Source organism: Carcharhinus amblyrhynchos, chromosome 20 (genome assembly GCF_965287045.1).
Source record: "Carcharhinus amblyrhynchos chromosome 20, sCarAmb.v2.hapA, whole genome shotgun sequence".
Lineage (NCBI taxonomy): Eukaryota > Metazoa > Chordata > Chondrichthyes > Carcharhiniformes > Carcharhinidae > Carcharhinus > Carcharhinus amblyrhynchos.
Window position 1 is genome coordinate 40301629 of NC_137343.1, and position 245202 is coordinate 40546830.

Consider the following 245202-nt stretch of genomic DNA (forward strand, 5'->3'; position numbering starts at 1 on the left):
CATTGAGTCTGCATTGACTGTCTGACAGAGCATTCCACCCAGTCCCACCACCTGCTCCCATCCCCGAAATTCCACACATTTACTCCGTTAATTCACATGGTGGCAAAGTGGTTAGCACTGCTGCCTCACAGCACCAGGGACCCAGGTTCCATTCCCTACTTTGGTGACTGTATGCAGAGTTTGCACCTTCTCCCCGTGTCTGCATGGGTTTCCTCCGGATGCTCTGGTTTCCTCCCAGGGTCCGAAAAACATGCTGGTTAGGTGCATTGGCTATGATAAATTCTCCCTCAGTTTACCCAAACAGGCAACAAAGTGTGGCAACTGGGGGATTTTCACAGTACCTTCACTGCAGTGTTAATGAAAGCTTACTTGTGATTAATAAATACCTGGAGGAAACCCACACAGACACAGCAATGTGCAGACCCCACACAGACAGTGACCCAAGGCTGGAATTGAACCCAGGACCCTAGGGTTGTGAGGCAGTAGTGCCAACCACTGTGCCAAGCTTTGGTACAGTGTATTGTGTCTTATTTCAGAAGTTGAAAAGATTGAGGCTTTTTTTTTGTTTGGGTTCAGCGATGGTAGTTTTATTTGAGTTAAAGAGTTAAAGATGGCCTTTTTGGCAGGATATCTGTTATTGGAAAAAGAGACAGGAGACGGGGAGGAAATATCAAATGCAGAACCAGGAAGAAAGGAAAGGTGCAGGGAGGGAAATGAGAAACAGGCGAGATGAGGGAACAAAGAAGAGATTGGATCCAGGCTGAGCCGGGAAACACAGCCTCTAAAGTGGAGGGAGAAAGAAGATTAACAGAACAATGGCAGAGGGAGCCTGAGGCAGGGCAAAGAGCCAAGAAGCCTGCTGGCTGCCTTCAATCTCTCCACACTGTGACTGACATTAAGAATTCCCTTGTTTGATCCCACTCTTCTGTTGCTGCATCTGCACCTGGCACACACACTCTGATAATTGGACCTAAGTAGCACCCATGTGGTGCAAATTGCCAATCGGGTTTGATAATCAGTGTTACATGATGGTTGTCAGCGCCATTCTCAGTTTAACCTCATTCTAATCCATTAGTTGCACCTTTTACCTATGTACCTTACAACCAAATATCACCGCTGCTTTTTAAAATTACTTCTCTGCATTTTCATAGAATTCCTACAGTGCAGAAGGAGGCCGTTTGGCCCATCAAGTCTGTACCGACCACAATCCCAGCCAGGCCCTATCCCCGTAACCCCACGCATTTACCCTGCTAACCCTCCCAGACACTCGGGTCAATTTAGTGTGGCCAATCAACCTAACCTTTTATGGAGCAGCACAATCGAAATATCACATAAAGCAGCACATAATATCACAAAAAATATCACATTGATAACCGCAAAATCAAAATAGAAAGTGCTGGAAATGCTCAGCAGATCAGGCGGTATTTGCAGAGGGAGAAAGAATGGTCTAAATTTTCGGGATGGTGAGCTTCGCTCCTCCATCCCGAGAGTTGGTGTGCAACCCACCCACCCGCCCCCACCCACTGACATGGCATTGATGAAGCATTGAGTGGAAATCCCGCCTGTTGCCATCGGCCATTGTGGGGTGGGGGGTGGAGCCCCACCTTGGGGAGCTTTATCGTCCCCTCCAGTGGCCAGAGGAGGTACTGCAGTGTTGTGCCTGAGTCAAAGAACCAGGACCCCATGTCAGGTAAGTACTGGGGGTGCTGAAGGCGGGAGGGTAGGGGATGCCCTCAGGGGTCAGGAAGGGGAGCGGTTGAGCTCGGTATCAGGGGGTTGGGGAGGGGGAGGGGAAGGGGCTCCCAGGAGCTGAAGGCAAGGGCTCCTCAGATCTGAAAGGGGTTTTCAGATTGTGGCACCCCCCCCACCCCATTTCTTCTTGCCCAAGATGGAGATTTGCAACTTTTATAGCTTTACACCTTGCTCCGACCCAGCATTGAGACTAGGCTGAGAAAATCTCTCACTGAAGGGTCTTCATAGCAGCAAGGGGGTCATCCTGCCCGAAGCCATGCCCACTCCGCCATGAAATTGGTCTGAGTTTGGGTGGGTGGGTTCTGGGCGGAAATCCTGTCCGGATGATATTACCCGCACCCCTGGAGCTACTAGGGGGATGGTAAACTTCTATAAAGTAAAATTTATTTATTAGTGTCACAAGCAGGCTGACATTAACACTGCAATGAAAATCCCCTAGTCACCGCACTCCGGCGCCTGTTCGGGTACACCGAGGGAGAATGTAGCATGGCCAATGCATCCTAACCAGCATGTCATTCAGGCTGTGGGAGGAAACCGGAGCACCCAGAGGAAATCCACGCAGACACGGGGAGAATGTGCGGACTCTGCACAGAAAGTGACCCGAACTGGGAATCAAACCTGGGTCCCTGGTGCTGTAAGCAGCAGTGCTAACAACTGTGCCCCACCCCATTGTCACTGTGCTGGCCCATTGTTAACTCTGCTTCTCTCTCTTCACAGATGCTGAGCATTTCCACATTTCCAGTTTTTAGTTCAGCTTTCCAGCATCTGCAGCATTCTACTTTACAGTTTTTAATGTGGACTTGGCTTCCAAATTATAAGATGACAAATGAATGGATTTAAATTTATCCCCAAAACTTCAAATTCATTGAGGGAATGGAAATTCTGACTCTTATCAGCAATGTCAGTGTATATTTTGTGTCAGCATTCAAAACACAGCAAAATGTTTTGCCCAGAAGGGACTTTTTTTGGGTTGAGATTCTTCTGTTAGTTAACTTACTGTATGAGTGTACAACCATATGAATCAAGAGTAGGCCATTCAGCCGCTCGAGCCTACTCCATCATTCAATAAGATCATGGCTGATCTAATGGTAACCCCAATCCCACATTCCACCCACTCCCTATAACCTTTCTCCCCCCTTCCCCTTGTTAATCAATAATCTATCTTGCTCTGCCTTAAAAATATTCAAAGATTGTGCACCCGCTGCCTTTTGAGGAAGAAAGTTCAGAGATTCATGACCTTCTGTGGGAAAAACTCTCTCTTTATCTCTGTCTCTATTTTTAAACAGTGACCCCTAGTTCTAAATTCTCTCACAAGAAGAAATACCCTCTCCACATCCATCCCTCAGGATCTTAAAGGTTTCAATCAAGTCACCTCTCACTCTTCTAAACTCGCATAGATGCAAACCTAACCTCTTCAACCTTTCCTCATCAGACAACCCTCCCATTCCTGGTGTCAGTCTTCTCTGCATTAGTCCTAATCTTTCCTGAAGGAGATTAATACTATACAGAGTACTCCAGATGTAATCTCACCTGTGCCCTGTAGGACTGAAGCATAACCTCCCTGCTTCTGTAACCAATCCCCCTCACAACAGCTTTCCTAATCAATTGCTGTAACTACATTAGTGATACATACTCTAGGACACCCAGATCCCTCTGTACCTTAGGGCTCTATAATCTCTCACCATTTCAATAATAAGCCTCCTTTTAATCTTCCTCCCCAAATAGACGATTTCACATTTTCCGACATTGTACTCCATTTGCCAGATTTTTGTCCACTCACTTAACCTACCTCTGTAGCCTCTTTATACCCTCTTCACAATTTACTTTCCTACCCATCTTTGCGTCGTCCACAAATTTAGCAACCGTGCCTAGAGTCCTTTCATCAAAGTTATTGGCCCTATAGAAAGTGTGCCTGGGGAATTGATAATAGGGAAGTAGGGCTAGGCAGGATGAATTAAACAGGTAGTTTGCATTGGTCTTCACCATATGTAACGTCCCAGAATAGTTATAAATCAGGAAATGGACAGGAGGGAGGAACTCAGGAAAATTGTAATCAGCAGGGAAATGGTACTGAGCAAATCATTGCATCTGCGGGTTGACAAATCCCCGGGTCCAGGTGAAATTCACCCCAAATCTTGAAGGAAGTAGCTGATGAGATAATTGATGCACTAGTTTTTGTTTTCCAAAATTCCCGAGATTCAGGGGAGGTTCCATTAGATTGGAGGATAGCTAACATTTTTGTCCTTTTATTTTTGTAGCATCTAGGTGATTTACTCTGATTTGTACTCCCTGTCCCTTCCTGTCACAGTCTGTTTAACAATTTCCATATTTGTATCTATCTCTCCTGTCTTGTCTCTACTCTTCACTTCTTCATTCTGCTCTACACCTTCCTAAATTTGATCCCTAGTCCTCACAATTCAGTTGTAAACACTCTCTGCTCCCCTAGCTATGTTGCTCACTAGAACATCAGCCCATGCAAGATTCAGGTGTAGACCATCCCAATGGTACAGATCCCATTTTCCCAATACTGCTGTCAGTGCGCCATGAACTGGAACCCATTTCTCCAACATCAGTCTCTGAGCTACACATTCATTTTTTGAATCTATTTATCCAATATCAATTTGCATGTGGCTCTGGTAATAACCCAGAAATTATTACCTTGGAGGTTCTACTTAATTCTTGATACTCTACTAAACCTCCTTCCTCTGTCATTGGTACCTATATGGACCACGACCACTGGATCTTCCCCCTCCTACTGTACATTCCTCTTCAACCCTAAGCAGATGTCCCAAACCCCTACAGAGAATGGGCTGCCCAGCGGCACAGTGGTTACACTGCTGCCTCACAGCGCTAGGGACCTGGATTCGATTCCCGGCTTGGGACACACTGTCTGTGTGGAGTTTGCACATTCTCCCCGTGTCTGCACGGGTTTCCTCTGGGTGCTCCGATTTCCTCCCACAGTCCAAAAACGTGCAGCTTAGGTTGATTGGCCATGCTAAATTACTGCTTTAGTGTTTGGGGGATGTCAGGGGGATTTGTAGTGTAAAACAAGTGGGGTTGGGGGGGGAAGGGCTTGATGGCCAAATGGCCTCCTCCTGCACTGTAGGGATTCTGTGGTAATAGTGTCAATTCCCCTCACTATACTGTCCCTTACATTCTTATGTGCAGCCTTACATGCTGCAGATTTGACACATCACCTCTCTCACCAACCTTAATGTGTTATAAATTATTTACTAATTTACCTTTCTTTTTATTAACTTTACCACCAGGTAGTGTACTGTTTTAAGCTTTGGGGACAGAGTATAACTTACCCACTTAGCAGATTCTCAAACAGCGAGCTCCTTTCCCTGTGGTAGAGTGGAAACTGGGCCTAAAGGGTGCGAAAGATAGAAAAATTGAAAAACTTCTGTCCTTCCTCCAACTCCCCCACTTCCCTGCCTCCATAAGAACATAAGAAATAGGAGCAGGAGTAGGCCATCCAGCCCTTCGAGCCTGCCCCGCCATTCAATAAGATCATGGCTGATCTGTTGCTGCTCAGTTCCACTTTCCCGCCCTCTCCCCATAACCCTTAATCCCCTCTCTTATCAAAAACCCATCAACCCGCGTCTTAAAAATATTTAGCGAGGCAGCCTCCACCACTTCAACGGGCAGAGAATTCCAGAGATTCACCACCCTTTGAGTGAAGAAGTTCCTCCTCAACTCCGTTCTAAACCGCCCCCCCCTTTATCTTGAGGCTGTGCCCCCTAGTCCTACTGTCTTTTTTGAGCGGGAAGAGTCTTTCCACCTCTCTCCTATCCATCCCATTCATCATCTTATACGTCTCAATGAGATCTCCCCTCATTCTTCTAAACTCTAACGAGTACAAGCCTAGTTTATTCAGCCTCTCCAGTTCCCTGATGCACTCCATTTGCTTAGGCTGCACTAAAGTCTCTGGATGTGTAGAATACTGGAGTGGGACCACAGAAGACAGAAAAAACTGGTTAGCTAATTAACTACTCAGCTCCCACGGCAGAGAGTGAGTTTAACCCTGTCTAACGTTCCAATAAGAAAGAACTTGGCCTGGGTACACGGGAAGGCAGTGACCTAGTGATATTGTCACTGGACTAGTAATCCAGAGAGCCAGGGTGATGTCTGGGGACCTGAATTTGATTCCCACCATAGCAGATGGTGAAATTTGAATTCAATAAAAATCTGGAATTAAAAGTCTACTGATGACCATGAAACTATTGGCGATTGCCATAAAAACCCATCTAGTTCACTAACGTCCTTTAGAGAAGGAAATCTTTCGTCCTTACCCAGTCTGGCCTACATGTGACTCCAGAGCAACGTGGTTGATTCTTAACTGCTCTGGGATGGGCAATAAATGCTGGCCCAGCCAGCGTCACCCACGAGCAAATAAAAAACTCAATACTTTCCAGTTACTGCTAATCACAGACTAAAGTTTAAGAGCAAGATTAGCACTTCAAACTCCCCCACTTAAGATCACACATCGATATGGCTGGGTATCTCAGGGGGCCATGATTTCTCTCACTGACTCACCGCAGCTTAAACGAGAACCTGACGCGATATGGTTTAGATAAATGTTACTGTTTGAAGCAAGCCATTGAATCAAGTTCCAATAGGGAACTATTCTTTAAAAATATGAATGCTAGAACTGTGATGAGTTAAGCTTCAGGCTTAATTTTAATCATATATTTCAGAATATTCATACAGAAAATGAGCAATTGCTTTAAATGATTCTTACAGTCCAAATGGATCAGGACACCAGAAACTGAGACAAATTGTTGGCCGTGGACAGGAATGTGTCAGTGAACTGGCTTGTGTACCTTGGGTTTTGTGATAATCAATAATATTAAATAAGTAACCAGTGGGATCTTGGATAGAATCATAGAATCCCTACAGTGCAGAGGGAGGCCATTCAGCCCATCGAGTCTGTACTGACAGCAGAACGCATCCCGTAACCCTATGTATTTACCTGGTTAATCCCTCGAAACAGGGTTAATTTAGCATGGCCAATCCCTCAAGGAAGCCAGCAGAAACCCATTCAAGCACGGGACGAATGGGCAAACTCCACACAGGACAGTGACCCAAGGCTGGAACTGATTGGATTGTGAAGGCGTGCCTCAAATCGTGGACAGGAGATTGTCTACGCGTGTTATTTGTATGTTATTCCAGAAGTCCTCTGGCCAAGTCCCTCAGGAGAGTTTGTTGGAAAGCATTTAAATCCATACAACTGAATGTCAGCTATTGACCTAGTTAGGAAAACTGACTAAGCAACAGGAAACAGACAGTAAGGGATTCCGGTAGGATTTGCTTAATGAGGTCCCACAAGGATCTATGAAGCTGTCACCATGTTTATTACACGTGTGAGGATGAGATAGAGAGACAGACATCCAAATTTGTTTAAGATATAAAGATAGGCGGCACTGTTTGCAGATCTCTATTGCCACCTGCCCCCCCCCCCCCCAGAAGAGGCATATGAAGCTTGGTTTAACGTTAATTCAAAAAGGGAAATCTTCTGATTGAACACTTCAAATCAATTGGCTGTAAAACACCTGGGACATCCTAAGGATGTGAAAGGCACTATGCAAATGTACATTTTTTTCCCCCTCAATGATTTTAGCTTTGTTATTCTTTCTCTTCCTGCACCTAATGGTGCCCAATGCAGACTGTTCCCATAGTGAGATAGGTCACAGAGTTATAAAGTCATACGGCAGAACTTTTCCATCCCACCTACCACAGGGACCGTCGCAGGTGGGACACAGATCATGCAAAGGTTTATTGACTTTGGGGGGATTTTCCAACCTTGGGGAGAGCGCTGCTGGAAAATTCCACCCCATAGAGTTTTTACAGCACAGAAAAAGACCCTTTGGCCCATCATATCTGTGCTGACCATCAGAACACCTATCTATTCTAATCCCATTTTCCAGTATTTGGTCTGTACGCTATGGCATTTCAAGTGCTCACCTTAAACGCTTCTTAAATTTTGTGAAGGTTCCGCCTCTACCATCCTTTCAGGAAGTGAGTTCCAAATTCCCATCACTCTCTGGGTGAAAAAGATTTTCCTCAAATCCCCATTGAACCTCATGCCCCTTACCTTCTGTCTATGCACCCCTCCCTCTGGTTACTGGGTGGCACATTGGCACAATTGTTAGCACTGCTGCCTCACAGTGCCAGCGACTGAGGTTCAATTCCTGGCTTGGGTCACCGTGCAGACTCCACAGACATTCTCCTCGTGTCTGCGTGGATTTCCTCCGAGTGCTCCGGTTTCCTCCCACACTCTGAAAGACGTGCTGGTTAGGTGCATTGGCCGTGCTAAATTCTCCCTCAGTGTTACCCGAACAGGCGCCAGAAGTGTGGCGGCTAGGGGATTTTCACAGTAACTTCACTGCAATGTTAATGTAAGCCAACTTGTGACACTAACAAATAAACTTCAAACTTTTACTGGCCCCTCTAGTGAGGGGAGACATTTCTTCCTATCTACCCCATCCTGAATTTTATAGACTGTGAAGATATGTATTTCTTCACTCGTGAGAATTTCCTCCCTTGTAAACTCTACCAACTAGATCCCAATTCAAATACATGAAGGCCAATTTGTTGACCCAAATTAGTGGCTTAACTGAGATGATTTCATGGCATTCGTGTGGGCACCCCCCCCACTCCATTTCTTTCATTTGGTCTCTTGCCCTCATTCCTTCCTCGACATTTCCAGGGAGGGAAGGAGTTTGTGCCAAATCTTTGGGAATTTCCTACTGGATTTAACCTGATATCCTGCGATAATCCTGGCAGCGGATCTACACAAACAGCTGTGCAGAGAATTACTTTTGATGCAGAAAGCTACAGTTCAAATCTCAGTAAGCGTTCTCACTGCGAGAGAAATAATCGGATGTTAGCAGAGGTTATATCTTGGCAGAGAGTAACTCTTTATAGATTGAGATGTCTCAGAGCATCCACAAACACCACTAATATATCAACACCAAGGCCAGGAATGCTATTGTTTCTAGTAATTTGTCAGTAATAACTACCTACTTTTAATGTGTGAAAAGAAACAAATATATTGTTTTCCATTATTGGAGATGTTTAAATATAATTTATTTCCTAAATGTCACAGCATCCACAAATGTTGCTTCCAAATACAAGGGAAGGAAAGGTTACAATGTGCTTGTGCGTGGGTTACAAACCACAGAACTAATGAAAGCTACTTTTTATTGCATTACAAAGGAATATTAGGAATAGGAATAGGCCATTCAGCCTCTTTGGCCTGCTCTACCATTCAGTTAGATTATTGTTACTCGCCACCTTGAGGTCATTTGTCCACCTTTGCTCCACTACCCTTGATACCAATACTCCTTTGCTCTATTATTCTTAATGAAGACATAAGAATCAGGAGCAGGACTAGGCCATTCAGCCCATTGAGCCTTCTCCACCAGGATATTAAAGTAGTAAAACAAACTTTATTTAATAACACAGTTTAAATATAACTTCAACAAATGAAGCAGCCTAACCATTAACAATTGAACAATATTTTAAAATAAAAGGAAACAACTTTAATTTCTAACTTACCACTGTGTCCAAATAAGCAACACTCCCTTACAGACTCAAATGCCACACATAGCAAACACAAATATACATGCTATAATGAGTATAGAAAGTCCTGAAGCTTTCAGAGAGAGAACTTGTGGAAAGAAAGTCAATTCTCAGGATCAAACCTGCACGTGTCTCTGACTTCAGCAGATCTGCAACTTAAAACTCCTTGGCTTTTCCCCTACTACAGGCCTAGCTCCTCCCATCACCTCACCAGCACATAATGGATAACACATGACCCTTTCAATTAATCTAATCAAAAACCCCAGGGGAAATCTCCATCTACAAACAAAAATCCATTAACTTTATCCAATGGCTAAAATGAGTAATTATCCTGCTCTCCTAGTATTTGAACTCCATTCTCTCCAGGCATACTAGCTACCTGTAGAATAAAGCTGAATTTTAAGAATTCCCCTTAAATATAATATGTATTTAAACTTATTTATTGTTTATACCAATTGCATTATTATCATCACAACAGAGAAACTATTTTCTCCATTGGTGAGATCAAGAAGAAGGGACAATAATCTTCAAGCTGAACAGATCAAAGCATTTTGGACACTGATGAGCAATTTATTAGGGCTAATCCACCTAACCAGCAGGTCTTTCAGACTGTGGGAGGAAACTCATGCAGACATGGGGAGAATGCACAGACTCCACATAGGCAGTGACCCGAGGCTGGAATTGAACCTGGGTCTCCAGTGCTGTGAGGTAGTAGTGCTAACCACTGTGCCACCATGTTGCCCTGTGCCAATCTCGTTTGCTCTGCTGCTGCAGGAATGGATAATTTGGCGCTCAGCCAAAACTCCATCTACTGAAGTGGAAGTGGAGAACCCCAGCTGCGGGCGAGGTTGGAGAATCCTGGCCCCTCATGTCAGTAACAGGGCTCTGTGTGTGTGTGTGTGTGTATAGCAGATGGCTTTTGGAACCTCACAGGTGCACAATCCTGGTTTTCAGTACATTAAAATTCAGTGTTTTGGACACCCGGGGAGCTCAGTATCTCCCAGCCGTTACCTCCACCAGTGGCATCTGCACATGAGCCAGGACTGTGGATCCCTCCGGCTCTTAAAGTGAAAAGAAACAAAGGTACCTGTTGGACAATTTTAAGTGACTGTGAAGCAGGCAAGCTGGAAACTCAAGAAATGTTAAAAGCTGGAGGAAACATTATTTTCCAGTTATATTAATCAAAACTGAACTGTGCAGTAAGCTACGAGTACCCTCCATATGGAAATCTGTTGCAAGGGCAGGCTAGTAGGCAGGGAGGAAGGAAGGTCCTCTAAGTCTGCCTGGATTGCTTGTCTTATCACCTAACCCTGGGGGCCCCCTCCAGGCAGCTTCCTCACTCCCTGCTGCCTGCTGGAGGCCGACTGGAAAATTCAATATTAATTAGTTGAAACAGCCGGGGTTCAGGCAATCCCTGCCACTCCCTGTGCCACTGCCAGGAAAACAGCCCGGGGACAACACGGCATGGTGGTACACTGGTTAGCACTGCTGCCTCACAGCTCCAGGGACCTGGGTTTGATTCCTGGTTTGGGTCACTGTCTGTATGGAGTTTGCACATTGTCTGCATGGGTTTCCTCCCATAGTCCAGAGATGTGCGAGTTAGGTGGATTGGCCATGCTAAATTGCCCTTTTGTGTCAGGGGGACTAGCTAGAGTAAATACACGGAATTATGGAGATAGGGCATGGGTGAGGTTGTGGTTGAGTAGACTTGATGGGCTGAATGGCCTCCTTCTGTGCTGTAGGGATTCTTTGACAGGCAGCCCTGCCACTCCCTGTCCCACTGCCAGGAAAACAGCCCAGGGACAGGACAGAACCAGAGAATGGGCACAACCACCAGGACTGTGAATTTCCAAGCTTGCCTCTCTCCCTATCTGCCATTGTTAAGGCCTAAGAACCCCCTCCAAAGACAGTGAAACAATTCTTCAATTCCATTACACTGCAAAAACAATGAGCTACCATGGAACGGCAAGCCATTAGCACCCAGTGCTAAAAGAGTGCTGATAGAGGGCAGTGACCAAGGACATGCTGCAGGAAGTATCAAACAGAAAGTGCACAATGGCTGGGTGCTGAATATGCTGGCGACAGGGAAGGAATTCTCTTCATAAACCCTGTTTAATTCTTAACTTATTGCATGACAACAGTTCGATGTTCCTTCAAGGAATACAATAATTTGTGTTTATTCTGTGCTTTCTGCGTGAAGAATGCCCTAAGAAACTTCACAAGTAGGAGAGTGGAGCAGACACTGTTCCAGAGCAGGAGTGATTGGGACCAGATGTTAATGTTATTTCTGGGTGAATAATTACAATTTAATTTCCTGTCACCTTGCAGCCAGTCCGTTGAACAAGATGTTAGTCCATCATCCTGTCACATCTACTTAATGACAAGGGTCACATTTCTGCTGAAGGGCTTCCTGTCTCACTTGCCTTTCATCACCCAGAATAAGATGGAATGAAACAAATGTCCAAGATTTACGCAATTGTTTAAAAATAACCTTACACGCAGGAGTTACTGGAGTTACAGGTACTTCACATCTACAGAACAGCCTTTGGTTCCTGGCAAGAATTAATTCACTTGCAGTTTTGAATTTTCAAGGAAAAGCAGCAAAATATTTATAGTTTTTGTGGGTTTCTTTTAACTCCAATGAGATATTTGGAGTTAGCAAACCAAAATAGAGGGGTGATCTGCAGGATGCTTTTTCCTGATTTTTATTCATTCAGGGGACATGGGCATCGCTGGCTGGCCAGCATTTATTACCCATCCCCTAGTTGCCTAAAGACAGTTAAGAGTCAACCACATTGCTGTGGCCAGGCCAGGTGAGGACAGCAGAGTTCCTTCCCTAAAGGACATTAGTGAACCAGATGGATTTTTCCGACAATCGGCAATGGTTTCATGATCATCAGTAGATTCATAATTCCAGATACTTGTATAGAATTCAAATTCCACTATCTGTCATGGTGGGATTCGAACCTGGGTCCCCAGAACTTTAGCTGAGCTAGTCCAGACATTTGTATTGGTAGTCCAGTAACATAGCCCCTACTCTAACACACCCACTGCAAGCTTCACTACACTGAGCACTGGGGTGGCACGGTGGTTAGCACTGCTCCCTCAAAGCACCAGGAACCCGGCTTCAATTCCTGGCTTGGGTCACTGTCTCTGTGGAGTTTGCACATTCTTCCTGTGTCTTCATGGGTTTTCTCCAGGTGCTCCATTTTGCTCCCACACCACTGAAAGACGTGCTGGCTAGGCGCATTGACCCGAAGGGTGGTGACTAGGGGAATTTCACAGTAACTTCATTGCAGTGTTAATGAAAGCCTTACTTATGACTGATAAAATTAACTTCAACTTTTAACTGAGCAGTGAGGGTTAACATTTAAGTGCCGAGAGTTAGCATTCTCAACACAGTGACACCCAAATCGAAAAGGCAGCACAACCAAATACAGTTCAATTTGACAGACTAACTATTATTGCAACTCATTCATTCAACACAAGGATTCCACTCCAACTGCTGACCATCTCGGAAGCAAAGCCCAATAACTACAGTTCAGGTGAAATCGGCACATTCCCATTTCAACGTTCCCATTCAAGGGATTGAAAATGAATGAAACCATCTGTTATTATTTAATATTGGGTAGCATTGGTTAGTGTCAGTTTGCTCTGCAGTTCAAGCTCCGTTTTGGTGAAGGTGAGACCTCCGGATGTGGGCATCAGAGACCAGGCCAGCAATTATTGCCCATCTCTAACTGCAGCTGAGAAAATACGGGAGACATCTTCTTGAGGCCAGCACCTCCTATTTTGTGGAAGCGTTGGCCTCCCACAGTGCTGTTAAAAAGGGAGTTCCAGCATTCTAACCCAGCAGCAGTGAAGGAGCAGTGATATATTTGCAAGGATGGTGTGTGACTTGAAAGGAACTTGCTGGCGGAAGCATTCCAATGCTGCCCTCCTTCTCCTAGGTGGAATAGGATGCAGGTGTAGGAAATATCGGCCAGAATTTTACTGGCATGCCCACCCTGGTTCCTTCGGGTCAATGCGCCTAGCCAGCACGTCTTTCAGTGGTGTGGGAGATTCTCCACCGGCCTTGGGTGGGATCGTACAAACCTTGGGCGGACATGCTGGTGAAATTCTGTCCATTGTCAAAGAAATCTTGGTGGGATGCTGAAGCGCGGCTTGTAGATGGTACACACCATTGGCACTTGCGTGCTGCGGATGTTATTAGCCACTTATCAGGCCAAGTCCAGGACCTGTTGCAAACAAACGCAAAATGCTTCTGTTTTGAGGGGTTGTGAATGGATCTTAACATTGTACGATCATCAATGAAAGTCCTCACTTCTGAACTTATGATGGGGGGAAGGTCATTGATGAAGCAACAGAAGATGGTTGGACCTAGGACACTGCCCTCAGGAAATCTCGCAACAAAGTTCAGGGGCAGTGATAACTGGCCTCCACCAACCCCAAGCAGCTTCCTTTGTACTCAGTACGTGTCCTGCCAAAGGGAAGTTTTCCCTTTGATTTCCAATGACCTCAGACCTTGATGCTAAACTCTGTCCAATGCTGCCTTGATGTCAAGGGCAGTCACTCTCGCTTCACCTCTAGCATTCAGCTCTTTGTCCGTGCTTAAGGTATGGGGTTAAGTGGTAGAACCCAAACAGAGCACTGGCGAATAGGTCATTGATGAGTAGCTGTTGCTTGGTAACACTCTTGACAATACCCAACAACACTCTGGATGATTGAGAGTAGACTGCTGGGGCAATAATTGGCCATTGCATTGGGCTTGTTTTCAATGGACAGAATTTACTGGGCCAATGTTCTATATTATCAGGTAGATGCCAATCTTGTAGCTGAACTGGAACCAATATATAGAGCGTTGCCTTGTTCTGGAGCTGAGGTCTTCAGCATTATAGCCAGGATATCATTGGAGTCCCTAGCCTTTGCTGTGTTTTTGATATCACATGACGTGAATCAAAAGACCTGTAAATATATCAATACGATATGATCAGATGCGATATGAATGCAATGGTCTATCACCTTTCCAGCTCCAAAGAAGCCCAACTTAAAAAGCTAAAGTTTATTTATTAGTTACAAGTGGGCTTACATTAACACTGCAATGAAGTTACAGTGAAAATCCTCTAGTCGCCACACTCTGGCACCTGTTTGGGTACACTGAGGAAGAATTAAGCATGGCCAACGCACCTAAACAGAATGTCTTTCAGACTGTGGGGGAAAACTGGAGCATCCGGAGGAAACCCATGCAGACATGGGGAGAACGTGCAGACTCTGCACAGACAGTGACCCAAACCAGGAATCGAATCGGGGTCCTTAGTGCTGTGAGGCAGCAGTGCTAACCACTGTGCCACACCTGGATTTCCTTTTCTCCATCCTTACTGAGTCACAGCAGAATTCCATTAATTGGAGCGACGAACAGATTCTTTCACAATATTTTCAAGTTTTGGGCATGGTAAGCAGTTGGAAACCAATACTTTGTAGATGGTTCGACCAGAGTTAACGTGACTAACCCTGTCAGGTTGCATGACGTCAATTATTCTTCACTTTCCCAGCCTCCTGCAGCTGAAGGCTTCTTAAACCCAAACAGTGGCTTCTATTTCCAGAGGGTTCATCGAAAAGTACGGAAGGACCTTGGTTATACTCCAGTTATTTTCTGCCCACGTTCACCTCAACGTCAAAGGGTCTTTTGTATACTCTTGTCGTGCCCTCTATGATTCCCGTGGCAGGGAAATTCCGCCCAAAGAATAAATAGCGAGACACAGGAAAGGGAGCAGAGAAGATTCACAAAAGTGGCATCAAGAAATGTGTGGTTCACACCCTTTCAGGAAAGAGTTGGTTCTCTTTTCTCTTGAATAAAGAGTGCCGAGGGCTTTAAAACGATGGAAGGTTTTGACAGAGTGGTTACAGAGAGAATGTTTCCTCTCATGGGGAAAAGCAAAACTAAAGTCTATCAATATAACACAGTCTGCAGGAAATCCGATTGGGAATTCAGAAGAAACAGTTTTACCCAAAGTGGAACTCACATCTGCAGTGAGTGGGTGAAGTGAAGAGGAAACTAGACAAGAATATGAGAAGTGGTTATGATGGCAGATTTAGATGAGAAAAGAGACTGAAACGCAGCATTAACATCAGCAAGGCCTGTTTCTGTGCTGAATAATATTCCAATTCCCTTTCCACACCTAGTGGCGCACCTATGGGAGAGCAGAATAACCTTGCAAATGGTTATGTTAGATATAAGTAAAGGATATTCGATTACTTAAGCCTCCCCCGAGATTTCAGATTAGAGTAATTGGCAGGGTCATGTGTTGATGTGGTTTACATGCAGTAAACCATGCATTTTCTTCCAGTGGCAAGTACTTCCTGGAATAGGAGACTAGGCTGTGGCCAAGGGCTTATAGCTTGAGGGGCACCACTCCACATCAAGTGTGGGCAGCACGGTGGCACAGTAGTTAGCACTGATGCAGGTGCCAGGGATACGGTTTCGATTCCCGGCTTGGGTCACTATCTGTGTGGAGTTTGCACATTCTCCCCGTGTCTGCATGGGGTTTCCTCCAGGTTCTCCGGTTTCCTCCCACAGTCCAAAGATGCGCGGGTTAGGTATTTTGGCCATGGTAAAAATTGTCTCTTAGCGTCTCAAAATGTATAGGTTAGAGGTATTAGTTGGGTAAGTATGTGGGGTTATGAGGATAGGGCCTAGGTAGATGTTCCAGTGGGAGAATTGGTGTACTCAATGGGCTGAATCCCACAGTCCGAAAGATGTGGGGGTTAAGGTGCATTGGCTATGCTAAATTCTCCCTCAGTGTACCCGAACAGTCGCCAGGAGTGTTCTAGGGGATTTTCACTGTAACTTCATTGCAGTGTTAATGTAAGCCTTTGGTGACATTAATAAATAAACTTTAAAAAAAAATTGTGAGTTATTTGGAACTAAACTTTAGCCGAACATGAAGTCAGTTGTTCAGGTTCAATGATGCTGGAGATTTTAGTTCCAGTCTTGGGAAATCACTAAATGATTCCAATATTCTGGTGATGCTGTTGAGTCATATGTTTCTATTTTAAATATTGGCTGAGCAGTGGCAGGGGGTGGGGGAAGAGTGGGGGGTGAGGTTTCTGTGTATTTGTGCTAACTTCAGATACCTAATCTCTTTAAATGGATTCATGATGTTGTTACATGAAGTACCGAGGGTGTCTTTCTTCTGGGTGAACTGTTTGAAGGACGATATCATGTATACTCAGCCTGCACAAAAGTGACGGATCACTTTTCGTTAAATCACAGAATAGAAGAAAGCCAGTTTGCCATCAAGTCTGCGCCAGGTCTTTGTTTAATTGTATAATTCACTCCAGGACAGAAAACAGACTTGTTCGTGGCTCCAGAGAATCCTTACGACATGCGGAGGGAGGCCTTGAAGCAAAAAGGTTGAGAATCCCTGACGCAGGAAACAAGGTAGCAGATTTGTCACACCACAAATTCTCAACCATCCATCTTTCTTGCTATGTTGTTCTTTATTCCCAAAACCAACATTACTAAAACTGACCAGCTGGTCAGTTTTAGTGATGTTGGTTTTGGGAATAAAGACTGGCCCAGACACTATGGAGATCTCCTCTGCTATTTGCAAAGTAGGTACAGATCTGGTGTTTTGGGCTGCCACTCATTTTTCCAATCATGTTCATCCAGTTTCTGTGAGTCCAATGGGATAATATTCCCTCTTGTGTCTTAGTCACCACTGAACACATGCGCTGGACTTGTCACTTGATTCCTTTGTATTGTAGTGGAGTTTAACTTGACTAATCTTCAGGCAGTTCAGGACCAATGTCAGGTAACAGAACCAAGTCCACATTAAATTTGACCTTTGTTCAGATAAATGTAGAAGACTGATTGGCTGTCAGTACATTGTGTCCAAAGACTGCCCAACCTACTGGGGTTCATCTTCATTAACATCACGTCAATGGGGGTGAAGTGGAAATGGTCGAGAGCTTCACGTTTCTAGGTGTCCATTCCACCAACAACCTGTCCTGGTCCCTCCACGCGAACGCTAGAGTTAAGAAAGCCCATCAAGGCCTCTACTTTCTCAGGAGGCTAATGAATTTCAACATATCCACTACAACTCTCACCAATTTTTACAGATGCACCTTAGAAAGCATCCTTTTTGGATGTATCACAGCTTGGTATGGCTCCTGCTAGGACCGAGACTACAAGGAACTACAAAGGGGTGTGAATATAGCCCAGTCTATCAAGCAAACCAGCCTCCCTGTAAACCGGTCTACACTTCCCACTGCCTCAGAAAAGCAGCCACCTTAATTAAGGACTCCATGCACCCCAGACATTCATTCTTTAACCTTCTTCTGTCAGGAAAAAGTCTGAGATCACGTACCACTGATTCGAGAACAGCTTCTTCCCTGCTGACATCAGATTTTTGAATGACCCTACACCCCAGCTGTGATTGGAACACTACATTCTGCACTCTTATCTTTCCTTCTCTATGAATGGTATGCTTTGTCTGTATAGCATGCAAAAAACAATACTTTTCACTGTATACTAATACATGACAATAATAAATTAAATCAAATCACATACCATCCACCATCCCACTTACTTCCATTGTTCAAGGCCTCCACCCCCCGACCATCAAGATGAGCCCCTGGACACTTGGATCATTTCCAAAACCTCAGGAGTCTCCTCTCAGCGCGAGCAGATATTAACCATGGAATTCAATGTCGACTTCCATGCACTAGTGCAGTTTTCAGACATCTGAGGAACAGAGTGGTAAAAGACCCAAGAACTCAAATCCAGGACCAAGCTTATGGTCTACGGAGCAGCCATGGTCTCCACCCTCTTGCATGTATCAGAAACGTGGACAATGTACAGCAGACAACCTCAAATCCCTGGAAAGATATCACCAATACTGCCTCCACAAGATCTTGTAAATCAACTGGCAGGATAGGCGTACCAATGTGAGCACCCCTCCCAAGCCAATATCCCGAGCATTGAGACACTGGTTACACTGGACCAACTGCAATGGGCAGGCCACATTGTCCTCTACCTGACACAAGATTCCCCAAACAAGTGCTCTATTCTGAGCTTCACAATGGCAAGCGATCACTAGGAGGGCAGAGGAAACACCACAAGGACACTCAAAATCTCCCTAAATAAATGCAACATCCCCACCGAAATGTGGGAATTGCTTGCCTTGAAACACACAAACTGGAGAAGAAGCTTCCACGAAACTGCCAATCATGTCAAGTATCATCGGGTGGAGCAAGTGTAAGCAACAGGAAGAATGTGCAGAATCCAGAGCGTCGCACCCACCCACCTCATCAAACACCCTCTGCCAAACCTGAGGCAGAACCTGCCACTCCCAGATTGGACAAATCCAGCATCGTAGAACCCATCTCCCTGGAGTGGAAGCAAAACATTCTCGACCCTGAGGGGCTGCCAAAGGAGAAATGAAATGGTCTGAACATCTATTAAAAATATTTATTTTATTAATTCATTTCAAAAACAGTGAGCAAAATCTCAATTACAGCTGCAGTCGCAGGTTCTGGTCAGACATTAATATAATGTGCTTTCTGAAAGAAGTGAATACACAGCAAGAGAATAGTGAACAGTTCAGTTGCTAAATAATGATATCAAAGAGGAGGAATTTGATTCTCAACTCCTCTTATTCTAAGCAGCAAAAACCCGAATCACTTTTATGAGGCATTGGGTCAATTTACATCTGCATTGTTGACAGCAAAGAGTATCATTATACTGTGTACAACAAAAAAGTGTCTTAGTCATTGCAAGGAAGGTAATCGCTGTGCACTGGGTGTAGTGAACTCCTGGGTGTTTCTTTTTTAAAATAAGTTTGCAAATCTACTGGATAGAGGAAAGGTTCTTGCTCCCTATGATTCCTCCTGCTTGGATACAGCAATGGAGTAAGCTGTCAGGGCCGGGAACCCATGCAACATACCAAACTAATGCAGCAAAGTTTCCAGTTACATCAGCTTCCACAACAAGGGGTTGTGTTCTGTCTCCAGATCTTTTCAATCTTTATGGCGACCAGGATGTCAGGAAGCTGACAACACTTGCGAAACAAACCTTCTCAAAAATGCCAGGCCCTCTGGAAATAAGCTAATCTCTATGGAAAGCAGAATGGGATTTCCAAAATGTTACATCCAGTTAATGCAAATGGATGCGAAAGTTGGAATATAGCAAGACAATGGAAGATAAATGAAAGGCATCAGGGATGTTAATTCTAAGAGTTTGATGAGGATTAGTTGAACAATGCACAGAGCTAATGAGGAATGATTAAGGAAAGCAGGCACACAAGAACCTTTTGTAGATGATCAGCAAGAGACAATTACAATTTTTTGGGCACAGACTTGGGAAAAAGAAAGAATATTTGGTAGTGGCTAGTATAATTGAGGGCAGCAGACCTAGAGGAAGAAATACTCTGACTGTTTATGAAGCAGAGCAGGTATTGGAGAGTAACACCAATGATGCTGGCTGCTGTTAAGGATTGGAACATTGGAACACCATGATCACTGATTGTAGTAAAACAAGCTACCTGAAGAACAACATAGCAAGAAAGATGGATGGTTGAGAAGTATTATTAGTGTGCGATGTATCATCAATAAGTATATTCTGTACTGGCTTTAAAGCCTTTGACAATTTCAAATGATAAATCATTCAGTTCCTTTCTGTGATCTGTGCTTTGGACTTCTCTTCCAATGCTGTAATATATTTATTCAGCTTGCTTCATGTTCTGATAAATTTACCTCCCATTTGCATTACCCTTTCCACATTTGAGGAATGACATCACCGATTAACGGCAGTGGATTAGAATTTCAATTCCTGGTGGCTAATGCTGCTTGCCTTTGAGAATTTCAGCATTGCCAACTGATTGTTCCTGGAGGCGCAACTAACCCTTGTATCCTTTTAGCAACTGATTGGCTATGACCAGTCTCTGGATTTCACTGGTTCCTTCGTAGATCTCAGTTATGCGGGCATCACGATAGTGTCTCTCTGCTGCCATTTCTGTTACATAACCCATACCTCCCAGGATCTGCATGGCCTAAACATACAAGGAAACAGAGATCAGGCTCAAGTTAACAACTGGGAACACAGTAAATAGGAGCAGGTTAGACTGATGAAGATATATAACATGCATTTTGTAACATGTATGGTTTTGTTATAGTTAGATATACATTGATAACCAAGTGCTTTTGAGGAGAAAGTCTGGATGACTTCAATCAACGGACCACAACTTCCAACCTGTGTTGGAAAGTTATAGCCTGCTGGAATTACAAGAGTTTGAAGTGCTCTGAAAAACTTAGTTGAAACCTCTGATGGGTTGAGCTGCTTGGAACCTGCAGCCAAGGAAACCCTTCCGCAGGATCCAGCACTGACCAGCACCTGCCAACCCTGGGAGGCCTTGCCCCCTTTTATTTTTATTGCACTTGCTGCCTTAAAGCAGGTAGGTTTAATCTGCCAGGCTGCGCGGGTCGAGGGGTGGAGGTAATGCCATGAAAGGGGGGGCGGTCAAGTCCAGGTCCTGCTGTATTTGCACATGAACTGCTTCAGTATCTGAAAGATTGTGAATGGTGCTGAATATTGTGCAATCATGAGCAAACATCCTCACTTCTGACCTTATGGTGGAAGGAAGGTCAATGACAAAGCAGCTAAAGATAGTTGACCAGGGACACTACCCTGAGAAACTCCAGCATGTCCTAGAACTCAGACGATTGACCTCCAACAACCAGAACTGTGCCCTTTTGCGCTAGATGCGTTGTCCTCCAATTCCCATTGACTCCAGTTTTTCTCAGACTCGTTGACGCCACAGTCAAAGGCAATTACTCTCATCTCACCTCTGAAGTTCAGCTCTTCCATCTATGCTTCAACCTAAGCTGTAATGAGATCAGGAACTGGACCAGAAATGGAACTGGACCAGATGTATAACTACAATGGGTACACAAGCAGGTTAGAGATCGGGAATTCTGTGGTGAGTAACTCACCTCCTGACTCCCCAAAGCCTGTCCACCATCTACAAAGCACAAATTAGGAGTATGATGGAAGACTCTTCACTTGCCTGGATGGGTGGAGCTCCAGCAACACATACGAAGCTCAACATCATCTAGAACAATGCATGATTGGCACCACATCTGCAAACATTCACTTTCTCCACCACAAATCCATAGTGGCAACATTGTGTACCAGCTACAAGATGCACTGCAGGAATTCATCAAGGTTCCTTTGGCAGCACCTTCCAAACCCATGACCATTACCATCTAGAAGCACGAGGTCAGCAGACACATGGGAACATCAACACTACCACCAGCAAGTTTCCCTCTAGGATACACCATACTGACTTGGGAATATATCACCATCCCTTCACTGTTGCTGGGTCAACATTTTGGAACTCCCTCTCTAATAGCACTCTGGTTGTAGCTATACTTCAAGAGCTGCAGTTATTCAAGGAGGCATCACCAGCATCTTAAGGGAAATTAAGGATCAGCAATAAATGCTAGCGTAGCCAGCAATGCCCACATCTGTGAATGAACAAACAAAACATACACCCAGAAGGGACACATGGATTACATCTCCAGAGAGGGCGAATTATCTATTATAACATTTGCTACTGTAATTGGTAGTGAGAATCTGTGCCTTATCATCTCCACTGCATTTCTCTTTTGCTGTCTGCCAGAATCTTAGCACATCAATTCCAAGACCTTAACTACAATATTATCTCTAATTCTTGGGGAAGACAAACATTTCTAAACTACTCCGGCTCCACAATCCTGAATGAGGGTTGTTTGACTTAACAGATCTATGCTAGCATTTACACGCCACGATAGCTAAACCTGACTTCATCTAATGTTAGCGATATTTCCTTCTGTTCTTTTCTCCCTAATGTGTTTATCTAGCTTCCCCTTAACTGCACCTAAGTTATTTGCCTCAAGGGAGGTAGTGGTGTAGTGGTATTGTCACTGGACTAGTAATCCAGAGACCCAGGAGAAGATCTAGGGACCAGGATTCAAATCCCACCTTGGCAGATGGTGAAATCTGAATTCAATAAAAAAAATCTGGAATTAAGAGTCTAATAGTGACCATGAAACCATTGTTGATTGCTGTAAAAACCCATCTGGTTCATTAATCACCATTAGGGAAGGAAATCTGCTATCCTTACATGTAACTATATGTAACTCCAGATCCACAGCAATGTGGCTGACTCTCAAATGCACTCTGAGATGGAAGGCAGTTAGGGATGGGCGATAAATGCTGGTCCAGCCAGCAATGCCCACATCCTGTAAATTAATTTTTAAAAAATTTGCTAGCTGTGGTGAGGTGAGTTTGACATTCTAACCTGGGTCTCTCCCACACAAGTAAAAACATCTGTTCCAAGTCTACCCTATCATGCACTTTCGTATTCTTAAAGGCCTTTAAGAAAGGTTTTCTTTAATCATGATCTCTGCAGCTTTCAGCTTCAGTGTTTCTCAGCTCACAGCCTTAGCTGATGTCATTGTCGCCGCTTGACTGAAGATGTCTTTTTATCACTACTTAAGTGGCTTAAATGGGGTTGTTTACATTTACTTTGGGATTAGTTTTATGGCCCTGCATTGTTAGGAGAAAAGATCACAGGGTCTGGACAGTGGTTTTCTCCTTTCCAGAGAGTTTAAGGTTTCATCTCCTGTTTGGCTGAAGTTAGAGTTGAGTTTTAGAAGGGTATCAAGCTAAAAAGAAGTCTCTCCCTCTCCCTGGTTTTGGAAATTCTGCTCGGTAGCTGAAAGCAAGGTCTTGCTTTTTTGAGGAGGGGGGAGGAAATGGGCAGTTGGTAGCTTGCCTAAAGTCCCTGGTGTTTTGGGGAAGCTGTTTTGACTTCAAACTGTTCTGAGTCAGTCCAGAGAGCTGCAGACTTCATCCAAAGGTCTCAAGTTCTGTGTCACGTGAGCATTAGTCTTTGCCATGTCAAACCTGTGAAAAGGGTCTTTTATCTATGGGATTGGCTTGATTGGAACATCAGATATATTTGTTAGGAGTTATACATTATAGTAGTTGTTTTGTTTCTTGGTTGTAATTGATAAAAGTTGTTGCTAATTTTCTTACTATACATGTTAACTATATTGTTAAATAGACTTTGTTTGATAAAAGCTCCCTGATGGGTCATTTGAAGTGAGACCAATGATGCTTATCCTATCCAAATTCAAATTGCAAAACCTATGATCCAGGTAGGCTTCATAAAATTTTGGAGTTTCTGATCTGAGCCATAATGCAGGTCAGCCCTGAACTGTCCCCTCTCTATAGGTAGATATAATCTATCCCTTCAGTATACATACCTCCTTAATTTTAATATCGTTCACATAAACCATTTGTACATTCTTCAGCACTATTATAACCTTTTTATAATATGGAGACCAGAAATGTTCACAGAACTCCAAAGTGTTGATTAATCAATGTTCTCAACAAAATTTTACATAACTGATCTACTTTTCAGTTCTACCTCTCGTGAAATGAACCCCATTGCTTTGTTTTTTTTAATGGCCCTTTAATGTGTACGGCTACTTTTACAGTAGTTTGTGTAAGTGTACCCCAAGTAGGCAGTGGTATATTGGTATTGTCACTGGACTAGTAATCTGGAGACCAAGGGTGAGATCTGGGGACCTTGTTCAAATACCACCACAGCAGATGGTGGAATTTGAATTCAATTAAAAAAAAGATGTGGAATTGAAAAGTCTAATGATGACCATGAAACCATTGCCGATTGTCATAAAAACCTATCTGGTTCACTAATTTTGGGAAGGAAATCTGCAATTTGATTGACTCTTAACTGCCCTCTGAAATGGAGAGCAGTTAGAAATGGGCAATGTTTGTCCAGCCAGCAAAACCCACATCCCATAAATCAATTTTTAAAAACTGTTCTGCTCCTTGACCCTATTTAGGTCCATCCGCCCAGGAATCATAGCTGGCAGGACTGGACCACGCAAAGGTCTGTTAACCTCAGGCTGGGTTTTCTGGTGTTGGGGCTAGTGTGAATGGAAAATCCCGCCCTTAGTTTCCAAGGAGTTTGTGGCCTCCTTATTCTTTTTACCAAAACGTGCTAATTCACAATTACTTACACTGAGGTTTAATTGTCAGTCACATGCTAAAAGTTTATTAATGCTTAGTGATTGAGGTTTGGAATGCACTGCCTGAGGGTGGATGTGGTGGAGGCAGGTTCAATCAAAGCATTCAGAAGGAAATTAAACAGTTATCCGAAAAGGAAGAACGTTCAGGGTTATGGAGGAGGTGGGACAATGTCACTAAGCTCATTTGGAGAGCCAGTGTAGACACAGTGGGCTGAATGGCTTCCTTCTGTGCTTTAACAATTGTGTGATTTTCTTGGATTTTTTTTGCAGTCCTCTTCTGTATTAACTGCAACCCTCAATTAGGCTTCATCTGCAAATTTTGAAATTGAATTCCAATTCTTGTGATCAAGTTGTTTATTTAAATGGTAAGTAACAGTGGTCCCAGCACCGACCCTTGCTGAATACCGCATTCTAGCTTTCACCAATCTCAGTATCCACACTCTTAAAGTTAATTTATTAATCATAAATAATTAACACTGCAATGAAGTTCCTGTGAAATTCCCCTAGTCATCACAGTCCGGCCCCTGTTCGGGTCAATGTATCTAGTCAGCACGTCTTTCAGACTGTGGGAGGAAACTGGAGCAACTGGAGGAAACCCATGCAGACATGGGGAGAATGTGCAACTCCACACAGACAGTGACCCAAGCCAGGAATCAAACTTAGGTCTCTGGCACTCTGAGGCAGCAGTGCTAATCACTGTGCTATCGTGCTGCCCCAAGTCTTGACTCCACATGTTCTGAATTTAGTCACCACTCTACTACGCAGTATCATATTGAAGGCTTTTTGAAAATCCAAATATATTAGATCTATGGCATCAAATGTATCACAACTATGGCAATACTCTTACCTATGCTTTCTTTTAGGTCTCCAAAGGAATGAACAAGTTTGGCCAAGCACTATCTTCCCTTTAGGATTCCGTGCTAACTATCTTTATTATATTTTCAATTTTATGATTTTTCCTCACAGTTTTGAGTAGAGATTTCATTATCTTTTTTAATCTTGACATTAAGCTCACTGATTTAGACATTGCTGCTTGTGTTTGACCTCCCATTTTATATACAGGAATTGTATTAGCTGTCTGCCAATTCTCTGACACAATTTCCCTTTTTCAATTAATTGTTATATATGCATGCACCTATTCAATAGTGCCTCTGTCAACTTCTCCCTAACTTTTCTTCAATATACCTACATGCAATTGATTCAGGCGAGAAGTTTTAGAATCCCTAAATATGAGTTTATTAATTATCTACTCCCTTTCTATCTCAAATGTGCTTCAATACTGCTCTGAAGTGACAACATAGCTTATGTGATCAAGTCCTTGAACCCACAACTTTCTTTCTCAGACATGAAATTAAAAGTAAAGTAAAAGTTTATTTATTAGTCACAAGTAAGGCTTACATTAACACTGCATGAAGTTACTGTGAAATTTTCCTAGTCGCCACAGTCCGGCGCCTGTTCGGGTCAATGCACCCAACCAGCACACCTTTGGACTATAGGAGGAAACCAGAGCACCCGGAGGAAACCCACACAGACACAGGGAGAACGTGCAGATTCCACACAGACATTGACCCGGGTCCCTGGCGACATGAAGCAACCATGCTAACCACTGCGCTACCATGCCGCCCACACTACCGATTACTACCAAGTGAGCTAAGCTGACAATGAATTACATAATAATATATAATTAAATAAGAACAGGCTAGCTTTATTTGAATCTGAAAGTTGTTGGAGTCACAATGGCAGTATCTTAAGATTTTTCCCACATGCTTCCCAGCAAGTTATTGTTCCCTGTTTTAGCAAGTACTTGGTTTCACAAAGTCTTTCAACAGAGGAACTGTTGCTCAACATTTTCTTTCATTTGAAATATGCAAACTATACAGAAAATGCGTATCAGCTTACAGAAAATAACAGATTGGATTAGAACGAGAGAACAATAGTAACAAAATACAATTAGGGTAAAGCTCCATCATGTGATATGAGCACCCAAATATGTTAATGACCTTACTTCAAATAGGTTAACGCTAATGTAAAAATTACAAAAGGTATTCCATTCAAAATGCCTTGAAGAATGTTACTTCATATAATGTGTGATGCAATGCGGTTCAAAGCTTGTATTTTTTGAGACGTGCCCTAACTGGAATGAGAAACTGAAATAGGAAGCTAAACCTTCTCAGGAGACAAAGACTGAAACTGAGGTTGGAAGCCAAAACTTCTGGAGAGTCTGAAACTTGTTGAACCAGATAAAAGGACACTAAGCCATTCAAGTTCAGTAGGAGCTGCTGATGCCAGTGGCGCAGTACAGGCGGGATGGGGAAGACAGAATCTAGACTGAGAGGCGGAGAATAGGCAGAAAATACAGTTGTTGCAGCTGTTTCTGTTCTAACGCCACAAAGGGCATCATAAACAGAATCAAGCGGGTTCAGTAGGTGCGTCTCATTTTTGAAGATTGTGCTAGTGGAACTTGGGTTGGTTTGTGCTGTTAGCGATTAGGAATTAGGTTAAATCCTGGAAGAGCAGGAGCTGGAATTCCTCGTTAGCATGACAGTGAGTTTTGAAGAACTTTTGTGATTGAGACTGATGACACAGCAGCTGAATGGCCTGCCAAGCCAATTCATAAGATCTGTCTTCATCGTATTTGCCATTTAATGTTTAATTTGTAGGTTATAATTGATCAAAATTTTCCTGTTAATCCATGTTTACTTAAGATTGAGTCTGTGTTTTAGAGTATTGGTGATTACCTAAGATAGTATAAGGTATCAAGTTTGACTCTTCTATATTTAAAATTCTTCTGTTTTAAACCATGGAATGTTGTGGTTTCATTCTTTTAGTAAAAAGCTGGGATTTTGGATCATATTTTATAAAAAAAACTATCAAGATTATGGTAAATACTTGATCTTCATCTTTAGAAAATTGCTGAAGTATTACACAGATGGTGAATTATTTTGTGTCACCTGCCCACCATCCTGCAGGGAAAAGATATTTATCTGTAATCCCTAGATCATGTTGCAAATGTTGTAATTCGGTTCAGTCCTATGCTTCCTGTCCAATCTTATCTCTCTCTTCATCATCTAAAAAGCCTGTTACATATTTACAGATTTAAAGATACCAAAGATTAGTAGAGGATTAGAGGGTAGCTGAGGAGAAATGTGTTCACCCAGAGAGTGGTGAATTCTCTGCCCGAATGGATGGTAGTGGCAGAAACCGTCATCGCTTATGAAAGGTACTCAAATTTACAAGAGTGAGAGGTCTTGCAGTGCAGTAGGTAGCACCTCTGCCTGAGCCAGGAGCTTCAGGCTCAAGTCTCACCCAGCATGTGATGGCCAAGGAAGTTGCACTCATAACCACTGGCCAAATAGGTTGGGCATCAACCTGCAAATCTTTCCAACCCACCCTAATGCGGACAGTAAGAGTGGGCGAGATCCTAGTCAGTCATGTGATGGACAGGATATTGGAACCTCCACCAGCACCATCCATAGCTTCAGATAACAATATGCATTTGCATGGTGACACAGCAATGCGTACCCTCCCCCAACACACCAATCTACAAGGCTATGAATTAAAAGTTGGAAAGTGGGATTAAGCTGGATAGTTCCTAATTGGTGGATAATTTTGATGTACCAAATAATCTCTTTCCTTATGATTCCATAACTGTCCAAATTTTTCTCGAATTAAGTATGTTTAAGTATGAGGTAGAGAGATTCTTCCCGCTTAGAAAGGATAGCAGGACTAGAGGGCACACAGCCTCAAGATAAGGGGGGGGTGCAGTTTAGATCGGAGTTGAGGAGGAACTTCTTCACTCAAAGGGTGGGGAATCTCTGGAATTCTCTGCCCGTTGAATTGGTGGAGGCTACCTCGCTAAATATATTTAAGTCACGGGTAGATAGGTTTCTGATAGACAGGGGAATTAAGGGTTATGGGGAGAAAACGGGAAAGTGAAACTGATCCACTTCAGATCAGCCATGATCTTATTGAATGGCGGGGCAGGCTCGAAGGGCTAGATGGTCTACTCCTGCCCCTATTTCTTATGTTCTTATATTTTGTCCCCTGAAGCTTTCTTTAAACTTAATCCATGAATAACTGAATTATTTCAATGACTTGTCTTTAATGTTAATACATCCATTGACATAGGATGACAAAACAGCACAACCCTCTCACAATTGATCTATATAATATCAGTACAACATGGTGCTGTGTTGTTCTGACTGGGATTGCAGTGTCTTACATTCCTGTACACCATTGACATTACTCCTAACTGCTACACAAGGACCAGGTAGTCTCAGGATATGAGCAATCATCAATCCAAACTAATCTTCCAGTTCATCCCACTGCCAGCGAACATCTTTTTTATGTTTCTATTTCACCTATTTATTGCACTTTTGCCCTGTGTTAACATCAGTTTGAATGGGACAGCTTTCTCGCAGCTTTTAGCCCATTCTTCCTCTAAGGGAGGTACTTGCTTTGACAAATTCCAATATTTCACCTGCCTGTCAAAAAAAAATCCTCCGCGTGAGCGATAACATGCCAAACCACAAGGCATATGAACTAAGACCCGGAAAGTGGCATGAGGCTGGATAGCTCCTAATACAAACACAGAATACTGCAGATGCTGGACGCTTGGTGAAAGGTCATGCGCCTGATGTGTTATCTCCAATTCTCTCTCTGCAAGCACTGCCTGACCTACTGAACGCTTGTAGCATTTTTAGTTACCTTTAAATTCTGATAAGTATTACCCAACATCTAATCACTTTATAAGCTGCAATTTGTCAGCCTTCTACCTAACTGGGTCAGGAACAGAATAAACCATCCAAGTGAATGCATCTGCAATTTAATGATGAGAATTAGCTTTACAATAAAGACTTCAGATAGGGGATATCGGAAATCAGGGATACATTCATTCCAAGTATCTGTCTGTAGATAGAGAGCTTTTCTTCCATGTGTAATGTATTGACTATTCTGGCAATTGCATTTCATTTCAATTGTTAAGTCTTTCTAAAACTTTCCTTTTCATCTTTCCGATTTTATTAATGTGAGCAGCCAAACTCCGTTCCCCTCACAATGAATGCTCCTGCTGTCACTTTTATACAATTGAAAATCTTAAGATTTCTTTATTATTCCGAGATAAATGTGTTTCGTGATTTTGCTTCAAACACATCATTTGTTTCAGAGCCAGCAGATGGTTTAAATAAATTACAAGCACTAAGAGATCCTCTCTCCAACTGGCCTGTGCACTCATTGTTTCAACATCATACTTGTAGTTTGCTTCTTTAGGCTTCAATAAAATGAACTGTCTCATGTGTTAGACAAAAATGCATTTTTCATTTACTGCTATTCAGTCGCACTGGCCCCAGTGTTAATACAAAGGTGCCTTCCCAGCAGCGATGGGGGTGCAATTCTGTCCTGCAGATCTGGAAGTCAGCTGAGTGGATTGCAATCTGCAATCTCAGTTCACTTGTACCATCTAGACTTCCAGCTTTCAGGTCCCCAGGCTGTGAGGCAGGAGGATTTGGGTGTGTGTAGTATGATCTCAGCTCCATTTAAAAGGACAATCCACAAGTAGAAATTGGAAATGTTTGGGATGGATGGACGAGAGCAAGAGCTGTAAGTAGAGACAATGACACCTCACGAGAATTACTGTTCGGTAGAGTGAGGATGTGGAAGGACAGATTTTTCCTCAGAAACAGGAGGAAGAAACTTGCAGCTCTCACAAAGGCGGCATGGTTACAGATAGGTAAGGAGCTGTACTCAGGTCTTGGATGCATTGTAGGAAGCAGTTTGATGAGAAGAAAAAGTGAACAGATTGCTGATTCATCCACAATACCTGCTTTAAGCACCCCCACCCACTTTCATTCTGTCTTGCTAAGCATTTTCCATCACATCATTCCTCCTACCCTCAGGACTTCCACTATTTTCTACGTGCTTCATCACCTTCCCATTTATCCATCCACCTTGATAATAATCAACCCAATATTTATGCAATATGATGCATGCTTCAGAGTCACGTTCACCAAATACACTGAATCACTGAGTGAATACTTCATCTTCATTCATTCGCAGGAGAGGAGAGCAGCAAACGGAGAGGGACAGGACTGGAGTTGGCCCAGCCTATATAATTCAGCTCAGATTGCAGATTCCAATCCATTCAGTTGGCTTCCAGATCTGTGTGACATAATTCAATCCCCATCCCAGCTGAGAAGGCAACTTTGTTAGTATTGGGGTCAATACCAATGAATAGCAGTAAATGATGTTGAGAAGGATGCTCTGGGGTTAAGTGACCAATCTGCATCCCCCTGGAGTCAGAATGGTGAGACAGGAGACGGCATGACAACTATCTGGGACATACATCAGCTGACTGTATTTCATTGGCTGAGTTTGCTGCTGACACGCACAGTTCTCGTGTTTCTCCACCATCTTTACTGTTTTACATGCAGCCATGATTAACTGGGGTGGCCACCTTTAAAACTGGCAGGATTAATGGAATTTCATACATATGACATGGTTATTTGAAAAGCATTCAGCGTCTAAAAAAAGATCTTTTGCATCACGCTGAAGTAATGTCGATAATTTAAAGCAGCAAACTAACAAACAGAAAACCTTGGGGGCACTCAGGCAGCATGCGGCATTGAAAGCTTCCAGGGTTTTCCATTCCCAAGCTTCAGCATCAACAATACTCTTCCTGCCTCATTTGTGAATTGTTAATGATGGCTTTTTGACAATTATTCAATATCATTAAAACATTAGGAGGGGCAGCCAGTTTAGAGCAGCTATTGTTTGGTGATCGTGCTATTGGAACATTAATACATTTCCTGCCCACAAAATGAATGATTTGGGAACATTTTTATCCAATAATTGGCAGGCGGGGTGCAGCAGAATGATGTCTGCGTGGACCAGTGCAAGGGTGTAAATAGAATCTTAGAATCCTACAGTACAGAAGAATCCATTCGGCCCATCAAGCCTGCAGTTACAATAATCCCACCCTGGGCCTATCACTGTAACCACATGTTAACCACTCTGCTAATCCCCCAGACACTTAGCAGCAATTTATCATGGCCAATCAATCTAACCAGCACATCTTTCAGGAGGAAACCGGAGCAGCCAGAGGAAACCCATGCAGAATGTGCAAACTCCACACAGACAGAGGCCCAAGGCTTGGATTGAACCCAGGTCCCTGGCGCTGTGAGGCAGCAGTGCTAACCACAATGCTACCCATATTGTGTTGGTAGGAGAGATGGGTATTTCATCAATGACTGAATGGTGAGAAAAGCAAATATGGCGTTTGTCCTTGTGATGATATTGCCATGACTAAATCATATCACTTTCATTTAATCTCCAGGGCCTTCATATTTACAGAAAGTATCACAGGGCATCCCCAACTTCTTAGAGGACTTCATTCCTTCTGAGAGGGTTCACCATCATGGGACATATGGCTCTGCTGATATACAAACTAGAGTGGGTACACTTTAACTGTTAATAATTGGGTTTTCTTCTGGTGATTCACAGCTCTCACATTAACACAGGCAAGTAATGGTAATGGAGACGGTTGCAGAGTATCTGTATTAGGGTGGGGAGAGGGGGTGGTGCAGTCCTTTCCAATCTGTTCAGCTGGACACAGACGCTCAACCTCAGGGGATATCGTAAAGAAGGTGAAGTGAGAAGGCCATCAGGAAGTCAGCAAGGTACTGACAGACATCCCACTCACCCTCTGTACAATAGTGAGATAGGAGCGTCCATCTCAACCACTAGCAGATTTGAGATGCAGGGCATTATGAGGATTTCTGCCTCTATCTTTGCTGAAATCATACAGGAGATACAAGATATACCACATCGAAGGAACAAGAGGCACCAGTTAAAAAATTGTAATTCATGCACATGGGTTTGTTATGCTCTTGTTTCATTATATTGGCACAAAAACGATCAATTAGCATCACTTCCACATCTTGCTTGCTCTTGCATCACGACTGTCAATTCCCCCTTTCACTTCTCTCATAATGAACAATAGATATTGGACAGGTGTGGAATGGATAGATGAGTAGTTGAAAAACTCGTTCGTGCAAAGAACACGGGTGGAGAGTGGTGGAAGCAGATCTCAGGGTTGCTTATGTTTCACACAATGAGGTGAGGCTTTGTGGATATTTGGCCATTCCTGACAGCAATGTTAACAGCTGGTCTCACCACAGGTGTTCCATCTTCCTCCTCAATGTTTTCTGCATTTGAAGGGAATAACGTGCTCTTTTGTCACTTCCACCTACAGTCCTCTCAGCTGTGCAATGTTGTACACCACTGTCATTCTCCTCGCCCTGACTGGTGAGTAGAGAAACATATATCCAGTTCTTGATGGCTTCTGAAGCACATCTCTAAAATTTCAGTGGCTTGTTCAGTTTGGTCACACAGCTTTCATTGTAACTCTGGCTCACATCATTGGTTAGGTTCTTCACAGGGGTCATGAGTCAAGTTTGAAATGGCTCTTCCCTCCTTTAGTCAGCCATTAAGTCTTTTCCTAAAAGTAAATAGTCTGGGATGTTAGGCTGTCTGGGACATTAGGCTTTTGCCGTATAAAAACGTCAAGGCAGCTCCCAGATAATCTGGCACACATCTTCATGGGAGCTCCTCTTGTGTTCGGACATTGATGAATGGATATCCTTTGTGGGATATTAATACTCCTGGTGCTTGGTTTGTCACATGTGCACCAAGGGAAATCCAGTCAGAGAGGCAAAACCGTGCCTACTCATTTCAGTTTCTGCCATCTCAGGGAAATTTACATAACTGTTGTCCTTGACAACAAGGCGTCAGTAACTAACAGTATGTATTTATATGCAGCCAACAGGGAGATCCTGCAAATGACCTGCCCTGGAATGAATCAGAGGCAAAAAGAAGATGACGGCACAGACCATCTTCACATCCACTGGAAATGGCTATTTAGCAGAGCTTTAAGGAAGCTACAGATGTCCGCACCAATGGAAGCTACAGACGTCTGCATCAAAAATTAGCCAGTCACCACTAACTGGTGCATTCTCCATGAAACCATTGTCAATTGTCCTTTAGGGAAGGAAATTTGCCATCCTTGCCTCCAGTCACAGTGTGGTTGACTCTTAACTGCCCTCTGAAATGGCCCAACAAACCATTCAGTTTAAGGGCGATTGGGGATGGGCAACAAATGCTGGCTTTGCCAGTGATGCTCACGTTCCACAGAAGAATTTTTAAAAAGCAAATAACATTAATTATTAGACAGATTGACTCAAATGTCAAAGATGGTTTTCTTTCTGCAATATTGAAAGTAAGCCGTTAGCATTAAAAGCAAAACACAATTTTGAATGCAAAACAATTAACATTTAATTTTGTTTATCCATCATTTAATCTGTCCTATTACCCTTCAATTTGTTTTTTCTCCTTTCCTAGCTGAAATAGTTGTTCAATATTATTCTAATCTTTTTCATCTTTTGTTTAGTCTCAGCAACTGACAAACATAATGCTGCAATGTATCTGCTGGATGTCTGCTTCTGCACAGGACCCACACTTTACAGCAAAGAACATGAAGTTTGTCATTCATGCTCGTAAATGAATGAAATGAAGAGCAACAAGGTGTACAGATGTCATCGTGCAGCCCCGGAACAATTAGGGAACTTTTCTAGCATTTCCAATGGCTTGCCACATCTACAAAGGGTAGTGAACAAAGCCCAGTCCATCATGCAAATGGGCCTCCCATCCTTTGACTCTATCTACACTTTCCACTGCCTTGGCAAAGCAGCCAGCATAATCAAGGACCCCATGCACCCCAGACATTCTCTTTTCCACCTTCTTCTGTTGGGAAAAAGGTACAAAACTCTGAGGACACATACCAACTAATTCAGGAACAGCTTCTTCCCTGCTGCCATCAGACTTTTGAACAGACCTACCTTATATTAAATTGATCTTTCTTTACACTTTAGCTGTGAATATACTATATTGTGCATCCTCTCCTTTCCTTCGCTATGAATGGCATGTTGTCTGTATAGTGTGCAAGAAACAATACTTTTCACTGTATACTAATACATGTGGCAATAATAAATCAAACATTTCTGCCCTTGAATACTAAGTTATGGAACCTAATACCATGGTCAACAAGGGCAGTAACACATTATGTTATTTTCCAATTAAAAAAAAATCCAATGGGGATTTCATAAGGTTTCCCTGTTGTCCGGACAATTCAGTAAAAAGTCTGACAACACCAGGTTTTAGTCCAACCGATTTATTTGATAATACTCACAAGCTTTCGAGGTTTCCCTCTTCGTCAGGTGAATGGAGAGTTCTGTCCGGACAATTCCGCAGATGAGAGTAGAGTGATGATAACCAGTTGTCAGTGCTGCTCTATAGCCTATCATTCAGAAGCACAGAATGACAGCCATGCCCCAGTGGGTAAGTACCTTGACCGCAGCTCTGCTCCTGATCAAAATCAGGAGCTCCTGTGAAAGGAATTCGTTGTGTGTGGAATTCCTGTCGCAAGTTCGCACACCATGCTTTCATGTTGGAACATTAACACCACAACGCTTAATGCACAATTTAATGAAAACCAGCTAATGAACAACTGCAGCACTTACTTTATGAGCTATACTTGTTGCAGCCTCAGATGCTGCCAGTTTGGCCATTGCAGCTTCCTGTAAATTAAGAAAAAAAAATCAAAACTCAATGACCGTGAATAAAGTCTTCCACACCATACATATGATACGCATTGCCTGTAATTTATTACAAATTCCAATATTATGACACTGATTCCAGATGAACTCTGAAGCCTCTTCAGGGACCTCTGTCCTATTGTACACGGCCGAGTTACATCAAGTAGCTTCTGAATTATGCCGAGTCCTCGGGAATCTGCCCGATTCCTGTCTTGTGGTGGATTTACAGCAATGGCAGCAAAGAGCCAACTGCAAATTTGCCAAGACTGCTCGTGTGCTTTTGTTCAAAAGCTTTTGATCATCATTTTCAGTTTCTGGCCAGGATTTGCCCCATGGGCCTATGCAGATAGGCAAAAGCTTCTTAGTCTGCTTGTCGCACTGCTGCCAGCTCTTTGCATTTGCTGCCAGTGATTCTTGTAGTGGCACCACCTCATTTATTTTACAGTGAGTTAGGGCTGCCATCGACAACAATGCTGCAATATTAAACAGATGTAAAATGAATTGCAGCCAAATCTGTCTATCTTTGCCCGTAATGCAAGATGTACGACTGCAAAAGGCATATCTTTGGAATGTTCTGTGCTATAAGCAGATTACAAAAAAAAATTACAAAATCCCGCAAGACTTTCCAAAATGTCAAAGTTTCATTAATGTGATCCAGACTTCAATATTCCTCGGAGCTGATGCTGGCAATGTACCAGGAAATCAACACACTTTGATAAATTAAAAATTTAAATCCTAAACTGGAATATAATGTGAAGCTTTTCAAGATTGTCACCACAGGGGCACATAATAAGCCGCAGTCAACTGTAATGTTGCCAAGCCCTGATTAACAGCACATACTTTGTACTACTCTAGTCATATTATTACCTATGTACCATTACAGAGCCTTTTTCTCTCATTGTAATTCAGCAGGATGCACAGGCATTCCGTGTTATAGAGAGAGAAAAAAAATCATGCAAATTTTTCTTCAGTTCGAATCTCAAGGCTTTTATCTCTCTTTCTCTTTTATAGATGCTGACTAACATGTATTTCACACACGCCAACTAGCAGCGCTTCATGGTGAGAGTCAGCATATGGAAAGCACAGCCAGCATGCTGGCATCTCTGACAGACATCCATGCAACCAGGCCAACCTCTGCCACGGAGTTTGGTGGTTAATTTGGAAGTCTTTCAGGTTCCACTACTTCTCTGTGAAATTCTCATTGCCAATGGAACTTTTTGTGAGAATGGGCTCATCCTGTCTATTGCACAGAGAGGCGGTAAGTGGCAGAATGGTGTAGAATGAATCAAGACTAGTTTCTGTTAGTACCGGGTTCAGGTAGGAGTGTGTGGGGTGGTGGGGGAAGGGGTGGGCTGCAGTCAATGGAAGCTCAGGGAAGGGAAAGGGAGAAATGGATTGGGGAAAATCGCATGGAAAAGTCGGTAGGCGTGGCTAGGATAGAGGAAAGAGCAGAGCAGGAGAGGGGCCAAAGTGGGGGATGTGATTGAGCGCTGCGATGATGGGAGGTGGAAGGCCAATAAAAGAGGAAGAAATGAGTAAATAAACACCAGTGGAGTGGGAGGTCAATTCATGGCAATGTAGGGAAGAGGGCTGGAGAAGAGAATACTCATTTGAAAATTAAAAATATTTCAGGGGGAGCAGATCCCTACCGAAATGACTACCACCGTTTGCCAATAACATCTGTATTTTCCTCTAAGAATTTAATGTATGTTTTTTATTTACATTACAGATAAAGGAATGCTCTGGAAATATATCATTTAAATGGCAAAAGAAATGTAACAACCTTCTCCCCCACATCAGGACAGTTGTTAGTTTCTTGGGAGTTTTTTCTAGGTTGTCATGGACAATGGTTCTAATTTCCAACAATCACAGCTTCCAGGCTGACATTTCACATACAGAAGCAGAGAGAGAGAGAGAAAGAAGTGGATGAAATGCTAAACAGAGGCCCCACAAGCTTTCTTCTGTCCCATGACATAATTAGAAGGGAAGAAAGGGAGTTCCCCCGGGGTCCTGGCTAGTTTTTACCCATCAATCAACGTCAGATTATCTAGACATTTACTTCATTGCCTTTCCTGGGACCACGCTTTGCACAAAACTGGCTGTGGTCTTTCCCTGTATTAAAACATTGACTTCAGTTCCAAAGTACTTTATTGGCTGAGAAATACTTCAGGACATCCCGAGGTCTTGAAAACTTCTTTATAAAATGCAAGTTCTTTCTTTTGAGAGATTATACATTTTGTTGGATTGGTAGAGGCCTACTTACACAGGATAGCTTATCTTTCTTCGTTGTAATGCCGTCCAAAAAGGCAATAATTAACAATAAAAACGATGTGAATCTTTTCTACAACTAATTCCCATCAGGACTTTGGCAGCATTTTTCTAATCCACATCGAAAAGGTTACTGTAATTGGGGATTGAATTCACCTACAATTTCTTTATCCATAAATGTAAGTCGCAGAAGGAAACAAGGTACTTTATGTTCCATTAAAGACAATCAAGCCTTTGAAAAAGCAAGATACACTTACACTGACTACTGAAAATACTGTGAACACATCCTTGGACACAAATTGCACCTGACACGACAGTGAAATACCAGCTCAATTTGGCAAATTTCGTACAGGTCCTCTCAATTCTAATGCCTGAAATCCAAATAATGGTGTTTTCTGATCTAATAAATAAAACCAGGCTGACAATCAGCCTCCCGACCACTCACAAAACCAGACGATAAACCACACAGCAGCAAATTTACAGATTTAGATGTTTCATCAATTAAATTCATTCTGGAGAGATAAGTCTCAGTTTGACCTTGAATCCTAATCACAGCTTTAAAAAGGAATTGACTTACTGAGGACGAGTTATCTTCCTTGATCACATATAATCCAAATACCAATCAGGGAAGCTGAACTGCTCTGCTGCCAAGAGATGTTATGGATAAGAAATTGTTGCCTCTCCAACCCAAATGCTATTTTTGAGACATAGAATTTAATGCTTAAGGGACAGTGTGTTTTCTGCTCTGAATTTGGCCAGGTGTTTTCATTTTTCTAATTCCAAAAAAATTTTGAATTATATTTTATAAAGGTCATTTAGAAATAACAGGAGGCAAAAGTGGATTCTTCAGTAAGCCTCCACCTAATTTCTTGCCTCATCCCTCCAGCCACTAAAGTAAAGGCTTATACTAGTAAGTGCCAGTTACATCTTACAGTTAAGGTAACTTCTCAGTAACCAGCGTCAGTCTTGGCTCAGTTGGTAGCATTCTCACTGTTGAGTCAGGGCGAGGTGAGTTTGAGTCAGGACGAGGCGGGTTTGAGTCAGAACGAGGTGGGTTTGAGTCAGGACGAGGCGGGTTTGAGTCAGGACGAGGCGGGTTTGAGTCAGGACGAGGCGGGTTTGAGTCAGGACGAGGCGGGTTTGAGTCAGGACGAGGCGGGTTTGAGTCAGGACGAGGCGGGTTTGAGTCAGGACGAGGCGGGTTTGAGTCAGGACGAGGCGGGTTTGAGTCAGGACGAGGCGGGTTTGAGTCAGAACGAGGCGGGTTTGAGTCAGGACGAGGCGGGTTTGAGTCAGGACGAGGCGGGTTTGAGTCAGGACGAGGCGGGTTTGAGTCAGGACGAGGCGGGTTTGAGTCAGGGCGAGGCGGGTTTGAGTCAGGGCGAGGCGGGTTTGAGTCAGGGCGAGGCGGGTTTGAGTCAGGACGAGGCGGGTTTGAGTCAGGGCGAGGCGGGTTTGAGTCAGGACGAGGCGGGTTTGAGTCAGAACGAGGTGGGTTTGAGTCAGGGCGAGGCGGGTTTGAGTCAGGACGAGGCGGGTTTGAGTCAGGACGAGGCGGGTTTGAGTCAGGACGAGGCGGGTTTGAGTCAGGACGAGGCGGGTTTGAGTCAGGACGAGGCGGGTTTGAGTCAGGACGAGGCGGGTTTGAGTTGGAACTATGTGGGTTTGAGTCCCATTCCGTAGACCTGAGCACAAAGCCGAGGCCAGCACAGTACTGAGGGAGGAAGTGACAGCTTGTTAGAATGCGACGCTAAACTGCAGCGCATTGGCTATATCAGATGGTGTAAACCAGTGATAGGCAGACTAGGTTAGTGAGTGGGCTGCATGAGTGGCCCTCTATAATTTCAGTAGAATGCAAGATTAAAGTTGGGCCTGTTCACTAACCATGACATCATTAATAAGATTAAATACATTTTATACATGCCAAATGTTTCACGATGAATTATAAAAAAATGCTCAATCATTCATATATTAATAGAACTCTCATCAACTTCAAATGGTAAAAGCAAGAGAAATAGTTACACTTGATTGGACGTAGAATGAGTGCACAGCTCCTGCAGTCAATGTTGTTATTACTTCAGTTATAATAGTACGGAAACACTTCATAGATGGAAACCAGTGGAATGTGGCAACACTGTGTATGGGCAACAGTCAGCAAAATGTCTTGTGGGCTGTACTCAGAACCCTGATGGGCCTTATGTTGCCTACCATCAATGGGGATGAAGTAGAAATGGTTGAGAGCTTCAAGTTTCTAGGTATCCAGGTCTCCTACAACATGTCCTGGTCCCCCCCATGCTGACAGTATTTAAGAAAGCCCAGCAATGCCTCTACTTTCTCAGAAGACTAAGGAAATTTGGCATGTCAGCTACGACTCTCATCAATTTTTACGGATGCACCATAGAAAGCATTCTTTCTGGCTGTACCACAGCTTGGTATGGCTCCTGCTCTGCCCAAGGCCACAATAAATTACAAAAAGTTGTGAATGTAGTCCAATACATCATGCAAACCAGCCTTGCATCCACTGACCCTTTCTACACTTCCTGCTTCAGAAAAGCAGCCAGCATTATCAAGGATCCCATCACCCCTGGACATTCTATTCCCTCTTCCACCTTCTTCCGTCAGGAAAAAGATACAAAAGTCTGAGGTCACGTACCAACTGACTCAAGAACAGCTTCTTCCCTGCTGCTGTCAGACTTTTGAATAGACCTACCTTGCACTAAGTTGATCTTTCTCTACACCTAGCTATGACTGTACTACATTCTGCACCTTTTCCTTTCCTTGACTTTGTATGGTATGCTTTGTCTGCATAGCACGCAAGAAACAATACTTTTCACTGTACAATAATATATGTGACAATAATAGACCAAATCAAATCATAAATCAAAACCACTGGTGTAAAAGATGCCAAGGGTAATCTCTTCAGTGCCAATACTTATCCTTCAAACATCATCCCTAAGACACATTACCCAGTTATTATCAGATTGCTGCTTACAGAATCTTGTCAAGTGCAAATTGGTTGCTGCACTTCAAAAGAACTTTTGCTGACATGATTTGGAGTGTCCTAAGACGGGGAAAAATGCTCTATAAATGTAAATCTTTTTCTTCATTATCATTCAAGTCAAGTAGATTGGAGATGGAAGGGCAAGTCCAGAAGGCAGTCTTACACATGTTGCAATATAACTTCCAAACCAGACTTTTAAAGTTAGTAGAGAGCTTCTTTACTGATGGTAAAATTAAATTTTCTCTGGCAGGTTCGAGAGGGGGCTTCTGTAAATGCAAATTCACTGTTCTGTCACTCTATACACAGATGGAATCACAATATTAACTTTGGGCACCTGGCCATGTGGTGTTCCCAGGAGCTGTTAGTCACATACTGGTATGTACTTTGTAAACTACACCCTTAGAGGCAATTTTGATACCGCATTCTCTGGCTGGGGGAATGGCGGTGACACATGTTCAAAATCTGGACTGCGTGATTTACGCCAGCAAGTTTCCAAGTTCTGATCTTACCAGCCCCTCGCCAGTGGAGTGGTGTGAAACATGCCATGGGACCACAGAAAGCTCATTTTAATACATTAGTCGGTCATTAGCGAGCATTCTCTCTGGGACTACCCCCCTCACCAGATATCGGAGGGGGTGGGGAGGGGCAGGAAAAGGTGCCAATGATTGGAGTTGGAATTGGGGGGGGTGGGGTGTGCAGATTGCAATAGAGGCAATAGAGAAATGCTGACTCCAGTTGGGTGGGTAGGGGGGGCAAGGGGGTACCCTGAGACCTCCGTGGTGGGCTGGGGGGGGTGAGGGGATCTTTACTTAAAGCCTGATCAGGGAGCCCTTTCAAGATAGTGTCCCGATCTCTGGACAGCTGGATTTTCCCATGTGCTTAGACCCTGATGGTATGAAACTCAGCCCCTTGATTTTTTTGGCGAAATGTTGCAAGGTCTGGAGAGAAACATGCCCGTTTTCTCACCCCCCCAAAGAGAATACGAAAAGAATACTGCAGTTGTTAGGCAGAAGGAGCTAACTAATTAGCTTCACACCCCTGCTTAATCCCATAGCTTTGCAATTTTCTCTCCTTTTTAGGTACATGTCCAAATCCTTTTTACATTTGCTTTTACATAGCTGTCTTTGAATAAAAGAAGCTTGATTTTTACAGTAGCACCCACCCATTTTCAAGGTATACTTGGGTACAATTTTGTCTTTTAAAAAAACATTTAGACAGTTATGTAGGTAAGATTGGTACAGAGTGTTATGGGCCAAATGTGGGCAAGTGGGATTAGATTTGTGGCAGAAACTGGACGGCATGGACAAGTTGGGCTGAAGGACCTGTTTCCATGCTGTAAACCTCTATGACTTTATGGTAATGCATGTAAGCAACTGCTTAGTGCTGTTACAAATCCATACAATGGCCTTACTGATTGGAGAAGTGATAGTGACCATTGGATGTTGAGAATTAGGAATGCTTTGTTGTGGAATACTAGGTTGTGTCTCTGCTTTTAAGGTGAGGCAGCAGGACAGCAATCACTGGTGTGCACCTCTGCTTCATTTTCAGTGGGAGGCGAGGAGCTGGGTAACTGATTTAACTGAGGCTGCCTAGTGAATTGACTCAGAAGATGAAGCTGTATGGACCTTGGGATTTATTCCCTTAAACTTATCTCTGAAATCCAACGTTAACATGAAAACTGCACGTGAAAATGGGATTCAAACATTCGATTATCAAGGATGAAAATACAGCTTGTTACTTCTTGAATCTAGTCACAGAATCAGTATTACATTCAACCTGAGCTTTGCAAATTTTTAGGTGGCACAACAAAATGACGGAGGTGAAAATTTGAAAAGTTCGAGAATAAAGAACACAAAAGGGCAGGTTTACCTCAAACTGCATAGGAATCAATTGAAGGTGTAACCTTGCAGCAATATTTATGCTGATTTTGTGATGTGTTAATATAGTAAAACAAAGTCACTTTAACATTCAAATAGCTATATAGCAGCGAGTTCAGCTGAGGGAATTTTAAAAGGTTGTCCTTGATGCATTTGATCTTTCATTGTTGTTGAATTACAGAAAGCTGAAGACCCAAAAGGGTTTTCGATTAGATTGTGGACGAACACTGCATGCTGTAAAGGTGCCATACACTCTTATTAATCTTTTAAAGCTTTATTGTAGGGTTTACACTGAATGGAATGAGAAAATAAAATGCTTAATAATTTGCTTTTATATAACACCTTTATTATTCATTCATGGGATATGAGCAATGGCCGGCATGGCCTGTCCCTAATTGCACTTCAGAAGGTAGTGATGAGCTGTCTTCTTGGATGTAATGGAGTCGTTTGCTAGGCCATTTTAGATGGCAAGACCAACACCAATGTTGCGGGTCTGCAGTAACAAATAGTCGAGGGCGGGGGAGGGCATTAATAAATCAGATGGATTTTTACGGCAGTCTGGTAATTTCATGGCCACAATTACCGACACAAAGTTTTTAATTCCAGATTTATTGAATTTACTGAACTTATATTCTCCAGGTGCTGTGGTGCAATTAGAATTCGTGTTTCTTTAATTAATTCAGAAGTCTGGATTACTAGTCCAGTAACATAACCACTGTGCTATCGTGCCCTATGAAAAACCAATGAAAAATTTGTGAAGAATCCCCATAAACATATAAATGATGTAGAGGATCAGATACTACCAATGGTCTATGCACTGCATTTTGAATTCAATACGTTGTCCTATTACATACAGATCTGAAGCCAACACAATTTAATATATTTACAATGTTATGTTGCTATTCAGACCATTTCTGGTAAGGATGGGCACAGACTGCAGTACAAAGATTATCCAGGCATGATACCATCACAAGGGGCAGATGCTTGAGGCCAAAAGCAAACATGGCCAAACTGAACAATCATTCAGATTAAGACAAAATATTGCAGATGCTGGAATCTGAAATAAAACAAAAATAACAGAAAAACTCAACAGATCTGATGGCACCTGTGGAGGGAGAATACAGCCAATGTTTCAAGACTGGATGACCCTTTGTTCCTGACTTAAAATGTTGGCTCTACTCTCTCTCCGCAGATACTGTCAGACTTGCTGAGTTTTTCCAGTATTTTCAGTCTTTGTTTCAGATTAAGCTTCTCCAATGGGGCAGCATGATGATTAGCACTGCGATCTCATGGCGCCAGAGACCCGGGTTCAATTCCCAGCTTGGGTCACTGTCTATGTGGAGTTTGCACATTCTCCCCATGTCTATGTGGGTTTCCTCCAGGTGCTCTGGTTTCCTGCTACAATCTGAAAGACGTGTTGGTTGGGTGTATTGACCCGAATAGGTGCCAGAGTGTGGTGACTAGGGGATTTTCATAGTAACTTCCTTGCAGTGTTAACGTAAGCCCTGCTTGTGGTTAATAAACTTTAAAAATGGTGTTTAGATTAAAGGGTATGATTTTCATGATCAGGTATCAAGCCAGTTCTAATCTGGTTTGAAATGCATTTGGTCTTGCCTGAGTGTTAACCTCAATGGTTAATACCAATCAAATTTCTTGGATAGCCCCATTCTCATAACTATGCATGACTCCCAGTAGAAACACAGACTGGCCAAGGAATGACAGCACTGGTGGTTGAAGAAAATTACACGTGAGTCAAATTTGAAATGAAAGGGGTAATAAACTGTGAGTGTCACAAGGAGGGGGATAAAACCTTACAAAGAATCTGATGAACATTATAAAGCGTCTTGAACCAGCAGCATCCTTTGCACAAACTCAAGAAAGAAGGTGACTAGGGTTAGATCACAATGTGGGAAAGGGACTTTTAGGTACAGGTATGAGTCTGCAGATAAGTGACAGCACAGTCCAGCACCTGGACTCCTCCTTGCTGACTGTTGAAATCAAGGTGTTGCTATGTGTGATGTTTGCAAGGGCAGTTTTCATTAGCACCATTCCAAAAAAACCATACTATAAGTCAACCGAGAAAGTACAGGCACAGTTCAGGTCACAACTGACTATTTCTCTCCCAGTATCTGTGAAAGACAATGTTTAACTGTGGCCGCAGGTGTCCTTACAGGAGACAGCACAGCTATCCACCCTTCTGCTAATTCAGCCTGATTCTCAATCCCAAGTAGTTAGAGCCATCTTAGTAGGTGTGTCCAAGCAGGCTGTTGATCACCCTGGCATACCTTCCTTGATTCACTGTCATGCTCTGCTAATGCAGTTCCCTTTCAGGTTCCACTAACAGGCTCTGCCAAAGTTCATTATGCTACCTCCCTGCAATCGTTGGTGTGTGAGTGGGGGAGGTGTGCAGGCGCCAACGGAATATCACAAAGCAAATCTTGGACAGTCTTAAATGTCTGGCTTTATTCCACAGCATGACAGCTCAGAGGATAAAAGAATTCCTCTTGTACCCTCATTTCAAATTAAATGAAATTGAGTGGCTTCTCAATTGGGCGCCTGACCCATCTGAGCGTAATGTCAATTACATGGATGGATTGACAAAACTGGGGCTGCTTTCCCTAGAGAAGGGAAGGTTGAGAGGAGATATTCATTATCATGAAGGGTCTGAGCAGAGCAGGTAGAGAGAAACTGTTCTACTGGTGGAAGGGATAAGAACCAGAGGTGATTGACAAAGGTGATTACGATCGAGAATGTGCTGCTTGAGACTGTGCTGCAGGCAAATTCAACCATAACTTTCAAAAGTGAACATAGTGTTAAAATTGCAGGGCTAATGGGTAAAGGGCTGGGCAGCAGGGCTAGCTGAATAGCTAAGCTGGCTCAGAAATGACAGCAAATGGCCTCGTTGGTTCTGTAACCATTTTAGGACTCTACGAAATTCTATCCTATTGGGTAATTACTCCGAAAATTCCAGTTTAGCGCAGGATATAGATCATCTGTCACTCTTCACGTATGACTGACTTGATTCAAAAATAGTTATAACTTAAAAAAGACATTAAAAATCCAGGAAACTAAAGCCAAGATATACATTGACATCTCAATCATTTTGCAAGATCAAATGGGGAGTCTAAATTTCCAATATGGGAGGCTGCATGCACCATCCACCATATTGGTAAAGGTTGAGATAAAGGTGCCCTGGACTGTCACTTCGATTGGATGCTTTACAAGTAGGGTACTTAATATCTGTTTCAGGACTCCTTTCCAAAACTGGGCTTCCCTGAATGCAGCCAATATTGGGCCAGCTATATTCAGGCTAGCTATGTTTACACATGGCCCTGGGATCATTTTGCCAGCAGACTGTGCCATCGAATCTCAACCCCAAGAAATGCTGGGCAGGTCTTGAAAACATTTCCAAATTAGAGTGCTGCAGAGACAAGTTGAGAGGTGGGGTTTTACTTTTATGTCTACCTTCACTGCTACTAATTTGTTCTCAAATCCAATAGATTCCATTATTTACTGAATAGGAAGAGAACTTACTTTTAAACTTGATGAACACAGTCCTGTTAAGTCTGCATAAAGCCTTTTGGGATTTTAGGCCCTCCAAACAGTCTGTTTGAGGAAGCTCATGCCACAACTGTGGAAGTTCCTGCTGTTTGAATGTTTCAGCAATTTTATACAAAAAGACTTCAGATGGATGCCTAGCTATTATCTACAGTACATGCTGGTATGTACTGAAAAGCTCTTGACACAAAGAGGCCTTTGTGAAATTCAATGGCATACTCATGGCAATACCAGAGACTCTGTGGATGTACGAGGATTTACAATGGTGGCTCTGTTGAGTCAGAAGTGTTTTGCAGGACGAACTCTCCTGAGTCAGAACAAGAGACAAAGGTTCTGAAGAGAGAACAGGTACTGAGGTGGGCAACTGAAGGGACAATGTCTTTTTAACTGAAACAAGAGCAGGTGTTATTGAGTGATTTGCCATGCAGCTGCCTCCTGAGCACACAGCTGGGCCTGACAGAGGAACAATTATCCAGGGGTAACATGCGTACAGCTGTGTGTTCAAACTGGGCACACGGCCAGAGCAGATGGTTGTTCAAAGTTACATCTTTAAAAAAAAGCCGTGAACTGAAGACAGTTACTTAGATCATTTTACATTTGCATGATGACTGACTTAATGAGTTATGGATCACTGTGTTTGCTCCAGGGCGTGCAAGCAAACTGCTTTGCCAGCGGCACAGGAAGACTTGTTGCCCAATGGCATCCAATTCTTTTAACAGGCCTAGAAAGGCTCTCCCACCCAACAATTTGTACATCAAATTCAGCTCTCTTAGTTTCAGTGCAGTACAAATCTGAATCCCTCCAAATATTCAGCTTCTCTCTTAAACTGATTTTTGAATGTAGTCAGGAGTCTCACTTTCTCACTGTAATGCACAGATAAACCATGATATTGGAGTTTACATCAGATAATCTCACTGTGAGCCTGTTCATACAAAGCTGACTGATATTGGTGTCTTCATTATCAGATTAAATCTGAAGAGAAAATTGGTATTCTCACCATCAAAATGAAGTTAATATTTTGCTGATGGATCTCACATTCAGAAATCCTTCAACATCTTTTGTGTACACCAAGCCAAAGAAAGTCATTGTCTATCATGTACAAGCAGTCAATTCTTCCTCCCGGCAATTTTTAGCTCTCAGTTTATTGAACTGATTGAACGGGTTTGGGCTGAAGTCTGTTTGCTTTGCTTTCATCATAGTCTGTTTTTAAAGTTTACTTACTTATTCGTCACAAGTAGGCATATATTAACACTGCAATGAAGTTATTGTGAAAATCCCCTAGTCACCCCACACTCCGGCACCTGTCAGATATACGGAGGAAGAACTTAGCATGGCAATGCACCTAACCAGCACATTTTTCGGACTGTGGGAAGAAACCAGAGCACCCGAAGGAAACCCACGCAGACACGAGGAGAACGTGCAAACTCCACACAGACAGTGACCCAAGCCAGGAATGGATCCTGGGTCCCTAGCACTGTGAGGCTACAGTGCTAACCGCTGTGCCACCGCTAGTGTAACCTCCTCCAGTCTGGCAACACTCCAAAATCTCTGTCCTCCGCCAAATGTAGCCTCCTGAGCATTCCAGTTTTTAATCACTCTATCACTGGTGGCCATGCCTTTAGTTGCTGTGACATTGTTTCCCTAAACTTCTTGTCTTCCTTTAAGCTGCTCATTGACACCTATCTCTGTGACCCTCACTGTTCTAATATTGCTTAAACCTTGTTTGATGGTACTCTTGTGAAGCACTTTACCACATTAAAAGTGCTAATTAAATGCAAATAGTTGTAGTTGTTGCTGCAAGAGTCCTAAGTAAACATGTGCTTGAAAATGCATGTATTAGTTTCCCTGGGATGTCATGATATTGGCACCAATAGAATAGTTTATTTGGGATTACATATAAGAACATACATAAGAACATAAGAAATAGGAGCAGGAGTAGGCCATCCAGCCCTTCAAGCCTGCCCCGCCATTCAATAAGATCATGGCTGATCTGTCGTGGCTCAGTTCCACATTCCCGCCCTCTCCCCATAACCCTTAATCTCCTCTCTTATCAAAAACCCATCAACCCGTGTCTTAAAAATATTTAGCGAGGTAGCCTCCACCACTTCAACGGGCAGAGAATTCCAGAGATTCACCACCCTTTGAGTGAAGAAGTTCCTCCTCAACTCCGTTCTAAACTGCCCCCCCTTTATCTTGAGGCTGTGCCCCCTAGTCCTACTGTCCTTTCTGAGCGGGAAGAGTCTCTCCACCTCTATCCTATCCATCCCATTCATCATCTTATACGTCTCAATGAGATCTCCCCTCATTCTTCTAAACTCTAACGAGTACAAGCCTAGTTTATTCAGCCTCTCCTCATAGCTCAACCCCCTCAACTCCGGCATCAGCCTAGTAAACCTCCTCTGCACTCCCTCCAAGGCCAAAATATCCTTGCGTATGTTGACAATGGTTGCAATATGTGGGGAAAGGGATATAAACATTCTGTTTCTCATATCTTTTGTTTTGTCAAATCCAGAAAAGCTCCAGTCATACCTTGAATGAAATCTTGCACATTTTGTCAAATACACTTATCTCTCTTTAGAGTGGCCCGGTGGCACAGTGGTTAGCACTGCTGCCTCACAACAGCAGGGACCCAGATTTGATTCCTGGCTTGGATTACTGTCTGTTTGGAGTTTGCACATTCTCCCTGTGTCTGCGTGGGTTTCCTCCAGGTGCTCCAGTTTCCTCCCACAGGCCAAATATGTGCAGGTTAGGTGGATTGGCCGTACTAAATTGTCCCTTAATGTCAGGAGGACTAGTTAGGGTAAATGCATTGGACTATGGGGATAGAGCCTAGGTGGGATTGCGGTCGGTGCAGACTCAAAGGGCTGAATGGCCTCCTTCTGCACTACAGGATTCTGTGAACTTTTATAATACTATGGTACCCAAATTACAGCTAAACACACACAAACACACACATACACTTCACGGCTGCTTCCAATTAATTGCCTTGAAATTATGGCCGTTAATACTGGAAAGAAGAACCTATTTCCAAATAGAAATTTCTTATCTGAAGTGTGTCAGTTGAAAGAGAAATAAACTGTCTCTGCCAGCAATGTCTGAACGGTAATGGAATTTGCAGAAACAGCATTCTTTCAATCTTGTTTTGCCACGTAACAACTTCCAAATTGATGGTTCATTTCCTGTCTAGTACTGAGCATTCTGTTATTATTTGTGAGCAAAGATCAGTAGCAATTCTATACATGAAAAACACTGCAGCAATCAGATTTTCCATTTTGTCAAGTGGCTATAAAAATACATTTTTTGTGTAATATATAATTGCGACTGGGGTTCTGTGGAACGCAGCATTGCAGTTTCGAAGGTTGTTATTTCAGAAATTATGAATTACATTTTTGTTTCAGGATGGTCTCCCAGTTCTCAGAATGACAGTAATAACACTATTCTTGTAAAAATGAATAAATGATAGATACTTCAGGCATTATTTATTGACTGTGACAGGGCTTTGAATTAACAAAATACATCATGCCATAATATGCTTGATCAATAGACTTGTTTTATATTACATATGCCCTTAACTCTTTCCTGTCCTTTCCTGTTGGAACAGGCATCCCTTCACACAAGTAACCATGTTTCATGTATTAAGGGCAGCAGGGTATCCCATCACACTGGGGATCATAATAAAGCTCCATTTCTGCCCTCATCCAAAGTCAATATAAAGCAACTTAAAACAGAGATTACGAATAGGACTCCAGTAGACTGAATCATAGAATGGTCAAAACACAGAAGGAAGCCATTCAGCCCATCGTATCTGCATTGGCTCTCTGTGAGAACTTTGCTAGGCCCCTTCATCCCTGTAGCCCTGCAAATCTTTCAGATATTGAACCAGTTCCCTTTTTGAAAGCCAAGGTTGAATTTGTCTGCATTACAGCATCAAGCAGTGAATTCCTGATCCTATCCACTCCTATAGAAAAGGTTTTCCCTCAAGTCACTTTGGTTCTTTCACCAACATTTGAAATCAACGAATGACTATTCCACCAATGTGAACAGATTCCCCCTATCTACCCTAACCAGACCCCTCACATGGCCACTTGCACTGCCTAAACCTGGAATAACAAGTGCAGGAGACTATTTGATAGGAGGGGAACATCAGAGCAGACATCTAATTCTGTGCTCTCCCATCATCCATATTAATGCACACTACAGCAAAGATCCTCTTTGCATTGTGAGTGGAACACTGGATGATCATTTATTCTTCTATAGTTGAATGAAATAAAGATTTGCATTTTGTATCAGACTTTTCATGACTTCAGGATTTCTCAAAGCCATTTGCAACCAATGGGCTGGATTCTCCCACCCCGCCCGCAGCTGGGCCGGGTTCTCCCATCTCACCCGCAGCTGGGCCGGGTTCTCCCATCTCACCCGCAGCTGGGCCGGGTTCTCCCATCTCACCCGCAGCTGGGCCGGGTTCTCCCATCTCACCCGCAGCTGGGCCGGGTTCTCCCATCTCACCCGCAGCTGGGCCGGGTTCTCCCATCTCACCCGCAGCTGGGCCGGGTTCTCCCAGCTCACCCGCAGCTGGGCCGGGTTCTCCCAGCTCACCCGCAGCTGGGCCGGGTTCTCCCAGCTCACCCGCAGCTGGGCCGGGTTCTCCCAGCTCACCCGCAGCTGGGCCGGGTTCTCCCATCTCACCCGCAGCTGGGCCGGGTTCTCCCAGCTCACCCGCAGCTGGGTCGGGTTCTCCCATCTCACCCGCAGCTGGGCCGGGTTCTCCCATCTCACCCGCAGCTGGGCCGGGTTCTCCCATCTCACCCGCAGCTGGGCCGGGTTCTCCCATCTCACGCGCGATGGGCAGGATTTTCCCACCTCATCTGCAGCTGAGATTCTTTGGTCCTGCTACTGTGAATGGAGATTTGGATGAGCACCAAATTCTCCGTTCTTGCTGGTAGGGGTGGCTGGAGTATTCAGGCCAATATTCCTTAAGTGTAGCCACAGTTATAAAGCAAGAAATCGGGTAGCTAATGTGCACACAAACAGCACTGATATTCAGTTTTAGGTATTAGCTGATGGATAAAAGTAAAGGTTAAAGTTTATTTATTAGTCACAAGTGAGACTTACATCAACACTGCAATGAAGTTACTGTGAAATCCCCTAGTTGCCACACTCTGGCACCTGTTCAGGTCAACGCACCTAACTAGCACATCTTTCAGACTGTGGGAGGAAGCCCACGCAGACATGTGGAGAACGTGCAGACTCTGCACAGGCAGTGACCGAAGCTGGAAATCGAACCCGGGTTGCTGGCGCTGTGAGGCAGCAGTGATAACCACTGTGCCATCGTGCTCCCCAGTAGCCAGGACACTAGGCAAATTTCACTGCTCTTCTTCAACTAGTGGCCTTTACGCCCACCCAAATAAATAGACTTGATATAACATCTCATTTGACAGAGAGCACCTCCAGCAATGCAGCATTCTCTCAAAACCGCACTGGGTGTGTCAGCTTAGATTATGTTTAAGTTGAACTTTCCTGCACTGTATAACTCAGTCCACATGAGGGCTAAATGTAGAAACTTGGATGTTACAAGGCTATTTAGCCCATCAAACTTGTGCATGCTCTTTTAAAGAGTTGAGAGATTTTGTCCAATATCTCAGCTGTTTCCCAAATTAGTTCTCTTCCAGCACATATCTAATTGTCTTTGGAAATTCCCAAGGAATCTGATTCCAGCATCTTTTCCAGCATTGCATTCCACATCACAACTCCTCTCCCATCATTTAAAATCTATGAAGTCAGGGAACAAGCGGCAGAGCGGATTTCTAGCTGGTTTTAAGATGGAAAACAGACTGGGAGTATTCAGAGTGGCAGAAGGCGGGAAGAGGTATTCCGCAAGGATCTTTATTTATTTGTGTCACAAAGGCTTACATGAAGTTGCTGTGAAAATCCCTTAGTCACCATACTCTGGTGCCTGTTCAGGTACACTGAGGCAGAATTTAGCACGGCCAATGCATTCTAACCAGCACATCTTTGGGCTGTGGGAGGAAACCGGAGCACCTGGAGGAAACACATACAGACACAGGGAGAATGTGCAGCCTTCGCACAGACAGTGGCCCAAGCTGGGAATCGATTCCAGGTCCCTCGTGCTGTGAGGCAGCAGTTGCTAACCCCTGTGCCAAGACCACTGCTGTTCACAATTTATATTAGCAATTTAGGCATTTTCAGTTCCTAAATTTGCAGATGACACCAAATTGATGGAGGTGGAGCTGGGTGGTGGTGTGGAATAGTCATTACTGAGATGGCCTGCAACAAATTACAAGTGGACACTGTTAAACTTGCAGAATGAGCAAATAATTGGCAAATGTATGTGAGTTAGTATATACTGGTACGAAGAATAGGGAGGTTCCTTTTTACTCAGAAGCCCAACCTTAGGTGGGTTGGAGAAACAAAGGGATCTTGAAGTACAAGTGTACCAAGTGTGAAAATTTCCACCACAGTTTAGCAAGGCCATTAAAAAAAAGCAAACCTTGCACAATGCCTTATTTGATGAGAGGTAGAATTAAAAAGTAGGGAAGCATTTATGCTACATTTGTTTTCAGCCTTGGATGGACACACTTAGAATAATGCATGTACTTTTGGCCACTGAGCATTTGCACCACTATGGCCTGTTTCTATGTCTTGGGTAATCCTATGTAAATCTATGATCTCCGATTACTGACCCACTTACTGAGGAATCAGTCTCTCCTTGCTGTATCCAACACCTCATCATTTTGTTTATTACCATTAGGTCTCCCCTTGTCTTTTTCTGTTCAAGGGAGAATAATTTCAGCTTCCCCAGTCTTGCTATTTAACTGACATCCTTAACCCTGGTATTGTTGCACACAAAGTCCAGCTGAGGCTTAACTAATGGCTTGTAAAGATTTGCATGATTTCTTTGTTTTAGCATTCAAAGCTCCTATTTATAAAGCCCATACGATTTCTTAAATGCCTCATTGACATAGATAATCTGAATGTGACAGTATCTACCTCCTTGCTTCACCTGCCAAGATTGACTTAATGCTTAAGTAGTTTCCAAAGGGGTAAATGACTTGGGGCTCATGTCTGCAACAGTTGGACCAAGGAAATTATCTATCAAAGGTATTTAGCAACCCTTCTGTCTAACATTTTACAATCATGCAGCAGTGAAAATGGATAGGGTTGTATCTAAAAGAGAAACCAATCTCAAACATCAAAGCTGTATCTTGATATATATGAAAGACTTGAGACTCTTGTATTACCTTTGTGTATGATTTTCCATTATCCTTCAGCATGGCTGCTCTCCAGGTTAACAAGCGAGCACTCTCCAGTGCCAGGCCCATGTCAGCAAGTTTGAACTACAAACAAATAAAACTCATGTCACTGGCGCCAATGGTGTCAGCAATTATTATACCTTGCAAAAATGTGTACCTTGTAGTTTGGTTTGGAACCTTTAGCAGTAGGATGTTGGATTCCCACATTGGGAAAGGGCTCAAGGATAGCATTCCAGTGGTGAACACCATTCAGATTAATTACAAACTGTTCCTTGGATCAACAAATGGAATGGCTCACAGACAGTTAGGGAAATTCTAAATGTAATATTAGAGTTGTATGATGCTGCACTGAGGAGGACATTTGGTTCATTGTGCATATTTCAACTCTTTGGTAGAGCTATCCAATTAATCTTTTCTTTCTCCATAGCCTGCAACGTTCTTCCCCTTGAAATATGTATTCCTTTTGAAATTTACAACTGAATCTCCTTCCACCATCCCTTTTAGCAGTGCATTCCAAATCATAACCACTCACTATGTAAAAAAAAGTTTTCTCACATCTCCTCTCATACTTTTGTCAATCACCTTAAATCTGTGTCTTCTGGTTACCAACCCTTACTGACTCTGTTAAAACCATTTATGATCTTGAATTATCTATATCAAATCACCCTGTAACCTTCTCTGTTCCAAGGAGAACAACCTCATCTTTCCCAGTCTCTCCATATAACTGAAGTCTCTCATTCTGAAAATGAATCTTTCCTTTCCTGAACCCTCTCTAAAGCCTAGACAATCTTCCTAAAGTGTGGTGCACAGAATTGAACATAATACATCAGCTAAGGCCCAACTAAAGGATGATCCCATTAGTTTTGTCTTCATTACCTTTATTATATCCATATGCTTTCTCAGCAGCTTTCTGACCTTGTCCTACCACCTTAATCTTTACATACACTCCAGAGTTTTCTCTTCTTGCACCTCTTTTAAGATTGTAATATTTAGTTTATATCCCATCTCCTCATCCTTCCTACCAAAATGTATCACTTCACACTCCCCTGGGTTAAATTTAATCTTGATGTAGAGATGCCGACGTTGGACTGGGGTAAACACAGTAAGAAGTTTCACAACACCAGGTTAGAGTCCAACCAGTTTATTTGATAGTAATCTCACAAGCTTTCGGAAACGGTGTTACTTCGTCAGGGGTGTGGAAGGTTCTAATCCAAGAAAGGCGTATAAAGTCATACACTGATTAGAATGCAAGTCTTTATAGCTAACCTGCTCTTCAAGTCTCAAAGATGCAGACAATGTGATTGTGTGACTTTACATGCCTTGGGTCTCCCCATTTCCTCCTGAAGCCTGTTATCCTCTTCACTGCTTACCATTTTTCTGAGTTTACTGTCATTTGCAAACTTTGAAACTGTAGTGAAATTGGTTGTGGCTAGATTTAAATCGTTGCCATTGTTCTGGAGGGGGAGACAGCCAATACAAATAATTACAGAAATAGAGAACTATTACAATTTTTATAGCACTTATTTCAGAGAGTTTGAAGTGAAATCTAGGTATAAACCACCTGAAGGAAGCATTATCCATCGACCTTCAGTTTGAAAACCTTCCAAATAACTCACTATGAGGCTGTCCTGTCTCCAATTCCCCAAATTAGTATTTTTTTCTTTTGCAATTTGTGGCAATTTTGTTCCACGCATTTATGGGCTCAGCCAGTATGGTGACAATATATTGCAGGAAACTACTTTGTTGAACCAGACATCATACAAACCTTCAAAGATGAATCTCTCAAAGGGCAGTTAATCCCTATATGTCTCTGTCATCTCATGACCATGTTATGAGTGGTTCATTTTTATTTCTGGCTATATGTGGTTGCAGACTAATTTCTGCAGAATCCCTGGAGATATTGAGCCATTTCTCTGGGAATATATGCAGAAGCTCCCACTGATGTTATGGGTGCCCATTGGGACAGCCTTCATGGGAATAAAAGGGGTCTCTTTTTACCTGGATAGCCTGGAGTTTGGAGATTGGTGAGCCAAACGCCATCCTTTTCTCAGCATAGTCCACAGCACAGTCCAGGGCTGCCTGCGCAATTCCCAGAGCTTGAGAAGCAACACCAATCCGACCTGAATCCAGAGTTTGCTGAAAGACAAGTTATGAAAACATTTACCTATCGACATGGTAAGTGATGTTGTCTCGTTGAGCTATCAGGTAAGCCCTTGGGTTGCTGGAAAAATTGGTCAGATTGAATTGTTCCTTCTTTTTACAGACAGGACATACCGGGACAATTTTCCATTTGTTGGGTAAATGCCAAATCTGTAAAGAACAGTTTGGCTGGTAGTGCTGTGAGTTCTGGAGCGCAGCTTTTCAGCACTGCAGCAGTGACATTGTTGGGGCCCAGAGTGCACAGCTTTTCTTGTTATCAGATGGAACGAATCGCTTTGGCTGAAGACCGGCATCTGTAATGGTGGGGAGTTCAGGAGGAGGCTGAGATGGATCACACAGCCTTTCTGGATGGAGATGGCTACAAAGATGGCTTTGGTTATGTCTTTTGCATTCAGCTGCAGAGGTCTGCCATCATCGAAGATGAAGACAATTATGCACCCTCTTCCTATACCACCATTGATTACTGGATGTGGCAGGACTATAGAGCTTAGATCTGATCCATTGATTGTGGAATTGCTTAGCTCTGTCTATTCCATGTTGCTTCTGCTGTTCAGCGGGCACATAATCCTGTATTGCAGCTTCACCAAGTCAGCATCTCATTTTTAGGTACACTTGGCACTGCTCCTGGTGTGCTTTCTCACACCAAGAGCACTGAACTTGGGTTGATTCCCTAACTTGATGGAAAGGTGAGAGCAAGGGATATGCCAGGGTATGAGATCAAAGATTAAGATGCAATACAATTCTGTTGCTGATGCAACACTGTCTCATGGGTGACTAGTTTTGAGTTGTAATATATCTAGTTTAGCGCTGTGGTAGTACCACACAAAATAAAGGGTATCCTCAGTGTGAAGACAGGAGTTTGCCTCCTCAAGGACTGTGCAGTGGTCACAACTACCAATATAGTCATGGATAGTTGCAGCTTCAACAGGAAAGTTGTTGAGGACAAAGTCAAGTTGGTTTTCACTTGTGTTGGTTCCCTCACTACTTACTGCAAGCCCAGTCTGGCAACTTTGCCATTTAGGACTCAGCCAGCCAGGTCAGCAGTGGTACTGTGAGCGTTGGACATTTAAGCCCTCACCCAAAGTACATTCTGTGCCCTTGCTACCCATGTGGAATATTCTTCCAAAGAATATTCCACATGGAGGAGCACTGATTCATCAACTGAATGAGAGCTGTAGGTAGTAATCGAGGAGGAGGCTTCCTCACTCATGTATGACCAGGTGCTATGAGACCTCATGGTGTCCAGAGATAATGCTGAGGACTCCGAGGGGCATTCTCTCTCAACTGGTATATCCATGTGCTGCCACCTCTGGTGGATCTGTCTTGCTGGTGAGACAGAACAATAACCAGCGATAGTGATGGAGGAGTCTGGGATGTTGGGTGAAAGATATAATATGCCAGGCTGTTTCTCGACTTCCCTATGGGATAGCTCTCACAATACTGGCAGAGGTTTCCAAACATTAGTGAGGAGAAATCTGCAGGGTTGGCTGGGCTCTGTACTCCGTTGTCCACACATAGGTCAATGGGGGGTGGTTCCCCTGGTTTTAATAACTTCTCATAGTGGTTTTCATACAATGCTGTATCTTGCTGGGCAGCTTCAAAGGGTATCTAAGGATCAACCACATTCCAGTGGGTATGAAGTCACATATGAACCAGGCTACTTAAGGTTTTTAAGGACGTTAGTAACCAGATAGGCTTTTACAACAATCTGGTAGTTTCTTGGTGACCTATTACTGATATCAGTTATTTTTATTTCAGATTTATTTAATTAACTGATTTTAAATTTCCCAGCTGCCCCGGTGGGATTTGAATTCATGTCTCCTGATGATTACTAATCCAGTAATATAATCACTGAACTATTGCACCCTCAAAGATATTGAGAGCATCTGCTAATCTTCAAAGTGTCAAAGATATAAAGGGCAATTCTCCCAAAAGAGTTCTAAGTGTCGAATTTGTGTAAAAACTGGAGTAAATCCTGCTGGTTTTTACAGTGGGAGTTTCAAAATGTATCTCCCACACTCTGTGCACTGCTGAGTGCCCAAGTGTGCATCACTCTAAAAAATCTGGCGAGGCCGACAGTGCAGCGTTGAGCGCAGTGGCCCTGTGCTGCTGGCCTCTTGATCACTGGCCAGCTCTGTGACCCCTCAGCTCTGGCCCACCGACTCGCCCATGGCCCGAAAGCTGCCCCCCCCACCACCCTACGTCCAGGCCAGCCTCAACTCCCTTCCCTTCCCCGCCAAGCCCCCAACCCTAGTGCCCCGATCACCAGCAGAGTCAGGTCGCTAGCTCTCTGCAAGTGCTATAGTAAACCCCACTGAAGTGAACCACTAGCAGGCCTGGAGATTTGAGTCCTGGCTTTGCTAACAATATTTAAAACAGATTAATATCAGGATTTACTTAATTCATGCAGCTCCACGTCAGAAATTGGCGCAGAGCTGATAGCACCGGAACACCAGCTGCCAGAGACACGCGGAGGCCATGGCACCCAGCGGGGAGCCTGCTTAATGGCCACTGCTTCAGTTTCCTGGCCCGCTGTACTACAAAAGCTGTGCTGGGAGAATTGCCCCCACAGAAAACAAAATAAACCAGCAGCATTGGGGGAATTTGTACTCAATAAAAAATATCTGGAATTAAGAATCTACTGATGATCATGAAATCATTGTCGATTGTCGGAAAAACCCATCTGGTTCAGTAATGTCCTTTAGGGAAGGAAGTCAACCATCCTTATGTGGTCTGGCCTACACGTGACTCTGGAGCCACAGCAATGTGGTTGACTCTCAGCTGCCCTCTGAACAAAGGCAACAAGGAATGTGCAATAAATGCTGGCCAGCCAGCGCCACCCATGTCCCACAAATTAATTTAAAAAATTAATTGAGCTTTTTTCTCTGGGCCAAATTCACAAGTATGTTCTAATTTGTAAACTTTCCTCTCTAAACAGTGCGTTTACTGTGACTTGGCCACAGACTGTGTTTACTCATAGAAATTAGACTTTACAGCCAATTGCTCCACCATAGCAACGAAAAACACAAAGGTCAACCTGGGTTAAATAAGATAATAGCACTTTCATTACATGAATCAGTTCAATACCAGCTATACAACATGGGATCTCTTAGTGCGGTATAAGTCCACTTTGAGCCTTGCCTTTGGATATGTTTCAATGTAGCAGCGTGACGCAGGTTTTTTTATACGATCAAAAAAAGGGAACAGAAAATAAGGAATGGAGATTCCCTCAATATTGAAACCTACGTTATTCACCCATTATATGGGGTGTGTTCTCTCCAGGCAGGAACTCAGAGCTGGTTGGCAGGAATACCTGAAAGCAGCCTCCAGCAATATACGGCAGATCATTTTTGAAATGTATACTGCCCTCTCGAGAACTTTCTGCGCACTCTTCAACTCTTCTATTTTAGCTTTTCCTTCTTAATGTATTTTAGTAATAGTCAAATTGCAAGAAATGCTAGTTAGAAGAAAATATCGAGTAGAATATTATACCAAATTTTGCACCTGTGCTAGCTTTTAAAAGTCCCACACATCATGCAATATTCTGCTAAGTTGCTGTACAGAAGGTTATCTTAGAAATAAAAATTTAAACAGCTTTAAATCATATGACTGCAAACACCTATTTTTCAATTTGTAAAGTTATGGAGATGTTTGAAATTCAACCACAATCTAGTCCCACTGAAAATTCCCTTCATTGTGTAACAAGGTGTAGGTAGGAGGATTTGCGTCTGTACACAGACATAAGCATCCCTAAACATACCAATTAAGCTGTACTGCTTCACATATAACTGGCGATCTTTTAAACAGACGATTCTTTGCTCATATTGCTTAAATACAGTTATCTTTTTAAACAATGTTATTAGTAGCATGATTATCTTTGCTACAAAGTGTTGGGTTTATAGAACTGCCCTGTTACATTGAAACACATAGGGGCAGATATAGGAATGTAAGCTGTGAGGAGGGTTCAAACACGCTGCAAAAATACATTGTCAAATTAAGTGAGATCAGATAGAGTACAATGTGGAGAAGTGTGAGGTTTTCCACTTTGGTAATTGGAATAGAACTAAAATAATTTTTAAAATAAATGAAACTTTTAAATATTGATGCTTGGAGAGACTTGAGTATTCTCATACAAAAAACAAAGTTAGCATGCTGACACAGCAAGCAATTAAGAGCAAAAGACTCGTTGGCCTTTATTCAAGGGGGACTTGAGTACAGGAACAAGTTTAAAGTTTATTTATTATTGTCACAAGTAGGCTTACTTTAACACTGCAATGAAGTTACTAGTCGCAGTGTGTGCAGGGGGAGAGGGGACGCACGGGGGGGAGAGGAGTGTGCGCGGGAGAGAGTATTCATCATTTTTACAATATGCCACTCTGTAATGTGAATTCATAATCTCTGGATTGTTAGTCCAGTAATATGTTTATTGCTCACCATACTACTTTTTACAATACATAAAAATGATCTTAAATGAGGAATGGAAGGATCGATATTGACATATGCAGCATTTCTTCTCACTCCTAAAGGGCTGGGGATTTGAATAGATTCAGATCATGATGCTTAAAACATATGTCGTCCACCTCCCAAGATCATTTACACCTCCTCCATGTAGTGACTCCGCACTATGGTTACGACACTTGGAACAGTGACACTGGGATCTATTTGAATGCATAATGAATTTCAAATGGCCTTGATGAAATCAGATTTCCTACCTGTGAGATTCACGCCCCAATCCTTCCATCTGCTGGCAATAATGGGAGCTGCCAGAAATGTGGTTGCAGCTTGTGTATCCAGGTTCCACCCACCATTTCTAAAGAGCACCAGCATCTGCCTGACTTCGTGATAATCTATGCTCGCTGTTCTCAATTCCCAAATTCCATTCCCTAGCCACTGACTCTATAGCTCTACCTGGCTACTACTGAGTCACAGCCAGATTGTACGCAGCCTTGGCATTCTGTTAGACTCTACGATGAGCTTCTGCCCAATATGCTTGCCACCAGCAACATTTCCTATTCCCACTTGCGTAATATCTCCATTCTCCACACTTGCCTCAACCCATCTGGTGCTGAAATGCTGAGAAATGATTCTGTTAAGTGAGTCGGGCTGTTCCAGTGCTTCCCTGGCTGGCCTCCCATGAACCTGAGCTAATTTGCTGATTGATTCCTAACTCTCGCTTACCATCACTCCTTTACTCATTGATGTCCATTGGGTCCTTACAATCTAGCAATGTCCCAAATTCAAATTTCTTGTCTGTGCGCTCAAATCTCTCCATTCCTCCATATTTCTGCAATTTTCTCTAGTCTCCGAGCTCCTCCAAATCTGGCTTCTTACATAGGTTTAATTTTCTTCCTTCAACTGCTGGTGGCTTCGCCTGAGCTCTGAAATTCCCTCCCTAAGTCTCTCTACCTTCTGCTTTCAAATGCTCCTTAAAATCTACCTCTTTGATTAAGATCTTGGTCACCTGAAACCTCATATTTACCTTTGCTTAGGAAGTTTGGTGTCAAATCTCATTGTATTATTTATTCTCCCATAAACCAGCTAGGGATGACTCACTATGTTAAAGATGATCTATAAATGCAAATTATTGTGTCACTGATTCTATTCAAATGTTCACTTCCTTGTTAATAACTATTGGGCAGCTTTAACCTAAACAATGGTCTTGTGAAGTGTGTAATGTATCCCGTTTTGCTGATAATTTAAAGTTAGGTGGGCACGTAAGCTTTGAAGAAAATGCAAAGGGATATAAATAGATTACATGAGTGGGAAAGAACATAACAATTGGAATATACTGTGGGAAAATGTAAAGTTGTCCACTTTGAAAGGAAAAAACTAGAAACCACAATATTTTGTAAATAGTGAGGGATTAAGAAATGTTGGTATTCTTGTACAAGAATCATACAAAGTTAACATGCACTCGCAGTGATTAGGAAGATTAGTGGTCCGTGAGCCTTTGTTATATGGAGATTGAAGCACAAGAATAAAGAAGTCATACCACTATTTATTAGGGCTGCGTCTAGACGCCACTTGAGTTCTGTATAGATTTGGTCTCCTCCCTGAGGAAATATATACTTATTTTAGAGGGAGCACAACAAAGGTTCAGTGGACTAACCCTGGTGATGAGAGGATTGTTCTATGAGGAGAGATTGAGTACTCTATGAATATATTCCCTAGGATATAGAAGAACGCAAGGTGATTTCAATCTCTCATATAAAATTCTTAAGCGACTTGACTGCGTAGATGCTTGGAGGATGCTTCCCCTCATTGGGGAATTTAGAACAAGGGATCAGCAGTCTTAGAATAAGGGATCAGCCATTAAGGACTCAGATAAGGAGAAATTTCTGCACACAAAAAGTTGTGAATATTTTGTATTTTCTATCTCAGAGAGCTGTGGGTACTCAGTTGTCGAGTGTATTTAAGACAGAGATTGATAGATTTTCAGATGCTGAGAGCATTATTGGATATAGGGTAGTGCAGGAAAAGATCCACGATCATGCTGAAAGGTAGAGAAGGCTCAAAGAGACTACTTCTGTTCCTATGTCTTATCTTCTTTCTCTTTTATCTTACAAAGTTGAAAACATCCACATAAGAACAATAAATATAATTAGTAAATGGCAGTCTAGTAATAATGATTTCTATTCAATCCCTGGGTTCACTGCATATTAACTGGCCATCGGGCAGGCAGAACAAAGCACAATATGGACCTTAGGGAGTGAGAGCTTGCACGGACAGAGACTGAAACTGAGCATATTATCCAAGAAGAACATATTTTTACTCAGCACCTTTAGAGAAATATCTCAGTGTGTTTCACAAAGGCATTTGTCCAGAGTTTGATTTCAGAATAATACAAAGGCTAATACCACTCCTGTTATAATGAAGTAATTCAGTCAGCAATTTATAACCTTGCACACACATGCAGTTAACTGTGGAAATGCAGAAGATACAATCCAAATTAATCTGCTCTTTACAGGCTCTGCTATGATAGTACCTCACTGACATTGAGGTTCTATTGATCTTGAAAGCAATGTAAGGAAAATTAAGTTGCACTAATCAGAGCAGAAAGTAAGGGTTGGCATATTCAGATGTAATTTAATTTTTAATGCTGTGATCAGTCATAATTACCAGCAAACAACTTCTCTGGCCTAAAAACGTAATCTTATGTATGGAGTGTTATTCCTTCAGAATTTAATTAGCACTGAAGACATTTATTTTATCTTTCCTGTCCCTTATCTTTTGCTCATATTCAAACTTTTTTTTTCCCACACTTTTTAAACGTAATTTACAAGTCCTGGTTTATACTTCCCAGAAGAACCGGTTTCCTGAACATCCTGCACTATCTATCCACAGGGTGCCTTTAAGTGGAATTTTGCCTGGTGGGCTACTTTGACAAGCTGCAGTTCGCTTGAGGAGGAAGCCTGATTCTCGGTGCGAAGCTTAGTGGAATAAGCAGGCGTGTTAGCGCAGTGAGAGAAATTGTGGATTGCAAAGATTGAGTTCGGATCTCGCACGGGATTTATTCAGAGAGTAAGTTGAAGGGGGCTGCAGTTCTCTCAGGGACTCAAGGTAGTTCCAGCTTGCCCGTGCAAGGGTCTGACACTGCTTGGGTGTGCAGCAGAAAAATTGCTTAATGGGTTAACTTGTTGGGCTTGAGGGAAGCTCTCCTACTCATAGCCCACAAGAGGTGCTATAAAGGTACTTATTTTAAAGCTGCCTGTGTTTACAAAGGGATGGCCATTAAAAAGGCCGCATAGCCTTATTATAATATTTGAGTGGATTAGTCATCCTTCCCCTTACTCCATCTCTGTTAAAACCCAAAATGGCTGGGTTTGAATACTGTTCCAGATCTTTTGCATTTTAGTCTCTGACACAACTCTAACCCACAAATTTTTAAGAGTTTCAATTCAGCCCTGCAGTTCTCTGTGAAGATTTTTAAATCTGATTGGTTGAAGAGACACAGTGTGCTATGCCCAGCTCACAGATGCCACAGGGGTTGACAGCGGGTCTCCACTCAATAGCCCACCAAATCTCTAGAGGCAGCTGTCATCACAGTGACTGCAAGATCTGGGTCAATGTCAAATACAATAAACTTCACAACTTTCTGGCCTACCCTGGCCCATCTCATTCCCTGTTCACAGGAAGAAAGTCATGCTGAACATAAAATTTCAAGCCAATATGTGATTTTCACAATTGCACTTTGATGAGTCATGCAGTGGGCTCACTCATTGCAAAATAAAATATAAAAACCCGCCACATCTTCTACGTTAACATTTGTAGGAAAATAAAAATATGCAGTACAGTCAAAAAAAACCCTGAACACTGAATGGGTAGGTGCAGGAAATCCAGTTTTCTGTACGAAATGGAATATGCGGAATGAAGTTAGACACTAATGCACTTTCTGAATAGATCTCTTTGATAAAACCAAATGAAAAATATAGTATTTTTAAGCTCCTTGCTGCCAACATCTTTTTTTAGGCCTGTGGTCACATGTATGAACAGCAAGAACAGGATATCAAAGTAAACTAGTGCAGCTTTGAACTGCAGACAATGATTCACTTTATGAGAGCTCGGAGCAGCTGCTGCATACCACTCATTGCAAGCACCTTCAAGACACAAATTCTGCTTTGTGCTTTCTTTTTTTTATTTTCCTTCTCTGCCTATCAGGATCAGGAATATTACCGCTTGAGAACACCTTCCATTTCAAGCACCCATTGTTTAGCCTCAAGATTCCCAGCATTATGTACAGCACAGCTAGATAGATGCAGAGTGAACTCTCTGAGTTTTCAGATGTCCCAAAGTGTTTCACAAGAGTATCATTTCAATAAAACTGAAGCTACGCCAGGCAGTTGACATTGGAGCAGGCTTTTCGGTGAAAAAGGGTAGAATCTAAGGAAGAGGGAGAGTTGAAAAGGTTTAGGGAGAGAATTCCAGAACTTAACGGTTAAACCACCGAAGGCAGTCACCAATGATGGGAGCAATTCAAACTGGGGTGCGCTAAAGGCCAGAATCAGAAGAGCTTTAAGGGATTGGAAAGGTTACAGGTAAACAGCAAGGCCAGGGCATGGATGGATTTCAAAACAAGGATAATCATTTTAAAACTGAGGCATTGCTGAACCAGAAGCCAATGTAGGTAAATGTAGGGGTTAAAGGTGAATAGGACATGGTGCCAACTGGATATGGGCAGCATACATCAGGTGGAGAGTGAAAGACCGGAGAGGAGAGCATTGGAATGTCAAGGTGGGAGATAACAAAGGCATGGATGAGGGTTTCAGAGGTAGATGGCTTGAGACAAGGGTGGACGCAGTCAATGTTTTACAAGTGGAAATGGTAAGTCTTGGTAATGAAGCAGATATATGTTCAGAAGTTCCTCTCTGTGTCAAATACAATGCCAGTGTTGTGAATTATTGGAAGCAGCCTCAGTGGTCAAGGGGAGTTAGTAGATAGGAAACTGAGTTTATTGGGGGACTGAAGACAATGTTCTGGATTTTATAGGCAGCTTTGGGAACCTCATGTCGGAAGTATTTCTGGGTCCAATTCCACTCGAGGGCATCGCGCAACATCTGTCAGAATGTTTGTGGTGGGTCACCAACTGGGGAGATTTCTCACCAAAGGCAGGATATTGAAATAAGTAGTATGACACATCAGAGACAATGGAGGGGTCAGAGAAAGTGGTGGTGAGGTAGTGCCGGCTGTCAATGTTCGTACACAATCTACATTCTGTTTTCAGATATTTGCCACTTCACTGGGCATCATTTCCATTTCAGTAGCTGTTAAACAAGCGGTTATGTCACTCTGTCAATCACCTGCAGCTTACTGAGTAGATCCTCATTTTGTGCTAATGTGCCAAATGGGTTATAGCAAGTCAGCAACCCATCCAACATCGCCCAACTTTTACTTCCATTGATCTCAGATCAAGAGAGATGTTCATTTGCTGCCAGCCTTCAAACTGTGGTGATTCACACACAATCACTTAAAGGTATGTTTCCATTCCAAGTTTGATGGTGGAAAGCTCTATCTGGTGTCACTAATACAGAATGTAAGCAGAGACCCTAGGTTTTGGTAATGCTTTGGATCTAGAAAGCTTTTATAAACTGCAAGAGGCAATTTTTGGAGCCATTTTACCTCTCAGACACTTAATAGAAAGGAAATTAAGTACAAACTGGAAAAAATAACTTTGGACAAAAAAGTACATTTCCACATTAGTACATCTCTCCCCTGAGCTACACAGAGGACAGCAACGATATGGAAAATCCATGGAATCCTTCAGCAATCGAGGAATTGAGTTTAGGAGTCAGGAGATTATGCTGCAGCTGTATAAGACCCTGGTCAGACCCCACTTGGAGTACGGTGCTCAGTTCTGGTCGCCTCATTACAGGAAGGATGTGGAAGCCATTGAAAGGGTGCAGGGGAGATTTACAATGATGTTACCTGGAATGGGTGGCATGCCTTATGAGGATAGGTTGAGACAGCTCGGTCTTTTCTTCTTGGAGAGACGAAGGATGAGGGGTGACCTGATAGAGGTGTATAAGATGTTGAGAGGTATTGATCGGGTGGATTCTCAGAGGCTTTTTCCCAGGACTGAAATGGTTGCCACAAGAGGACACAGGTTTAGGGTGCTGGGGAGTAAGTACACAGCAGATGTCAGGGGCAAGTTTTTCACTCAGAGGGTGGTGGATGCCTGGAATCGGCTGCCGTCAGTGTTGGTGGAGGCAGATTTGATAGGGTCTTTTAAGAGACTTCTGGACGAGTACATGGGACTTAATAGAATTGAGGGTTTATAGGTAAGCCTAGTACGTATGGATATCAACGGCACAACTTGTGGGCTGAGGGCCTGTTTGTGCTGTAGCTTTTGTATGTTCTATGTTCTAATTCCCATAGTGTAGGAAGAGGGGATATGGCCCATCGAGTCTGCACCGACTCTCCAACAGAGCATCTTACTCAGGAACAACAACCACTGCTGCCCCCACGCTCCCCCCCACACACACGCACACACAGACACACATGCACACACACACAAACACACAATCCCGCTCATCCACCATGGCTAATCCACCTGACCACCACATCTTTGGACTGTGGGAGGAAACCGGAGCACCCAGAGGAAACACAGGGAGAATGTGCAAACTCCATACAGGCAGTCACCCAAGGCTGGGATCAAACTCCGTCCCTGACGCTGTGAGGTAGCAATGCTAAAAAGGACGATGGTTCACCTTCAAAAGAGATGACACGTCACCTATCAATGCCAGCCTCAGCGGTCCTGAGGTTTCAATGTGGCATCGCGTTACAAGGTTGAGTTTTCCTCCAGATTTATGCTAGATGCTGGTTGCTGACGATGAGGCCACTTCATCAAAGGCTTTGTAAATGACTATTAAAGTCACCATAGTGTTGAGTTTGTTTAGCAATGGGTAATTCCAGGCTCCCTCATGTTCGATAACTGTATTAAGGTAACAGATACTCTGTTTATTGGACATTTAATTTTATTCCACTCCCTATGGGTAGAATGAATTTTTACAGAACAATAAGATTCGTAAAGAAAAATGCAACAGGTTTTTGTCTGCATCCTTTTAACTTTCACCTACATGCAATCTTGAGCTCCAACCACTCAATGTCTTCTTGCCTGGCCACATCTGCACCCAGAACTGTGGGTAATTATGCAAATAAACTGATCAATAAAAAAATTAACAAGATTTACACCAGTTAGAACTGGTGTAGACAGCGATGGTTACATACTGCAAACCCAAACTCACTAAAAGCATAATTTGAGATTGTCCAAACTCATTTCATGTACAATACTGAATAACAACATACAAAGGAGACATTCAATCCATCAGTCTGGAATGTATCTGAGCTACAGTTTATTTCCAGTGTTTTTTTGTCCTGTCAGCCATGATCTGTGGAAGGAACAGACTTGAATGGCTTTTCCTTGTTCTAATTGCAAAGCTAAAAATACCAGCTTCCTTCTATTCTCAGAACTGTAAGGAGAAATTGTAAGGGCGGCACGGCAGCACAGTGGTTAGCACTGCTGTCTCACATCGCCAGGGACCTAGGTTCAATTCCGCTCTCAGGTAACTATCTATGTGGAGTTTGTATGTTTTCCCCATGTCTGTGTGGGTTTCCTCCGGGTGCTCCGCTTTTCTCCCACATTCCAAAGGCATGCAGATGAGGTTGTTTGGCCATGGGAAATTGTTCCTTAGTGTCAGGGGGATTAGCAGGGTAAATACATTGGGTTATGGGATAGGGCCTGGGTGGGATTGCTATCGGTGCAGGCTCAATGGGCTGAATGGCCTCTTCCTACACTACAGGGATTTTATGATTCCTTGAAAAGTTCCTCAATTCCTGTGAAGGCCTGGATTTTCAAGTGGGGAAAGTCTGGTGGTATCTTTAAACCACATGAGAACAATGCATATGTGCAGCATTAACAATTGCATCTTAACAGGCTCAACAGTGGCCATGCTGAACAGATTTAATCCCTAGAATTTTGCAGGTAGCAGAATTAATCTACATCATATTGTAATTGATTGACAGTGCATGTGGTTTGTTAGTTCCCTCAAACAAACTTTCCGTTCTGTTTCATTCAATCACTCTCCATTTCTTGACCCCAAGGCTTTTATCTGTTTGCAAATGATCTATCTCCAACATTGAAGAGTACTCAGTTCAGCTCCAGGGTTGATTGGGAATTCAAACAGTTCGACATGCACGGCAAGAACAGCACATTTTTGCTACTACAATTCTAAAATCTAAAAGCATTTGGTTTCTGATTTGGTTAAAGTTGCAATCCTGGTCACTGAGGGCACATTTTGGAAATTTCTAAGATCAAAACTCACTCAGAAATTCTCTCTTTCTGGCTAATCAGCCATTCTTAGGTCTCACCGGGAAATGGAATGAGCTGCTTTTCATATTATAAACAACATATCTTATTGATTCCCCCCCTCAAGCAAAGTATAGTTTAGCGGAGTACTGCCACAACAGATGAAATGATGATGCGTGGGTTGAGTGCTCTGACAGCCTTTCAGAGATATCTAGGAAATTTTAAATTATCAGTTCGAAAAACAAGCCAGGGGACATGGCACATTGTATTTTCAAAATAGGTAGTGTCAGATCTAGGAGAACACAGGTGAATTAGGGACTTTAAAAAAACCAAATCAGTCTTAATGAATGGGGCCTCCTGGTAATCAAAAATACAAAACACAAATTTGTGCGAGAGGTTACTTGATTAACAGTGGTTGGGCTGCCAGTCTCCCCTTGTTAATGAGTCACATTTCTTGTTATATTTGCTGCTTTAATTTCTTGTTTAAAATAAAAGTTATCGATTGAAGTAGAGGAATATTTACTAAGTTCTATATATAAAGATTTTTGACTAAGGAAGGATACACCTGTCTTAGAGGGAGTGCAATAAAGGTTCATTGGACTGGTTACTGGGATGCAATTATGGGTTATTATGAAAAGAGACTGAGTAGACTAGGTCTATTTTTACTCAATGCATTAAAGATACTTCTAAAGATATGTCCAAAGATGTGCAGGTTAGGTGGATTAGCCATGGTAAATGTGCTGGGTTACGGGGATAAGGCGGGGTGTGGTTCTGGGTAAGATGCTCCTATGGAGAGATGTGCAGACCTGATGGGTCAAATGGCCTTCTTCTGCACTGTAGGGATTCCATGATATGAAGAATGAGATATCTTCTCATTGAATTATAAAATTCATTTGGGACTGGACTGGGTAGATGCTGGGAGGATGTTGCCCTGGCTGAGAAGTCTGCAACTAGGAAATCAGTTTCAGAGAATGAAGTCAGCCGTTAATAATGGAGATCAGGAGAAATTTCTTCGCTCAAAAGGCTGTGAATCTTTGGAATTCTTCACTTCAGAGAGCTGTGGATGCTCAGTCAGTTGAGTTTATTTCAGACAAAAGTCAATACAGCTTTGGGTGTTATGGGAATCAAAGAATAGTGTGGGAAAATGAATTTGAGATAAAAGGTCAGCTATGATTCAAGGAACTATAAACGCGAACGTAGCCCAATCCATCATGCAAACCAGCCTCCCATCCATTGACTGTGTCTACACTTCCCGCTGCCTTGGCAAAGCAGCTAGAATAATTAAGGACCCCACACACCCCAGACATTCTCTCTTCCACCTTCTTCCTTTGGGAAAAAGGTACAAAAGTTTGAGGTCACGTATCAATGGACTCAAGAACAGCTTCCTCCCTGCTGCTGTCAGACTTTTGAATGGACTTACCTTGCACTAAGTTGATCTTTCTCTACACCCTAGCTATGACTGTAACACTACATTCTGCACTCTCTCATTTCCTTCTCTATGAATGGTATGTTTCATCTGTATAGCACAGATGTTAATACATGTGACAATAATAAATCAAATCAAATGGCCTTATTGAACAGCAGAGTGCACTCAAAGGGCCGAATGGCCTACTCTCAATCCTATTTTATATGTCTTACTGGAAATGTAATTTATCCTTTTCTTTGTGCTAACGAGGTGACAAACAAAATTGGACATGAGTACCTACTCTTGCCAAACTGATTCTAACCTCCATGCCAACATTTCCTTGCTTAACTAACATGCCATTTTAACCTGCCATTCATCTCATCAATGTTTTAGGAACGTCACTAATGAAGAACGGCTGCATACAAACCCTCCAAAATGAAGTCGTTGTGTTACGTCTTTTATGATGTTTCAGTGGAAGAGGGTAATATACACAAATGCAACTATTTATGTTGATTCAGTAAAGGTCATATCCACTGAACAGTCGGCTTATGTACATGCTGCCAAGGTAACCCATGTCTGATCTTTTTGTCTTCTTTTGGAAGTTATTTCTCATTCACATTATCTGTCTGCACCACATATCTTCCCTGAGTGTTCAGCCAAGTACTAGAAAGCGTATGGTACTGCCATTCAGATTTTTTCTGTCTTGACTCAAGAGAATTGGCTGATGCCCATGTTTTATTATTAGAATCTCAAAATCTCAGGCCAAGTGAGGTGTCAAATTGGTTCTTCTCATGTTTCTAATAAGTCCTGTGGTTTTCACTGGGGGGAAGCTTTCTCTTTCCCTGGAGCATCTCTGAAGCTCCCTAGTCATTTAGTTTACACTACATATCAGAGAAAAATATTGGAAAATGAGAAAGATGCACATTCCACTTTGCACAGTAATAAGTTATTTGTCCACAAACAGAAAAAAAATGCATCTCTTCTCTCCTTCAATCCATCTTTGCAAGTACTTAGAGCTGACCCTACCATTCTAGGAGCTCAGAGAATTCTCCCAAGATTTACACATATAAACTTAAAAATATCAAGACAAATTAATGTGTATGGAATGGCAAACTCCTCCCTCTCCTGAAACTTTAGGAATACTGGCAGTATGGAAAACAAGTTCACAAGAAGCTTCCTCCACAAACTTTGAAGAACAGATCACATAGTAGCCACTTATTAGTCTGATATTTCCTCAAGTATAGAAGATTAAGGGGTGATCCAATTGATGGGATAAGATAATTAAAGGGATTAACAAGGTAGAGGAGGAGAAACTACTTCCTCTGGTGGCAGAGTCCAGAACAAGGAGACATGACCCTAGAATTAGAGCTAGGCTGTTCAAGGATGGTGTTAGTAAACATTCTTTATACAAAGCCTAATGGACATCTAGAACTCTCTCCCACAAAAAGTTCTTGAGGCTTTTTGTCATGTAAGAGCATGAAGGGTTACGGCACCAAGATGATGAGGTGTAGTGAGGATACAGTTAAGTCATGATGACATTTAATGTGGAGCAGACTCAAACAGTTGAATGGCCTACTATGTTCGCAGTCCTTAAAAGCTTGGTCAAAAACGCCGGGGTAAATATCCCAGGCGCACCCACCATGGAAATCATTGCGGGTGGGATGGAAGATTTGGCAGACCACTTAAAGTTCCGGTGAACAGGTGGGAGGCTGGTTTGCATGATGGATTGAGCTACATTCACAACCTTTTGTAGTTCCTTGCGGTCTTGGGCAGAGCAGGAGCCATACCAAGTGTGATACAACCAGAAAGAATGCTTTCCATGGTGCATCTATAAAAGTTGGTAAGAGTAGCTGACATGCCAAATTTCCTTAGTCTTCTGAGAAATTAAAGGCATTGGTGGGCTTTCTTAACTATAGTGTCAGCATGAAGGTACCAGGACAGGTTGCTGATGATCTAGACACCTAAAAACTTGAAACTCCTGACCATTTCTACTTCGTCCCCGTTGATGTAGACAGGGGATGTCCTCCTCTACTCTTCCTGAAGTCAATGACAATCTCCTTCGTTTTGTTGACATTGAGGGAGAGATTATTGTCACTGCACCAGTTCACCAGATTCTTGATCTCACTCCTGTACTCTGTCTTGGCATTGTTTGAGATCTGATCCACTATAGTGGTGGCGTCAGCAAACTTGAAAACTGAGTTGGAGGGGAATTTGGTGACACAGTCATAGGTATACAAGGAGTATAGTAGGGGGCTAAGAACTAAGCCTCGTGCGACACCAGTGTTGAGGATGATTGTGGAGGTGTTGTTGTCTATACTTCCTGATTCTGATCTGTGGTTAAGAAGTTCAGAATCCAGTCACAGAGGGAGGAGCCAAGGCTCAGGCCATGGAGTTTGGAGATGAATTTTGTAGGAATAATGGTGTTGAAGGCTGAGCTGTAGTCAATAAATAGGAGTCTGACATATGTGTCTTTGTTACCTAAGTGATCCAGGATTGAGTGCAGGGCCCGGGAGGTGGCATCTGCTGTGGACCTGTTGCAGTGGTAGGTGAACAGTACTGGATCCAGGCAGTCCGGGAGGCTGGAATTAATTTGTGCCATGACTAGCCTTTCAAAGCACTTTGTAATGATGGATGTCAGAGCTACCAACTGATAGTCATTAAGACATGCTTCTTGGTTTCTCTTAGGTATCGGGATGATGGTGGTCGTCTTGAAGCAGATAGGGACCTCAGACTGTTGTAAGAAAAGGGTGAAGATCTCTCTGAATATCTCCTCCAGCTGGTCTGCGCAGAATCCGGGTACTCCATCTGGGTCAGTCGTTTTCCGTGGGTTGACCTTCGAGAAGGCTACTCTGACATCTGCAGCGGTGACCTCAGATACAGGTTCATCCAGGGCTTCCAGGGAGGAGGGCATGCTCTCGCTGACCTCTTGCTCAAAACTGGTGTAGAATGCATTGAGTTCATCAGGGAGGGGTGCATTGGAGCTGCTGCCTTCACCTGGTAACCCGTTATGTCTTGTAGATCTTGCCATAGTTGGTTGAGGTCTGTGTGGCTGGCCTGGGACTCTAGCTTGTCCAGTATGGTCTTTGATGGACCTCCTTAGATCGTATCTGGCTTTCTTGTATAGGTCGGGGTTGTCTGACTTGAATGCCTCAGAGCTGGACTTGAGCAAGCAGTGGATATCCCTGTTCACCCGTGGTTTCTGGTTGGGGAACACACGGATTTGCTTCTTTGGCACACAGTCTTCTACACACTTACTAATGAAGTCAGTTACTGTAGTGGCGTACTCATTCAGGCTGGTTGCAGTGTTTTTAAATGCCGACCAATGCGCTGATTCCAAGCAGTCCCATAGGAGATCATCTGATTCCTCAGACCAACATTGCACAACTTTCTTTGATGGACTCTCCAGCTTTGAATGAGCTGAAGTTTATAGAGGCTAAAAAAATGCCAAGTTGGCCGAGGCAGGAATGGAATAGAGAATTCTGAAGATAACACAAGGCATTGAATTACTGTTACCCAATAAATTTGCTTCAGAGTTAAATGAGTTCTAAAGTTTTGATGTTCTACTGCTTTTTAAAAATGAGAGAAAGATTTTGTGGAGACACAGGATAGGCCCAGTAGCTAAAAAGCATTTTTAAAGAAAGGCTTTATCTTCATTATCAGTGACACAATATCAAAATCTATTTAGGTATGAAGGTCAGTGAAGCGGCTCTTTTGATAGTATGCTGAAGAACATGAATTGAAGAGTATAGATATGAAGGGCAAATAAAAACTAAAAATGTGTTACTTCTTTCTGCTTGTGAAGGAAGAGGAATTGGGGAAATTACCCAACTGGCCTCGTAGGTGCCATATACATTGGGAAATTCAGTACAGGGCTCTTCCAGGATGCACATTGCCAACACGTATTAAGGACAGAATATGCTTCAGATCACAGCACTTGATGATATGAAGAGCTGGCGTCTGAAGCACAACATCGCCATGGTTACCAAAAATGTATTACTGGCCCCAAGGCATCTGCCTTACAGTCTAGTGAACAAAGTATTTTTAAGAAGTGGGTACAAGCCAATGACAGCCATTAAAAGGAATCTCCATGGAATTGATCTCCATCCCAACATCACTTTAGCTCTCCCTCAAATTGTTATTCCAGTAGACGCTTCTGAAGAAAAGATAGATAGCAGGAATTGCATACATATCAATGCAGAGATTAGACATTGGGGAATGGACTGAGCTCATTCCTTGGCAGATATTTTTGGGTCTTTCTGTGTCTGAAATGCCGCTCAAGGGGTCGAATGGCCTCCTTCTGCACTGTAGGTATTCCATTCCATGATTCTACTCTAAGTATCCATCAGGTTAAGCATCTGCTGACCTTAACGTTGCCTCAGGCCACATAAGGTTACAACATCTGATGCTCAAAAATGCAATAATGTAAAAGCAAAATGCTGCGGATGCTGGAAAACAGAAAAAACAGAAACTCTTGGAAAAACTCAGCATCTGTGGAGCGGGAAACAATTAATGTTTTATGTCCACACAGCTTTTCCTCAGAGCTAAAGAAAGGAAGAAACGTGATGGATTTTACACGAGCACGGTGCAACAGTGGTTAGCACCGCGGCCTCACAACCCCAGGGACCTGGGTTCAATTCCCAGTTTGGGTCACTGTCTGTGTGTTCTCCTCGTGTTTGCATTGGTTTCCTCCGGATGCTCCAGTTTCCTCCCACAGTCTGAAAGACATGCTGGTTAGGTGCATTGACCCCGAACAGACGCCGGAGTGGGGCAAGTAGAGGAATTTCACAGTAACTTCATCGCAGTGTCAATGAAAGCCTCGCTTGTGACTAATAAATAAACTTTAATGCAGGTGAGGCTAAACAGAAGGTCAGTGGTAGAGGTGAGCTAGGAGAGATTGGACAAAGACGTTTAGGGCGCAAGATAAAGGAAGTGTTAATGGCAGTGCTGAGGACTATAGATGGTGCTGATAGTGGCATTAAAGTAAGAGGAGAACGTGTCACTAGGAGAAGTAAGAAGTCTTACAATAGCAGGTTAAAGTCCAACAAGTTTATTTGGAATCACAAGCTTTCGAAGTGCTGCTCCTTCATCAGGTGAGTGGAGGTTAGTTCTAAAGCTCATGATTCCAAATAAACCTGTTGGACTTTAACCTGGTGTTGCGAGATTCCTTACTGTTGTCACCCCAGTCCAATGCCGGCATCTCCACCTCATTAATAGGAAAACAAAGTTCAGCGCTCAGTGGAACATTACAAAGCTGGTAGAATTCAACGCCCGACTCACTACTCCTGTGTGCACTCAAACATATGTCTGCAGCTCTGCTTACTAGCATCTAACTGCCAGTGGAATTTTCCAATGTGATTTGAAATTGAAAGGCTGTGTGGCAAGCCATTTAACCTCTTTCGAAGCATCAACTTTTGAATGTGATATCCAGTGTGAATCAGCTACAGTTAGACTGCAGCCAGCACTCGTCAGGTGAGAAGCCCCTTTCCCAAGCATTCTTATCACAAATAGCAAATTGCCTTTTTCCGTGATTTTAGTCACGTTAATTGGATATTTGACACTGGATTGTTCCGGACCAATGATAAACAGAGGCATTAGTGAATTACACCTGAAACATAATGGAAAACAGATTTTGTAAACAACATATGAGAGCCCAGATGGGACCTAAATGAAAGCAAAGCAAGGCAATGTTAAAAATTGGAGTACTTTCCAAAGAAAAGATGCAGTGTAGTACCTCTGAATGATGAACATTATTTAATATGCTGGTTGTATCCTAAGCCTGAATCAGTGCTACTCTCCACACTTCAGTGAGTTGGGGACCTCTCTTAAAGATGTGCATTATGTGAAAAGCAGACTGGCTGTCAATATTGAACTATGTACTTATGTGTCAGACTACTAATAATGGCAAATGGTATTTACTCACTTCAGTAAAGACTATATTAATAAATGCAGCTGCAATACAGTACTGAGGTTTAAGTGAGGCTTGGTAAAATCTCAAATGGGATTGGCTCAAGTCCAAACGTTTAGCTGTTTTGCTGCTTCAAGTCTCTGCTTCTGAAGAGCATTTTAATCCTGTACAGATAGTGGTTATTGAAAATACTATGCAGTTTTGAATTATTGCTTCAATTTCTAATGAATAATTTTTCACACAACATCAGAAGCTAATGTTATAAGCCATAATCCTTATCCTGTTGCAGATTGCAACATTCCAAAAATTACCTGGCAAGTGAACCAGAAATAACATTGATGGCATAAACTACTTGTACAGAGAGATCTTGATACAGGTTGATTTAAATGTTAATAGTATTAAGTGTTGCCTGCCAACCTAACAAATAAAAATATTGAAGTTTTAGCACCTGAAATAAAATAGAAGCACAGGTCAACGAACATCTGGGAGAAGATAGGTTTTGAACAGAGGAAGGGTCCGAATCACAAAATTGTTACAACATAGGAGAAGGCCATTCAGCCCATTGTGTCGGCAAATTATCTTGTGCAAACCCCACCACCTATAACCCTGTTCATCTTTCCTTTTCAGATAACAATCCAATTCCTCCTCGAGTGCCTCGATTGGACACACCTCCACCACATTCCCAGCACCGCATTCCACATCCTAACCACGCCTGGTGTAAAAACAAATTCTGATGTAGTTGTTACTTCTTTTGCCAATTGAATCTGCATCTTATCTACTTTGTCCACGCCCCTCGTGATTTTGAATAAATCCATCAATTCTCCTCTCAACCCTCTCTTCTCCCGTGAAAACATCCCCAATTTCTCCAATCTACGCAACTGAAGTTCCTCACTCATGGAACCATTCTTGCAAATCTTTTCTGTACTCTCTCGAATGCCTTCATATCTTTTCTAAATTATGGCACCCAGAACTGAATGCAATACTCCAATTGAAGCCAAACCTGTGTTCTATACAAGTTCATCATAATTCCCTTGTTCCTATCCTTTATGCCACTATCAATAAAGCACAGGATGCTGCACACTTTATTAACTGTGCTCTCAACCTGTCCTATTTTTAATGATTTATGAATATATACACCCAAGTTTCTCTGCACTTGGACCACCTTTAGAATCATACCATTTATTTTGTCTTGTCTGTGTTCTTTCTAGCAAAGATGAGTTACTTCACACTTCTCTACATTAAATCTCATCTGCCACCTGTCTGCCCATTCAACTAAATCGTCTATGTACCTTTTGAAGATCTATTACAGTTCACAAAACTTCCAAGTCTTGTATCATCCACAAATTTTGAAATCATACCTGCACAACAAGGTCTAAATTATTAGTTTATATAAGGAAAAGCAAGAATCCCAATGCTGACCCCTGGGGAACTCCATGACAAGTCTTCCTCTAGTCTGAAAACATGCATTAACCACCACTCTCTGTTCACTCAACCAATTTTGCATTCATGTTGCTATTGTCATTTTTGTTCCACGAACTACAACTTTGTTGACAAGCCTGTTGTGCAACACTTCATCAAATGCCTTCTGGAAGCATTACCTTCATCAACCTTCTCTGTTACCTCATCAAAATCTCCAATAAGTTAATTAATGATGATTTTCCCTCAACAAGTCTGCACTTGCTTTCCTCTATTAAGCTTCAATTGTCCAAGATGACTAGCAATTTAGTGGTGTGTGTGTGTGTGTGTGTGTGTGTGTGTGTGTGTGGGGTGGTGAACACTAATCAGATGGAAATAGGAATTAAATATTGAAATCAGCTCTGGCTTGGAGCTGAATACTCTAAAAGAAAACTTGAAGCCAGAGACGCGTGGAGGCCGTAGCACCCAGCGGAAAGCCTGCAAAATGGCCTATGCTGACATCTCCTGGCCCACTGTGCTGCTAAAGCATTGCAGTGGGCTGGGAGGGTCGTGCCCCCTGAACGCTCATCTAATCACATCTGCCAACTCTTGGCTCATAGCTTTGAATGCTGTGATGTGCCAAGTGTTCATTCGGGTACTTTTTCAAGGATGTGAGGCAACGTGCCTCCACCACCCTCCCATGCAGCTCATTCCAGACCATCACCACCCAGCTTCCTTTTTGTTAATTTTTTCCATAGGATGTGGAGATGCCGGCATTGGACTGGGGTAAACACAGTAAGAAGTGTCACAGTACCAGTTCCGAAAGCTAATGGCTTGTGCTACTAAATAAACCTGTTGGGCTTTAACCTGGTGTTATGAGACTTCTTACCGTGTTGCTGACTAGGCCTGCATCCGCTTCTCATCCCTAATGGCCCTCAAGAAGATGGTGGTGAGTTACTTTCTTGAACCACTGCAGTCCAAGTGGCATAGATACAGCCACAGTGCTGTTAGGGAGTGAGTTCCAGAATTCTAACACAGCGACAGTAAAGGAGCGACCAATACATTTCCAAGTCAGGATGGTGAGTGACTCGGTGGGCTCTTGTAGTTAGTGTGTCCACTGGTCTTTTCCTTCTAGGTGATAGAAGTCATGGGTTTGGAAGGTGATAGTTTGAAAAATTCTAGGTGTAAATATAAATCCAGATTGCCCTCCCTGTATTTTTTACATTTGCTGGCCCTTCAGTGTTTCTTTTACAAGTCTTGGAATATAAATCAAATTACCAGATTCTGTCATGGAATTATCAAGATGAGAGATGCAGGATCACAATTTGATGATCTTACTGAGCTAATCCCTAAGTTTGGCTTTCACAGCGATGGGGTCCAGTGGCAGACCAAATCAAAATGAAAGACGGAGTTGGCCAGTCAGACAGTCTCAGTGTGGCTCAAGGGCAGGAAACAAATTGGATGTAAGGCAAAAGGAATGGAAATTCATGAGGTCGGAACATTTACATGTCAAATGTTTTTATGAAGGGTTCATCATTATAAAATGCACATTGAAATATTAAGGGAGACCACCTGAAAAGTAGGAATGTGTGGGATTGTTATGAAGGAATGAAGGGAAGCCAGACAAGGTTGTGACTGTAAGCATAAATGGCAATGGAAAGCAAGGGAAAAAATCATAATGTTATTCCAATTAAAGTTAATTCCAATTAAAGCAAGCATAATGCCAGAACAAATACTGAAAAGTAAATTTTGAAAAAAAAAAATTGGAATAATTTTATGTTTCCTCCAAGGCAGGTTCTGAGACGGTGGAGAGCATATAATGGAATGATGGGATTCCTCCCCTGGAAACCCAGCTGCCCAAATCCAGACATAATTTCACACTTGGATGGGCAGGGCCTGAGGTGGCAAATCTGCAAATAATTCACCCATTAAAGCCCTTAAGTGGCCACTTCATGATCTTTGCCTGCCCAGCTTCAATTTTTCAGTCTGGCGGTGCAGGTAGGGTGAGAAAGTGCCATTGAAATTTTTTCTGTCTCAGACAGGGGTCATATCTCACACTGAAGACCCCCTCAGAGTTACTGCACCCTGTCCCCCCCAGGACTTTGAAGTTGCAGGACCATTGTTGCTGCCCCCCCACCCCGCCATGATCACCATCCCCACTTCTGCCCCTCCCTCCCTCCCACCCCAGGCATCTCCCACACTCCTTCCTTTGAGACTTCGCCCCAGGTATAGCACTGCAGTGCTGCTTCTGACCACTGCAACAGAGTTTGATTTTATTTGATTTGATTTATTATTGTCACGTGTATTGGTATACAGTGAAAAGTATTGTTTCTTGCACGTTATACAGACAAAGCATATTGTACATAGAGAAGGAAAGGACAGAGTGCAGAATGTAGTGTTACAGTCATAGCTAGGGTGTAGACAAAGATCAACATAATATGAGGTAGGTCCATTCAAAAGTCTGATGGCAGAAGGGAAGAAACTGTTCTCAGGTCAGTTGATATATGATTTCAGATTTTTGTATCTTTTTCCCTATAGAAGAAAGTGGAAGAGAGTATGCCCAGGTATGTAGGATCCTTGATTATGCTGGCTGCTTCTCTGAGGCGGTGGAAAGTGTCGACTAAGTCAATGGATGGGGGGCTGGTTTGTGTGATAGAGTGGGCTTTGTTCATGGCCATTTGTAGCTTTTTTATGGTCTTAGACAGAACAGGAGCCATACTAAGCTGTGATACAATCACAAAGAATGCTTTTTATGGTGCATCTTTAAAAGTTGGTAAGTCGCAGCAGACATGCCAAATTGCCTTAGCCTCCTGAGAAATTAGAGGTGTTGGTGGGTTTTCTTAACTATTGTGTTAAGTGTGGAGGGACCAGGCCAGGCTGTTACTGATTTGGACACTTTGAAACTTGAAGCTGTCAACCATTTTCACTTCATCCCCCATTGATGTAGACAGGGCATATCTTTCACTACACTTCCTGAAGCTGATAACTATCTCCTCTGTTTTACTGATACTGAAGGAGAAATTGTCAACAATGCCAATTCACCAGATTCTCTATCTCTTGAACTTGAAAAGTGAGTTGGGGGGCGAATTTGGCCACACAGTCATAGGGGTATAAGGTGTAAAGTAAGGGGCTGAGGACAGAGCTTTGTGGGGCACTAGTGTTGAGGATAATACTGAAGGAGGTGTTGTTGTCTATCCTTACTGATTACAGTCTGTGAGTTAGGAAGTCTGGGATCCAGTCACAGAGGGAGGAGCCAAGACCCAGGCCATGGAGTTTGGAGATGAGTTTTGTAGGGATAATGGTGTTCAAGGCTAAGTTGTAGTCAATAAAAAAGAGAAAAAAGTAAAATACTGTGGATGCTGGAATCTGAAACAAAAACTGCTGGAAAATCTGTGGAGAGAGAATAGAGCCAATGTTCTGAGACTGAATGACCCTTTGTCAGACCTGCTGAGATTTTCCAGCATCTTCTGTTTGTGTTTAATAAATAGGTATCTAGATGGTTGAAGAGCTGTTGGCTAATCTGGTTGGCCAGCAGCTCTCATGGATGGGACTTCCATTCATCATTGACAAGAAGTTTTGCTCGAGTGAGTGTTAAATGCCAGTGAGAGTTCAAAGTCGGCAGCTGTGTGTTAGGTGTTGACTCTCAGGATGGCAACTGCCGTCCACTCTCCATCCTTAAAATTCTATCCTTTCTAAAGAGTATGCAAAGCATGAGAAATTATGTTAAAAGCCCTTTAAAAGGATGTGTTAACAGCTCGCGAGATAGAACATTGCATCTAGACATTGACAACAGAACAAGGAAAATGTCCTGACGCCTGCAGACTATGAACAATGCATGACTCAGATGTGGTGACGCTTAAACTAAGATAACAGCAAACATATGACAAATTATGATAATGTCAGATCAGAAACTCTAAATGTTAGTCAATTTTTCAAACTGTAAAAAAGACACATAAAAAAGAAGCTATGTTAACAACCCAGTATTAAAAATAGTTCACTATGACCAACACTAATGCTAAGTTCAATTTACGGAAACTATGAAACAGGGGAAAAAAGAGCAGAGGCATGTTGTACTAAATGCTTAATCTTCTGAATAAAACATTGAATTTCCTTGATTTATGCGACCAGAGATTACGGATACATTTATTGTGTAGTTACATGCAGAGTGCAGCCAGGAAGCATGTTGTTTGTATTCCATGGCTCCAGATCAAGGTCTTGCAGCCAGGAGAGTGCTCTGTGAATGTGTGCTTACACTGTAGCTATAACCCAAGAGGCGTAACTATACCTCTACCAGGACGGTTTTCACACTACTGGGCTGCTGAATCAGTTTGGAAAACGGGTAATAATGGAAGCAAGTGTAGGTACGAAGAAAGCCTACAAAAAGACAATTACATTTTAAAAATTAAACTTTCAGAAACACCAAGTACCTTTCATGAAATCACAACCTATAAAACTACAACAACAAGCTCAGCCTTGAAGCTGTTCTCTTAGATATTGGCTTTTATTTGGTTGGTAAATAAAGTTATTCTCACACAAGATCTATTGAAATTGCAGCAAATCATTGCAAAATTGTTTTTTTTCATTGTTTCATCTTTTTAATTGGCAACCCCAAAAGTTTCAATGCAGAGAACATCCTCACTGTATGAATGATAGTTAACATTTCAGGCTTTGTCTTGTAATTCTCTTCCCTACACTGCTCTCCTGAAGACCATGACACTTTAGAGGGGTATTGTGGCACAAGCCCTTGTTGCAGTCCAAAATGTAAAACAGACAGTGAAAGCTTCTAAGAATATAAAAAGAGGAAATGAGTAACTAAACCGAATCTTGGTCCCTAGGAAGATACAGCTGGGGAATTAGCAGTGAGGAACACAGAAATGGCTGAGACATTGGATCAATATTTTCACCAAGGAGGACATGAGTACCATTCCAATAGACAATGCTGACATTATAGAAAGGCAGGAACTATCAGCTGCTAACCAACCTCTACGTGTTCCCCTCCAGTCGCATACCCTCAGTTTTGTTAACCTTCTCTTTAACTGAATGGCCTCAAATGCCTTCTAGAAGTCTATATCAATAACATTCATAGAAACTCCTTTATCTACCACGTTAGTGGCTTTCTCAAAAATTCAACGTTACATTGAAGTTGTACAAGACAGAACCTACGCTTTACAAATCTATGCTGGTTCTCTTTGACCAGTTCACTTTTTTCTTTATTCTTTTATGGGATGTGGGCATCGTTGGAAAGGCCAGCATTTGTTGCCCACCCCTCATTGCTCTTTGAACAGGGTTAAAAGTCAATCAAATTGCTGTGGGCCGCGAATAATGCTTCACAAATCTTACTGTGTCATGACATACCTTCTTTACACTACAAAAATTTTTGATGCACATCTATCTTCTCCAACTAAACTGCTCTCTAGCAAAAGCCTCTATACAAGGCTCGATGGGCCAAATTGACCTCCTTCTGCACTGCAGAGATGCTAAGATTCAAAATCTGAATCCTCCTAAAAACACGTCAAGCCATCATTTAATGCAATTTTCATTAAGAAATTTACAATGGATCTTGATCAATTAGGCCAGTGGGCTAACGAATGGCAGATGGAGTTTAATTTAGACAAATATAAGGTGATGCATTTTGGTAGATTGAACCAGGGCAGGACTTACTCATTTAACAGTAGGGCATTGGGGAGAATTACAGAACAAAGAGATCTAGGGGTACACATTCATAGCTCCTTGAAAGTGGAGTCACATCTGGACAGAGTGGTGGAGAAGGCATTCGGCATGCTTGGTTTCATCGGTCAGAACACTGAACACGGGAGTTGAAGTTGCACAAGACATTGGTAAGGCCACACTTGGAATACTGTGTGCAATTCTGTTCATCCTATTATAAAAAGGATATTATTAAACTAGAAAGAATGCAGAAAAGATTTACTAGGATGCTACCGGGACTTGATGGATTGAGTTATAAGGAGAGGCTGGATAAATTGGGACTTTTTTCTCTGGAGCGTAGGGGGCTAAGGGGTAATCTTATAGAGGTCTTTAAAATAATGAGGGGCATAGATCAGCTAGATAGTCAATATCTTTTCCCAAAGGTAGGGGAGTCTAAAACTAGAGGGCATAGGTTTAAGGTGAGAGGGGAGAGATACAAAAGTGTCCAAAGGGGCAACTTTTTCATGCAGAGGATGGTGAGTGTCTGGAACAAGCTGCCAGAGGTAGTAGTAGAGGTGGGTACAATTTTGTTTTTTAAAAAGCATTTAGATAGTTACATGGATATGATGGGTATTATGGGATATGGGGCAAATGCGGGCAATTGGGATTAGCTTAGGGGTTTTCAAAAAAGGGCGGCATGGACAAGTTGGGCCGAAGGGTCTTTCCATGCTGTAAACCTCCATGACTCTATGATTCTAATGAAAGACAGTTGCAATACAATACTTACATTGAAAATGTATACAATTTAAAATTGTTTCCCGTTGATTTGAATTGTTTTCAGTTTTTCTAAGTCTACATTTGTCAATGTGAAAGTTCATAAATAAAGGGTAATTGTGCGATCAGAATCTTAGTGACAATGTTAGCCTGACATCTGGGCCTGCCTCTGTGAGCAGAGTCTCTTGATCTGGGGCGGAACTGATGACAGGGTGACTTTCAGGTCATGTTCCACTGACAGGCGCTCTGTCCTTTTGTTTTTTACATAAGCCAGCTTTGAGAACGTCAACTCACACAGGTAGGTCATGGGAAACAGGAAAAGTACTGCCATAGCATGATGTGAAATAAATGGATATTCTTGTCTGCAAGAAACCAAAATGTGTCTAGAGGCATCTCTGCAAACTTCAGTGCGTGATCCATCCCGAGTACTGCAAATTCCTCTTGTTCTTTTAGTGACAACTTCTTTGATGACTCAAGAGAATGTGAACAGAATGGATCATGTGTCCAGTCAAAGTCTTCCATATCCGAGGTGGGGAAATAGCAGCTAAACTTCTCCTGTAGTGTTTTAAGATGTGTGGAGATGAGGTTGAGTATGGTTTTGCCAGCAGGATTTGCTGATGCCAGCTTGAACATCTCATTTGACTCACTTGCCACTTTTCCCTGCCAAAGGGTCAATTTTGATCTGAAGCCTGAAGTTTGTCTGCAGCAGTCAGAATGTTCTCATTTTCCCCTTGCATTTTAACATTCAGCTTGGTCAGACTCCTGAATATATCTGGAAGATTTGCAAGCCGAACACACCAACAATCATCCCGTATTAAATCCTTGTGTGGCAATTCATGCGGAGCCAAAAATTCTTTCAGTGCATTATGGAGATCATAAACACGAGCCAGGGCTTTTTCCTGTGTGCATGAATAAATCCCTGGTACTCCACTCCCATCTCTCCACACAAGATTGTAAACAAGCACGATTTCAAAGGATGTGACTTCACATAATTCACGATTTTCACAGTTTGTTCTAACATTAGTTAATTCAGATGGTATTGTTTTGCAACAAGGGTTTCACGATGCAGGATACAGTGGCTGATGTGGATATTAGGATTTTGTTCTTTCACCTTACTCAGGAATCCTTTGATTTTTTTTTTCCCCCATCACCAAAGCTGCTCCATCAGTGCAGATGCTATTGCACTTGGTCCATTGCTTCTCTTCAGGTGGTAAGAAGTCTCAACACCAGGTTAAAGTCCACCAGATTTATTTGGTAGCACAAGCTGCAGTAATTTAGGTAATTTTGTCATTTCATAGTAATTTTGATAGCTTTCCAAAAGCTAGTGGCTTGTGCTACTAAATAAACATGTTGGACTTTAACCTGGTGCTGTGAGACTTCTCACTGTGTCTACCCCAGTCCAACGCCGGCACCTCCACATCATCTCTTCAGATAAGCAGGGCAGATGTGATACAAAAGATTTTCTCTCTGGTTGCATGACCAGACAGTTTTTTGCAAAAAGAGAAACTGTCTCTGATGGAATCCTCATCAACATACCTCACGTTGGCAAACAGCCAGCAGCGTCTGCTAATATCTGTGGGAGCATCAATCAGCAGGGCAAATTTTCCACTCGTTTCTAATTCCTGTTGAAGCACTGGTTCAATACCAACTGACATTTCATCAATACGCCGTTTGATTGTACTATTAGACAGAGGAATTTGTGTTGATTTCTCTAGCAGCTTCAGTTCCCAACATTACTCTCTCAACACTTTTGCATGCTGACAGGGTTTGGGTTTCAGCAATGGTGTGCGGCTTCTTTGATTTTACCATTAGCTTAGCCACCAGCTAACTTACCTCCTGCACATTATCTGAAGCCTGCACATACTCCATCATTTTGCTTTACGTTCTCTCAGGTTTTGAAGTACTGCACATCCTTGCTGGAGAGCAAATGGTATTTTGTATTGAAATGGCTCTTCAACTTGCTTGGTACCATTGTAGTATTTGAGTGTCTCCCCACATAAGAGGTATCCTGGGACTGGGCAGGAGGCATCACCCAGTCCATGAAAATCCCAAGGCCAAGTAGCCATCACTGTACTGACTGTGTACGAACCTTGCTTTTTTCCACTGGTATTCCATTCTTTTGACCACATTGACACCAGAGTGAGATTCCTCACTCCTCTTCACGAACTTATCCATGTTGTGGTCATACACACAACGCTACACAAGAAATGCATCAACTTATAAGCACAATTTCAGCTCTTCTGCTGTGCCAAGCCAAAAAGTGCTCCTCCAAAGGTGTACCCTTGCCTCAGCACCACGTAACGGAGTTACCTACCTTCAGCTGCCTTCTTGATCTTTGCAGCTTCTTTTTGGGTCTCTTTGACCATCTCACTTAAGATCTGCTCCTTGTAGCTGTTTTTCCAATGGGAACTGTTTTGCCTTTTCTGAACTTCATTGCTTCCTGTTTCTTACCTCTGTCTTCTTCCCTTACTGAAAATATTGTTTTTCTCCCCCCTCCACTTTGCCCTGTTTTATTGACCACTCCCTGTATCCCTTGCATCTCTCAGGGTTTGTGCATCCTTGTGTTTTCGCTTTTTGCGCAGGTGCTCGGGACCTTCATCTTCAGCTCCATAGTCAGCATCCCCAATCCCAAGGAATGTGGGGTCACCCCTGGCACGCACCAGCTGGGAAAAGACTGCACGTACACGGTTCAGATTGTTTCACATTGGTCAGGCCCATCAACAGGCATTTGGCCAATGCTAAAAATCCAAATGGAACATGTGTGGAAGGCCTGAGGTTCGTCAGGACTTGGAGATGCCAACCACGGAGCTGAAAACTAGATTTAGTTTATTTAAATTCAACTTTAATCATTTGAATCTTATTTTACAGCATGCTAAACCCCTGATCTAGAGTCACATGTGGGCCAGGCTGGGTAAAGGTGGCAGATTTCCTTCCCAAAAGGGTTTTATTTCACAATAGTCAATGATAGTTGCCATGATCAGTATTGCTGAGACTTTATATTCCAGATATTTTTATTATCAGTTGAATTTAAATTCCACCAGGTGCTATGGTGTGATTTGAATCCATGGCCTCTGGATTACTAATCTAGCAATACTACCATTATGCCACCATCTCCCCCCAAATGCTGAGATTTAAGGAAGTATCATATAACATAAATAATAAGCCCTTGAAAACACTTAAACTTGTGTAAATAAACATTGTGCAATTGACAGCAGAGATTAAAGAGCCCGAAGTGTCAATCAAACAATGCTTTCTCTGGGATGCAAGCTGCTTCAGGAAGAGTAACGGTTGTCTAAGCTCTCAGCCAAAACTCATTATGGTACTTGATATTGATACTTTAAAGGGTCCAGGTGATTGACACTCTTATTGCCTAAGTGAAATGACATTTTTCAATATAGTAGAAAAAAATGAATGAATTGCTAATTTAAGAAGTTTTTTTTGGACATCATACTGTCACTGTAGGGCTTATTGGTTCTATATAACATACTGTGGGTTAATGAACAAGGAAGGACATAGCTTGAAATCAAGGGCATGGGAGTCCCGTGGGTGAGTGAGGGATTTGGCTTGACATGGGGGAGCATGAGGAGTACCTTGTGAATCTGTTTTAAAAGGTCTCCTCATGCAGGCTAGAGCCCACGTCTGCTTTGAGGGGTTGTGAACCACAACTCTTTAAAAACCTGGCCCAACTCCATGAATTTTGCAAAGGGGTAGGACATGTAGAATGCAGCAGGCCAGATCAGGAATACCAGATGCGGATTTTTGACAGGAACCAGCCCACTCCTTTCAAAGGCACCCTCAAAATCCAGACGGCCCCGGAAAGGGTCAGGAATCCCTGAATCAGGACTTCCCCACCATTTTTAAAAGGCTCCTGTGTCATCATGACTCTGAACATCCAGCATTTAGGCTGTAGTGTGAACATTTCACATGACTGATTTAATGTACAAGATAAATAACCAATTTCCTGTATCTAGTAGTTTCAACGCAGCACCAGTCACACAATGTATTATCACAGAAACCAGCACTCTTTTATGTCTTGTGGTACTCATCATCTCCTTCCCAAGGCTATTAAGGGTCATCTTGTCAGTGATGCTCACATTACAAGAATGAAGAAAAAAAACAGAGGCAGTAATTCCCATCACACTTCAATTATTTAAAAAAATTATTTCACAGGATATGGGCATCACTGGCTAGGCCAGCATTTATTGCCCATTGCCAATTGCCTTTGAGAAAGTGGTGGTGACCCACATTCTTGAACTGCTGCAGACCAGTAGATACACCCAGAGTGCTTTTGTTAGGCAGGGAATTCCTGGATCTGATCCAGCAACAGTGACGGAACTGTGATTATTTCCAAGTTAAGATGGTGTGATGGTGGCCTTTGTCTTTTAAGTAGTGGAGATTGTGGGTTTTTACAGTGCTGTTGATTAGGTGATTTGTTGCGATGTACATTGTAGATGATACCCATTGCTGCTACTGTGTGCATCAGTGGTGGAAGGAGTGAATATTTAAGGTCATGGATGAGTTGCCTGTCAAGCCTGGTGTTGGATGGTGAACTTCCTGTTAGGGCTGCACTCATCCAGGCAAGGAGAGACAATTCCATCACACTCCTGACCCCTTGAGCCTTCTAGATGGTGGACAGGCTTTGAGGAATCTAGAGGCGAGTTACTCTGCATACAATTCCCAGCCTCTGAACTACTCTGGTATCCACAGTATTTATATGGCTGATCCAGTTCAATTTCTGATCAATGGTAACCCCCAGTACGTTGATAGTGGGGGATCTGTAATAGTAATGCTATTAAATGTCAAGGGGGATTGGTTAGATTCTCTCTTTTTGGAGATGGGCATTGCCTAGCACTTGTGTGGCACGAATATTACATTCAACCCAACTCCGAATGTTTCCAGATTTTGCTGAGGATGGCTTCAGTAACTGAGGAGTTGCATTTGCAACTGAACATTGCACAACTATCAGCAAACATCCCTAGTTTAGACATTAGAAGGGAAGGAAGGTCATTGATGGAGGTGGTTGGCTCTAGGACGCTACCCTGAGACACCTCTGTAGTGAAATCCTGGAACTGAGATGATTGATCTCCAACTGCCACAACCATTTTTCTTGGTGCAATGCATGACTCCAATCAGTAGAGAGTTTTCCTCTTGATTCCAGTTTTGCTAGGGTTCTTTGATGCCACACTGAGCTCTCAGCATAGTTTGGTGAATTATGACTATGTCAGGCTGTTGCACGACAAGTCTGTGGATCAGTTCTCCCAATTTTGGCACAGGCCCCCAGATGTTAGGAAGAAGGACTTTGCAGGGTTGAAGAGTGCTAGATTGATGCTGAGTGGTCCACCTGGTTTCATTCTTTATTAACTTTCTGCAGAGATTTTGAGACAACTGAGTGGCTTAGTAGGCCATTTCAGAGAGCATTTAAGTATCAAGCACATTGCTGAGGGTGCAGAGTCACATGTAGGTTAAACAGGGTAAAGATAGCAGACTTTTTTCCGAAAAGGGACGATTTTTCTCTCTAAAGAACATTAGTGAACTAGATGGGTTTTTACAACAATCAACAATGGTTTCATAGCCATCATTACTATTCAATTTAATAATGGAATTCAAATTCCCCAGAGCATTAGCCCAGACCTCTGGATAGCTAGTCCGGTGACATGACTACTATGCCTGCACCTCCCCTTATGTGATGAAATACACAGCAATAACCACAGGTGTAATTTGCTAAGGAAGTGTTAACATCCATCAGTATAGCAACATACCATACTCTTCATGGGTACATACATGCTGTGTGTCAGCTGTAGTTGAATTGGTAGCACTCTCACTACTGAGTCGGAAGGTTCTGAGTTCAAGTCCTACTCCAGGAGTTGAAATCAAAAAATGAAGACTGACCTTTCAATGGAATGCGAAAGGAGTCCTGTCGTTCAGAGGAGATCCAGTCTGTCCTTCCTCTCAGGTGAATGAGAAAGAAGACACAGCCTATTGTGCAGTAGAGCAGGGGAGTTATCCCCAGCGTCCCGGTCAATATTTATCCCTCAAATCAGCATCATGATTAGAAAGTTATTATCATATAGCTGTTTGTGGGAGCTTGCTGTGTACAAATTGGCTGTTGTTTATCCAACATTACAACAGTGACGACGCTTTAAAATAACTTCATTGGCCGGAATGCGCTTTGAAATATCTGGTGGTCACGAACAGGGCTATAAACATGCAAGTTTGTTTTCTTACTTCATACCATTGTTAAATTAGTGAAAGCACATACCATGGCAATTTTGAATCCAAAGCCTGGTTCTCCCAAGATGTTGTCCTTTGGAAGTCTGCAGTCTTCAAAAATGAGATTTGTGGTAGATGATGCTCTAATTCCCAATTTGTCTTCTTTCTTCCCCAAAGATAGTCCCGGTGTAGGCATCGGAACCAAAAATGCACTTATTCCCTGCAAACACAATGCAAGCAAAACAAATTTGATACACTGGAATAAAAAATGGAATGTATTTTCACAAAATCATTTTCAAATTTTTAATAAACTTTTAAACTAAACTTCATAAAACACTGGCTCGGAATCAATTGGAGCACTTTGAAAGATGTGAATGAGAAGGGATGCAGAAAATATTTACAAAGATTGGGCCGAAGGGCCTGTTTCCCATGCTGTGTTGTTCCTGGTTCTTTGTTCATTGCTCTGTGGGTGAGGAGTTTCAGTTAGATGGAAAAGCTGAGGTCGTTTGCCTTAGAGAAGGGAAGCTTAAGGGGAGATTTTATAGATATATCCAAAAGCATGAGGGTTCTCAACAGAGAAGGTAGAGAAAAAAACTGTTCCCATTGGCAGAAGAGCAATCCAGATTGGCGAACCAGAGGAGATTGGCAAAAGGAGCAACAGAAATATTTTTACACAGCGAGTGGTAAGAATCTAGACTGCCCAAGAGTGTGGTGGAGGCAGATTCAATGATGTCCTTCAACAGAGAATTGGGTAATTATGGATAATTATCTGAAAAGAAAGTGCAGGACTAGGGGAAAAGAGCAGGGGAATGGGACTTGGGCTTTACTTGAGAAAACAGTCTTACAGAATGCCCCCGCTATGGGCATGACAGGCCAATTGGCCTTCTTCTGCGCTATAACCATTCTTTGATCATATTACCGGGTGGCACAATGGCACAGTGGTTAGCATTGCTGTCTCACAGCACGAGGGACCCGGGTTCACTTCTCAGCTTGGGTCACTGTCTGCGTGGGTTTCCTCCGGGTGCTTTGGTTTCCTCCCACAATCTGAAGGACATGCTGGTTAGGTGCATTGACCCGAACAGGCGTCGGAGTGTACTGACTAGGGGAATTTCACATTAACCTCATTGCAGTGTTAATGTAAGCCTTACTTGTGACTAATAAATAAATTTTACTTTAACGATCTTCCTATTCTCCCATCTACCCCATTGATCTCAATTTATTCTGCTGAGAACATAAGAACATAAGAAATAGGAGCAGGAGTAGGCCATCTAGCCCTTTGAGCCTGCCCCGCCGTTCAATAAGATCATGGCTGATCTGAAGTGGATCAGTTCCACTTTCCCGCTTTCTCCCCATAACCCTTAATTCCCTTGTCTGTCAAAAACCTATCTACCCATGACTTAAATATATTTAGCGAGGAAGCCTCCACCACTTCAACGGGCAGAGAATTCCAGAGATTCGCCACCCTTTGAGTGGAGAAGTTCCTCCTCAACTCCGTTGTAAACAAGGTAGAACACTTTGGAACAATGGGCACTATGAAATGTTTTCAATCTAATTATTTGCTTGCTGCAGCTGGAGATTCGCTCAATTTGTGTGGAAAAGCCATTCCCAGCAAATTTGCCTCACAACTTCACCATAGCTAGGATGTTCCCAATGTAAAGCCACTACTCTGGAATCATAGTTAGCAAGAAGCAAGGTCAGGGACAGAGAGAGCTTTACATTATTCTGTAGACATGATAGTGATAAAGGTGGAACAAAAACATAGGCAACTATTAACAAAAAGTACTGAGGTGAAAAAGGAACAAGGAATTTCAAAAAAGCAACCATAGTCTCGAATTAACATCATGTGTTGGTGGTAGAAATAGGACTATATTGAGAAGGAAGAAAAAACTTCAAGAAGAAAGATAAGTTTAACATAAAGATTAGTACTTGGATAAAAAACAGGTCAATTAAAAACCAATTAAAAGTTGTGCCAAATTAGGGGCAAAGTTGTGTTAATTTGAACCAAGAAAAGCCTTATTATATATTGTTGGCTGTGAGCCCAAAAATCCATTAGCATATTTAAACAATGAGCCCCAGGGAAATATTGCTCAATTGACAGCCGACGTCTCTGATCTATGCTGTCAATTTCACAATGTTCACTTACACAAGTTAAAGAGGTTTTGAGTACTTGGAATTTGGTTACTGATACTTTAAAGGGCCTGGATGATTGACATTTCTATTGGGCCGTAGTGAAAAAATTATTTTAAAGAAAATGGAAAGTTATCAATGGATATCTGTTCTTAAAGCTTTTTTTTACACATCCTTCTGTCACTATAGTATGTTTTTTATACAATCTGTACTGGGTAAATAGGCATGGGGGGTGCAGGACGGTTGTTTGGGAGTCATACCTCTGGCATGAGGTGGCATAGAAATTGTTGGGGGGGGGTGGGAGCCTGTGTGGGGGAGTACGTGGGGGGGGGGGGGGTGGGGGTGGCAAAGTAGCGACGGGTAGCACTGGTGGGACTGTTTTTATTTTAACTGGAATGAAATCCCTCAGCACCAAGGCAGGTCTTTTAAGCGGACTACCTCCACACTCAGCTGCTTCAGAACTTCTCTGGGTTCGGCCATCCCGACTGCAACCCTTACCTCTCAATGAAAATCTCATCCTGGTGAGCACTTTCCCCCAAGGTGGGCATGCTGAGTCACTATTTTCCCAAACCAAGGATGAAAATTCAGTTCAGTGTGTTCGTAGCATCATAGGAGTTATAATGTTCAAGAAGGCCATTCAGCACGTTAACCTGTGCTAATGCCAACTGTTCAACTGGAGCTATTTATTCTAACCCAATACCTTCCCTTTTCATAGACTTCATTTTACACACTTTACCAAATTCCATTTCAAATAATGCTACTATGTATACCTCAACAGTAACTTGTAGCAACCCATTCATAGGAACATAGCAAGCCTGTTCTGTCATTCAGTTACACCTTGACATGCATTCATTTTTTTCATTCATTCATTTGTTGCCCATCCCTAATTCCTAACAGTCAACCACATTGCTGTGGGTCTGAAATCACCATGTAGGCCAGACCAAGTAAGGATGGCAGATTTCCTTCCCTAAAGGAAATTACTGAGCCTGATCGGTTTTTCCAACAATTGTCAATGGTTTCATGGTCAGCATTAGACTTTTAAATTCCATATTTTTATTGAATTCGAATTTTACCATCTGCTCTGGTGGGATTCGAACCTGGGACCCAAGAATATTACCCTGTGTCTCTGGATTACTAATTCAAAGACAATACACCATTGTCTCACCATGACTGGTATTTCAACATTGCTTATCTGTATTTGATCCAGATTTCTTGATAGCCTGACCCATCGATTTAAGTTTTGGCATTTTTAATTGACAATCCAGTCCTTTCTGACAAAATTAAGATTAACAGGTAGCCGCACAGTGGTAATATCACTGGGCTAGTAATCCAGAGGCGCAGGTTGCTGCCCTGGAGACTGGATTCAAATCCCACCATGGCAGCTGATGGAACTTCGATAAAGAAGCCTGCCGTCCTTACCTAGCCTGGCCTACATACGACTCCAGACTCACAGCAATATGGTTGAGTCTTAATTGCCCTCTGAAATGGCCAAGCAAGCCACCCTATTGCCGGATAATTAGTGCACTTCATTGGCACTTGCCAACAATGCCCACATCACAGAAAATAAAAAAAAATTACGTATAGGCTAGCTCTTTGAAAGAGTTATGTAATTACTTACCACACAGCCTGCAAACTTTTCCCCTTACTCAATTTCCGTTTGAAACTGACCTCTGGATCCATTTCCACCATCCCTTCAGGCAGTGCATTTCAGTTTATGGAAATCCAATTTATGAATTAATTTTCCTCATGTTGTGTCTTGCTCTTTTAAACCTGAGTCCTCTGGTTACCGACTCTTCTGCAACTGAAAACAGTTCCTCCTTATGTGTTCTATTAAAGTCCTTCATTGATGTTAAAAACATCAATGAAATCTTCTCTTATCCTTCTCTACTCCATGGCAAACAACCCCAGTTTCTCCTTTCTCTACATAACTGAAATCCTATATCCCTGATACCATTCTCAGAAATGTCCTCCGTATATCTGCTTAAATTGGGGTGTTTATAATTCAGTACAATGAACTAGCTGAGGTTTAGCAAGTATTTTATAAAGGTTTATATCTCCCTTGCTTCTGTACTCTGTTCCTCTATTTGTAAGGCTAAGAATCCCATATGCCTTTTTATGAGGCTTTTCAAATTGTCCTGCCACTTACAAAGATTTGTATACATACATCCCCAGTCTATGTTCCTGCAGTTCCTTTCATTCATACCAGTCTACTTCATTCCTGTCCTCATTCGTCCTACCAAAATGAATCATTTCACACAATCCCCTCCATTAACTTTAATTTACCGTGTATCTGCTCATTTCTCAAGTCTATCACTCCCCTCTTTGTTGTTTACTGAAGTTCTGCATTTGGAATCATTTGCAAACACTGAAATTAAGTTGAAATCTACCCAAGTTGGAGAGAAGTCTTGACGCACAGTGGTAACATCCCTAATGTCTGGGCCAGGTTCAAGTGCCACTTCAGAACTTGATGGCCACCGAAGGGTTGTTCATAATGTGGCCAAACAGGTTGATTGTCAGCTTATAAATCCTTCCAATATGCCTGAAGGGAGGCAGTAAGAGAAGGGGAGTTTCCTGGTCAGCCATACTGCAGAAGGTAATGGGAAACCACTGCAAGACTTTGCCAAGCTTACTCATGGTTCATTCCATTGGAAGTCCATGGTGGTTTCCATGTGCCCTCTTAGAGCACAATGCTTGAAAGAGGATATCCAAGTCTATGTTAGTATTATACATATAATAGCAGTGTCTCAAATACTGATCACTGGGTAACACCACTGTATCATTCCCTCATGTCTGAAAAACAACTGTTCACCACTAATTTCTGCTTTCTCTCCCTTAGCCCCTTAGCCAATTTTATACCCATGCAGCCACTGCTCCTTTAATCCCACGAACTTCAATTTTGCTAGCAAGTTTATTAGGTGGCACTTTATCAAATGCCTTTTGAAAGTCCAAACACTGATCAACTACAGTAGCCTCATTATAATCCCTTACATTACCTCATCCAAGAACTTTAAGTGGGGTTGAGAAGGAAAGTTAGTTGCAGATTTCTGCTACCTTTCGTGGAAATAAGCTTCCGTTTTTTAAACTCCCAGACAAACCAGCTTTAATGTGAAATTATTTCTTGTTCTGGATTATCCCACCAGAGGAAATGGTTTCTATGTCCCTGCCTGATCAAATTTCTATCTTTTTAGATAGCTTGATTAAATTACCACACAAGGGAACATAAGCCAAATTTATGCAACAAATGTTCACATTTGAACCACTGATATCACTTTGGTGAATTTGCGCAGTGCCCCTTTAAAGGCCAATGTATTTTTCTTGAGATGTTATGCACAAAATTGAAAGCAGTGCTGCAGAAGGATCTGACAACTGAAAGATAACTTCCTCCCCTTTGTGCTGCAATTCACTTGAGAGAAAGACCTCTTTTGTCTCTGAGCTTTATATCTGATTCCCTCTCTCCTTCACAATGCCTAGTTTCCCACCCTTAAGAAATATTCCGATTTATCTTCCTTAGATCCAAAGTGGATGGTCCCATACTTTGCACAATGAACTCCTTTTTCCATGGTTTTGGCCAATCATTTAGTCTGCTTCTGCCCTTCTGTAGCTCCGGTCTCCATCAAGTTACTGTGCCTCCCAACTTAGTGTAATTTGCAAACTAGCTCTCTGTTCTTTCATCTAAGTCATTAATTTATAATGGTGAAAAGCCTCAGAAAAGAGCTCCGAGGAATACAACTTGCAGCTGTGATCTGACAAGCACAGACCAAACCCTGCATCTCTACTCTCATCCTATTTCCTATTGTCTACAGCTCTGACGAAGGGTCATCCAGACTGAAAACATTAGCTCTGTTTCTTTCTCTACAGATGCTGTCGGACCTGCTGCGATTTTCCAGAATTTTCTGTTTTTGTTCCTGCGTTGCTATGGTTTTTCACCATGAAGCTCTTTCACCCAGAAGCAGGAAGAAAAAGAACTGTAATCATTTTAAAATGCTCAGGAAACTGTCATTGTTTTTAAAATATATTTGAAAAGAACCTAAGAATTTACATCAACTGTTGAGGGATCAGTTATAAATTATGGACACTGTGGACAGGGTTCTCTGGCTGTTCATGCCAGTGGGATTCTGCAGTTCTGCTGCAGTGAACAGATTTGGCTGAGTGCCAAGTTCTCCATCCTGTCTGGCAGTAGTGGCAGGGTGCAAACGGCCAGAGAATTCCAGTCTGTATGTTTGTATGTTGGTCCATGTGAACTAGCAACCCTCGACTTGGAGGCAGTACCTACATGAAGGAAGTTAAGAGTACAGGAGCCACAAGGAGGAAGCAGAGGAGTTGGATGCACCTTAAAACCTGAACCCTCACCAATATCTCCTGTATTGCTCCATCTCAAATGTCTTTTGACACCCTTCTGTATCTTGGGACACGACTTCAAAGGCACTGCACAAATACAAATTGTTGATAATGTTGCTGTTATTCTGTGTGCAATATGATGGTCTAATGCTGCTGGTGCCAAATGGTGCGTGGGTTCATTGAAAAGCACTAAAGGCCAACTGACTGAAGCAGTGCATTGAGCAGCAGGGAAAGCTGAAAAGACCATTTTGTTAACGAAGCTCATTTAGATAAAATGTGCAATGCTGAGACTTGACCCCACCCATTTAACTGCCTGAGCAAACATTTGTCAGTAAATCATCCATTCAGAGTAGTTGTGACCAAAAGGATAAAATAGTAATTCAGGAACCACTTTGCAGAGTTTCGCCACGCAGATGAGAAGGGCCACAACTATTATCCTCAGTTCCATTTTAGGAGTGAGGGTGGAGGAACACAAAACATTAATGTCGGATTATGAGAATATTCTCAGCAACTCCATCAAGTGGTTAAACCGCGGGACAAGGGGACCACATAGGCGAGTCTGTCAGTGTACGCCACTGGCAGAAATTGTCTTTTGTGCTGAAACTGCAGCTGACAGTGAGGCACAGTGCTGACGGAATTTGTTGATATCAGGAGACAAATTTCCACTTGTACATTTGGATCAGCATCTGGCTGCAGAAACAACGCCTTTCACCATCATCTAAAATACAGGGTATTCATGCAAGAGCAAAATGTTAAAGCACAGCTATTCTAATCTTGTAACAGTCGCAGTTGGAATAGCATTACAGCTGACGGTCCGCAGACAGTTTTGCCACTGATCCAGCAAGCATTAACAAAATCTAAAGCCCTTAATAAACACTCTGATTTGTTCTTCTGGAGAACAAAATGCTATTGATGTGGAAGCCTAACCCACTGAATGCTTGTTAAAAAGAAACTTGGGTCTGCTATCTGCTTCTCAGAGTGAAGGATGAAGTACAGTGGCAAGCAAAGGTTCCATTGTCTTCTGATACAGACCTGACAAATGTGTACTCAGTGAACAAAGTACATCCTGTATTTCTGAGACTCTAACAGCCCTTAAACAAAACTGAACCACTTCCATTGGATCCGTGTCAGCTCCTGTTGTTGTCAAATTGCCTTACTCTGTAGAGGATTCTGTTTCAAGAATGCTTCACGCACAACCAAGTCCAATGCCATTAAAAATGACAATTCAAGGAAACTAACTCAGTACTCAAATTGTCTGACCACCACCTTCCCTATCTCCATAACCCGCTCCAACCCCAAAATCCTACGTGGTGTGCAATCTTACTGCCTTATCCCACCTGTCTTTCGGTGAGGTGAAGTAGTACAATTGGGTGACGGGCGAAAAATGAGAAATGCAGCCTGTTTCTCACCTTCCCTGATCAATATCGGCCCTGTTTTGCGGGCAAAATTGGATTGGAAGCCTATTTACATATCAATGTCATTAGTGAGTCCCAGAGCCGGATGCTATTGGCTTCACTGGCGAGCTTACACTCCTCCTCCACTATCCCTCCCCACCTCCCCCCACTAGTGACAATAGCATTCTGGCTCTTTCTTTGCACTAAGCGCTGTAAGATTGCGACTCTCGGCTTGCCGAGAAAGCCAGCATGATTCTCGCCTTTTTTCTCACTCGTTCTGCATTTCAAATTTCTTTCGTAAAATCCTGCCCCTGACCTTTCCAACAATGCATTCAGCTACCAATCTATCTCTCTCTCCTCTAACATAATAAACTTTTGGTTATCTGTTCTAATAACTTCCTCATGTGGCTCAGTGCCAAGCTCTGTTTCATAATCCTCCTGCGCGAAACACAGGTTAAAGGTGCTGTGTATTTAAATGCAAGTTGTTGTTGCTGCTGAACAGAACCACTACACACTTTAAGCTTCTCTCCCTCTAACTGATTTGTTGGACTATCTCCAATTTTTAACATCCATCTTGGGGAAAATCACTCCACTCGAAGGAAATCTGAGGGAGGATATCACTTACATAGAGAATTGGCACCCAAATGGGATCTCAAGTTTCTCATGTTATGTGTGAGCCAAGCACAATCCTTTCCTTCCAAATCTGAATTCATTTGTACTTGCTGGGAGGCTCATAAGAAACCTATCAAGAGCTATCTTGGTTATTTTGTTCTTCGTGGGTATACGAAGGGCAGCATTTACTATCCTTGAGTTGTCCTTTAGTGGTGAGCTGCCTGTTGAATGAGTAAAGTCTGTGAGGTGAACGTACACCAACAATGCTGTTACATAGATGATCATGAATTTTGACCAAATGACAGTGAAAGAACAGTGGTACGTGTCCAAGTCAAGATGGTGATGGCTGTAATAATTAGGAATAACATAATGCAGGCACTGTAAGAAGTCTCACAACACCAAGTTAAAGTCCAACAGGTTTATCTGGAATCATGAGCTTTCTGAGTGCTGCTCCTTCATCAGGTGAATAATGGGGCTAGAAAGAAAAGACATAACTAACAGAGGTTAGTTATGAATTGATATCTTTGAAATAAAAGATAAAAATTGATCAATTAGAGTGTAATACAGACCACCTAACAGTGGAAAGGATGTGAAAGACGAAATTTATAAAAGTGGAATTTCACAGTAACTTCATTGTGGTGTTAATGTAAGCCTTACTTGTGACTAATAAATAAACTTTAAACTTTTACTTTAAAAAATGAAATAAGTAAAAGACAGAATGATAATAATGGGCAATTTTAAACACCCCAATACAAACTGGCAAGAAGGCACAGCATAGTGAAAGGGCTAGTGGGAATTGAATATTTACAATGTTGGCAAGACTCCCTTCTTACCCAGTATGTCAATCACCCAACAAGGTAGGAAGCAGTGCTGGATTCAGTGATGGGAAATTAACCAGAACAGATTAGAAATGTAAGCTTTGGGAACATCTGGGCAACGGTGATCACAGCATATTAAGGTTTAAGATAAAGATTGACAGGGACACTAGTAAGACAAAGACCAGGATAATACATTTGAAAAAGAGGTTGACTTTAAAATATGAAACTAGGGAAAGCAAACAGGAAAAAAATTACTGAGAAATAAAACTTAGAACAGAAGCAGACAACATTTAAAATGGTGTTAACAGACTCTAGGAGAAATATATTTCACATAAAACCAGGAATAAACAAGCCAGTAATAACATACCACGGAGGAATAAGAAATAAATCAGATCTTAGGTAAAAGGTAAACGGCAAGTGCATAGACACCAAAGGATAGAATGACAAAAGAGAATGCAAAAACAAGAGGTGAACAGCCAGAAATCATGGTTCATATAGAATCTTAGAGTGTAGATGGAGGCCATTTGGCCCATTAAGCCTGCACAGACCACAATCCCACCAGGCCCTAGCCTCATAACCCCATGTATTTACCCTAGCTGGACCCTAACCTGACACGAAGCAGCAATTTAGCATATCCAATCCACCTAACCCTGATTGGTACCAATCAGAGAGACAGAAAGAAGTATGAGATCCTTAATGCAGATTTCATGCAGCAGGGAAAGTATTAAAAAGCAGGAAATGAAGGGAAGTTAACCAGGTTACTCCCGGTGCCACAGGCTCGTGAGTACAGAAATAGGAGGAGAGGGCAGCTGAATGCATGGCTAGAGAAATTAAACTCCCAGCACATTGGTTTTGAGGGAAGTCAGTCCTATACAAGCGGGACAGGTTGCAATCAACATGACCATGAATGATATCTTGGCAGGGAGATTTTCTTGTCGGGGGCAGTTTAAACTAGCTTGGCAACAGAGTTGGAACTGTGTGTGGATCCAAAAGAAAGGGAAGCAAGTCTGGCAAAAGGCAGAAAATTAGTATGTGAACACAGAAAGTCGAGCAACAAAAAAAAATCCTAAAAATAGACAGCAAAGGAACTATTCAGTGATATTTCAATACAAGGGCCAGAATTTTCTGGCCGTTCACACGGATGGGATCTTCCAGTCCCGCAGGCAGTGCACCACTGCCACAAGTTTCATGGCGGTGAGGGGTGCCTTCAACAGGAAACCCGTTGCCAATGGCAGGGCCAGAAGATCCCGCTGCTGACTAATGGCAGGCTGCCAACCGCTGACACAAAACGTGTGGTGGGTTGCACAGTAAATCATGTCCAAGGAATCCAGTGAATAAAGCAGGTGAGCTGGGGGCACAGTTAGCCATCTAGAAACAGGAGAGCAGCAAATGGAATTCAAGCCAGAGATGTTCGATGTAATGCATTTGGAGAGGACAAACTATTGCTTTTTTTTTACATTTTCCCTCTCTAGCCCAAGGTACTTGGACCAACTGTATCACTCCAGCTGACACTGACTGACTGAACGTGGACCAGGATTGAACCAAGGATATTCTTGTTCAGTATGACTCAATGTAACAGCGCACACTGCACTAACCCACAAGTTCCCTTTGGAGGAAACTTCTAAGCCCATGGCAGAGCTTCGAGCGCTGCATTACCATCAGAAAATCTTGGACACACTGTCTGCAATTTTTCTCATATTAATGTCAAATCTGAGGTCAGGGATGGCCTAAGCACAGCACTGTTGCATGATCAGGCGCGCACAAGGAAGGCAATTTTAATTTAGACGAAAGCATGAAACTTACAATACAGGCTTGAGCATCCTATCTACCATTCCACACATCACATCACCCCCACAACCCCACCCCACCTCCTCCTGAGTTAATCATCTCTCCCAATTGTGTTCAACAGAAGCACAAATCAGGAGAGCCAATATCATCCATTTTACACCAATGCCCAATGTAAAGACCCTCGGTTACCTCATTTCAAAATTTGGCCATCTTAATTAAGAAGTAATATCACATTCCCTTTCACTTAAAACTGATTGATTTTAGGAAACAAATAATGGAGAAGGCAAGCAGCATTATAATATTGCCACCACAGAAGCAGTCCTCTCCTTACCAGGCAGGTTTGTGAGAAGGTAAATTGCTTATTCCTGTGGTGAAGCTCATCTATAATGAAGTGACAGTCATACTTGAAGACTAATTATCAAGTTCAGCTGCATATATTTCCCTCTTATGCAAATATCAAAATCAAGGAGTTTGCCTTTGCTTCTTGCCATTTCTGATGTACTGCTCTTGAATCTTACATGATTGAATATATTTAAGGGGAGAATAATATATTATTAGGAATTAAAAACACCTTATATTCAATCAACAAGCTGAGCATCTTCCTGAATCAGTCTGATGCTGCAGGATTTCTTCACATAGCAATTTAAAATGTATTGAAGAAGGAACATATTATGAAATGTGAGAAAGCCCTGCCTTGTTTATACTGCAGGGTGCATTCAGTAATAAAGATGGGAAATTTATGCAGTGGCTCAGGCCACAACTATGATTTGAAAACTGCTTTGCCAGCTAGTCACTAATTACAATATGGACTTATTGGGCTGAATGGCCAGTTTCAGTTCTGCAAATATTGTGTAACATCATCTTTTTGGTTCTGTTATTCTGGTCGATACCCACCATGAAAAGAAGGAAAAGTCTGCACAGAAGGGCAATGCTATCAGCACATTCAGAAAAAGACTTGCGCGAGTTAGCGCCTTTTTTTATAACAACAGGACAAGAAGCAATGGCCAACAATGAAGAGGATGGAAACCCTAACAGCAGCTATGTGTCTACTGTCAAGAGACAGAAAAGCTTAGTAACTGATCACCTGATTCGTCAGTTGTAAAGTGGGAAAATGGAGCAGTGAATTTCTGAACAGGAAAGTCCAGAAACAGCAATGTGATTTGGGCCTGGTGATCTCATATAACCATAGAAACCCTACAGTGCAGAAAGAGGCCATCTGGCCCATTGAGTCTTCACCGATCACAATCCCACCCGGGCCCTACACCCATATCCCTACACATTTACCCGCTAATCCCTCTAACCTACACATCTCAGGACACGAAGGGACAATTTTTTAGCATAGCCAATCAACCTAACCCACACACCTTTGGACTGTGGGAGGAAACCTGAGCACTGAGAGGAAACCCATGCAGACACGAGGAGAATGTGCAAACTCCACAGACAGTGACCCAAGCCGGGAATCGAACCCAGGTCCCTGCAGCTGTGAAGCAGCAGTGCTCACCACTGTGCTATCATGCCGTTTCAGTGATATTGATTTGGGGGATAAATATTAGCTAGAACAAGAGAACTCCCCTGCTCCAGCTGAAGAAGTGTATGGAACTTTCTACCTTCACCCGAGAGTGAGTCAGCTTAATAATTCATCCAAAAGATGGCACCCCAATGATGTAACATACACAGAATCATACAGTGCAAAGGAACCCTTCGAGCCATTGAGTCTGCACCTACACGCGAGAACACTCGATCTAATCCCATTTATCAACACTTGGCCCATAGCCTTGAATGTTATGATGTGCGAAGTGCTCATCCAGGTATTTTTTAAAGGTTGTGAGGCAACATGCCTGTACCACCCACCCAGGCAGCACATTCCAGACCATCACTATGCTCTGAGTAAAAATAGTTTTTCTCTCATCTCCCCTAAACCACCTGCCCCTCACCTTGAAACTCTGTCCCCTCAATGCTGCCCTTGAACTAAGGGAAACAACTGCTTCTTATCCACTCTGTCCGTGCCCCTCATAATTTTGTACACCTCAATCCGGTCGCCTCTGAGTGGCACAGTGGTTAGCACTGCTGCTTCTCAGCACCGGGAACCTGCGTTTGATTCCCAGCTTGAGACACTATCTGTGTGGAGTTTGCATGTTTTCCCCATTGTTATGTGGGGACTCCTCTGGGTGGTCTGGTTTCGTCCCAGTCTAAAAAACGTGCTGTTAGTTGCATTGGCCATGCTAAATTCTCCCTCATTGTACCCGAAAAGGTGCTGGTGTGTGGCGACTACGGGATTTTCACAGCAACTTCATTGCAATGATAATGTAAGCCTACTTGTGATACTGATAAATAAACTAAGTTATAGTTTATAGGTTAAACTATAACCTCAGTCTTCTCTGCCCCAAAGAAGACAACCCAAGCCTATCCAATGGCTCTTCACAACTTAACTGCTCCATCCCAGGCAACATCCTGGCGAATCACCTTTGCACCCCTGCCCCCCCCCAACGCAATCACGCCCCTTCTACAATGTGGTGACCAGAACTGCACACAGTACTGCAGCTGTGGCCTCACCAATGTTCTATACAACTCCAACATCCTGGTGTTACCATTGACCAAAAGCTAAATTGGACTAGCCATATAAATACGATGGCTACAAAAGCAGGTCGAAGGCTGGAAATCCTGCAGCAAGTAACTCACCTGACTCCCCAAATCCTGCCAACCATCTACAAGGCATGTCAAGAGTGTGATGGAATAAGAAACATAAGAAATAGGAGCAGGAGTAGGCCATCCAGCCCTTCGAGCCTGCCCCGCCATTCAATAAGATCATGGCTGATCTGTCGCTGCTCAGTTCCACTTTCCCGCCCTCTCCCCATAACCCTTAATCCCCTCTCCTATCAAAAACCCATCAACCCGCGTCTTAAAAATATTTAGCGAGGCAGCCTCCACCACTTCAACGGGCAGAGAATTCCAGAGATTCACCACCCTTTGAGTGAAGAAGTTCCTCCTCAATTCCGTTCTAAACCACCCCCCTTTTATCTTGAGGCTGTGCCCCCTAGTCCTACTGTCTTTTTTGAGTGGGAAGAGTCTTTCCACCTCTATCCTATCCATCCCATTCATCATCTTATACGTCTCAATGAGATCTCCCCTCATTCTTCTAAACTCTAACGGGTACAAGCCCAGTTTATTCAGACTCTCCTCATAGCTCTATACTGTCCATCTACCTGGATGAGTGAAGCTCCAACAACACAAGAAGTTTGATACTGTACAGGACAAAGTAGCCTGCTTGACTGTTTATGGAAGGGGTAGCATTCAATCCTTCCAACACTGATGGACAGTGCCAGCTGCGTGTACCATTCACTGCAGAAACTTACCTTCCAAAATCTATGACCGCTGCCGTCTAGAAGGAGAAGAGCAGCTGACACAGCTGGAGGTTCCCCTGCAAGTCATTCACTATCCTGACTAGGAAATTTCTGGTTGTTCCTTCATTGTCACTAAGTCAAAATACTGGAATTCCCTCCCTAACAGCACTGTGGATGTACCTACCCATCAAGGACTGCAGCGATTCAAGAAAGCAGCTCATCTTTACCTTCAGAAAGGCAACCGGGATGGGCAATAAATGTTGGTCTAGCAGCAATGCCCCATAAAATTAATTTGAAAGAAACTGAATTTCCAGAGCGTGATTTGAATCCATGACTTTTGGACTGAGTCTAGAAAGCACCATTCAGCAATATAACGCCCTATATGGACTGACTGAGCAAACAGACCACCTGTCACTGGAGACAAATACCAGCAAAAGCAGAACAGATTTGCTACCTCAGCACCAGTCATTGCAAGCGTTCAACAAAACCTCGTCCTAAGGAGTCTTCCCACTATCTGTGGCAGCTCTGTGGAACAGCTGTTGATAAACTAGTTAACTGATAGCATTCTTTATAATAGGAGACCCTATTTTAAAGGTGGGATTATTCCTGTCCAGGCAAACCTTGGACGTTTCTACGGCTATCTTCTCAACTGTGTCAAAAGTGTCAATTATTTATCAGGTAAACTGATTACAGTTCAGAAACAAGGGATCAATTTTGATCTCTTACACAGAAAACGGTTACACACAACACAAAAGGAGTTGGAAACAGCAAGAATCAGTTCTGAATCTCGCCACTCACTCTTTGCCTTCAAACTTGAATCAAGCAAGAGCTTCATTAAATACTCAAGAGGGAGGGTCATGCTGTAATGCTCTGAATCTTCTCAGCTGACATGTTGAGATGAGGAAGACCACACATGAAGGAATAGAGCAGGTCACACAGCACAGAAACAGGCACTTCCATTCACTATGTCCAAGCAGATCCTCAATTTATACATAGAATCATAGTCATACACCACAGAAACAGGTAGGGTATGCTGCACCAAAGATGTTCCATGTCCTCACCTTGGTACTCACACACACATCTGCAGTCAAAATTGAAATTGTCCCAGGTTGGCAACAGTGGACATTCCTGCTTACAGATCTCTCCTCCCAGTGATCCTATCAATTATGCAAAAGCCTGACTAACACGGTATTTCATTAGAGAAAGCATGCCAGAGTGATCATTGGTCACCAGAATCTGGCTGCCACAAAACCAAGATCCCGTTAACTATATCTGCCAATACTGCAGCATGAGTGCGCAGAACTGTGTCACTGTCAATGAGTACACTTGCAGCTTCAATTAAGGCATTGAAGTAATGGTCAGCTGTGGCCTGAAACATGTCTACATCTTCCTTTTCAAGCAGCACAACCTTGATGTTAGCAGCTATCAAACATGTTGGGTATTTAAAATTTTAAAGTTTATTTATTAGCGTCACAAGTAAGCTTACATTAACTCTGCAATAAAGTTACAGTGAAAATCCCCTTGTTGCCACACTCCAGCATCTGTTCGGGTACACTGAGAGAGAATTTAGCATGGCCAGTGCACCTAACCAGCACGTCTTTCAGATTGAGAGAGGAAACTGGAGCACCCGGAGGAAACCCACACAGACACGAGGAGAATGTGCAGACTCCACACAGACAGTGACCTAGAGACTGCTGCCTGCTGAATCCTGTCATGAGGACATTGATAAATTTCTTATCATTGCCAGAAGTGCCATCCTCCACACTGCTGTTGTATCTCATGATTTAAACTGAAGGACATTGCAAGAAGATTCACTCTGCTTGCGGAAGGATGAATCTTGCTCTGAGACATTTCTAAGCATTCCTTCCTGTTGATTCTAATTGACTCAATGCACATCTGTTGAAACTGATAAGCACATTGAGGCAGATTTTGGTATTATTGGTATAAACCAGTTCTTATTGATTAAGAATGGGAATCGAACCCAGGTCTCTGGCACTGTGAGGCAGCACTGCTAACCACTGTGCCACCCTTCTGTCACTTGGTTGCAGACTCATACCTGTATTTAGGATCCTCTCACCCCCACCCCGCCTTCATTTTTGGCCACTACTTCTTAATCCCTCGCCTCTTCAACCTTGACCATGTCAACTGGTGGGTAGTGTTGTCTTTCCAAATTCACCAAAAATTTCCTGAACTTCAATCCTCCTGTTGTGGTATGTGCCTGTAACTGGCACCGTCCCATTAAAATCTCTTTACATGCAACGTCTTTTTACCACTCGTCCCCCAAATCTGTTCACGTCTACAACTGAACCTGTACTGGAGTGCAGTTTTGGGCACCGCACCTGCGCAAGGATATTTTGGCCTTGGAGGGAGTGCAGAGGAGGTTTACTAGGCTGATACCGGAGTTGAGGGGGTTGAGCTATGAGGAGAGGCTGAATAAACTAGGCTTGTACTCGTTAGAGTTTAGAAGAATGAGGGGAGATCTCATTGAGACGTATAAGATGATGAATGGGATGGATAGGATAGAGGTGGAGAGACTCTTCCCGCTCAAAAAAGACAGTAGGACTAGGGGGCACAGCCTCAAGATAAAGGGGGGGCGGTTTAGAACGGAGTTGAGGAGGAACTTCTTCACTCAAAGGGTGGTGAATCTCTGGAATTCTCTGCCCGTTGAAGTGGTGGAGGCTGCCTCGCTAAATATTTTTAAGAAGCGGGTTGATGGGTTTTTGATAAGAGAGGGGATTAAGGGTTATGGGGAGAGGACGGGAAAGTGGAACTGAGCCACAACAGATCAGCCATGATCTTATTGAATGGCGGGGCAGGCTCGAAGGGCCAGATGGCCTACTCCTGCTCCTATTTCTTATGTTCTTATGAACTTTTGAGCAAATGGGCATATGCCAGGAATTGGAATGCTATTAACACTTCCCCATTGAAGCAGGATTTTTCCCCATTCTTAATCAATAAGAACTGGTTTATACCAGTAATGCCAAAATCTGCCTCATTGTGCTTATCAGTTTCAACAGATGTGCATTGAGTCAATTAGAATCAACAGGAAGGAATGCTTAGAAATGTCTCAGAGCAAGATTCATCCTTCCGCAAGCAGAGTGAATCTTCTTGCAATGTCCTTCAGTTTAAATCATGAGATACAACAGCAGTGTGGAGGATGGCACTTCTGGCAATGATAAGAAATTTATCAATGTCCTCATGACAGGATTCAGCAGGCAGCAGTCTCTATAATGTTGAAGCATACTTTGTCTATTTATAATTTAAACCATGCAACGGAAAAGTCCCAACACTGCAAAGCTGCAATTTCATTTTGCAGATTTGAAATTCCAGGCACGGTTTTGAAACTTGGTTGGCGGTTGTTAAGTATTAAATACAGACAACTGAAGATCAGCTATGTTACTTCATGCAATCTTGCAAGAGAGTCGGGTTTAATACTGGAAGTAATTATATGCTATCTCGTTTCTTTGGTGGGTAGAAATCACATTGCATACTCAAGAACAGAATATGATTCTAATTACAGAGAAGTGATCATCTGTCTGGCTATGTGCAGTATGGAACCATCCAAAATAGTGTCCGGCTTCTTAGCCACATACCTTCCAGCATTCAATAATCTTAGAACCTCCATTTATATTATTCTCTAGGTCACATGAATGTCATCACTAATTGCATTAATTTAGTCCAGAGTTCAAAAAATATATACATTATATATCAAATATCAAACATTGAATTTTTTTTGGAGAATTTGCCCAAGGGTCACAATGGCGAGGATAATAGTGATCTGTGCCAGTGTCTCAGGCATGTGCTGCACCATAAAAAAAAACCATAAAAAAAGCAGAGCTTTTCCATGCATCAAAATAGACACCAACTTTGTATTGCATCTTAGGATTTTAGATGTACAGAATTTAATAACCCTCTCACACTCAGTCACATTTTAAGTGAGTTGGGAGATACGTGCTGGTACTGAGGTGAGGTGAGCCTAAACATGCCAATGAGTCTGGCTTCAGGACACTCAGGCGCCATTTTGCAATGGTGCTCCGAGGAATTGAACTCCCCTCCCTTGCCCCATGGACATTGTCCCCCCACCCCCACCCCCATTCCTTCACCAACAAGGGTCCCCTTGGCTGACCCCTGACACACCTCCCCAAAAAGGACCTCCGACATGCCCTCTCCCCCAAATCAGAACCTCTGATCGGTTCACACTATTAGGGAGGGCCCAGAAGACGTGCAAACTGTTTGGTGCTCACACATTATTCTCTGGGACTGGCACGATCTGTACCTGGCACGGTGATGTCGGTGAATCACCCCCAATATTTCAAGAACTCAATAATACATTTGTTATAAAAGCACAAAACTTATCTTCCTGTGAACAATATATTTGCTACTAATATTGCACAGTCCTAATTGAATACTCTGGACCAAAATCAACACAGCCTTAAATTTATTTTACAAATGGATCTTCCTATGCAGCATCTTTTGACCTGCACTAAATTAATTGTAGAATTTCACCACCAAATTAAGAAGTTTTCTATATGTTAGCCCAAGTAGCATATACCGCAAAGAGTCAGATTTATATTGGGGGGGTCATATATCTGAAAGTTTATTAACAACCAACAATGTATACTAATGTAGCATCTCAGATTTACATGTACAGTCTGCATTATTGAGAGATCTTATGCATGCTTAGCCCTTCAGTCAATGCAAAAACTTCATTTTAAGATATTTCTGCCTATGTCTTTACATTTAAATGCTAGACTGTAGGAGTTAACTAACACTGCTAACTTGACTACATTTTAAAACTCAGAAGGCATGCTGGGTTAGCTAACAATTGACTGTGTTCCTGAAGGATACACAATTCAGGAAAACAACAGCAACTGCAAGAATTGTTCTTTTTTTCCAGACAGAGACAGCCTGCGAAGGATACTCACAATAATAAGGGTTGAGATATATTGTGGATATGTGTGTTTTCAGTTCAGTTTCAAGATCCTGTCCAGTACAGAACAGTGACTGGCTTACTTAAAAGCCAAAGTTTGCTTTTCCTTCTTGCTTTTGTCAAATTTCTTAAGTTCTAATCAATAAAAGAAATTCATTTTAAGACCCTGTACCAGTGCTGTCCCTTCATCTATTCAAAGGAATGAATGGACCCATCAGTTATATACTTATTACATTACAGGGGTATTTTGCTGGCTGACTAACTGACTGACTGCTTGCTAACAGATCAATCAATAGAATGGAGAGAGAGTAGATGGAGATCTCTTAGAGCTTCATATGTTGTGTTGTTGTTTAGCTGTCTTAAAAGGTACAGTGCCTTTCTGAGATCAACCGTTTCAGAACCCACTGAACTGGAGTGAAAGCAAATAATCCTCTATCCCAACTGACTGCCTAAGAAGGTGGTATGCTTGTAATGTTTCACTCTGCAAATAAATGTAAGACTGAGTAAAGATTGGCTCCAATACCACCCTTCACAAAGCAGCTTTCTGGATTAGGGCAATTTACATCCTCCACTCTAGTTACCTTCCTCAAGAAAATTAACCAGATTATTGAGGATAATCCTATTCCCTAGAAGCCAAGCTGAGGCTCTGTCATGCTTGCTTCTCTACCGAGGTAATTGTACAATGTGTTGTTAATGGTCTGTCCTAGAAAATTGGAAGTAAAAAATATTAAGGCTAATGGGTCTAATTTCATGGCTCTGAATTATTATCCTTGCAGCACAGAATGGGCCTCTCTCCAGTGCGTGGGAACATTTGTCTGGCCCCAAGCAGGCTATTTAATATGTGAGGAAGGGGCCCACAGAGCATAGCTCCCATTTCTTAGAGCATCACTGAGTAAATGCTAACAGAGGTAGCAGCCCAGTGCTTCGCTCTAGCCAGGAGAATACCGGCACCTGCTTGGGAACTTTGAACTTTATGAACATTACCATGTATTACTGGCAAGGTAGCACCGTCTTCTGTCCTGAAGATTAACACAATATAGGATGAAACTCTCCCCCCAAAAATTCTAAATGTTGAATTTGCGTGAAAACTGGAGTAATTCATGCTGGCTTTTTTCAGTGGGAGTTCAGAGAAGAATCTCACACATCCCACATTGCAGAGTCCCCCAGTGTGAATATCGTTAAAAACTAGGGTGCAGGCTTATCCCCGCTGGAGAAGTTGAAATCAGCATGCTGAGCCAGCTACTGCGCGTGCACTGATCTGTCAGTGCCGATCTGTCAGGCATTGATGGCTGGTCAACTGCTGGCCAGCCCCGCGACTCTCACAACACTGGCTCTTTGACCCACTCGGTCCGATTGCTGGTTCTCCATCCCCGCACCATTCCCAGGCCAGCCCCAAATACCCCCTCCTGGCCCCCCCCCACCCCACCCCCAATTCCCCACAGTCCTGACCCCCACCCCCCCTTCTGACCCTCCTCCCAGCTCATCCCAATCGTCACCACACTCTCTCCCTGATTCCTCCATTCCCACACTCCTGATTGTCACCCACACAGTGCTGACCGTCCCAGCAGGCTGACAGCAACCCCACCCCCAGCCCGCCCTGATTGCAGCCCTCCCTCCTTCCTCCACAATCCCTATTCAGTATGGCGGCAGGACATCCCCCACCTTGCCTCAGCCAACCCCCAGGCCCCAACCCCTAGCCCCTATGCCTTGCTCCCTTGGGCACGGGCACTTTGGCCCTTCGGAAGTGCAGGGGCTACAGGCTGGCACTGCCAGGGTGCCAATGCTCAGGATGCATTCCCCCCTCCCCCCCACTGTCCAACCCTCTGGGGGATCCCAATTGACCACTCTTCACTCTAGCAGGATCAGCCCACTATTCCACGAGAGTGGGGAGCTATACTAAACCCAGCTGGAGAAAACCACTCAGTCTTCAGGCCTGGGCCTGCTAATCACATTTATATTATATGCAAATAATCATTTATACGGTCTTTGCGCCTCCCCACCTATTTCCAGCATGGGTCCGGAAAGCCAGTCCTGGGAGGTGCTAGCAAGGAGCAAACTCGGCAAATCGGCTGATGTGAGAATCTCCCGGCCCACTGTGCTAAAAAATTAGCTCAGCAGGATGGGAGAAGCGCGGCCAAAGTCTTTGAAAACCTCTGTAATATCCCAAAAGTGAACCTAAACCTTTTGTGAGGAATCGTTCAAAGCTGTGATTACTTTTCCCATCAGATTTTACTACAAATCGTTCAGAATTGCACTTTGATTCCTAACATGGTTAAAAGAAAGAAAACAGAAAATGCTGGAAAATCTCAGCAGATCTGACGGTATCTGAGGAGAGAGAGTAGTGCCAATGTTTTGAGTCAGAGCTCTGGCAAAGGGTCATCCAGACTCGAAACGTTGGCTCTATTCACCCTCCACAGATGTTGTCAGGCCCACTGAGATTTTGGAACATTTTCGGTATTTTAAATCTGCAACCAATGTCTGCCTGCTCTTATAGCAACTTTCCCTTGCATTAGCTGAGATTGTCACTTATCGTTGTTGTTCTGAGAATTATTTTCCATCAAGTATATTTTTGAGCAAGTCTGGTTTGTTCTTGCACATGAGTGATTGCTAATTTACCTTCATTTTTATCATGTGTTCTTCTTTTAACTCAAGAGACATACATGGTTTCCATTTCCAACTGGATTGTTTTAAAGGCATTTCACTTTCCTTGTGTGTTGCTCTGTCGCTACGTAGTAGGTCACCCAATTGAGACAATTCAAGTTCCATTCCACCTTTACAAATCTAACCCCCTTCAGATTTGGAACTAGTGTTAAATTTTCAACCACTTTGATTTGGTTGATCAAGTTTCATTGAATAATGTTGTGTTTGTTGTTGTTCAACCACATCGAAATCTGATGCTGCACTGGAATTCATCTTCTTCAGGTTCCCTCTTTTACATTGGTGATCATGGTTTTCCAACTTCCAGGCTCCTGATAGCAGCCAACATCTTGGCGTTGCTCTCAAATCTTGCACCTGTCTTGCTTCTGAAGTTGTCAGTGTATTTCCTCTTCTATCTCCCTCCTGCTCTGCTGCCCTCAATTTTATTAATCGATACCAGATGTTCCAGTTTCTCTCCCACAAATGCATGCCCAAAGAATTGTAGTTGTCTCTCGCTGATCATCTATAGAAGTTCTTCGCATGCCTCAAAAATTCCTAAGCAGTGTGCATTGTTCAACAAATCCTTGTCAAACGTCTCTGTTGCTTTTGTCTTTCTTATATTCCTACCTTTCCATCTGTATACATTGGCCAGATATAGAATTTTAGAAATCTCACTCTATTCTCCACAGAGATGTTCTTATTTCTGACGCGGTCTCACATTTTTGTGAAGGTTTATTTTGCAAGTGTCACGCACTTCCTGATGTCTTGGGCACAATCATTAGTACTGCTGCCTCATAGCGCCAGGGACCTGAGTTTAATTCACTGTGCGGAGTCTGCACAGGTTTCCTCCAGGTGCTCCAGTTTTCTCCCACATTCCAGAGATGTTCAGGTTTGGTTGATTAGCCATGCTGCACTGCCCATAAGTGTCAGAATGACTAGCAGGGTAAATACGTGGAGTATGGGGATAGGGCCTGGGTGGGATATTTGCCAGTGCGAGCTTGATGGGCTGAATGGCCTACTCCTGCACTGCAGCGATGCTATGATTGCTTCTCCCATCAGATGTTATTAGGCTACCCAGATAACAAAAATCATTTTACTTGTTGTACTTATTTTGCTTCCATTGTTATTTTGCATCTTGATGTAATCCTTTTCTTTGATATTATCATGCATTCTGTTGTAATAGTTTAATGACAATCCATATGTTTGACTGTTTGTGACAATTATGTCTCAAAGCCTTTGCAGGTTTTCCTCTGTATCAGCCATAATCACTGTGTCATCTGCATATCTCAGATTACTGCTCAAGATTAAATCAAGGAAGCGATTATCCTTCATTACCTCACTAACATACTGTGAAGGGAAATAACCATTTATTATATTGAGAACCAGAGGGCATTGATTTAAGGTGAATGCCAAAAGAACCAAAAGCAACGTGGAGAAAACCCTGTTTGCAGCAGCTGGTTAAGATTTGGAATGCACTGCCTAAGGTGGTGGTGGAGGCACATTCATTTGTGGCTTTTAAAAGGGAATTGGATAATTAACTGAAGAGTTAAAAAAAAGTTGCACAGCTACTGAGAAAAGGTAGGAAATGGGACTAGCTGTGCAGTGCTTACACAGAGTTGAGATGGACAGGATGGACCTAGTGGCCTCCTTCTGTGCTGTAACCATTCTATAATTCTATCCCACCGATTACCTGGAAAATTAAAATTGCCCGTTACGCTGACATTACTTAATTTGCGCGCTTGCTTAGCTATGCACACAGTGGCTTATGCCCTTGAAGAAACAGCAACTCAGGTTTGAGAAGGTGCAAGAAGCTGACAGTACATATTGTAAACCTGATGCAAAATCCTGTCCCCCCCGCCCAAGGCTTCTGGTCTTTCAGTAATTGCTGTGCTTTCTGCTCCTGTTAAAAACACAAAGCTGCAGTGTTTTATCCCCCTCCCTATAAAATTCTAACAGGACTAGGCAGAGTGGACGCAGGAAGGATGTTCCTAATGGTGGGGGCATCCACCACCAGAGGTCATGGTCTAGGGATACAGGGTAAACCTTTTAGGACCAAGTTGAGAAGAAATTTCTTCACCCAGAGAATGGTCAGTCTGTGGAATTCTCTACCACAGAAAGAAGTTGAGGTCAATTTTCAATAAAGAATTGGATATAACTCTTGGGATGAAGGGGATCAAAGGATATGGTGGGGGGCGGGGTGGGTAGTGGGATTAGGCTATTGTGTTGTATTATCAGCCATGATCATAATGAACGACAGAGCAGGCTCGAAGGGCTGAATGGCCTGCTCCTGCTCCAATATTTTATGTTTCTATGGTTCAATGTTTCTTCCATCAGCAGTAACAGTCAGAAGCAGTGTTACATATTCTAACCTGTCTTACTTGGGCACTAAACGCCCCAAGATAAAGGGGCAAAGTGGCAATGTCAAGTAGTTGATGGAATCTCTCCCTCCCCCAGCCCGTCCTGAACTCAGCATCAAGGAGGAAATTCAGCCCCATATATCTCAGAACTTAAGACATTTGTTTTCAATTTGTCACTGTTTCACATTCTCAGCTTGCACTATACAGCACTGAGTATAGTAACACAAGGTGTTTCACAGGAGCAGTATCAAAAAATAGAAACTCTTCACAGAAACGTTGTGGATGTTTTAAAGATTTGAATGCTCCTTTTATAGGTGGTATCTAAAGGTAATCTTCGCTGTTAAAGCTATAGTGCCAGCCTGATTATCATTCTAGAAGGTTGAAATTAAACTGCATGTTATGACTAATCAAGTCACACGGAGGCTTACTGCTTTCCGGGCCCCATCACACTTCAGACTTCACACAATAAGAAATTAAATAATTAGTTAACAAAATATTTCACAATGTGTAATCACAGATAAGCAATCACTCCACCTTAAAAAAAAACTGGCTGACCGCATTAGAAGAGCTTAATATGACAAAACAGATCGGATCATTAAACCACGATTGGTGCTGCTTTGCTGTTAGATAGCCTGAATTTTTTATGTGGATGGCTGAGGAAAGGAAACAGCTGTCAAAGTCCGCCATCTGCTGGTCTTCTTGTTATAGGCCTGCTACTATTCAGCGACAAGGAACAAACCTGCTTTAGAATTCATAGAATCCCCTACAGTGCAGGAGGCCGCCATTCGGCCCATCAAGCCTGCACCGACAACAATCCCACTCAGGCCCTATCCCAGTAACCCCACATATTTATCTTGCCAATTCCTCTAATGTTAAATGGCAATTTAGCATGGCCAATCAACTCAACATCTTTGGACTGTGGGAGGAAATCTGAGTACCCAGTGGAAACCCATGCAGACACAGGGAGAATGTGCAAACTCCACACTGACAGTCACCTGAGGCCGGAGTTGAACCTGGGTCCTTAGGACTGTGAGGGAGCGGTGTTAACCACTGTGCCACCGTGTCACCACTAAATTAGTCAACAAAGAAAGGGGAATACCTAGCTAATAGAGTCCAAAACAGGATTAAATTCCATATGGATTTGAGAGAGAGGTGGGTGTGACACAAACTAAGATTTTAGATTTAAATAAGGCAGACTTTGCCTTATTTAAATCTAAGCAGAAGAAACAAGTGAAAATACTGATAAACAAGTGAAGAGGGCACTCGTGTCCACACCTCTGCTACACCAAGTCAATTACAATTATGTAACTCTTTGTTAAGACTTTCTCCTGTCTGATTAATGCTCTGCAACTAGAAGCAAGAAAAAATAAACCTTTTTATCAAGAGCTCCCATCTCACCGAGGAGACTTCAGGCCAATCCACTTCCAACAACCTGCTCTGAAAACTCTACTCATATTTTGCCACTGTGACAAATTTCACCTCCACAGCTGAGACAATCCATAACTTTCTAAGACAAGCAACAATATTCCAAACAGAATAACACACAACATTATAAAAAAAGTCAATTACCCTATTGCCCAATGATAAGGGATCCTTCAAAAAAAATCCAAATGTGGATCACTGCCAAAACCTAATCTGTTCTTCCTGGGTCATTTCCTATCTGTCTACCAGGTTTAATCGAAATCCGACCATTAGATTTTGGGATGTTTTCAGTCAAACAAGACCAACAAAAAGGGGCAAAAATATTACGTTCACCCACCTTCAGTGGCAGAGGTAACAACAGGAGATGTCGAAGGAAGTCTTTGGCAGAATAGAAAACCCAAATGTATTGCTAAAGGACAAGGCTCTGCCTAATAAACTGAGTAACCTTGGTTAACATAAGAGATAGCATATAATACTAAATTAAAGAACATCTGAATGTAGAACAATGGAGATTCCACAGATTGGGAATACAATGGAATGCAAAGGAAGTACGAGAGCTGGAAAAGGGGAATCCAATGAAAAGTTTGTGAAGGAGATCAAAGACATCACCAACTGTTTCCCCAGTACATTAAGAGAAACAGGATAGTTAAGAGTAATTTGGGACTCCAAGGTGGACGCAGGTTTGTAACTGAAACTCAGAAAATGTAAAATTAGCAGATATGTAATTTATTTCAGTCTTCATAGTAGAAGTTGAGAATAAAGTAAGGGGAAAGTAAGAGGAAAACTAAAAATAAATCCAAAGGAGGGCCATACTAGATTTAATACAAATACAAAAATGTGAATAGAGAAAATAAGATTAAAGAGAGACAAACATCCAGGTGGTTGCCATCTCACAGTGCTAAAAGACATGGGTGAGAAATTTGTAGATGCTTTTAGTCATGATCTTCCAAAACACAGACAGTTCAGAAATTATTTTCTTGGGTTTAAAAAAAGTGCCAATGGCACTCCATTATCTCAGAGGTGAGGGAGATATATTTGGAAATTATAGGTCCATTAGTCCTAACCTGTGTTAGGGATGTTCCAAGAATTTGTTACCGGAAAGAGAATGACTGAATGTTTAAGTTTATTTATTTATTCATGTCACAGGTAGGTTTACAGTAGGGTGGCACGGTGGCGCAGTGGTTAGCACTGCTGCCTCACAACTCCAGGGAACCAGGTTCAATTCCGGCCTTGGGTGAGTGTCTGTGTGGAGATTGCATGTTCTTCCCATGTCTGCATGTGTTTCCCCCAGGTGCTCCAGTTTCCTCCCACATTCCAAAGATGTGAGGGTTAGGTTAATTGGCCATGCTAATTTGACCCTTAGTATCAGTGGGATTAGTGGTGTCACAGGAATATGGCCTGAATGGGATTTTTGTCGCTGCAGGCTCAATGGGCCAAGGTGGCCTCCTTCTGCACTGTAGAGATTCTATGATTCAATTAACACTGCAATGAAGTTACTGTGAAAATCCGCTAGTTACCACACTTTGGCACCTGTTCGGGTACACTGGGGGAGAATTTAGCATGGCCTGTGCACCTAACCAGCATGTCTTTTGGATTGAGAGAGAAAACCAGAGCATCCAGCGGAAACTAATGCAAGCACAGAGAAAACCTGCAGACTCTGCACAGACAGCGAGCAAGCTGGGAATCTAATCCAGGTTCCTGGCACTGTGAGGCAGCAGTGATGACCACTGTGCCACCAAGTGATTGACTAAATATGAACTTATCAGAGAGAGCCATCATAGATTTGTAAAGGGTGAGTCAAGTCTAATGAACATGGGTAATTTTCTGAGAATCTGAAGTAATGTCAATGTTACTGGGGTTGGTTTAGATCAATTGGCTGGACAGCTGGTTTATGATGCAGAGCAACACCAACAGAATAGGCTCAATTCCCATACTGGCTGAGGTTACTGCTGAAGGTCCTCCCTTCTCCACCTGAGGTGTGGTGATCCTCAGGTTAAATCACAACCAGTCAGCTTAGCTCTCCATCTCAAAGGGGAGAGAAACCTATGGTCATCTCGGACGATGGTGACTTGATCTTTTTTAATTGCACTGACTTCAGAAGACAATTGATAAAGTCCACCTAAGAGGCTGTGTTAACAAAAATTAGATCACAGGGAATTGGCGACAACCTACTGACATTGATTAGGGAGATAGGTGAGAAGGTAGGAATAACTGGAATGAAATCAACAGGCGGGCTTCATAAAACAATTCAGTTTCTAACCTAAACCACAACAAAGTCTGCAGGAAAAATCGTTATTCTTGTTCTCACTTTAACAACATTAAAGACAATTAATCATGCCTCAAAGCCCTGTTCTTCATCAGTCACTGCCAGTTTCTTCCCGCAACATTCCTGTGTTCCCTAACTGATTTGCCCACTATTCCCCCCTGCACAATTTGACCTTTTTGCTACAGGCTTGGTTAGCTGCCTATCTTGCTAATCTATCTATTTTTCTTGTTTCCACTTTCAATATAATTTCACCGAGCTCGCTGACAAGGGACCGACAAAGCTACCATTGATACTGAACTCCATTACTAGCACTGTCAATTTGACAAACATCCTACTTCTTGGCAACACAGACCAATAGAAAAATGTTCAAAGGACAACAATGCAATTTAAACAGGTAAAGCACAAGCAAACAAAAACTTGAGAATTAATAGTGGGTTGTAAAAGATGATAGTTAGTCATTCTGCACACATTTCTCATTGATGTGGAGATGCCGGCATTGGATTGGGATAGGCACAGTAAGAAGTCTCACAACACAAGGTTAAGTCCAATAGGTTTATTTGGTAGCGCGAGCTTTTGGAGCGCTGCTCCTTCATCAGCTGAGTGAAGATTTGGGTTCATGATATGCCCTGTATGTGAATCCGACTCTTCATACATCTGAGGGAGAAGCAGCACTCCGAATCGTGTTACCAAATAAACCTGCTGGACTTCAACCTGGTGTTGTGAGACTTCTTACATTTCTCTTTACTACTTCTCCACATATAATCAACATTTTTCTTAATCTATGTCCACATGACGTTTCAAATGAAGGAGAGATAAAATTCTGTCTAAACCTTCTGATTCTCTAAGAAACTGAAATACAAAGATCGTTGCTCAGCATAAAATGTGGCAAGATTCCCAGATGCTCGCCAGCTTTTGAAAAACAGTCCTTTGTAGCTTCCTGAATATTAACATTAAATCAATACACGTTAAATAATTTTCAGAGAATTTAATTGTCTCTGTTCTTTTTCCTTGTACATTCACATGTGTTCACACAAGCAAAATATACAGGGACAAAAACTTACAGAAAATAGAAGGAAATGTTTGGGGTATCCAGGAAAAGTCTGGCATTATTATGAGAGCAATGATATATTGAGTCATAGAGCTAAGTTAAGGCTTTAACTCTCAACTCTTCAGCTTTAAAGCTGAGTTAAGAACTTTGGAAATATTTAAAAAGTTAACTTTATCTATTTGTCACAAGTAGGCTTACATTAACACTGCAATGAAGTTACTGTGAAAATCTCCTAGTTGCTACTCTCCGGTGCCTGTTCAGGTACACTGAGGAAGAATTTAGCATGGCCAATGCACCTAACCAGCACATCTTGCAGGCTTTGGGAGGAAACAGGAGCACCCGGAGGAAACCCATGCAGACACATGGAGAACATGCAAACTCCACACAGTGACCTAAACCAGGAATTGAACCCAGGTCCCTGGCACTGTGAGGCAGCAGTGCTAAAAATCATACCACTCCCAACACCATTTCATAAATGTTAACATTGGGAACTAGCGCAAAGGGTAGTCTTCTGGATGTAATATACTTCCAGAAAACTGTTGTTAATCTTCAGACCCCAACTATCAGCTGATGAATGATTCAGCCGCAACGTTCACCACTTAGTTTAGCTAGCAGTCCTGCCTTCTGCTTTTCAAAATGAAGGTATTAGCTAACCTTTTACTTTGTTGGTTTGTGACTGAATGTTTGAATTTGGTTTTGCAATTTTAATTTTAAAAATTGACACCAATTATTATGGTGAGATCAGTTTCAAACAAACTGTCCATGCATACTGTCGAACAACAATACCCACATGTAGTAATATGCACATGCACACACATTTACACTAATTGCAGATACAAATGCTCATACACTACAGATAGATACCATCACAACTACACTGGCTACACATACACCTGCACTGTGACTCATCTACGGGATGCATCATAGTAACTTATCAAAGTTCTTGGGCAATACTTCTAAATGTGTGATCTCCACCACCTAGAAGGTCAAGAGCAACATTTCTAAGTCACACACCATCCTGATTCAGGCAAATATCATTCCTTCAAAGATGCTGGATCAAAACTTTGGAAGTCCTTCCTTAATAACATATTGGGAGTGCCTTTCATCCCAAGGAGGAGGAAACATGCCAAGGGGAGGACGAGACATCCATGGCTGACGAGGGAAGTCAAAGACAGCATAAAAGCAAAAGTGGCAAGGATTAATGGGAAGCCAGAGGATTGGGAAGTCTTTAGAAGCGAGCAGAGCACAACTAAAAAAAACAATAAGGGGGTGGGGAGAAGATCAAATATGAGTGTAAACTAGCTAATAATATAAAAGATAGGAAAAGTTTTTTTCAATATATAAAAGGTAAGAGAGAGGGAAAAATAGCCATTGGACCACTGGAAAATGAGGCTGAAAAATAATAATAATAATAGGAAACAAAGCAACAGCAGAGGAACTTAATAGTGACTTTGCATCAGTCTTCACAGTGGAAGACACGAATGGGATGCCAGAGCTCCAGAAGAGTCAAGAGGCACAGGTGAGTGTAGTGGCTATCACCAAGGAGAAGGTTCTGGGGCAACTGAAAGTTCTGAAGGTGGATAACTCACCCCAGGGTTCTAAAAGAGATAGCTGAGGAAACTGTGGCAGCATTGATGGTGATCTTTCAGGAATCACTGGAAGCAGGGAACATACCAGAGGACTGGGAAGTAGCTAATGTAACACATCTGTTTAAGAAGCGAGGGAAGCAGCAGATGGGAAATTATAGGCTGGTTAGCCTGACTTCAGTCATTGCCAAGATTTTAGAGTCCATTATGAAAGATGAGATTGCAGAGTACTTGGAAATAATATGATAAAATAGGACCAAGTCAGCAAGGCTTTGTCAAGGGGAGGTCCTGTCTGACAAATCTGTTAAAGTTGGATAAAGGAGATGTGGATGTGATTTATTTAGATTTCCAGAAGGCCTTTGAGAAGATGCCACATCGGAGACTGATAAGTAACTAAGTGTCCATGGTATTAAGGATAAAATCTTGGCATGGATAGAGGATTGGCTGACTGGCAGAAGGCAGAGACTGAGTATAAAGGGGTCTTTTTCAGGATGGCAGCTAGTGAATAGTGGTGTACCTCAGGGGTCAGTGCTGGGACCACAACTTTTCACAATATACATTAACAATTTGGAGGAAGGAACTGAAGGCACTATTACTAAGTTTGCAAATGATACAAAGGTGTGTAGAGGGACAGGTAGTATTCTGGAAGCGGGGAAGCTACAGAAAGACTTGGACAGGTTAGGAGAGTGGGAAAGAAGTGACAGATGGAATACAAAGTGGAAAAGTGTGACGTTATGCACTTTGGAAGGAGGAATGGAGGCATAGACTGTTTTCTAAATGGGGAAATGCTTAGGAAATCAGAAACACAAAGGGACGTGGGAGTCACTGTTCAAGACTGTCTTAAGGTTAATGTGCACATTCAGTCGGCAGTTAGAAAGGCAAATGCAATGTTAGCATTCATGTCGAGAGGGCTAGAACACAAGAGCAGGGATGTACTTCTGAGGCTGTATAAGGCTCTGATCAGACCGCATTTGGAGTACTGTGAGCAGTTTTGGGCCCCATATCTAAGGAAGGATATGCTGGCCTTGGAAAGGGTCTAGAGGAGGTTCACAAGAATGACCCCTGGAATGAAGAGCTTGTCTTATGAGGAACGGTTGAGAATTCTGGGTCTATACTCATTGGAGATTAGAAGGATGAGGGGGGGGGGATCTTATTGAAACTTCGAGGATATTGCAAGGCCTGGATAGAGTGGATGTGGAGAGGATGTTTCCACTAATAGGAAAAACTAGAACCAGAGGGCACAATCTCAGGCTAAAGGGATGATCCTTTACAACAGAGATGAGGAGCAATTTCTTCAGCCAGAGAGTGGTGAATCTGTGGAATTCTTTGCCACAGAAGGATGTGGAGGCCAGGTCATTGACTGTCTCTAAGACAGAGATAGGTTTCTGATTAATAAGGGAATCAGGGGTTATAGATAAAAGGCAGGAGAATGGAGATGAGAAAAAAAATCAGCCACGATTGAATGGTGGAGCAGACTCAATGGGCCAAGTGGCCTAATTCTGCTCCTTTGTCTTATGGTCTTTACCACATGAACTGTAATGTTTCAAGAAGGCCCAACACCACCTTGTCCAAAACAATCAGAGATGGACAATAAATGTTGATCTCACTAGTGCTGTCTTTGTTCCAAGATCACATTTTTAGAAAAATATACATCCCTCTTTTGTACAACTGCACATCCACCACTCACACTTTATCCACATACATCATATATACACAATCTATACAGAAAACTGCTCATACAGTTGCCACACATACAATTGCACATACCTTACATGCATATACATCCTCATATGCATCAATCACACATACAGCTGCACGTACACTACCAGCTCATACAACCCACGCATGCGTCACTGGATCAAAACAGCATCTAAATTTGTTTCTTCCACTTTCTCAGAATTTAGCTTGGTTTAAAAACATTTATTTTCTTATAATACTGACAAAATATTTTTGTATTTCAAGGTAAACAGCAAAGGGTCTATAACATTTTCACAAAGAGCTCCCAAAGATATTTGAAGTTCACTGTGAAAGGACTCATTGCTGAACATGGTGAACTGCCATGCTCCTGAAAGTCACTTCCTTTTACTATACTTTCCGTTAATGTCACGATTTGAAAGAAGATTTACCACAACACTTGTGCTTCTTCTTACTGATTTGCCGTAAGTTATCCTTCTGGACATTCTCAGAAAGTCATCAGAATATTCTCAACACTTGAAGACTCATTTAGATTCCCTTGTTTGTTAAGAGATTTCTCATAACACTCCTTCCTTCAGGAGTGATTTCCCAGAAGATTATAGAATCACAGAATCCTACAGTGCAACAGGTTGCCATTTAGCCCATCGAGTCTGCGCCAACCATAATCTCACCCAGGCCCAATCCCATCAACCCCATGCATTTACCCTAGCTAGTCTCCCTGATGCTAAGGGGCAATTTATCATGGACAATCAACCTAAACCACACATCTTTGGACTGTCGGAGGAAACCGGAGCACTCGGAGGAAACCACACAGACATGGTGACAATACACAAGCTCCACACAGACAGTTAGCCCCCCTGACACTAAGGGGCAATTTAGCATGACCAATCCACCTAACGCACACATCTTTGGACTGTGGGAGGAAACCAGACCAACTGGAGGAAACCCACGCAGACATGAGGAGAATATGCACACTCCACACAGACAGTGACCCAAGCCAAGAATTGAACCCAGGTCCCTGGCGCTGTGAGGAAGCAGTGCTAACCACTGTGCCACCCCCTCCTAGGATCCCTACTGTGCAGAAGCAGGCCATTTGGCCCATTAAGTCTGTACCAGCTATTTACTCACTTTTACCCCATAGCCCTGCTAACCTAAGGGGCAATTCAGCATGGCCAATCAACCAAACCTGCACATCTTTTTGATTTGATTTATTGTTGTCCCATGTATTAGTATACAGTGAAAAATCGTGTTTCTTGCGTGCTATACAGTCAAAACATACCGCTCATAGAGAAGGAAACGAGAGAGTGCAGAATGTAGTGTTACAGTCATAGCTAGGGTGTAGAGAAAGATCAACTCAATGCAATGTAATGCAAGGTCTTTAGACTGTGGGAGGAAACCGGAGCACCTAGAGGAAATCCACACAGACACAGGGAGAACACGCAAACTCCACACAGATGGTCACTTAAGGCTGGAATCGAACCCGGATCCCTGGTCCTGTGAGGCAGCAGTGCTAACTATTGTGCCAACGTGCCACCCCAAGATGCAGGGTGCAATACCATTACAATCTTGCACTGGAAAAGAGCTGCAAGCAGCAGACCAAATCTGGACATTCGGATCCTGACCCTTAAAGCCAACTGACCCGTGTTTAATGGCTGTTCACACGGAACCTTCTCCATTTGGCCTCATTTGAATATCTGCTACTACCATCCAGATTTGTACTTGAGGCAGGAGCTCCACCTGGGCCTGTCCCTTAGGCTTCTGTGCTCAATCCAGCGGCCCTCCTACTCAGTGGTATTGGAGCAGTTTATACTGGATTTTCATCAGATCTGTGCTCAGTGCTTCAGTTTTCCTCCTGATTCACTCACTTAGACTTGAGATTACATGATGGACTCCACGTAATCTCAAGAATCATGACAACTCTTATTTGTGGAGGAGGTTTCAGTGCCCTGCCATTCCCTTACATGTTAATATAATTCCCCGCCACAACTTTAAAACCAGCATTCCTCATGTACTTTGCTTCTCACTCATTAGCTAAAGTTCACTTCTCAGTTTATCACCATTTTCTTGTCTATTTAAAAATATTTTTCTCTTGATAATGCGCTTCTTTTCAATTGTGAAACTTGAGATTTAGGTAATGTTTTTATTTTCACAATCATCATTTATCAGCACAAAGTAATACTCCAACATCTTGTTTGCCACATGCACTTACTTTCACTTGAAGATTTTCCAAAGCACACCAGTTTTCTACAGTAACTTATCAAAACGTTCTCACATCCCCTCCAGTTTCCGGTCCACCCACAGGTTCAGACACAGAAGCTTTATTTATAACAGTCACTTCCTCTCAATGGCTAAGTTTAATCACCATCTTTGCATTTTGTGTCAACTACACCTCAATGAGATTACCTCCTAACAAACTCTCTCAAATTTATCATGTACATTGATTCCTGCATCTTTCATCAATCTAATTCTATATCTGGGGTTAGTTCAGTTGGAAAATGGCTAGTGTTTGGATCAGATTAACGTAAGCAGCCTGGGATTTGATCCCTTTTGGGGTGAGATAGGCTCATGTCTGCCTCCTCACTCTCCACGTGGTAAAAGAAATCATTGTCTTTAGCCATGATTTGGTGAGTAATCACCAAGGACTTGCTGTCAGGCACAGAACTCAAGAACAGACGAGATTGAAACGTAAGGCTCTCAGAGACATTTGTAAAATCCAGTGTTAGACTTCATAGAATCGCTACAGTGCAGAAGGAAGCCATTCGGCCCATTGAGTCTGCACTGACAATAATGCTACCTAGGCCCTATCCCCATAATCCTAAATGTTTACCCCGCTAATCTCTCTAACCTACGCATCCCAGGACACCAAGGGTCAATTTAGCATGCCAATGCACCTAACCCGCACATCTTTGGACTGTGGGAGGAAGCATCCAGAGGAAACCCACACAGACACAGGGAGAACATGCAGACTCCATACAGGCCAGGAATCAAATCCAGGTCCCTGGTGCTGTGAGGCAGCAGTGCTAACCAACGTGCCACCCGCTTTACTTTCGGACTGTAGTAACTGACTGCAAAAATATGGCCATTAGAATTACTGCCACTCCCAAACTCACCAGGGATGAAACCACAATCAGGTAGGGGATGAGGCTAGCCCATTGTATGGGGGTATACTGACTCTACGATTGTGGTTCATTAAGCTAGCATAGAGTAAAGGATCAGGGGAACTAATGGGATTAAATCGAGGCTTTACCTGATGCAATTTTTCAAAGCTATCTCAGCCTTTTGGCTAAGATGAAGCATCAGATTAAACCTGGGAGGGGGAGCAAGACCTCATTCTGTCACTTGGATCTTGTTTGCATCCCATCTTGGTCTGGATCAATGTCTTGTCAGCTTGGATCTTGCTTGTCCCTCACATGGGGACCATGATTGGACTTAATTTGAATTGGCTTTTTTGATTAGAAAAAATGTACAGAGAAGGTACCAATTAAAAAGAAACAGCCTTAGTGCTGTAGAATCTGCTGGTGCACATCACCTCCAGTTACCTTGTGCTTGAGTGATTTGTCAGTAGTGGCAAAGACAACTGCAGCAGAAGCATCCCAGCCATTTGTGATCCAAGCCTTTGTGCCGTTTAAAACCCAGTGGTCACCGTCTAGCCTGGCAGTGGTGGAAGCTGCACCAGCATCACTTCCATTTCCTGAAAAGCACAGGGATGCGTAACTGAAAGAGTGTTAACCTTGACAGGCAGTCATCAACTCAAAATAACTTTCAAATACGTAAAACAGTGCGTAAGCATAATTAACCATGAACAAGTGTGCAGGCTTGAAGCAATTCTGGCATCTGTGACTTGGGTCTCGGCTCTTCCCTCTGCAACTGGATCCTAGACTTCCCAACCCATAGACCGCCAGCGGTAAAGATAGGCAACAACACCTCTTCCACGATTATCCAGTGTCCCACAAGGCTGTGTCCTCAGCCCCTTACTATACTCCTTATACACTTATGACTGTGTGGCCAAATTCCCCTCCAACTCGATTTTCAGGTTTGCTGATGACACTAGAGTGGGTCGGATCTCAAACAATGATGAGACAAAGTACAAGAATGAGATAGAAGATCTGGTGAACTGGTGCATGGGACAATTGTCTCTCTCTTAATATCAATAAAACAAAAGAGATTGTCATCGACTTCAGGAAGCGTTGTGGAGGACATGTCCCTGTCTACATCATAGAGGATGAGTGGAAAGGGTTGAGAGCTTCAAGCTTCTAGACGTCCAGATAATCAACAACCTATCCTGGTCTCTCCATGCTGATGCTATAGTTAAGAAAGCCCACCAATGCCTCTACTTTCTCAAGGAGCTAAGGAAATTTGGCATATCTGCTTCAACTCTCACCAGCTTTTCCAGATGCACCACAAAGCATCCTTTCTGGTTGTATCACAGCTTGGTATGGCTCCTGCTTTGTCCAAGACCGCAAGAAACTACAAAAGGTCATGAACGAAACCCAGTCCATCGCGCAAACCAGCCTCGCATCCATTGACTCTGTCTATACTTCCCGCTGCCTTAAAAAAGCGGGCAGCATAGTCAAGGACCCCAAGCACCCCAGACATACTCTCTTCCACCTCCTTCCGTCGGGAAAAAGATACAAAATCTGAGGACACATACCAACCAATTCAAGAACAGCTTCTTCCCTGCTGCTGTCAGACATTTGAATGGACCCTCCTTATATTAAGTTAATCTTTCTCTACACCCTAGATATAACTGTATACTACATTCTGCACTCTACCAGTTCCTTTTCTATGTACGGTATGCTTTGTCTGTATAACATGCAAGAAACAATACTTTTCACTGCATGCTAACACGTGTGACAATAAATCAAATCAAATCTTTCATTAGCCTTTTTTCCTACCTCTTTGAATTTAAGTGTTCTTCTGCACTGTGGTCCTTAATCCTTCTTTAATAATTTGCCATTTTTAAACAAAAGTCTGCATTTATCTTGGAGCAGGATTTTAGCTTAGCTTTCAGATCACGTCTTTTTTAAAATTCATAATATTTTTAAAGATCTCCATCAAATCTGCATTGAATCTATGCTTCGTTAGAGTAAAAAGCACTGTTCCTCAAATCCAGTGTTGTAACTGTTTCTCACTAACATCATGCATGTTCAGAGCATGTGCAATTGCAGCATGCTGCTCTGTAATATGATTTGGAGTGCCTGTGTAGATCATGGCCAGGATTAAGGATAGCGCCGCCAAAATCATCACACATGGGCAGCAGTGTCCTTTTAACAGGCATTCAAAGAAATGTGAAACTGTATTAATTTGTATTCATGCATTGTGGGTTATTTAAATTACAGGACACATAAAGGAAAGAGACAGATTTAAGACACTGCACCCTCTCCATCATTGATACCAGCGTGCTGGAATGAACGTCAGCTGCTTGTGATCAGAATTCATATGGTTCATTTGCTTGAAAAAAAAAAGGTGTTTGCAATTACTTCCCACCATTGGGAACATTCTTTCTGAATCTACCCTGTCTAACCCTTGCCTATTTCTTGCAATGGTGCAAGAAATAATTGCAGAGCTCCCTATGGAACAAGGAACAAGGAAATTGTTGGGTTTCACTGTGAAAACTATATTGTCTGCCACCTATAAGGCCTGGAGAAAGCATATGGGGTTTGATCACAATGACAATTACATAAGCAAGCACTGACAAAGCATTACCAGAGAGTGTTTGCCTAAAGAGAGGAAGAGTGAGAGCACAACAGCATATCTGGTTCACTCGTCTCAGTATCCTCACTCATCCTCATCCCCACATACTCATGTACACTCTCTCATACACATGCATACACTCACATTCTCTCTTACACACCCAAACTCACTCTGACAGACCCCAATACGGCCCTACCCCATTCTATCTCCCTCCCTCCAACCTCGTCCCCAAGCTTCTCCAGCCTCTGGTGAGCCTCATTGAGCTTGTCAGTAGCAAAATGCAGGGAGAAAACAGCCTATAATTGGATTAGAAACTCCACAGGATCTTTCAATCTTGTCTTTGTTCCTTGCTATGGGCCAGAGAGAGAGGCATGGCAAGCTGGATTGACTATTGAACAAGCCTGATGTACCGTCTCTATGCATCAAAGCTCAGGCTTCGATCATGGCCTACCTGGTTCACTCAGCCCAAAGCAGCCAACTTTTTTGCCATCTGTGAATGGGGTTATCCACGTGTGCTTTTGTTCTTCAGAACCGAATTTCAAAATTGGACCTAGATACAACGACTGGAAAAGAAAGAGAAAATAGTGCATATTTCTTGTATTCATAATTAATAATATAAAGAAAATTGCCCAGCATTATACAAGGCAACAAAATATCAATCTGGGTGTGACTGACATGTGAACTACTTGCTAATTTTATAATAATTGAGGAAACTACAAAAATTAAATTCTACACCTTCCTTGGATATGATTCCCTCGATTTCACGGTGCTTGATACTTTACCTTAGTATCTAATTAGACTACTCAAATTCAGGGGACATCACAGTCTCACGAGATGTCCAAATGTGTACTTCCAGCAGAGATCACAAAGTATTGAGAAGCCATAGCCTTAACTCATTTCTCCCTCTTCCAAACACAGCAGTGCTCAGACCAATGCAATCCTTCCCCGGTCACATTCTGCTGCAATGTGGCTTCAACTCTCCTGGCTTAAAGCAGGAAGAAAGGGAAAGAAGAATATGCAGGGCCACGGGGAGAAGGCAGGGGGAGTAACATTAGGTAAATTGCTGCTACCCCGAGCCAGCATAGACACAATGGGCCGAGCAATCTCCTTACGCTTAGTAACAATTCTGTGGTTCTTATTGACTGGTTTTGTCTTCTTCTTTTGTCCTTCTGTCTCTATGGCTCTGCAACTTACTGGTGTATACAACTGTACACTCACGGGAAGCCAAAATGAAAATCCTTTCAAATAGCGTCAAAAATATCAACACTTCTATAAACATTGTTAGTGTGAAAGTGTAACAATTTAGCAGGAATGCTTTTATCAAAATACCTGATGAGTTTACTGCAATTTTGTCGGGCATTGGTGAGGCCACACTTGGAGCATGGTGTACAGTTTTGGTGTCCTTATTGAGTAAGATGTCCTTGCTATAGAGGAAGTACAGTGAAGGTTTACCAGGCTGATTCCTGGGATGGCAGGTCTGTCATATGAGGAAAGACTAAGTTGGTTAGGATCATATTCACTGGGGTTTAGAAGAGTGAGAGGGGATCTCATAGAAACTTATAAAATTCTAACAGGGCTAGACAGGGTAGATTCAGAAAGAATGTTCCCAATGGTGGGGTGTCCAGAACTAGGTCAGAACCGAGGTGAGGAGATATTTCTTCACCCAGTGAATGATAAATGTGTAGAATTCACTACCACAGAAAGTAATTGAGGCCAAAACACTGATTTCAAGAAGAAATTAGATATAACTCATGGTGTAAAGGGATCAAGGGATATTTGGGGGGCTGGGGGGGGTCAGGATATTTAATTTGATCAGCCATGATCAAAATGAATGGCAGAGTAGGCTCAAAGGGCTGATTGAACTACTGCTTCTAGTTGCTATGTTTCTATGAGTTGTGTAAAACAAAACCAGTCCGCAAGTTCTCATTCAACAACTCCTGTTGCTCCCTCCCCTGATGATTTGATGGCCGATTGCCCATTTACACATGAACTTGAGTGGTGCCACCATCACAGGTTTCCATGTGTATGAAATGCTTCTGACCACTTGGTGTAAATGAATTAGAATGACACATGCATGTGTGTCCAATGTGTGCCCAAAATCTGAATGGACATCAAGTGTTAGTCAGCCAAACAACATGATGCAACACCAGAACACAACATTTGGTCAACATATGTATCGACAACATCTTTCTCATTTGCTCCTGAAACAAGTGTTGTGAAAGAAGATGGGCCCTGTTGTGGGGTTATTTGAAGGACCATTCTACAAATTGCAGCTGGAGCAATTTGAAGATAAATTGTTATCAATAGTAAGGGAGGAAAGACATCTTACATAGGCAATTGTTGCAGTAACTCTAGGTGCAGCCACACCAAAAAATTCATCTTGGTGAATGCCAATTATCCTAACAGCAACTATAACTCATTTAACCTGTGCCAATGCACATGCATATTTACCCCTAGAATACACAGGATGATAGTTATTTGACAGCAAAAGCTACCTCCTCAACACATAGCTGATGACCCCTTTCTCACTGCACGAGGTCAGAGAATTTTGAAGCCACCTGGAATACTGGGCAGCAAACCGTTAGTCACCTAAAGCAATCGTTTTGCTGTCTAAGTCACTTGGAGGTGGGGTGGATCTCTACGGTACATATCCAGAGGGGTGTTCATGTTTGTAGTGGTGGTGCAGCATCCTCCACAACTTAGGCATTACCTCCTGGATTCCAGAGGCTACTTTGGGAGGAAGCAGTGGTAGAGAGACGACCACATTCCCCAGATGCAACTGGATGCAGCAAAAAAAAGAGACCATACTGTACGGCTTTGTTTCAGTGAAAGGGGGTTTCCCTTTTAATGTTGGACCGATCATTCTGCATTCTCTTGGTCAACAACAATCAACAAGGGCCAAGAATAAAAAGCTTTCACTCACCAATGTTACCCTGCAATACATCAATAATGACAAACACAGAAATCACTTCTGTGCATCTCCTTAGAGCCTGTTTTGTGAGACATTTGCCTGCCCTAGTGCTCCTACACATGACAGGGTCCAATGGCTAGTGAAATGTGGCTGATTTAGTGGGAAGAGTGCTGATGGTCTCATCAGGCATCCTTGAACATGTCTAGGCCTTTAAGGCCTGGCTTCAGACCACACCAACAGCCTGTATTAGCTGGTTCACAGGCAACAGCAGGCACAGTAGGGATCATAAATGCTGCCATCCTGAGGAGATAGCAGGCTCACACAGCCCAGAGCTACTCTGCTGGTGCACAAATTTCTGAGCTGCTGTGAAAGCCTGCATACTTTCTTCAGCATTCAAATCCGTAACCTTGATGGCAGCATCCTTTGCCTACTTACCAGGTATGATCCTGCATGCCAACAGCCACAGAATGCACGACCTCAAGTTATTACTGTTGCTCGGGTTTCCACTGCCTTTTCCTTTGTTGCATTGAGACAAAGGCCAGCAGATGTTCCATCATGGGCCGATATGGCTGTGCTGTCATAAGGTTTCCCAGCATTGATGGGCTCCAAGTTTTGAATGAGGCCCACCACCACAAAGGAGCTTGTCTCCTTTGTACTCCTTACCAGTGAGTGAGGCTGTCTGGCAGGCCTGCCAATGCATTAAGTATCTCGGTGTGTCTTGCCATCTGTATCTTTCTGTAGTCCATCTGAGCAAGGTCATCATCTGAATCACTTGCAGCTGAGCTGGCACACAAGCTTACCCTATGGAAAGCCTACTTGTGAATTATCACATGCTGATCCTGACCCTAAAATCACCTCTAAAGTTTACGCAATACCAACAAGCAGCTTGTGGCTGGGAATGTAAGGTCACATGACAGGACGTCCTATTTATTCTTGTGGGATTGTACTTCCTCTTCCTTATGGTTCTTTATAGGATGAGTAGTTATTAATTCTGGACTCTGAAAGCTCAATGCTACAAGAGGAGGGTGCGGATAAGGATGGGGAAGAGAGCATGGTTCCATCACCTGCATCATCTGTTGTTTCTATTTCATGATTCCTTTCAGTATGAGGAAGAAGAGTGAGTGGAGAAGGTGCATAGGGCAGCAACTTATCATCATTCGCAATGGGTTTGGCAGCACCAGGTGCCAATGACTCTCGTGGCATTTGTCCCACTCACTGAGGGTGCTGAAAGGGTGGAGGCATGCTGGTGCTTTGGATCTCCCTCCTGTTGTGGGCCACCTTCCCCTGAAAGAGGACCGAATGTGACTTTGCACACCGTACCTGGGTAATGTGCCTAGCATAGCTGAATATCTATAGGTTCACAAAGGTGTGGCAAGGTTTCCCGATACATCTGGAAGATGTGTGAGGGTGGGGTGTAGCGTAAAGATGTTAGATGCGAGTCTTTTGTTGTAGGCTCCGCTGCCACTGATTCATGTAGTATATTGATCAGTCTGACAGGTAGCTAGTATGGCGTGTCCAAAATGTCACATGCAGATACATTCACTCACCTAGAGCAATCTAAGTACAGGCAATAATTTTTTCTCCTGCATGGTTGCAGGAGAAACTCTGGGCATTAACTACTCTTGACACCTACTCGCATTCTTTTCTGAGGGCATGTCTTGAAGACTTCCAGCCCACAAGGGAAACATTGGGTGGAGGGGAATTTCCACAGTCCATTGAGATGAGCTTGGATGCAGGAGAACCAGGAAAACGCTATTGGAAAGATATCCCAATGTGTTCCTACCTCCTTTCATCTTGAGCTGGAGCAGGCTGGTGAAGGACTCGGGAATCCCTGCAACCGAGGCTAGAAGATAATTGAAATCATTGAGGAGGTGATCGAGAGAGATTTTCCGAGTGGAATCCCTCTCTTCTAACAGGGATCATCCTCCAATCTCTTCCCAATCCAGCAGTTGGGAGGTGAAAGCACAGAGAGATGGACTTTCTCAAAGAAACTGACCAGCTGGGAAAGTTTTGATCAATTACACTGAAAAGCTGCAGAAATGGTCAGGTTGAGAGGCTGCCTTGCACTCCTTCTGTCAGAGAGTGCTATCACTGCTCGACAGGCTGCCACCACAGCACTTCACCCATTCTCAGCTCTACCTCCCTGCTGCCAACATTCAGCAATATGCAGCTGCACCATCCCCAACCACAGAGGATATAGGACAGGGACTTTCCACTACAACCTGCTTCAGCTGCAGCATCACCAACACCAGCTGCCTTCTATGCAGCCATATGTCATTCCATTGCACAGAGTGGATGGCCACGGAGATGCAGGTGCAAGGAGGAGAGATTTCCAATACAGAGCCTGAGGACAAGATAACCAGACATGTGCAAGCACCAATACATGAGGCTCAGGCTCTTGTGGTAGGTTGGTACCTCATGGTGCCCAACTTTGCTCCCATTGGACCCACTGCCAGCAGCTGACAAGTGCCTGTCACTGAAGACCCACCCCCATCCTCTGACTTCCACAACCTCCTCCATCCTCTGATGTGTCAAGTTGAATGTGATCTCTTTTCCTGCAAAGACAGAAAGCAGGGAGGCGGAAGTGTTAGGAATGGCTTTTGTTCAGAGAAGTTAAGACCAACATCTGTGTATGGTGGCTTGAAGACTTGGCTGAGGGAAGTCGGTGGGCTGAAGGGTTGGGAGTGTTGGCAGCTAAAACAAAAAAATTGGGGTGGCACAGTGGTTAGCACTGCTCCATGGATCCAGGTTTGATTCCCAGCTTGGGTTATTGTCTGTGTGGAGTTTACACATTCTCTCCGTGTCTGCGTGGGTTTCCTCCTGGTGCTGCAGTTTCCTCCCACACTCCAAAGATGTGAAGATTGGATGGATTGGCCATGCTAAATTGCCCCTTAGTGTCCAAGGGTGTGTGGGTTAGGTGATTTAGCCATGGTAATTGCATTGGGTTGCAGGGTGCGGTGGGATGGAGAGGACAGCCTAGGCAAGATGCTCTTTCGGAGAGTTGGTGCAGACTTAATTGGCTGGATGGCCGCTTTCTGCACTATAGGGATTCTATAATTCTGTTCTATATTGAGCTGCAAGATGTAGTGTTTGAGGTTATGCAGGGGAATGCTGTGCAAGTCAGTGTGGGAGGCTTAGCACCCGACAATGCTCTGTCACTCAGCTGTCATGTCCTGGATGCTGGTGCACTGTCTTCAGATTGGAGGGACCACACAGCTGCTGCTCACTTCCTTGGCCACTTTCCATCCATGCCTATTTCATTGGAGAGGCTGTCCTCATCCTTTCCCCACAGGAGAGATTATTTGACAGCAGGGCCTCAGTTGGACCTTCAGTTGGGTGAGAGGCCTTTGGGTAGGTAGCCTTCCCAAGTCTCCTCACCATTCCTGAGAGGGCTGCAGCCTGAAAAATCCAGGTGCCGGTGAGATATTCTGGAATGTTTTGTGGTTCCCCCTAATTATAAATCCTTCCTCTGACAAAATGCCCTCATCATCTCACCTACCCTTCCTAACTGGTCAGGAAGTCCGGAGGCAGACTCTTTATTGGTTTGTGTTGGTCACGAGTAACTGGAGTGGGCCACTACTCCACCAATCAGATCGGTGTCCGGAAAATGGTCGTCTGGGGCGGTAAAATTCCATCCATGGTGTCTCTCCTGCCTTCCATCAGTCTTCCCAGTGCCTCCAGGGTGGTGTCACTGAAGCAGGGAGCCCTTTCCTTGACCTGGTGCCACATCTCCCCTGAGCCCAAGTGCTTCAAAATGATTATCCACCATCCTTCAGTACATCAGTGCAGTTTCCCTTTTATAGGGGCTGTGTCTTTGAAAAGGGGCTGCCTGGATCACATGGCTTGTTCACAATGCTAGCCAGTCCCAAGTAATGCACAGATACTGCCAGCAGCATCACAGAGTAATGCAGCATGGAATCCAACTGGGCTACACTACAATCAGGGAAATGAAGTTGGTTCTCCAACTATACATGTTTTCCACCTTGCTTGGGCCAGTGTGCACAGATTGCAAATTGCAATCCACATGTTCAAAAACCCAAATACACCAATTTCTAGTCCTTAAAATTCAATCACTCACCTGTGCCAAGTTCACTGCTTCAGGATATGAAGCAGGCATAGAACGAGCAAACAAAGAAATAAAAACAGCCAGGGTTTTTAAAAATTCACCTGGGGATATGGGCATTGTTAGCAAGGCCAGCATTTACTGTCTGTCCTTCTGATAGTGACCAACAGTCCAGAACCACTGCAGTCAGTGTGTTGAAGCTTTTCTTAGTGCTGTTGGGTAGGAATTCCAGAATTTTGATGAAAAAACAATGAAGGAGCAACAATATATATACAAGTCAGACTGTTGCCTGACTTGAAGGGGTGCTTGGAGGTACTGAAGTTTCCAAGCAATTACTGCCCTGATCCTTCAAAGGTGACAGAGATTGGGAGTTGGCGCTGAAGAGGCCTTGGTGAGTTTACCTTGAAGACAATACATATTGCAGACACTCCTGATTACAAAATTAGCTCCTCCTATATTTTATCATACAGTAAATATGATAAGTATCATATAAATATGATATAAAAATAAAGCTCCTCCTATATTTTATTAATTATCAGCCTGCTGACAGACATCACCAAGATTCACACATGTAAAATGAGAACTTGAGCAAGAGACTATCGGCTAGTGCTGTCTATTTTAACAACGTCTCAACAAGAGTCAACATATTTAAGAGGAAACTGGAGCTGAGGAGATTATTTGGAACTTCTGATTGTCTCACAACAATTTGAGAGATCCGATGTATGCTTAGCACGATTTGCTTTAGTCTACGCAAAGGCTTCATTTTAAGATATTTCTGCCTAGGCAGCTAACTCTGCTAAGCTTAAAAAATTGACTGCAAACTTGACTACATGTAGAATCAGAAGGCTAAAGGTTAGCTAAAAATTGACTGCAATCCTGAAGGGTACACAATGCAGGTAAACAAGAATTCTATAAGGGCAGCTGCAAGTACTGTTTTTCTAAGACGGAGACAGCCTATAGAAAAACATTTCCAAATGCAAGGTAACAGTTGAAACATTGTTTGAATTTTGTGTGTGCTTTTTCAGTTTGTTTTCGCGATCCATTCAATGCAAGGCCTGGCAGTAGAAGCCACTCTCCAAATTTGCTTTTTCTCTGTTTCAGTCATGTTAATTTTAAGTTCTGTTCAATAAAAGAAAACCATTTTAAAACTTATATCAGTGCTGTCCCTCATCTATTCAAACAAATGAATGGACCCTACAAACTGTATACATGTGTATGATCAAACAATACCATCCTGGTCCATAATATTCAACTTGTGTATCATTAAAATATCTTCATACATAACAGAGTAAAAGGAACAATAGTTCCTTCCAAAATACAACAAACATTTTCAATAGGGAATGTATGTCAAAACATCTTAACAACTGTTAAATTGTCTCCTGTAGTTCTGGATAGGATGTTGGGGGAGGAGGGGTTGGTTCACATGGCACTTATTCTGATCTTTTAATGTCTAAATCCTCAAAAACCAAACTCAGAATAATTAACAGGATCCTGAAAAAAATGAAGAATTAACTCACTTGAAGATATTTGGCTAGCAAAAATGGGAAACATTTATTACACATTATAAACTTACATTATTTACACTCATGATGACGCCGGATGAAGCACAACCCCGACTTATTTCTTCTACGGCAATGGCGTATGCCAAATAATCCAATCCTGCTCCACCATACTTCTCAGGCACATCCATCGCCATGAGCCCGAGTTCTCCCATTTTCTTCACCTAACAAAAAAATACAATCAAGGTTACAATATTACAACACACACAAAGCTCGAATAGAACTCAAAATAATAACATCTAACAAAACGGAGTCTATTGTTTCTCTGAATAAAAACTGTACTTAGATGGCAACTTTCATGATTTCAGTCCCAGGATATTGCTGCAGGAGTTCCTCAGGGTTTGTCTCAGACCCAACCATCTTCACCTGCTTCATCAATGACCTTCCCTCCATCACAAGGTCAGAAGTGGGGATGTTGGCTGACGTCCAGCACCAGTTGCAACTCCTCAGATATTGAAGCAGTCCATGTTCAAATGCAACAAGATCTTGAGATATTTAGGCTTGAGCTCATAACTGGCAAGTGACATTCATGCCACACTAGTGCTGGGCAATGGCTACTTCCAACAAGAGAGAATCGAATCATTCCCCCCCCACTTTTTTTGAAGTGTATTTATTGTGGCAATGAGAATTAGAAACATTCATCACACATGTCCCTTTCACAGCATGTACAGCCTGCCCAATCGCAGCTTTATTCCACGCCCGACACCCAGACAATAAGCTCTGCAAAGACTTTTCCATGATCCCTAAAAATATTCAATAAAGCTTCTCCACACTGCTGCTCTTCAATCATGTTCTGTTGAAACACTTGGAAAAGAGTTAAAGGTAACCTGGTGGATTGTAGTATGTGTTCCATTAAAAATATGCCAGCTTTGGCAAATTTAAATGGAAACAACTCTGTATCGTACTTTGAAAGACAAAATGTGAAGATAATCGCACATTCTTTAATTAATTGATATTTCAAAAAGCATCGGCACTACTCGTCAGACCTTGTTCTTAAACACATTCAAAAAAAGGAGTTAATTGCTGAATTCTACATAATCCAGCTGCAGAAAACCAGTAGGCTAGCTGCCCTCTGCCAAATATAATTCCTCAATTCATGTGGCTAGCCCGTTATTTGTATGAATACTCATTCAATGAACCAAGGATCTCCTGTAGTATTGCTCACGATGAGGTAGAGCTATGAGAGGTTATAAAAACTGGAGCATTATACCAAATAATGCGTGATGACTTGTATGGAAACAGTGATCGCGTGTTAAATGGCTGATTTTGTAAAAAGTGTGTACGTGGAACAGTTTCTCTGGAAAACTCAAAATATATCAGTGTGAAGGCAATTTGATGTATTTGCTGATCACGAACTAGTGGCTTTAACGGTGCATCAGATGTCCTATGCTCCTATATGTGCTTCACCTGACAGGAAGGCCATGAGACATCCACCAAATCTAACTAATCTTTTCAGACAAAGCGAAAAGGATTATTCTCATACTAAAATGAAGAGAAGGGCAGTGTAATGAGGATTATGAAAGACTGCAAGAGAATACAGACAGGCCAGCAGATATAGCTCAACACAGGAAAAAAAAGAAATGCATTCAGAAATTAAGGACGTGGAATCGATAAAAACAATCACCAAATTATCGGTCTGCTCTTGATCATCAGTAAAGTGACGAAAGGGGTTGCTGCCTTCTGCTGCCTCACCCCTAACCTCTGGAATACTCTCCCCTACACGTCTTTGCCTCTCTACCTCATTTCCTTCTTTAAGATACTGCATAAAACCTACCCCTTTGCCCATGCTTTTGGTCATCTGGCCTAATATCTCCTTCTGTAGCTCAGTTTATTAATTTTGTTTTAATGCTCTGTAACATTTGTGCCTCGCAACATTTTATGACATAAAAGGCATAATATAAACACAAGTTGGCGTTGTTGATCTTATTATCCCATTCACGTAGACATTCCTTAAGCTTCACTATCCCTTTTTGGATTGTTCTATTTTTGAGCACATGCAATTAAGGAATGGATTATCTCAAATTGGATTTCTCCTGTTACAATCTCCTTCTCACAATCGCACAGTTACAAATCCAAAGAGCCAATACAAAACTGCACATACTCCAGAGATAGGGACTGAGAGAAGAGCCAAATTGGTGGCTTGCTCCACACATGTAAGGACAGTCAGCCACCCATTTTCAAGGTCAACAGTGGAAACTAGCCAACTGCTTTGGTATTCTGAACAGATTTTGATCTGATTTATTATTGTTACATGTATTGGGATACAGTGAACAATATCTTTTCTTGCGCACTATACAGACAAACAGTACACAGGGGAGAAGGGAAGGAGAGCATGCAGAATATAGTTTTACAGTCAGAGAGAAAGATCAGCTTAATATATGGTAGGTCCATTCAAAAGTCTGATGGCAGCAGGGAAGAAGCAGCTCTTGAGTCAGTTGGTATGTGACCTCAGACTTTTGCGTATTTTTCCCAATGGAAGAAGGGAGAAGAGAGTATGTCCAGGGCACATGTGTTCCCTGATTATGCTGGCTGCTTTTCCAAGGCAGCAGGAAATGTAGACAGAGTCAATCGATGGAAAGCTGGACTGGGCTACGTTCACAAACTTTAGGCTGTTGAATCTATGATTGTGTGAGGGAAATAAGGGGCATTTACTGTGTGTACTACATACATTTGGCTGCAGGTCACTTTTTAATGCAGTCCAAATGTAGAAGTTTAAAGTTTATTCATTATTGTCACAAGTAGATTTACATTAACACTGCAATCAAGTTACTGTGAAAATCCCCTAGTCGCCACACTCCGTCGCCTGTTTGAGTGCACTGAGGGAGTATTTAGCATGGCCAATACACCTAACCAGCATGTCTTTCAGAATGCAGGAGGAAACCCACACAAACATGGAGAGAGTGTGCAGACTCCACACAGACAGTGACCCAAGCCGGGAATTGAACCCAGGTCCCTGACACTGTGAGGCAGCAGTGCTAACCACTGTGCCACTCTTTTCCTCTTTGGACTAGCATCCAGTGCTAACTAAGATGAACTCATTGTTTTAAGTACTTTAAGTGTTTTAGCATGAAAATACATTGTATAAATGCAAGCATTTCTCGTTTCTTTCTGATATGTTTTGTTCTAGGCACTGAACCATTTCATAGAATCCTTGCAATGCAGCAAGAGGCCATCCAGCTCATCGACTCTGCACTGACTCTCCAACACAACATCCCACTCAGGCCCTATCCCTGTAACCCCACTAATCCCCCTAACCTATACACCTTGGGACATTAAGGGGCAATTGAGTATGGTGAATCCATTTAGCCTGCACATCTTTGGACTGTGGTAGGAAAACATATACAGACATGGGAAGAGCATGCAAACTCCACACAAACAATCACCCAGGTCCCTGGCTCTGCAAGTCAGCAGTGCTGCCCATTGTGCTGCCCTCTTGGGAAACTCTTGTCTTCATGATGTATACAACCCAGCAGAAAACAAATATTTATTGAGCATATATTTAGTGAAAGTCCTGCTGCTATTGGAAAACGGTAAACTGCATTTTTCATGTATTAAATAAAAAGAAGGAAAGTCATTACAGGATAAGAAACGAAAACAATTTCTGTGACCCAGTATTATTAATTTTCATTTCAGACAGAAATACTTGCAGAAGAATTTAAAGGTCTGGGGTCTAAGGCGAATGTGTTTGTAGACTTCTAAGTGACCTAAAAAATTTAACTTATAACATATGTTAGAATAGTCAAATGATGACAGATAGAACACAGTGTCTACTCTACTAATGAGAAAAATTCTCATAAAGCATCTCAAAGCCTGCTCAACTTGACCATTTCAATGCTCTTGTCCAACCTTTGTCAATCTCTCCTTAGCTCCAACCCGTTCCTGAACCTCTACTCCACCCCATCTCATCCTTCCACCTCCAACAATATCATTCATTACATTTCTTTCCCTCTTCAGTTCTGAAGAGTCATAGGAACTTGAAACATCAACTCTAGTTCTCTCTCCACAGATGCTGTCAGACCTGCTGAATTTATCTAGCTTTACATGCATCTTAAAGAAGTACTGCTTTTCTCTCCAAAGAGATTTCCATTTGTCTCTTTTACCACATTCAACTTCACTGCTTTCCATTTCCCTCTTGATGTTTGACGAGGTGTTTACCAAAACATGCTTTCACAGTCACATCTCTTTCCTCAGCGACTATCTCCATCTCCACCATACTCTATGTCGATTCTAACTTAAGTTTCATTCCTCATGTTTTGAATAAACCCAGGATTACAGGCAACTCCGGGACATAAACACTCTTCATACTGCTGCTTTCACCACATTCTTAGATCCACATTCAGTGCCACACATTGCCGTTTGTATGCACTTGACATCTTGCTCCAACAACAACTTGCTCTCTCTCAAAGTTGTCCTTGTTCCCAGTTCCATTTCTTTCTTCGCTTCATCTGACACTTTACCAAGAAGTGGGTGTTAAGGAATAAGTTCCAACAACTTACAAACACTGACCCCCATTTGGGACCTTCCACACCTACCCAACCTTCTGACCCCACTCCTCCTCCTAATCCTGGCCCTTGTTGTGTATTCACTATCCACTCTGATCTGCATCTCCCTGATGCTGAACATTCTGTACTCAGTTTCATCCCCTTATGTCTCCACCTCAGTGAATTTTGGCCTTGACAGTTTTCTTCCATCATCTTTGTCTCTGTGATCACTTCTTTGGGCAGATATCCTCCCCCATTCAACAGATTCTTTCACCCAGCTCCAGTCATCTCCCTCTCTCTGGCCTCCTAACTGCTCTTTATCTTTCTATTGAGAGCTGTCGATGTGACCTCGGCCACCTCAATTTCTCTGCTCTGCTCACCCACTCCAACCTGTATCCTTCTGACTCATTGCACTCTGTTCTCTCAAATTCAACCCTGGCTTTGTTATCAAACCTGCCGACAAGGGTGGTGCTGTTGTTGTCTGATGTTCTTATCTTTACGTCACAGAAGCTGAGCATCAACTCACAAGACACTTCCTCCTTCCTCCCCCTGGACCATGACCCCACCACCAAACATCAAGGCATTGTTTCCAGGACTGCCACTGACCTCACTGCCTCTGTACTCGATGCTTCCAACCTCACAGACCCCAACACTGCACAGTTCACTTCTACCTCCTTTCCAAAATCCAAGACTGCACTGCCCCGGTGGACCCATCATATCAGCTTCTTTCTGCTCCACTAAACTAATTACTTCCAATTTTGACTCCATTCTCACTCCCCTTATCCAGTCTCTTCCCATCTACATTTGCGATTCCTCCTATATCCTATGTCACATCAACAATTTCCAGTTTCCCAGCTCTAATCGCTTTCTCTTCACAATGGACATCCAATCCCTCTACACCTCCAACCCTCACCAGGAGGATCTCTGTGCTCTCCACTTCTTTCTCAAGCAGACGCCCATACAATCCCTATCCACTATTCTCATCTGTCTAACTCTCACTCAACAATTCCTCCTTTAACTTGTCTCATTTCTGGCAAATAAAAGCTGTGGCTATATAATGCCTTGTTGTGAGGTGTGTGGACATTCCAGTCTTACTCTGGCCCTCTCCCACTACTCTCCCTCCATTATATCAACGGCTATATTGGTGCACTTCACGCCACTATTAGAACACCTTTAATCCTAATGCAATCATCATTCCCTTTGTCATGTGTCCATGACATCTTCGTCAATCTCTCCTTAGTTCTGACTTATCCCTGCCCCACCCCCCTCTACAACAATACACATCATTGCATTTCTATTCCTCTTCAATTCTGAAAGAGAGTCACCTGGACTTGAAATGTTAACGCTGTTTCTCTCTTCTCAGATGCTGCCAGACTTGAAATTATCCAGCATTTTCTGATATGCCTCCCACCTCACAACCTCCTGAGACTCAGGCTCATCCAAAACTCTTTGACCTGTGCACTAAGTCATGCATCACTCCTCTGTTCATTAACTACACTGACTACCAGTTCAGCAAGCCTCGGTTTTTAAATTCTCAATCTTCCCTAGTTTTGTCAACTCTGCCAACCCTACAAATCTCCAAGGTTTCAATGCTCTCAATTTTAGCACCTTGTACATCCACAACTTTCTTTGTTATTGGCAGCCCTGCCTTCAGTTGCCTTGGCCCAATGCTCTCGAATTCCTTCCCAAAACTTTCCCACCTTCTCATTTCTCCCTTCTCATTAACACTTACATCTTCTGCCAAACTTTTGGTCATTTATTTGGATATCTCCTTATGTGGCTCAGTGTCATGTTCTGATGGAAGCTTGCTCCTGTGAAATGCCTCGGAATATTTTACTAGGTTAAAGGTTCTACGCAAATGAAAGCTGATCTGGTGGTTATAAGAGATTATGAAAAGAAATACTGGTATAAAAACCTTAGAGCCGTATCTCCTCAAATGCACTCGATAACCAATATATCTAGTCCTAAGATATAAAAAACAGGAAAGGCTGAAAAAACTCAGCAGGTTTGGCAGCATCTGTGGAGATAAACAGGGATAACGTTTCCAGTCTATATGACACTTTGGAGCAAAACATTGATTGCGTTTCTCTCTCTACAGTTGCTGCCAGACTTGCTGAGCTTTTCTAGCTTTTTCTGTTTTTAGTCAGAATTCCAGCAGTTTCTGTTTTTATTTCAGAATTCCTGCATCTGTAGGTTTTGCTTTTAGATCTATTCCAATGTTGCATTGTCCTTTTATTCGGACAAAAATTATTACACAAGTGACTGACAGCATAAAGCAGCTAATTTGGTACTTATGAGTATATCTGTATGAAGGAAGAGGTTAGAATCATAGAATCTTTACAGTGCAGAAGGAAGCCATTTGGCCCATTGCATCTGGACCGACCACAATCCCACCCAGGCCCTAGTCCCGTAACCCCACATATTTACCCTGCTAATCCCCCGACACTAGAATCAATTTAGCATGGCCAATCCCCCCAAACCAGCACATCTGGGAGGAAGCCTGAGCACCTAGATGAAACCCATGCACACACGGGGAGAACGTGCAAACTTCACACAGACAGTAATCTGAGGCCCGAATCGAACTGAGGTCCCTGATGCTGTGAGGTAGCAGCGCTAACCACTGTGCCGCTCTCACTATGCCTTGAGTTGTGTAGAGTCATGTGTGATTTGTTACTGCCTTCACATTTGCTGCACTCTCAATTATTTCCATGCCATTTTTTATTAAATTTGTTCAGCTGTTAGATGTTATTTCACACAATTCATATTATTGTAGTAATACAGTAGTCCCAGAACAGAAATTTCATTTAAGTAAACCTCTAGCAGCCTAACCAAATGTTGATTTCTGTGTGCCATTTATATGACAAGATCTTTACCAGCCTTCAAGCAAAATTTTGATCTAGTTTTTTTAGGTTACATTTCAAAATAAAACTAATATTTCTCATGCAAACATGGTTTAGTGGATTCCTCCACAATTCATATCTGTCCTTTAGCACATTTTCTACTGATTCCACACTGATCCCTGTTAATTCTCCCTGAAATTCAGTTAGTCTTTAAGTTAAATCAGACAGTCCAACCCTTCCTCCCCAATTTGATTAATTTGGACATAAAAATATTTAAGATTAAAGGAGAGAATGTTAATGTTTGAGAAAGTAAAACATGCTGGAAATGCAGGGCAGATTATGCAGCATCTGCTGGACAAGAGCAGGTTTATAATCAAGGCACAGAAACTCTTGAGTGCTGATCATGGATCACACTGAAATGTTTAACATTTTATTTCAGATTTTCAATTTCCTATTCACCTCAACATGAGCTAATGTTTTGCTTTTCGTTTTGACCTTGTTCATTCCGGTGGAAGAATAACACTGACAACATTAATCCTCTATGGATTTGCTGGGGAAGAAAGAAGTGTAAAAGATTTGTGCTAGCATTGGGCTCACTGCAATCTTTGAAGTTCCCGGATGATGGGGGTGTATTAATCAATGATCACTATGGGAAAAGACAATAGCAATCCAAGTGATGAGAGTTTCTGCGGACAGGTGACTTGGCTGAGGTTAAGGGAAACTGCAGGTAGAGTGGCCCAACTGATTAAGCAGTCAATTCCAACTGGGGAGAAAGAGCAGTGTAAAAGAAATGCAACATCTAACATGCATTCACCTGAAGAATAAACTCAATCTTTATGGCTCAATAAAAATATCAGGCATGCTCCTCTGATGCGTCAGTGAATAAATGTGTCGTTATGTGATATTGGACTATATGGTCCGGAAATTCCAAGTTGAATCCCCAGCCCACCCAGAGTCAGCAATAGGGTTACAGCAAGCCTCAGCTTTTCCAGCTGGAACAATACAATGAGTATGCACAATTAAGTGAATCTGATGACCACTGCTGGAAGTGAACACTAGTCTAAAAAGATGCCGGTAGCTTGCTAAGAATAAATTTAAATTGAATTTATTTAGACAACAGAGTATTGCTTTGGTTCATTTTAAGCCTCCATTTCTATGTTGGAGGTCTTATGGTACAGGGTGTCCTGTATCTGCTTCCGAGCCTAGGTTCAAGTCCCACTCCAGGACCTGTTGGCCAAAGAAGGTGCATTTGTAATGCAGCCAAGCAGGTTAAGTATCAATTTCTAAATCTGTCCAACATGTGCCAATGGCAGGCAGTTAGAGCGGAAGGATTCCTGGTCAGCCTTGTGATGGAAAGAAATTGGTGCCTATACCATCACTATCCATAGCTCCAGGTTAGAAAATGCATGTAAAGGTTAAGTTGTCACAGCAACTCTGATTCGTCGAGGCACTGGTTGGCTCAGTTGAAGCCAACAGCACAGGGTTTAATCCTGTTGAGGTGGGACCCGTCTCTTTGCCCTGTCACTGGTGGAGGTTGTGGCATTGTGGATTGGACCTGCATTTGGACAGCGAGCTCAAAAAGACTAATCTGTATCTTATTGATAACACGGATCTAGAAATCTGATTGCACTGTAAACAGGCTCACATATACTGGTGCGTATACTTGTTAACTTAGCAGTGGCTAATATTCATGCTGCCTGATCATTCCAGTCCTACATATGTACAGCCAGTGTTAACTGGTTACTCATTGTCTTTAGGCCTTTGGGTCGCAAATATTAAGTACTTCTATGCCACTGAAAAACAGCCAGCACCTCTTAATGGGAAAATACACTTAGGCCACTTTTGGCAGGGAGTCAGTAACATGGCTTCAACAAGTGCTGAGATAACACTGACTCTCTGATACAGCCTTGGGACCTCTTTCCACTATCTCCCCACACCCCACCCCAAGAGCAAGAAGCTCTTCAAATTTCGGGAAGGATATATGGGATCTGCAAAGAGCGAGTGGAAGTGGCTTGGGAATGGGGAGGGGCAAGAAACTGCTCGAGAGAAAAAGGAAAGAAAGAGAAAAATTGAGGAAGAGTGAGAGATCATTTATTATTTTCATTATAAATGGATGCATTATAAATGAAAAACTTCGGCCTTCCAGTTCATATTGCATTGGAAAGTGAATCCTGTGTTACAGAGCCACTTTGAGAGGATATAACACATTTGTAGCATTTATTATATTCAACAGGAGTTTTAGTTTATTCATTGCAAGGACAATGGCCTTCATGTACTACTCCTACTTTAGCACTGACCTTCATATATTTGCTGGGTTCTGCTATGCAGTGTGGAGATCCAGATTTCACATTTTGCTGCTGCCAGTCTCACCAGATCCGAAAAATACAGACAAAATTGGGGTGAAACTGCACGATTGCAATCACCTCTGATTTTTGCTGCATATGGGATAATTCAAACCAACAATCGCAGATTTTCCACACAGTGTCTCCAAACTTATAGCAGCTGTGTGTTATGTGATCAAACTGGACTGCTTTAGGAAGACTATCACTTCATTAAAAAGTTTCATTAAAAGTTGATACCTGCTCAGCAGGAAATTTGTGCTCCTTGTCCAGCTGCGCAGCAATTGGAGTGAGTTCCTTTTCTGCAAAACCTCTGCAGGTATCCCGCAACAACTGATGAGTTTCTGGCAGCTCAACCATCTGATAGACTGTGTGAAGTTGGCGTAAACATCCTGACCTCAGGGCTGAGGGAATGGGGTGGGGGAAAAGGGGATAGAGAAGAACTGATCAGAAACAGCAGATGCTACTTGGTTTGCTTTCAGTTGGTAATATCAGGGGTATTCTGAAAATGCTTGATCAATTTCATCAACATGGTTCTACATATCAATAATTGGTGCTGTTTAAATTCACCCTCTTCCTCTTGTCACATTTGGGTTTATGAGCAGCTAGGGGCTAAATTAAAAAGCAGAACCACAAAGATAATAATCTCTGGACGATTACCCAAGACAAGAATAAATTTGCAAAAGGAAAAATAAGATTAGAGAGATGAACATGTGGCTCAAAAGATTGTGTAAAAGAAAGGGGTTTCAATTCATGGGGCATTGGCAACAACAGTGGGGAAGGTGGGAGCTGTACTGTTGAAATAGGCTTTACCCGAACCATGCCAGGACCAGTGTTGTGGCAAACTGTATAGCTAAAGTGGTAAACAGGGCTTTAAATTAAATAGTGGAGAAAGGATTTAAGAGGACGTGTAGTAAAGCAGAGGGTGACAACAAGGCACCAGAGCAGAGTAGCGATTTGGGTGATGATAACCAGAGTACGGCAGGAAGGAGCAGAGAGTACAATTTAAGAGTCTAGCTGCAGATAAGGCCAGAGATTACAAAAACAGTAAAAAGGAATTAAAGATTCTGTAACTGAATGTATGCAGCATTTGGAATAAGATAGATGAATTGTTAGCACAGATACAAATAAATACTTATGACCCACCAGCTATCATGGGAGACATAGTTGCAAAGTGACAAATGCTGGTATCAAAAATTGAAGGGTATTGATATTTTGAAAAGATAAGAAGCTTGGAAAAGGTGGTGGGGTAGCTTTGTAAATTGAAGATGTCAGCAGAACAGTGGCAAGAGATGATCTTAGATCAAAACAGCAGTATGGCCAGAGATAAAAAAAACAAGCAGGAAAGGTAAGAGGGTGCTTGCAGGAATTGTTTAAAGGCGCCCTGATAGTAGTTACGCCGTAGGGCAGAGCATGCAGGAAGAAATAAATGAGGCGTGCAAGAAATGTACCACAATAATCATGGGTGACTTGTAGATTGAGAGAATCAGATTGGGAAAGGTAGCCTGGAAAATGAGTTCATAGAGTGCATGAGGGACAATTTCTTAGCACAGTTTGTTCCAGAGCCAACCAGGGGGCAGGCTATTTAGGCCTCGTAATGTGCAGTGAGCCAGGATTAATCAATAGCCTCACAGTAAAGGAGCCTCATGATTATAGTCATCATAACATGGTAGAATTTCATATTCAGTTTGAAGAGTGGAGTGTGGAATAAGATTAGTGTTTCAAACCCAAATATACAGAGCTAGCTGTAGAAAACTAGGTTAAAAAGCAGGACAGTAGAGATGCAGTGGCAGACTTTTAAGGAGATATTTAATAACTCTCAGCAAAGATTTATCTCTATACAAAAGAAAGAGGAGGTTGCATCGTTCATGTCTGAATAAAGTAGTTATGGATTATATCATATTGAAACCGCACAGATCTAAAAGATGAAAAGTTAGAAAGTGAGGGGAATGATAAGCAAGCTTGCAGATGACACTGTGATTGGTAGGATGGTTAATGGTGAAGAAGGTGACTGTAGGTTATGGGAAGATATAGATGGGTTGGTCAGATGAGCAGAGCAGTGGTAGATGGTGTTTAACACTGATCAAATGTGGTGTGATGCACTTTGGAAGGAGGAAGATAAGGGAACATTTAATGAATGGCAGGATACTAGGAAGCTCGGAGGAACAGATTGATCTTGGGTTACTTATTCACAGTTCTCTGAAGACAGTCGAGCAGGTGAATAGGATAGCTAAGGCGGAATAAAAGACACTTGCTTTTATCAATCATGGCATACAGCAGAAGAATGGTTAAGTCACAGATGAAGTACTGTGTGCAGTTCTGGTCACCTCACTATAGGAAAGATGTGATAGCACTAGAGGGGTTGCAGAGGAGATTCACCAGGATGGTCCCTGGGATGGAGCATGTGAGCTGCAAGGAGAGACTGGATAGGCTTGGTTTTCTCTAGAGCAGAGAAGGCTGACAGCGGTCATGATTGAGGTGGATAGGATTATGAGTGGTATGGGCAGGGTGAATCAGAAGCAGCTGTTCCCCCTAGTCGAGGGGTCAATCACGCGGGGAGCATCATTTTAGGGTAAGGGGCAGGAGATTAAGAGTGGATTTGAGAAGAAGAATTTTTACTCAGTGGAGAGAGCCTGTAATGCACTGCCTAGGAAGGTAGTGGAGGTTAGAAACCTTACAATCTTTAAAAGGTATTTGGATGAGCACCTTGAAGTATCACAACATTCAAGGATATGGGACAAATGCTGGAAAATGGGATTAGCATGACTTTAGTGGTAATTATCAGTACAAAGTCAATGGGCCAAAGGCCCTTTGGCTGCACTGTACAATTATACGGCTCAACAGTTTTTCAGAACCAGTAAAGAACGTAAATTAAAAGAAATGCAGAAAGCAGAGTATGATAGAAAGCTAATAGTACAAAAACAGATAAGAGTTTCTACAAGTATTTAAATAGGAAAAGAGTAACTAAAGTGAGTTTTGGTCTGGGAAACTGATAATGGGAAACGATGGTGGAGGTATTGAACAGGCATTTTGTGTCTCTGAATTCACTGTTGAAGGCTTGGAAAACTTGCCAAAGATACTTAAAAAAAAATCAAACGGCAAAAAGGACGGAGGAACTTAAAACAAACATCATCACTAAAGAAAATGTGTTGAGGAAACTATTAGACCTAAAGGTGTCCATGCGCAAATAGTCTGCATTCCAAAAAATGTAGAGACACAGTTGGCAGATACATTGATTGAAATTTTCCAAAATTCCTTAAGATTCTGAAAGGGTTCCACCAGATTAGCAAATAGCTAACACAACATCTTTATTGAAGTAGGGACCCAGAAAGCAAGGAACTACAGGCTAGTTAGCCTAACAATTGACATAGGAAAATCGCTAGGATCTGTTAAGGATATTACAGCATGGTATCTGAAAAATTACAATGTGATCAGGCAGACTAAATATGGCATTGTGAAAGGGAAGTAAAAAGAGGAAGTAAAAAGATGGATGAAGGGGAACCTGTCGGTGAAGTATACTTGAATTGCAAAAGGTATCTGATGAGTTGCCACATCAAAGGTTACTACACAAGATAAGAACACATGGTGCAAAGGGAACATAACAGCATGGATAAAGAATTGGTTAGTTAACAGGAAACAGCAAATGGTCCTTTTCAGATTGGCAAGCTATAATGAGTGGAGTGACACAAGGATCAGTACTAGGCCTCAACTATTTACACTCTACGTCAATTATTTGGATGCAAGGACTGAATGAATGGTATTTAAATTTGCTAATGACACCAAGATAGATAGGAAAGTAAGTTGTCAAGAGGCATTAGAGGGTCTTCAAAGGGAATATAGATAAGTAAAATTTGCAAAGATTTATAAGATGGAGTGTAATGTGGGAAAATGTGAACTTATCCACGTTGGTAGGAAGAATAGAAACAGAATCTATTATTTAAATGGACAGAGATTACAGAACTCTGGTACAGGGGGATCTGGGTGTCATAAGAACATAAGAAATAGGAGCAGGAGTAGGCCATCTAGCCCTTCGAGCCTGCCCCGCCATTCAGTAAGATCATGGCTGATCTGTCGTGGCTCAGTTCCACTTTCCCGCCCTCTCCCCATAACCCTTAATCCCCTCTCTTATCAAGAACCCATCAACCCGCTTCTTAAAAATATTTAGCGAGGCAGCCTCCACCACTTCAACGGGCAGAGAATTCCAGAGATTCACCACCCTTTGAGTGAAGAAGTTCCTCCTCAACTCCGTTCTAAACCGCCTCCCCTTTATCTTGAGGCTGTGCCCCCTAGTCCTACTGTCTTTTTTGAGCGGGAAGAGTCTCTCCACCTCTATCCTATCCATCCCATTCATCATCTTATACGTCTCAATGAGATCTCCCCTCATTCTTCTAAACTCTAACGAGTACAAGCCTAGTTTATTCAGCCTCTCCTCATAGCTCACGGCACATGGTCATTGTACAGATACAGCAAGTGATTAGGAAGGCAAATGGAACGCTGGCATTTCTCTTAAGGGAATGGAATATAAAAATAGGGAAGTTTTAGTGCAGTTGTACAAGGCCTTAGTCAGACCATATCTGGAGTATGGTGTTCAGGTTTTGTTTTGCTATTTCAAAGAATATACAATTGCTTTAGAAGTACTGCAGTGATAGTACTCCACTCATTCCTGGGATGAGCGCTTATCCTAAGAAAGATTCAACAGGTCGGGTCTTTCCCATTGAAGTTTAGAAGGATGAGAGGTGATCTTATTGAAACATACGAGATCCTGAGCGGACTTGATAGGGTAGCTATCAGGAAGGTGTTTCCACTTTTGGAAGAGACGAGAACCAGGGGACATAATTTACAAATAAGAAGTCTCCCTTTTTAAGATAGAGGAGATTATTTTTCTCCGAGGGGCATTAGTATGTGGAATTCTCTTCCCAGGAAGCAATGGAGCTTGTCCATTGAATTTATTCAAACCGAGTCAAATAGATTTTCAATAGCCAAGGGAGTCAAGGATTATAGGGGGAATACAAATAGAGTTGAGACCACAATCAGATCAGTCATGATCTCAATGAATGGCAGAGCAGACGCAAAGATTCAGATGGTCTACTCCTACTCCTAAATATCATGATCCCAACTAAGTGAGCTTGATAAGAGCACTATATAGTTTGGTCATAATTTCCTCCATGTTGTTAATTTCTCTGAAAAAAAATCACAGATAGGCGGACATTGGATGAAAAACTGTAGACAACGTTGGATGCAATCGGTGAAATGGGTATGTGATGTTCTGTAAGCAAAACTGCAAATTGTGAAGATGTGAATAGCAGGATGTTATAATATTTCAACACCATTTGTGCTGTACTTGTGCCATATGCTCCCTTAAGCCTAGCTTGCCACCCAATCTGATATCTGCCTCAACTTCACTTTCTCACTCATTCCCTTTTTCCCCCTCAATTCCCTGAGAAACCAAACGGTTTATTGCAGCCTTAAATATACTGAACAATGGACCATCCACAACCCAATCGGGTAGGCATTCCAAAGATTCATAACCCTCTAAGTCCTACACGATCAATCCTTCACCTTGAGGCAGTGTTCCTGTGTTTCAGATTCCACAGCAAGAGTCTGCCCTGTCAAGCCCCTTTAGAATCTTTTATGTTTTGCATCCATCTAACTTGGATACATTATTGTGTTCCTTCATTAAAGTCAATAACAGATTGTAAATAGCTGAGCCACTAGCACTTCACGAATAACTACCCGACAACCTGAAAATGTCCTGTAAATCCCTACTGTTCATTAACCAATCCTCCACCAAGCTACATCTTCAACTCCATGAATCCTCGTCTTGCTGATTAACCTTTTGTGTTTCACCTCAGTAAATGCCTTTTGGAACTCATATATATGAAATCTACAGCTTCCCCTTTATTTGACAAAAAACTCTAATAAGTTTGTCTCTAAATTTTCTCTTTATATACATACTACATTCAATTTAATTTGCAATTTCTGGGCCGCCTCCTACAATGCTACTGCCTCTCTAATGTTATCATCTGCAAACTTAATCACATTGCATACTGTTTAAGAATTCAGGTCTTTTATGTCCCAACACTAAGCCTTGGAACATTCTGCTCAGTAAATTCTCACACTGTGAAATGACAGACGCACATCTTTAACCATTTCTTATCCAGGTTCACCATGAATCCCCAAAGATCTGTTTAACTGTCCAGTGTGTGTGGATCTTTGCTTTTCAGTGCACTTGGGGTTGTCACTTGCTAAAGACAGAACAGAATCCTCATCTTCTGAATCTAAACTCATTACACTGCTTAACCGTTTCAGTCTGAATAGATGTCACTGACATGCTGGTTAGGTGCACTGGCAATGCTAAGTTCTCCCTCAGTGTACCCAAACAGGTGCCGGAGTATGGGGACTAGGGAATTTTCAGAGTAACTCCATTGCAGTGTTAATACAAGCCTACTTGTGACAGTAATCAATAAACTTTCATTTTTTTTTTAAAAGCTTTGACTCAGAATTGGACTGTAGCCACTTCTTGGTTGGTGTACACAAGTGACCATATCTGGGAACCAAATCACTGACCATGAAGCTCTTTGCGATACCGAGGGCGGGCATGTGACGAGGAAAATGCACCTTGGAGTCCGAGATCTCGTTTCCATTACTTAGTAAAATCCACATGACAGTATAGCATTTGTTCAGAGACCTTCAGTTTAGATTGCTAATCTGTTGTTGGAGGGGTGGGACAGCTAAACATTGTCGTTAATCCGGGTTTTTTAAAAAAAAATCCTGGGTGTCAGCATCAATTTAAAGGCCAGAGTTCAGTAAGTAGGTGAAAGGGCAGCACTACATTCACCGAGTGACAGCAGCAGCCGATCCGGCTCACACTGCCCGCCCCTCTCCCCCTTCCCAGGTGGTGGGTGGATAGAAGCCGGGGGTTGCTCCCATGTTCCCGGCCCCAATTCTCAGCTCCGTTCAGAAGGTTTAGCTCTTGTTGAACTCACTCTTTGCTCTGGTGATTCTCCACAGCAGCGAAACCATCCCTGCCGGCGCCCTGTGCATCCCGCACTGCGTCCGTCCGAGCGCTGCTGCCCCGCCGCTGCGTTCCGCCCCGTTCAACACTTCCAACCCCGGGAAGCTGCAGCTTGTAGTCCAACGGATAAAAATTCAATTGTAACACACTTCCTTTTACACATTAATTCAAACAGCAAGCCTAAAGATTAAGTTTTAGGTGCAAGGTGTGTAAGTTCCTCCAGGAGAACGTGAAAAAAAAAGTGTTTACAGCAACAAAGAACCACAAGCTGATAAAACGTCCCAAGATGTTTGACAGGAGCAAGACAGCAAAGCCACTTTTTTTTAAAATATTCGTTCTTGAGTCGTGGGAGTCGCTGGCTGGGCCAGCATTATTGTCCATCCCTGATGAGCAATTGAGAGTCAACCACATTGTTGTCGACCTGAATTCGCATGTAGGCTTTCCAGGTAAGGAAATACACATTTCCTTCTGCAAGGAGACGATCTGTGAGCAGAGAGGTATGAAGGGAGTCCCAGAACTTATTCCATGACTGTTTTCAACTATCTGACCTCATTAAAGATACTTGGAACATACATCTCGGAGAGCGGTGGGAGGATTTTACGAAAATTTGGAGGTGGTGACAAAGCTACAAAAGGGATTTGGAAACCAAGGGTGCAAATAAGAATATTCTAATGTTGTACCTCTTCAAATGGACCACCAAGACGGGTAAAGTCAGCTTGAATTTTTTTTTTGAGATGAGATAGCTTCATGTTTTTGTAACCTGATTACAAAATCATTTAGGGACAGCACTAGTAACATGGAGTGAGGAAGAGACATGGAAGGGATGGAAAAAGTGGAAACCAAACAGCAAGGTAGGAATCAAAGAAAAAAGGGCAATTACTTACCACAAAATGTTAATGATTACTTAAAATATATGTAACACTGCAGCAACAGAATACAAAACATACCATTAGGAGTTTGCACATTCTACTCATGTTTGCATTGTTGCGCCAAATGACCTCCTTCTATATTGCAATGATTATATAGTTTGAGTTTATTAATAAATAGTTGTTGATGGTAACCTGGTGTTCACCAATAATTACAAGTCCCACCATAACCTTTTGAGTTAACTTCTTTCCTCACCCTGTAAGAGTTTGATTAGGTTTTCCACAATCCAACCAAATTGTGGTACCAGTAAAAAAAAAATCAACTTTTTAAATGAGTTGTTCTTGCTCAAAGCATTCCTATAAAACAGCACTGACTGGTCTGTGAAGATGGATTCAAATCAACATTCTGAAGTATCCAGGAGATGTTGCATTCAAGACAATCTCCAGTTACTGTCTTGGCTTCACTGGAGAAGGACCAAAACAAGAATATCCTGGGATGGTCAACATGCCAAATTATTTCACTATCAACATGTTGTTGAGCTTATTCACATTCTAGCAAAGTTAAAAAGTGGATGATGTGTTTTTTTTTAAAATGAGGCAATTACTAACATTGAATGAAAATAACCCATGTTACCTTTGCTCCCATGCCATGTCAAGTTCTGGGATTTGTTTCAAAATAACAGAGGTACATGCACATCAGTATCACTCAATATCAGATATATTTGAAAAAGTTGGTTAATACTGAAAATAGATTTGCTTACTGCTCAAATCTTCTACAATATTATGTATTACCACAAATTGGAGGAAACAAGTTTAAGTGGCATTATCACAAGTAGGCTTACATTCACACTGCAATGAAGTTACTGTGAAAAGCCTCTAGTTGTCACACTCCAACGTGTTTGGATTCATGGGAGAATTTAGCATGGTCAATGCACCTAACCAGCAGGTCTCCAGACTGTGGAAGGAACCCCATGCAGACAAGGGGAGAATGTGTGGAATCTGCACAGAGACCTAAGCTGGGAATTGAACCTGGGTCCCTGGCGCTGTGAGGCAGCAATGCTAACCACTGGATGCCTGTTATTTTTGTACACTTGTATATTAGGGTGGCACAAAGATCTATAAATGGTGCTTAAAATGGCAAAATGAATAGCTGAATTTCCTGATAACTCAGTATTGGAAATGTTTTGAACAGCCTTAATGTAGACCGTTCCTTCATGGAAATAGAACATGTGGGGATACTGACTTTGGACTGGGGTAGACACAGTAAGAAGTCTCTCAACACCAGGTTAAAGTCCAACAGATTTATTTGGTAACACAAGCTACTAAATAAATCCGCTGAACTTTAACTTTATTGTTGAGACACTTCTTACTGTGCCTATGCTAGTCCAAAGCCAGCATCTCCACATCATAACTACCACTAGCACTGCAAACTACCAGCTCAAGGTTGAGGAGGATCTGCAAGAAGATTGTGCATATCGACACACACACCTAATGAAGGGGCAGCACTCCGAAAGCTTGTGCTACCAAATAAACTTGTTGGACTTCAACTTGTTGAGACTCCTTACTGGAAATAGAACACCAGATGACCAAGAGCTGTGCAACTGAATTTGTCCACCCAGGTTAAATGTTGTGTAATGTTATAAGGTGGCTTAGATACCAAAATGCAACCTGATTGTGCCTTGAAAGAGGCTGAGAATGGGTTCATTTTATCTATTGACATATAGTATAGCCAGTGTGTGTTCTGTCCAGATAAATGTCAACTTTATACTTCAGGGTGTGAAAGGTTGTGACTAACCACATCACTGGTCCTGGCTATGCACATGCCAGGAGGATTTCTGTGCTCCACCTGTTGAGTTCATTCGTCTTCATGGGAACACCCTACAATCCCATCCCCAGCATCAATTAAAATAAGAATGTTCGCTGCAAAATAAACTCATTGAAGAAAGTGCTCAGAAGACATACTTAAAAATCTAGTGCAGACTTGTTCCATTCCTACTCAGAGTGAATGAATACAAAGTTAGCCCAAAAGGTGGTTGTTCAGAACAAAAAAGTATTCGAACAACTGGAACACTCCAAATGCTTTCATTAACATACTGAATACAGTTGAAAATCAAAAATCTTTATTACTATTCTTTGTGACAAAATAACATTTGATACAAACAAGCCACCTATCACTTAAGAATATGAAAAATTGAAGACAAGTGTTACAAAATACAGCTCAACATTCTAATGCAATTACAAAGCATTAAATCACAAATGTGAATTTATGCATCTTACATTTCCTGTGAAAATATTAAACAAATTATCAAGTTCAAAAATATAAGATTTACTCAGCGACATTTATTACCCTTCATAAAATATCCCAAAAGCATTTTGCATCTATTCAGTTTGATACTAATATAGAATGGACTACAGGTTGAGGAAGCAGGTGAACACTTTCTTTAAAAAAACTGTGCAAGATACAACTGAAACACTGAACATATTATGGAGGAGATTTAGATGCAGATTTGAGAACTGTTGCACCATCACCATGCCAATTTCCAAACTGGTTAATTTTACCTGCATTACCCTGCTAGGACCTAAAGCTTATTCAAATGAACATTGTCGCTTTTATTCAGCATTGTTGCAAATCTTCCCAGAATAGTTTTTTGAAATTAATTATACATACAGTTCGAACATCTCAAATTTCAGGGCAGAGTATTCAATCAGTGCTTCATTCTCAGAATGAAGCAACAGTAAATTATGAAAAAAGTTAATTCCTCCCATTTGGTGTAAAGACCCCATCCACATTCAACTTGGGAATGCCAAGAAACAGGAAATTCATAGAGACAAAGAACTGGTACCACAGGATTCTCCTACCCAGAGAACCAGCAGTCCATCAGGTATGTAGCATTTCACCCCCACTAAATTAGAAGCTAACAACAATGGAGTCCAAACGTATAGCATAAACCTACTGTAACAATCCCACACTTTGCTGTACTCAAGCAATTCAATTGGCTTTTTGTCATCAAACAGCTTGAAGAACAAAGTATAATAGACAATCTGGTTGAATTTATTTCACCATATCCAAAGACCCATGCTAAAAGGGAGAAGGTGGAAAATACAATATATGGGAGGCCAACTCATCCTCCCAAGAATCAGCAAAAGTTAGTGCACCAAATACACTGCCTGAATAGATGCAGAACATTTATTCTACTACTTTTCATGTCTGCAAGGAAACAATTTTGAACCCTTCAGTGATTTTCCCCTCAAATCAGGCAAGGCTTTTTTACTTGGGAAAACAAAGCTGATTTCATATTCTTGCTTCCTCTTCCCAACTAATCTATCCTCTAAGTTTCTTCCCAGTGTATGTAATCTCAATTTATGCTAATAGAGGGATTCAGAAATTTCAGCTTGAGCTAGAAACTCAAACCTTTCAGAATTAGTGAGTAGGAATTAGCTCAGAAAGGGTTTAGGAAACATCTTGATCCTTCCAAGAAAAAGAGCCATGTAAATTGCAAGCATTTCCATCTCATCGTTCGCCTTTCCTTGTAAGAAAAGGATTGCACAACTTTCCTGTGGTAAAAGGAAACTCTAGGTTTCTTTGAGGGCTTAAAACGTTATACCCATAATACCAGGCAAAGCACAGTGCAAAATTAGTGCCTAGTATTCAATTATTACATTCATTTGCAATGTTTAGTTGAAGACCAAGTTACTGCAAGCTGCCCTGGGTTGTATGAACACAGCTATTCTGGGGTAGTGTGGATAAATCAACTAAGCAGAATGATGGGAATAATGACATGTTAACACAATTATGCATGTGACAACCATCACTGCAATTGTTACTTAATTCATCATCATTATCCTTTTAAGATCGCTTAGCAGGAATAGCTGGCTGACATCAAGGCTCTGGACAGATTCTTGTATTGGGATCATAATTTTAATGATCTCCTTCAAACTATACTTTTTTTTAAAAAGCCCTTCCTGGAAGAGATGGTGACACAATGTCATTAAACTGTTGGCGAAAAAAGTATGCACACGAAGGTACCCTTTTATTGTAGTACTGACTGAAGTGGTATCTTACATGCAGTTTGAATCTCGATCTCAATCTTAACATATACTGTTGGGCATATAGGTATTAAAAAACAATTCACCGTTACATAGCTCAAAAATACTATTGATGTCAACATTAGAACAGGGAGGTAAAAAGCTGACCCAGAGAGGAATATTTTGTATAATTCATGACAAAATGTCAATGGCACCAACCCATGTCTCCTTGCAGGCAGATTACAAATTTTCAAGCTGAATGGTATATCTTACAACTCACAAAAGACAGGGTAAAATTACTGGTCAAAATTTATAGTGACAGGATGAATCGTACATGGAAATCTCTCATTCTGCTAGTTTAGGAGTACACATTCAGCACCACTTCTCATCAACTCTATAATTGGAGGGTAAATTGGATGTGATGGCCCAGACTCCAAAAATGAATTGGAGCAAGACCTACTAGGACATTTATTAGACACTTAAACAAATTAATGCAAACCTCAAAAGTACCTAGTGAAAGCAGAACTGGATCAAAGACAATAAAAGGGGAAGAGAGATAACGAAAAAAGCACGTGCTACACTTGTGGGTTTTATGAAACAAAGTGGCCTATAGTACAAGCATAAAAATTGCTTATGGATTCACCAGTCTGACCCCTAGAATTGTCAGGTGATCACCCTGAAATACTTCCAACACCCACAGTTCAGCAAGGCAGATCAACCATCAGAAGCAGCATATAGTTGAAATGTAAATAGGTGCAAAACTACAAAAGTTAGCCAGCTTAGAGAAATAAAGTTCTGGTTAATTTATATCAAATATATATGAGATTTATGTCACCTTGTGTCAAAGAAATGTGGTCAGACAAAAATTAGCTCCTAGTCTCTACCAGAAGTAAAAAATACTTCCTCTTGCCTGTAACTGTTATTTTATCCTGATGCCAGACCCAAGCAAGCCTGCATATGAACAAATATACTTTGGATATATTCAAATAATTTCAAGCATGTCAGAGTTGTCATGAAACAAATTGAACCAAGCTGGCAAAAACTATAATAGATATGTCATCTGCCTCTTCAAAAAGAGAAGTTTCTTTGCACCAACCATCACAAAAAAACTCACTGGATATCTTATTTTACACCAATTTGCCAACTTCAGCTTTCTTTTGTCTACCATTCATCTGAAACACAATTCATTGATCCACATTCAAGCTTTTGTCATATGGTTTTCTTTTAAAAAGCTTTGTTAGGTCAACTGATTTGAGGGTGGGGAACAAAAAAAAACGATGGAGAAAGTTGAGGGCTGGAATTGGGGAAGAACACTTTTCAAAAAGATATTATAAATTTAAATTGTTAATTTTTAGTCAACGACAGCAAATCGAAATTCAAGTGAAGTCCCAAGCCCTAATTAAATCAAAATATACTTAAATTTTTTTTGAAGGGGATACTATTCAGAACTCCTGATTTGTTTTTCAGTTAAGCAAGCACATTAACGATACCACTGTGCAACTAGCATGGAAATATCAAAGAGTCTGAAACTTAGAGAAACTACCATTATACATCCCTAGACCAATGACTTTTTCTAATAATTTATCTAATGCCAACATTCAATCCTATGGAGAAAGATTTTCAAATCAGTATCATTAGCATCACTTAAAATGTTTAAAAATGAACAAGAAATTAAAATTGAATAGTCAAGTTACAAATGGAATGTAACAAAGACCTGTGGCAAGATTGCCAATTTAAAAACAAAAAATGTCTTTGAGTCCAAATGGAGTGAAGACATGGGCAGTACCACAATGTCAACATACGCAAAGTTTTTAAGAAAATCAACCAAATGCCAATAGCCTTCCAAGAAGGTTCATCAAATATTCTGCACCTACCCTTGACCACATGTTAACCAAATTTCCAAAAAGATGGATGTTGACAGGCTTATTGCAAGCAACTCTACATCGGCACTAATGCTGGCATTCCTTTGACTCTACAGACATTGATATTACTCCAAAGCAGCTTCTTACTGGTCTATTATAAAATGGAGACATCAGTCTCTGCCTATCAGTGCAAAGAAACTACATGGATCCAAGTAATTCTGATATTTGCACTACTTTGAAATCAGAATAAGTGGAAATACGAAAAAGTTTGTCACTGATTCTTGAATGGGTTTAGTACTCATTTCTGAATTTCAGTACAAGCCACAAAAGGTTGAAGGGTAGTCAAGAGTCATGCCATATGACTTCTTCTATCAAGTCAGCTGACAATTTGGACAGGAGCATCAGAAGTGTCGTATAAAAATTATACCATGTGTACTAATGGTAGTCTTTATATTTCTTAATTTAAAGCAGCTAGTGCCTGAGAAATCTGGAATTATTTGTTTCAGCTAATGGTGCCTTGCCAGGAAGGCGGTTATATTTTTCCTTAGTAACTTACATACATTCAAGTCCTGTCAATGCAACTGAATGGTATTGGTCACATTCAAGCTATAGGTCAAAAAGAAAACAGAAATTTTAATAGATTGACTTTTTTGGCAAATTGCATCTCATATCCAACTTTTCTGGTTTATAAGCTATGGTGCATCATCTCACGTAGAACTCCCCTTTCCAAGTTAGAAAGGAAATAAAATGCAGTAAATAAATATTTTTACCATTCAGTTTCTGATGCAGAACTTCAAAGACAGTCCTTGGATTGAGATGTTTACTTTCAAATAGAATAATTTGGAAGTGTTATCCATTTTGTTGGACAGAGATTAGTAACAGGTGGAGAGTACACAGAAATTAAATAAACTCAGGAACCTTTGAAGGTTCACAATAGTTTTTATAACATGGAGTATCCCAAATTGCAAAATCTATACTGTTCTGAAACTAATTGCCGTAACAGTTTTAAATGATATGTTCATTTTGCCAGCCACACCTATCAATTCATGCCATGAAGACTCAAATCAAAAATGGATCACATTTAAAAACTTTAGATTGACATATAATGGATGATGTGAAAGCCAACAATACCATGTTACTTGAAGAACTTCTTTTCCATGTAAAAAAAAATACTTTTGCAAAAATCTTTACATCTAATCCTTTGAGTTAAGCTGTATCTAGTGATAAATAAGGTACATTCAATGTATATGTTCAAGTTTAGACCTGGTCCATTGAAGATTTGAAGCACTGCACTGTGGTCACCAAGTAAATGGATTATGTGAACTATAACAAAAAAGGTTATTGAGGTACCCTGCAATCATTTTTGTTTAAATGGAGAATGATTTGATCTTCTAATCAATTACCTCTAGTGTCACCCACCCATATCCAGAGTGCAAAGCCACGCTCCCCGCAGTGGCATGACTATTTCATTATAAATACAAATAGGTCCCTTTATCAGGAGGAATCTTTCATCATAACTAGGCATTCATGTTAGGTATAGGCAATCACTGCATACTGTACATGGGTGGGATTTCCAACTCAGTTTCCATCGCCTCAGTCATTAGTAAGCACGAATTCTCTAGTGCAGAATGCATAGAAATGATAAAAGAATTCACAGCCAAAAGCCACCTTCTTCATCAAAGCAGGCTAAGACTGAATGGGCTGTGTCTCTGCTGAGATACAAGTTTTCAACTGTTTCACTACTGTCCTCCATTATACGCATAATCTGCTTTGTTGTGCATGATCAGCCTGCTGTCCACAAAGTAAAAACTGTCAGACCGTGTATCATAAGGATTCGCCACCATCTCCTGAACTGCAAAGAGAGAGAGAGAGAGAAGGTACAAATTAGCACTCTAAATAAAAATTTACTGAAAATATTAAAACTTCAAACTAAAATAATATCTTGAACCTAAAAAGTTAGGAAAGGGCACAATCATTTTGAACCATGGAAGACGACAATACAAAAAGATGATTACATCCCCCGACATTTGTACCTATTCTTTGCAAGAGAAATACACAAGCATTCATGCTGCCTTACTCTCTTCCTCAACGTCACATGATAAAAAAGAAAAGTCTTCTACTTATGTATTCTCCATGTTAGATTTCCATTGCTCTAGACCTATTCAACTACTGAAAGGTTCATTGCTAAACTAATGTAGAAGTGAAGCCCACCTATACCAGAAGCACTATTGGAGCCTTTATTTTCACCACAGTTCATTTTTAATCCACAGTCCTCTTTCAGGAAATGTTTTGAATGACCAGAATAACACAAGAAATGTCTTGAAAGTAAATTTTGCAGATGACAGATGTTCTAAAACAAGTCCTTCAAGTTATTCCATAAGCACAATCTACAAGTGGCTACTTGGTGATCAAACTTGTTCATAATGCAGACCATATACAACCTTTTTCCAACAAATAATTTTTAAAACAGGCTACCAACCTCAAGCAACATTTTTAACACAAATTTTGTTCACTAGTCTGCAACATGACACAGCCACTTTTACCAGGTAACCTCAGCCTGTATACAATGGCAATAGATAACAAAACATTCCTCATATCAGAATTGTATCGAATGAGTGGAGAAACTTAAAGTCACATGCTGGAGAAACAAATGTTGAAGTAAGCTTGGAAAGCAGCAGTGCCAACGGCCAAAGTTCTTGGCTGAAGTCGATGTGTTATGATGAAGGTGGAAAAAAGCCATAAAGATGGGTACCTGGCATAAAAATAGCTGCCTGGCACATAAGGGGTTAAAAGGCATTAAACCTGCACTGACATCCAACACAGAGACTGACTTTCAAACACAGACAACTACTTAAAATTTAAACCACAGGACAGACAGTTAATTGAATTAAAACAGGGAACAGACGCTTCAGGAAGCCAGGCACCTTAAGAGATAAAGATAGTCCTGGGACAATGGGGTCTGATAGGGAGATTAAGAACAGGAATGCATAATCACAAAGGAACCACTTACGACAAGAATAGAATAAAATTAAGTCATTGATAAAGAGGAAGTGTACCCATTCATGGAACAATGTGATATTGAAACGATCATGGCTGTACCTGTCCATAATAATGAGCTAAGAAATGCTGTACCCATTTGACTATAATGATGTGATAATAGTGTCCAGTCCACCTATTGTGCGAGGGGTATAAAGATGGACCGCTTCTATTGTTTCATCAAGAGAAGGTAGCTGTCCAGTACTGCGGAGTGCTGGTGCCTTTTCTTCACGAAGCTTTGTTAAATAAAACTGTATTGTTGTTCCTCCAGTCTGACTCCGAAGTGGTAATTTTCCCACAACAATGAAATGAATCTGGTTATTCTGCCTTACAGATAGAAAGAGAAAACACTAACCACAATCTCTGATTAAATTGAAATGACAGGTTTTGGGATTTCTGATCATTTAATCCGGAAGAAAGTCCTTCGCTTTAGCTCGGGTTAAATTCTAGCAGAGCTTCTGTGAAAGCAGATTCCAATTTAACAAGATCTCATATTGTATTTATATTTAAGATAAAGAATTATTCCCAAAAGAACCTAGGATCGTCTTTTCCCACATATCTCAAGTTTGAGACCATGCAATTTGTGAAGACATTTCAGAAAGGAAACTGGGTTTAATATTGGAGTGCCCTCATTTGTACAAACCTATTAATTGTTGTTGTTGTTTAGGAAGCTCACACTCTTCTGAAGGGAGCAAGGTAGGTAGGTATGGCTTTGTACTTCAACTGGTCAATTGCTGAGTGTCAAAAGTTGGTCAAACCTTTTTGATTGCAGATGAAATGAGAACTCCATAATGATTAGTGATCAGATTCAGAGAAATCACTGATCAGAAAAGCTTACTTAATTGTAATGTGTTTTGTTATATTCTGTTACGTTGTATTATACAAGATAGATTAAAATTACATTTTACATAATGGAATATATCAGCCTATTGATTAATCATGGATTGTTCAAGCAGCCATTTGGCCCATCATCTCTGTGCCAGTTCTCTGCAAGAACAATCACTTAGGCCCAGTGCTGTCTTTTGACTGTAACCCTGCCTTGTCTTAAGTGCATCACTGAATCTTTTGGAAGAGACAAAATGAATAGGGAGACACATGCAAGACTACAGTATCCAGTCTACATAATAGGTTCAGGTAATACTGTCATATGACGAGATATTGGACAGAAAAGGGTAAACTTGTGCTCAGAAGGAATGTAGTCTTCTTTGAACGAAGCCAGTGATAGTGAGTGAATCCGAGAGACTACCAATGCAAATCCAAATTTGACATGGGAAATATCAAACTAACATACTGCCTTGGGAGCAGGATTTTGATACAAGTAAATATGGTTGGAGGCTAACCACAATGTTGAGGAACAGTTTGGCTTTCTGGTGGGCTAGGGATATCCTCCTCCTGTAGATTCATAATACAAGCGTCACACAGCAGGACGGAAACTCAGATTGTAGGCAGTGTATGAACATTACACACATTGGTATTTGTTACAAGTATGACTTTTCAACCAGACCAAATTAAGAAATATAAGAACATAAGAACATAAGAAATAGGAGCAGGAGTAGGCCATCTAGCCCTTCGAGCCTGCCCCGCCATTCAATAAGATCATGGCTGATCTGTTGTGGCTCAGTTCCACTTTCCCGCCCTCTCCCCATAACCCTTAATCCCCTCTCTTATCAAGAACCCATCAACCCGCTTCTTAAAAATATTTAGCGAGGCAGCCTCCACCACTTCAACGGGCAGAGAATTCCAGAGATTCACCACCCTTTGAGTGAAGAAGTTCCTCCTCAACTCCGTTCTAAACCGCCTCCCCTTTATCTTGAGGCTGTGCCCCCTAGTCCTACTGTCTTTTTTGAGCGGGAAGAGTCTCTCCACCTCTATCCTATCCATCCCATTCATCATCTTATACGTCTCAATGAGATCTCCCCTCATTCTTCTAAACTCTAACGAGTACAAGCCTAGTTTATTCAGCCTCTCCTCATAGCTCAATCCCCTCAACTCCGGTATCAGCCTAGTAAACCTCCTCTGCACTCCGTCCAAGGCCAAAATATCCTTGCGCAGGTGCGGCGCCCAAAACTGCACACAGTACTCCAGCTGCGGCCTCACCAATGCCCTATACAGCTGCAACAAGACCTCCCTACTTTTATATTCAATCCCCCTCGCTATGAAGGCCAGCATCCCATTCGCCTTCCTGACCACCTGCTGCACCTGCAAGCTGGGTTTTTGCGACTCATGCACAAGGACCCCGAGGTCCCTCTGCACCGTCGCCTGCTGCAGTTTTTCGCCACGTAAGTAATAGTCCTTCCTACCATTCTTCCTACCAAAGTGGACCACCTCACACTTGCCAACATTAAATTCCATTTGCCATTTCCTGGCCCATTCGCCCAGCCTATCTAGATCCTTCTGCAGACTCTCCACACCCTCCGCACAATTTGCCTTTCCCCCAATCTTGGTGTCATCAGCAAATTTCGACACCCTGCACTCGGTTCCCTCCTCCAGATCATCTATATAAATGGTAAATAGCTGAGGCCCCAGCACCGACCCCTGGGGCACCCCACTAGTCACCAACCGCCAATCCGAATAGCACCCATTGACCCCCACTCTCTGCCTCCTATTTGACAACCAATCCTCTATCCACGCTAACACCCTACCCCCAACTCCATGTCCCCTCACCTTCTGCAATAACCTCTTGAGGTACCTTGTCAAACGCCTTCTGAAAATCCAGAAAGACCACATCCACCGGCTCTCCTGTATCCACTGCCCTAGACACATCCTCATAGAACTCCAGTAAATTTGTCAGACACGACTTCCCTTTAATGAAACCGTGTTGCGTCCGCCCTATCAAGCAATTCCCTTCAAGATGCCTCGCAATTTCCTCCTTAATGACGGATTCTAACATTTTACCTACCACAGACGTTAAACTAACCGGCCTATAATTCCCCGCCTTTTGCCTGGCACCCTTCTTAAACAACGGCGTAACATTAGCCGTTTTCCAATCTTCCGGCACTTCCCCGGAATCCAGCGACGTCTGGAAAATAACCACCAAGGCATCCACTATAACCTCCGCCATTTCTTTCAGAACCCTCGGATGCATTCCATCCGGTCCTGGGGACTTGTCCACAATCAGCCCCTCCAGTCTGTCGAGCACCACCTCTCTAGTAACAGTAATGTCATTAAGACCCTCCATTCCTACCACCTTTCCATCTCTAACACCCGGCAAATTATTCACGTCCTCCTCCGTGAAGACAGAAACAAAAAAGTTATTCAAGACCTTAGCCATATCCCCATCCCCTACCACTAGCTCCCCTTTCTCATCCTCTAAAGGACCAACGTTCACCCTAGCCAGCCTCTTCCTTTTTATATATTTATAAAAACTCTTGCTATCCTTTTTTATATTAAGTGCTAGCCCAGCCTCATAGCTTCTCCTACCCTCCTTTATCAACTTTGTCAATCTTTGTTGACATTTAAACCTTTCCCAATCCTCTTCTCGCCCACTGCTCTTAGCTACTCTAAATTCCTCCGCTTTTAATTTAACACTTTCCTTCACCTCCTTCGTTATCCACGGCTTGTTACCTCTCTTCCTACTGTCCTTTTTAACCATCGGAATAAATTTCTGCTGAGCACCAAGAAAGATCTCCTTAAAGATCCTCCACTGCTCCTCAGCAGACCTACCTTCCAACGCACTCCCCCAGTCCACATTTGCCAATTCTTCTCTCATCCTACCATACTCCCCTCTATTCAAACAAAGGACGCGTGTCCGGGAACCCACTTTCTCCTCCTCCATCTGCACCAGAAACTCCACCATACAATGATCACTCTCTCCAAGAGGATCCTTCACCGCAAGGTCCCTAATTCTACCCGCCCCATTACATAGCACCAGATCCAAGATAATTAATTTGAAAAGATGCCAATTAGGAATTATATTTGAATATTAGCTTGCTATTTCATCTGTTTTTAATTAAGATTTTTTTCATTTTTCAATTGTAAAGTCTAGTTTATATTCTCACAAAACGTAAAGAACCTCACTTATCAAGTTGCCTCCTCCAAGATGAGTTGGTTGCTGCAAGTGAGACATGGAGCAAGAGATGAGATTTGGAGGAAGGGTGGGGGGGGATTAAAAACTAGGTAACATTCACATTTATTCAATATCAAAATCAAGTCCCTTACCAAATGCAGTGAAAATCATAAGTAAAATGTTACCTGAAGAATCACCAAGTTTTTCCATTGAATAAATGGTGTACATCAACAGGAAATTTCAAGCTGCGATTCCTGAACTAAGTGGAACTCTCCACAGAACAATTTAACTCTTATGAAATAGTGGCAATCTCATTGGACTGGTAATCCAGAGGCCCATTCACATCCTCTGGGGACATGGGTTCAAATCCCTCCTTAGTTAATTGAATTTAAATTGCAGCACTGCAAAGAGAATTTTTAAAAACTAGTCTCATCTATTGTAAAAATCCTTCTCATGTCCTAATCCCCAATTGGGTTGCTAAGTAATTTCCAACAACAGTTTAAAGTCAACCACATTGCTGGGTTCAGAGTAAGCTCATCTACAGTACAGTCCTTGGGCCAGTAGCTCCTCCAACTGACCCCAGCATCAGTTTATAAAATCTTGGTCAAACAGACAAAATTTCAGCATTACTCCTCAGAGCTACTCTTCCAATCACAGGCCATTTTGCTTCAGGTGGGCAGACTAGCAGCAAGTGACAAACAGAAACAGTCTCTGGATTGGAAGAGCAATGAACACTGGCATAAGTGAGGACCAAGGGAAGTAAAGGAATGGCAAGCCTGCGAGAGGTGCAGGGTGCAACACAAACAGGGCCTAGTTTTAAGGCTGATAAAATTGGATATCCTAAATTAAAGAACTGGGCATATTAAAAAAAATCAAACAGTCAAACCTCAGGCAGGCCAGCTGTACAATACACAGACCTGGCTGGGCCTGATTCATAATCTCCCCTGCACCCTACTGATACTTAGCAAGAGATCATTGCACCCCACTGAAATGCACCAGCCTATTGTTAGAAGCCCAGATCGGGCCAGACTTTGTCACCACAAGTTCCTGCAGTTGGCTTAATCTGATAACAGGTTACATGTAAGCAACAGCATGGAGATGGACACCTGAGGGCAGACCTTGGTGTCCTGTCAGGCAGACATTAAGAAACCCACTGGGTATTGGAACCCCCTCCTGGGAGCTTATTGGCCAGAAGCCAGAGAAGTTTCCGCAAAGGCAAGCAGGCAGGGGATAAAGGGACACACTTGCAGCCACCAGCAGGGAAGACTAGTGAAGATTCGATGAAGGAGGTGACCCTTGACCATTCGGAAGATTGACCAGAGAAGGAAGGAAGGAAGAAGCTGCCATCGAGACTCACCTTCGTGACGCCAGACCAGAGGGACTCAGAATCGAGCCTGCAGTTTTAACCAAACCATCTTTGCGGGTAGTATATCCGATTTTGGGGTATCCTTTGTTTTGTGTGGGTAATTTAAGGGTTAGTAGTGTTATTGTTAATAAACTTGTTGAACCTTTACTTGTGTTTGTCCTTTGTCCATCTTGCAAATAAGGGCACCAGGGTAAAACATTGGAATAAGCAAACTGGTCAAAGTATCAGAGATTTTAAAATTACAAGGGGTGGTTGAGGGTGGTTTGTGTGAGAGCGCGCATATGAGATGGAGTGTGCAGGGGTGAGACAGACTGAATATGCAAGGGTGAATAAAAAAAAGTGTGCACGCATGTGGAAGGTGAGTACATGTCTGCCTTGTGTGCAAGCACATGTACATATACACATGCACCCACCCAGTCTGACACCCTTGCACTCTGCACATATTTATCACTTACTTTTTTTTTGCTATTTTGTACTTCAGCTCAGTGATTGTTCCTTTCCTAAAATCTTTTGAAATACAGTTGGAGCGAAATCTTGGATGAGTGGTTAGCACTACTGCCTCACAGCATCAGGCACCCAAGTTCAATTCCAGACTTGGGTCACTGGAGTTTGCACATTCTCCCCATATCTGCATGGGTTTTCTCCAAGTGCTCCAGTGTCCCCTCAGTCCAAAGATGTGCAAGTTAAGTAGTTTGGCCATGGTAAATCGTCCCTTAGTATGCCAAGATGTAGCCTGGTGGGTTAGCATGGTGAATGCGTGGGGTTACTGGGACTGGGAGAGGGGTGAGCCTGGGTATAATGCTCTGTTGGAGAGTTGGTGTAGATGGGCCGAATGGCCGCCTCCTGCATCATAAGGATTCTAACAATCTTTTCAAAAACTTACTCATTGGTCTCGAGTGAGAAAAATGTGTCATGGCAGGATTTGAACCTCAGATCACTAAGCTGGATTACGCATCTACTGACATTACAAGGACACCATTAAAACAAAACTAACTCCTCCGATTAAGCTAACTAACCTGTAGATTCCCGCTTTTTCCTCCCTATTTTCTTGAACAGCCAAGTCACATTTGATTTTTTTTCCAATCTGATGGGCCTTAATAGCATCTAGGAAATTTGGGAATATTAAAACCTACGCATATATTATCGCAACAACTACTGCTTTCAAGATTCAAGGATGAAGTCCATTAGGACTTCTGGATTGGTCAGTTTTTATTTCTAGTAATTTTTCCCATATACTTCCTCTGATGATTGTAATTGTTTTAAGTTCCTCCCTCCCTTTCACCTCCTGCTTCACAATTGCTGGGATGTTATCTGTATCCTCTAAGTCAAGACACCTTCATAGCGAGGGGGATTGAATATAAAAGTAGGAGGTCTTGCTGCAACTGTACAGGGCACTGGTGAGGCCGCAGCTGGAGTACTATGTGCAGTTTTGGTCGCCGCACTTGCGCAAGGATATTTTGGCCTTGGAGGGAGTGCAGAGGAGGTTCGCTAGGCTGATACTAGAGTTGAGGGGGTTGAACTATGAAGAGAAGCTGAATAGACTGGGCTTGAACTCGGAGTTTAGAAGGATGAGGGAGGGATCTTATTGAGACGTATAAGATGAAGGGGGATGGATAGGGTAGAGGTGGAGAGGTTCTTCCCACTCAAAGGACAGCAGGACTAGAGGGCACAGCCTCAAGGTGGGGGGGGGGGGGTGCAGTTTAGAACGGAGTTGAGGAGGAACTTCTTCACTCAACGGGTGGTGAATCTCTGGAATTCTCTGCCCGTTGAAGTGGTGGAGGCTACCTCGCTAAATATATTTAAGACACAGGTAGATAGGTTTTTGGTAGGCAAGGGGATTAAGGGTTATGGGGAGAAAGTGGGAAAGTGGAACTGAGCCACTTCAGATCAGCCACGATCTCATTGAATGGCGGGGCAGGCTCAAGGGGCTAGATGGCCTACTCCTGCTCCTATTTCTTATGGAAGAAAATTCTCTGTTCAATTTATCCACCATTTCCTTATTTTCCATAATAATTCCCCACACTTGCTCACTAATGGAACTACTTTACTCACTTCTTCATTTTTAAACATCAGTAGAAATATACAGATAGTAAGAGTTTCTATGAGAAAATCTCATGCACAAAATTTCCCTCTCCATTGATCTTTTAGCTCTTTATATTCTGTCCATTCTGACCTGCCTTTCTTTCTAATTGATACTATCTTAACATCCTTAGTCATGATTGGTGCATTCTTTCCTTTGAAAAAAAGGATGCATTACAATGGGAAAGAAATACTCAGTGTTCTGAAATATCTTGAAATATCTACCACTGCAACTCTGACTTCTTAATCTAATTTCCCACTTCACTTTAAGCCAGCTATGTCCTTATGCCCTCGTAATTGCCCTTAAAGTCCAAAACACGAGCCTTAGATCCACTCCTCTCTCTTTCAAACTCAATGTGAAATACAATCTTATGATCACTGCTACTAAGGGGGTGGCTTCCCCAAGAAGACATTCATTAATCTTATCTTAATGCCCATTACCAGATCTAGTATAGCTGGAGCGCTTGTTGTTGGATCACGCTGCTCGAAGAAACTTTCCTGAAAACACAATGAACTCAGACTACCTTTGGCTAGTACAAAGGCTCACATCTGGGAAGAACCACCACTGGACAAAACATTGGCTCTCAAACAGCATACAGAATGGAGCAAGGTATCAACACAGAGAATTGCCTCGGAAAATATAAGGCTGCAAATTTATATTCGGGTACATAACACTTGCATCGGAGGCATGGAATATCTAAGCATGCTGCGTTTAAGAGACTCTGCATAATAAGAATTTCACTTGCTGCAAGAGTCTAATGATGAAACACTTGTGTTCAGAGGATTAACAGCCGCCTTTACTTTTGAAAGAAAGCCAAACAGAAAATGTAGTGCTGAGCATGTCTATTTTCAAAAATATCAATGAAAACATAAGAACATAAGAAATAGGAGCAGGAGTAGGCCATCTAGACCTTCTAGCCTGCCCTGCCATTCAATCAGATCATGGCTGATCTGAAGCGGATCAGTTCCACTTTCCCGCTTTCTCCCCATAACCCTTAGTTCCCTTGTCTGTCAAAAACTATCTACCCGTGACTTAAATATATTTAGCGAGGTTGCCTCCACCACTTCAAACGGGCAGAGAATTCCAGAGATTCACCACCCTTTGAGTGAAGAAGTTCCTCCTCAACTCTGATCTAAACTGCACCCCCCCCCCCACCTTATCTTGAGGCTATGCCCTCTAGTCCTGCTGTCCTTTGAGCAGGAAGAATCTCTACCTCTACTCTATCCATCCCTTTTATTATCTTATACGTCTCTATAAGATCCCCCAAATGCAAGATGAAATTGGAGTAATTTGATGTTTTCTTCAAATCCAGCAAAATTACAATTTATTGATGGTCACAACATAGACATTCCTGTTTGTAAAACTGATGATCAGAACACAGGTGTTCCTACTTGTGAACCAAAGGGATAAAATAAACCATAAATGGTTGATTTGACTGGCAACCAGAAACTTGCTTAAAAACTGTAACATCCCCAAAGCAGAACTTATAAAAGCTAGAAATACATACTGGTGTCTTCAGAAAGTTGAGGGAATTCATAAATGTGCTCGCACGTGTTTCTGCTGTTCGGAATACAGAATCCAAAGTCAAAGTCAAAGCTTTTCAACAGCCGCTCCCTGAAGTAATGTCTTTCAATCATCCTGAAGCTACTTACAGGCTTGTCCCCAACTGTAAATTCTACCCTGTAAATAAAGGACAAAAGGTGTAAAAAGAGTGCAGAAGAAAGTCAAAATAAAGCAGCTATTCCACTTTTACATCAAATTATAAGTTCCTGTCTCTAACATGAGATACTTTTCCATACATTGTAAACACTACTACAACTAATCAGACTGGCTGATGATTATGTTTCATTACTTAACACTCTAGTTATTTAAAAATATGCCAAGGTATTCCCCCTTATTTGCATTAATTCCTCAACTCATAATAGTAGTTAAAATGTTACAGAAAAGAACCGATAAGTTTTAAATCAAAACTTTAACAAGTGTCTTAAGCACAATGCTGTTAAGTCAAATGGCAATAATAGTGATAAACAAACCGGATATATTTCAACAACATTTTATAGACAGTTAATTGATAGATAATTTAATGTTAATAAAAGTTTAAAAACAAAAAGCCATTTAATTACCATCAAAATGGCTTTGATAGATCAAAGTCGGGAGCCACAAGAGTCCTTAGTGAACCACACATGGCTCCGATGGAGGTTGCAGGCCCTGCCTTCGGGGATTCCGGGCTGTTTAATACATACAGTAGGAGTCTGATACACAAACACCTCCATGCACATGGCTGGATTAACTGTACACAAGTAGAGTTTTTTTTGCTAATTGTGAGTCACAGCTCAGACTGACCGGTGAATTTCACACATTTATGGGCAGCATGTTCACAGTGGTTAGCACTGCTGCCTCAGTGTCAGGGGCCTATGTTCAAATCCCACCTCAGGTGACACTGTGGAGTCTGCACATTCTCATGTCTGTGTGGGTTTCCTCCAGGTGGTCCAGTTTCCTCCCACAGTCCAAAAGACATGCTGGTTAGGTGCATCGGCCATGCTAAATTCTCCCTCAGTGTACCCGAACAGGTGCTGGGGTGTGGCAACTAGGGGATTTTCATAGTAACTTTATTGCAGTGTTAATGTAAGCCTACTTGTAACACTAATAAATAAGCTTAAAAAACTTCAATATCTCCTCCAAAGCATTGGTCAGTTCTAACCAGACTACATTAAACAAAAGTAGATCTTTCTAAGTTGTGCCAAAAGAGTATTCAGGAGCCATAGAGAGCAGGAATATCACTAAACTTATTTTACCCACTATTAACCATCTTTTCAGCTCCTGCTTTCTTGCCTTTTCCAAGTGAAGCTCATGGATTTGTCAGTTAAGGTCAAGATAATTAGTTCAGCTACCTCTGATAATTTTCCTTGACTTTGGTCACTTCAGCCAAACCACCTTCCAGACTTAACCCCCACCTTAGTATTGAACATGCATCTCACTTAACCTGTCTTATCTGCCATAATGACTATGATGTCACCTTTTAAAAAAAGCATTTACAGGATGTGGGTGTCTTTGGCTAGGTTAACATTTATTGCCCATCCCTAGTTGCCCTGAGGTGGTGGCGGTGAGCTGCCTCAGTCCCTAACCTGTAGGCATATCCAGTGCTATTAGGGAGGGATTTCCTGGATTTTGATCCAGAGACAGTGAATAAGTGATATACTTTCAAATCAAGATGTTAACTGACTTAGAGGGGAACTTCCAGGTGGTACTGAGATGATTGACCTTCCCCACCACAAGCATTTCCCTTTCTGCTAGGTACTTTCTGCTTAAGAAGTCTCACGTCATCAGGTTAGAGTCCAACCAGTTTGTTTGATGGTCATCCCCAGCAGAGGGCTTTTTTCCCCATTTTACTACGGGCTCCAATTTTGCTCCTCCATCATCATGGATGGGGATGTTTGTGGAGCTGCCTCCTCTTGTTGCCTTGACACCTTTCCCATTAAGCTGACCTTCCTTGCTACCTGACATTACAAATAACCCTTTTTCCTCCAGTAAGATCATCCACCTTGTCAACACATGCAAACACCTTGAAATATACAATCTGGACTTCTATCTAGGCAAATTGAAACCTCTGTGTTCAAAGCCCTTGAAACCATTTATCACCTCCCAAATCATTCACAATATGGAGTCAGTCTCCAAATATACATCAATACCACCTCATAACTTTCAACGTCTCTGTTGTTAGTCAAGTCATATAACATGTTGTCTTGAATGGGCTACAAATTTGCTTCAGTGTAACATTGGGAAGGCAAAAGTGACCATCTTTGTCCACCACCAGCACATCACCCCCCCCACCCCAGCACAAATTCCTTTGAACTGAAATGATTTCATCTTTCTAAACATGCTCAGTTTAAACCAGACTGCTGGCAGCCTCCAAGTACTGATGAGCTTCTGATCCTATATTTTCTCTATTACAAACACAAGGGGATTGTGTTCAAATGGAGGCCGGGGGGGGGGGGAAATAGTGTTCAGGTAGGGGGAGAAGTGAGAAGGCAAGTGGATGGGACAGGGGAGACAGCAAGCAAAAGAATGAATGGTGAGGATGAGAGTCAGAGCCAGGACAGACAGCAAGGCCCACCTGAGCTCATCTACAGTTGAATCTATTTAACTAATCAGTTTCCCATTCTCCACAATCCATAAGTTTTACCTCATTTAGAAATTTGCCACCGCTATCTCCAAGTCATACTCTTTCAATATTTTTACTGATCAGCACTGAAGTATTGGCCAATCATGAGCCCAACTTTTAAAAAAGAAATCAAGGATGCAAATTTTAAAGATTTTCCATGGATTTGCTCCTTCCCATTCCTCTGATCTCATTCAGTCTTGTAAGCCACTCTTGCAAATGTTCCAACCTATGCTGTCTTGGCCCTACCAATGGTAGGTGTGGCATTGGTACACCTACCAGCCCCCAGGCTCCATGCTTTCAAATTTCCTCTGAACTTCTCCACTTTGTTACCAGTTTTCAAAATCCTCCATAATTTCTCCTGCTTCAAACAAGATTTTCGTCACTCTGCCTAATATTTCCTTCCTGGGCTTGGTGTCCAATTTTCTATTGAACCTGAAATGCGTTGGCATGGTGTGCTATGTTAATGTTGCTAAATCATTGTTGAAACATCCTTGAAGGTATTTTCGTCCTCAGGAATTTAGTCCATGAAGGGATATGAAAATATACTCTGCAGCCAAAGGCATTTGCTTCTTTAAAACACAATGTTTTAGATGAAATTGTTCAAATTTTGATTGAGTCAGGAAAACAAAATTTACATCAACAACTCAAAGAGCATTGACTTCTAATCAGCACAATGGGCTACATATGACTCGTTAACGATTCTATAAATCTGTCAACTCCAGATATAGAGGGGACTTCACTTGCAATATTTATCCATGTATACAGAAGAACCATTGTTATGTAGAACACAGATTAGATTAAAAAAACACAAACATTTTAGTCATCTTGGCAGGCTTACTTTTTTTTTTAAAGAGTCAGGAAAAGGCCTTACAATGGAGTTGATAAATACATCCTGCATAAAAGTTTAAAAAGCAACACAACTTAGTTGTTTTTCATCTATAATATGTTCCTAAACTTAGAAAATAGCAGTAGGCCATTCAGCCCTTTAAATCTGCTCTGCCATTCATTTTGATCATGGTTGATCAAATATCCTGATTCCACCTGCCCCCCCATATCTCTTGATCCCTTTAGCCCCAAGAGCTATGATAGCAATGTATGAAGTTGTTCTTTCCCCCTGAAGTTCATTGCCCTCAAATTAAACCTGAGGTTTTAGGAAAGTGAGGTGTTTAATCACAGGTTTTACAGCTCAAAAGGGAGGAAGCTATTTGTGACAAAAATCTAAAAGTAAGCTCACTGCTCTGCTCTCCACATTCTTGCATTATTCCCTCTTTCAAACGTTTGACAGGCAATTGGAGCAGGGAGTGGGGCCAACTTGAGAGGAGGGCATGGGCTCCATGAATAGCGGGGGAGGGAGGCACAAGCAGGAGAGGGGTTGGGGCAGTGCAAGCAGGAGGAGATGTCAGGGCGACCTGGGCAGGGGATGACAACAGCTAATGGATGAGTAGAGCAGTGATTGTAATGGCTCACTTAACATCTTAAAAACAAATTTCAGATTTTATTTCTGTTTATGCATACTCAAATAAATCAAGTATTATTTACATTGTTAAGCCAAAGGTTTTACCAAACTAGAAAAAAACTTGCACATTTACTGATATGTCTGCTGGAAAGTGATAAGAACAGCTTTATCCCGCAGATTTATACATGTTTGTGTATTGAATAATCTTTTGTTATTTGAGAACAAAATTTCTTTGGTTTCTAGGATCAGTAAGACCATCATGCGGACAATAAACTAGATTGATACTGCCAGACAGTTGTCAATCAGCAATGAAGAACCACACTTTTCTAACTGTCTATGTAACTTAAATGCACAAAAGGGCAATGTTCGTTAAGCATCACCTCATTGCAGGAAAAGCAACAATGAGGCTTCCAGTCATTAGCATGGCCCAAATCCTTTATTGCTGTTTTGGGGACTAATTCCCACTTTTCCTACATATAAGGGAACGTTGGTCCCTTAGAGGATGAGAAGGGGGACTTAGTGGTAGGGGATGGGGAAATGGCTGAGGTCTTGAATAACCTTTTTGTTTCTGTCTTCACGGAGGATGACGTGAATAATTTGCCGGGTGTTAGAGATGGAAAGGTGGTAGGACTGGAGGGTCTTAATGACATTACTGTTACTAGAGAGGCGGTGCTCGACAGACTGGAGGGGCTGATTGTGGACAAGTCCCCAGGACCGGATGGAATGCATCCGAGGGTTCTGAAAGAAATGGCGGAGGTGATAGTGGATGCCTTGGTGGTTATTTTCCAGACGTCGCTGGATTCCAGGGAAGTGCTGGAAGATTGGAAAACGGCTAATGTTACGCCGTTGTTTAAGAAAGGTGCCAGGCAAAAGGCAGGGAATTATAGGCCGGTTAGTTTAACGTCTGTTGTGGGTAAAATGTTAGAATCCGTCATCAAGGAGGAAATATCGAGGCATCTTGAGAGAAAGTGCTTGATAGAGCAGACGCAGCACGGTTTCGTTGAAGGGGAGTCGTGTCTGACAAATTTACTGGAGTTCTATGAGGATGTGTCTAGGGCGGTGGATAGAGGAGAGCCGGTGGATGTGGTCTTTCTTGATTTTCAGAAGGCGTTTGACAAGGTACCTCACAAGAGGTTATTGCAGAAGGTCAGGGGACATGGAGTTGGGGGTAGGGTGTTAGCGTGGATAGAGGATTGGTTGTCAAATAGGAGGCAGAGAGTGGGGGTCAATGGGTGCTATTCGGATTGGCGGATGGTGACTAGTGGAGTGCCCCAGGGGTCGGCGCTGGGGCCTCAGCTATTTACCATTTATATAGATGATCTGGAGGAGGGAACCAAGTGTAGGGTGTCGAAATTTGCTGATGACACCAAGATTGGTGGAACGGCAAATTGTGCGGAGGGTGTGGAGAGTCTGCAGAAGGATCTAGATAGGCTGGGCGAATGGGCCAGGAACTGGCAAATGGAATTTAATGTTGGCAAGTGTGAGGTGGTCCACTTTGGTAGGAATAATGGTATGAAGGGTTATTACTTAAGTGGCGAAAAACTGCAGCAGGCGACGGTGCAGAGGGACCTCGGGGTCCTCGTGCATGAGTCGCAAAAACCCAGCTTGCAGGTGCAGCAGGTGGTCAGGAAGGCGAATGGGATGCTGGCCTTCATAGCGAGGGGGATTGAATATAAAAGTAGGGAGGTCTTGCTGCGGCTGTATAGGGCATTGGTGAGGCCGCAGCTGGAGTACTGTGTGCAGTTTTGGGCGCCGTACTTACGCAAGGATATTTTGGCCTTGGAGGGAGTGCAGAGGAGGTTTACTAGGCTGATGCCGGAGTTGAGGGGGTTGAGCTATGAGGAGAGGCTGAATAAATTAGGCTTGTACTCGTTAGAGTTTAGAAGAATGAGGGGCGATCTCATTGAGACGTATAAGATGAATGGGATGGATAGGATAGAGGTGGAGAGACTCTCCCTGCTCAGAAAGGACAGTAGGACTAGGGGGCACAGCCTCAAGATAAAGGGGGGGGGGGCGGTTTAGAACGGAGTTGAGGAGGAACTTCTTCACTCAAAGGGTGGTGAATCTCTGGAATTCTCTGCCCGTTGAAGTGGTGGAGGCTACCTCGCTAAATAATTTTAAGACGCGGGTTGATGGGTTTTTGATAAGAGAGGGGATTAAGGGTTATGGGGAGAGGGCGGGAATGTGGAACTGAGCCACGACAGATCAGCCATGATCTTATTGAATGGCGGGGCAGGCTCGAAGGACTAGATGGCCTACTCCTGCTCCTATTTCTTATGTTCTTATGTTATCCAAACAGCAATCAATTGTTCTGTGTTCACACCAGCTATCTGCTGATATGTTTGTTTCATGAAGGCACCTATTAGGTTAGCCATAAGAACAACAAAATTCTGTCCCTTTTCTTTCAAATACATAAGGAGAGAAAGGGACAAGCACGGTGAGTACCCATTCCCTCTAGCTAGAGCTTGGTCTATTGTTGTGAACGTCTGATTCCATTACTCATGTATTTTAAACCATAACTTTTAAGAATACAAACAAAGAAGAGTACTGCACAGGAACAGGCCCGTCAAGCCTGCGCCAATAACGATGCCTGCCTAAAATAACGGTTTGCACTTGGAGTCCGTATCCTTCTATTCCCATTCCATTCAAGTATTTGTCTGGTTACCCTTTAAATGCTGTTATCATACCTACTCCCACCACCTCACCAGGCAGCACATTCCAGACCACCCTCAAAAAACTTGCCTCGCATATCTCCTCTAAACTTGATCCCACACACCTTAAATCTGTTTCCTCAAGTTCTTGACTTTTCTATGCTACAAAAGAGCATCTGACAATCCAAATTGAAGATTCCAGTGTTAAATGCAAGACACATGGAAAAAACATTAAGAACCTTGTAAACAATCTTAAAGTGAATGAAAAATCAAACAGTTCAAAGGTAACCTATGTTTATCTTGCATGACAAGAGTTGGGAGTGAAAAGAACTTGGAACAATGAAGGCTCACCTCTGGGCTTGTAATGGAGTCAGACTAAATAAATAATTGACTAAATAACGATTTAATTTCTTTGTGCAGTTCCCAGATGATAAGAAGCTAGAGGCAGTTCAGAATCAAGGAATTCTCTTGGTGGAACTAGCAATTTTTGGGAAGAGGAATGTATATTCCATGAGAGATGGAAGTTAGAGACTCTAAGTTCTATTCCCAAAGTAGGCCACATTGTCATGGATATGAGCTAAGCGTTAGAAGGTTGGCATAGTGGTTAGCACTGCTGCCTCAGTGCCAGGAACCTGGGTTCAATTCTCAGTTTCGATCACTATGCACGTTCTCCCTATGCGTGCCTGGGTTTCCTCCAGGTGCTCCAGTTTCCTCCCACAGTCCAATATGCTCAGGCATCCTAAACTGCTCCTTAGTATCCCATGATACATAGATTAGATGGATTAGCCATGGTAATACGGGGTTACAAGGATAGGGTAGGGGAGAAGGCCTGTGAAAGATGTTCAAGAGTCAGTACAGATATGATGGTTGAATGGCCTCTTCTGCATTGTTGGGACTCTATGTTGACAGAGGGATTCAGCATAGATGATACCATTGAATGTCAATGAGTCATTGTTAGATTCCCTCTTGTTGGAGATGGTCATTGCCTGGCACTCGAGGCACAAGTGTTATTTGTCACTTGTCAGCCAAAAGCTGGATATTGTCCAGATCTTGCTGCGTCTGGACATAGACTGCTTTAGCATCCGACAAGTTGTCAACGGTGCTGAACATAATTTAGTCAACATCCGCACAACCATTTTCTTATGGGAGTTTTCCCTCCAATTCCAATTGACTGCAATTTTACTCAGGCTTCTGGATTCCATACTCGGTCAAATGCAGCCTTGACGTCAAGGCCAGTCACCATCACCTCTGGAGTTCAGCAATTTTGTCCATGTTTGAACCAAGGATATAATGAGGTCAGCAGTTGAGTGGGTGGTCCTGACAGAATCCAAACTGAGCATCTGTGAGCAGGTCATTGCTAAGTGCTGCTTGATAATCCCTTCCATCCTTTTACTGCTAATCAACAGTTGACTGATGGGCAGTAATTGGCCTGTCTTGTGCATGCAGGCCATGCATAAGACAGGCTGCGTGCCTTGTGCGGCCTGCACAAGGCTGTGCGATTTTCCACATTACTGGGTAAATGCCAATGTTATAGATGTACCTGAACAGCTTGGCTGGGGGGAAACGGCAAGTTTGAGATCATTAGGTTTTAGGACTATTGCTGCAAAATTGTAAGGCCCATAGCCTTTGCAACATCCAGTGCCTTCAGCAGTTTTGATATCTCGTGGAGTGAATCAAATTGGCTGAAAGCTTACATCAATGGTGCTGCAGACCTCCAGAGGAAGCCGAGATGGATCATCCACTAGCACTTGTGGCTGAAGACTGCTGCAAATTTTTCAACCTTATTTTTTGCACTGATGTGCAATGCTCTCCCATCAGTGAAGATGGCTATATTTGTGGAGTCTCCTCCCCCAGTGAAACATTGAATTGTCCACCACCATTCATGGCTGGATGTGGCAGGACCGCAGAGCTTGATTTATTGTACACAATTTATTTTTGATTTGGGATTTGTTTTGTGCTCTCATTCTGCCCAAGAATTTTAACTCCAATATATTTATGGTATCTGGTGCCACTGAAGAGGTGCAAATTGTTTAAAAAAAATCAAAAACCAAGACAAAATGACAACCCCTAGGTTCAACAGAACGAGAGCAACGAAGACTCCACAGTACCAACTTAGCACCCGATTACATACCCAGCATTATAAAAGTGATTGGGAGATTTAAATATATACTGATTAACCTCACAAGGTGGTGTAGAAGAGAGAATGGAGTTGAAATAGAACATATGCAATCCACGAGGGTTGAGGGTCAGAGGTCTGCAGATTTCCAGGGGAACTGTATGAGACAAAGCTGTGGAACATCAATAATTATTGCGTTGTCCATCCAAATTGTACTGACTGCCAAGACGGCTGTCAGGAGAAGTGAATCAATATGGAACGTAATCTCCAAGTGTTGCTTGGTTCACTTCAGTCATTAATGGCACTAAAGTGCAAACAGTTCCAACCATATATTGAAAGTCTCAGGAAAAAGTCACAATTCAATTTTAACGTTGCTAAAAATAAAGTTCACAACTCACGTTGCACCAACTGTTCGTAGCCTCAAGAAGGCTGGAGTGAACTGATAACGAACAAATCGCCCAGAACTGGAATCCATCTCCCCATTCTCATCATCATCTTCTTCCACCTCTGCAGGAAAAAAATTAAATTCAACACTTGTTCAATGTACCCATCCGGGGCAAGGAGGGGGGTGGGTGTTGTTTAGAGAGTGCACTGGAAATTCACACAAGTCTACTTCCTCTGAGTTAACGATAAGCAACTCCACAACCTCACCCCAAAAACTAAGGGTGCTGAGGCAAATTGCATCAGACCCAGCTGAGATCAGTTCATTCAGTGCAAATTGTGTTAAACTCAATTACTGAGGAATTGAGGGAGCCAAATAAAAGGACATTTTGTGCACTAGGGTAAATGCCAATTTACTAGAAAACTTAAGTACTGCACTAGTTTGTTCAAGAGTTTCCAAATAATCTACTCTCAAGCCATAGCAACTGTATAAGACCTCAAAAATCAAACAAATATTATTTAGAACACAACTAGCCCAATAACTCATTGTAATTTGATGCATTAATAGTGAGCCAGTTTATTTCAAGTGTAAATTATGTACATCAAATATTATAACATTTCAAGTAAATTGAAAAGCTCAGTAGCAAAAACAGTCACATACCTTCGGCTAGGATTACAAAGCATCAGGCAAGTAATTTGCTCATCTACAGCTGCATCTCAATTGGACCTGGATATTTTAAACTAGTTATCATTTTATAGCTTCCACAAAATATCTGTATATTCAACTGTACTAAGTTACACCTTCAGTTTTTGCAAATACGACACATTGACAAATAAAGTTTTGATTTTAAAATGGAAAATAAAGATACTTGTCACAGACTACAACTGAAAATAATTGCTTCATTGTGGCATTTAAACTTCAGAATACAACAGCCAAATACAATAGCATCGACTAGTACAGAGCTTTCCAAACTGTTGGTCATGGCCTCAATGTTATGAGATGAAAATCTGGTGTCATGGACCTTACCCCCCTCCTCCTCAAAAGCTCTATTCGTCATCCATATGGCTCTCACTCAGGGGTCACAGCAATTTAAGCCTCCAACTGGGATCACAGTGGGGAAAATGTTTGGGAAATCCGGGACTAGTGGGACCAAGAAAACAGTGGAAAATAAATAAAAACTGTACAAATTTAAACAGAAGTCAGAATATGTTGAGAGCGCGAAAAAAAATAGATGGAACAAGCAGTGCTTTCAAAACAGGTTTATCAAAGTTCCAATTAAAAGCCATTGAAGCACTGACCAAAGTCAGCTGTGTTAAAAATCACTGTTCTTCAGTTGAGTCATACAGACGTTAACTCTCTCTCCACAAATGCTGCCAGACAGCTTTCTAGCATCCACATCAATTTTGCTTTTGTGCGCTAAACCATATTAATGGGTTATGTGCATAAAAGTCATCTAAAACCCTTTCACCTAATACTGTGCAGGAGTCTGCTCCCAAGTGGCAACATACCTGAAGCTGGTGGCTTGGCAATCTCAAACAAAACAGTCCCAGTTTCCATGTCGCGAATTTTAAAACGTGTGAAGTCAATGTTGTAAATATTATCTTCCGGCTTGCACAAGTAGGCTGAAAGAAAGAAATTTTTAATGTCTTTTTTTAAAACTGTATTGATATAACAATAGCATCAAAGACATGTAGAACCATATGACGCGACTAGAATATCGCACGTCAATTGTGTTTATTTAATGACTTAGTTGAAGCAACCGTGATGGCACATCCAAAATATTCACTGGACACCAAGAAAGCTGGGTCAATCTGCAGGAAGCACATCATAAGGGCATAGTTGCAAAAGCTTTTGAACAAATTATGAAGACTATTATGACTACTTTTGCTTATTTACTTGGAATTTTACAGGCCATAAAGACAATAAATCACAAAAAATAGGAAGCATCCTTTGAATTTGAGCTAGTTACAAAGTACAGATTAGCAGAATGCTTGTGTTGAACTAATCTGACCAATCTCCTTGTCCACTTGAGCCTTCCACTACTGACTCTTTGGACTGGGCCAGCCAAGCAGTTCTCATTCTTCAAGTTTCTGTTCACTTGCAATTAAGGCCCATTAATTTATACTGGATGATTTTAATCAGGGCCATGGCAGAAACCTGGCTGAAAAGATGACATCCTAATGTTTAAAGAAAGCTACCCCACTTAGCTACATCTTCCTCCACTTGCAACATGCCACCCCACCCCCAAAAGTTGCAACTTTTCCTAAACCTCTTGGAAATAAGACAGGAACAGAGGCTCAAATACTCAGGGGAAACATTTCCAGAGCATCATCTCATTCCTGCAAAACGAGATCAGAATTTGACCAGTACTGCTTGGAGACATCTCCCATAGCAGACCTACAAACGCTTCCAACATTTGGTGGGAGACCCAAGCACAAGTAAATGATATGTGCAATGTTTTACAGCTGAACTTTGTTTTTCACATGAACATAAGAACATAACATAAGAACATAAGAAATAGGAGCAGGAGTAGGCCATCTGGCCCCTCGAGCCTGCCCTGCCATTCAATAAGATCATGGCTGATCTGTCGTGGCTCAGTTCCACATTCCCGCCCTCTCCCCATAACCCTTAATCCCCTCTCTTATCAGAAACCCACATGGCATTGTTTCCCTCAATTTGGTGGATTTTGACAAAAACACAGTTGCAGCAATATCTGTAGTAGTGGCTGGGACTGGTAGAGTTGTTGCAGCAAAATGTTCCTGAGTTGATCATGAGGGAAAAAGGTTGGTGGAAATGATGGTGTGAGGGGTGCGTTTGAAGGAAAGAGAAGCAAATGAAAAGAATTCTTCGTTCTGAGATTCTGATCTTACTAATCAGGCTGCTTGTTGGCTAACATCCAAGTGGAAAGTTTTGAGTTAACAACAGTGTGACAGGAACATCAAGATGGTGGGAGTAGCTTAGAAGAATTGGGCAATAATATCAGGAGATAGATCTCAGAAATACATATAATGTAAATAATACTTGAGAGGCAAGATAGGAGATAAAAACACAAACTTAAGTTTCATTAGTGTCACAAGTAGGCTTACATTAATACAGCAATGAAGTTGCTGTGAAAATCCCCAAGTCATCACACTCGTGCCTGTTCGGGTACATATAGCCTGGCCAATGCATCTAATCAGCACATCTTTCGGCCTGTGGGAGGAAACCGGAGCACCGAGGAAATCCGTCTTGTACACAAAAGGCAGGACAAATCCAACCTCGCCAATTACTGCCCAGTCTACTCTCGATCATCAGTAAAAGTGATCAACAATGCTATCAAGCAGCACCTGCTCAGAAACACCCAGTTTCGGTTCTGCCAGGATCACTCAGTTCCTGACTTCATTACAGCCTTGGTTGAAACATGGACAAAAGAGCTAAATTCCAGAGGTGAGATGAGTGTGACAGCTCTTGACAGTTGAATTTGACCAAGTGTGGCATCAAGGAGACCTTGCGAAACTGCAATGAATGGGTAGCAGGGGGGGCAAACTCTCCATTGGTTGCAATCACATCTAGACTACATAGAAAGATGGTTGTGGAGGGCGAGTCCCTCAGGGTAGTGTCCTATGCCCAAACACTTCAGCTGCTTCATTAATGACCATCCCTCCATCATAATGTCTCAAGTGGGAATGTTCGCTCCGTCCACAAACATCCACTCCCTCCAACATCGATGCTCAGTAACAGCAGTGTGTACTATCTACAAGCTGCACTTCAACAATTCAAAGATCCTTAGACAGTACCTTCCAAACCCACGACAACTTCCCATCTAGAAGGGCAAGGGCAGCAGATGAACGGGACTACCACCACCTGCAAGTTCCCCTCCAAGCCATTTCATTATTCTGATTTAGAAATGTATCACCGTTCCTTTGCAGTCACTGGGTCAAAAATCCTGGAATTACCCTCCCTTATGGCATTGAGAATCAACCCACAGCACAGACTGCAGCAATTCAAGGAGGCAGCTCATCAACTTCTCATGGGCAAGTAGGGACAGGCAATAAATGCTGGCCAGCCAAAGACAACCATGTCCCATGCGTGAATAAAAACCACTACACATCTTTTCTATTATAAACTGCATTTGGAGAATAATTCTGCAGCACGATTTGCTTTTTCTTAAAGAAAACACATTGCCAAGAATAGGTGGAAAATCTTCCCCAGTCAGGAAAGCCAGTGACCACCTCCCTGCCCACAATCCCCATTTATCCCCTCCCGTCTCCCATTTATCACCTGCCTCCCCATCTGCCCACAAACCCCATTTTATCCCCTCCCCATCTCTTCTTCCATTTATACCCTTCCCCCCCATCTCCTCTTCGCCCATTTATCCCCTCCATTTATTCTCACACACTTCTCTTCCCATTTCACCCCTTGCCTCATTTATTCCTCCTCATCCACCAGCCCCCCCTTATACCCCATTGATTCCAATTCTGCCCCTTATTCCAATTTTCTCCCCTTAGCCTCCAGTCCCTCCAATCTCCCTGGCCCTCCCTCATCCCTTCTCCCCCCTGAATCACCTGTCCATTTATTCTCTTCTCCATACCCCCACCCCACCTACTGTTTATTCTCTCTCTCTATCCACCCTACCCAAGTGCTTAAAAACTGCAAGTGTTTTAAAATGTGGTGGAAAACCCTTGCAAAGCAAGTCCTTTTGGTTGCCCTCTGTTTTTCTTGCCGGAGACAACACAAGGGATAAAAAGAAACAAAATTCCAACTACTGATTTTTTTTGAATTTCAATTCTTTTCATTAGTTAGATGGATCAAATTGATTAAAACATATGAAATTATTATTCATCAGGAAAAAAATGAATCCTTTTATCAATCGAGTTAACTTCCTGCAGCTAACGAAGTTTTGCAAGACAAGGGGGCTCGAGATTTCTCATTTCTCCATGGAACAAACTTACACTCTGCGATCTACCGATTTATAGATTGTGCTGTACATCTATCCACAAACCTCAGAGACCATCAAATTGAATGATATAATCCCAACAGTACAAAAAGGCCATTCGGCCCATCAAGTTGACACCAACCACAATCCCACCCAGGCCCTATTCTGGTAACCCCACACATTTACTCTGCTAATCCCCTAACAGTAGGGTCAATTTAGCACAGCCTTGGACTGTGGGAGGAAACACGCATGTGTGCGCACAAGCAGAGTAGTTCACCCATCTGCGTAGGGCACTGCACTACAGGACGTTTAAGTGTGTTGAAATAAAGCAAACGTTGAGTACCTATAACAGCAGCTTTCAAACAAGTATGGAGCCAGTAACAATGAGTACAATCAATATTGAAATACAACACCACACCGTTAATGACAACTGGCGAGTTCAACATCCATATTACATCAGAACAGCAGACCAGCTTTCCAGTTGGATGCATCAACTGCACTGACTGCTCAGCAATGGACTTAAATTTATTTGTTCGTGTCACAAGTAGGCTTACATTAACACTGCAATGAAGTTGCTGTGAAAATCCCCTAGTCGCCACACTCTGGCACCTGTTCAGATACACTGAGGGAGAATTTAACATGGCCAATGCACCTAACCAGCATGTCTTTCAGACCGTGGGAGCAAGCTGCAGCACCCGGAGCAAATCATGCAGACATAGGGAGAACGTGCACACTCCACACAGGCAGTGACCCAAATCAATGAGGAATTGAAAATCAGCTCTTATGACAGGTATTTTTAGTAAGACAGAAGCAAAATACTGCAGTTACTGCAAGTCTGAAACAAAAGTCAGAAAATTATGCAAATACACCAGGTTGGGCATCATTTGTTAAGACAGAAATAAGGGTTAAAATTCTGATTGATTGCCTTTTTACGAACATGTAGATTTGGAGCAGGAGTAAGTCTTTTGAGCCTGCTACACCAATTGATGAGATCATGGTTGATCTGACAATGGCCTCTAGTTCCTTGTCCTATACTGGTTGACTTCTTGTCAACGTTAAGTGGCAAAGTTCTTGTTTTTAATCTGTCTCTCCTACTTCTGGTCTGTCCCACAAGGGGAAAAACCCTTTCAGCATCCACCCTGTCAAGTCCCCTCAGAATCTTACATATTCCAATAAGATTAGTTCTCATTCTTCCAGACCCTAATAGTGTAAGCCCATTAAACTGTTCAAACTTTCTTCAGGAAGATAACTCCCTTTGGTCAAGTGAACCTTCTGTGAACTAGTTCCAATGCAATGATATCCTTTGTTAAAATTAGGAGACCAAAACTGTGCAAGTACTTTAGATATGGTTTCACCAATGGCCTGTATAACAAAATGAAATCTTTCCCTATTTATATTTCATTTCCCTTGCAACTATAATCACTTGCTTAACCTACATACTAACTTTTATGCAATTCATATCCTACAAATCCAGATTCCTCCATCATGCAGTCTCTCTCCATTTAAATAATATGCTTTTCTATTCTTCCTGTTTGTCCAAAAAAAGTTAGCATTAAGTGGGAAAATGTTTCACCTGCCAACATTTTGCTCAATCACTTCAGTTCCTCTTCAGCTTTCTTGCATCCTCTTCACAAGTTGATCTCCTTTTTATCTTTCTGTCACCAGTAAATTTAATAAGTTTTACATTTGTCCCTTCATCCAAATCATTGGTATAGATGGTTGAGGTTCCAGCACTGATCCTTACACAACTCCACCATTTTCATCTTGCCAATCAAAAATTTTTAATCCCTATCCTCTCATTCCTGCAAGTTAACTAATCTTCTATCCACGCTAATACATCACCAGGATTTTTTTTAAAGAATGGGGAGGTGTGACCTGCAGGATGTAGCAAATGGGTTGCCTGGTAAATTCTCACTGCCCTATATTCTTAGTATGTTCAAAATAGAACACAATGTTCTGTGATCCTGTTCAAAGAAAGCATGGGATGTTCTGTTTATAGCGCTCATTTTGTAGAAGGCAGTATGACAATGACAGTTGACACAGCCAGCATGAGAACTTTTGAAAAACTTGGTATTGCCTGATACAGTTCATATTATGTTCACTTTATGAAAAGGTAAGAAGAATTATGTTTTTTTTAATGTACAGTAAATCCCATTTACACTGCAACCGCAACAGCAATACTGCAACTTGCCTGGTCAGTGGACTCCGTCCAAGTCTCGAAATTCCCGCCATAAAGGCAGACTACAACTGGAGTTTGACAGTATTGTCATTATCTCATTTATCCCATCTGCATAAAAATACTTTGCTGAATTAATTTCCAAACGAGATGACATCTGCAGAACAGGAAAACCTTAGACTTGTAAAATTATGGACTTAAGATAGATGCAGCAAGACGTTGTCATTGAGGTGACATGTTCCACCTACCAGGGAAGTCTATTGATGGGATGGAGATAGAGTGAGATAATAGGCGACTGCTCAATTAAGTTTCCACCTAAATGCAGCACATTGCTCTGAATTCCAAACTGCATCTTAAATGAGAAATTTGTCACAACTAAATGGCGGTTGATCTTTGTGCTTGGTTGGTGCACATGAGCGTACTGTCTGACTTCCAACATTTGTTTTGAATGTCTATGTTGACAAGAGGAGCTTGAAAAAAATACTGATACTAATTTCCTGTGTCAGAACATGGCCTGAATAAAATGGACCTGAAATGGATGCCCAATATTTAATTATACTGCATAACATCAGCACAAAGTGCAAAGATCGCATTTCATTACACATCACGTGAAGTGAGTCGTGAAAGATGGCTGTTTGGTAAAAGTGTGTCCCTGAAAAAAAGTTTGAAAAACATTGCCCCACACCATAAGTTTGAATTTTGCTTGGTAATTTCAACCTGGCAATTTGTCAAATGCTCTCTGGAGATACAAATGCACCACATTTTCAAGTTCTCCTTTATCCACATTCCATGTTACTTTAACAAGCTCCAATAAATTGGTCAAATAAAATTTCCCTCTGCCCCAGAATTAAGGTTTAAGCAACCTGTTATAATATCCTTATTTCCTCAGTGTCACCAGTAGGCTTACATTAACACTGCAATGAAGTTACTGTAAAAATCCCCTAGCCACCACACTCTGATGACTGTTCAGATACAGTGAAGGAGATTTAGCATGACCAGTGCAGCTAACCAACACGTCGTTCAGACTGTGGGAGGAAACCAGAGCACCCAGAAGTAAGAACGTAAGAACATAAGAAATAGGAGCAGGAGTAGGCCATCTAGTCCTTCGAGCCTGCCCCGCCATTCAATAAGATCATGGCTGATCTGTTGTGGCTCAGTTCCACATTCCCGCCCTCTCCCCATAACCCTTAATCCCCTCTTATCAAAAACCCATCAACCCGCATCTTAAAAATATTTAGTGAGGTAGCCTCCACCACTTCAACGGGCAGAGAATTCCAGAGATTTACCACCCTTTGAGTGAAGAAGTTCTTCCTCAACTCTGTTCTAAACCGTCCCCCCCCTTTATCTTGAGGCCGTGCCCCCTAGTCCTACTGTCCTTTGAGCAGGAAGAGTCTCTCCACCTCTATCCTATCCATCCCATTCATCATATGTCTCAATGAGATCTCCCCTCATTCTTCTAAAGCCTAGTTTATTCAGCCTCTCCTCATAGCTCAACCCCCTCAACTCCAGCATCAGCCTAGTAAACCTCCTCTGCACTCCCTCCAAGGCCAAAATATCCTTGCGTAAGTACGGCGCCCAAAACTGCACACAGTACTCCAGCTGCGGCCTCACCAATGCCCTATACAGCTGCAGCAAGACCTCCCTACTTTTATATTCAATCCCCCTCACTATGAAGGCCAGCATCCCATTCGCCTTCCTGACCACCTGCAAGCTGGGTTTTTGCGACTCATGCACAAGGACCCCGAGGTCCCTCTGCACCGTCGCCTGCTGCAGTTTTTCGCCAAGTAAGTAATAATCCTTCCTACCATTATTCCTACCAAAGTGGACCACCTCGCACTTGCCAACATTAAATTCCATTTGCCAGTTCCTGGCCCATTCGCCCAGCCTATCTAGATCCTTCTGCAGACTCTCCACACCCTCCGCACAATTTGCTGTTCCACCAATCTTGGTGTCATCAGCAAATTTCAACATCATACACTCGGTTCCCTCCTCCAGATCATCTATATAAATGGTAAATAGCTGAGGCCCCAGCACCGACCCCTGGGGCACTCCACTAGTCACCAACCGCCAATCCGAATAGCACCCATTGACCCCCACTCTCTGCCTCCTATTTGACAACCAATCCTCTATCCACGCTAACACCCTACCCCCAACTCCATGTCCCCTAACCTTCTGCAATAACCTCGAGGTACCTTGTCAAACGCCTTCTGAAAATCAAGAAAGACCACATCCACCGGCTCTCCTCTATCCACCGCCCTAGACACATCCTCATAGAACTCCAGTAAATTTGTCAGACACGACTTCCCCTTAACGAAACCGTGCTGCGTCTGCTCTATCAAGCAATTCCCCTCAAGATGCCTCGCTATTTCCTCCTTGATGACGGATTCTAACATTTTACCTACAACAGACGTTAAACTAACCGGCCTATAATTCCCTGCCTTTTGCCTGGCACCCTTCTTAAACAACGGCGTAACATTAGCCGCTTTCCAATCTTCTGGCACTTCCCCAGAATCCAGCGACGTCTGGAAAATAACCACCAAGGCATCCACTATCACCTCCGCCATTTCTTTCAGAACCCTCGGATGCATTCCATCCGGTCCTGGGGACTTGTCCACAATCAGCCCCTCCAGTCTGTCGAGCACCGCCTCTCTAGTAACAATAATGTCATTGAGACCCTCCAGTCCTACCACCTTTCCATCTCTAACACCCGGCAAATTATCCACGTCCTCCTCCGTGAAGACCGAAACAAAAAAGTTATTCAAGACCTCAGCCATTTTCCCATCCCCTACCACTAAGTCCCCCTTCTCATCCTCTAAGGGTCCAACGTTCACCCTAGCCAGCCTCTTCCTTTTTATATACTTACAAAAACTCTTGCTATCCTTTTTTATATTAAGCGCTAGCCCAGCTTCATAGTTTCTCCTACCCTTCTTTATCAACTTCTTTGTCAATCTTTGTTGACATTTAAACCTCTCCCAATCCTCTACTCTTAGCTACTCTAAACACCTCCGCTTTTAATTTAACACTTTCCTTCACCTCCTTCGTTATCCACGGCTTATTACCTCTCCTCCTACGGTCCTTTTTGACCGTCGGAATAAATTTCAGCTGAGCACCAAGAAAGATCTCCTTAAAGATCCTCCACTGCTCCTCAGCACACCTACCTTCCAATGCGCTCCCCCAGTCCACATTCGCCAATTCTTCTCTCATCCTACCGTACTCCCCTCTGTTCAAACAAAGGACGCGTGTCTGGGAACCCACTTTCTCCTCCTCCACCTGCACCAGAAACTCCACCATACAATGATCGCTCTCCCCAAGAGGATCCTTCACCGCAAGGTCCCTAATTCTACCCGCCTCATTACATAACACCAGATCCAAGATAGCTCGCTCCCTCGTCGGCTCCAACACACACTGTTCAAGGAAACTATCCCGGCAGCATTCCAAGAACTCCTCCTCAAGCCCACCGCGTCCAACATGGGTCGACCAATCAATATGTAGATTGAAATCCCCCATAATTACGGCCGTCCCATTCCTGCACGCCGCACTTATTTGCGCGTTAACAGCCCGCCCCACCTCCAGATCATTATTCGGGGGCCTATAGACGACACCCACCAGCGTCTTCCTTTGCTGTTCCTAATCTCTACCCACAACGATTCCACTTTCTGCTCCTTGGCTCCAATATCATCCCTTGCAGACTGTAGCATTTTCTAGCAGATTCTAGTAATAGCAGATTCTAGCATTTTCCTCATGACTCTGGCTTCTAGTTTCTTGCTTTCTGTCTTATTTTCTTGGAGTATTACAATATTCATTATTTTCCATTCTGATCAGACCTTGCCAGAATCCAGGGAATCTGTAAAATTACAAACTCATGTACTACATCAGCAACAACTAAACACCTTTGGAGGACCTGGGGATTTGTCAGCCTTCAGTTCGAAAATAAACATCCCAGTATCCTTTTCTTTGTGATTGTAATTGTTTTAAGTCCCTTCTGCCTTTTCACCTTTGATCTCAATTATTTCTGGGGCTTTAGTGTCTTCTATAGAGAGATTGTGATTGACTAATTTTTAATAGTTCTTTGAGGAAGTGACATGCAACGTGGATAAATGGGAACCGGCAAGTGTACTTAGATTTCCAGAAGCGATGACTTAACTCTGCTAATTTCTTATCGCCACCCAGTGATTCAACATCTTGATTTTTTAAAAGGTCATCTCTCTCTCTTATTGACTAATTTTTCCCTCAATTCCCAGAGCTCGCCTACCCTTTTCTCGACCTGTTCTTTTCAAATGTCACGAAGCCTTGAATATTAAGGTCCCAGCCTTAATCATCTTGCAACCATGTCTCTATAATGGCTATTGGATCATACATATTTCTATTTGAAACGACAATTTACCCTTATGAATTCTAGGCACATTGAGCCTTTAGTTCTATTTTTATACTCTTTGCAACTTCTGGCCTTATGCACTAGCCAACTCAACTCTGTATGCTCTGTCCTTCATGTCCTTCTGATTATCATTATTCTTACTGCTACATCACTTTCCTGCCTTATCCTCTCCCTTCGATTCATCACACCTTCCCTCACTTGACCCTTTGCCCCCACTATATGGATAGAGCCGTGAGGCGGCTTATAGTGTGTTAGCATTTATTAACCCCCCTAATTAACAGGGGATTTGAGTTTAAGAGCCACGAGGTTATGCTGCAACTATACCCACACGTTGGTGAGACCACATTTGGAAGATTGTGTTCAGTTCTGGTCACCTCGTTATGAGGAGGATGTGGAAGCATTTGATAGTGCGCAGAGGAGATTTACCAGGATGCTGCCTGGTTTGGAGGGTAGGCCTTACAAGGAAAGGTTGAGGGAGCTGGGGCTTTTCTCTTTAGAGCGGAGGAGGATGAGAGGCGACTTAGAGGTTTATAAGATGATGAGGGGGATAGATAGAGTGGACGCGCAGAGACTATTTCTTCGGATGGATGTAGCTGGTTCATGGTGGGCGATATAGGAGGGACATCCAAGCTAGATTCTTTACTCAGAGGTCGTTGGAGTGTGGAATAGAATGCCTGCTGTGATAGTGGAGTCGGACACTTTAGGAACTTTCAAGCAGTTATTGGATAGGCACATGGAGCACTCCAGAATTAAAGGGAGGGGATAGCTTGATCTTGGGATTGGACATAGCTCGGCACAACATTGAGGGCCGAAGGGCCTGTACTGTGTTGTAATGTTCTATGTCTATGTTCTATTTAGCTTAAAACTCTCAATTGTCCTAGTCATACAGCACAGGAATATTGGTTCCATGACAGTTCAGGTGAAGGCTGTACCAAACATTTCATCTCATTTTCTGGAGTATTATGTCAGCGCCTCATGAATCAAGACCAATTTCTCTAACACTAATCTTTGAGCCATGCATTCAACACTCTAATCCTACCTACCCTGTGCCAATTTGCCCATGGTTTTGGAAACAGATTCCTTACTGTGACACTAAACCAGCAGTTACTACCAGCTTGCTGAAGCACACTGTTGTGAGCCCACCCCTCTAGTTTCAAATGTGAAATTTAGTTTAAATCAGGGCCATTGCATTTCATGAGATTACAAAAGAACCTCAACTCAAATCAGAAACATCAGCGTTATTGCAATCAACCAAGTTACCAGAATGTTGTAGTGATTATGTTTTAATTTCTTTTTTATTATTTTAAGGGCATGTGAGCATCACTAGCTAGGTCAGCATTTTCTTTTACTGCCCATCCCCAATTGTCCACGAGAAGGTGGCGATGAATCACTTTTTTAATCCATTGCAGTCCGTGTAATTATAGGGTGCACCGACAGCACTGTTAGCAAGACAGTTCTAGGATTTTGACCCAGCAGTGAAGGAACAGCAATATAGTTCCAAGTCAGGATGATCTGTGACTTGGGAGTGGGACCTGCAGGTTGTGCTATTCCCATGCATCTGCTGTCCTTGCCCTTCTGGGCTGGCAGAGATTGTAGGTTTGGAAGGTACTGTTGAAGGAGCCTTGGTAAGTTGCTGGCAATGCCTCTTGCAGATGTTTCTCACTGCTGCCATTGTGCATAAGTGGTGGAGGGAGTGGTTTTTGAAGGTCATGAACAGGTTGCCAATCAAGCAGGCTGCTTTGTCCTGGGTGGGTGAGTGCTGTTGGAATTGTACTCATTCAGGCAAATAGAAGTGCATCTCATCACACTCCAGACTGGTGCCTCGTGGACAGGTTTTGCAGAGTGAGATGGTGAGCAGCTCAGCACAGAATTCCCAGCCTCTGGCCTATCCTTATAGCCGCAGTATTTCTATGGCTCGTCCAGTTCAGTTAATGGAGGTTTCCATGATGGCAATGCTACTTAATGCCATGAGGAGATGACTGGATTCTCTTGCTAGAGATGGCCATTACCTGGCACTGTGTGCTGCAAATGTTACTTGCCACTTATCAGCCCAAGCCTGAACATCATCCAGGTCTTGATGCACATGGCTCCAGACTGTTTCAGTTTTGAGTCCAGAATGGTACTGTACATTGGGAATGGTTCCTGACAATTGATCGTGCATCTCTAGTCCCCATTTAATTTTTAACTAAACCAAAATCTGAAAGGAACTGAATACTTGAACACTGATACAAAAGTGATCAAAACTAAAAACGTCAAAATGCTTACCCTCAACATTTTACAGCTGGAACGTTTTTACCCCCTTGCTGCAACCTTCTAAGTATCATCATACTGCACAAGTCAACCAAGTGTTAGCAAAGTCCACAGTTGACCAGTCTAACTATTCCAAAAGAAAATTTAACATTCAGTTACAACAAAGTTGGTGAATTATCACTACTGTGTGTCATCTTGTTAAGGCAATCTCTGGTCATTTTCTTACATCACAAACCTCCCAATCCCACTTCTTCCTATATCTGTCCTTAAAAAACTCTCCTTCGAGCACTTAACACTGCAGTTTCAAATTCACTTTTATCTATTCCTGGTCTTCAATTCATCACGACATTGCTGCTACATTTATTTGCAAAATTCCAATCTGCCACCTTCACTGCCTTTGTTGCCAGAATTACCCTCACTTGCCTTAAGCTCACATGGCATGCGCCTTATCTCTGCTCTATTAGGTCCAAAGGACACAGCTTTATATGCAAAAACACAGTTGTGATGACCTCCATTTCTGCAGCCTTCCCCAGACATATTTGCATTCAAACTTTTTCCCTTCATGTCTGACCTCTTGTGAATCCCTCATTCCATCATTAGACCATCGATAGCCGTGCCTTCAGGTGAGTGTAAAAGCTGTGGCATTCTCTGTAAACCTCCCCACACCTCAATTTTTTTATTCCTTCATGGAATGTGCGTATCACTGGTTGGGCCAGCATTAAGTGCCCTCTGGGGAGGGCAATAAAGAGTCAACCACATTGCTGTGTATGTGGAATTACATGCAAGGCAAACCAGACCTTGAAGCATGGCATATTCGTTTCCCGAGGACATAAGTGAACCAGATGGGTTTTTACAACCAATAGTTTCATGGGCATTAACATTCAAATTTCATCATCTGCCATTGTGGGATTTGCACCTGGATCCGCAGAGCATTACCCGAGGTCACTGGGTTACTGGTCCAGTGACAATACCACTATGCCGATATCTACCTGGAAAGGTTATACTCCAATCCTTACATTCTACCTCTTTGATCAAAGTCATTTGCCTGGATATCTCCTCCTTTAGCTTTATGCAAAAAAAATATTGACGTGGCTCTTGCTAACCATCTTTGTTATATCACAACATAACCATGTAGGTTGCTGCCAAAGAGAAAAGCTAAAACATCAAAACTTATTAGCTCTTCCCCATTTTTAAAAAATTCAATGCTGGTGGGAGACCATCTAATTGTATACCCTTCATTAACTTCAGATCAAAGCATTTTGTGTAGAGATGACACACTTTCATATAAATTCTTCAAGTTATATGGAAGAGTGAAGTCAGAGTGTCAAAGCCAACATGGCACAATGAGGCAGCACAGAATTGTGTTCTTTTGTTTATTAAGAAACCAGCATCTCTGTTGATTGACTCATCTCGTGGTTGGAGGGAGGATGGCGGAATGGTGTTCCCCACTGCTTGATAAATTGAATGTTGTATGGAAGGCAAAAGATTTCTGTGACAGCAAACCCATTGAACATTTTACTGCCTTCCAAATTGATCCTGGGACAAAATCTACCCAGGAGCCAATTTAAAAAGTGGATTTCATATGACTACTCAAATCCAATTGCTCGGACGAACAGGTTTTTTTGCAAGCAGACAAGGGGCTTTTATACTGTGCTGTCGCAAGGTTTAATGCCTCACTAAATCACATGATTAAAAATAAATTTGTAGAGGCTAGTCAGACGCAGTTTCTAATCTCAGCATAATCCACACCTTTCATTTATACAGATCTTTTTATGTAATAAATACCCAAACAGATTTAACAGAGACATTCTTAAAAAAAAGCATGAGCCACCTAAGATGATACTGGGATGGATGATCAAAAGCTTGACAAACAAGTTGGCCATAAGGAGTGCCTTAAGGAGGTGAGTTAAAGTGGGGTGGAGATGTTTAGAAAGGAATTCAAGAAGTTTGGGCTGTATGCAGCTAAAAGACATGGCCAATGGTGGAACAGTTAAAATTCAACAATGCTAGAGGTTGGAGGGAGAGGACAACAGGTATAACAGGTTTGTGGGACTGGAAAACATTAGAGTATGAGGGATACTTTTGAAGGATTTGAAAACAAGGATGTGAGTTTTAAAATCAAGGCATTATTTAACCGGGAACCAGTGGAGATGAGTGACTGCTAATTGTGCCAGTGAGGATTGAGGTAGTTTCAGATTACCTCAAGCTTTTGAAAAGTAGAATGAGAGCAGGGTGTATTAAAATAATCGCACTGAGCTAATAAAAGCGTGGATGAGGGTTTCTGCACAGCTGAATCAGGGGCAGATAGTGGTGACGTCAGAAATGCTAACAACCATGCGGATGTGGTTTAAAGCTCATCTTCTGTTAAAGTATGACAGGGTTTAAGTTTGTGTCACAAGTAGGCTTATATTAACACTGCAATAAAGTTACCGTGAAAATCCCCTAGCTACCACACTCCAGCACATCTTTGGGTACAGTGAGAAAATTTTAGCATACTCAATGCACCTACCCTTTCAGGCTGTGGGAGGAAACAGGAGTACCTAGAGGAAACCCATGCAGACACAGGGAGAACGTGTAGACTCCGCAGTCACCCAAGGCTAGGAATTGAACCAGGTCCCTGGCAATGAGAGGCAGCAGTGCTAACCACTGTGACACTGTGCCACCAGGGGAACTGATCAGCATGGTTCAGGTTCAAGATAGCTGCCAAGGAGAGGGATGGAATCAATAGCAAGGGAGAAGAGTTTGAATGAGGAACAAAGACAATGTCAAAGAAATAGGACTAAGAATAGGATATTTAGCCCTTCGAGCCTGCTCCATGACTGATCCGATTGTGGCCTCAACTCCACTTTCCTGCTTATTCCTCATATCCCGCGACTCCCTTAATCAAAAAATCTACCAAATTCAACTTTGATTTTATTAATTGATCCAGTCCCCATTGCTCTCTGGGAGGAGAATTACAAGACTAACAACCCTTGAGAAGAAATTTCTCATCTCCATCTTAAATAGGAGAACCCTTCTTTTCACGTTTTGCCCTTAATTCTAGATTCCCCTAGGATTCACAACATTTGCCCTGTCAAGCTCCCAGCCCCTCAGACATAACAATGAGATCATCTCAGTTTTCTAAGCTCTAATAAGCATTATAAAAGGTGCAAACCTAAGAAACCACTTGCATTGCAGGGACAGCCTAGTGAATCCTCCCTGAACTGCTTTCAATGCAAGTATATCCCTCCTCAAGGGCAACTAACGACGCATAGAGTATTCCAGATGCTGTCTCACTATTGCCCCATATAGTTGTAGCAAGACTTCCCTGCTTTATACTCCACCCCACCCTTGTGAAAGGGCATCTTTCCATTTACCCTCTTAATTACTCACTGTGCTGTGTGCTTTCTGATTCATAAACAAGGGCATCCAGATCTCCCTGTACCACAGCATTCTGCACTCTTGATGCTAAATAATAGGATGCTTTTCTATTCCTCCTGCCGAAGGGGACAATTTCACATTTTCCACATTATACTCATCTGTCAGATTTTTGCCTGCTTAACTGCCCGATTTCCTCAACTTGCTTTCCTCCCTATCCTTATACTGTCAGCAAATGCCCCAGCATAGATCTGTGGCACTCCACTCATTACAATTTGATAACCTGAAACTGATCCATTTATCCCAACTCTGTTTCCTGTTCAATAGCCAATCTTTTGTTCACATCAATTTATCACCGCCAAGACCAAGAGCTTTTATCTTGTAGAGTAAACTTCTATTATTAAATGCCTTTTGGAAATTTAAATACACATCTACTAATTCCCCTTTTCCCACCCTACTTGTTATAGCCTCAAATTGGTCAAACACAATTTCCTTTTCACAAAACCATGTTAACTCTGCTGATTGCAAACATCCTGCTACCATTGTCAGAGCTAAAAAGCTGACACAGCATTTGCAACTGACGGATCCTTTATTGCCTTCTTATCGATGAGCAGAGCTGAGGAATTCCTAAGGCTTCAGTCTGTCCTGCCCAATTGTGTACAGTCAACCTTTTTGTAGGGCATATTTTACAACTTTTAGTAAAGATAATTGTTTCTTGCCATGCACCATTAAACCATTTACTTATGATACAAAGACGTAGGCTTTAGACAATAGCTGTTCAATCACATCCCATCGATAATGTCAATCTTTAGTGGTAGATGTATGGAATGCTCATTCCGTCAACGGTCACTTAATTGTGTCTTTTTACAGTTTTGGTGTGGTTAGCAAGGGCATTCAGCTGTGTTCTCTTGATAGATATAAGAAAACATCTGATTTGTCTGTGGCGACTATTTCATGTATAGCCATCACGTGGAGATGCCAGTGTTGGATTAGGGTGGGCATAGCAAGAATTATCACAACACCAGGCGAAAGTTCAACTTTATTTAGAATCATGAGCTTTCGGAGTGCTGCTCCTTCATCACTCACCTGATAAGGAGCAGTGCTTCAGAAGCTCGTTATTCAAAATAAACCTGTTGGACTTTCACCTGGTATTGAAATTTCTCTTACTATTTCATGTATATGCAGAGACAGCCAGTCTACAGTGGGGTTTCTGCTAACTTTCCTAGCCTCTGATGTGTTCAGTTCTACTCTCCCACATTACCTCTCAAATAACTGATTCCAGTATTTCCCAATGATGTTTGGCTCACTGGCCTAGTTTCCTGCTTTGTCTCATTCCTTTCTTTAATAGAGGTATTATATTTGCAGTTTTCCATTCTGCTGGTATCTTTCATGAAACTTGCTAAGATTACTTCAGGATTTGTGTCTTCGACAGTGAAGACAACGCTTCAGTCATCCCAATATTTCAGGGCGGCACAGTGCAGTGGTTAATATTGCTGCTTCAGCGCGAGGGACCTGGGTTTGATGCCCAGCTTGGGTCACTGTCTGTGGAGTTTGCACGTTCTCCTCATGTCTTTACGGGTTTCCTCCAGTGCTCCTGTTTCCTCCCACAATCTGAAAGACATGCTGGTTAGGTGCATTGACCCAAACAGGCACCGGAGTATGGCAACTAGGGGAATTTCACAGTAGCTTCATTGCAGTGTTAATCTAAGCCTTACTTGCGACTAATAAATAAACTTGAAACTTCATTTCTGATAAGCAGACTCGCAATTTAGAAATTGTGGTGGTGAGGGCTGGGTATGGTCATTGTACACATGCAAATTGATCGTGACATCAGATATGCAAGGTCACAAGAGGCAACAATGCAGAATTGAAATTGAAGTCATTGCAAGTCATACTTTGGATGCCATTAGATTGACAAGATTGCAACCAGGTGAGGACCGTCCCACCCAGCTGGATGATGGAGGAGAGGCATTGGGAGGTGGTCAAGTTTGAATTCAATAAAGGAGAATCAAATTTTAAAAAGTCTAACGATGACCATGTCATAATAATGCATCTGGCTTGCTCATGACCTTTGGGGAAGGAAATACGCTGACCTCACCTGGTCTGACCTACATGCAAGTCCAGAGCTGCAGTCATGCACTTGACTCTTAAATACCATTTGAAGTAGCATAGCAAGCTCCTCAATTTAAGTGTAATTAGAGTTGGGAAATAAATGCTGGTCCAGCCAACAAAGCCCACAGCCCAAAAATGAAAATGAAATGTAACCCAAAATTTACAAATGTCACCACAATGCTCATCTTCCAGCTTGTGTCAAGCTTTCTTTACAATCAGGTGAGGATTCTTGGGAGATTAGCACAGAAAGCATCATGAATGCAACAGCATCTCACATGCATAAAGAGCCTTGCGTCCAACATGCTTTCATCACATATCCAAAAGCAACGCCAGAAGTATCATTTTAAATGCTAGTGCAAACAAATTCATTGTCAGCGCTCAAAAAGTACTGACTGTTTATGATGTTGCTGTCATGAGGTTTATTTGACATACTGGGACCAACATGCTACCAAGAATAATTTAAACCAACATTTTTAATATTGTAGGATCCTCAACTCATTGCATAAAATTGTTCGTTATCAGTGGCTTTCATTCTGATGTTGAACACAAACATTTGTCTTTACTAGGCTGATACCGGAGTTGAGGGGATTGAGCTATGAGGAGAGGCTGAATAAACTAGGCTTGTACTCGTTAGAGTTTAGAAGAATGAGGGGAGATCTCATTGAGACGTATAAGATGATGAATGGGATGGATAGGATAGAGGTGGAGAGACTCTTCCCGCTCAAAAAAGACAGTAGGACTAGGGGGCACAGCCTCAAGATAAAGGGGAGGCGGTTTAGAACGGAGTTGAGGAGGAACTTCTTCACTCAAAGGGTGGTGAATCTCTGGAATTCTCTGCCCGTTGAAGTGGTGGAGGCTGCCTCGCTAAATATTTTTAAGAAGCGGGTTGATGGGTTCTTGATAAGAGAGGGGATTAAGGGTTATGGGGAGAGGGCGGGAAAGTGGAACTGAGCCACAACAGATCAGCCATGATCTTATTGAATGGCGGGGCAGGCTCGAAGGGCTAGATGGCCTACTCCTGCTCCTATTTCTTATGTTCTTATGTTTATACACAGTTTTAGAAGGACAACATCTACAATTGCACTGCAGGGTGTTAGCTCAAGTGGGCATAGGATTAAAAAACTCACTTCCACCATTCTACTTTACTGAAGTCCCAATGAACAGAAATTGAATTACTTGATGAAAAACTAACATGGCACAAAGCATACTTTTAAGATGCGGGTTGATGGGTTTTTGATAAGAGAGGGGATTAAGGGTTATGGGGAGAGGGCGGGAATGTGGAACTGAGCCACGACAGATCAGCCATGATCTTATTGAATGGCGGGGCAGGCTCGAAGGGCCAGATGGCCTACTCCTGCTCCTATTTCTTATTCTTCTTATACCACGATTAACATCGAGTGGTATTAATGTAGGGCATTGAGATCATGCTTTCACTTGCCATGCGCCAAGACTGAAGTCAGCCGTTTGAAATCATTCTAGGCACTATTCCAGCCAAGTTAAATCCAGCACTAGTTTGAGAACCAAAGCTTATCCAAATACTGAAACTTCAAAAACCTGGATTAATTACCATGTTGTACATATGCAAACTTTATTATACATAGAGTACCAAAAATTACACTGTACATTCAGACTGTGGAAACCAGAGCCAAGTTTGCACAGTTTGTAGCCACAATAAAGCAGAATATTGCATCACTTCTCCCCATTTTATTTTCTCACCATTTAAAAATATCCTGTAAATTGTATATAGAAAAACATAAACATTCACATTGCTTTTAATAGACAATCGTAAAGAATAAATTACGAAAATGGAAACACGTCACTCAAGGAAGAACCACCAATGTCAGGTTATGGAGAGGCAGAGGCAGCAGTATTATCACTGGACTAATAATCCAGAGACCCGGGTAATGATCTAAGGTCTTGGATTCAAATCTTACTGTGGCAGATATTGAACTCAAGTTTCACTAAACATCTAGAATTAAAAAAAAATCTAATGACCATGAAACCATTGTTGATTGTTGTAAAAGTCCATCTGGTTTGTTAACATCCTTTAGAAAAAGAAATCTGCCATCCTCACCTGGTCCGCCCTACATGACTCCAGATCCAACAATGTGGTGATTCTGAATTGCCCTCCCTCTGAAATGGCCATGCAGTTCAAGGGCAGTTAGGGGTGGGCAACTAATATTAGCCCAGACAACAATGTCCATATTCTACGAACGAAAAAAAACAAGTGGGGATGTTTCTCCACACCCCCTCTTCCCCCTAGCATAAATATCAAACTGAAAATGTGCACACATTTGATGCACCATTAGCATTCTTACAATTTTAATGCTTTCAGGTGGATTTCATAAGACATTCAAAGTACATTCTAAACCAGACCAGAAATTGAAGCTTGAACTTTAGATTTTCAATTGTTCACCTTCACCCGGAAATAGTCAGCAATCCCCTCAATCAACTGCAGAGTGCAACAAGAATCAACTATAGGCTCAAACAGCACTGCCTTCTCAGATTAATATAACCTACATTTCACTCAATCCTCTCTCGTTTTAGAGACAAAGAATTTTCTCCCAAATTCAATTTGCAATCTATGTTATCAACTTAGATATTATACGGACAGAGTCATTTCTTTGGCAAGGAAGAAAGGCAAGATGAATTTTACCTCAAAATGCCTGTCCACCCTTTACTCCACCATGGCAGTTATTAGATCTTTGGAATTTTGGTGCTAAGGACAAAAGAATACCCTAAATATATTAAATGCACCCTTCAATTGCAAACAGAGAATTAAGTGTTTTAACACAAGCTTTGATGTTCAAATTAATCATGCAAAGAACAAAGCATCACACCATCACCCAGGCAACAATTAAAATTGCAAATAGTCTAAACAACAAGATGGCAGGATCAGTAACCGTAGTTTGCTAAGCAGAAGCCATTAGTCCATTCATTTTACAGAATGGTAAAATTTGCTGTTTTATATGCCAGTATTTGTAAATTTGTAAGCTTTCTCCGATCTGTGGGCCTGATAAATGGAACACATCCCTTTCTTAAATCGCAATTTTCAGCATATCGTACATCCAGTCATAAATATAAAGAAATGAGAGAGAGCAGAACCTCCCTCCCCACTCTTTCAGGAGTTTGTGCTTCAGCCCCAGAGTTTCCTCATTTCACTTGTGTGGCATCTCTATAATGTACAGCGAGCACCTAATCTGCATTCTCCCTATGCTAGTTTTATTAGTGCCAAATTATGGGCCATTTTACATTGCAAGTCTTGGCCGACTTGTAGACAGAAGATGAAAGCCAGATTAGTTCTGACTTTAAAATACCTTACTTTTCATAAAGTGTCAACTTAGAGGTGCTTTGACCAAGGTTTGAGAGATGATTAAGGTGACAGATTCTATCAATATAGATATGATCCATATTTGCTTCAACTCAATAGATTAGCAAGGAGGGGGTCAGCATTTCAAATTCTCCAACTCAGGACTTGCTGGACGTCAGCTGGTGTTTCTTTCTGGAAAAAATAATGAGCTTGTGGAATAGGATGCCGCTTGTATGATGAACACAGATTGACTGAATTTCTTCAAGAGTTGGGCCTGTTGCTAGTTGACATGGAGATCACCTTGTACAAGGGTTAAGAACTTCATGACATTCAGTGCCCAAGTGCACTCAGGGACTAATTTTGATCGACCAGAGGAACTTTTTCCAGATTTCTCTTGCTCTAATTTGCCTTCGTTTTTAAAATCTGGGTTCTTGTGTTTCTGAGGAAGTTATATGGTTTTCAGGTGGGGTAGGGTAGTGTCTGCAGGTTTTACATTAAAGAACTCAAATCTTAGGAACAAAGAATGTTACAGCACTGGAACAGGTCCTTTGGCCCTCCAAGCCTGCACCAACCATGCTGCCCAACTTGACTTGAAACCCCCCCCAACCTTCCGGGGACCAGATCCCTCTCTTTCCATCCTATTCATGTATTTGGCAAGATGCCCCTTAAAAGTCACCATAATCTCTGCTTCCATTACCTCCCCCAGCAGAGTTCCAGGCACCCACCATCCTCGTGTTAAAAAAAACTTGCCTCGTACATCTCCTTTAGACCTTGCACTTCGCACTTTAAACCTCTGCCCCTAGTAATTGACTCTTCCACCCTGGGAAAAAGCTTCTGACTATTCACTCTATCCATGCCTCAATCTTGTAGACTTGTATCAGGTCACCTCTCAACCTGAATGGTTCCAGTGAGAACCAACCAAGTTTCTCCAACCTCTCCTCATACCGAATGCCCTTCATACCAGGCAACATCCTGGTAAATCTTTTCAGTACCCTCTCCAAAGCCTCCACATTCTTCTGTTAGTGTCTCTACCAGAATTGAATACTAAATTCCAAGTACAGCCTAACTAAGGTATTATAAAGCTGCAACATGACTTGCCAATTTTTAAACTCAACACCTTGGCTGACAAAGGCAAGCATGCCGTATACCTTCTTGACTACCTTCTCCACCTGTGTTGCCACTTTGGTTTGTGTACCTGTACGCCCAGATCCCTCTGCCTATCAACGCACTTATGAGAAATGTGTAGCAAAACCCTAATGTATTAGACCTTCCAAAATGTATTACCTCAGTTGTGTGGAGTAAACTGCGTCTGCCATCCCTCTGCCCAAGTCTCCGACCGATGTATATCTCGCTGTATCCTCTGACGGCCCTCATCAATATCTGCAATTCCACCAACCTTTGTGTCTTCCGTGAACTTAGTAATCAATTCAGTTATGTTTTCCTCCAAATTATTTATACATATTACAAATGGCAAAGGTCCCAGCACTAATCCCTGAGGAACACCATTTGTCACAGCCCTACATTCAGAAACACACCCTTCCACTCCTACCCTCTGTCTTCTTTGACTCAGCCAGTTTTGTATCCACCTTGCCAGCTCACCTGATCCCATGTGACTTCACTTTCTGCACCAGTCTGCCATGAGGGACCTTGTCAAAGGCCTGACTCAAGTCCAAGTTATCAAAATCCACTGCCCTATCCTCAAACATCTTTGTCACTTCCGCAAAAAACTCAGTCAAGTTAGTGAGGCACCACCTCCCCTTTGCAAAACCATTTTTCCTCTTACGTATATGCCCACTTATTCCAAGCAAGCAAATCACACACCCACCTCATTCAGACTATATTGGGACCACATATTCCTGCTTACAGGTTACATAAACCAGTTTTCATGGCAGCAGGTGGTCAAATAAAGTGTGTGTGTCATGAATGTGACAGCAGGTTAAAAGCCACCAGCATTTCAAAAGGTATTTCACAGGATGTGAATCTCAATAATGAGTGGAGACAGAAGAAAATACTTCTGCTAATAGGGAAAAGATATGCAAAGGAAGTTTTTTTTTAAAATACAGAGGGTGGTAGGACCCTGGAACGCACTGCCAAGGGAGGTGGTTGAGGCAATTACATTAAGCATATTTAAGGCTTATCTTGATCGTCATATGAAGAAATGGGGAATAGAGGGATACAAGTCATTGGTCTAGATAGACCTATGTGATCAGTGCAGGCTTGGATAGCTTAACTGTTCTTTGTGTCAATGATTGCACCATCCAGGGAATGCATACATATGTTAATCTTTAAGAATTAGAGGCTGAGCGGACACACAGCCAATACCCAGAGAGAACCAAAGGGAAACAACAGTATAACTGAAAACCATGAAAGCAGGGAGGCAGTTTCCCAAGTCGTAAGCTCTGGGCCAGGTTTTTGACCTAGCAACCTGTTGAGGTTCCAACTAACAGACCAGGGCAAGAGTGCAGAAACCTTCGTGGAGATAATTACAACTATATTTTTGCTGAACTAATACACTTCCCAGAATAACTCAATTGTATACTGTGTAGTGACAATAAGCTGGCTTTACTTATAGATCTATCAAGTTGGATGTTATTTGGGAAGAGGAAATTCCTCAAAGATTTCAGATGTCTTAAACGTATCCCGGATCAAAAAGATAATTTCTACTTCAACTGTGTCAGTGTGTTTAAGAGTTCTTACATAAAATCCTTACAGCGCATAAGTCAGCCATTCAACCCATCAAGTCTGCAGAAAGCACAATCCCACCCAGGCCCCATCCCCATAACCCTCCTTATCCCCTGACAGTAAGAGGCAATTTAGCATGGTCAATCAAGCTAACCCGCACATCATTGGACTGTGGGAGGAAACCAGAGCACCCATAAGAAACCCACGTAGACACAGGGACAATGTGCACAGTCCACACAGTCTCCTGAGCCCAGGAATGGAACCCAGGTCTCCACGCTAACCACTGTGCCTCAGCTGTCTTAGATCATTGTTTGTGTATGCATGTCTTCCCTTGATTGTAAACGTTCTATTAAACGTTATACTATAATGGGACTGGTTCGCCATCCTCACTGGGTCTTGCATGTGGTTCCTTGCACCATTTCTGTCAACAAAACTATACAGCCCCACAAACTGATGTTCCAAGGTGGAACCCCCTCAGATATCAGCCAGGGTCGTGACAATTAGACTTTACTCCCCTGACCTGGAGATAGCAGATAAGGAAGCTAAAACCAGCTGGACTTAGTGGAAATTAGATGCTTACCTGATGTACTCCTGAAACTTGTGTTTTTAAATAGATGGTATACCATTGAGAATACAAGAGATAAAATACAGCTCAATTTTCTACAAATTATTATTTTCCCATACAGCTGCAGTGTCACAATTCTCAACTCAAAATTCCTAAAAGTTAGGCTGTAATCTTATTTAGCTTTACAGCAGACCACAAAGCAAATCTTCAAGTAAATAGAGGTTAATCTCAAAATGTCACATTATTTCAAGTGATTAATCTTTGCTGTAAAGGTTTTGTGTTCTGTTATATGAATTCTCAAGTGCTCCCAATTAAAACAAAAATAAGCCTCTCTACCACAACAGTAGACAATGGAATAGCATATTAATGTTCAATGTCAAAAATAATTTCAACATATGGAAGTTTGGTGTGCTAAAAACATTTTCCTCAAGGATTAGGTTCAATCCAACCCAAACCAATGCATTGCTTGACCCGTTCTGTACTAATTAGAAGGCTCTACAGTGAAACAGGTTTGAAAAAGTTACCACCCACAATACAAAACTTGCACCAATCCAACACTAATTGACAATCATGCTTTTTCAGAGGTGTCAAAAGGATGACGAATGTGAGAAGTAGAAAATAAATTATGCTGCTGCAATGGGGTTACATTGCTGAAACTGAATAACATTAGTTTTATCTGTATTCTGCAAATGGTGTTACATTCAAGACCATTAATGCTGATGATTTATAACTCAAGTATGAACTGTTTTAGATTCCTCAATATTAGCAGCATGGTGGCAAAATACTTAGCACTGCCTTAGTGCCAGGAACCTAGATTCAATTCCAGTCTGGAGTAACTGTCTGTTGCACGTTATCCCCGTGTCTGCATTTCTGCTTTCCTCCCACACACCAAGTATGTCCAGGTTAGGTGGACTGGCCATGCTAAATTTCCCCTTAGTGTCGGTTAAGGAGATGAGCAGGGTAAATACATGGAGGGAATGGGATGCTCTGACAGAATCATGGCTCCCTTCTGCACTGTCAGGATTCTATTCTATGACAAACACATTTCACAATGAGGTAGAAAATACCTGAAAAAACCCAAAGTTACTACAAATTAAAAGGCCACAAATAAAACGTGTTACAATTTTAACCACTAACGCGTTAGTTGGTGGTAAATTTAACTCACTTCTGGTCAAAATCCTGGAACCTCCCTAACAGCATTGTGGGTGTACCTACACCAGAAGGACTGCACCAGTTCAAGGCGGCAACTCACCATCGCCTCAAGGGCGATCAGGGTGGCCTTTCCTGCATGACCCACATCCTCTGAACAAAAAATAACTCTAGAACTAGTTACCAACTATAATGTTGTTCATGCGTTGAAAGGTTGGATTTTATGACACATCATGTGTAATAAATTACCAAGACCATAGGCCGAGATAAACAATTTTCAGAAAGTAAGTAAAAACCGTTTGACAATTGAGCTGTGTGAAGCAAACAACTCTCCAGCCATCAGATAAGGATTCTATTAACTTGCATTTCATCATCAGTGATCACTTCAAACAAAATGATTCACAGCCAATTAATTCTTAAAAGTGTAAATCAGATTTTGACGACAAAAGAATTCGGCCATATTGATTTAGTTGAGTGTCAGCTGTCACTGAACCAAGCTTGCTCATAGGGAGCTTAAGACTAATTACCAGTGAGAAGCAATGGAAAAAGAGATGGCATAAAGCAAGTGACTGCAAATCCAATGGGACCTTGCTTTGCAAAATTAGCTGTGTCACAATACAACTGATTAGAAACCATCTCTAAAAAGCAAAAAAGCCTTCAAGTGGCACACTCCACGTCGTGTAGATATCCAAGAGCTCATTTAAGTAATTTTCCTGGTGCTGGTACATTTATGAGATATTTCGAAAACAAAAATCTAGATTTTAAAATAGATTGCTGACCTTTTTGTCTCGTATTGCATGGTAGTTCAGTATTCAAGTCACAATTCCTGCTGTCTTTTCTGGACTATTGGTTATTATAAATGCCATCAGACACCATAGGTGAACTCAGTGGCAAATTTAGTTTGCATGTTAACTAACATCCAAAACACACAAAGGTTATTAGTCACAACTGAAACTTATTCTCCAGCTCAGCTTTCCAGATTTGAAAAATGCTCTACCAAGGTAGCAGAATGTCTTCCCAAATAGGGCAGAGAAATTGAACGCAGCATGTAGCAAGTGCAACGGGGTAACTTATGGGCCCCATAAAACAGAAAGCAATCATTTTGAGCCATCGAAATTAAAGCAACAAACTTGAATTCAACAAATTTAATACTATAATTGAAAAGTTGTCTAAAAACAATTTGCCCATTCTGTACAGATTCACATAGCACTTGTAATCCTGAACTGCAAGGACTTGTGCGCATTTGGTGACATTAGCAGAAAGCAACCAAGTAAACCACACTAAGAAAATACATCTCAAATGTAAACCTGGTGGTTGCTTCCCAGATTGCAAAAGGAGAAATTACATGTGATTATCTGGAAAGTTACAGACTAAAAAAACTATGAGGTAGAGTTGAGCTGCTGCACTAAAAGCAAACTCCATATTCATGTGTTGGGATATCCAAAATGAAGCGTCCAAAAGCAGTCTTTTTTTTTGCAAATGTCATCTACAGACTCTCAGAAGTTTGTTTTGTCATTGGAAATTCCCCATTTCACAGATAAAACAACATCAGTGAAAAAAGATCCATCAAAATCAAATGTCATTATTACTAACTGTTTTTCTGTAGACATTCTGATTGCAATCAAGTTCTAATAGCACTATTGAGAAAACAGAAAGCATCTAGAAATTAGTACAACAATCTCTAAGGTCATCTCAATTCCATATGCATACAAGAGTTTCTGCTCATAATCAAGTTCTCTTAACTTATAATTCAATAAATCTAGAAATACATTTCACATCTGTTTTAGGTTAGCTCAATAGCCTATGTTTTAATACTTCTTGAATGTTTTATTGCACTATGCTGTTCTGTATTGTCTATTTCATATTCTATGCTGATACAGTCAAAATAATGTTCAACCACTCCAGTTCAGAAATACAGGAACAAATTTTACCTGTCATTCAGTAGTAGAAAGGTGTCAAACTTGTATTTTCTAGATATATAGTTCAAACATTATTTGGCTTAATTTTAATGTAACTCTGCCCATATCTGCTTCTATCAAGTTTCAAATCTCCCATACTAAAACAACCTAGCTATCACCCCAAATGTGTCAGATAGTATCACCCTGCAGTTCCAAGTATGTTTTCAGTAGTGACTAAGTTTGCAGAACATCAGAAAGGTTCAACTTATTTCAATCACCTTTTGTGCTTGTTCATTCATCTCACTATTCATGCTTTAAGTTTCTTAGAAGTTTTTGTTCCAATTATTTGTTTCTTGGTCAAAATACCATTCACCAACAGGTTTCCTGGTGGAAGTCACTCCTCCAGTGCAATAATTTAAGGACAGACCAACAAAATCCAGGGAGGTCAGGGCAACAAATGTTGTGTTCACTCTCCTGTATCTGTGCATTAACAACTGGAAGTGAATTATGTCTTGCTGTGACAGATAATTAGAGCATGCCAAGGCTGGGAAATCATAAGCTTTGGCATCAGTGTGATATTTGAATGCCAGGTAACCATAATTATGGATTACCAGAACCCAAAACAGTCTCTGTTTTCAATGGTACAGCACAAAAAGCATAATATGGTGATTGAGGGTCAGCATACATCTAGTCAAATCCATCAGAACGCCACCAATAAGATCTCCAAGTTATGGCATCCACCTGCGGTCACCATGCAGCACACTGTTAGCGGATACACCGGAGAATGTATCTAGTGGTAACAACATGCAGCTATGGCTTAGAACTCAGCTCCACCTCCTTGCAGACACTTCGTAAATGAAACACCTCATTCATCATCAGCCTGCATACTCTCGCATATACCTAGGATTTCTACGACCTTAATTTTACTCGTCACTTTCAGTTCCCTTTTCCTTTGACTTTAGGATACAGCAATAAATACGTTGAGGCGACAACTCATTCCCAAGACTTTCCACATTTCTGGCTTCTTTGGTTTGGCACTTCCCTTCAACTGTCCTCTTCCCAACAAGTTTCATTTTGCACAATTTTCTTGCTCCAACCAGAGTCTTTCCATGTTTCCAATTCAATTCAGGGCTAAATTTCTGTACACCAAGGATACAAAATACGGGTTGAAATGTTAGATTAGGTATAAAAATCTTCTTGCTTCTTCAGTGTATAGGGTGAGAATTATACTCCTATCAAAACAGTGTACTATCGCATTTTGGAGCTGAGAGCACTGAAGTACATTTCCAAAGCAAACAAGAGATAAGATGACATTTTAAAAACAATATAACACAAGGCTAAATCAAATGTGATGCCCAGTTCAATAATCAAAACCTGAAAACATCTCCAGCTCAACAGTTAAACAAAACAATCTCTACTTGCATCTAAAATGATTCCAGCAGATAACTGTCTGCAAACAGAAATTTTCCCATTCACCCGATTGCAGTGCTGCAGAATTAATTCAACCAATTCTGTGACCAATCACACGTTGCTAAATTTACCAGGCTTGATCCAGTAGGCCAGCGTTAATTTCATCATGATCACACCATCTGTAATTATAACACATGTGCTGCAATACATTTGAAAGCTAGCTACTTTACGTGGCATTCCAGTTCACTGTGACATTTAATAAGCGCTCCTAAATCAATACTATAGTGCTACTCGGTGACACATTCACACCAAATTACAAATTATAATCCATAAATGCTCAGTGACGCACTGCAGGTACTACTTCAATTAGCTACCAAATGTTACACTAAATTTGCTGGACACTGTCCAAGAAAAATCAAGCCAAGCAAAAAAAAAAATTGAGATCATGAGAAGCCAAGGTTTTATATAGCTACCAAGTTTCAGTAGTCGACATAAATAACTGTAAAGTTACTGTACATCAAGTGTGATACTATCTATAAAATGTAAAGCTGGTCACACTAATATCTCATACAGGAACTATTGAGTAAATAAGGAAAAAACCCTGCATACCTCTGCTTCTCAGCATTTCTGCACTAAGGGTTGCTATAATTACTAGACTTGATTATGTTGCTATTATATGAAGGTAAACTAAGAGTTCTTTACTCTCATCGTCAAAATCCCAGCCAGTCAGTACAATCATATCCTCAGCTATCAGTGGATTAACAGAAATAATCTTCTGATAGCATCTCAGTGCAGCACAAGATAGATTCTAATCATAGGACTAACAAGAGCAAATTTATCCCACAACTCGTTTAGACTATTCAGCACTCGGACAGCAGCAAGCAGATTTTAGCAATTCCAGCATTAACAGCAAAGAACAGTGCACCCCAGACTTGGTGTGTGTTTTTCTTTTATTTGAATAATCTTTCCCTCGCTCCTGAAGCTGCTGGCTTATTGCATTGCTCCATGACATCATCCAAGTCGACCTTCATGACCTGGGCAGCAATTGACAGCAGCTTACTGTCTCACGCCAAAACTGACTTTAACCTGCAAGCATTTACTTTCCAGCATGAATAACTGCACAGCTATCAGCAGCTGGTTTGCTTTCCTCACTAGCCCAAAAGGACACTCCTGTTCCAGCTGCAATCAGCTGACTTAACACAGAGCAGCAGTTGAACTATGGGATCATCCTAACCTTAATGTCAGATTGCAACACACCAGGAACTGCATTTATACATTGTGCATAAAAGGATTATAATGCATTAAGTAATTCAGTGCTGATTCAATGGTTAAACAGTGACACAAGCAGATACTCAAAGTTTGAGGAGAAAATATTCCATGTGCTCATGTAAGTTAGAAAAAAGGCAATGCTAATCCACCTTTGACTGCAATTGCCTGAATTGGTTTTAAAACTAACTAGAAAAGGGTAAAAGGATTGTTGGTTTCTTACCATAGAAACCTGACAGAAAGAGGCCATTTGGTCCATGAAGTCAGCACTTATTTTCCAAAAGAGCAACCTACCGCTTTGCCCCATCCCTGTAACCCTGTGCATTCACCATGTTTGATCCACCTAACCCACACATCTTTGGAAACCGCACATGGAGGAAATCCACACAGACACTGGGAGAACATGCAAATTCCACCCAAAGCCAGAATCAAACCCAGGTCCTGGTGCTGTGAAGCAACAGTGCTAACCACTGCGTCACATGCACATAAATATCACTACAACAGGTAAATACATCTTTGGCAGGCTTGTATTCACTATATTTTTGCAATAGGCAAAATGTGCTGTTATCATTGCAATATTATTTTTCCAATGTTATCTCTCTACTGATGCAAATTTCAACGTGAACACATTTGCTGGTTTTGGCCTCAATTTTTTGCACTGAGCCAAATGACTAAAATAATTAGCATGCTATGAAGATAACACAAAAGTAGTTTTTTAAAACTTATACCAGCGAAGTAATTATGAACTTCACACCCTCTTTCAGGAGCATGTACCAAGGGTGAATAGCACAAAGTGCATCAGTCAATGCAACGAGATGCACACTCATTTTGCTTTGTTGTTTGCTTTTCGACTTGTTCCAATGTTCATTTGTCACAGAAACTGCTTCATCTATAAACAATGGAGCTTGTGGCAATACTTGTGATTGGTAACATACTAAGCTATGATACAGGACAGTATCAGGACTGGCAAATCGCAAGTATTTTACCATTGTTCATAAAAGGGTGCAAGAAAAACAACTGAATCTAATCAAATTAACTACAGCGTTGTGAAAATTTTTAGAAGTAATAATCTGGGACAAAGTTAAGTCACTTGGACAAGCATGGATTAATCAAAGAAAGCTGCATAGATTCTGTGCAGGTAAACTGTGGTAACCAGAATTGGACAATACTCTAGTTGAGATTGAACCGGTTTTTTGATGTGGTAACAGGGTTAATGGGAGGTACGGACTACCAAAGTTTGTTTGATAGAGTGCCACATAATAGTCTTGCCAGCAATATAGATATTCATTGAACAAAAGACAAAGTGGCAGCAAGGATATAAAAATGGCTGTAAGAAAACTAACAGTTGCCAGAAATAGACTGGGTGTCCCTGGGATTGGCTGTTTTTCTTGATGTATTCGTAGTCTAGACTTGGAAGTACAGGGCCCAACTTCAAAATTTGACGATAACACAAAACAGAGGTGCTGCGAACTGTGTGGATGATAGTAATCAACCTCAAGACAGACATGTAGCAGACATGGGCAGATTAAATTTTATGCACAGAAATGTGAAATGGTATAGTTCGGCAGGAGAGGCAATATAAACTAAAGGTTAAAATTCTAAAGGTGGTGATGGACCAGAGAGAATACATGGCCAAATAATAGAAGGTGACAGGGCAGGCTGAGAAATCAGGTAAAAAGATCTGGACTTTATAAATGGATTCAATGGAGGACAAAAGCAAGGAAGTTAAAGTTTTATGAAAAAAAACAGTTCAATCACAATTGGAGTATTGTGTCCAATATAGTGAGTACAAAGCCTGCCAAAGATGTGTTTACCTGTTGTATTGATATTTATGTGCATGTGATGCAGTGGTTAGCACTGCTGCTTCACAGCACACTCTCAAACTCTTTTAAGTTTGAGAGAGAAAGATTTGTGGTTGTCAGTTAGTTAGATGACCAGAATGTGGTGTAAGTGTCATCAACAGTGAGGGTCCAATCTAGCTGCAGTAAATCACAAAGGCCAGCCTCTTTGCCTTGTCCCACGCTTGTAGTGAAGTCATGCCCTCAAGGTTTACAATCACATGACTAACAGGTGCCAACTGGTCGCTTATGAACCATGGTTACTTACCAGAAAAGATTTATGAGAATCATTTTTCAGGTACATGGATAGATTGGATAGGGCAGGTCTGGAGGCTTCAAAGAGAGGTGCATGCACTTGCTGTTTCTGGTGGTAGGTCTAAAGTGTGGCATCATGGGGAACGAGTTAGTGAGTATCATGGTTAGTGAGTATTTTGGTTGTTTTTCTCATCTATCTTTTGGGAACTGACAATTATTGGTCACTAAGGTTTATCTATGGGAAGGTTTCATAATAGTAGTAAAGCTTTTTAGGAGTAGTAAGGTTTGGTGATTTAATTTAAAATGCGGCACAGTGACGCAGTGGCTAGCACCAGGAACCCAGATTCAATTCCAGCTTCAGGTGACTGAGTGGAGTTTGCACCTTCTTCTTCTGTCTGCATGGGCTTCCTCCCACAGTCCAAAGGTGGGAGTGTTAGGCTGATTGGCCATGCTAAATTGACTCTAGTGTCAGGGGATTAGCAGGGTAAATATGTGGGGTTACAAGAATAGGGCTTGGGTGGGATTGTTGTCACTGCAGACTCAATGGGCCAAATGGCCACATTCCGCACTGTAGGGATTCTATAATTAACATAACTAATATAACATTCTCTAACAAAATAAAAGATAGCAGGACAAGTGATGTATTGTGACTGTAGAATGTGAGTTCCATGACACCAGTGCAATCTAAGTCAAACGCGCCTGTGGCTTGAGGAGCTGCCAGATTAAATTTGAGCTTCAACCCTAATGCCACGGCGAAGGATGCCATTTAAGTGAACACACAAAGCATCTACAATAATATAGACGAATCTGTGACACAAAGAGGTAAATAATTTAGAGCTAATCAACATTACACAGACATGGTTACGAGGAATTGTGGTTGGGTAATAAATATTCTAGGGTATGCAATATTTTGGGACAACAAACAAAGCAGCAAAGGAGGATAGTAAAGGATGACATCACAACTTCAGATAGATGAGCTTGGGCCTTAGAAGGAGTAGTAAATCAATATGGGTTAAAATTAAAACAAGAGTCAGAAAACTCATGTGATGTAGTTTATCATATGGATAAAACTATGTATAGCATTGGACAGAGCATTTAACAAGAAATCATTGGACCTGGTTATGAAGGCAATGTAATAATGGGGAAAGACTTTAATCTTCATTTAGACTGGGACAAATCGACAAGTGTGATCTAAACTAAGAGTTTGTGGAAGGTCTTGAACCAATACATTTTGAAACCAACCCTCAGAACAGTACTGTGTAGTGTCATTGGGCGAATTAGTCATGTTGTAGGAAAAGATCCACTTGGAAATAGTAATCATAATACCACTAAATTCCAGACTAATTTCAAAGAGACATACTCCATTCACAAGAATCTTACCACTTAACCAATATAAGGCTGGTTGACTGGACAGCTGGTTTGTGATGCAGAGCAATACAAACAGCATTCAATTCTCATAGTAGCTCAAGCTATTCATGACGGTTTCACCTTGCCCCTCACCTCAGGATGTGACGACCCTCAGATTAAGTCACCACCAGTCAGTTCTCGCTCAGAAAGAGCACTCTATGGTTTTCATTGGAGTACAAGGATCAAGTGTTGCTAAAGTTGTACAGGGTTTTAGTGAGACCACATCTGGCGTTCTGCATGCAGTTTGGTCTCCACATTTCAGAAAATATGTACTTGCATTGGAGGCAGTACATCAAAGGTTCACCAAATTGGGCCCCAGCATTTGGGACCAATGATGAGAAGTTGACTAAATTAGGTCCATTTCCCCTGGAGTTTAGAATAAGAGACATTCTCATTGAAATGTCCAGGATTCTGAAGGAACTTGATAAGAATGGATGCTGAAGGATTGTTTTCATTGGTTAGGCATCTAAAAAAGGGGGAGGGGGGGGGCACAGTCTCACAAAAATGAGTCAATTATTTAGGACTAAGAGGAGAAATTACTTCACCAAAAAGGGTTGTGAAGCTTTGGAATTCTCTGCCCAACACTTGTGGTGCTCTCTCTTTCAATATATTGTCAGCTGGGATACACAAGATTTTTGGTCTCTCAGTGGCATAAGCAAAGTGTAAAATGGGTGGAGAACTGCACTTGAGACCAAGGTCAGCCATAATCATATTGAATATTGGAGAAGGGTAAAAGTACCAACTGGTCTACTCCTATTTCTTAGGTTCTTGGAGAAGCTCCTGAGAGAACATTGAAAGGAGATAATAACAACATTAAAAAAATGTCTAGACAGAATAGATGGGAAGAAACTGTTCCCATTGGACAGAAGATTAAGAACAAGAGGGCACTGACAAAGATGAACAGTTAAAGAACCAACACTGACAGGAGGAATTTTTTTTTAAACACAGAGTGGTTAGGATCTGGAATACACTGCCTGATAGTGGAGGAGTCAATAATGGCTTTCAAACAGAAGCTGAATAAGGACTGAGAAAAAAATGCAAGATATAGGGAAAGAGCAAAGGAGAGGGACCAGCGAAGTTTCACCTGCAGAGAACCAGCACAGACTAAATAGGCAGATTGGCCATCCTCTTTACTATGATTCTATGGTATGATTCAATTGTTTCCCTTTCAAATTTAAGAGAGAGATGTGGGAGGGGTGGTAAGAGGGACCATACAATAATATTTCAAACTCTTTTAGTCATCGAATTAGCAAACAACCTCCCGAGCGTGGCAACATACAGATTTCACTGTACTTGGGTAAGTCACTTGTAACAATGCAGTATCGCAAATATGATCGTTAGTTCAAGACGCATTGAAGGTTACTTTGAAGAGGTGATGTGGATTAATAACTTGTTTTAACATTAACATCCACACACAAATGCAGATCAGACTCAAAATGATCTTACCCCTCCGTTATCCAACATTGCAAGAGTTCCATTTCGTCAACACCAACCTTAGCAAGAACTAATGCTTACTTTCCGTATACATAATTGGGATTCCACTTAATGCATCCCCGGTTTGCCAAGCAACCTAATTTTTCGAGAATTTAACTTAATAGAATAGAGGGACGGGAGCAGACGTGGGGGTCGGTTCAATCAAAACAGTGTATCTCTCGGGACCTTTTCCATCACGAAAAACTGCGCCCAGCGTCAAGGGGGAAATATTACTTCAGGGCTGAGTAGATTAAGTAGGACACTTTCTTCAATGGATCGGGATAAGACAATTAGAACGAATAATTCACAGCACGTCAAGTGGATAGGAACCCACTTCCCATTCCCTCCCCGGGGGGCGGGGGGGAATCACAGAAGTGACCAGAAGGTTAAATAAGTCGAGGCAGGGAGGCCGGTAGTCCAGACACATCCCTCCCCCAACCTCCTCCCCCACTACCTGGCCCCTCTGCGGTAACGAGGGGGGGGAGGGGGGGGGGGGGGGGAACGGCCGCTTACTCTCGGTGGCAGTCTGCAGGCACAGCACGTTGAGCGGGTTGATGCAGTCCTTCTGCAGCAGCTCGGCCTCGGTGATGGGGGTCAGGCCCTCGGGCTCCGGGTTCCTGCGGCTTTTCATCCGGTTGAGCACGCTGCCGCCCTCCTTCTTCAGCTCGGTGCCGTCCGCCCTGTTATCCGAGTCACTCATCCTGAGCGGCGACCCGAACCACCGCCGAGAGGCAGAGGGATGAGAGAGCGCGAACAAACTTTTGTTTTCTCTGGCTGTACAAAGCCCCGCTGAGAGATGCCGGCGCCTCGGACTCTCTTCCCCGGGGTCTCTCACACACACCCCCCGCTCCGCACCGCTGACCAAGCAGCCGGCCTCCGGGCGGTCACCGCCGCCCAGCTCAAAATGGCGGCCGGCCGGTCGGCAGGACTCGGTTTCTATGGAGAGGAGGCACGGGGGCGGGGTCAGCCCGGGGTCACGGCCAGCCAATCAGGCGCCGCCCCGGGGTCAACCCCAGCCAATAAGGCGTCGCCCCGGGGTCACCACCAGCCAATCAGGCGCCGCCCCGGGGTTACAGCCAGCCAATCAGGCGCCGTCCCGGGGTTACAGCCAGTCAACTGCAAGTTGTCCAATTCCACCACCCCATGGCCAACAAACCAGACTCCCAGTTCAGGATTCGTTTCAGGTTAACTTTTAAGTTTACTTGTTCGTGTCACGAGTAGGCTTGCATTAACACTGCAATGAAGTTACTGTGAAAATCCCCAAGTCGCCACACTCCGGCGCTTGTTAGGGTACACTGAGGGAGAATTTAGCATGGCCAATGCATCTAAGCAAGTCTTCTGACCGCTTTTAAGGTCAAACCAAATAAACAAACTCAAGATAAATCAGGACAAAGTAAAAGGGGCAGCTCCCCAAAAGGAGGGGGAACAGCCAAAAGTATAAAGGAAACTTGAAAACATCAAATTAAAATGTGATTATTAGAGTCGATAATGTTCCCCAGCCCTTGCGGTGCCCAATGGGTGCGGAAGGTGAAGCACATCTTTTGGACTGTGGGAGGAAACTGGAGCACCCGAAGGAAATCCACGCAGACATGGGAAGAACTTGCAAAGTCTGCACAGTGACCCAAGCCGGGAATCAAACCCGGGTCCCTGGCACTGTGAGCTAGCAGTGATAACCACTGTGCCATCGTGCCTGCCCCACTGCCACAATGGCCCACAAACTAGAGTTCAGGAATCGCTGAACGTTAACTTGCAGGTTGTGTTAGTGGTTGGGAAAGCAAATACAATGTTAGCATTCCTTTTGAAAGGACTGGAATACAAAAGCCGGGGTGGACTCCTGAGGTTGAAGGAGGCCACATTTGGAACATTGTGAGCAATTTTGGGCCCCATATCCATGGAAGGATGTGGTGGCCCTGGAGAGGGTCCAGATGAGGTTCACAAGAATGACACCAGGAATTAAAAACTTGACATGTGAGGAGCGTTTGAGGCGTCTGGGTCTGTACTCAATGAAGTTTAGAAGGATGAGGGGGGATCTCAATGGAACTTACAGAATACTGAAAGGCCTGGACAGAGTGGATGTGGGGATGGATCTAGATAGGTTGGGCGAATGGGCCAGGAAATGGCAAATGGAATTTAATGTTGGCAAGTGTGAGGTGGTCCACTTTGGTAGGAAGAATGGTAGGAAGGACTATTACTTACGTGGCGAAAAACTGCAGCAGGCGACGGTGCAGAGGGACCTCGGGGTCCTTGTGCATGAGTCGCAAAAACCCAGCTTGCAGGTGCAGCAGGTGGTCAGGAAGGCGAATGGGATGCTGGCCTTCATAGCGAGGGGGATTGAATATAAAAGTAGGGAGGTCTTGCTGCAGCTGTATAGGGCATTGGTGAGGCCGCAGCTGGAGTACTGTGTGCAGTTTTGGGCGCCGCACCTGCGCAAGGATATTTTGGCCCTGGAGGGAGTGCAGAGGAGGTTTACTAGGCTGATACCGGAGTTGAGGGGATTGAGCTATGAGGAGAGGCTGAATAAACTAGGCTTGTACTCGTTAGAGTTTAGAAGAATGAGGGGAGATCTCATTGAGACGTATAAGATGATGAATGGGATGGATAGGATAGAGGTGGAGAGACTCTTCCCGCTCAAAAAAGACAGTAGGACTAGGGGGCACAGCCTCAAGATAAAGGGGAGGCGGTTTAGAACGGAGTTGAGGAGGAACTTCTTCACTCAAAGGGTGGTGAATCTCTGGAATTCTCTGCCCGTTGAAGTGGTGGAGGCTGCCTCGCTAAATATTTTTAAGAAGCGGGTTGATGGGTTCTTGATAAGAGAGGGGATTAAGGGTTATGGGGAGAGGGCGGGAAAGTGGAACTGAGCCACAACAGATCAGCCATGATCTTATTGAATGGCGGGGCAGGCTCGAAGGGCTAGATGGCCTACTCCTGCTCCTATTTCTTATGTTCTTATGTTCTTAAAATGTTTTCATAAGGGGGAGTGACTAGGAGCTGAGGGCACTGCCTTAGAGTAGATTTTAGAACTGAGATGAGGAGGAACCTCTTTAGCCAGAGGGTAGTGAATGTATAGAATTTATTGCCACAGAAGGCTGTGGAGGCCAGCTTATTGAGAGTATTTAAGACAGAGATAATTAGGTTCTTGATTGATAAGAGGATCAACGATTACAGGGGAAAGGCGTGGAATGGGGTTGAAAAGCAAATCAGCCATGATTGAATGGCGGGGCAGATTCAATGGGCTGAATGGCCTACTTCTCCGATATCTTATGGTCTAAACTGCTGCTAGGAGGGAGATTGAGCGAACTTCTCAGCGGAAGCCATTCCCATCAGGATCTGATTCAACCAAATGCAAGATTGAAAGAGTGAATTTGGATTTTAGAGAATCCCGGAGTGCTGCAGTTTCTGTTTGACAACCATCCCTCTCCACAAAATGTCCACATTTAAACACACTCAGCAGTTCCTCGTAATGTGGAAGGAATTTCTGTCATTGAATTGAATTGAATTGATTTATTATTGTCACATATTGGGATACAGTGAAAAGTATTGTTTCTTGCGCGCCATACAGACAAAAACATACCGTACATAAAGTACATGGGGAGAAGGAAAGGAGAAGGTGCAGAATGTAATGTTACAGTCATAGCTAGGTTGTAGAGAAAGATCAACTTAATATAAGGTAGGCCCATTCAAAAGTCTGATTGCAGCAGGGAAGGAGCAGTTCTTGAGTTGCTTGGTACGTGATCTTAGACTTTTATGCCTTTTTCCCAATAGAAGAAAGCGGAAGAGAATATGTCCAAGGTGCGTGGGGTCCTTGATTATGCTGGCTGCTTTTCCGGGACAATGGGAAGTTTAGATGGAGTCAATTGATGGGAAGTTGGTTTGCATGATGGACTGCTGCCAGGAAGAAGACTAAGCTAACTCCTCACGGAATCGATATCAATCAGGATCTGATTCAACCAAATGCAGGATTGAAAGAGTAAATCTAGATTTTGGAGAATCCTGGAGTACTGTAGATTTTGCTTGCAACACCCCATTTAAACACACTCAGCACGTAATGTGGAAGGGATTTCTGTGATTGTCTTGAGGGGGGTTAACGGGAGCCAGGAGTTATTTATGCCTGTGGCCAAGCCTCGCTGTCAAGGTTCTCTTTATATCATAGATCTGAAACGTTAACTGTCTCTCTTTCTCTCTCTCTCTCTCTCTTTCTCCACAGCCGCTGCCTGATTTGCTGAGTATATTTTCTGTTTTTATTGCCTCCTCATGATGTCCTCCTGAAGCAAGTAATATTGCCAAATTAGGTGGGTCCCACAGCATGTATGTACAAACCATTGCTCCATTCTGTGCCTCAGTTGATTGATCGCACGCTCGCCTCTTGAGTCAGAAGGTTGTGTGTTCAGGTCACACTCCACCACTTGAGCCCTCAGATTAGGTCTGATGTTCCCAAGTCACTGAAGGAGTGCTGTACTGTCAGAGATATTACACAGATCTGCCCTCTAGTGGACGTTAAAGATCCCATCACACTTTCGAAGCAGGTCAGGAGAATTCTCCATGGTATCTTGGCCAATATTTATCTTGATATCAACATCACAAAGGAATGTCCTGCCATTGTCACATTACTGCATGTGGTAGCTTGTTGTGTGTAAATTGGCTGCCTACATTACCACAATGATTACACTTCTGAAATATTTTGCCTGTAAAATATCCTGGGAACGCCTGTTGTGAAAGGCGTTTTATAATTGCAAGTCTTTCTTTTTCATTTAGTTCCTTCACTTCCATCCAACTTGCTCTCCCGACTCCAGTTTGAAAATTTCGTGCCCGATTTAAGACCAGGGACAGCCAGCAAGGAATGCAGGGAGTGAGGATTTGAAATCAGCAGTGACAACTACAGGAACATCAAAAAAGGCCAACGTCCAACTCGCTTATCTTCTACCATCCTGGTAGTCACGTGATACAACAGTAATGGAGTTAGTGACTAATCATAGCAATCAATTTCTACCGTTCATCTACAACACCCCCAAGAAATGACACGAGGTAAACCCCACTGGTGCAGTCTTGGGCGGTGGGGGGATCTTTCGGGTCAAGTCTTTTGGGTCAAACCGTAAACAAACTCAAATTACATTGGGACAAAGAAAAAGGGGGTGGCTCCCCAAAAGGAGGGGGAACGGTGGTGCAGTCTTGAGGACTATTGCTTCCAAATCCTCTTTTTTTCCCAAGCACACCCTACCTATGACATGTCACAGAATGTGCACCAAAATTTTATTTTTTGAAAGAAATCTACAGAAAGAATGATTTACATCTATACGGTGCCATTCACAACCTCGGGACACCACAAAATGCTTTACAGCAAATAAAATACTTTTAGATTATTTTGTAGATAGGTATGAAACACAACAGTCAATTTATATTTATGTTCAATAATCTCCCACAAATGGCAAAAAGATGATGACTAAATAAATCTGATTTTCAGTGATGTCAGTTGATGGATAAATATTGGTCGGAATACCAAAAGAAGTCTGCAGCTCTTCTTTGAAAGAGTGCCATGGGATATTTTACTTCCACCTGAGAGAGCAGATGGAGTCTTGGTTTAATGTTTCATCTGAAACCTATCTAATTTGCATATTAATTAATCAATGTTGGCCTTTGTCTTATTTGAGTATTGCAGTTTTTCTCAGGTGGAATTTTGGGGAATAATATGTCTTATCCTTATCTATCCCATTTTAAAATACTTTAATCAAATCCCTACAGTGCAGAAGGAGGCCATTCGGCCCATCGCTTCGACACCGACCACAATCCCACCCAGGCCCTATCCCCGTAACCCCATATATTTACCCTGCTAATCCCCTGACACTAGGGTCAATTTAGAATGGCAAATCAACCTAACCCGCACATCTTTGGACTGTGGGAGGAAACCGGAGCACTTGGAGGAAACCCATGCAGACACAGGGAGAATGTGTGTTCTACTCAAGGCCATGCAGAACTCAGCATGTGGCTGTTTACAAACTTAAAGGTAAGTTTTTTTAAAATTGATATTGCACTACATGAAGCTATACCACCTCTGGAAGTAACCTCACACAGAGTGCTTGATGTTATATGATGTTATATAGAAACAGTTTCTACTGCAGTTCCATTATGAGTTCAGCATCACTGCACTCCAGATCCCACAACTTCGTGGAACGTCCGGCCCCATATGCCTAAAGATCTGTGGGTCAAGAATCAGCCTGTTCAGTCACGTGAAGACCCATGACAGAAACCCACCACCCTGAGTAAACATCATCCTTGAATCAAGGGACATCCCACAATGACTGGCAGCAACGTAAAGTAAAAAGACAATTTGCATTAAAATATGCCAGCATATAACTGCACTCTCAAAGCAACAATTCCAGTTAAAAAAGTGGTGACTGTCTTTAATGTTTGTGTGTATTATATCATGTGGGGTGTAAGGAAGGAGCAGCATCTCTCACAAGTGGGCTCGCCACATTCTTTATAATTCTTATTGTCTTGGTCCTCACCTTCACCCAGCTCTCACCTGTAGCTCCAAGTAGTTGTTAGCCTATGAAAGAGGATACACCCCAATAAAATGCTTTGGTGGGCCACACCAGGTGATGGCCAGGCCTCTCACCCTTGGTGATTCAGAGATTTGCCTATCCTGGCATGTGAAGACTGATTTTGGCAGACTGAGCGGATGACACCAATCCAAGGTCTGACAGTTCTGAAGGCAGATTAGCACTGGAATAAATTGAGTTCAGTACAACTCAGGAAACAGCCTGGCCACCCAGTGCATCTGGATCTACCTCCAGCCGCCTAGACTTGTCGAGTTAAGAATGGTCAAGTGCAGAGCTTGAGGCTGATATTGGACAATCTCCCTCTATTTCAATTCACACACAAGTCATGTTCATTATCTTTCTATCATCTGCCCATCCATTATCGATCCTTCTGTCATGATTCCTATGGCAATGGGAGAGGGACAAAGCAGCAGATGTGGATTCACTCGGAACTGTAGCTGTGAACCTGTAAACAGGCAACTCACGCCATAGGGTTGTTTTTCACTGGAACGAAGGAGAAGCAAAATTTGGCAGCTGATATGAGCAGCCCTTTTCAGGACCACACCTCACTTCTCCAGTATGAGGAAGGAGCTGGGAAGTTGCCCAAAATATTGTCTGAGGTGGTGATTTGATGGTATTGTAACCGGACTAATCCAAAGACTTGGACTATTGCTCTGGGGACCCAGGTTCAAATCCCACCTTTGCAGATGGTGAATTCAATAGAAATTCAATTAAAAGTCTAATGATGACCAAGTGACCATTGTCGGTTTTCGTAAAAACCCATCTGGTTCACTAATGTCCTTCAGGGAAGGCAGTCTGTCATGCTTACCTCCAGAGTCACAACAATGTGGTTGATTCTTAACTGCCTCTACGGATGGGCAGTGGGAAGGTCCGCTGACCTCGGAAAGGCTTATCCAGTTTCGGGTTGAGCGAGGCTGTAAAATCTAGCGCAGATCTCTAAAGACAAACTTCATGATTTCTTATTTGCTGAAGACTGTACACTAGCTGCCAGTTCAGAGATGCACACGTAGCATGGATTTACTCTCCAATGCTTGCGACAACTCCAGCTCTCTGAACAGCATGAAGAAAACTGAAATAATATCCAAGCTGGCTCCAGGAACGCCCAATCTCGAGCCCAAGGTTCAGTCCCTGACCAGAATCTGCCAGCAGTTGATAAATTCACTCATCTCAACAGCACAATCTCTCAAGCTGTCTATATTGACAAGAGACACGTAAGAATTGCCAGAGTAAGTGTAGCTTTATGCAGACTTCGAACATCAGTCTGAGAATGAAGAGGTGTAACTCTGCTCAAAGTTTATAGAACAATGATCCTGCCCACTCTGCTCTGTGCATGCGAGACATGGACAGTGTACTCGAGTCAGGCCAAGAAGATCAACCACTTTCACTTAAGTTGCCTTCAGTATCTTCTGAACAAAGAACAAAGAACAACCCAGCACGGGAAACAGGCCCTTCGGCCCAACGAGCCCGCGCTGCCGCATCGCCCTACACCTATTCTACCCTGCATGTCTACGAATGGGACCCTACTCAGTCAGATTCAGGGAAGAAATAGTGTCAATTTGGTGGAAACCGATTAGCCTAAGAGCACATCTTTGGGGTGTGGGAGGAAACCGGAGCGCCCGGAGGAAACCCACGCAACCACAGGGAGAATGCACAAACTCCCACAGACACAGGCCCAAATCCATGTATCTGCACAGCTAGCAGTGCTAGTCACTGAGCTGTTGTGGAGCCCGTCTATCGGTCCAGGATCAAGCACACACACCGACATGAAGTACTAGGCCACTCCTGGACTTCCAAGAGCAGCCCACGCACGACCCGCCGTGTGCATGCCCCTCGCTTGACACGAGGTGGACCTCCACCTGTGGAATAAAGACAAAAAATATTAATCATACAGCCTGCCCTTCCGGTGTCTCCCGAGGTTTAACCCTATTTAATAGCCCCTACCATATCCCTCCATTCTCGTTTCACTCATGTGCCTATCTAACTGCATCTTAAACAAGTCCAACGTTCCTGCCTCCACCACCCTACTCGGTAGCGCATTCCAGACCCCCACAACTCTCTGTGTAAAGAACCTTCCTCTTACCTCCAAATTATACCTCTCCCCCCTCACCCTTAAGTGATGACCTCTCGTGTTCGTACCCAGTCTAGGGAGCAGTCTCTCACTATTAACTCTATCTATTCCCTTCAGTATCTTATATACCTCTATCATGTCCCCTCTCAATCTCCGTCTTTCCAAGGAGAACAGCCCCAGTCTCTTCAATCTCTCCTCATAACCCAGTCCCCCCATGCCAGGCAACATCCTGGTAAACCTCCTCTGCACCCTTTCCAGAGACTCCACGTCCTTCCGGTAATAAGGTGACCAGAACTGGACGCAGTACTCCAAATGCGGTCCAACCAACGTTCTGTATAACTGAAGCATTAGACGGCAGCTTTTATACTCTAAGCCCCTTCCTATAAAGGCTAACATCCCATAAGCCTTCCTAACAACCTTCTCCACTTGTGACACAACCTTCATGGATTTGTGAACCTGCACTCCCAGGTCCCTCTGTACGTCTATACTCCTAATCGGCCTACCTTTTATCACATAGCTCCTCTCTGCATTATTCCGTCCAAAATGCATCACCTCGCATTTGTCAGGATTAAATGCCATCTGCCACCTATCTGCCCACTGCACCAACCTATCTATATCCTGTTGTATCACCTGACAATCCAGTTCCGTACCCGCCAATCCTGCCATCTTGGTGTCATCAGCAAACTTGCTGATCACACCACCTACGCCCTCTTCTAAGTCATTTATGTAGACTACAAAGAGGAGAGGTCCCAGTACCGAGCCCTGCGGCACACCACTGGTCACTGGCCTCCAGCCCGACAAGGTACCCTCCACAACTACCCTCTGTCTCCTATTTCCCAACCAGTTCTCAATCCACCTAGCTACCTGGCCTCGTATCCCATGCGCCTTAACCTTTTCTACCAGCCTACCGTGAGGGACTTTGTCAAACGCCTTACTGAAATCCATATAGATGACATCAACGGCTCTCCCATTGTCAACCGTTTTTGTCACCTCCTCAAAGAATTCCACCAGATTCGTAAGGCAAGACCTCCCTCTAACAAAGCCATGTTGCGTATCCCTAATCAGATCGCAACGCTCCAAATGCTCATACATCCTACCCCTAAGTATTTTTTCCATTAACTTCCCTACCACCGACGTCAAACTCACCGGCCTATAATTCCCAGGGTTATCCCTACTACCTTTTTTGAACAACGGGACCACATTTGCTACCCTCCAGTCTTCTGGGACCTCACCTGTGTCCAAAGAAGAGACAAAGATTTGCGCCAGAGGCCCAGCAATTTCATCTTTCGCCTCCCTAAGCAGCCTGGGATAAATACCATCAGGCCCCGGAGCTTTATCCGTCCTTACGCTACCTAAAAGCCCTAGCACTTCCTCTCTCGTAATAACTATATCCTGCAACTGAACCTCCGCTCCCTCCAAGAGACCGCATGAAGATCAGGTGGCAGGACCAAATAGCAGATCTCTGAGTTGCTCGCCTGAGCTGGCCTGCCAAGCATCCACCCAACCTGAGATAGTTACAGCTGAGTTGGGCTGCTTATCTAGTTGGAATACCTGACACTCACGTACCAAAGCAAATCTCCTATGGAGAGCTTGAAGCTGGGGCGCACTGTCATGGCAGTCAAAGGATTTGATTTGATTTGATTTATTATTGTCACATGTATTAACATACAGTGAAAAGTATTGTTTCTTGCGTGCTACATGGACAAAACATACCGTTCATAGAGAAGGAAACTCTATGACTGCAGGACGTAGTGTTACAGCCATAGCTAGGATGTAGAAAAAGATCAACGTAATGCAAGGTAAGTCCATTCAAAAGTCTGACAGCAGCAGGGAAGAAGCTGTTCTTCATCGGTTGGTACGTGACCTCAGATCTTTGTATTTTTTTCCCAAAGGAAGAAAGTGGAAGAGAGAACGTCCGAGGTGCAGGGGGTCCTTAATTATGCTGGCTGCTTTGCCAAGGCAGTGGGAAGTGTAGAGAGTCAATGGATGGGAGGCTGGTTTGCATGATGGATTGGGCTACTTTCACGACCTTTTGTAGTTTCTTGCCATCTTGGGCAGAGCAGGAGCCATTCCAAGCTGTGATACGACCACTGTTTGGTATGGAAGCAATACAACAACACTGAAGGTTTCACATGTTTTATTGATATTGAGTCCTGAGAGAAGTTTGTCCAGAATACAGAAAACAATTTCTGATTCAGCCAATCAAGTCTGCACCAACCACAATCCCACCCAGGCCCTATTTCAGTAAGCCCACATACTTACCTTGCTAATCCCCACACTAGGATAAATTTAGCATGGCCAATCAACCTAACCTGCACATCTTTGGACTGTAGGAGGAAACCGGGGCACCTGGAGGAAACCCATGAAGGCACAGGGAGAATGTGCAAACTCCACTCAGATAGTCAACGGAGGCTGGAATTGAACCCGGGTCCCTATCACTGTGCCGCAGCAGTGCTAAACACTGTGCCACCGTGCCGCCCACTGGAACCCTACCAAGCACTGCATTTGATATAGCTGATCATCTTTGAAGGATGCACAAGACATATCCTGCATATTTCTGTTGATCTACTTAAAAAGGACAATTTTTTTGTCACTAGGAAACAAGAACCAAAATGACTTTTTTATTTTCCTTGCAGTGAGATTTAGTGCAGTTTGTGCTAAAAATGATGTGTAGGTTTCATCTGAATCGTATGCTGTGTTTTCTGAGGAAAAGTACTTTTCATGGAAATAGAATTCTTTTAATATTTTCGAGCATAAATTGTTGTTAACTTAATTAAAGGAAACTGGCTGCAAATAATATGGAGTCCAAAAAATGTAGGAGCTAAATTGATGTAAACAAATAGGGCAGATCTGTGTCCGGGCCCAGTTTTTTTTAAACCGACAATAAACTACAGAGATTCACTGACAGCTTGAACTCCTGCAAACTGTGTCAGCATCAACATGAGTGACTTAGTTTCTGTAAATAACCTGTTCTCACCTTGTGTCCTATTTATACAGTGCATGTAGCAGTTGGGAGTATTCCTGAAGGTATTTCGTAAACCTTGTGCCAATTTATCATTGTTTCAGACGCACTTACCAGTCTCGATGTGGAATAATTACCAATTTCCTATAATTGATGTCCAACTTCCCTTACCACCATTTGCTTGAAACGGCTTGACAATTTCATTTTACCAGGCCTTGCACTTTTTTTCCTATTCATTTACAAGGATGTGGGAATCGCTGGGAATATCATTCTTGGCTCTTTTACAATGTCTACTAATCCTTGCCATTGACTCTTACATGTCTCACTCAAGCTGAATAAGACGAGGCAAACCTTGGAAACTTGCTTAACCATAAACTGAGTTTTAAAACAGACATCTTTCCTCATTACCAGGACCCATTACAGCCACAAACTGTCTGTTCTATCTAATGTCAAGCCCCATCTCTGTGAAAGACTCATTCAGAGTTTTTCACCTCAAAACCCGATCATTTCCAAACTCTCCTCACTGGCTACCATTTTCTAGTCTATAAAGACCAACTTGTCCAAAACACAGCTGACCACATATTGTCCTGCACTATACCTCACTCACCCATCACTCCTGCTTCCATCGCTCTACCTCCCTATCCTTGAATCCTCACCCTTGTCTTCTGATCACTCCATTGTCTTCACAATTTTTTGGTTGCCGACAAAATAGCAGCCATGGCCACTTGCCACCAAACCCACCACGGTCTTGTTGGAAGAATTCTGCCCTTCAGCATTGAAAGAACAGGACAAGTTTGCCTTGGCAATGCTGGAATTCTCAAAGAATAAGAACAAATGGGCCAAAGGTCTTTCTTCATTCAAAGTTATCATATGACCTTGATGTCTAATACACACAATTTCCATCAGAGCTCATGGGTATTGTTTATGGTGAACCTTAGCTTTGGCTGCAATTACTACAACATCACATAACAGTATCAAATTTGAGTCCCGCCTAGTCTCGACAACACAAGTCAATGTTGCCTGGTGCATTTAATCTTCACAGCAACAAATCTGTGAATATTAGTGACCACTTCTTGTATCTCTTTGGCTATGTATATTATAGCAAGGAGACCTTACATCCTTTTTAGAGAAAAAAAAATACAATACAGCAAGGTTGCTTCATAACTCCATGGAGACCATGGCAGCTATTCAGAGAATGGTACAGTGTGTCTTTGAATCCCTGCTTTGCTTCTCAGAGCTGTATGCTTCAGGATGGAACCATAGGGAATTTGAGGCACCTCTTTAACACAGCATGTTGCTGCTATCATGCATGATATCACTGTATTGCAAACTTCTAAATAGCGCTTGTTTTTAAATTTTAATTCGTGCTCCTAAAATCTAAGATTGAAGATCACTATCCCAGACAGCGTTGAGCAGTTTCAATTGGTTACAATTAGAGCTCCTTCCTTCACAACTTGCCCAATGGAATTACAAAGTAAATTCTGAAATTGTTGGTTAACAATTTAGAAAAGACTTTGTCATCCCCTTTGGGTGCTGATTATGCAAGTATCTTGAATAGATACCTCATAACCGCTAAACTATTTCAACATTGCTCCCATGGCATTATCTACAACAGTGGTGTGATCACTGCAAATGCTGCTGAGCCTTTTTAAAGACAAAAAAAGAACTCTCTTACTCATCACGGCAATTAAATATTCTGGTCTAGGCATGGTTCTGTCAAAGTAGTATTTCTGAGGATTTAAAAACAGATCACTTAGTGAAAGACTAATTAAAGCTATAAATGTCATGATGTTCCAGCAATTGAACATTTAATCTGTGGAACATCCTACAGTCAGAGATTAACTCTCTAACCATGGTCTGTTATTTAAAGAGATTAAAAGTTCCCAGTTTTCCCTTTAAGGAGCTGATTCATGCAACTGTAGTTTGTGTGGGCAGCACAGTGGCACAGTGGTTAGCACTGCTGCCTCACAGCACCAGGGACCCAGCTTCGATTCTGCTTGGGCTACTGTCTATGTGGAGTCTGCATGTTCTCCCCATATCTGCATGGGTTTCCTCTGGGTGCTCCAGTTTCCTCCCACAGTCCAAAAGACATGCTGGTTAGGTGCATTAGCCAAGCTAAATTCTCCCTCAGTGAACCCGAACGGGCGCCGGAGTGTGGCAACTCAGGGATTTTCATAGTAACTTAATTACAGTGTTAATGTAAACTACTTGTAAAACCAATAAATAAACTAAAACTTCAAGTAATCATTCCTCATAAGTGAAGCCAGCGAGTTGAGGGGGAGCAGGAAGTATTGATATCAGGCAATATTCCCTGTCCCATTCTAACCTGCTCGTCACATGTTGCACTGAAGTGCCAGTTCCTTTGCAAGTAATGCCTTGGCCCTCAGAATAATCATTGCATCTGTATTCCATTCCAGCTCTTGTACATTTCCCGCATTGCATCAGAAAACCTCAGAAGCCTGTCTTGCTTACTGTGCTATTTGGAGTAATCTTCCTTGTCGTCACTTCTTCCGTACTCCCCTTGAGGAGGGGCAGATTGGTTGCAGCAAGTGCTTGGTATGCACACTGCTGGTCCCAACATTGCATGTGTAATCAGTCATTGCACATTCCGCAGTGGGCTGTAATGAGAGGATAACACGAAGGTTGCATTATGGTGTTTCAAGGGAGTAATCTGAAATAACTAACCTGCACCTGAAAACAGAAGTAATCCCATTTCTCCCCCAGTGCATTTACAATAATTACAGTGCTTCGCAAACCTGTGAACATGGTATGAAGCAACATGCTTAGTCGTCATGGTATTTCGCTAAGACGAGGAATTATTGTTGGCACTATTAAACAAACGTTTGTGTGTTATTCTTTTGTCAAATATTGTAACAGTTGTTAAAATACTTACAGGTTGTTTTATATGTATGTTCATGGGATGTGGGACTGGACTAGCATGTATTGCCGTTCCCTAATTGCCCTTGAATTGAGTTAAGCCATTTCAGAGGGGAGTTAAAAGTTAACCACAATGCTGTGGGTCTGGAGTCACATGTAGGCCAGATCAGGTAAGGACGGCAGATTTCCTTCCCTGAAGGACATCAGTGAACCAAATGGATTTTTATGACAATTGATAATGGTCACCATTCGACTTTTTAATTCCAGATTTTTATTGTATTCAGATATCACCATCTGACAAGGTGGGATTTGAACCCAAAGCTGGGTCTCTGGATTGCTTGTCCAGTGACAAAGGGAGGCAGTGATATTGATACTGGATAAGGCCCCAGGATAACTGGCAGGAAGCATGCATACACCTTCAATAAGAAGGCTGCTACCCCTACCTGAATATTATGTAGGGGCAAAAAAGGGCAACTTTTACGTGCATGAAGCACCTTTGTATAGGCAAATTAGGAGTTCAATGCTTGCTTCAGATCCCCACTGTAACATTGGTGTGCACAAAATTGTGTTAGAAATAATCTTAAAAATGAATTATTGGCACCTCCAACCATGCAGTACTCTTTTTGTACTGCACTGACGTATTGCAGCCAGCTAAAAAATGCAGCATCAGACTTAGCAATGATCCCCACCATGAAGAAAGAAATGTTTGCATTTATCTCAATGCCTTTTACAACTTCTGAACACCTCAAAGCACTTCAAAGTTAATTGTCAGTATTTAATGTTGAAGATATCACAAGGAATTTGCACACAGTAGGGTGCTGCAAGGTAATGACCAGATAATCTGTTTTACTGATGTTGGTTGAGGGGTAAATATTTTCCATGACACCTTCTCGCTCTTCTTCAAATATTGCCCCTGAGGGCAGATGGAACCTAAGTTTAATATCTGGCACCCCGTCTGTACTGCAGTGGAATGTCGGCCTAGAGTACCTGCTCAAGTCTCTGGAGTGGAACTTAATTCCACCCTTTCTGACCCAGAGGCAAGAGGACTACCGTTGTGCCTAACTTTATTATGTGACAGACTGTCACTTTAATCTTGTAATTTCCTTACAAGGAACAAATAACTACCCTTGTTCGCATCAATCTTCTGAAACCTCAAACTAAAAAGTGAAGTCTCTGCTATTCGAAACAAAATGCTGCATGCTCGAATATGATACAAAGGCAGGAGCAACAAGAAGCTAGACACCATCCAGGACAAGTAACTGGCTAGACTGGCACCACATCCACATTCACTCCGTCCACCATGGATGCACAGGAGCAACAGAGTGTATCATTTGTAAGATGCACTGCAGGAACTCACCAAGGGTCCTTAGGCAGCACCTTCCAAACTCACGATTACTACCATCTAGAAGGACAAGGGCAGAAGAGCCATGGGAACACTTAACACCTCAAAATTCCTCTCCAAGCCACTCACCATCCAGACTTGGAAATATATCACCGTTCCTTCACTGTCACTGGGTCAAAATACTTGAACATCCTCTCGAACAGTAGTGTGGGTGCATCTACACCACGTGGACTGCAGGAGTTGAAGAAGGCAGCCGAGCACCATCTGCTAATGGGTAATTAAGGATTGGCAATAAAGACTGGCTTAGCCAACGATGCCCACATCTCATGAATGAATATTCAAAAAAAGCAAAGCAAAATGAGTTACCCTCAGCATTTCACTCTCAGTTTGCAGGATTAACTCTACAGCTCTTCACAATGTTTTAGCCTTTCAGTGCAATCCTGACAGCCTGCTTAACTCATATAGAAACTCAGTGCAGCTTCGTCAATCACTCCAGAGCTCTTTGAATTCTTGCTGTTCACAGTAAAGTATCGACAGATACAAGAAGAAGAATAGGGAAGTGTGAATATCTGGGGGAAAATGAGGGTTTGAGAGATTTGTTCACGTGTCACTGATCATGCATTGAAACTGTAGTGATGAAAACTCCTGGCTCAATGTGACTGATTTTGAACCTCATGAAATCCCAAGCTCGCCACTTAAATGCGCAGGAACCAGTGTACACACATAATAATTTCCACTTTCTTTCAACAGAATCAATGTCAGACTCTTGCCAAGCAGAAAAAGGCACTAAGGGGATGCTTCATATTTTGCTCTGAAATAAATGCCTCAACCATAGAGATTTCCATTTTACTCACAGGCCATGATGATTGGCTTTCTGAGACTCATTGATGCTAAAGGCAATTTTGTGCTTTATAATTCATGCTATGTTTTCCTCTCTGCACCGCATGTCTTTTCATGGAATTCTTCCAGTGCAGGAGGCGGCCATTTGGCCCATCAATACTGAACTGACAATTTCACTCTATCCCCGTATTTCCCCTGACACCAAGAGCAATTTACCATGGCCAATCAACCTTGACACATTAGGAGAATGGGAGAAAACCAGAGCACCTGGAGGAAACCCACACAGACACGGAGAATGTACAAATTCCATGCATTCACCCTAGGCCAGAATTGAGCCTGAGACCCTGGTGCTGTGAGGCAGGAGTGGTAACCATTGTGCCACCATTCCACCCTGTCATGTTTTATCACATTTTCTGCACCAGCGTATTCTATTACAAATCTTTGTGTCCACAATTCCAATTGAAAATGTTTATGTAAATATATCACCCTGATCTGACACTCTGGCTACTGATTCCCACAATTTTCTCAAAATACTTTCTGAACCTTTTCCTACCCGCAATGCTTTTTTCTCAGTAACTGAAATGAATAGTGTCCAAAATAAAGTTCTATCCAAAGTAAATAAAATAATCCATAAAGTATGTGCAGTACACAGAGAGAAGCTGGAATAAGAGGGGCAGAGACAGTCAGACAGATACTGGGGTCAGGGAGATGGAGATTGACTGGAGCCAGAGAGAAAGCGAGAGGGGAAGGAAAGATTGAGAAGGCAGGACTTCTCTGGATAATCTTAGCTGGTAGGGGAAATTGAACCCACACTGTTCATAGAATCCCTACATTTGATTTGATTTATTACTGTCACATGTATTAATATACAGTGGAAAGTATTGTTTCTTGCACTCTACACAGACAAAGCAGACCAGACATCGAGAAAGAAAGGAGAGGATGTAGAATGTAGTGTTACAATCATAGCTACGATATAGAGAAAGATCAACTTAATATAAGGTAGGTCCGTTCAAAAGTCTGATGGCAGCAGGGAAGAAGCTGTTCTTGAGTCAGTTGGTACGTGACCTCAGACTTTTGTATTTTTTTCCCGACAGAAGAAGGTGGAAAAGAGTATGTACAGGGTGTGTGGGCTCCTTGATTATGTTGGCAGAGGGAAGGTAGTTAGTGTCAATGGGTGGGAGGCTGGTTTGCATGATGGCTTCATTCATGACCCTTTGTAATTTCTTGCAGTCTTGGACAGAGCAGGAGCCATGCCAAGCTGTGATATGACCAGAAAGAATGCTTTCTATGGTGCATCTGTAAAAGTTGGTGAGAGTTGTAGCAACATGCCAAATTTCCTTCACCTGCTGAGAAAGTAGAGAATATATAGCGTCAGCATGGAGAGACCAGAACAGGTTGTTGGTGATCTGGTAATTTTAAAAAAATCATTTATAGGTTGTAAGCGTCGCTGGCAAATTCAGGATTTATTGGCCATTCCAAATTGTCCTTGGGAAGAGGCTGGCAAGTTTATTATAGCAGAGGTACATCCACACAAGGAGCCTTGATTAAGTTGCCTGAGTCCCAGATGACCACAGGCTGCTCTCCCCTTTGAGAGAGAGAGCTGACTGGTGGTGATTTAACCCAAGGGTTACCACACGATGCAGATCTACGCCATTCTCCCCGTGTCTGCGTGGGTTTCCTCCGGGCGCTGCAGTTTCCTCCCACAGTCCAAAGATGCACAAGTTCGGTGCATTGGCTATGCTAAATTGCTCCTTAGTGTCCCAAAATGTGTATGTTAGATGGATTAGCCATGGTGAATGTGTGAGATTAGAGGCTAGGGCAGGGGGTGGGTCTGGATAAGATGCTCTGTCAATCAGTGCGACCCGATGGGCTCAACGGCCTCCTTCTGCACTGGTCGAGAACTTCAAGTTTCTGGGTCTCCGGATCTTCTTGAAGGTGTAAGGGTAAACTCAGCAACCACAGGCCAGTCAGTGTAACCTTGGTGATGGAAGACCTTTCAAAACAATCATCTGGGACAAAGTTAGCCACAGTTGAACAAGCGTAGATTAATTAAGGAAAGTCAGCACAGATTTGTTAAAGGCAAATTGTCTTTAACTAACTTGACTGATTTTTTTTTAGTGAGGTAACAGAGAGGGTTGGCGAGAGTGTTACAGTTGATGTGGTGTACGTGGACTTCCAAAAGACATTTGATACAGGCCACGTAACAGGTTTGTCAGCAAAGTTGAAACTTATGGAATGAAAGGTACAGTGACAGCATGGATATGGAATTGGATGAGTGACAGGAATCAGAGAGAAGTGGTGAAGGGTTTTTCAGCAAAGTGAGTTTCGATCACATAGTTCAGTTAGTGTACATGGTTTATACGAGGCATTTGTTATCATCATGAAAGTCCGATGGGTGAGGATTTGAGGAACACAGTCCTATCTATTTTGAAAGCAGTTGAAAAGCTTCCCAATTCACTTCCTTGGTTTCTCAAGCCCACTCCAAATCAATTTATTTTGTAAGCACTTGCAACCTTATCTCTGGAGGATTTTATTTTTGTTGTTGGTGTTTATGAATAGCTTTAACTTCCTCCTGAAGTTCCACTTAAACCGAAGCATTCTTACCTATTTCATTAATCATTTTCAAAATAAATTCTCCCCTCTCCTAAAATTTCTGACCAGTTTCACGGGCACTGACAGTGGTCCAGGAACTCACAGCAGTTGTGAGTTGATACACAGGGTACTCAGAACCTATTTGATTGTGGGCAGTATTACAGATGAGACCCGTATTCAGCTGGCCTTTGCCCACTGTCGAACACTGGGCTGGTGAATGTTGAAGAAGCAGGAACGATGTGGATAAGCAGGAGCCCCGCCTGATACTTCCTTCCCCAGACTGGCCCAAGAAAGGCGGAGGTTACTCATCGTGACGACACCATTTTCCTGCTCCAATCAACTAATTCATCAATGACAAAGAATCCAATATGATAACTAACAGAAGAAAGATAACTGTTGAAAAAAGTGAGCGCCTTTACAGCACTGCTTGTGGGTCATGAGGAGTAGCGATGTTTCCTTACATTCTTCCTTAATTCCTGCCAGCAGAGCCCTACCAGATGAAAATAACCCCTCTAACCGTGCAGTTGGACTGTTCTTCCACAATCTGCAATCATTTCCACCAATGATCAAGCTCTACTCCTGCATAATCAGACCAGCCCACAACCTGACCATCCCTGAACTGCCACCCCCTCTCCCCAAGCACAATTAGGCCACCTCTATCTGATGATAAGATCCACACCCTGCTCCCTTGGGATTGGTGACTCCTTCCCACGCTTTGGTATTTGACCACCCATCCCCCCCCTCAAGAATCAGCAACTACCCCACCTCCGGTACTGGAATCACTCCTCAGGAATTGGTGACTATCTCTCACACTGACAGGGTCAACAATCCTCCCCCCACCCCAGGAAAACCCTTCTTCCAAGATATGGACTTTACCCCTCAGCCACACTCCCACTTACCCCGCGGCAGGCCCCCTACCTGCTTCTGGCCTGCGGCTCCCCTCTGGAGGGTCTTATGCCCCAAAGCTGCAAAGTTAAAGATGGGAAAATTGAACATGAGTTCCTGTTCCAGATAGTGACTGTCTGATTCCTGTTGGAAAAATTGCATGTGTGAAATGCACTGGGCTGTTTTAATAAGTTCAATGTTCCATATCATTCCAAGTTGGTTGTTTGTTAATGTGAGATGAGGAAAAGGCTGAGCTCAGCTACAATGTCTCCAAAGTCAAAAATCCTACAGCCGCTGAGGACCTGAACTGAACTCTGTGGAAGGGTTCTGAGTGTTAAAGGCTCAGCCTCAATGTCCAGACTGAATCGGATGAGGTATTGAGGGTAGCTAAAATTTATTAAAATGCACCTCAGCTTCTGTGGGCACCTTCAGAACGGAGGATAGAAGACTGCACAGTATCCTAAAATCATAGAATTCCTACAGTGCAGAAGAAGACCATTCGGCCCATCGGGGCTGCACCGACTCTCTGACAGAGCATCTTACTCTGGCCCACCCCCTGCCCTATCCTGTAACCCCTGGTATTTACCCCACTAATCCCCCTAATCTACACATCTTGGGACACAATTTAGCATGGCCAATCCACCTAATCTGCACATATTTGGACTGTGGGAGGAACACCCAGAGGAAACTGATGCAGACACGGTGGGAACGTGCAAACTCCACACAGACAGTGACCCAAGGCCGGAATTGGATCTGGGTCCTGCCATCGTGCCACTCTTCTCAGCCACTGTCTTGCCCTGCGTCTGGAGCTATTGCATTACCTGAGCACAGTGAGGCCCCCCCCACTCCATGCCCACCCCCCTCAGCTCCCCCCCCCCCCCCCCCCCCCCAAACTTCCCCAATCCCACCACTCAGTTGTGCCCCTCGGCTATGCAGACCTGGGCCTAGGGTTTCTGCAATACCGGCGGTGACCCAGGTGGCAGCACTGAGCAATGCACAGCTGCCTGCCTCTGATTGGCCTGGAGTTTTTAAGGGGGTGGGGGGAGCTGTGGGATGCTCCCCCTTGGTCCTTGATCACAGTGAAAGGCCATCAATCCCCAGTGAAGTTCTTCATTGATGTTCCTGTGGAGGCTGCACTCAAGCAATCCAGCAATAACCCCAAATGCACAGAAGGTGAAATGTACTCCACAGCTGTTATCATTCATCTCCTGCTTCAGAATTAACTTTTATATTTGCCTAGGGAGAAAAGGTTTGGATTGGAAACTGGAGACGGCGGGGGGGGGGAGGTGTTTCGTTTTGGATCAAATGAGATGCTGCGCACTGAGAAAACATTTACTTCTTGAATTAATGGTCGAGCTCTGGTCTAAGCCAAGCAGTTTGCCCAAAAATTAAATCATTCTGGCACTAAAATGCTTTTTACAACCTCTGTAAGCAATCATGAATTATTCTTCCATGGCATGGTAACAAAAGTTTCATTTTTTTTCAATAATGAAAAACAGAATTTGGGTTTTACAAGTTCAGCCTTCAGTACTAGTGAGCACATGAGTGCATAGAACTGTGAAAAGTCCATCTCAGATTATACACTCAGCCCAATCCCATCATATCTCCTTTTCCCCTTCAAATGTTCATGTACAAGGGCAGCACGATGGCACTGCTGCCTCACAGCGCCAAGAACCCAGGTTCGATTCCCAGCTTGGGTCACTGTCTGTGTGGAGTTTGCACATTCTCCCCGTGTCTACGTGGGTTTCCTCCGGGTGCTCCGGTTTCCTCCCACAGTCCAAAGATGTGCAGGTTAGATGGATTGGCTATGCTAAATTACCCCTTAGTGTCAGGGGGACCAGCTAGGGTAAATGCGTCGGGTTATGGGGATATGACCTGGGTGGGATTGTGGTCAGTGCAGACTCGATGGGCCAAATGACCTCCTTTTGCACTGTCGGAATTCGATGGACTATTTTTTCAAATTTCTCTTGAATTTTCTGTGGAAGTCAACTCCTGCTGCTGCTTTCCTTATATTTGCCAGCCTCTGTGGAAAATAGTTGAAGAACTCTGTGGCAAGCGTTTGTGATAATCACCAGAGAGAATGAAAAGCAGTTTTTTTTTCATCTGTTTTCTCAGGACTGCCCATACTAACTTACAGCTGACTTGTGGGCAGATTCAGTCTTACAGAAGTGAAATGCCTTCCTGGAATATTCTCACTTACATCTGCTCTTAAAACCTCTGCGGTTAAAATGTGACAACAACTCGGGGCCTGAAGCCCCTCAGAAGGAATGGCAAGGAATTTAGTGAGCCGGAGCAGGAATTTGGAACAGTCAGAGGAAAAGCATGGATGGGATCCTTGGGAAGTGTCTGGCTGGAGTGAGGCAACAGGATCTGTGAACCATTGACTCCACATGCTTCTGTGGTCAGACAAGAACATGGTGATTGAAAAATTCAGAGCCCTCCTAATGGGTGTCTGTGTGCCAGCAAAATGATTTCCCAAATGGGGCAGGCCAATGAGAGGCTACACCCGATCAAGAAATGCTGCATAGCCTGCGATTCTATTCTAGAAACAGCGTTTAAAATTAACAGGGTGTTTAATAAAACCGTAGATATCCTATAGTGCAGAAGAAGGCCATTAGGCCCATTGAGTCAGCACCAACTCTCTGAAAGAGCATCTTACCCAGGCCCACACCCCACCCTACCCTGTAACCCCGTGCATTTACCACAGTTAAACCACCGAACCCAGCACATTTTTGAGGGGCAATTTAACATGACCAGTGCACATAACCCGCACATCTTTGGACTATGGGAGGAAACCGGAGCCCTGGAGGAAACACACAGGATGAGAGCTTGTGCAAACTCCATACAGGCAGTCACCCAAGGCCAGAATCGAGACTGGTGCTGTGAGGCAGCAGTTCCAACCACTGTGCCACCACGTCGCCCGCACTTAGTGTCCATGTAGAGAGGTATTTTCACATGTGGGGATTCCAAAACTAAGATTAATTAATTTCTCCAATGCTACTTCTTTATAAATGCTAATTTCCTTAAGTTCTTTATTTTCACAAGACCCTTGCTTCCTCACTAATTCCATTTTTTTTTAATGTATCTTTGACCATGAAGACCAATATAAGTATTTGTTTAATGTGTCCACCATTCTTTATTCTCTATTGTAATTTTTTCTAACTCTCTAAAGGACCCTTGTTTCCTGTGGTGAATGTCTCCCTTTTCATATTCCTTTTACAATCTGTTTTTAATGCCTTAAACTAGTTTCTTTTCAGAATCCAATTTTCTTTCCTTATTGCTTTCTTGGTTACCCTTCACTGAATTTTGAAATCTTCCGGTCATCAGGTTTAACACTTCTGACAACATTATATAAGGCTTCTTTCGAATATTTGGAGGGGCGGGGGGGGACAGTTTCTGTGCCATTTTCGGTGGGTGGCATCGGCAGTGAGAGTGGAAAATCCCGGAAGAGGCCCAAAATATCTCATTATCAGGCCTCTAAGCATAAGAAACATCCCCCTCTTCCCCCCACCCCGAAGCAGTGCAGAGGTCAGTGGCTGGGCGGTTCCAGGGGCAGTGTCGGGGCTATGCAGTGGGTGTTCTATGGACTGGGGTGTAATGACTTCAACAAGACCCATGAGGTTGGCTTCTTGGAGTATGAGCTCCCCAATTGAGGTAAATATTGCCTGCCCAATCAGGAAGCCTCATTTATATATAAAAATGGGAGTGCCAGGTCCACTGACACTCAGGATTCTGACTGTGTACCTAAGGCACTCTTAGGAGTGGAGTTGAGTTTGTAAATAAAAGGAATCTAGTGAAGAGACACTGGCCTCTGAGGAGTTATTTCAGGGATGGTGGTATTCGCAGGGTGGTATACTGGGCTCCACTTTTAATTTTTTGCATCAGGACACCTTGGCAGGGTGGAGTCCATCATGGGATCTGCCCCTGCCAGTGGCTTCCACACAGTTTTTCCTGCTCACTGCACCATTCTATCAAAAAATGGGAAAATTCCATGTTTATCTTTAGCTTCTCTTGTTAGCCATGGGTTCTATTCTGACCTTGATGAAGTTCTCACTGCCATCCCAGGAGAAGAAAAGATCATCCTTTCAGGGGATTTTAATCAGGGGTTGACGATGACGCTGATGTCTGGAGCTAAACCATTGGGAATGAGGCAGGAAAAGCCAATACAAATGGCTTTGCCATGTTGTCAAAATGTGTCAGTGTGGCCTCATTATAAAACAACATGGAGACATCCTTGAGCGAAACATTGGCACCCACAGGAATCTGTAATTATTCAGGTCAAAGATCCAGTATTTAAAAATCCATTTACAAATTGTGGGCATTGCTGACTAAGCCAACATTTATCTTCCACTCCGAACTGCCCGTGAGAAGGTGGTAGTGAGCTGCCTTCTTGAACCGCTGCAGTCCCTGAGGTGTCAGGATACCCACATAACAGTTAGGGAGGGAGTTCCAGGATTTTGACCCAGCGACGGTGAAGGAACAGTGATAAATTTCCAAATCAGGATGGTGAGTCAATTGGATGGGAACCTCCAGGTGGTGGCATTTCCAAGTGTTTGTTCCCTTATCCTGCTAGATGGTAGTGGTCGTGGGTTTGGAAGGTGCTACCTAGGGGACTCAGATGAGTTAGAACATAAGAACATAAGAAATAGGAGCAGGAGTAGGCCATCTAGCCCTTCAAGCCTGCCCCGCCATTCAATAAGATCATGGCTGATCTGTCGTGGTTCAGTTCCACATTCCTGCCCTCTCCCCATAACCCTTAATCCCCTCTCTTATCAAAAACCCATCAACCCGCGTCTTAAAAATATTTCGTGAGGTAGCCTCCACCACTTCAATGGGCAGAGAATTCCAGAGATTTACCACCCTTTGAGTGAAGAAGTTCTTCCTCAACTCCGTTCTAAACTGCCCCCCCCCCCCCTTTATCTTGAGGCTGTGCCCCCTAGTCCTACTGTCCTTCCTGAGCAGGAAGAGTCTCTCCACCTCTATCCTATCCATCCCATTCATCATCTTATATGTCTCAATGAGATCTCCCCTCATTCTTCTTAACTCTAAGAGTTCTTGAAGTTCATCTTGTAGATGGGTGTACATGGCTGCTTTTGTGCATTGGTTGTGGAAGGAATGAATGTGGAAGGGGTAGCAATCAAATGAGCTGCTTTGTCCTGGATGATGACAAGTTTTTTGAGTGTTATAGGAGCTGCACCCATGCAAGCAAGTGGGGAGGCATTTTCATAGAACAGATTTGCTGCATTTTGCTTTTGCAGACCCAATTTGTTTCCTTTTACAGCCACAAGGCAGAAATCAGGACTAAGACGGAACCCTCCCCACTTGTTAGAGTTGAGAAAACAGTACCTGGTGGGGGAGATGCTTTGAGCAGCTCCTTGAATGCAAGCTTCTGGCGATGTTTTCAATATTTTCTTGGATTTGTCTGACAACAAAGAGCATGTGTTTTTTTGGAAAGTCAGAAGCCATACTGTATCCCTGAGAGAATTCTCTCAGCTACAGATGGCAAGCATTACAGGAGAATGCCTGTGAGACTTTCCTGCTATGAAGAAGAGGGAAATACTCTGATAGTTTCTGCAGTGTGATTCTTGAAGATTGTTACCATTGTTGCATTCCTGAAGTTGGGAGTCAGGAGCGATTGGTGGGGGGAGTTCTATTTCCTCCCAAAATGCATAGGAAGCGTGCATGGAGTCTTGACATGAACAAAGCCCACCAGCTTTGAAGGGTCTGCTGGAATACCATCGCCACAGATATATCATCATGGGCAGCACAGTGGCGCAGTCGTTAGCATTGCTGCCTCAGTGCCAGGAACCCAGGTTTAATCCCTGGCTTGAGTCACTGTGTGTGGAGTCTGCATGTTCTCCCTATGTCTGCGTGGGTTTCCTCTGGGTGCTCCAGTTTCCTCCCACTGTCCAAAAGTGGTGTTGGTTAGGTGCATTGGCTATGCTAAGTTCTCCCTCAGCGTACCTGAACAGGCACCAGAGTGTGGGGACTACGGGATTTTCACAGTAACTTCATTGCAGTGTTAATGTAAGCCTATTTGTGACAATAAATAAACTTAAACTTGTTGTTTTTCATCAGTTTGATTGCTCTCCAATGAAGGAGATTTTTGTTCTAGGCAGTCCCATATTTAAGTAACAGTTGAACAGTCCTGGTGACGGCAGTACCCAAATTCACCTGACGAAGAGGGAAACCTCGAAAGCTAGTTTACTATCAAATAAATCGGTTGGACTTAAACCTGGTGTTGTCAGACGTTTTACAGGGGTCAGGTACAGCTGACCTGATCTGACTGTTCTGAAATTGAATTGAATGTGTGAAGATTTTCCAGGTTGATCATGAGCTACACTTGGAGTTCTTCTTCAATCAGCAGTTTTAAGGCTAATATGATGATCATCTTCCTCTTAGATTTTTAGGGTCTTGTGATGCCTTGGTGTTGGCTGGATGTTTACCGTCGATCAAGAAGTCTATGACATCAATCACCAACATGATCAAGTGATACAGACTTCACTACAGGAGGAATTGCTAGGCCCAACCATCCTCAATTGCTTCATCAATGACCTTCCTCCCTTCATCAGGTCAGAAGTGGGGAGGCTCACTAATGATTGCACAATGTTCAGTCCCACTCGTGACTCCTCAAACAGTTCATATCCAAATGCAGCAAAATTTGGACAATATCCAAGTTTGGGCTGATAAATGGCAAGTAACATTCCGACCACATGTGCCAGCAATGACCATTTCCAACAAGACAGAATCTAACCATTGCCCCTTGACATTCAATGGCATTACCATCACTGAATCCCCCACTGTCAACATCCTGGGCTTACCATTGACCAGAAATTGTACTGAACGGGCCATATAAATACTGCGGCTACCAGAACAGATTAGAGGCTAGGAATGCTATGGTGAGTAACCTGAAGAGGGCAGCTCACCACCACCTTCTCAAGGACAACTAGGGACAGGCAATAAATATTGGTCTTGCTAGTGACACCCACATCCCAGAAATGAATTTAAAAATGGTCAGTCCAACCAATGCATTCAAGGGGAACTAGACTGTTATTTGAAAAGGAACAACTTGCAGAGCTTTGGGGGAGGTGAGACAATGGCTTACACTGTAAGAATCCTGCATACTGAAGAAATCACATGGACTTAGAATGTTAATCCTGCTTCTCTCTCCACAGATTCTGCAAAGACCTGATGAGTCTTTCCAGCACTTTCTGTTTGTATTTCAGATAGTCAGCATCTGCAGTATTTTGTTTTGATTCTGATTCAGCAACCTGCACAGTTGAACTTGATTTTACAAGGTACCCCTATTCACTTGCTGACAATGGAAAGGGAAATTCAATCAGAAGTCTCTGGTTTTACTAAGTGGTTTTGTGATCAGAATTCTCCACTCACCTGACAAAGGGCTAGAGCGCCAAAAGCTGGTGGCTTTTGCTACCAAATAAACCTGTTGGACTTTAACCTGGTGTTGTGAGACTTCTTACTGCATTTACTCCAGTCCAACGCCGGCATCGTCACAGCATAGGAAGGGAAAGTCAGGACAATGTATCCCCATTACCTTCACATGCAACTTGTCCCACTGCTGCTGAATGGACGTGATGTATACTCTAGCGCCTGCAGCCATTGGTCGGCAATGCCAGCCAATCCCACCCTCCCTGTGGCGTAGCGCCTGCAGCCATTGGCCGATGGCACCAGCCAATCCCATCCTCTCCCGCCCAGCGCCCGCCTTTCATTCATTCGTTCCCTCTCCCATACTGCACCACGACAAGTGTGCGTTGGATCGCTCTGATTGGCGAGTGGTGATTGACCCATTCCGGGCAGAAGCGGGGGGAAACTCCTGACCCCGCTTTACCCTAGTCAGTGCCGAGCGCAAATGTCACAGGGCCACTTTAGTCGGAGAAGAGGTATAATACGTTATTGTGCCCAGGACGTTGGCATCAAATCAGCTTCAGCCAAGGAATATCTAAGGAAAGCGCGCGCTTAAATCCTTTCCTCCCCTCTGTCTGACAGTGGAAACGGCC

The 245202-nt window shown here is 42.6% G+C and overlaps 2 protein-coding genes across 4 annotated transcripts; both read right to left on the minus strand.

Moving 5' to 3' along the window:
• Positions 1-18827: 18827 nt before the first annotated feature.
• acads (acyl-CoA dehydrogenase short chain) lies at positions 18828-152698 on the minus strand. The gene is made up of 10 exons (XM_080208444.1): positions 152589-152698; positions 145843-146006; positions 135957-136106; positions 127861-127972; positions 125255-125406; positions 89406-89576; positions 55058-55195; positions 53048-53143; positions 35010-35066; positions 18828-20390 (listed from the first exon to the last, which is right to left on the minus strand). The coding sequence occupies exons 1-10, from the start codon at positions 152644-152646 to the stop codon at positions 20238-20240; spliced, it is 1251 nt and encodes a 416-aa protein (XP_080064570.1). The 5' UTR covers positions 152647-152698; the 3' UTR covers positions 18828-20237.
• A 2883-nt stretch (positions 152699-155581) lies between these two features.
• On the minus strand, positions 155582-217981 carry unc119b (unc-119 lipid binding chaperone B). Of its 3 annotated transcripts, none has more exons than XM_080208445.1 (5): positions 217578-217981; positions 182135-182248; positions 180643-180751; positions 171367-171539; positions 155582-161223 (listed from the first exon to the last, which is right to left on the minus strand). In XM_080208445.1, exons 1-5 carry the CDS (start codon positions 217762-217764, stop codon positions 161111-161113), a joined length of 696 nt encoding a protein of 231 aa, XP_080064571.1. In that variant the 5' UTR covers positions 217765-217981; the 3' UTR covers positions 155582-161110. The 3 variants fall into 3 exon arrangements, with proteins under 3 accessions (XP_080064571.1, XP_080064573.1, XP_080064572.1); XM_080208447.1 differs by lacking the exon at positions 217578-217981 and adding an exon at positions 211435-211551; XM_080208446.1 differs by lacking the exon at positions 217578-217981 and adding an exon at positions 210957-211031.
• Positions 217982-245202: the final 27221 nt, after the last annotated feature.

Bases quoted from the DNA above. Each gene is read 5' to 3' on its own strand.
- unc119b (XM_080208445.1), bottom strand. From the start codon at position 217,764: ATGAGTGACTCGGATAACAGGGCGGACGGCACCGAGCTGAAGAAGGAG. The intron at 171,540-180,642 runs GTGAGTTGTGAA...CTTTATTTACAG, and splicing joins CTACGAACAGTTGGTGCAAC to GGTAGAATTTACAGTTGGGG. The intron at 161,224-171,366 runs GTATGTATTTCT...CTCTCTTTGCAG, and splicing joins TCAACTTTCTGAAGACACCA to TTCAGGAGATGGTGGCGAAT.
- acads (XM_080208444.1), bottom strand. From the start codon at position 152,646: ATGCACAGGGCGCCGGCAGGGATGGTTTCGCTGCTGTGGAGAATCACC. The intron at 125,407-127,860 runs GTAGGCCATGAT...TGTGCTTTTCAG, and splicing joins CTTTGGGCTGAGTGAACCAG to GAAATGGAAGTGATGCTGGT. The intron at 89,577-125,254 runs GTAACTGGAGGT...TTGTGTTTGCAG, and splicing joins ACAAATCACTCAAGCACAAG to GGAATAAGTGCATTTTTGGT.